This window comes from Phascolarctos cinereus, unplaced genomic scaffold (genome assembly GCF_003287225.1).
Source record: "Phascolarctos cinereus isolate Bilbo 61053 unplaced genomic scaffold, phaCin_HiC Scaffold_1;HRSCAF=81, whole genome shotgun sequence".
Classification (NCBI taxonomy): Eukaryota; Metazoa; Chordata; class Mammalia; order Diprotodontia; family Phascolarctidae; genus Phascolarctos; species Phascolarctos cinereus.
In genome coordinates, this window is record NW_027555514.1 from 171,948,297 (window position 1) to 172,236,654 (window position 288,358).

The 288,358-nt window shown below is 37.9% G+C and overlaps 1 protein-coding gene, 1 long non-coding RNA gene and 1 pseudogene across 25 annotated transcripts; 2 read left to right on the plus strand and 1 right to left on the minus strand.

The window, feature by feature from the left end:
- The first annotated feature begins 5,866 nt into the window (after nucleotides 1-5,866).
- LMNTD1 (lamin tail domain containing 1) lies at nucleotides 5,867-224,665 on the plus strand. 24 transcript variants are annotated; one of them, XM_078155054.1, is made up of 13 exons: nucleotides 37,291-37,432; nucleotides 39,769-39,822; nucleotides 42,867-43,039; nucleotides 88,403-88,533; nucleotides 92,597-92,802; nucleotides 98,276-98,474; nucleotides 104,242-104,428; nucleotides 110,596-110,715; nucleotides 123,073-123,272; nucleotides 124,401-124,573; nucleotides 140,859-140,956; nucleotides 169,897-169,961; nucleotides 182,180-182,197. In XM_078155054.1, exons 4-12 carry the CDS (start codon nucleotides 88,427-88,429, stop codon nucleotides 169,942-169,944), a joined length of 1,338 nt encoding a protein of 445 aa, XP_078011180.1. In that variant the 5' UTR covers nucleotides 37,291-37,432; nucleotides 39,769-39,822; nucleotides 42,867-43,039; nucleotides 88,403-88,426; the 3' UTR covers nucleotides 169,945-169,961; nucleotides 182,180-182,197. The 24 variants fall into 24 exon arrangements, with proteins under 24 accessions (XP_078011170.1, XP_078011143.1, XP_078011147.1 ...); XM_020965039.2 differs by lacking the exon at nucleotides 182,180-182,197 and adding an exon at nucleotides 157,776-157,852 and having other exon boundaries at nucleotides 169,897-172,520; XM_020965040.2 differs by lacking the exons at nucleotides 169,897-169,961; nucleotides 182,180-182,197 and adding exons at nucleotides 157,776-157,852; nucleotides 161,723-161,863.
- Nucleotides 224,508-227,071, plus strand: LOC110193371 (cell cycle checkpoint protein RAD17 pseudogene; annotated as a pseudogene).
- A 16,615-nt stretch (nucleotides 227,072-243,686) lies between these two features.
- LOC110193376 (uncharacterized) lies at nucleotides 243,687-244,713 on the minus strand. Its single transcript, XR_002320461.2, has 2 exons — nucleotides 244,611-244,713; nucleotides 243,687-244,437 (listed from the first exon to the last, which is right to left on the minus strand). It is a non-coding gene; the product is annotated as an uncharacterized LOC110193376 (long non-coding RNA).
- Between the last annotated feature and the right edge of the window lie 43,645 nt (nucleotides 244,714-288,358).

Consider the following 288,358-nt stretch of genomic DNA (forward strand, 5'->3'; position numbering starts at 1 on the left):
TATTGCAGTAAAAGAATCCCTGTAATTTTGCCGATGTGGTTATTTAAATGACATCCTATCCTGAAAAATCTCTGCCAGCCTTATTTTGCACTCATCCTAACACTAATTTATCTTCTGTGCTGTGTACAGCCCAATGCTAGTTTGCATATTCTAATATTATTCAGGCAAGTGACAATGCCTTCATTCCTTTGGGGTTTGGATGAGTTTATGACACATTATTACCATAATCTTGATGTACAAGTCACTTTTGTTAGTAGGGAAATTCATTACTGTTCAGATAACGAAAGTACACGTGGGGTACTAAAACATTTCAAAAGGCCTAGAAACCATGGTTTTTGTCATTTTAAAACATACTGAAATGCTTCAGAATAAAAACCCAGAAACAAATTCTATTTCAACCCCTTTTTTCCTCCCTAAAATACAGCAACTAGGATCTCTAGAATGTTAACATGAGTTCATTCATTGGGCATTTGGAAGCTGTTGCTCAGCATCTTTGGTATATTTTACCAACATCCAATTTTTTTAGTCAGTTTACCAATTAATTCCATTTTAGATATGAGGGGCACCGACACTTTTTTAAACCCTGACACAGATATTAAAGGTCTAATATTTTTGCTCACTTGCTAAAATACAATTTCAAAATGGAAAAGGAGACCTCAATTTGAAAGGTGACTCACACAAATAACTCTACAATCTGTCATATTTTATTTTTAGAACACTATCACCCAGTGACAGTTTGGTCTGTTCTGTACCCCAAGTCAGAATGTTGGCAAGTGTCACAAGATTACAAAATGCCTTTTGTTTCCCACTTCTACTCCCAGCCCTACCACATCTCGAATATAAGAAGTTAGGGTATAATTGGAGGATTATTCTACTAAGTTATTTTTTAAAAACTCTTCACAGCAGCTCTGTAAATAGACATTAGATAACCATTAGATAGCTGCCCATCAAAAAGTCATAATAGGTATTTAGGTTCAAGTGATGTTAGTTTTAATTTGTTTCCATGTGACTGAATGTCTATAATTATTCTGTGATATGAGCAATTCTAGGATCTCCTGTTAAAATGAGTGAATGGCAAGGGAAGAAGGGATTACATTAATACAACTATAAGCTTAGCTTGGGTTGGAGCTGGTAAGGATTTTTATGGGTGGAAGATGTTTCACAACTGTTTCCAAGGCTGCCTTCAAGTTGCATTCATTCATTCATTCATTTGTTCATTCATTCTAGATATCCCACAAATCCATTGTCATTTCTTGTTGATTGTACTTTTACAACATCTCTGATGTCCTTTCTTTCTTTCCCTGTTGCCTCAATAGGCAATTATCAATGCCTCTTGAAAAATGTGATGCCAAGAAGTGGACACAGTATGTAAGGTGCAGTATGATGGAGGCAAAGTACTAACACCTTCATAGGCTTAAAACGCAAAATTGCACAGGATTAAGTAAAGATCGCTGTAGAATTCTACTGGAGACCCATTTCCACAGTGACATCAAATCATCAAACTCTTTGGACATGGACATTCAATCAATTTGTTTTGGACCTATATCTCTCTATTTTTGATCCCCTTGGAGTAAGATCTATCTAGTAATAGTAAGATAGTTGTAAGTAAGATCAGTGGGTCAAAGTTTATGAACATTTTAGTAATTTTTCTTGCATGATTCCAAACTGATATTTAAAATGGTTGGACAACATCATAGCTTCACAGTGTATTAGTGTATTGTTCTTCAGCATTGTTTACTCCAATTTTTTATTATCTTTGCCAGTTTGCACAAAGTGAGGTGAAACCTAAGGATTGTTCTAATTTGTTGCTGTAGTAGAGTAGACAGAGAACTGGCCTTAGAGTCAGAAAGAGCTGGGTTCAAGTTCTGCTTCTTATGTGTTCTGGCTGAATAATCATAGGAATGTCACTGTTTATTGGGATGCAGAGAAATCTGTGTATTTTTAAGTATTCTCTTGATCTACTCCACAGTGTTTCATTTGTACCCTCTTCCATTTTCCCAAGGGCAGAGAGAGAAATTGAAATTCTCCCATGCATTTCCCCTTAGGTTCTGAAGTGGTCCTTCTCTGGACCCCCTTTCCCCTCTGCCCATCCTAGGCCCTCTTCTTTCCCTACCCTTGAGGAATTGTTCTATATTATTGCACTGCCAATAATATTTATTACTAATGAGAGAATAAACTGTTTGGTCCTGAAACATCACTTCCTTCTTTCACCAAACTATTCTTTTACCACCTCTCCATGTCTTTTTCTACTTAGAAGGATATTGCATTTTTTCTACTTTTGCTAATTTATTTTCTTTTTTATTTCCCAAGGCCCTTCATACCATGTGAGAGCAGTGTCAAAGAAACCTAGAGAGAGACAGAAAATAAAGGAGAGGAGGGCAAGAAACAGTGTCAAAGTCTGAAGAAAGGTCAAGAAGGATGAAGATTGAGAAAAGGCCATTAGAACTGGCATTTAAGAGATAGCAGCTTTAGAGAGAGCACTTCCATTTGAATGATGCACTTGGAACCAGATTGTAGAATGAATGAGTGAATGAATGAAGACGAATTAAGTATTTATTAAGCACCAAGTAAAAATACTATGTTAACTTCTGGGGAGACAAATAGAAAAGTAAGACAGTCTCTCATTTCACGAACATCACATTTGAATAGGGGAGACAACCCATATAGAACCTTTCAGCCAAAAGTCTCATGGCCTTTAAGGTATAGTGGCAAAGTGGACGGTAATACCTGTTCTTTAATGTCATTCTTTAATGTTACCACTCCCGGATTCAAGATTCTGGACTGTCCCTTCCAGAGTCTGAGGGGAAAATGGCTGTTAATGTGGTGGTGATGGTTAACTTGCCTGGCATATACTATGTTCCCTTCTATCCCTCAGGGTGCCCTGCTGCCTCAGCTAGACTGGCTTGCCTGCCCTGTGTGTGTGGCAATAGGTCAGGGTGGCTGCCCCTTCTCTGCACTAGTTGCTTCCCTTGATGATAGCTGAAATAACTGGGCTGAAGGCAAAAATGGCATGAAGGTGGGATACAGGGCAGGGTATTGCCACTCTCAGGGATCTTCTGACTATCTGCTTGTTGGTGGCAGTTGGTCAGCAGATACTGTTGCTAGGGATTGGGAAAGTGGGCCCCCTCTCTAACAATGATTTTTCCCCTCAATGATAGGGGTGTAGTCTGGGCTGGAAGTAGGTCTGGTGGGTTTAGGGGCACTGTTACTCTCAAGGCTTTTGGATTCAGGATTCTGAGCTATCCCAATTAAGGTCTGACAGGAGATGACAATCAAGGAGGTGATATTTTGACTTGCCTGGCACATACTGCCTTCTGTCCCTCCCTCAGGGTGCCTTGCTGCTTTAGGAAAAATAATAATAATTTGAACTATAGAAACAATAGCTTGCATTTACATGGCTCATTTTTAATCTTCACAACAGTCCTTGGAGGTAGGTGCTATTATTATTCCCATTTTAGAGATGAGGAAACTGAGGTTAAGGTTAAGTGACTCACCCAAGGTCACACAGCTAGGAAGTATCTGATGCTGGATTTGAGCTCCTAACTCCAGATTCAGTACTCTAAACATTGCACCACCTACCTATGAAAGAGAATGAAAGGAAAGGAAGTGGAATCACTAATTAGATGACCTTCTCAAGTTTAACCTTAAAAGGGAGGAAAGCTATAGAAAAATAGTGAGCAAGGATGGATGGATCAAGTGAGAGTTGTTGGGGTTTTTTTGAGGATGGGGAGACATGGTTATGTTTATAGGCAGTAAGGAAGCAGGGAGAAATTGAAGATTAATGGGAGTTGGGATGATAGAGGGGAGAATTTGCTAGAGAAGACTGGATAGAATGTGTTTGCCTTTACAAAGAGAAGGGCCACTTCTTCATGTGAAACAGAAGTGAAGGAGAAGATAGTAATTAGAGGTATCTGACATGAGGAGGAGTGGAGAAGAGCAGGTCCTCAGTAAATGACCTCAATCTTCTCAATGAGGTAAGATTCCCAGCTGAGAGGGTGGGGGGAGGGAGAGTTTGGAAGAGTCACTGTGTTAGCTAGTTAGGGAGGTATAAAAAGATTGTCTTGCTGCAGTATAGGAATAAGAATGCCAGGAGAAATGGGCTAGCAAACTAGTTTTCAGTTATTTTTTCAACCAGAATTATCTTGCAGTATATTCTTTTACTTCTCCTTTTGCTGTTGTGTTGTGTTTTGGGAAGCATTTTTTCTTATTTATTTGAATGGAAAGTCATTTTTGAAGTTACTTCTTCCTCCACCTTCTTTCTGAGGTTCCTAGAGCCCTTTCCATTTGAGTGTGATAGAACTCTACAAGAAATACGTTTCTATTATAGGTCTCATTTAATGGGCCCATCTTTTTAATATTATTTCTCTAGGAATATCATATATGTGTGAGACATGTAATAATATGACAGTGCCTGAAGAAATGAAGTTGGGGAGTCACCCTCAGAGGTACACAGCAGGCATATTTACCAACATATTTACCAACAATGATTGTATGAGGGAAATAGGGCAAAAGATATCACCAGAAAGATATATGACTAGAAAAGGAAGTGGGTTGGTTATATATGAGAGGGAAAGTAGACTGATGAGAAGCCCATGTGCTCTACTGATATCCACTGAAATATCTTAAGGATTTGATCAGTGGCCCTTAACAATTTTTGTATCATGGACCCCTTTGCCAGTCTGATGAAGCCTATGGACTCTTTTCAAAGTAATATTTTTGAAGACATAAAATAAAATGCACAAAATTACAAAAAAAAGCATATTACATTGAAATAGGTACCAAAACATTGAAAATGAATTTTATGAAGTCTCTCCCACCACCACCAATCTATTTACAGACCCCCACGTTAAGAAATCTCTGGTCTAGAGTAAGGGCTCCAGTATTTGAGTGAACTTACTGTTGAAGGTTTATTAGAAGACGTGAATAAGAGTAGAAAAGGATGGGAAGATGTGGATGGGTAGTGATTTGTAGCTTTAGAGATAGTACCCACATAATTGAGATCCACTGAAGTGTTAAAGTATGGAGAAAAAAACCAACAAGCAAAAAAAAAATTAACCATTGGAATCTCCTCAGGTTTTAGACAAAATGTATAATACTTTGGAAAATTCAATAGATAAAAGTCACATGAAAAAAATTTTAAATACAGAAATAATTCAATTCTATAATATTTAAATTGGTCCTTCTCAGATTTACATGTGCCATTTCATCCCTTTTATCTCTTTTTTCAACTGCTGCTCACCTCATTCTAAAACAATCCCATTATCTACTTATCACAAACTCTGCCAGTTTCCTTACCACAAATATTCCCTTAAAAACCAACAACTAAGACAGAGAATGGACTGCTGTACATAGAGATTCCTTCAGTGAACCCTTGGTTTTCTTTTGGACTTGATTTCTTTTCAGCTTTGGTGATTGCTTATAATTTTTCGAATGAGATCAAATACCTACCTGTATCGTGTGACTCCTCTGTTTCCCCATCTCCTAAATAGAAATAAAGCTTGCTGGCTCTGTTTATCAAGGAGTAATACTATAAAATTATCACTTCTATATTTTTTAAAGGTCCTATGACAAAATGTTGGAGAAATGCAATATTGAAATAATTGTCTTTAACACTTTTGAAAATGAAGGAATGAATAAATGACAATTGAAAGTTTCTTTGACTGCACTGAGACATAAACATCTAAACATCCAGGGACTGGCTCCCTCAATAGATCAACTCAGAAAACAGGCTTTCAGAATTCCGAAGCAGATAAATAAACTTGTTGTTACTGTTGCTATGATAACATTTGTATTCTTTCCAGACAGTTCTGAAAACTGGGTTCTTTCTGTCTTATCTAATTACTGAATAAGAGGAGAGTGAAGCACTCATTTTTTTTAATTTTAGTATCGAGTCCCTGAATTGTTGGGTTCAGAGTACAATATACAGCAGCAGAGAAAGAAGCTGCAGTGTAGTAAGATGGAGGTTAGCCACAGGAGGTCCAGAGAAGGATATGCGTAGCTGACCTTATTGAGTAACTGAGTGGTTCTGCATCTGTGGCCCATGATCTATCAGAGGTAAGGTCTATTGGTTACATTTATCAAAAACCACACTCCAACATACTCCAACATTCTCTTCTGCACCTTTATTCTTGGTTCTGTGTCTACCTTCTCTTTGCCATCTGCTTCTGTTATGGGGCGGTAGAGTCAGGCAGTATGAGAGGAAGAGTGAAGAATAACATTTTTTAAACGTCTTTCTCATCAGATCTCATGGATTCAACTACTTTCTCAAAACAGATGATTCTCAGATTTATTTATCCGGCTGTAACATCTCTCTTAACCTCCGGTCTTACATCTCCCACTGCCTATTTGACACCTCAAGTGGGATATCCCATAGACATCTTAAACTCAATATGTCCAGAATTGAACTAGTTATCTTTTTCCCCAAAACTCTTCACTTTTTAAAATTTCCATGTTGCTTTTGGGGGTACCACCATCCTTCCATGTCACCCAGGCTAGAATCCTACTTGTCATCTTTGATTCCTCACTCCCTCTTACTCTCCATATCCCATCTGCTTCCAGGCCCATCAATTTTACCTTCGTTAACACCTCTCCCATATACCTCCTTCTCTTCTCTGACATTGCCACCACCCTGGTGCAAGAGCCCTTATCATCTCAGGTCTAGACTATTAGAAGAACCTACTGATTGATTGGCCTGCCACAAGTCTCTCCCCACTCCAGTCCATCTGCCATTAAGCTGTCAAACTTGTCTTCCTAAAGCACAAGGTCTGACCATGTCACTCACTCCTCAGTAAATTACAGTGGCTCCTTATTGCCTCTAGGATAAAATATAATATCCTATGTTTGGGCATTCAAACCCTTCATAACCTGCCCCCCCCCAATTTCTAGTCTTCTTACACATTATTCCCCCTCTCTGCTCACTCTGTGATCCAGTGACGCTGACCTCTTGCTGTTCCTCACACAAGACACTCCATCTGCCCTGGCTGTGCATCTTTACTGGCTGTCTACCATGCCAGGAATTCTCTCCTTCCTTGTCTTCACTCCCTGGCTTCCCTACTTTCTTTTCAAGTCCCAGCTAAAATCCTACCTTCTGTAAGAAGCCTTTTCTAATCCCCCATTAATGTTAATGCTTTCCCTCTGTTAATTATCTCCACTTTGTCCTGTATATGGCTTCTTTGTACATAATTATTTGCATATTGTCTCTCCCATTAGACTGTGAGCTCCTTGAGAGTAGGGACAGTTTCATTTATTTGCTTGCTTTGCTTTGCTTTGCTTTGTGTATTTATTTTTTCCTTTCCTTGTATCCACAGCACTTACCACAGTTCCTGGCATGTAGTAGATGCTTAATAAATGCTTGTTGATTTCAGTTCCTAAAAATGTCCTATGTCTAGGCTGTACAGTCTATGTAGAAGTAGCCTAAATACATATGGATATACTTGTGTCTTTTGTATGTTTTGCACTTGGATATGACCCTTGAGAAAATCTAACAAAGAAAGAATTTAGAAAGACTTTAACCCTTTCAGTCTCCTTAGCAGGGACAGTTTCTGGGGTCCCACAGGAGGCTATAGCACATTTGTGCTAACAATGTGACTCCCTCCATGCAGGAAGAGTTGGGCATATATTTCTGAAAAAGACAATCTTTCTAAAATTTCCCAAGTTCTCTTCAAAGTAAGCATTACTTGTTTAAAAAGTTATTGGGACACTGCATTTGATCTTGTCCCGTTTCTTCCATCACAACAGGACTAATATGGAAATATGTTTTACATGATTGCACATACATAGCCTATATTAAATTGCTTACTACTCAGGGAGAGGGCAGTGAGGGAATTAATTTGGAACTCAATTTTTTAAAAAAATGAATATTTAAAATTGTCTGCACATACAATTTTAAAAAGTAAATGCTATTTTTTAGAAAGCTATTGGGATTTAAAATCTAGTTTTCATAGAAGAGAGGCAATAGGGCACAATAGATACAGAGCTGACCTCAGTACCAAGACCACCTGGATTGGAGCCTTACCTCTTACCACATCCTGGATGTGTGACCCTGGGAAAATCACTTAACCTCTTACTACTCTAGGCAACTCTGTAAAACTAGTGAAGGTGCTGACCTGCACTGGTTTAAAAAAAAAGTTTCCTCATCTAGTTCTCTACACCAATAAAATCACTGGTCTATATCCCTATTATCCCTCCTTATAGAACCTTTAAAATCTATTCTCTTCTAATACTTCAAACAAGATGTAATAAACTTAATGGAATTAATTATCACAAGTGGTGGTTCTGGCAGGAGCTTTATGCGAATTTAAAAGGGAGTGGAGACAGCTAATAATGACTACTTTTTTTTGAGACTGAGTCTCCCTGTCTTGCCCAGGCAGGAGGTTCAAGGGTCCCTTGATTGGCATGGAAGCTTTGACCCACTACTCTGTTTTCCAACCTGAGCTTGTTTGTTCCTTGAACAATTTAGTGTCTCCTTGCTCTCAGGGGCTCAACACGCTAAAGCTGAATTTAGTAGGCCAGACAAACTGATCAGCTTAGACCACTGCTCCTGATCTCGAGAGCCACCAGCCTCAGCCTCCTGAGCAGCAGAGATGACAGGCATGCTCCATGACTCTCAGCATTACAAATCAACTATGAGAGAAGCTGGGATATTACTTTCAGGTTAATAGCAGGAAAGGACAACCATATCCTCTCCTGAAATGTCTCAAGGTCTACTGTTGGCAGTAGGATATTGAACTGGGTGGACCATGGGTCTGTCCCAATATATAAGTTCCTCTGTTTCTGTCAAGTTCAATCTTTATTGCATCACAAACAGCTAGCCACTGACTTGGCTGCATTTTAAGACTAATGTGTCTGCCTCATACTTTGTTTTGCCATTGATGTTATAATATTAGTTTGCTGCCTTCTAATTATCTCTGTTCAATATTTCACATATTGGCAACTTCCTTTTATTTCTTTGACTGATTAACATACTCACATAAAGAAGATTACAAAATCTTTGAAACTTTCTTCACGGAAACATACATTTTAGCAGCAACAGCCAAGTTAGGGTGTCCTAACTAAGAATTTGGGCAAATTTCCATTATCTAGTTTACCAAGACATTTCTTAGAGATGAAGGCAGGAGTTCTTTTAGAATGAAGACTAGACCTGGAGTCAGAAAAATTAGCTATAAGCCCCACCTCTTTGAGGACCTAACACCTCTGAACCTCAGTTTATCCACCAATAAAATGGAGGTAATAATAATTTTACTGCCTACCTTTCAGGGTCATTTTGAGGAAGGTACTTTGTAACCTGTTAAGTACTGTAGAAAATGGGACCTATTACTGGTATAATGAAACTGTTAAAAATGCTTGATAAACTACAAACATTATATAAAATGAGTGATTGTTATTATCGTTATTAAGATTACAAAATTATGGGTTTATATGTAGACTATGGGTCAAATTCCCTATTGACTTTAGGAGTATGTCAAGGCATAATGTCTAGAGTGCTAATTTGGAGTGAGGAAGACCTGTGTTTGAAATGAGCCTTCAACACTTACTATGTCCATAGGCAAGCCATTTGACATTTCTGAGCGTCAGTTTCCTCGTGTATAATACTTATAGGAACTGCCTCACAAGATTACTATGAGGCCTATACCAAGATAAAGTATGTTAAACACTTTGTAAACATTAAGGTGCTCTATAAATGTGAAATATTATCATCATCATCATCATCATCATCATCATTATTACTCTGGCAACAAATCAGTTCCAGAACTCTCCATACGTGCAAATGGCAACGTAGCCCAAGGACATTTGGTAATTTTGTCAAATTGGACAGGAGGCAAAGCATGATCAAGCACTTGAGGGTTCAAGTGAATTTACTGCATGATAGGTCTGGTAAACTTCATACATCATTAGGAAGAACAACAGCCTGCCACACTGCAGTTCTCTGGCTGGCTCATGAGATAACATTTGTTGCTACCAAGGAATTTTCAGGTCATTAGGACATTCACAACTTTTCACCATCTGACTTTCAGAGATGTTTCTGATTATTGTCAGCTGGAGGATGGAGAGAGAGAAGAGAGAGAGAGAGAGAGAGAGAGAGAGAGAGAGAGAGAGAGAGAGGGAGAGAGAGAGACAAATAAGAGACAAAGACAGAGAGGCAGAAAGAGACAGAAAGAGAGGGACAGAGACAAAGAGGTCTAAATTATCAGGGATCCTTATTTCAGCACTGTTTTCTCAGCTCTTGTTCCTCCAATAGAACAAGACATTTCCCTTTGAATATGGTCATATTAGCCGACTAACTGTTGGCAGAAAACAAACGAGCCAAGGGAGCATATAATATGTCTGCTCTGAAATGTTGTTTATATTAAAAAAAGGAAACATTATAATTCCAAGAAAATGAAGTAAAAATAAATTGATACTGTTCCACAAACCAGTAATTATTACTACTCTTGATTTTTATGATTTGAAAACAGAATTTTAAAAAAATTATTATTTTCCCTTTTTTCTCCATTAATTTTAAAGTTATTTTCAGCCTCTATCAAATTTAATTGCCTATGTGATTTTGATTGGGTCACAGTGGCACGATGCAATATTTCCCTAATTATTTCTTTCTTCCTAGCTTGCACAAGAGGCTTGATCCTAAATATAAAAAGTGTGAGTCATTGGAAGAGTGAGTTGAGGGCAGGGTTGTAGTACAGCAGTTCCTAAAATCACAATATCAAGCAAAATATACCCTACTGGATAACACCGATTTGGTGACGGGCAATACTTAACCTTTGCTTGCTACAGTAGTCCTTTGTCCATGTTCCTCAGTCTGACTTAGTTAAGAGAGTGCCAGACTTAAAGTCAGGAAGATGTGGGTTCAAATCCAATCTCTAACACTTACAAGCTGTGTAACATTTGGCTTCTCTGGGCCTCAGTGTCCTTATTTCTCAAATGAGGGGTTTAGACTCTAAGGTCTATTCCAACTCTAAATCTATAATCTTTTGAAGTTTTTGGGTTCCCTTGGATAACTTAGGACAGACCATCCTGGTATCTTCTCCCAGATTTGAGGGAGTCCTTTCTACTTGACAATTCAAAACAAGGTAGTACTTGAAAATAAATAATATCAGCTTTGAAAACCTAAAAAAAAGTCTGATTATTTTTACAGGACATGAAGCTGATGATAACTTTAGTTTATCACTTAACCCTTCCCACCAACCTATTCTTCATGGTACTGCCAAACTTAGGCAAAGGTCCTCTCATGTTATTCTCAAAATATTTTGCCATGTTGTACTATTACCTACTTAATAAATTCAAGCTCCTTTCTGTAAAGTGCAAGGCCTGCATATTCTGGAACCAGTCGTTCTTTTTCAGCCTACTAGTATACTATTCTATAGTCCAGTCAGACTTGCTGAACCACATACATGACCTATGCTTTCTCTATATACTCTTCTTAATTTCTGGAATGCCTCTTTCCCCATCATATTCTTTTCTATCCTTTAAAGCCCAATTCAGAGATGTGAGCTGGGGGAAGAGACATGCAGGTTAGTTTGGAATTATATTATGTAGAAGAAGGAAGAAATGTTTTTCTGCATAAAGACTTTTTCTCCAGACAACAGAATTAGAAGCAACAAGTAAATGTTACAAAGGCAAATTAGCCTTGATATAAAGAAAACTTTGTCAGCAAATAGGTAGCAAAGTGGAATGGACTGCCTTGGAAGGTAGTGAGTATCTTGTTCAGGTATGGATTTGACAAAATGAATTCTGAGATACTTTCTAACTCTGAGTTTCTGGGATCTTGATCTATCCCTGATTCCCCAAGTTGGTAAGATGTGCACTTTTCTTCTACCCAATATCTCACATAGAATTTTTTCCCTTGGAGAGACATGATTTCATGGTGCATACAAAGGTAATAAGAAATATAATTTCATGGCCATTTGGTCATCAGAGCCATATGTCATCATGTCATCATCATCATCATCATCAACCATAGGTTAACAATTATGATGAATATAAGCAAAAAGACCACCATGAAGATAATTACAGCTTACGTGCCAATATTTGTCACAGTGAATAAAGAGATAGAGGAATTCTATTAAGAGCACAGTAAGAGACTCCAAATTAAATCAAAATATACTTTAATTCTTGGTGATTTCAATGCAAGTTGGAGAGAGCAATGTGGTTCATGGCCAAGAAACAAGAGGCCAAGGGCTCTTAGACTAAAGAGGATATTCATGTCTGTATATCATTAATACATCAATATGTTATTCAAGAGGAGAAATAGGAAAAATTCCAGGGAAAGACTAGTGGTCATATCTAAATCCAGTCCCTACCACATGCCTCACAAGCTCAAAGTAAAGATTTGAACTAAATAAAGGAGGAAAAATTAGGGAGTCGGGGGTAGGGGAAGGGAAAGGAAAGATGTCACAGGAAAACCAAACAGAAAACTGGTAAAGAAATTAAAGAAATGGAAAACAAAAGAAAAATGGTTTGAATACCATTTCAAAAAGAAAGCAGGATAGAATCTCCAAAAGAAAAAAAATAGTACTTCAGAAGAAAAGAATAATAACTATACCACCAGAATAAAGTAATAACAAGTAGACCAAATTTAATATGAAACAACACATATTGCAGACACCTTGGAGGAAACTCTTCATAGAATTGGACAGCCTAAAGGAACTCAAATAGATGAAAAGTTTAATAAAATAATTAAATAAAAATATAAGTAGTATATGTTCTTTCATCCAAATAAATTCACAAGTATCTAGTGCTTATTTTAAAAGATAATTTAATAGAAGTTGATGACAAAAAATAAATGAAGTTAATGATAACCTTAAATGTTAATGATCTAATTCACTTATAGACTAGAAAACAGAACTCAACACTTTGTCCATACACGAAACATAAGCACTGTGCTATGTTAAAATATAAAGGCATATACAGAGTAAAAGAGAGGGGATAGAATAAAGTTTATTATACTTCACCTAAATCCAAAATAACAGGAGTTTTGATCATGATTTCAGATAAGATAAGGTGACAGCACAAAAAAAAATACTGTCCAAAGAGGTAAATAGGGAAACTGTGCTTAAAGGCACCATAGATAATAAAATAATACAATAATCATATATGCACCAAATGGCACAGCATCTAAATACTTGAACAAAAAGCTTGATTAATTGAAATCAGGACAGAATATAAAGTTCCCAGGGGGGAGGGGGAGGCTAGATGTCAGGTAGATAGAGCACCGGCCCTTGCAGTCAGGAGAACCTGAGTTCAAATCTAGCCTCGGACACATGATAGTCACTAGCTGTGTGACCCTAGGCAAGTCACTTAACCCCCATTGCCTCACAAAAAAAAATAATCTAAAGGACCCAAATAAGAATTCAGAGATAAACAAAAAATTAGTGGATCTCTCTGAAATAGTAAATTCTAACAAACAAACAAGCATTCTGAGTACCCAAAAAAAGCAGGGAAAAAACAAAACAAATATATTGGTAGTAGAAGCAAATAAAATTTATAGAACATAGACAGGAAGAAACCACATGATTAACTTTTCAAGAAACATTATGACCAAGTTTCAGAAACTGATTATTAAACAACAAATATGACAGCCGGTCAGGAGGGAAACCCTTCATATTCTTCAAAAAATAATAATTAAAATTACCCAAGACTATAATTTATTAATAATTTTATTAGTTTATTAATAATTAAAGGGGAAAATGAGCATGACATCCTAAAAACAAAGGAAATCTTTTTGCAGCCTCTCTTTAAAAAAAACCATCCAACAAAATTAAGCTTAATCATCAATGGATAAAATGTGGACTTTTTTCAAAAGTGAGAATTTGAGTTGTTCCTTTAAAAGAAACTGGAAGTGAGGACATTTGGCATGGAAACTCATCAAACAAAGGAAACACATAAAAGGTAAATGAGTACAAATAACATAAAACATCAAAAAGTTAAACCAATGATTGTACTAAGGTCAAACAAAGTTAGGGTTTTTTTTTTTACTTTCACATTTCTTCTTTCTGGTGTGGTGATCTGTAGTCTACTCACCCCATATCATTTATTTCTCTTGATCCACCGATCATCGTGTCACACAATACTTTCCATCATGATTTTTCCTTCCAGTTCATGGATTTCCTCACCAGAATAGGTTGTGAATATCCAATGCTGCAGCACTATTTTTTAATCTATTTTATTCTCTTTAAGTAGGAGAATCACGTTGCAGGGTTGTATTCTTACGTCACGAGATACATCTTAACAAAGAGTTGTCTCTGAACTAATGATATCCATGATGTCCTATAGCCTAACCGCCAATACCAGTATATCCTGATTCTTGTCTCAACTTGCCCTTGGTCCTCCTTTTTTGGTAACTTTGAAGGTTGCCTACACCTTTTCAGACTGATTTCCTTGGTTACTGATTCTGAATTAAAAATCAAGAATACTCCTGAAGCCTCTTTCATGTGTTGATTCTCAGCATATAATGGAGCTTAGGACTCAACAGCCCCTGGCATCTGCTAGGCATAGGCAGCCTATCAAAGAAGCAACATCTGAAAGACCTCTAAGGAGGGAAGATTGTGCTGATGGAATCTCTATTGAAATGCAGTTATTAATGTGGCAGCTTAGCATTTCCTAGGTAAAACTGTTTCTGGCATAGGATGTGATATGGTCTTACATGGGACAAACAGTATAGATATGGAGAACTGACAAGTCACAGAGACAGACTAGATGAAGGTCATATAATTCTTGACCATGTGCTTGTTGAATTGTGGCACATGAGATCATAATCCTTGACATGATATTATGGCTGGACCATCACATTTAGGCCTTCATTATGCTCCCTTCACTTTATTTTGTGACTAAGCCCCTCCATCTTGCTCTTGAACCTTCCAAGTTGGAAGAGCCACACTGAACATTGGTTTTAGCACCAAACGAACCTTACTGCTGACTTGGCATGCCTGAAATTGTTTCTGCCAACCAAGTTACAAAGTTGCAGATCCTAGGGCTAGTTAGCCTTTCAAAATATGGGGATCTAGAAACTCTGTTCCATAACGCATGTTATCATCACTTTATAGCTACAATTATCTATGAACCCAGGGCTAGCCACACAAAACAGGAAAATCAATCAAATAGGGGACAGAGCAAATTGCAACTACTGTAAGATCAGAGCTGATTGATATCTCGTATTTATTAGTGCTGCTATCTTATTTCCTGGTCTCTGTACCCTATACCCCTGCCTTATAGTAATAGAATTACTCTTGTAGACCTATCTACTATTTCCAGAATTGCCTTCTTGGCCCCTTTTGCCTAGTAACTGCCCCATATTTCAGGTTCCTCTTGAATAGCACTATCTTGTTGTCACCTGTGTCCTAAATCACATGAAGTCCTTTCTGACAATATTATTTTATGATTCTTTTACCATTCAGGAGCCTGGTAGACCCATGACACTACACAATTTAGTGTATCTAGATAAACTGAAATAAGTTTATTGTTGACAATTGAATTGACTTGGCTGCCTATCCAATGCCATCTTACAAATCTAATAGTTTTGAGAATACTTGATATAAGAAAAATTTGAACCTTCACAATGAAAAGTCAGGAACTGCCTTACAGATGGATTAATTAATTCCCAAAATACTTGGCAGTGAGGTTGAGTACATAGAAAACTTAAAGTGTCAGGAGTCATATCCAATGGAAGATATAAATAAAGATAAATCAAGTTTTTATTGGCCAGGGAGCAATGAGTTTTTAAACCACTAAAACCATTGAAGACAATGTTGTTGTTATTAGTTGTTTTAAGTTGTGTCTGACTCTTCATGACCCCTTTTGGGGTGTTCTTGGCAAAGATATTGGTGTGGTTTGCCATTTCCTTTTCTAGCTCATTGTACAGATGAAGAAACTGAGGCAAACATGGTTGTGACTTTCCCAAGCTCACACAGCTAGCAATTGTCTGATGCTGGATTTGAAATCAGGTCTTCCTGACTCCAGGGCTGGCACTCTATCCACTGTACCACTTAGCTGCAATGTTAAGTTCAACCAATTCATTCTCATTCTCTTTTCAAGGAATTAAATACTTGGTTCACAGTCTTCCTCTCCACCTGGACCCTTTCCTTACTACTTTGGGACTCTAATATAGATGTTGATGTCTCCTGAATCATCATGGCCACCAAGTTCATCAACCTCCTCAACTTCCCATGACTTTTCATCTATCTCATCCACACACAAATATGGCCATACGAAGATTTCACCATTGCCCATAAGCATTCCACTATCATGATCAGGACCTCTGAAATTCATCTATCTGCTTATTCATCTACTCTATCTCTGTTCTTCACTTCTAAATTTATTTTTCCTCTCCATCATCACCTCTATCCCTTAGTGTTCTCCCAAATCATCATCCATGATCTGGCTTTACTTTTCTCCCTTCCCAGTTGCACCCCTACTTGACGCATATTGTCCTCTACTCACAAATTCATTGCTCCTTTGTCCTTTCATCACACATGAATTGTCAAGTCCCAGCTCTGAATTACTCCTATCATCTCCACCCTCATTTAGGTAGCACTGAAGAGCTACCTTCCCAACTCAGTTTCAAGGGCTTGCAGAATGGCTTCTCAAGGGAATGACTACTCCCTCAGGTCCAAAGGTACCCTGTGGGTCTACATTTCTAAAACTATAGTTCACAAGCCCTCATCAGTGAGTTTACCTTCAATAGTCAGCTAATGGTCACAATTAGCTCAATGCAAAGGCATTTACGAAAGTACCATGGAAAGAACAGGAGCTACAAAATATGTGCCCCTTAAACCTGGGATGTTCTCTACCACAAATACAGATAGCATCTATGAGAAGAATGGACACAGACAGAATAATGAAACAAACAGGTAGGAAACAATGAACTTGTTGTAAACACAATTTGTGACTCCAATATTGCAGAACCCTGATGTCCTTTCTCTTTCCATGTCATCCTCATGGTACTCCCCACCCTGGGCACAGAATCTCTGTTGGTGGTAAGGAGGTCACTGAGCTGGGCTCCCTGAGCCTACTCCTCTCCACAGCTCAACTCACCCAGGTATATAGACACCAAATTCAGAGTCATTTCTTTCTATTAATCTTCCATTTCTTTACCAAGTCTTGTCAATTTTACTTCCAAAACCAGTTTTCTCTTGAATCCCTAGCTCACTGACTTTTCTGTTTCCAGAGATTTTGCTCCTTGTAGCTGCTTCCTGCCAGGAATGCTGGTCCTCTCTGTGTGTTATCACCCCCATAGAGAATATGTGTTTCTGCTGCTAGCTCATTGTGTCTCAACTATGCATCAGATACCCCCAAAATAACAAACTGAACTACTCAATTGTCTTTTAGGAGCATCCAAGCCTAGGCCTGGCCAAATATTTTGCCCAGCCAATGGGCAGGCCCTTTCCAATTCAATCAAGGAACTACTTCACTTCATAAAAAGGTGTAGGGACTGTTCAACACCTTATTATCTTCCCCTTCTTTTGGTGATTACATCCTGGGCTGGGAGTTAGTTAGGGACCCACCACTTGATTCCTCTCCCAGCAAGATACACACACACACACACACACACACACACACACACACACACACACCCCACTCACTTTCTTAAGTCTACTGAATGAAGTTAGAAAAAGTTATGCAATTATACGAACTGAATCTACTACAAAAGTGAACAGTCTAATCTCAACTGGGCTCTCACTAAAGTGAATCAATCCTTTTATTCTTCTTAAAACACTCTATTGCACTCCTCAAAGTGGCTATTCTCAATCTTTTTCTCTCCATGAGCCTCCCTCATACTACTCACTTCCCTCATTTTCTCACCAGAAGATTTGGCCTCATACTTGACTAAGAAAATAGAGGCCATTTGCCTTGAGCTATGACTTCTCCCCTACACTGCATCTCAGAACTCCCATTTTCCCCTCTTTTTCTCCAGTCTCTGATGAAGATTTAGCTCTTCTCCTTCCCCAGGTCTTGTGTACTTGATCCCATCCCCACCTGTATCCTCTGGCAGCTTGTCCCTACAATCCTCTCCCTCCCCTCTTTACAATCTCTCCCTATCAACTAATTGCTTCCTTGTTGCTACAAATTCTCCCTTACCCTTAAAAAACACTTTGACTTGAACCTACCATTCCATGAAGCTATCCTGTATCTCTTCTTTCTTTCCATAACCAATCTCCTTAAAAAAAAACATTGTCTATATTTTTTAGCTCTACTTTCTCACCTCTCATTTACTTCTCAGCCCCATGTGATGTGGTTTCCAACTCCATCACTCAATGAAAACTGTTGTCTCCAAAATTAATAATGACCTCTGAGCTGCCAAATCCAAAGGCTTTTTGAGGGGCTGGGGAAAGAGAGGGGTAACCTATGAGTTCATTAGGAGGAAATCTCAGGAGGGATACCTCCTAACTGAGGCAGATGGCACCTGGTCTACAACTTTCAGTCTTAATCATTGGAGTCACTGAGAGTTTAGGCGACCTCAAGTGATCCTGACAGCAAAGCTAGCTTTCTAGCCACTACCTAAGACTGTCACATCCACAGGTCTTTTCTCAGTCAGTCTTCATCCTTCTGGAACTCTCTGTAGCAATAATTCTGCTAACCATCCCTTCCTCCTGGATATTCTTTTCTCTCTGCATTTCCATCATGCTACTCCTTCAGTCTATCAGAGCACTCCTGAGTATCATTTGCTGGACTTGCCCCACTATGTGTGGTACACCCCAGGGCTCTTGGGCTTTCATCTTCTCTTTCTAATTCACTGTCTTGGTGATCTTATCACTTCAGTCATCATCTCTATGGCTAGAAATGTCTGCCTCCTAAGCACTAAAGACTGGATCTGCCATGCGCATCTCCAATTTAAAGTCCAAAATGGAACTCATTAATCCCCACACACATATACTCTCCTCTTCCTTCCTTTCTTTTCTACTGATTCCACCACCATCCTTCCTATCATCAGGGTCATCCTCAACTCTTCCTTCTCCCTCATCTATTCAGTCGCCAAGTTCTATCAGTTCTACCTCCCCAATATCTCTCATATCTGTCCCCTTCTTTCCATACACATGGACATCACTCTAGTTTAGACCTTTATTATCTCTCACTTGGACTGTTTCAATAGCTTTCTAATTGGTTTCCTTGCATTTACCCTCTGTCTTCTCCAATCAAGTCTCTGCTTAGCTGTAAAAATTATACTCCTAAATCACAATTCTAACCTCATAATTCTCCCACACAAGAAGCTCCAGAGGTTCCCTCTTTGCTCTGGGATAAAATGCATGCACTTTACAGTGTGTCCTATCCAAACTGGCCAATATTCTGTACTCCAAACACAAAACAGAACCAATTATAGATATCTAGTAACCCTCAGGCTAAACCATTTTTTAAAAACTATCTTACCTGAGCACTGGGCTCTGCATATCTATCAGAGGCTGCTTTCTAGCTTTAGAGCTAAAAAGTCTATGTGACTTACTATTTAATTGCACACGGTTACCATCTGTGTAGAAGCCACTCTTCCAGCACCATGCCAAGGGTTCTGAGGTTTCTGGATCTATCAGTTTCTCAATTTTCATCAGTTGACAAGCATCTATTAAATGCTTATTATGTGCCAGGCACTGTGCTAAGTTATGGAGATACAAAGAAAGGCCAATACAGTGTCTCTGCTTTCAAACAGTATATATTCCCCTACAGAAGACAACATGCAAATAACTACATACATATGTGACATATACAGTGTAAAAGGAAGGTGATCTCAGACTCCACAGCTCTTCCATATATATGAGTGCAATGAGAAAAGGTACTGAAACAAAAGTAAGCCCAGTTGTAAGGGTTTTATCTCTCGTCTAGCCATATTTTTGGTCCTTTACATCTATCTGTGGCAGAGTTTCCTGGCTTCATTTTTGTTTTTCTTGGGCTTTCTCTGCATTTCTCACACACACAGGACATTATTTGTTCTCTGGCTCAGCTGTGTTCGATTCTCAATTAGCAAATTCCTGCCAAAGCTCTAATGCAAACAGAAGGTGCCCTCAGCTGTTGTCTGCAAAGAGGTTTTACATAAAAATCCCCCTTTCTGCTCCTTCCCACTTCTACATTTTTCTTCTCATTTCTGGTCAGTCTTTGGACATGTTGCCCACATCTTGCCTATTTGACATCTTGATGTCTACTCAACTACTTTGAGAACAGATAAAATTTTAAAAGGTGGAGATATGTGGGGAAGACATTACAAGTAGTGAGGATGGTATAAGCAAAAGCCCAACAGCAAGAAATGTCAAAGGTATTTGGGGAATGGCAATTGAATTGGAATGCTATATATGCATAAAGGAGTAAGACTGGGAAAAATCAGTCGGAGCCAAAAGACCTGAAATACTCAAATTTGTCGTTTATTGTGTATGCAATAAGGAACATTTGAAGGGTTTTAGCAAGTAACTACAGTATCAAAACAATGTTTCACTTAGAAATATTTATCTGCTAGCAAAGTACAGGAAGGATTAGAGATAGTATTTCCTAGAGTTCAGAGAGACAAGTTTTGAAGCCAATGAAACTGAGGGGGCACTGGACAAAAAACACGTTCAGACACATTTGCAAAGGCAAAGAATGTTAACACTATTTTAAAATATATTTGGTAAATGGTTTAAACTTATTGCACATTTAAATAACTCCTATTGTTTAATACTAATTTCTAAAAGTCAACCAATTATTCTATATCTCTTATTAAGAAATATACGATAAATGTGAATTCCTTAAAAACTTTATGTAAGCTAAAATTTTACATTTGAAATTATGTGATAAATTTATTATGAGGTAGTTTACCTTCCTATAAAGAATATTCTACTAAGTCCATATATAGGAATCCAACAAATGTCATGCTGGATCAAAGTCTATCCAAAGACTAGGTAGAGCTCCACCACTTAGTAAATGATTCTGAATTTATTATTTTATTCAAACACTTTGGATCTCTTTATTTTTCCTGCAAGTACCACATATTAGAGTAATGAGTTCTATAAATTAATTATCCATTGTATAAAGTACTGCTTCCTTTTTTGTCTTAAACTTTTTATTTTTATTATTTATTTATTCTTTTTTATTATTTATTTTATTATTATTCATTAACTTTTATTATATCTCATTTCAAAATTTGGTGAAAAGACCCATGCTTACCCTAACCATACTATTCAAGATTTTAGCCATTTTTTTGATGGCCTATCTCAGCCTTTAAAATTCCAAGTTGAAGAGTCCCATTCTTTTTAGTCTATTCTTATACAGCAGTCCCTTCCCAATCCTCTGAATTTTAGTTGCAATTGCTCCTCTCTGACTTTTTTCTGATTTCAATTATATCATATTTTCCTTGAAGTGAAGAGAGAATTCCAAGTGTAGATATATCATAGTTATCCCATACCCATTCACACATACTCTTCTCTCTCTATCATTTTCCAAGCTGTGACTCTCTTTATGTCCATGGACATTCTCTTTCTGTGCAGAGACTACTCAGGGCTCAATTGTGCCTTTCAGATATTCCATCTGTTAGGGCTCTCTCACACAATCTTTAGATTCTAGGAGGGAAAGTTAGTAGAATCAGAACAAGACAGCAACTGATTCAGACAGCTGACACCGCACCTATTCCAATTTAGGATAGAGAAGGGAAGGCCATTGGTCACCTGCTCCTATATATGGTGCCAGAAGTATTATGGCCAGAAGTGTTCAGCATCCACTTTGAGTGTACCCAGAAGTTCTGTCAATATCCTTGTGAAGGTATCGAAATTCAATCTTGTTTTGAGTTTGGGAACTTTTTCTTTTTGTTTTTTTTTGTTTGTTTGTTTTACTAAATTTGGGTACTGGATCATGAATCCAAAGAAAAAGTGAACCCTTCCTTATAGGGCATAGAAATCCTAGGCACTTGGTTCAGTGTTTGTGATTTGTTTTAATTAGTGGTTGGTTCCAATCTCTTTGCACTTTTTTCATTCTTTTTTCCCTGTTGATCTTTCTGGCCACACTATTTGTTAATCCTGTATTTTCCCATCATTTTCTGTGGTTTCTATTCTGCCTACTTCTCTTTTCCCTAGATCACTGTAAATAAGAAGATATTGAAATCAAATTCAGTAGAAAAGAGAACTACATATCTAACCTACCTTGTGCCTTACAAATCAATTCACTAACAAGAAGAACTCAATATTTAAATAAAGAAAACCCCGTCATCCAATTGTTTAAGAGGTTAAAAGTGTGAATATTCTAGGCTCAGAAACACAATTAAATGGAATGCCACATATGCAACTTGTGCTAAAGACTAAGAATTCCTCCTCAACTGACAAAACTATTGCATTCATTAATATTATCTGGGATGCAATAAGGATTCCCTTTAAAAATATTTCCCAAAGGTGTCATGCTTTCATATTGTTCCACAGAAAACAAAAGGGGAAGGGGGAAATTAAACCATGATATGTGGACAAACTGAGATACCAATTAAATGGGTTTGGAACAATACTATCTAGGTTGTTGAAACTCTGATATATAAGAATATAATCTGGCTTCCCTTTCCGTTCCTCTGGATCAGCTGAGGAAAACACCCTCCCCCACGTGCTGGCAGCTGGATTTTCTATGCATGCTTACAGAGTCAGTGGCCTTTACATCATACTGGGTCATCTTATCTTCCACTAATGGGTAACTAAGGAAACCTGATGGCTTGCTTCATTACCGTGGTTCTGTGTGCTAAGTTTCTAGTTCTTAGTGTTAAGGGTGAAGGAATGGATTAGTTTAGTCAACAAGAGCTGAGAGATACTGAAATGTCAGGAATATAAACTCATATTCACAAAATACAACTGATATAAAACTGGGATTGTCACACAGCTAAAAAGTGGGTTTACCACATTTCTTTCCTGCAGTAGTTACTGACCCCTGCTCCTTTGGAAAAAAACAACTACATTTGCTAATATGTGAAACAGAAATTTGGGGAAACAATTTGGGATAAGAGAATACTGGCTTTGGAGTTAGAGGTCCTGGGTTCAAATCCCACTTCTGATACTTACTACCTATGTGACCTTGCTCTTTGCTCTCCTCATCTGTAAAATGAGAGGGTTGGACTCACTATATAGACTCTGAGGTCTCTTACAACTCTAGATCTGTGATTTTATGAATACTCTATTTCTCAAACACAATGAGGCCAATTGCTGCTCTAAAACTTTAAAGCATACTAAAGACATGAGTAGAGATGCTAATAATGATCCAAACATGCCTCCACCTAGAGGATTTAGATCAATAACTTCTTTTGTAGTGATGGTCAGGACCTGGCAATACAACTTGTTCTAAAGATACATTATTTGATTTGTTCTAAATTTACTTGCTCTATTACCAAATGCCACCCAAGTTTCCAGTTGTGGAATCAATTATCAGAATCAAGATCATTATATCAAAATCATTTAGTAATTGCCCTAAACCCCAATTGCTTGGAATAGCAATAGCCTAAAGGCTGTAAATCTCAGGAGGAATAATTTTGATCACAGAGTGAACAGTCTTCACAGCTTCAAGAGTAAATAGCTGAGATGAAAGGAATTAAATAAACAAAATCTTTTGGCCAACATCTCATCAAAAGCTACTTTTAAAGAAGTATTGGAAGCTTGGAGGGGAACTAAAAGATTAATAATTGTTTCAAATGGCTTATTTGGGGTGACTGAAATCTAAATATTCTAGCTTTAAGCAGAGGTGAAGAATAAGTTTTTACTTTTTAATGTTTCTCTATGTAACAACAAAATAATAGGGACTCTTGTAAGGTCAGATGAATTACTACATTTGAAAACACTTAAGAGTAGATCATTGTTTAATTTCTTTCTGTATGACACCTTTCCACGGCTCAGTTTTCCAGGCTACTATTCCTGACCTCTCAAACATTAATAATTAACTGTGCAAATTTTAAAAACTCAATAAATGTCTTCTGCCCTGTCATCAAATACATGACAAATTAAATAATATAAAACACAAGTCAACCCTGTAGATACCATTAAAAAGGACCCCAATCTTTACAAGAAGATGTGATCATAGAGTCATAGTCTGAGAAGTGGAAGGGAACTTAGAGGTAGTCCAATATCTTCATTTTTACAGATGAGGAAGCTGAGGTCCAGAGTGGTTAGGTGATTTGTTCACAGTCATACAGATAGCACATGGCAAAATTAGGATTTAAACCAGGGTCCTTTGACTCCAAAGGAAATGGTCTTACCATTGAGGCACTCTGCTTTCCTTTACCATATGGGCTGACAAAATGCCATCAGTATTCATTCTTCACAGAAAACTTTTCATAATCCATCAAGTTGCTGTTTCACAAAACTATAGATCTGGCTTCTTATTTTCATTTGGATCTTGAATGTTACATGGGCATTTCCCAAATCCTCCTCCCAATTGGCACGTTACCATCCTCTAAAATATTCAGATACCTTTCTAGCACTAATATGAAATCAATTCCTATTTTGCCCTATTGTCCCTTTTGGTCCTAGTAAGTGCCTATTATCTGATTAAATCATTTTTTCTGCATTAAATGGCTGATTCTGGAGGTTTGTGTTTGAAAAGTAGTACCCTTTTGGGTTCTGACTCAAATATATCTATGCTACTATGGGAGCTGATCTATAACTACAACAGGGCAATCAGAGCTTTGCTTCAGGGTGCTGAAATCTAGAAGATACTAACCAAAATTATATCTGCAATAGACAGAAACAAATGAATTTAGCCCTTAGTTAACAAGAATGAGTTAAAATAAGAAGTTACAAGAAGGTCTACTTCCTCCTATGTACCCTAGGTGAATTCTTTCTGGAACTGGGTCTGCCTGGTTCCCTTGCCTGGCATAGGCCTCTCAAGTAGTAGAATTATGGTATCCCACGGTCCCTATGGGATGGGGTGCTAGGCCTCTCCCTACAGGTTCTTGTGTCAGGCCTTTGAGGCTTTTCCCCCATCCAAACTGAATTAATCTTAAAAGATGATTTGATTTTCTTTATTCTTTTTAAAAAATCTTTTGTTATAAGGAATGACTCTGAAAAGGGAAGAGGAGGGGATGCAGGGAAAAATTTAGGTGATGTAAGTAAAAAAGAAAATTAATAAAAAATATTTTTCTTAAAGTTGATTTGAGGGTATCTCTCATATTACTTGTCCCAGGTACCAGAATTGCTAAGTGAGGCTTTGTAAGGGATGATAGAAAGTTAGAAATCAAAATAAAGGGTTTGCCAGTATGCAAACTAGGAATGCATTCATCCAACCTTGCCCCCTTGTGTACTTCTATAAAGGGCTTCAAGGTCTGGGAAACATGGAAAAGACACATAAATTACTTCACTTACAATTTTGCCTCTCAAGGGTCAAGTGTACACTTATAACCTGTGAAGTTTTTGGAGGGGAAGAGGTAGTCTAATATTGTTTGAAGCTCCCACTGGTTATGTTCTTTTGCCTAATTGATGGCAAGAAGTAGTTGAATTATGAGTAATATCCATTTAGCTAGTTAACATCAATTAGCTTTTAGGAAGGGATTTTTACTTGGAAGAGATATAGCAATATTATCTTCATTTCTCTCCAGGCTCTCCACTGGACTTTTTCTACCATGCCCCAAGAAACCTCTTCATCCTGGACACATTGGAAGTAACCTCTACTGCTATTCTCTCTCTCTGTCTGTCTCTCTGTCTCTGTCTCTCTCTGTCTCTGTCTCTCTCTCTGTGTCTCTCTCTGTCTCTCTCTCTCTGTCTCTCTTCAAACATATGATTCTTCCCAGAACCTCCATCTCAAGAAGGAGGCTCCAGTCAGCCATGTCTATATTCCTCTCCAGGTTAGGCTCCTTACTTTCTTCTAGTTCTTCTCTACCATGCCCTCAGTGGGTATTTTCATCTTCCTTGCCTATCCCCTTCTTCTGTTCAGACACTTTTTACGTGTCTTTCCCTATTAGAATGTAAGGTCCTTCAAGGAAGGGACTGTCTTTTTTTCTGTTTGTATTTCTATTCCCAGAACTTAGCACAGTGCCTGGCACCTGTCATTGTTGTTGTTGAGTTGTGTCTGACTCTTCATTACCCCCATGGACCATAGCATACCAAGCTCTTTTATCTTCCACTATCTCCCAAAGTCTGTTCAAGCTCATGTTCATTGCTTCTATCCATCCATCTCATCTACTGTTGTCCCATTCTGCTTTTGCCTTCAATCCTTCCCAACACTAGGGTCTTTTCCAATAAGTCCTATCTTCTCAGTATGTTAGCCAAAGTATTTAAGCTTTAGCTTCAATATTTGACCTTCCAATGAATAGTCTGAATTAATTTTTTTTAAGCATTGACTGTTTTGATCTCCTCACTGTCCAAGAGACCCTCAAAAGTCTTCTCCAGGACCACAATTTGAAAGCATTGATTCTGTGGTGCTCAGCTTTCCTTATAGCCTAACTCTCATAGCCATAGATTGCTACTGGAAAAACCATAGCTTTGACTATGTTGGCAAGATGATGTCTCTGCTTTTTAATAAACTGTTGAGATTAGCTATTGCTTTCCTTCCACAAAGCAAGCATCTTTTAATTTCATGGCTGTAGCCATTATCTGCAGTGATCTTTGAGCTCAAGAATATAAAATTCCTTCTATTTGCCAGGAAGTGATTGCTCATTTAAGATCTCTCCTTCCTATTCTGTGGGATTCTGCATTCAGTTGGATATATCTTTCTTCTTTCCCTTTCCTTCTTTCCTCAGCTTCTTTCCTCACCAGACAGACATTTTGCTTTCTTGCTCTTCTTCTTCTTTGGAATTTTTTTTTTGTTGCTGCCTCCTGTACAATATGGCAAACCTCTGTCCATAGTTCTTCAGGCACTCTATCTACCAGATCTAATCCCCTAAATCTACTAATCACTTCCACTTCATATTCACAAGGGATGCTATTTAGGTCATACTTATACAATCTGATGGTTTTCCCTACTTTCTTCAATTTCTAAATTAATCTGATTTTTATATTGAACCATCTGGTGATGTCTATGTGCAGAGTCATCTTTTGAGTTGTTGAAATGTCTGCTATGACCAGTGATTTATCTTGATAAAACTCTATTAGTCTCTACCCTGCTTCATTTTGTACTCCAAGGCCAAACTTGCCTGTTATTCTAATTATCTTTTGATTTCCTACTTTAACATTCCAATCCCCTATGTAACATCTTTTCTGGTGTCATTTCTAGATTTTTATTTCTAGAAGATGATGTAGGTCTTCATAGAACTGATCAACTTTGACCTCTTTAGCATCAGTGGTTGGAACATAAACTTGTATTACTGCATTATTGAACAGTTTGCCTTGGATTTGAACAGTTTGTTTACTGACTGATTGATGAATAACAAAACTGTAAACATTTCCCCTGAACGCTTTCAGGGATACATTCTTTTATATCCTATCTTAGTATCTGGAAAGAGTCAGCACAAATGCAATTTAGTTTCTACATAACATTGGTCCTACCAACTTCATGCCCAGATGTGGCTGGATTAGTCCTTTTTTTAGCTATTGCTGGACTAGGTCTCAAAAGTCATTTTTAAAAAACATTTCTGAGAACTGATGATGATTTAGCTGCAAAATTCAAATTCTGGGAAGTCTAGGTGCCTGATCTCCTGACCTTTTGAAACTCATAAGATCAGGAGCTCCAATATATTCCCCTAGAGTAGGAAAAAACAAACAAACAAAAACAAATGCTGAGGCCAAAGACTAAAGCCTGTTTCTCAGGGCTTCCTGGCTTCAACAGGGAGAAGGCCCTCCAGTCTCTTCTCTTCCCTTTCAGCAGTGTCTCCCACTGGGTGTCATTAATGAAGGAGTCAAACTTCCACAATCTTTTGTTACACAAAGACAAAAATGAAACATCTTGTGATGCAGCAAAGGTCAGACTGATCCAGTTTTTATTGGTAAGGGTTTCAGAAATTGGCATAGGGCTAACCATCATTTTATAAACAATTGTCAAAGTCTCATATAGTGAGATGCTCTTCATGGCCAAGTTTTAGAGAAGAGAAACCTAATGGTGTATTTTTGGACATGGTTAAATAGGCTTATCTGTCTAAACAACAAGAAGAATGGCACCATAACCAAAGTGTAGTGGAGCACTGATTGACATTGGTCTGTGTTTGGTGAAAGATCCAGGAAACCATTCAGGTGCCACAACAACAACAAAAAAAATGGATAGCATTTACAAAGATTTATTTCTAAATGTTTACAATGTGCTCCTATGATCTAGTAATGTCTGAACATATTTAGCAACCTTCTTGAAATGCTACCTGGGTAATTGAATCCAAAATGATTTCATTTGATGGGGCCTTGCACTATGTTGCAAAAAAAATTGTTTTCACTAAATAGTCTGCAAACTACAGATTTTGACAGACTAACCTCATTTCCTTTTTTGATATCATTAAACTAATAGATAATGAAATGCTATGTTTGCCTAAAGCTTTTGATAAAGTCACTCATACTATTGTGGAGAAAATGAAGAAATATGGATTGGACAAAAATAAAATCAGATGAATTCAGAACTGGTTGGATGCCTGGACTCAAAGCATAGTTATTTATAGTTTAATTTTAAATGGCAGGAGGCAAACAGTGGAGTAGCCCCAATAATTTGTGCTTGGCCCTGTGCAATTTAATTTTTTTCAGTGACCTAGGTAAAGGCACAGATAACATACTCATCAAATTTGCAGATGACTTATCAATAAATCATCAATTGACAAGCATTTATTAAGGGTTTACTATGTACCAGGCACCTTGTTAAGTACTGGGGATACAAAAAAAAAGACAAATATTATTCCTACCCTTAAGGAGCTCACATTATGATGGGGCAGATATCATGCAAATAACTATACATACAGAATATAGACATACACATGTCTATGTCTTATATGTATATATTAACTTCTATTTGTAATATATACAAAAATATATTACAAATAGAAAGTAATCTCAGTAGTCTAGTCAGAAGAGGGGTGTGGTGAAAATGAGAAAATATTAGGATTTTAGCTGAGACTTGACTGAAGCTAGGGAAGCCAAAAGGCAGAGGTGAAGAGGGAGAGTGTTCCAGGTATGAAGGATGGCCAGCGAAAAGGCACAGAGCTAGGAGATGGAAAGTTGTGTGTGATATCTTTGTTTTTGTTTCTGTTTATCTCTCTATGTCTCTGTCTCTTTGTCTCTCCGTCTCTGCATCTCTCTATCTCTCTTTGTCTCTATGTCTTGCTGTCTGTCTCTACCTCTGCCACTCTCTGTCTCTATCCATCTCTTTCTGTCTCTGTCTCTCTAACTCTGCCCGTCTTTCTGTTTCTCTGTGTCTGTCGAAGTCTCTGTCCTTCTATTTCTCTGTCTGTTCCCGTCTCTCTGTATATGTTGTCTCCATCTTTGTTTGTCTCTGTCTTTTCTCTGTCTCTATTTCTATCTTTACGTTTCTCTCTCTGTGTGTGTTTTTCCTAATCCCTCTGCACCCCCTCCCCACCTCACGTGAGCCTGTTAGTTTGGGATAAATAGAGGTCCAAATGGCAAATAGAAGCAATAGCATTGGTTAACCTACTGGTAGTGCTTGTCAACAGAGAAAGTGCTTGCAGATATTTGAGGAAAGACATTAACCCAGGGACAGTGATAGCATCAAGAACATAGACTCCTTGGGGCAGAACAGTCCTGACCCTCAGAACCTAGCAGAGGACTTAGCCAAGAGCAGCTTTGCCAGGACTCTAGGAAGGAAGAAAATGACTGTCAGGGCTAGGAGGTGCCCCTTCTGTTACATGTGTTTTTTACACATTTGCCACTTTACCATTGTATTTGAAGTTTAAGCCCAGTCCTTCCAGGGACCATGTTTGGTTTACAAGGGGAGGATGTACTCCCAGTTATTATTGTTGTTGTTGTTGTTTTGTTTTGTTCTTTGTTTTTGTTTTTTTGTTTTGATGGGAGAACGGAACTATAACTACTGTTCTTACTATACTTTCTCAATAAATACTTTATCTAAAAGCTAATTGTGGTTGATTTTTAATGGGAAGTTCACCTATGAGGCTTGGGACAGTACTAGAAACTCAGGCCCTAAGGGTTGCCTAATATAATCATGAGAAAATAGGTAGCAGCCCTACTCTGGGAATTGACCAACTAATGTCAGTATGAATTGAGGAAGGAGTCTCAGAGGGGCTGCTACATATGCATGGGGTACATGATTTGAAAAATGAATACCTATGTCACAAAAAATTACAACCCATTGGGATTTGATTTATGGAATATATATATATATATATATATATATATATATATATATATATATATATATATACACACACACACACATGTGTGTGTGTATATATTTATGTGTGTGTGTATATAATTCTATACAACTCCTATTGGTTTGCTTATGTTTTGATTAGTGAGATTGCACCAGGACGAAATTAGAAATACTCACCTTCCACCCCAACCCCCAACACCCCAGTCTCAGCTTGAGGTAGCTCTTACCAAAGACTAAAACTATTTCCAAAAAGTAGCTTCATGAGATTTTTCTCTCCCTTAAGTTCAGGGGCAAAATAAGTGATTGAAAGATCCATTCTTGTCTCTAAAGCCTTCTCAGAAAAAAAGGAGAAAGTTATATTTGGACAATGAATCTAATAATTATTCTCTGGTATCTCTGCTACTGAGGTAGAGATGGCCAAAAAGAGATTGGAATGCTGCTGGGTAGAATTAGTCTTCAGTGTGAGATAAATGGAGGCTTTTTGCTTTTGTTTCAAATTATGGTCTTGTTTCAAATGAAAAAAAAATAGAACAATTAACTTGGGATGGAAATGATATTTTCTTTCAGTTCAAGGTGATCTGTTGACTGATAGTTATGCCAATGTTAGGGAATTCCTGAAATGAGGATCCTGGACAAGGAGAAAGTTGAACTTCAGGGTTGAGCTGGGGAATTTCTAAGAGTGGGGTTTTTTTTAAGTAGGAATTATTCTGAAGCATTCTTATGACTCTAATGTAAATGGGTTGATATTCACAGATCATCATGGGGGAAAAAGTGTTTTATTCCTCAAGGAATTGGACAGGATTGGGTTAGGAAAGCAGAGGGAAATTAGCAGATAAAGTATCCTGACAACTGTTCAGTGTCATTCTTTCATTTATTATTTTAAAAACTGTTTTTATATGTGACTCCACATTTCTAATAGGTATAAAATAGGTTCCTTCAGCATAGTGGACTGCTCTGTCACTTGATGTACCACCCTAACATCACACCCAGGATTATGATGTGGGGAGAAAAAGACAGTGGCATAAAAATGCACCATGGTAAAGGAAAGGTCCCATTGACTCTCAAAATTTGAATTCTAGGTTTGTAAATATTCCATGAAAGCAAGCTGCTGGTGGGTCTACATGAACCAATAAAGCAACTCTTATTCTTCCTATATATGAGCTGATGCAAACCGTAAACTTTTAGTATGAACGGTTACCAAGATCTTTTCTTCCTGTAAATTTCAGTTGAATTGATTTTTAAAGGAATGGAACACAGGAAAGGGTGGGGAAGTAAATGGTATAACCTTTATATCAATTTTCTCATCATCATATAGACAGACAGTTGGCAAAAATCACTCCAAACAAAACTTATGATTCAAATATGTTTTTTCCCTATTCTAACATAAATTTATTTTTAGTTTTCAACATTCACTTCCACAAGTTTTTGAGTTCCAAATGTTCACCCCACCTCACCACTCCCCCCACCCCAAGATGGCGTGCATTCTGAATATCCCTTCCCCTAGTCTGTCCTCTCTTCTATCTTTCCCCCCTTCTCTTATCCCCTTCCCCTTCTATTTTCCTGTAGGGCAGGATAGACTTCTGTACCCCATTTCTTGTATTTCTTACTTCCCAGTAGCATGTGAAAACATTTTTTTTAAACATATGTTTTTAAAACTTTAGGTTTCAGATTTTCTTTCTTCCTCCCTCCCCACCCAACCTCAATGAAAAGGTAAGCAACTCAATATAGGTTGTACATGTGCAGTTATGCAAAACACTTCCATAGTAGACATGTTGTGAAAAACTAACTCTATTTCCCTTAATCCTATCCTGCCCTCCCATTTATTCAATTCTTTCTTTTGACTCTGTCCCTCCTCAGAAGTATTTACTTCTGATTACACCTTTTCCCAATCTTCCCTCCTCTCTATCATCCCCCTGCTCTCTTGTCCCCTTCTCCCCCTATTTTCCTGTAGGGTAAGACAGATTTCCATACCCAATTGAATGTGTATATTATTCCTTCCTTAAGCCAAATCCTATGAGAATAGGATTCACTCATTCCCTCTTACCTTCCCCTGTTTCCCCTCCACTGTAAGAGCCTTTTCTTTTGGGGCTTTTTTTTTGTGTGTGAGATAATTTACCGTATTCTACATCTCCCTTTCTTCTTCTCCGAATATAATTTTCCCTCATCCCTTAATTTTATTCTCGAGATAAGACCCCTTAATCTTCAACTTACCCTGTGCCCTCTATCTATCTATATATACATATGATTCAAATACATTTTGATGCCATAGTACTAGGCACTTCTCTCTCTCTCTCTCTCTCCTCTCTCTCTCTCTCTCTCTCTCTCTCTCTCTCTCTCTCTCTCTCTCTCTCTCTCTCTCTCTCCCTTCCTCCTTCCTTCCCTTCTTTCTTCCTTCTTTCTCTCTCCCTCCCTCTTTCTTCCTTTTTTTCTCCCTTTGTTCCTTCCTTCCTTCCTTCCTTCCTTCCTTCCTTCCTTCCTTCCTTCCTTCCTTCCTTTCTTCCCTCCTTTCTCACTTCTCTGCTTTCCTCCTTCCTTCCTTCCCTCCCTCCCTTCTTCCTTCTTTCCTTCCTTCTCTCCTTCCTCCCCTCCTCCTTTTCCTCCTATCTTTCTGTCTGTCTTTCTTGACTGAGTTTCTCTATCTCACCCAGGTTGGAAGTGCAGTGACCACTACAGGCTTGATCCTACTGCTGATTGGCACAGAAATTTTGACCTCACCCATTTCTGACCTAAGCCCTATTTTCCTCTATTTAGGCAGAGTGCTGGCCCTGTGACCTCAGGGGCTCACCTTGTTGGTACTAAATACAATGTAGAGACCTCATTGACTTTAGCCCTATTGGAGCTCAAAACTACCAAGCTCTAGCAATCCACTGGCCTTAGGCTCCTCAGTAACAGGGATTACAGTTGTTTACCCCTCATACTGGCCATTAAGGCACTTTTCTTTCCTTCCTTCCTTTTTTTTGTATGCAATCAAATTTTATTAAATATTTAACAAGACAAATATCTACTCCTCTAGGAACAAACCACCAACCTGATTCCTAAAGACAGGGTAATTATGTCTCATATCATTGCTTACAACAAGGCTCCCTCTCTATCCTGCCAGAAGTTATGTGTCTCCTTCTGAGGTGGCATGATTTCATCAATCAACACTGTTCTCTATCAAACAAGAGCTACTCAAATTTCTCTCTCTCCCTCTCTCTTTCTCTCTCTGTCTCTCTCTCTGTCTCTGTCTCTCCCTCCCTCCCTCCCTCCCTCTCTCTCTCTCTCTCTCTCTCTCTCTCTCTCTCTCTCTCTCTCTCTCTTTCTGTTTTGGTGTGTTAAGTTTTTAAAAAAATTCTAATTGCTGGGGGCAGCTAGGTGGTGCAGTGGATAGAGCACCAGCCCTGGATTCAGGAGGACCTGAGTTCAAATGCAGCCTCAGACACATAACACTTACTAGTTGTGTGACCCTGGGCAAATCACTTAACCCCATTGCCTAGCTCCCCCCAAAAATTCTAATTGCATGTAAAACCAAGTATTTAAATTTGTTTTTTAAACATTTCAGTTCCAAACCCTCTTCCTTTCTCTCTCCCCTCCCCCTTCATTGAGAAGGCAAGCAATTTGGTATAGATTATACATATGCCATCAAGTAAGATATTTCTACTTTAGTTATGTTGTAAAAGAAAACGTAGACCAAAAAAAAAGCCCAGCCAGAAAAATGCAGTAAAAAATAGTATGCTTCAATCTGCACTCATACTCTATCAATTCTTTCTATAAAGGTGAATAGCATTTTTCATCACAAGTCCTTTGAAATTGTCTTAGATCATTGCAGTGCTGAGATTACCAAAGTCATTCACAGCTGATCATCACCCGATATTGCTCTTACTGTGTACAAGGTTCTGCTTACTTCATTTTGTATCAGTTCATGTAAGTCCATGTCTTTTTCTGAAAACACCCTACTCATCATTTCTTATAGCCGATAGTGCTATATACCACAACTTGTTCTGCCATTTCCCCAATCAAAGGGCATCCCCTCAATTTCCAATTCTTTGTTACCACAAAAAGCTGCTATAAATGTTTTTGTACATATAGGTCCTTTTCTCTTCAAGATACAGACCTAGCAGTGGTATTGCTGAGTCAAAGGGTATGCACAGTTTTATAGCCCTTTGGGCATAATTTCAAATTGCTCTCCAGAATTGTTGGATCAGTTCACAACTCCACCAACAGTACATTGCCACTAGGCACTTTTCAAAGGACTTTACATAGATTATATCATTTGAAACTCACAATAACCATGTGAACTAAGTGCTATGGGTATTAGTAATACCATTTCACAAATGAAAAAATGGAGTTTCAGAGATGCTAAGTAACTAGTTTATAGTCACTCACATGTTGTAGTCTCTAGAAGATGAATTACCAGTTCTGTCACATTTTTAAAGAAGGAGGTAAACTTGAGAGCCTGTAGTTCTAATACCCCTACCAACATGCTACAAGCCAGTAGTCTAAATTTGTTTTTGTTCTTCAGTGGTTTTTCAGTCCTGTCTGACTCCTCATGACCCCATTTGGGGTTTTCTCAGCAAAGATACTGGAACGGTTTGCCATTTCCTTCACCAGCTCTTTTTATAGATGAGGAAACTGAGGCAAACAGGGTTAAGTGACTTGCCCAGAGTCACACAGCTAGTTAAGTATCTGAAGCCAGATTTGAACTAAGAAAGACTTGTCTTCCTTATTCCTGGCCTGGTACTCTATCCACTACTCTACCTAGTTGCTCCAGAAAAAAAAATCTATGTCTAAACTATATAGATAAATATTTACTGAACTCTGGTTTTTCTGACTTCAGATCCCATGCTCTATCCACTGAGCTACCTAGCTGCCCCTTTGGCTCCAATAAAACATGCAACATAGGTTGGCATAATAAGCAAATATACCTTCTATAGCCTGAACAAATTATATATTGATGACATTTATATGGCTTTAAGCTTTGCAGAGCACATTACATGCATTATCTCATTTAAACCTCTCAGTAGTTTACTCATCTGTAAAATGGAGATAATAATATTTATAGTACTTCTGTCACAGGCATTGAGGACCAAATGAAATTATATGTGAAAAGCATTTTACAAACTTTAAAGTGCTATGTAAATGTCATCTGTTACTTATTTATCTGACTTTGGGCAAATCCCTTAATCTCCCAGTTTTCCCATCTATAAAATGAAGGGGGTGGCCTCAGAGGTTCTTTCCAGACAGCTTTATAGCTCCATGATCCTATTATTAGAGGTATTATTATCTCTGTTTTATAAATGGGAAAACAAGCCTAGAAGAATCAAATAACTTCTCTGTGGTCATATAACTAGAAAGTGTCAGATGTAAGATTTCAACCCATGTCTCCTAAACTCCAAGTCTAGTCCTCTATCCATTATATCCTTCTCTCTGTCTTTGTCTTTCAGTCTTATCTCTCTCACATACAGATATTATTCAAATGTCCATAAAAATATTGTGATTAACAAAATACAAATTCATTTTAAAATATTCTTGAATTTGCAGTTGCTGCCTCTCTGTATCTTCACAATTGATTTATATCAACCGTACAATTACTATCATGAAGATTTAGGTAAATTTAGGTAAAGAACTATGAGAATCTAATTGAAACAACTATGTGTTGGGAATGGGTCTCTTCTCATAGAGAAGACTTTATTATAGTCTTTTATTTTTATTTAGTCTTTTGTTAGAGCAAATATATGATACATTCCCATTTCAGAGCTGGCCTTTTCTCCAGAATTGTTTTTCACTTCGGCTTCTGAAGGAAATGTTGGGCACGGTAACATTTCTCTATTGGCAAAGAATGAAATATCAATTCAGAGGATGAAAAGTACTGATTAATGGTTATACAAAGTACACTGGGAGAAGGAAAAAGTCATCATGAGGGTTGGAAATGTTCCTTTCAACAACAATATCAAACTTAGTGGTTTTAAAAGTCATTATATTTCTAAAAAAGAAAAAAAATTGGAAAATTCCCTGAAAAAGATATGCCATCATTACTGAATGAGGACTTGGACAATGACCTTTTGTTTCTTCTAAGTAGTAGCAGCAGAGAAAGAATCTGGCTCTTGAGAAGGAGAGATTATGCTGCCAAATAGATCTGATCCCAGACTCTTGTTAGCATGCAAAATTCCCTTTGTAGTACTAGCTACAGAAAGAAAAGAAAAAGGCATCATCTGGGTACACTCTGGGCATAAAATCCTATGCTTTGTGTCCCTCTCTAACTACCTTGCATCTAATTACTTTGTATTTATTTTTTATTTATTCTGCATATATTTATTCTGTCTATAAGTACACACATCTATGAATACATTGTCTTCCTTGATAGAACGTAAGCTTCTGGACAATAGGGATTATTTCATTTTTTTCTTTATTTTTACACCCAGCAACTGGTATATTGCCTGTCACCCAGCAGGCATTTAGTAAATGTTTGTCGATTGATCTCGATTGCTTCAGAAGATTATTCTTAAGCAGCAAGTATCCTTCTGTGAGCATCCTTACCAAGGTCCCTCTAAAGTACTGCTAGGTAATAAACACAGGATTCTTCATGAAGCCTGGCCTCACCCCCTAACGCCAGTGCCCTCCTCCACCGAACTGCCTTGTATCTGGGAACCGTATTTGTACTCATTAACTTTATATTTGATGCTTGTATTTTTATATGTACTTGTCTTCCCCTTCAGAACGCCAAGTTCCCTGTGAGTAGGGAATTGTTTCGTTCCTCGTATTTGCATCTGCAGGGCCTAGCACAGAACCCAACCGGTAGTAGGCACTTAATTAAAATATTCACTAATTAACTGTTGGATTGGCCGGTCCTAGAAACCTCATGCCAGACCAATGGACTAGAAGGCTTCCTTTAAACGGAAGCAGAAAACAAGCCTCCTTTTCTCATAATAATTAGCGCTGGCCTGCGACCCAGGAGAAGCCCGGGGCTTGGGGACTAGCTGTGCCACTGCCCAGCCAGCGTGCCAGGGGGCAGGCGGGGGGCGGGGCGCCCCCAGCCGGGCTGGCTGCCCCACCCCCACCCTCACCCCCACCCCCACCCCCACCCCCACCCAGCCCTGCTCCTGCCGTGCAGTCCCGCGGCTCGCCACTAGAGGGAGGCAGAGAAGACGCCGCAGCGTCAGGGGGTTCTGAGGGCAAAGGCGGAGCCAAAAGCTCCCCCGGCGTGGGGGACCAGGAAGGAGACGGGGCAGCACGAAGCAGCTGCACGAAGAAAATTCGTGGGTTAGACTTGCAGGTGAATGAGAAGAGGGAAGAGGAGGAGGTAGGGAAGGAGCTGGTGTGGGAGCGGCGCCTAGCAACCGGGGGTGAGGGGAGAGAGGAGCCCTGCAGTTGGTCTGGGATGGCACGACCCCCTATTGTGATGCCCCATTCATCCATGCATTCAGTAGGCATTTGTGACTGTGGCACCCGCAGGGGAGGGGGGACCCTCCTGTTGGGGGAACCCACCCCACCCTCCCACCAGACCTCACCTCTCTGAGGGCCTCCAGGCTCACATCTCCACCTGCCTCTTGGGCATCTCTGACTGCATGTCCAGTAGACGTCTGAAACTCAACATGTCAAAAGTTCGGTGTCGTTGTCCTCCTCCCCAAACACCCCCCAACACTCACTCCCCACCCCACCCCACCCCCGCAAATCCTCCCTTCTTCCGAACTCCCCTGTTACTGTGGAGTACACCCCATCCTCCCAAGCACTCAGGCTTGCAACTGGGGTGTCATCCCATCCTCCCCACCTTGTCTCCCTTCCCCTCCTCTCCTCCCACCTCCCACCCCCACCTTAAGTTACTAGTACCTTCCCCTCTAAGATTACCTTCCATCTACTACTAAGTCTCTTAAATACTCATTTGTGTACTATTGACTGTCTTTAGAGTGTAAGCACCTTTTGGGCAGACAGTTTTTGCCTTATCTTTGTATGGTTGTTACTTAACACATTGCCTAGCACTTAGTACTTGAAAAGGGTTTGATCAAAAAATCATAAATTGCATAGACAAGATGGAAACACAAATAAATGCAGTACTTCAAGAATTATGAAAGTGTTTGTAAGACAATTACAGGGGAGCTAAGATAAATACACAAGTATATACAGGTTGTCCCAAAAATCTTAATACAGTTTTAAGCTTAAAACTGGACATTTGAAGCTAAAACTACACTGAGACTTTTAGGAAAATGTACCCAAATTGAGGCTATGAAAAATGTATGTGAATTATAGAGGAGATAAGATGGATACGTAGTAAATAAAATGCAATTGATAATATGAAAAGTGTATAAAAATTAACAGGGACAATGAATACTTAAGGAAACAAGGTATAATTGAAAATATGAAAAGTACATAAAAGAATTATGGGGGAGATAAGATAAATACATATGTGAATATACAATTAAGAGACTATGAAAAGCGTATAAGAATTACAAGGGAGATAAGACGAACACACAAGTAAATATAATTTGTTTGAGCATGTGAAAAGTGTATGAGGATTACAGGGGAGATAAGATGAATATAGATGTAAATATGATTCAATTGAGAATATAAAAAAATAGGTAAGAGAATTGCAAAGTGCTACAAGATCTCCTCTCCCCAACCTCCTCCTTTCTGCTGTTTTAAGGAATTCTCTCTGGCACCTGCTCTGCAAATCATAGGTTTAGAGAGGAGTATTGTAGATTTAGAACTGGAAGGGACCTTAGAGGTCACCAAGGCCAATTTCCTTATTTTACAGATGAGGAAACTCAGTCTAAGTTCAGTTAAGTCACTTGCCCATGGTTACGGATGCTAATAAGCATCAGAGGCACATTAGAGGCAGAATCTGAACCTAGGTTTTAATTCAGCACTTTATCCACTATGCCATATTTCCTCTTTAGGAATTATTTTATACAAGATTATTTGTTTTTTCTTATTGTACAAATGGAATCACAAATGGAAATATGGCATGATTTAAGTGATCTAATGGAAGTTTGGGAATATCAGGCATAGCAGTCCTAAAACTCTGGGAGACTTTTGCAGGTCACTAAATCGTTCTACATCTCAGTCAAATTATTTCAGTAAAGATGCTAACCATAACTTGACCCTAATGAGTTAGGGGAAATGAATGAAAGCGATTAGAGAATACTCAGCTAATAGAGGTGTGCCCCAGGAATGCTTAATGATGCCCATTGAACAATATTATTGCTTTAAAAAAATACTCAGTTCAAAGAGATGTTCATTGTTCTGCAATTATCTTCTTTTGAACCAACAGACTCTTAATTTTTCAATGCACTGACTGCACATTTTAGAAAGAAAAAATTTTTTAAAAAGCAATCGCAGAACAATTTGTGGATGCTGGGATGATTGCCAGAAAATATATTTTCCTTCTGGTTCCTTCCTGTTTAGTTTGTAGGTATATCATTTTGTAAAGTTGGGGTTTTATGGTCTTGGGCATTTTTTTTAAACCCAGGTCACATAGTTAAATGTAATTAACTGTGAGCAAGAGAGAGCAGACCCAGCTAACAGTAGTTCAAACCTCCTTTAACTCTAACAACAAATAACATCATCACAGAACTTGTGAACATTTCCAGAGTCTTATAAACTATTTTATACTCCAAAAATTATTATCTACTTTATTCACAGTGGCTCTTGATGCTGTTAGGAGGAAATCAGTTGTAAAATGCTCCTAATTGAAAGGTAAGGTAGGTAGTTACCACATCCTCCATAAAGCCTTTCATAAAAGAAAAAGGGGAAGGGGAGGGTTCCCACTTACTTAAGCACAATCAAACAAATTTAATTTACTCTATAAAGTATTCTGTGGTCTGGGTTTGGCCTTTGGTCTAGGTTTGCTCAGTTGGTTAGTTCACCCTGTAAAAAGGCCAAGGTCATGTGTTTGATCCCTGTGTGGGTGAGATAGTTTTGATCTGTTTCTACAGCACCCCTACCCCCAGCCACCTGTCCTACAAATTAATATCATTGGGTAAGACATTGTGTCAGAGCCAGTGTAAATCCATCCTCCTTACTGGGAAAACATCATGTGAGACTTACCTGATGGGGGCTTATCTTTGTAAGCAAAGGGTGTTATAGCTAGTCCCACTTAGGGGATGGCTTCATTTATTCAGCATGTTGGAGAAAGATAAATAAAAATTTCAGAAACCTGGATCATCACTTGTTAAGCATCAAAAGTTTTTTTATTTTAAATAGTTTTTATAGGAATTTTTCTAAAGCATAGAATCCTCTTTCCTGACTTCTTGAAAATATATATGGAACATAATTTAAGTCTTATTACTTGAAGTTGTTATTATATTTTAATACAATAATGCTTTTTGCCTCCACTGGTCAGTATTAGGCAATTTGTCCCTTCACTAAATGGACCCAGAGTGCTATGTTTGTTTGTTTTTTTTAAGTTCTTTTTTTAAAAAAATTTTAAAATTCTTGTGTGTCTTATGAAATACTGTCCCCCAAATAACATGAGATAAAGTGGAAAGAATGGGCCTGGGACAAGGGGAATAAATTGGCTAAGGTAAAATGGAAAGGACAGCAAGATGTATGGGAGGGCAAATGTTAGACTCAGATTTTAACATTGTAGCTGTCTGAGAGGAAGTATTTTGTAGTTAGAGTGCTTGACCTGGTATCAGGAAGACCTAGGATGAAGTTTCATCTTAGATGCTTACGTTTGTGACTATAGGCAAGTCACTTCATGCATCTGAGCCTCAGGCAAATCTTTATAACCAAAAGTTGTGGGTGAGTTTGGGGTCTACCTCAGTCTCATGTATGATGTACCATTGAGTGCTACAGGGCTTAAAAGATGGAAATAATTCAGTCCAGTTTCCTAAACTTGTAGGATTTTTTCCAATGTTTTCCATTTAAAAAGACAGTGATGAAGAAACATATGTGAAAATTAATATTCTTCCTCAGGGAGATGCTAATGGGCAGAAAGAACTAAAACAGAATGTGACAGCCACACAACTATATGAATAAGCTTTTAGGTTTTTACCAATGAAGGGAAATCAGATTTGCTAATAAGTATGACTAAAAGCAGGGTAATAAACAGTTAAATAAGGTTATATCAACTTTTATAAATAAAAATTTGAGCAATTCAAAATTGAACCTAGCTGTTATTCCTTATTGCTATCACTGTCCTTCACAGAAATAGGGGAAAAGATGATGGAATAAAAATAATTTTTTCATATGCTTTAAAAATAACAGAAAAAAATTATTTAAACAATCAAATGGTGTCTGATTTCACAGTTAATTTGTGATAGGATATCTTTTTATGTGTATACTGCAATAATTTTTTACAACATTGTATGGTGAACCATGGTGGGCATCCCTATAGTATTGTATAATGGAAAGAATGCTAGCTTCACTTCAAGTAAAAAAGACTTGGGTTCTAAATCCTGCCGCTTATTAATTGTGTGACTCTTGGCAATTCACTTACCCTCTGTAAAGTTTCCTTATGTCAGTTTCTTTATCTGTAAACATAGCTGTAGTTACTACCTCAAGAAGGTTAAATGAGAAGATATTATAAAGCACTATGTAAGTATCTATTATTATTATTATTATTTTATCACCCTGTCTTGCCCTATAAGATTATACTTAGGAGAGCATAATTTCCTCATATTCTAGCTCCAGAGGAACAGAATTGTAATAATCTGTAGTGAATCACATCCAAAGCTTTCTCCCCAGAAAGGTTTGGATAGCACACTATAGCAAGAATTTAAAGTACCAAAAGTAGAGTCAAATCATAAATTATATACATTGTGGTATAAATATGTATTATGGTGTTTTTAAAATGCAACAGTAAATTTCAGAATTGTTTGAGCTTCCGACCTATATGTTATAAGCCTCCCCATGGCAGATTCTCTAACTTTTTTTGGTTGTAGCATGGTACAATGGAAAGAGCACTGACTGTAAAGTTAGAGGATGTGGATTCAAATCCTGCCTCTGATGACCTTTGGCAAGTTGCTGAGCCTCTCTAGGCCTTGGTTTCTTCTCTTTAAAATGGAGTTAGACTAGATGGATTCTGAGATCTCTTTCAGCCCTAAGTCCATAAGTTTATGATTCTGTGAACTTCTGATCCTCAGTAGGAATTAATGTAATGTTAGAATTAATTTTCAGTTTGAACTAATGCATGCTACTTGAGTTAAGAAGTAGTATAAAGGATAGGACCTACGTAAAAATTTCCTCTTCTTTTCTCCTTTCAGCTACTCAGTGCTTTCATGTTGCTTGCTTTGGGTTCTTCTGTCAGAGACAAGATCTAATGAACCAAGTTACACTAAGCTGATTGGGTGTCACTCTTCCCTTGCTTTTTAAAAGCAGGTACCTCAGGAAGAGGTCAGTGCTTCATGTGGAGGAATAGATTGTTAACAGAAGAATTTAAGGTACCAACGGGGAAAGTATTTAGAGGCAGGGAGACTTTTCCTCATACCATGCTATATATATATCTTTTCTCTCCTAATAAATTGTAAGTCCACTGAGGATAGGGACCACATCATGTTCATGTTGGTATTCACCAAGGGACCATAGTCATACTAGGCCAACTAAATGTTGATTGAGTTCATTAGCAAAAATGTCAGGAAAGGAAGGCCTTGTGTCAAAACATTCTTCAATTTACAAAGATTTGTTAGGTTTTGTAATTTGTGTTTTGGTTCACAGATAACAGAGTTATAGACTATTTCTCATTTATATTTAATGTGAACTACCCGAAAATCATAATTGTTTTTCCTTTTACCTTCTAGTTTCCTGAATTTCACTGATTCCTGTCTCATCATCATTCTGCTTTGTGGTCCAAATCTTTTGTAACAAGGAAATCTGGTATCACAAGAACCTATTGTTTTTGTATTTCTCTTGAAAACTTGGGTTGCTTGTCACATTACTTATATGTGAGTCCACCAAAGGCAATGTTTTCCAGGTGTGTTCCATAAACTTAATATTTATAGAAGCCAGATTTAAACAGCTTTGTTTAAAAATTTTGTTTTTCTACTCATAGTCTTCCAAATGGCCTAGACATTACCTGTTAAGGGGTAAGTATCTGAATTGTAATCAGAAAGCTTGGGTGTGTGTATATTATAGTCTCACCACTATAAAAGGTTAGAGAAAGGTGAATGGTCTGTATAGGCACATACCAGCAAACAGTAAGCTCTCAATTAAGAGGACATTTTGAGACAGTATTCATTACATATAATCATGGAGTTGGAAAGGATTGTCAGTATAACTGTCAAGACTAAACCACTCCAAACATCTGGTTGCTTATCCTATTATTAAAAAATGTCTAGGGAGAAAAGTTCTACAACATCTCTCAGTATTTCATTCCTGGAAGTTTATAAATCTTCATATAAATCTCTTCTCACTGTAATTGAGTCACATTTTTTCCTGCTCATTCTGTAACACAGATGAAGTGATTACTTTCCATATACTTGTCAATAAGAGTTCACTCAGTATTATCTCCTTTAACTGTCGTCATTTTTAAACCTTTCTGCCTAGCTCCTATTTTTCTATCTGTTCTCTTCTTTGGACCTGCTCAAAGATTGCTGTATCTTGAGTGGCAAAGAGTCTGGTAGGGAAATATGTTGCCTTTGGCCTATTTTGATATGAATGAAAGTGGAAGAAAGGGTCTTTATAATATGGGATTTATAAAAATAAAAAATTCCTATGACACAGGTGACATATCAAATATGGATATACATACATATTGCGTGTGTGTGTATATACACATGTACATATATGTGTATACACACATGTATGCTGCTAAAAGGCCTTTGTTTTGTGAAGTCAGCTTTATATAGGTTGAGCAGATGATCACCTATACATATAACAAGGAAAGTGCTTTAGTACATTAGATCAGGCAGTTCCCCTGATAACCATTGTTTGGCTGCCCCCAACTTAAATATCTGTGACCCTAATGAATCAACTTGTTGGTTTGTGAAAATGTCCTCAGTTATGGTTAGTTCTCTGGGGACCTGGGAAAGCTTGGGTGGTGTCCATTGTATTAGCTCTCTCATTGCCTTGCACTAGAAAATCTAAATAGTCCATATTGTGGTTGTGGTTTGTCCTTCATTCTCAAAGAGGACTCACATGGCACAGTTCTGAATGCTTTTTCAAAAAACTGCTGATAGCCCATTCAGCCCAGTTCTTAGATAATGCTAAAATTAACAGTCTTTTGAAAATCAAGACCTACATTTGGTAGACTGGAGATTACAATCACCTCCAAATACAAAGGTATACAAATTCAACAAGCAAATACATTTGACAAAATTCTCTACTAGGTGTTTGTAAGGGCCTGTCCCAGCCAAAATATTTAGGAAAAAATAAAATTAAAATAAAAAGAACTAGAAGCAGGAAAATAAAATGAAATAAATAATAGGAAAGGGATAAAGGGGAGCTTTCCCTCTCAGAGGGCAAGTCTAATCCCAAAAGTGTTTTCCTTGTATGTGGGACTCCTCCGGCAGTGATTATAGACTGGGAATTGAAGTTACCCTTCACCCTCAGATATGAAACCAAACTGTCCTCGGTGAAGATTTCTCCCTGAGTTTCTCTAGCACATGATTAACTATAGCTTCTTCCAGTGGACCCTATTTATGCCCAGAGCAATTAAGATAACATCTCTAGACAAAATCCTCCAGAGATTACCAGGACACTCAAAACAAGGGTGCCCCATTTTCCACTAGTTGATCACTAAAAATTTACCAAATTTACCAGAGGATAGATGAAGAAGGTTGATGCAAACAATTTCAAATGAGTACCAAATATTTATAGGGATCCACAAAAGGGTTTATGTACTCGAGAGTCATTGGAATGAACCCTAAAGATTCAAGACAAGCCCTGAGATTTTAGTTGTTGCTCGTGGGATACTCCTTCCTACAAAAGGGGTCACTAGGTTCAATCCTGAGGAAGCCTGACTCTAAAAGGGAGGGAGTTCAGGTGTTTCCCATTTCTCTCTGGCTCATTATACTCCCAATCCAGGGTTCTAGAGATTTTTTCTTAAATAAAGTTTAGAAATGTCTCATGTATATGGTTCTCCCCAAAATGGATACTCATTATCCAAAGTAGATATCAGGTATAAGAAAACTATTTCCTTCACCAGGTACAAAATGCTTAAACCCCACAAAATACATCAGTGCATATTGATACATACTGTAGACATAAAGCAGTACTTACTACCTCTCTAATATGTTTCCTTGTGGTAAATATAGTATTGTGTACCAATGGAACAAATATTTCACTTTTGCCTCAGATTTATCTGCCTGAGCAACTCATAAAATTCCAATCTTCTGACCAGCCAAGAACAGCTTTTGTGTAACAGACTCCTGGCAGTACTGCTTTTTCCTCCAAGAAGCTGTTGTAGAAATCACCTCCTGCTAGGCAACTAGTGCTACTCTGCACTTCTGACCTCTTCAGCTCTTGAGGTTGCCACTAACACTAGGAACATTTATCTCAAGCTCATTATCATTAGCACAGGTAGCCTACATATTGATAGGTGCGTGAAGTCATCATTGCTGCTGAAGTTCAAAGGAGAGTTGTATTCCCCCAAAAAAGATTGCCTTGAAAGAGACTGGAAGTAATCTCTCCTCACTCTTTATAGGCTACTGAGTAGGCAGCTCTTCTTGACTTACTCACAAGGCCCTTTGGACACTGCACCTGGTCAAGACTGTGGGTGACAAAGGATTACTGTGTTATTCTAAAGGATAAGTCCTTCACCAATGAATAAGTCTCCACAGACACAATATGCATGCTCAGCTCCACTGGAGGTGCCCCCCCATTTAGCAGATCAAAAGGTTTCCCTGATCATCTCCATTATTGTAGTTTTTTTTTTAAGGAAATTACCCTTTAAGATATTTTAGGGGTAGTAGCTCTGATTGATAACTGTCCCAGTGGGTGATTGGAGTGGAGTGGAAGTTATTACGGATTGGAGGTTTAGGAACTGTGAGGTCAGGGTGTTAAAAGTAGATCAATATGGATGTTGAAAGTCCAAAGATGACAGCAAGGAATAAGGTGGAAAGGAATTCTGTGATTCAGGTGCTTAGCTTAGTGAAGAAGGTCAAAGAGGTTGGCAGATAACGACTAAGAGGAAAGGGATAAGGGTAGTTTAAGCAGATTTCATGCACTTCAAAGGAGGATGAGTAATAGCATCAAAACAACAGTCTACAGTTGGCCATGGGGAATAAAAGGTATGCCAAAATTTCCCCTTGGTTTTGTGAGTCAAGAGGGTGTGAGGGTGAGCCAGGAGTATTAGGACAGGAAATTATAAACTTCTATATTAGAGTTATCTAAAGACTTCTAGTTCAGTATGGAACTCTGAAGATATTCAGAGAAACATTTGAACTCTTAGATGTTTTTTGTAATGCTTAAAACCAAATTGTACTGTGCTGAACATGTCATTTTCCTTACAAAGACTGTAACTGCCTATTTTCCTCTGTGTTAAATATAAGCTTTTAATTATTGACTTAAAGCACTTCTTTATTTGTTCTGTTTGGATTTCCACTCCCATAAGTCTGTACCCTTTCAACTTTATTTTCTTTATTAAAAAACATTTTACAGATATCTTGTTTTTAATCTCACCTATATTTCCCAATATGTTCTTTCTCCCTTCACCTCCCAGAACACTCTCTTTTATAAGAAAAAATAAAAAAGAGAGGAAAAAAAAGTTTAGCAAAATTAAGATATTTTAAAAGTCTGACATCATATACAGTGTCCCACATTGATGGCTCACCACCTTTGCTAAGAAGTAGGGCAAATTACCTTCTCATATCTCTTCTTTGAGGTCAAACTTGGTCATTATAATTTGTAGCATTCATTTTCATTTGTTTTTTGTCATTCTTTTCATTTCCATTGTTGTGGTCATTATGTATATTGTTTTCCTAATTCTACTTACTCTATTTTGTATCAATTCATATGGGTCTTCCCATGCTTCTCTGTGTTCCGTCATAGTTATTGTTTCTTATGGCATAGCAATATTTCATTGCATTTATGTACCGTAACTTGTTTAGCCATTCTTCCATCTTTGAGAATTTACTTTTATTTCTCTGAGCAACCTTTTTGTCATCTTTTTCTTTACCGCTCTCACACCTGAAACTCCATCCTCTCCCTAACAAAATAAAGGCTTTTGTCAGCATATTCCCTCCCTCCCCACAGCTTGCCCACTTCCTTCCCATCAAAATTAATTTTATATCCCACCTGCTCCATAGAAATTAAAAATGAAGAAATTACTTCAAAGGGCAGAAACTCTTTCATAATCTGTATTTTGTGAATTAGATGTTTGCAGATTGTTTTCTTTACTTACAAAAGTAGATAAATACAGATTGCATTTATAATTCTTAAAAATACAATATGAGTATAAAGACTTTATCTTCAATATATAACATTCCCTTCCTCCAATGAACCATTTTGAGAAGAGATTGAAAAAAATGATTTCTCAAAAATTAGTTAATACTGTCAAGGGTGGCAGGTGTGAACCCGCTGTTTTTTGCAATCAGTTGCTCCTTACCACCATCTCCATTTTAGAGTGAAAATGTCAAGGCCCAAAATAGAAACATCTAACTTTGCGTTGTTTTCTTTTATAGTCTAATATGCTGAGTAACATTCTATAAGAGCATTATCATTTCCATTTTCACAGCCCTAGTTTAAGACTTTCTTAGGACCTCTCGCTTGAACTGTTGCACTAGTTTTCTAAACTATTGCTATCTCCAGTTTATACCTTCTCCAATCCATCTTCCTAATGCACAGGTTTGATCATGTCATGCCCCTACTAAAAAGTCTTCAATAGCTGGTTTAGGAGAAAGAACACAATGTGTGTACTTATATAGAGTCAGAGGACCTCCTTACTTCATCTATGCCTTTGGGCAAGTCAAACCTCTCTGAGCCTGAGTTTTCCCATCTGTCAAATGAATACATTTAGATTTTATCACCACTAAAATCCCTTCCAGCTCTATAAAGATAAATTCCTTGGTCTGACATTCAGGACAGTTTATCATTTGATCCTGATTCAGCAGCACTATCTCTTATTTCTCTTGTGTATTCTTTGCCCTTTCTGAAAGGAACCACTTCTACCTCTCAACATACTTTCCTACTTCTGAATCTTTATTCAAACTGTGCCACCACCACCCCTACACACCCACCTTTTAGCATTAGCATCCTTCCCATTAAATCCCAGCTCAAATATGACCTCCTCCATGAGGCCTTTTAGATTCTCTCACTCAGGTCATGATATTCCATCCCCATCCCTACTCCTGTACTTAGCATAAATTGTTCATTATTTTCTCATCAACTCATCATAGGTTGATTTGCACACATGTTTTATCATCTCCTACTAGAATTTGTAAGCTCCTTAGAGGTAAAGGAGCACAGTATATTGGGCTTAATAGGTGTTTAGTACGTGTTTATTGAATGAATTAAAATTTCTTAACATTTCCAAGTCACTTCTGTACTTTTACTTTGGGAGATAGATTTTATTAGTATTGGACAAAATGATTTACCATCCACTGAAAGTATACTCAGTAAACAAACATTTTGGTTAATTTTAAAGCTAAAAATGGCAAAACAAAAATGTATAAATGCCTGATCAGTTTTGTCCTAAATTGTCCAGGTAATGTCACTGTATCTGTAAGTCCACCAAGTAATTTTAACTGGGACTATTGGATTGCATATGGCCCCACTCTTCAACTTACTAAGGGATTCTGAGTGATTGACTTTAATGACTTTAATCTTTAATCTTTACAGAAATGGATTGTAGGGACAGGTGGTGCCTCTGGCTGCTAAGGAATATAAATGTATAACATATTTTTAGACTCCATTTTATGGATGAAAAAGCTGAAGCATAAAGAAACATCTCTAGCAAAACTATTTAGAAACTTCACTTAGTCCGCAAGTTCTAGGAAATAAGTTTAAAGTATGATTGGAACTGAATGATTAGAACATCAAAGTGTGAAAATGTAATAAAATGCTAGAGTTGTTTAAGAAAAAAAAATCCATTCACAGAAAACAGTAAGGATGATAAAGAGATAGGAAGGGTAGTATATATTTTTGAAAGGAGGCAGAGAGCAGAGAAGCCACTGTTGTTATTCAGGATGCCTTTTGACCTTGGGCTCATCGAATCTATCTGAGTCTCTATGCATCAGGTTGCATATGGGGTACTTTCTTCTGAGAAGTTTGAGCTTAGAATACTTAGTTCATCCTGACTTTATTAAATTTTGAAAGACCCCACCAAATAATTTTATGTCAGCAGTTTGGAATAGAAAGAATGGGCACAATTAGCATACCAAAGCTTCCATTCAAGTACCCCACTTACCATGATATTTAAATCATTTAAAAAAAAAAAACTACATTAATGCACCACACTTCAAGTATAGTGCATTCATGCAACTAGAGTTAGAGAGACTGGGGCTGTAGGCATGCTTGGTTCATCCTGGAAGTGCTTTGTAACCTCATTGTGGTAGACAATTTCTGTAAGGATAATGTGCCTGAGTGACTTTGGAAAAGTCGCTTGAGCTCACTGGAGGTGAAGGGCTTGGACTAGAAAACTTCTGAGGTCTCTTTTAGTTCTAGACTTATGATCCCATGAGACTTTAAAATTCACTTAATTGAAATTGATTTCTCTCAAGAAAAAGAAACCCACAACCAACAGAACTAACCTTTAGAAATTCAAGAACCAGGCTGAGAGGACTGTTATCCCAATTCTCCCTTTGACAGAATAAAGGCAGAGTGGGTATGGCTATGTAGGGGGTATTGTTTTCCCTGTTTCTTCTTTATAAACAATATCTTCTATTTATGTTTAGTAAATGCTTAATTGATAAATGGAAAGTTTCAGAAGGGAGGTGGGGCTCTAAAAACATCTCAGGGACCAAACGCAGCCTTTTAATGACAACTTTTCTTTATGGTATTAATAAATTTAGAGCTGGATGGAGCCTGAGAGGTATTCTAATATGATACCCTACCCCCATTTTATAGATGAAGAAAATGAAGTTCTATAAGGTTACATGACTTACCTAAGATTACCCTAGTAATCAGTGGCACATCCAGTATTCACACTCATGTCCTTTGACTTGAGATTCAGTCTCTTTTTATTGTGCCCTTGCAGCCTCTTCATCCAGGTTTAGCTCCATTCCTTTGATGCATAGTGAGGTGGACTAGGAAAAGTACTGGACTGAAGAAAGCAGAAATAAGCAAATAAACACAATGACTACAATAAGGCAAATGAAAAAAAAACCCACCAAAAAGTAACTTAATTCAACTTAATTACAATGGACAACCATGTGGGGGTAGGGAAAGAATGCTATGTTTGAAGACAGAAGACTCTTCAAGCATGGCCCGTAACTACCTCTATCACCATGTCAGTTAACCCTGCTGAGACTCAGTTTCTTCATCTATCAAATGAAAATTATAGTAACTGTACTACTTGCTTTAAAAGGTTATTATTGTCAGGAAAGTAGTATGTGAGCTATTATTATCATCTTCCAAAAGTGGTCCTTGGGGCAAAAACTACATGTTCATCCTGTAGTAAAGATAGCCCTGACACTCAAATGTTGACTTTCAAAAATATCCTTTACTGGGCTGATTGTTTGGTCCTGAATGTATGCACATTTCCTGTACCCAGTGACATAACTTGCCATTGACTTAAAAGAGAGCTCTGTTTTCAACAAAAGAACTAGAAGATATGACTGCTCAAAGACTGTCAGTGATATTCCAAAGCTTGTGGAAAACGAGAGAAGTAACAGAGGACTAAAGAAGAGTAAATGTACTAGTTTTCCAAAAAGGGAAGAGAATGGAATCTTCACATAGTATGTCAGTGAGCTTGACTTGGATTCCTGAGAACATTCTAGAACTATTATTAAAGAGATGATTTATAAACATCTAGATAAGGAAGCAGTGATCACAAAGAACCAGCATGATGTAAGGAAAGGGCCATTCCTGACTAGCTTTATTTCTTTTCTTGACAGTGTTACTAAACTAATACATCAGGGGAATGCTGCAGTTATAGTTTGCCAGTATTTTATAAAGTGCTTGTTAAAGTATGTCATACTATCCTGGCTAAAAAAAAAAAGCAGAGATCTGGGCTAGATGACAATACAAGTAAATGGATTCATAACTGGTTGAATGGCAGGATTCAATGAGTCGTCATTAGTTTTATGTCAACATGGAAGAAGATCTTCAAAGGAGTTTCTCAGAGATCCACAGATGCTTGGGGCCAGGGATCTGACCTTTAATGTTTAATTTTTTATCAGTGGTGCAAATGGCATTACTATCAAATATGGAGATGAAAAAAGCTAAGGATATCGTGATGACAGAATAAAGATCTATAATGTCTTTACAGGCTTGGCAATTGGCAGAATCTCTAGAAGGGAAGTCTCAGAAAGGAAAATGATTTCCATCTTTAAGCACTTAAAAAAAACTATCATATGAAAGAGGAATTATATTTGTATTGTTTGGCTCAGGAGCAAAGAATTAGAAATAATCTGTCAAGGTTGCAGAGAGGCAAATTTAGGCTTGATATCAAGGGGAAAAAACTTCCTAGCAATTAAAGCCCAATGTGAAATAGCTTCCTTGAGAGGTAATGGGTTCCCTATCACTGGAGGTCTTCAAGCAAAGATTGTATGATTATTCATTGGGTATCTTACATTAGGGTTTCTTTCTCAGGCATGAGGTTGACTATGTTGTTGCTAAGCAGTTTTCTAGCTCTGAAATTCTGTTTCTGTGACTCTTTGAAAAGAAACATTGAGACTTTAATTTTAAAAGTTCATCTTGTTTGTCCCTGAACCATCAGGCAGGACCACACCCAAACCACCACAGACCAAGGTGAATTTATTCTGTTTTGAAGTGCCTCCTGAGATGGCAATTACCAGCAGGACCCAACCCACTCTGGAACAGCTCTTTTCTGTCAGCAAGTCTCTGCTAACTATTAACTGAAATTCCCGATGCTGAAGTTTGAGCCTCTTCTCCTCTCATTGCCTCCATATCGGAAGGGAAAAACAACTGGATACCATCCTCTAAGCATCCTTTTTAGGGCCAAAGGTCATTATCATCAATCTTCAGCCTTCTTTTCTCCATATTTAACAGTCTTAGTGCCCTTAGCTTCTTCCCCTGCCCTCCCCCCCCCCCCCCCCGGATATCTAAGTCTTGAATTATCTTTCTAGCTCCACTTTCAACTCTGTCCAATTTCTTATTTTTGGTTTGGAGCCCAGAATTGGACATGGTGCTTTATTATTGAATGATAGAGAGCACAACTGAAGGATTACCACACAATTCCTACTGTCACGTTCCTATTTATACATCCAGGAATTGTGTTTGCATTTTAAACTATGGGGCTACATTGCTGACTCTTGACTAGCATTCTACTCACAGTCCCCTTTTCTGGGACCTTTTCTGCCAAACTTGCACATCACCAGTCCTTCATTGTGTGTCTCTTAAAGGTTGGTTTCCATCCCTAGGCAAAACTGCCCTTACTAAGCTTCATTTTGCTTTTGGCCATCTTTTCCTCTTATTAAAGTCACTTTGAAATGTGATTCTTTCCCCCAGGATCTTGGCAAAGATGTCTCTTGGACCTCGCCTGCTAAATGAGGGAGAAAGCTCTGTTCCCTCTTCAAGTTGTGTGCAGATTTAGTTTAATTGTAATCATAAATTACACTTATATAGTACTTTACAAAGCACTTTCACAAACATTTGGTCCATATAACAAAACCATGACATAGGCAGAGCAGGAATTATAGGTGAGGAGCTCAGACCCTGAGATATTATATGACATGTCTAAGGTCACAGTGCTATTAAGTGGAAAAGTCAGGACTTGAATCCAGATCTTCTTACTCCCAAGTCCTATATTTTTTCCATTATACTATGCTTCATTTCTTAAAAAAATAAAAATAAGGGAAGGAAGGAAGGGAGGTTAGATCATGATGTAGAAGGAGTGCTTGAAAGATAAGCTCATAGAAGAGAAAACCTGGGCAACATGATAGCTGTCTTCAAGTGTTTTGAAAGTTTTCTTATATGGAAAAGGGATTTAATTTATTCAGTTTATTTGAAGAGGGCAGAACTCAAAACAATAGGTAAAAGTTGCAGAGGGCCAGATTTAGGATTGATATAAAGAAAAAACAAACTACCTAACAGTGAGTGCTCTCTAAAATTGGAGTGGTTGAAATGGTTCTTCCACCCTAGAAGTCACTAAACTGCATGTCCTTTGACTTTAGTGATGCCACTCTTAGGCCTCTACCAAAAGAGATCAAAGGACTCATGTATACAAAAATATCTATATTTTTGTTTTAGGGAGGAACTGAAAACTATGTCCACAAGTTAGAGAATGACTAAATAAATAATGGTATTTTAATGTAATTGAATATTTTTGTGCTTTAAGAAATGAGAAATAGATGGTTTCTTAGAAAACTGGAAAGACTTATATGAACTGATAGAGTGTGGCATAAGCAAAAACAGAACTGTTTATGTAACTATAACATTGTAAAGAAAAACTTTGAGAGACAATGCAATGACTAACCATGATTCCAGAGTACTGATGTTGAAATGTGCTCCTGACCATTTCCATCGGTAGTTGGTGGCATGGCTGATAGAACTCTGGGCCTAGCGTCAGGAACATTTTCTCCTCCCACATACTTTCTCCTCACTAGGATTTCCTGACACTGATCTCTTCTGGTTCTCCTCCTGCCTGTTTTACTGCTTCTTCTCAATCTCTTTTCCTACATCTTCGTACATGAAGTGGGTGTTCCCCAAAGCTCTATCTTGGGCTCTTTTCTATTTTCTCTCTATGCTAAGAGATTTTAACCTGCAGCCTATGAACTTTTAAAAAATTTATTTTACTTTTAAATTTATAGAATAAAACAAGCATTTCTATGACATAGTATAATAAAAAAGATGACTGCATGTAAAACTGCAAATCTACTATGTACAACTTGCTGTTCCTTTTAAATATACAACAAAGTTATCATGTAAATTTCTTTTTTTTCTTCCCTCCCCCTTTCCACCCTAGAGATGGCCACCATTAGACATAAATAGGTATTATATGTAAAATTATTCTGGACATATGTCTATTTATCAGTTCTTTCTCTAGATGCAGATAGCATCTTTCTTCATATGTCCTTTATATTAACTGAGTATTTATAATAGTCAAAATAGCTTATTTACTCAAAGTTAAAATAGTATTGCTGTTACTGTATACAAAGTCCCCTTGGTTCTGCTCATTTAGCTCTTCAATATTTTGTGCATGTTTTTTCTTTCCATGTTTTCCTAAGATCACTGAGCTCATCATTTCTTATAGCACAACAGTATTTCATCACAATCATATACCACAACTTGCTTCCCCAAAAGCCTATATGTCCATGAAACACAAAAAGATTAGAGACCCTTGTTCCCTACTATCTCACTTGGTGATCTCATCAACTCCCATGGGCTCAATTATCCCTTCTATGCAGATGATTTCCAGATTCTATATCTAGCCCTAACCTCTCCTCTGAGGACATCACTAACTCCCTTTTGTATATTTTAAACTAGATGTCTTGAAGGAGTCTCAAACTTACCATAGCTAAATAAAAATTCATTGTATTTTCCCCAAAATCCACCCCTTTTCCCAACTTAACTATTACTTCGTGGTGCTGCCGTCCTCCTCATTACCCAGGCTTGCAACCTTGATGTCAACCTTGACCCTCTACCCTCACTTCACATATCTAATTTGTTGCCAAACCTTGTTGTTTCTGTCTTTATCACATCTCTCATATATGTTCCCTTTCCTCTCCTCCCATAGTCATTACCCTAGTGTAGGCATTCACCATCTCTTGTCATCTCTAGTGCAGTGGCTTCTGACTGGTCTCTTTGTCCCAATTTGCTCCCCACTCCATTTCATCTTCCACTCAAAGTGATTTTCCTAAAATATAGGTTTGACTGTGTCACCCTCCTACTCAATAAGCTTTAGTGGCTTCCTATTACTCCCAGGACAAAATAGTCAGTCTCCCCATTTTTTTGGTCATTTAGTTCTTAACAACCCAGCCCCTTCTGACCTTTCGAGTCTTTTTGTACCTTACTTCCTTCCATACATTGTATAATCCAATCACCTTGACCATTTGCTGTTCCTCCCACAAGATGCTCCATCTCTTGCCCTTATACTGGCTTTTTGTCCCCCCATGCTTGGAATAAACTTCCTTCCCCCACTCCTTACTTTCCTTGGCTTTCTTTTAAGACTTAGCTCAGATTTCATTGTCTTTCCCAGTCACCCAGCCTCTAGATCATTCCTCTCTGCGATTACCTTCCATCTACTCTATACATAGCAGTATGTACATAGTTACTTTCATATTTATCTCCCTCATTAGAATGTGAGGGCCTTGAAGGCAGAGTCTGTTTTTACCTTTCTTTATATCACCAATGCTTAGCACAATGCTTAGCAGATAGTAAGTGCTTAATAATTGCTTGTTGACTGACTGACAAAATATGCGCAAGGTAACACAGGTCTGACCATGTCACTTCTGCTACAATAAACTCCAGCAGCTCCCTCCTTACTTCTGGAGCCAAATGTAAACTCCTCTGTTTACTAGCTGGAATCTTCCATGACCCATCCCTAAGCAACCTTTCCAGTCTTATTATATCAAATTTCACTTCCATGTGGACCAGCCAAACTGACTCTTGCTGTTCCTCACAAACAATGTTCCATGTCCTATCTCTGTACATTCCTGGAATCCACTCCCTTCTCATTTCCATCTCTTAGATTCCCCAGTTTCCTTTAAAGCTCAGTTTATGGACTAGCTACATGCTAGTGCTTTCCCCACCAAATTACCTAGTATTTATTATCTTGCATATATTTATATATATACATACTGCCTTTCCCATTACAGTGTAAGCTCCTTGAGGGCAGAAACCTTTGTTTAATTTTTGTCTCTGTGTACCACTTAATTAACATGGCATGACACATAGCACTTAATAAGTATTTGTTGACTAAATGATTGAAAGAAATTTAAAAGTAATATGGGGTGAGGGGACATTAACCATGATATAGCGTGTGGGAAGTATCACCAGGATTATTTCCTATCTGCATGAGGAAATGGTGACTACTCGCAGAATAAGTGCAGGAAAGACACTGGGCATCAAGAGGCTAAGTGGCTTGTGCTGGATTACACACCTGGCATGTATGTGGCAGAGGTCTTTCTGACTCCGAGGCCAGATTTCCATCCACTCTTGCCATGCTGCCTGTCATTATTACTAGCCCTAGTCTCTCTTCTGAATTCTACAGTCATATCACCAACTGCCTACTGGATATGTTCTCCAAGAGGCATTTCAAACTAAGCATGTTCAAAATTGATTTTTCTTCACGTTTAAAGTTGGTCCAACCCTAAACTCCCTTAATTTGTTGAGAGCACCACTACCTCTGAGCCACTCAGGTTTGTCACCACCCATCATCCTTCGCTCTTCCCTCTTATAGTCAATCACTTGCTCTTCCCTCTATAGTCAATCATTTGCCAAATCTTGTTAATTTTCCTGCATTTCTCCTCTTCTCTCCACTTACCAACCTATTTGAGGTCTTCATCAACTTTCAAAGTGGGCTACTGTAATAGCTTTCTAATTGGTGTCTATGATTCTAGTCTTTCTCCTCTCTAATCCATGCTCCCTACAGGTGCCAAACTAGTCTGCCTCATAGTGAAATCTGACCATGGCACTCCTTTGCTCCCAAATCTTCAGTGTCTGCCCAATGCTTATAGAATAATATGCAAACTCCTTAGCCTGACATTTAAGGCTCTCCGCTATCTGGTCCCCACCTATCTTTCTAGCCCTGTTTCATATTATTTTCTTTCATGCATTGTTCATTCCATCCAAATTGGACATCTAGCTTATCCCTGAATTCTACTTTATCTCCTTCCACTGTGCGTGGTGCTTTGATCAATGTGTCAAATCATTTTAGTAATGAACATAACTGTCCCCAAGTGCAGTTCATTAAATGATTGGAGGGGGTCTTTGGACTCAGTGTAACAACTTAAGTGTCAATTATATTACACAGCCCTCTTTTTCAAGGCTATTACTAACACCTGTAGTAAGAAACCTTCACAAGAATTTGCTCATAAGCAGCACCATCTTACCTTTTTTAGAGGTCTTTGATGGAAGAGTATTTCTGTTGTTGTAAAGATGTCATACTGTTATATTTCCTTTATTCAACTCATCACTAATATCATTAATGATTCCAGTAATGAATTACAGAAAGTAAAAATCCTTTCCAGTAATGAATTACAGAAAGTAAAAATCCTACACATACAGAAATCTTTGAAATATTTCATATGGTTTGCGTGTCAGAGAGGAAAACCTAATTGATCTATATCCTTAGATTGAACTGGTGCTATTTCAAGAACCCTATATTGAATAAAAATTCATCCTTTGTCCCACACTGCAATGAACAATCTCTTAACACTTGAAATATCTAGAAATTAAGTAGAGTGAAATTAATAAATCCAATTCAATTGAATAGTTTCATTAGAAAATAATGTTAACATCCAATCAAATCCTCTCCCATTCTAATCTTCTAATATAAACCTGACTCTGCCTTTCTTTTCTAGTACTTTCCAATTTTTCATTCACATTTCCATTCTTTCCAGGATTATAATAAACAGGAAAAAACATATATTTTATTTTATTTATTTTACTTGCCTGGGTAGTATTAATTTGGAGTTTAATATGTAGATAATTTCTCTCTATAGAATGAAAGAATAAAGCCAGAGAAGTATTTAGAGATAGAACATAATCATGGATGACAGTATCTGTTTTTGGATATGTGTACATGAAAATTTGAAGAAAACAAAGAAAGAGGTGGAGAAGGAGAGAGGGAGAGATGGAATGAGTATTTATACATGAAGGGGAGAAAGAGAGAGTGGTGAAGTAATTTTGCCAAAGTCACACAGTGAGTGATAGAGTTTAGATTTGAATCTAGATCCTTTAACTTTAAGTCCAGTACTCTTTCCACTACTGCTTCATTTGGCTTCCTTCTCTTATAATTATTGTATTTCAAGTTTTCTAAAGTTCATTTGGAAAAAGTATACTCAAATGGAGAGAAAAATAATTATTTTACATGGGAAAGGGTGGATTTATGAAATCCATGCAAGAGGATTATGAAATCCCTAAACACAATCTGTCATTTAGATGCTCTGGTGCAAATCAATATATATCAAAGGGTTTCCTAAGGATGTTTTTTAGATGTATAATCTAATTTTAAAAGTTTTTTTGCATATCCCAACTAAAATATTAAAACATGTTCCTGTCATAATTTTGACCATAGGATTAATTTTATACAATTAAAGACAATAAATCAGCACTCCATTAAGCCAGAGGTAGTTATAATGGAGAAAACCAATAGCTAAACAATGAATTCTCTGGCAAGACTTAAGAGAGGAAACAGATGATTGTGATATATCAGAGGCTTTTTAACACATTTATATCTTCCACTTCTTACTGCTTTCTTAATAGTGATAGAGTATTTAATACTGTTGGTGTAGATTTCGGTTTGGCAAGTTAGTGCTAGAAATCCAGATGTTTCTCAACATGAATTTATAGAAAATTTTGTTGTTCCAAATTCAGAGAAGGGATGAGTACACAGGGTTAGATAAAACCGGAATCAGTCCAGACCAGCTCATGTGGAAAAATATCTGAACATTTTGTTAAGATCAACTTCTTTTCCTTCTTTCTACTCTTATTCACTTCACCACTGTCTGAAACTAGGCAGTGTCAGATAACAGACTTCTAGTTGAAAAGTAGTGCGCTGAAATCTATTAAGTTTAATCATGTTAAATGTAAGATTCAGAGGTAGAAGTCACATTAGAAATAATCTTATTTTCAGATGAAACTTATTCCCAATGAGATTATAAATAACTTGCCTAAGGTCACTTAGGAGATAAGTAGCAAAGCTGAGATTTTAACTCAGTGTTGCTTCAATGTACTTTATATTAATTCAGTAGAGTTTGTTGAGTACTTGGTATATGCTAGGTTCTATGCTTAGGCAATGAAGGAGATTCAAGAATACATAAGTACTTTCCTCAAGTAGCTTACAGAATGATTTTTAATATCACCTGCCAAAAGCCTATAAAACAAGACTGATAGCCTCTTGAATTGTTTTTTGAAGTACATGGGATTTTTTCTTAAAATGAAAATATATCTTAGTCAATTTGTCTTACTCATTTTATTTCCTACATTTAATGGCAAATTAAATACTCCATTTACACGAATATTTTTTGTTAAAAGTCAGTGTCTAAACTAGGAAAGTAAGAAGACAGCCTGTCTAACACAAAACTTACAAATCCAAATGAGATTTGTTCAGACATACAATTTACTTCCAGCCTAAGGAGGACTGGAACTGAGGAATAACTTTGGGGGTCAAGCTCTTTCATTGGAACCCTGATGGCTAATAGGGAGTTGATACCTAGAATAAGTAGGGAGGTGGCAAAGAGCACCTAGTTGTCCTTGATGAATTCAAGCCATCCAACTCAAATGAGCTAGATCTAAAGGTACTGAAGAAACAAGCAGATGTAATTACTGATTCAAAATCAGTGTTCTTTTAAAGATTGTGGAGAATGGGAAGGGTACTGTAATATTATAGAATGGCAAATATCCCAAGTTCCAAAAAATGGAAAATAACAGAATGTTAAAATTATAAGCCAGTCAGCTTGACTTCAATTCCTGGCAGAATTCCAGAACATATTACTAAAGAGATGGTTAGTAAACATAGAAAAGGAAGTAGAAATTACAAAGAGCCATGCTGGAGCTTCATCAAGAATTGGTCATGCCAGCTCATAATGATTGGGGAAGGGGAAGCATATCCAGAGTTATTGTGATGGGAAACTGAAAGCATAATTAAAACTTTTTAAAAGAACAGAGCCCTGATATGTAGGTGTAAAGCTTTTAAGTATTGTTTATCCCCTGTTGTGTTTCACTCTTAAACTATTCTTTTTAATATAGATCTCTTACATCAGATCTTAATCTCACTTTTGCATTGAAGTCATCAAGTGTTTAAATACTGATTGAATTTAGAGGGTTTATCAAGTTCTTTGTAGCATTTCACTACATCCTATTCCCTTGTAGCACATATTGCGATATAAGCAGCAACTACCTTTGTGATGGTCATTTTGCAAATACTTGTCAAGAGCATTCTGATAAGATATGACCAAGTATCCCATGAAATGACATTTCTTGTTGCCTTTGGATAAACAATAAAAGCCAGTTTTGATAAAAGTCAACTCCTTTGCTGGCCTTGCCAAGAACTTTTTGGACATTGTTCCATTTTGTAGCATTTCTTTTTGTTTTTTTATTTCACTTATAGTGAAAACCATAGATTGATATGATACTGTTGCTATAGTAGTATTAGTATGCCCCCTCAGTCACTGGACCAGGATCCCACATTTAAAGTATCAAAAAAGTAATATTTACAGATAGTGTAAAATTCTATGATCTCAAGCAACCTCTGTTCCCCTTTCTGCCAATATGCTACTATCATGGCAGAAATGAGAAAGGACTAAGGACCATTTTGTATTTTTCTTTGTTTCATGGATTGCCATGAACAAAGAAAGAATTACAAGTGGCCAGCCTGATGGCGATGAGCCTCTACCTAATCAGGTAGGTTTGTCTTCAAAAGCAGACATAAAGTTGCTGGTATCATACGTGAAGCCTTTTAAGTACGGCAAAAAAAAACAAACAAAAAAAAAAACAAAAAAAATCTTACTAGAGCTTTGGTCCATTGGGGTTGCAATATGGCAGCTAAAGAACCTAATGCAATCTTAGGCCGTGTTAACAGAGATAATGTCCAGGGTGTGGGAGGTGATAGTGCTTTTGTATTATGCCTTTGTCAGCCCATGTCTGGAGTATTGGGTTCAGTTCTGGGTGCTACATTTTAAGAAAGACCTTGATAATGTGAAGAATGTCCAGATGAGGGCAACCGGATTGGTGAAGAACCTAATACTATTCTATCTATAGGATCAATAGAAATAAAAAGTTTAGACAGGAGAAGAGTTCAGGAGGAGGCATAATGACTTTCTTCAAGTATTTGAAAGACTGACAAGGGATTAGACTTATTTTGATTGGTTGCAGAGGGCAAAATTAAGAGTGGTGGATACAGAAAAGTCAATTAGGTTTATTTATCAGAAGAAAATTCCTAGCAAGTAGAGAGTTATCCCAAAGAGGAATTAGGCTCCTTTGGTAAGTAATTGCTTCCTTTTCCAAGGAAATTTTTAATTGAAGACTTGATGACTACTAATTTTTTGTATTATAAAGGGGATTTTTGTTCAGGTATAGATTGGATCAGGTGGCCTGTGAATTGCCTTCTCACTCTGAGGTTCTATGATTCTGTATGCTCTAAAGAATGGACTATTAAAAGATAAAATAGTTGTAAGCACTAAGCTAATTTCATTAATTTCTGGAAGATTTAAGAAAAGTCCCAATGAAGACAAGATTTACTGTTGTCTCACATCTCTTTTGGGTAGCAGATTTCATCTTAAAAAAAAAAAAGGAAGTGCTATACTTCTGGACTTCAGAGGCTCTGTGGTCTCCATGATGTGCTTATTCCCTCCATTATTGAGTATTATGACCATCTAATGTTCTGTGGGTCTCCTGTAAAGGATTCAACAGAGGATCAGTCTAATTCAATCCAGAGACTTTAGGTTTTTGTTGTAGTTGTTTTTATTTGTTATTATATTATATATAAAGTTCCAGAATAATATTACTTTGGCCACTGCTTGAATGTGGATCATCCAGATATTCTTCAGCCAGCTTGTACATAATCACTATCCATCCTTCCATTATCTTTTGGGTTACCCATAACTTTGATGCCCTAGGGATCGTGGTATTGACACGCAACCATGAAATATCACTTAGAGAACGTTTGTGACTTTTAAAAATAGGGCTTTAAGGGGGCAGCTAGGTGGCGCAGTGGATAGAGCACCGGCCCTGAAGTCAGGAGGATCTGAGTTCAAATCTGGCCTCAGACCAAATACTTGACATGTACTAGCTGTGTGACCTTGGGCGAGTCACTTAACCCCGATTGCCTCACTAAAAAAACCCCCCAAAAACAAAAACAGGGTTTTAAAAAAATATCTGTAGCTTGATGTTATTAAAAGTACCACACAATGTCCCAAAATGCAATCTAACCCGCTCTGCTCTTCCTGTTCAATCCTGTACCCATTTCACACTGTTCATCTGTATTGCCTGGACTAGATATAAGATCTATTTTACTAATTCAGTGGCTTTCCAACTTTATGTCATAGTTTAGACAATACACATTTTCCATTTAAATTTCCTGTGTGGATTGTTAGGTCTGACTCCTTTGAACAATCGTGCATGTCACTTAAGAAGTGATCAGGCCCTATGTATGTTGAATCTAAAATCCATATTCATATTAAGACTCATTTGCAAATTCCTAAGCACAATAGTAATCCATAGACGTCATATTGTACTTGGTTTTGCAACTTTTCCATCTGAGCTCAAGCCATTTTCAAGATTAATGGACAGAATATTGTATAGGTTCCATAATAGGATAAGGCCCTAGGCTATCTCAGGAAGGTTTTGTTATTTCAAACTCACCGAGGACAGGATACCAAGCACACAAGATGCCTAGGAAAAACAGCTCACAAATATGGCTTGTTTGACTTCCTTCCCAGGGGTTAGTGAACCAAGGGAGACAGAAACTAATATTCCTACATCAAAGAAGTCTCCCAGGAATCTCAAGTAATGAAGTTATAATTTTGCTCAACTCTGAAGATTCACCTAAGTCTGAGTCATTTTCCAATGGACAGTAAAATGGTAGTAATAGCAGTTAGCTTCAGACTGCTCTGTACACGCCCTCCCCACATTCTCATGCTGCAAATGTCTTTCACTATCCCTTTCAGGTATTAATGCAGTTCACAGTTCTCAATTGCCCTATTCCTCTTTCCAGATTGTTAACAGTAACTCTAACTGGTGGTGGCAACAAGCCACACATAGTCATCTGGACGAATAGGGTCCTTAAGTCAGGTTCATGCTCACAGGCTTCTACAAGGATTGGCTGGGTTGCCCAAAGCCTGATCCCAAAGGAATCAAGGAAATTTAATTTGGCTCTCAATTCCTTTTTTTTTTCTGTCAGTGCAATGTAAATATACCTTCCTTCAAATTCTGCCTTACTAATTTTAAGTGTTTTCTTTGGTGTAATGATAAAGATCTCAGAATATAGAATTCTAGTTCTGTAACTATAATGCATCATATAATATCATGTATTATAGTTATCCATTTGTGTCCTTGATTGACTTGGACTATAGATTTCATTAGATCAGTCATTATATCTTATCTAAACTCTTTCTCTCTCACATTTCTTCATTCATTGTTCCACACGTGATAGGTGCTTAATAGATGTTTGCTAAATTGAATAGAAAAATTCTGATTTATTAATTTGCAGTGAGGGATAAGGCAACTGGGTAGCAAAGTGAACAGAGTGCTGGGTCTAGAGTCAGGAAGACTCATCTTCCTGAGTTCAAATTTGGCCTCAGACACACTTACTAGCTGTGTGACCCTGGACAACTTAATCCTCTTTGCCTTAGTTCCTCATATGTAAAATGAGCTGAGAAGGAAATGGCAAACCACTCCCAATATCTTTGCCAAGAAAACCCTGAATGAGGTCATGAAGAGTCAGATACAACTGAAACAACTGAACAACAACAATGAGAGATAGACCTCGGGCAAGTCAGGTCACCTCTCTTCCTCTCCAGTTTTCTCATTTATAAAATGATGAAGTTGAATTCTATAAGCTTGTGAAGTCCATTGTGGCTCTAAGGTTCTATTACTCTGTGATGATGATCCTATGACACAATAATTCTATTTGCCAAGAAGACTGAAATACACATGTCCACTATTCAGAAAACTGCTTTACTAGCATTAGGATACCTGGGAAGTAGTATAACTGGGAAGTGACTTGATGAGCATGGATTTCTAGAAGAAAAAAAAAGGAGAGTTTGAAGTTCTTGAAGGATATGTTCCTTAAAATGTGGCGTGTCCTTTGTGTGAGTTCTTAATCTCTTTTTGCAAATTCATTTAAATTCTAACTCAGAAGCAAAGCAATGTTGATTTATGTTTTAACTTTTATCCCCAAACCCTGACTTCCTTTATGTTTGTCCCAGAGGAGTCAAAGTATAGACCACTATGGGGATTGCCTTGCCATCCAGACCAGGAAGGTTCACGTTTACTGACTGGGGAGTCCTCAAATAATCCTGGATATGCCCTGACAGATCCTTACATCACCTTTTTTAATATTAGTAAATTATCTCCAGATTATATTATTGTTTCTCAAAATTGTATATTATGTATATATCATCATATTGTCAAGTTGTATATTTTGTATTTCCCCTACAGGATTGTAAACTGTATGAGAATAATAACTATGCTTAATTGCATTTTTATCTCCTTAATCACCTAATTTAATAACTACTTAATAAATGGTCAGTGAATGAATGGAAAATCTTAATAACTGTAAGTAACTCAAATTTATAATAGTCCTTTATGAGGCCTTACAAAATGCTTTTTTTTCACGCCAATCAATAAATTCTATATGCATTTTTCATGCAAAAAATAATTGTACATCATGTTATGTGGAATTGTCTAACCTTATACGAGATGTGGGAGTTCTTGTCACCTTCAGTCACAGAGTTCTACTTTTTAACCTGAATATCTTGTCCTTTGGCTGTCCTTGTCTTATTGTGGGAACAAGATTTGGTAATAAATTTTACTTTGAGGCCTAGATTATATGGGAATTCTTACATATTTAAGGGTCTATATAAGCATACTATTCTAAAGCTAAAGGAGTTTGTCCTTTCTTAGCTCCCTCATGTGAATTTTATCATCTCTCTTTCTCTAGATTGAGATTTAAATGCAACTGGGAATTAAATTAATCTAAATGCTTTCATGGTTGAACCAATACAGGGATTCCTCTGTAATAATCCCAAAGGAATCAAGCAACTTAATTTGACTCTTAATTCCTTTCCTTTTCTGTCAGTGGAATGTGGATATACCTCCTTTCAAATGTTGCCTTACTACTTATTTTACATGTTTTCTTCAGTGTAATCATCAAATGCCATTCATTCATGGTACCCTCCCACCTACCTTCTACTACTCCTAAGGAATGGCCATTTTCTATTTTCTGCTTTCCAATTACAGTAGCTAAAACTTATGCTAGGACATATCTGAAAAATACCTTTTATTCTTCTGTGCTTATCATTACACATAAAATACCCACATATAAAAATATCACCAGAGGAACACTAAAGATTATGTTAATAGTAATAACTAAAAGCATCAACTTGGCTAATAAGCCAATTAAAACATAACTCACTTCTCTGTTTTACTTGGCTTGTAAAGATCTAGTTTGAGGTGAACAAACTATATTAAGTTTGTTAGATCTAGTTTGAAACTTTTTGTGGAATGGGACAATTGACCAGTTGCTTTTGGGTATATTTCAATAATGAGTACAAATCAATTCAAAATAAATCTTTTTAAATTTTATTATGCATAAAAATAACATGTTATACTTGAAAATATATCCAGGTAAGTAAGCTCCATTCTACTTTTCTGTGGGTAGTGCTTGCACTCTTCCACTTACTGCAAAGGATTTTAAATGACTGATTTCTTCCCAGAATAAAGAAATTGTGGTGGCTTGTGGCTTTTGACAGAGAAAACACCTTTTAATGTTAATTTCCTAGATTCAAATATAGTTCAAGGTTGCTGCCTTAAAACCATGGTGCTTTTCAAGGATTGATAAACAATACAAGAATAATGCTAGTTTTCCTATAAATACAGATGAACCCAGGCTTACAGGGAGCTTCTTTGGATGAAATAGACAGACCCACACATTTCCTGCAAAGGCATGACAGTATGGGTAGAATCAAGTTTCTCTTGGTATAACTCTTGTCCTTATCTAAAATGTTCTGTTGTTGGAAGTTGTCCTTAATGTTATATTACTGTTTTTTTTTAAATGTCATCCAGTCTGTTATTCTTTTTCATTTCATTGGATTGTGTAATCCATTCACATTTAAAGTTATACGAGTTAGGTTTGTATTTGGCTCTGTCTTATATGGATTTTTTTGAAGTTATGATTTCCCCCTTTTCTGCTATAAATGCAGCATTGTTTCTTCAGTTACTTTAATCTTTTTTTTAAAGTGACCCCATTCCCACTTTTTTCCTTACCCTGACTCCCTTTGTTTCTTTTTTAACCTTTCCCCTGACAATTTTGTTTTCTAGTTCTTCTTTGATTTTATCTGGTTATATATTTCTTCCCCTCTTTTTTTTCCCTTACAGTTAATCAAATAAATTCCCCCTTCTTTTCCTTCCCTACAAGCTGATCCTGTTCATTAGGTTTTTTTTTTTTAATTTCATTAGAACTCCTTTGGAACTCTCTCACTCTCTTCATTATCCATATTCTCTTTCTGTTTACTCTAGACCCTCATTCTCTGATTCATAACTCCTATAATTATCTGGTCTTCTTTCTTTTCTCTGTATTCTTCATATAATCAAAGCTTCCAAGGTATCCATGTTAATGTCTCCCCTCCAGGCAATTTCTCCCACAGCCTTATAGATCTTAACCCATGTATCCTCATTTCCATTGGGTCTCACTCTCAGAACAATGCCAGCTATTTTAAATGTCAAAGAGGACATCACCTTATGTGGGCCCCTCCCCCACTGCTGATCTTTGCCCTTTCTTGTTGACCTTTTTTCCTACATGTGCCTGGAAATTTCCCCTCTGTGTCCATGCTTTCATGCTACTTGGTCCCAGGAATTCCAACTCCCTCCCTCCCAGGACAAGTAGATTTTTCAAGCACCAAATACCCTAGGCCTCATTCAATATAGTAAAGCCCTCATATGATGTCACCCACAGGAGCTTTCTTCAGTGATACCTCCTTCTTCCTCTAAAGTAAGGCTTCTTTCCTCCCCCACCCCTTTAAAATCTTACCTTTAATCTCTCTTCTTTCTGACACCACAGGAATCACCTTTCCCTCATTGCTAACCCTTTATTTGACCATAGCATATCATTCCTGTCTATCCCCCTGCTGCCCCATTCCTTTCATGTATCCTCCCATGTTATATAGTACAAAAGCTACAAAATATAATCTACAAAAAGAAGCATTCACCTGTAGGCAGGTTCTGTCCATAATGTTCCCTATGGGGATTTTCACTGTTACCTCTACCAAAGTTACACCTTTGCCCCTGTCTTCTTGTGTACATTTAGAAAGAAGTCCCTTATTGGTCTTTCTTTCATCATTCTATTGCTGTTGCTGTCCTTGCCTGTTGTATTTATTCACTCCTTCTTCATTTCTGTTGTTTGACTTGTTCAAGAAGCAAATAATCTCTTGAATTCTGGCTTTCTTTCTAAAGACATTTCAAACCCTTCTTTATGATTGAATGTCCATATTTTTTCCTGTGTGATTAGGCTCAGATTTGTAGGATAGGTCACCCTGAGCTATAGCCTGAGCTCCATAGTGCTTCAGAATATTGAAGGTTTTTCTCCTGATGGCTTACTGACCTTGTTGCTTCTGAATTGAATTATTAAATTTAGCCACTGTCTTGGAGTTTGAAGCTTTGAATGTTTGGGGTTTGGGGTTTGGGGGTTGTTATTTTCAAAGCAATCTGAGAATTATTTCAATTTGAATTTCATTTTCTATGTTCAGCAGTTCTGGCAAGTTCTCTTCTATTATTTCCTTCATTATTATGTTGTGGTTTTTTGTTTTGTCACATTCTTCTGGGAGATCTATGATCCTTAGGTTGTCTCTATGCATTCTGTCTTTGGGATAAGTATGTTTTGCTTGCATAGTAAACATATTTTCATTTCATTTCATTATTTTTTGCTTCTCTTCTTCTAAGCTGTTCTTCACTTCTGTGTATTTGCATTCCTAATTTACTATTCTCTCTTTTGTTTCTTTGGTGAAGCTTGTCATTGTAGACTCAAGAGACTAACGTGGATACCTTGGAAGCTTTGATTAAATGAAGAATACAGAGAAAAGAAAGAAAGACCAGATAATAATAGGAGTTATGAATCAGAGAATGAGGGTCTAGAGTAAACAGAAAGAGAAGATGGATAATGAAGAGAGTGAGAGAGTTCCAAAGGAGTTCTAATGAAATTGAAAACTCATTATTTTGCTGTACAGGACATAAATTCAGCTCATAATTCATATTTCTCTTTTAAGCTACTTAAGAATAGAGGGTTGTGGTTCCATGCTATCCTCACCTTCCACAATGTCCTTTGTCTCATCAGATGTTGGATCATTTTCCTTCATTTTGCAGAATTTGTTTATAGCTGTCTGAACTCATTTGCTAGATCTGGAGGCCATATTTCTGTCTGTTGTTTGCTTTATCTGTTTCCTGTTCAAGGTCTTGGAGATTTCTTCTTCCTGATATCTTCTTTTGGATTCTTGGTGTCCTGTGGTCCATGGAAACAGCTGCAGTTGCTTTATCTTTGCTACATAATTTCTGTTTTGGAGAGATTTAAGAGGTTGTGGTGATCAGAGATCTAGTCTACCATTGATTGGTTGCTTATTTGACAAGGAACGTCTTCAAAGAATATTTACTGCCAGGGCAAATATAATTATTCTTATTTTAACAGGGAATTACCCAAGGTTATACAAGTTAGTAACAGATTTGGGACTGTATTCTGGGTATCCAAACTCCAACACCAGCGCTCCTTCCAGTACACAATACTGCCTCCTTCTAGAAGTCCATTTCTCTTTCCATATGAACCTGACAATTCAATTTAACAAACGTTTAGTAAGTGCTTACTCTGCAGAGCATTTGTGCTAGGAGTTAGAAGAGACATAAAGGTTAGATAAGAACCCCTGCCCTCATAAGTTCAGAATCTAATAGGAGATAAAGTACACATAATAATAACAACAATGGAAAATAAGGCTATTAAAATTGTAAAACAAAATGCTTTGTCAGTCATTGTCCTTTCTATTCTATTTTTCAATAATAATTTTCATGCTACAACTAATTTTTTCTCTCTTAGGTTATCAAACCATAAAATTTCAATGTCCTCAGTCCAAAATCTTTCTACCACTTACTTTCCTTTAGTTTTCATATGATACGAAACAACTTTCTTTAGTGTTAACCTTCTCATGGACCTTTTCACTGAGATTTCTTTCAAGACATTGTGAATTAGTAATTATTTACTCTAGGAATTGATATGCTGTAGTCAATTCATCTATATACTAATGAGGTTGAAATGTCGTAGAGCTGTCTACAACATCTCCAAGTGGTCATCTAGCGTACACTTAAGGACCTCTCATAATGGAGCTGCTGGGATAGCCAGTTCCTATTTTAGACAGCTCTGACTCATAGGTTGTGTCTTTATATTGAGCCAAAGATTACTTCTGCAACTTTGCTTCATTGCTCTTTTCTCTGGTCCAAATAATATACGTCTTAATTCTTCCATATGACAGCTCTATAAATTCTTAAAGACCATCTTCCCCCTAAATCTCTCTCTGAGCTAACATTCACAATTCCTTCAGCTGATCTTCATACAGCATATTTTTGAATCCCCTCACCTTCCTGACATTCTCCTTTGATCTTAACCCAACTTATCAATGTATTCTTTTAACATATGACACCCATGACTGAATGCAATAATCTGGATATGGTTTAGCTAGAGAGACTGCAGTGGGATTACAAACTCCCTTGTTTTGAACACTGTGTTTCTATTAATATAGCCTAATATTTTATTAGCTTTTTGAGCCACTTTTTTTGACCCACTGCTGTTGTCTCAATGAGTTTGCAGTTCACTAAACTGCCAGGATATTTTTCCCACAAACTTTTATCTAGCTATGTCTTTCCCCATTCTGTGCTTTTTCACTCCTTTGTACCAAAGTGCAGGGCTCTACATTTTCCCCTATTATGCTTCATCTAATTGCTCTAGCCTTTTTATCATCCTACCTAGTATCCTGATAATTTCCTCGCATGGATATAGCTCCACTGCCTGCTTTGTCTAGTCTATTCCTTTTGAATAAAATATGCCCTTCAAGAGTAATATTGTAGTCATGAACCTGATCCCACCAAGTCTTGGTGATTTCTATATGTTCATATTTTAAAATGTTATCATTATCAACTTGATCATCATCAGAACAACAAATAATCAAATACACATACAAAATAAGGAGTCAAAGCTTTAAACCTGTAGCTTCTAACAAGGCAGAATTAAGTAAATTAACTAAAAGGAGATGAGTAAATAATGCTTTTATTCTGTGCCTGCTTTTAAGTCTGTCTAAAATTCTATTAGCTCAGTTTTATTTTCCTTCTTAAAAAGTGTTTTTTTTAAAGGTAAAGAATGTGTACATTGAATTCTAGTTCTTCTGATCCCAAAGTTCATCTCTTCTTAAAGTTCTTTCTATATTATCTGGTATGCTTTGCATTTATAATTTTTGGTATGATAATATTTTGTTAAATTAATATACCTAATTTATTCAGCCATTCTCCAGTTGTTGAACATGTCCCCCTTAACCTTGAGTAGTCTCCTTCCTCACCTCCACTTCTTAGAAACCCTGATTTTTTCAGAATTTAGTTCAAATGCTACCTTCTGCAGATCTTTCTTTCCTCCTTCACCTGCTGTTGCCTTCCTTTCTAAAGCTATCTTGCATCCGATAAATATAGATGTGTATATTATGTCAATATAGGTATATGTTTGTATGTATATATATACATACATATATGTACATGTATATACATACATATATGTATATATACATATATGTATATATACATACATATATGTGTATATATATGTGTGTGTGTGTGTGTGTGTATATATATATATATATATATATATATATATATTATATATATATATATATATATTATATATATATGTATTTGTGTACCTGTTATCTAGGCAAGGACAGTTTTTGTTTATTCCTTGTATGCCCAGCACTTAGCACAAGAATTGGCACATAAGTGTGAAATAAATAGTTGTCAATGAATTGATTGCTAGATTGCTTCCTTTTTAACCATTACAAATATATTAACTATCAATATTTTTGTATTTTTCTCCTTTTAAAGATATATTTGGGGGAAGTTTATGACCCTTACCTTATTGATCACCAAAATGCTTGCAGTACTTTATCAGTTTAGCAGTATATTAAGAGTTCCTATTTGCCTTAGTTCTATGAATAATTTTTGTTTTTGTTTCACTATTTTTGGCCATTCTAGTGACAGTAAGGTAGTATCTATATAAATGTGCTTTGTTAACATTATTACCTTAATGGTACATGTGGTGATTAGCACTTTGTATTTTCTGTTCATGTCCTTTGAGGATTGCTCTAATGGGGAGCATGTGTTATTAGTCTTAGAAATATGTGTCAGTTCCTTATAGATTCTAGATGTCAGATCTTTAGGTGATATGCTTATTAAAAAATGTATTTGCCAAGTCTGTTTCTTTTCTTTTAATCTAGATACTGTTTTTTGTTAAAGCTTTTATCATTATGTAATCAAACCCGTTGATTTTGTCTCCAGTAACTACTATTTATTTGATAAAAATATCTCTCCTCTCCATAGTTGAAAGAAACATATTATTCCTTTTTATAAAATCAGATTTGCTTGCTAGCTTAAGTTCATTTTATTTTTCATAATTTGTTCATTTTACATAAAAATAATAAAATTATGGTTTTATTACTACATCCACTTCTATAAAGGTTTTGGGAACTGGAAATGTGAATTCCCTTCATTTATCCCTAGCAAGTGTTCTAAACCAGGTGAACAAGTTTGCACTGTTACGATTTGAATTCTTGCATACTTTTGATTGTTCTTCTCTAAATGTAAATGGGTGAGACTAGAAATAGGACCGAACTTATATACCAGAAGTCATCACTTTTTTCACTAATAACTGTTTATGAAAAGCCTTTGAAATTTTTCTGTTGCTTCAAAGGACAAAGCCCAACTTTTTACCTGAGTTAATAATTTCTCTAACTTGAGATGCAGATGCTTAAACATATCATAATCGGACAACACTACAGACTGCCTACAAATGAAAGACTTTACTAAGAAAGGCTGTGTCTTACAGACAAAGAACCTTTGAACTTAGAATCAGAAGACTTGTATTTAATCTCTGGCTCTCTTATTCACTAGCTATGTGAACTTAGACCGGAAACTTTGTTTTTTGCTTTTGTTTCTTCATCTGTAAAATGGTAATAATAATACTTGTACTGTAGCCATTTTTAATTTTTGCCCAAGTTTCTTTCATTGCAAATAGAAACACTAATAATATTTGCAGTGCTTACTTCACAGGATTATTGTGAGTAAAACATTTTATAAATATATATACTATATAAATAAGAGCTTTTATTATTACTAAGTCATTCAAAGATAAAGAATCCTACTTGGTGAAAGTGCCTATCCTTAATGTTAGGGCAATTTTATAGAAAATCCTGGGAAATATTGTGTAAAGAGCCACATGCCTTGGCAGGAATATATTGGTTTTTCCTGTCTTTTGAGGAGGCAGGAGTGGGGGGGGGGAAGGAAGAAGGTCAAGACTTCTAATTTCCTTAGTATTGGAGAACTTCCTGTGGGTAATTTTTTTCCGTGAATACAACTTATCTGTAACTTAAGATATTAATGTTTTTCTCATAGCTCTTCCTCAGACACATAAAAGGTAGATAATTGTGAATGAATAAAAAATTTGGCATGTATACCTGTATGAAGAGTTTCAAAAATGCTAAAATCTAGAATAAGCTGAGGTTGACAATAAATGCTAAGGACAGTAAGGTTTTTTTTCTTTTTATATATCAATGACAGGATTTTAACCCAGGCCCTTGTTGATTCCAAAATTGGCCCCCTTTCTTTCCAACAATGTTGTCTGTTGGGGAAAAAATGTCTTTGAAAAGTAAAATAGGGGCAGCTAGGTGGCACAGTGGATAGAGTACTGGTCCTGGAATCAGGAGGACCTGAGCTCAAATGTGGCCTCAGGCTCACAACACTTATGAGCTGTGTGGCTCTGGGAAAGTCACTTAATCCCAATTGCCTCACAAAAAAAGTAAAATAAATTCTCCTTCCTAATTTGAGAGAAGGAAAGTGAGGAAGAGAGAGTGGAAGAGGGAGGGGGGAAGAGGAAGGGCAGGATGAAGAGGAGGAAGAGAGGGAGAGGGAGAAAGAATAAGAATATTATTACGAATACACACACATACATCAAGGAGAGAATCCATTTCACCATCTGCTATATAATGCTGCTGTTTTAGCAGGTATAAGATGGCACAAATACCTCTTATTGACAGAGTACATGAGTTCAAATACTGGCTTTGGTATTTATAACCTGTGAGAATTTGAGCAAATTGTGTGATTCTCTTTAGTATTATCATCTCTAAAATTGGTAGAATAAATGATCTATAAAGTTCCCTCTAGCTCAAAATCATATGATCCTAACCCCTAAAAAACTGGGGATTTGCCCAGAAGTCACAGGAGCTGTGATTCAAAGAATGAGTATTTGTGAAATAGCCACTTCTTTGTTATAAATAGCTTACTTTTTATGGCTAGTATGAAATATTTTCATGTATATTAATATGATTTGTAGAATATCAGGATCAAATGAGGTCAGTTATATAAAGCACTAATTACAAAGTATTTTATAAAAAGGTGAATTGTTGCAATTGTTGTTACAAATCATCTGTCATTTCCTGTTGCTTAATAGCATGTGCCTAAATTGTGGAATAGGTTGCTCAGTAGCTCAAGGAAGGATACAGTGTGTCCGAGGTTGTTTTAGTCAAATAGGCTATTTGGGGGCTGCTCTGGCATGAAGAGCCAATCTTTGGGGAATTCTATGGACCTGCTGTGTAATTTTACTGATTCTGAGTAAGGGAGCATTGCTATTTCTTCTGGTTGTGCACATTATATTGTACTTTGCTGGTTCATTCTCTTTCCAGGACAATTAACTTTTGTCTGATCCTCTCTTCTGAGTCATGTCTTCAAAGTATAGCTGTTGTAAATATTATAGGAATTAATTGCTAGATGAGGCACTGTTCTGACCACAGACTGAACACTTTCCCCTGGCCAGGTGCTTGGCAAACATGCACCAATCATGAGAGGGACCTGGCTCAAATTTGTGGACTGATCATCACAAATCCATCCCTATCATGACAATAAAGCAATTCAAAATATAGACATACCCCATGAGAGTGAATAAACATCAATTTTTATACAAAGAATAGCACATTATAACATAATTGAACCACCAGGTGCAGGCATTCAAGTCACACTTTGGATTGGGAGTCAAAGGACTTAAGTTTTAATCCTGACTCTGCCATTTACTACTTTTGTAAACATGGTAAAGTTACCTAACCCCTCTGGTCACCAACTTCCCCAGCACTGAAGAAGCAGTGTAGTGCAATGAACAGAATACTGATTTGGAATTGTAGGACCTAAGTGCAAATCCTTCCTCATTCTGGCTGTGTATGGCATTGGTCCTAGGCAAAATTAGGTACCTTTCTTATTTCCTTTTATTTACCATTCCCCAACTCCCATGAAGACAGAGGAGATAATTCTGGAGTATGGACACCTTAGAATCACAGACTATTGGAGCTGAAAGGGACCTTAGAGATCATGGAGTCTAACCTCATTTGACAGATGTGAAAACTGAGGCAAAGGGAGGTGAAAATGATAGGTCAAATAGCTTGTAGGTAGTAAAAGTCAAACTTCATCCTAACTCTTCTAATTCCAAATTTAGTACTTTTTCCACTTTGCCAGCTATATTCTTGTCCCCCTGCCAAAAAGTGGGAAGACCCAGCTGCTCCAGTTCCCCTGAATTTTGGGGATCTAGGAGTCTGCTGTGGATCATCTCATTCAAAATTGTGCCTGCCGTTTTTCTTTTCTTTTTAATAATATTTTGCCCAATTACATGTAAAATAATTTTTGACATTCTTTTTTTTTTTTTTGCTAGGAAATGGGGTTAAGTTACTTGCCCAGGGTCACCCAGCTAGTAAGTGTTATGTGTCTGATGCCAGATTTGAACTCGGGTCCTCCTGACTTCAGGGCCAGTGCTCTATCCACTGCACCACTTGGCTGCCCTGATATTATTTATTTTTAAATTTGAGTTCCAAATTCTTCCCCTCCCTCTCTGAGATGACAAGCAATCTGATATGGGTTATATGTGTTGTGCTTGCCTTTTCAAAGACTTCCACCCCGGTTTGGGAAGAGGCAGAGAACTTAGTGGCACTAGATCATCATCAAAGAAATGATTTGTTATGCCATTTGTAGGCAAAAAAGGATTTGTCATTTCACCAAGTCTGATTTATGGCTAATGATTTTAATTACATTTAATGATAGTAATGTTATTATATTTTTTATTATTATTTATATATTTTTGTTATTATTATATTTTATGTTTAAGTATCATTTTGTGTGAAATAAGCTTATTAATTTTTGGTGGTCCTTAACCTTCAATTTTTCCATAGTTATTGCCTCTAGTTACATGATTTCAATTAACTTTGTTTTTAGGATTGTGCCTCCTATGTAACTCAGGGTGCAAACAGAAATGTTAAGTGTTTTTATGCCTGAGCATATTAATGACTTGCATAAAGACATAGAATGGTGCTTATCAAATTTACAAACAACATGAAGTCAAAGGAAATGGGTTCGTTGACAGAAAAAGAATCCCAAAAGACAGACTAGAAGGACAGACTTGGTGAAGTTAATTAAGGATAAATGCAAATGCACTCAAAATAGTCAGCTATTCAAGTACAGAATGGGGGGGGGGAACTGAGCATAACAGTTCACATGACTTTTTGCATTTTAGCTTTCTGAAAAATTAAAACAAGTCAAGGATTCTGTGATCTAATATTCTACAGAAGAAGTCAGCCTAGAAGCACTCAAGAATGAAATTCTAAAGGCACAAAGTGTGTTAAGTATGATAGGGAGGGAAAAGGAGGAGCTCTGTAAAGAGCATGATATGGATGTACAGGGAATTAATTCATCAATCACATATATTTTTTAAAAAGACATGCAGAAACTAGAAGTGAGGACAGGTATTTAAAGATGGACACAAAAGCATAGCATGATTTCTTATAAGAACTTTATCAGTAGTGCCAAAGTTTAGAATAAGCCAAGGCTTATTTTATATTTATATAATATTTTATATAATTTTAATTTTTTATTATTTCATTAATTTATATTTAATTTTATGGAATTTATATAAAATTTTATATTATAGACTGTTTTGTTTGGGGAAAAGAGGAGGACTTGTTAAGTAGAGGACCACAGCTTAGGATGAGACAACAGTAGTTAGCAGAGAAAAAGCAGAACTGCCCAACTCAAATTCTGCTTCTGCCTTTTCTCTCTCAAGGAAAATGACCTGTCCTGGAAAGGATAAAAATGATAAAATAAAATGGCTAATAGAGAATCAAAAGTCAAGAAAAGTAAGAGCACTAACTTCTCTTGGTAAGTTCAGTTTAGGTGAACCAGATGAGCTATATTCTAAGATACTGAAAGAATTGGTACATTTTGTTACTGAACTAATCACTGTCAGTCAGTGATCTTTGAAAGATTGTGAAGAACTGCAGAGAAGACTTTGAAATCTGCTCTTCCAAAATCAAGGGTGCGTGTCAGAACATGTTCAGCTTTCCTGTAATCCATTATAAATTCTAAGATGGAACAATCATTTTCCTCCAAAATTTCTTTCATTTCCACTCCAGAAGCCAATTCTTCCTTGTTGGTGAGAATCAAATCTAGTTCAAAATTCTCTCTTATTGTCTTATCCACTGTTTGAAGGATGAGATTATCATCAAGGCAAATCAGTTAATTATTGGTTGTTCTCAGAGTGAGAACTCTAGCAGATGTGTAGATAATTAAAGTCCTCCATATTATTTTACGTACCTGTGACAGGCTTGTTTTCGGTTTCTTGTATTCTATTTTTTCTTTCTTCTCATCTTGATCTTTAACATATTGCAATGACAACATTGCTTCAATATCTCCTTCAATTTCTCTCTTAATTGTTATCTAAATATTATCCACTATGCAGCCCCATTCTGATTTCTGGATTTCTTCACATGAGTATGTCTCCTTGACATACAATGCTTTTGAACTTTCCTATTATCTATACTCTATTAAAAAAAAAAGTATATTCTTCCAGAGCCAAATTTTAGTCTCATCTCTCCAAGTCTCATTTTTTTTGATGAAGTCAATATTTTCTTCACAGTTTAGAATTTTTGTTTTATTTTCTTGTTGCCTATACTTCATTCATTTGTGTATAGACATCTGACACAATTGGTTTTATTACTAAGTTCTTTCTTGGATGACTGCTTAGGGTTTTTTTTTCCCCCTTCATGGTATCTAGTCTATTATATCTATCTTGGTGTATATATGTAAGAACCACAAATTGGAGAAAAATATACTAGAAAATAGAGCGGTCAGGAGATCTCCTGTCAAGTCAAAACTAGGTTGAAAATGATAGACTCAAAAGTATAAATAATTTGTGTTGTTTTAACAACATTAACACATTTGAATTATCACATTTTATTAAGGATAATGAATTACCCTATATTAAAGTTCTAGAGCCATTTCCCTGTGGTTTTGCAAGAAAAATAGCTGTGACTTTATAAGGAGATTTAATTGTAAAAAGTAGTAAAATAAAAAAAATGTCAGTCAATAAAACTAGTTTGGATCAATACCTTTAGTTGTTTCATTTGTGCATGTTTACCTCCTATCTAACTGAATTGTCAAAGGATATTTTTCTCTTACTGACTGATACCGTAATGAGTAAATAATCTACTGATACTCGTGAGCCCAATGGTATATAATATACAGGGATATTATATTTATATACATAATCTATTGGTCTAGGCCAGTAGTGTCAAACTCAGAAATGCAGACCACTAAACTATATATAAGGATCCCTATGAGCCACATATGGACTTAGAAAACCATGTATTAATAATATCTATGTTCTACTGTATTTTTATTATTTATTTTGTTAAATATTTTTCAATTATATTTTAATCTGTTTCCAGCTACATTCTGGAGTATTGTGGTCCACCTTGTGTCTGTGTATTTGATACATCTGCTCTAGGGCCTCTATAATCTGGTCTCTACCTTGGTTCAGCCTTCTTTCTCACTGCTGCCCTAATCAGATTCTGTTCTAGCTAATTGTCTCCTCATTATCCTCTGAACATGACTTGTACATTTTTTTTGTCTATATGAATGATGTTCCCCTGGATCATCCTACCTCTGTGCTACTCTTGTTAAAATCACATCAATTCATCTAGGCTTGTGTCAGATCACAGATATCCTGTGAAGTCTTCCCTGCTCAATGCACTTATAAGTAATCCTTCATTTGAGTTTCTAAGGATCTTTGTACTTGTACTATACATTGTGAATATACATACACACACACACACACACACACACATATATGTACATATATATGCATGCATTCACTTCTACTTATCTCACCTGTATATCAGACTTCTAAAGTTATAGAGACCATTCAGTTGAATAGAAATGCATTAAGTATTTAGTATGTACAAAGTATTGTGCTAGGTCCTTTGAGTACTTCAAAAATGCCAAGTACTTGAGATTTTGATAATGTGAGAACTCTCTGCTAACATAGATCACAGCTCAGTCTATAACTTAGAGTCTTAAAGATTTTTCTGAGGCATATAAGCATTAAGTGATGTTCACATAGCTACCAAGTATCAGAGGTAGTTTTTGAACCCGGGTCTTAAAGATTTTTCTGAGGCATATAAGCATTATGTGATGTTCACATAGCTACCAAGTATCAGAGGTAGTTCTTGAACCCGGGACTTTCTGAATCCCAGCATAGCACTGTCTACTACAACAGCCCACTTCCCTTAAGGTGAATGCAAAGATAAAAAGACACAGCCTCTGTCCTCAAAGAACTTACAGTAACGTAGGAGAGATAAGACATACAAAACTAAACAGAACACAAAACAAAATATAAATACAAACAAAAGCTATGATAATTCTAAGAAGAATGGTATTTCTTTTGACTAGGAGAGACAGGGAAAGCTCCGTGGAGAAAGTACACTGTGAGCTAAGCCTTAAAATTTTCAGTAGACAGAGATGAGGGTGGGGTGAAGGAAGTTATTATAGGCATGGCATCCTGATGGAAACAGGAAAGTACAGGACATGTTCAGAAGATGATATGTAATCTAGTTTTGCTATGTTAAAACATATGCCAAATATATGAGGTCATGTACTAGGATGAGATAGTACTGGCAAGGGAGATAAGATTGAAATTAAATGGTATAGGGAAATATCTAACCTTTAGCCTTTATTCAGTTTTGCATTTGCATTTCTTCATATTCTTCAAAGTGCTTTGCATATAATAAATATTAAAATATTTGTTGATAACAATGCAAAGATGTGTCAGCATTAGGAGAGTTTCACTTAAGTAATTAGAAAAATTCACTAATTTTTTTTTGGCTAGGCAGTGGGGTTAAGTGACTTGCCCAGGGTCACACAGCTAGTAAATGTCAGGTGTCTGACACTGGATTTGAACTCAGGTCCTCCGGACTCTAGGGCCAGTGCTCTATCCACAGCACCACCTAGCTGCCCCAAGAATTCACTGTTGATAAGATATTATTGTCTTCATTAAGTATCAGTATAATCCTCTGCCAGTACCCATATTTTATTTTCATAGGCTCTCAGATCCCAAACTGGAAGGGACAGATAGATATTTATTAAGAACAAACATGTATGATGAGTCCAGGAAGGTTTTACTATCATAGAATATCTCCCCAGAGGATGAGAGATAAACATATGACAAGAGAAAAGAAAAAAAAATAATGGGATAAGCACCATTGTGTTTGCAGTTGCAATTGAGATATGATTCCATAAACTTTGAGGAATAACGAGCTCTTTCACAGACTCAGAATAACAAATTAAATGGTCAGTAATAATTGCCTGTTTCTCTGAAGAGGCCATGTATGACTGAACACCCTGCCTACTCTGACAATAGCATGAAAAGAGGACCTGAGTAATATCCAAGAGATTAAAAAGGGCATTTGAGGATTTCGGTCACCTGACAAGATACACAAGGGGAAAAAAACTGCACCTCGAGGATGGACTGAGAAAATTTATCCACAGTTAGTAAACTGAACCATCCAGAATTGGATTAAGCAATAATCAGGAACCAAGGCAAACTAAGAACTCAGATGTTATAGAAGTTTCCTTTTATATCCCTGTTTTTGTTCCTACTTAGCTTTCCTAGTAAACTCATTCAATCAGTCATCAAGTCTTAACGGAATATGGCAGATTCAGGTGCTGGAGATACAAAACCAAAATATCCCTTACCCTCAAGGAATTTGCATTCTATTAAGGAAAACAACATGTATTCATAATTTGAGGGCAGGGACCTACTAACAAGTAGGAGGATAAGGAAAGTCCTCATATAGGAGCTGGCATTTGAGCTGAACTTTGGAGGAAGCTAGGGATTCTAAGTTGAGGAGAGAAAGCATTCCTGGCATGGGGATAACCTCTGCAAAGGCACAGAGATGGAAGACAGAATATTGTGTATTAGGAATGGCAAATAGGCCAGTGTGGCTGAAACATGGAGTACCTGAAGAAGAGTGATATGTAATAAGCTCGGAAAAAAAGACTGGAGCCAGCTTGTGAAAGGCCTTAAAAGTGAAATGGATGTATTTGTATCTTATCTTAAAGGCAATTGGAAACCACTGAAGCTTTTTGAGTGGCATGGTCAGACCTGTACTTTAGGAATATCACATCAGCAGCTATATAAAAGATAGATTGGAGAGAAAAGATTGTATCAGGAAGGCTAACTAGAAAGCTAATAGTCCAGGCAAGAGGTAATAAAGGCGTGAAGTAGAGGCATACCTTTGTAGATGGAGAGAAAGGAAAGGAATTGAAAGATATTATGGAAATAAAATTGATAAGGTTTAGCAGCTAATTGTGTATAAGGGGTGAACGAAAGAAAAATTGAGGATGATTCTAAAGTTGTGAACCTGAGTAATTAATTGGAAGGATACTGGTGGTCCCAACATAAGTAGGAAAGTTAAGAAATGAAAGGAAAAGATAATGCTTGGGACGTGTTGAGTTTGAAATTCATTAGGAAATGTGCAATAGAAATATATTAGAAATGTACAATAGCCAGTTGGTGAAGTGGGGCTAGAGTTTAGGACAGAGACTGGGGGTGGAAATATGGATGTATAAGTCATTTTTATAGAAATGATTATGGGAGCTGATGTGGTCACTGAAAGATGGGATACAGAGAGGGAAGGGAAGAGGGTCCAAAGTAGAGCCTTTGAGAAGACTCAGATTTAGAAGGGAGTACATAGGGGCTTATCTAGCAAAGGAGAATGAAAAAAATAGCCACATAGGTATTAGAGAATCAGTAGAGAGCAAAGTCATGAAAATGCAGAAGTGAGGGAATATCCGAAAAGAGAAGGTTCTCAACAATGTCAGATGCTTCAGAAATGTCATCAAGGAGTAGGACTGAGAAAACATCTTTGGATTTGGCAGTTGAGGCATCATTGATCACTTTGGAGAAAGTTGCTTAGTTAAGGTCAAAAAGTCAGTTAGCTAGAATTTAAGTGCTTACAGTATTTCAAGCAGCACACCAAGACCAGTTGTCAAGCACTGGAGAGAGAAAAAACATTTTAAAAGAAAAAAAAGTAAAAAGGACAAAAAACACTGTCCATGCTGTCAAAGAGCTTACATTTTGATGTAAACAACTGTATGGACAGTGCATACAGAATTATGGAGGGTAATCTCAGAGTGAAGGCACTAGTAGAGTGGAAGGAGGGTAAGTTGGGAGAACATTGGGAAAGGCAAGCAAGAGGAAGGATGGAGAGGCAATGAGTGCAAGAGTAGAGGCAACAAATATAGACAGCTTTTTCCAATAGTTTGCCTGTGAAAAGGAAGGGAAAATACAGGTCCACATCTTGAGGGACTGTTACAGTGAAGAATAGAGGTTGAATAGAGCACAATTGGAGGGCTGGTAGAGCTGAATTGGGACTTAAAAGAGTTGGGTATGTGAAATAAATTAGTTCTGCTAATTAGAGGAAAAAAAAGGAAAGAATGATGTTCAAGTCTCCAGACTGGCTAGATAGAGTGTTGACTGCTGTCCTGTAACTCCAAAGATAAAATCAAGTTAGGCAACTAAAGGAAATGAAGTTGAAAACTGGGTTGGGAAAGATCTTTAGCATGCCTTCTTCCCCCTACATTTCTTTCACATTGTATTTGTGCAAGACAATTTTTCCTCCACCCCTTATAAAAAGACATGGCACATTTCCCCTGCCTCCATCCACATTATAAAAAAACAGAAAGGGCTATGATGTTGGGCCCAATATTGTGTATAAGTTGTGTTTGCAGTTAAAGGGACAGTATTATAGTTTAAAGTTATGTGCCTTGTGTATAGTAACTAAATGTGTGTTTAATTGAACTACTGTTGTGATACATATGAATGTTTCAAACTAGAATTTAACAATATTTCCATAAAGATGTGAGTACATTAATATCATGTTGTAATAGAGTAAGACTCCATTGTGATCTGTCAGTGGAGGACAAGGGTAACATCTTCTATAAACTGTATTATGAAAGATGTGTATAGAGGATATAATTTGATACTGTGAGTTACTACTTTACATGAGTAAAAAATTACAATTCGACTCCTAAACGGATCCTCCGAACCTTAGAAAACAGAACACATAACTTCTGAACCTTTCTAGTATTGTAATCCCCCCGTTCTGTGTCACTTTAAAAACTCTTAATGGTGTGATATGGCAAGAGCAGGGAGAGGGAGGGAATGTCCTTCTAGACAACTATTCCTTCATTGTAGACATTTTGTAGGAGTAATAAGAATTCTACCCTGCAAATTATCTCCATGTATGTACTTAGGAACACAAAATGTACAAAGTCTGTTCTTTCTATATTGCTTATTTTCATACTATAAACTCTGTCTATTCAAAAACTGTCAGAATATTTTGTCATAGATGAGCTGTGACTCTTGACTCTGACTTTTGATTTTCAAAAAATTTTATATCAAAATATGAAATCTTATTTTCTAAACACTGCATTAAAAAAAACATCTTGGTTATCAGTGACCTCTGTCTCTATATCACAGCATACTTTTATTTCCCTATTTTGGTATTTTAAAGAAGGAGAAATGGATTAGAGACAGAATCATGTAAAAGAAAGGGCACTGGATTTTAGGACCTGGGTTAAAAATAATTTGCTACCTGTGTGACCTCGAGAAAATCATTTAACCCCCCTTCCCAGGTCTCAGTTTCCTTATCTGCAAATGAGAGAATTGGAAAATATAATTTTAAGGTCCCTTCCAGTTCTTGTTTGGTTTTGGGTTTTTTTTTTTTTGCTTTTTGGTGAGGCAGTCGGGGTTAAGTGACTTGCCCAAGGTCACACAGCTAGTAAGTGTTAAGTGTCTGAGGCTGGATTTGAACTCAGGTCCTTCTGATTCCAAGGCCAGAGCTCTATTCACTGTGCCACCTAGCTGCCCCTCCCTTCCAGTTCTAAATTGATGATTGGAAGCCAGAAAATAGGTTGCAAACTCATTATTAGTTGGCAGTGACATGACAGACAAAAATGTTAATGTAACCTTGGACTATATTAGAAGATTAGTTTCTAGGCATAAGAAGGTGATAGCCTCTCTGTATTCTCCCCTGGTCAGACAACAACTGGAATATTTTGTTCACTTTTCAGTGCCTAAGCTTAAGAAGGACACTGATAAGCTGGAGAGGGTTCAGAGAGCAGCCTAGATGATGGAGGGCCTTGAATCCATGTCATATTGAAGATTGGTGGAAGGAAAAGGGAATGTTTAGCCTGGAGAAGAGAAGATTCACTGGGAACATGATAACTGTATTTAAGTGTTTGAAGAACTATCATACAGATTAAGCTTATTCTGTTTGATCCACGAGCGTAAAACCAGGAGCAATTGGTAGAATTTCAAGAGGTTAAATTTAAGCTTGAAGTTAGAAAAAACTTCGTAACAATTAGAACCGTCTGAACATGGAATGGGCTCTGGAGATCCCCTCTGACTAGAGCTCTTCAAACAGATGTTGAATAATCAGAGATAGTAGAGCGAGGAATTCCTTTTGGTCATGAGTTGGACTGGGTGTCTGCAGAGGTCTTTTGTAATTCTAAAATTCTGTGATTCTATAAAAGTTAGGGAGAAGTTAAGCTTGGCATGAGAAAAGAACAGAGGTCAGGACAAGGTTAACACAGGAGCTGATGAATGATCCAGCAGTTATTTCACTAAGTTACTTTTGGGTTGGAGTTATAACAAGGGTGATTTCAATGTTAGCTTGACATTATGCTTCTCCTATTTTACCTGTCTCAGATATTACTCTTCTGTAGTAAGTGAGGTTATTTTTTTCTTTTGTGGGGCAATCTAAAAGAAAGGATATATAAACTTCAAGGGAAGGAACAATGTATTATTACATTTCCTTTGTCTTCCTCAGACTTGTGCCAGTCCCTATAAACACTTGATTCAGCCTATGGTCCATGAACATCATAGATATTATACCTTCCACTATGGTTCTTTTATCTCAGTATCATTTACCGTCTGGTGGATGATAATACTTGTTTAAAAAGAATTCAGCTTCCCATATTAAGTCAGACTTCTGCACACAGAAATCATTTAATATCTAATTGAATTGAATGTAATGGTATTGTTAAAATGGTAGTCTGACTTTTGTGATTTATTTATTACTATAAAATCACCAGCTGCTGAGGAAGGTGTGAGTACCAAGTCATCATTGAGGAAGGGAATACCTGCAAACCATGAGCTGCTGGCAGAACTTCCCCTTTCCCTCCTATCACATGAAGAGTCATAGAATTATCTCTCTAGAGCTGGAAGAGACCTTAGAGCTCATCTAATCCAATCCCTTCATGTTACAGTTGAGAAACTGAGACTAGACATCTCAATTGACCTGCCAAAGGTCACACAGAGTTAATGACAGAGCCAGGCTTTGAACTTGAGACTCCGAGTTCAGAGCTCTTTCCACATTAGCTCACTGCCTCCCTTCTCTCATAAAAAAAGGGATTTAAACTTCCTCAGTAATTTCTGGGCAGCAGTAAGGAGTCTAATTACTCATCTCCAAACTGACCCAAGCTGTTTTTCCTTGGGAATACTGGAATAAACACCATTGATTGAAACAGCTCACATAATACAGCTATCACTTTTCAATCTCTGTGTACCTTAGACGCAGTATCACAGTATATTATACCAAGATATCAATAGCCTTGTGCAAGTTTTTGCAATATCTGTATCCTTAGACTACCTTCCAGACCAGTGGTCCTCAGTAAAGATCTGGTCCAACTATTCTGTAACAATATTCCAACCAAATAGCCGTGGTGACAATTAAGTCCAATACTCTTAATATACAAATATAATAATAGTTCAATAATATCACATCAGCAAACAATGACAATAATTTCAAGAGCACTTTGAAATAAGAGTATATAAGTTACTTGTAAATCAACTGTTCTGGCCTAGAAAAGTAAAATCACAATCCAATCACAGCCTACAAGGGAAAATTTCAAAAAGAAAGATCTTCAGCAGATCCCTGCAATGCTAGAACATATAAACACAGAGATCCTAGATGATCTCCCATAGATCTAACTTCCTGGGGTCTCTTGTGTGGCCTTCTAAGTTTTTTCCAGGGCCAAAGTACTGTTAGAATAATTATCCACTCAAATCCATAGTTCAGTACTTAGCTCACTACATAGCTCACACCCATATTTCTTGTACCAAACCAAACCAATTCACCATGAATTCTAATCAAAGGTATTTAATCAAATAGAATAACAAAAACAATTTAATTGGGTATTAAAAAACTCTTGCTTGCCCCCATTCCCAAATGACTGCTACTTTCACACATGTCCCCTGAGGGATACTCATCTCATTTCCCAGGTAAGTGCTCTGTCTCATCACCAACATAATAGGAAGGAGATTACATCAGTCACTCATAGGAAGCTGCAAGGGTATAGGGATGCTGAGCTGCTCTTTATGGAAACAAGCTGTTCACTTGAAACCACAGGCAGGTTCTGAGCTCTCTGGCTTCTCAGCACCAGAACCAGAGAAGATGCTAGAGCTCAGAATACAGGTGCCATTTTCTACCCATCTCTTCCCTGGCTAAACCCTATGTTTTACCAACTCTGATTCTCATTCTTCTTGAGACCATCTTTTTGGCCCTGTATATCTACTCTGTATAGAGTACCACAAATGATTGTTGAGGATTGTCTTAGAATTCTTCTCAAGCACACACATATGATAAATGTGGCACTTGGCCTACTGCAAAAGCTTTGCTAAACCTTCAGCTCCAAGGTTGTTTGAAATGCTTCTTCCTCTGTCTCTTGGGAGAAACACTCCTCTGGTTGGAGTAGCATAAGAATAGAAATTTGTTTAGTTGCATACGTGTCATCATCCAGTGGGGAAGGAAAAGCAGGGGAAAATAAACTCATCAGGGAAATAGAAAATGGAAACACTCTCAGATCCAACACTTCTCAAACTCCTCTCAGTTGACATTTTATTTAAACTGCTTTGATAAATAATGAGCAATCAGCTATGCAAGGTTTTTATGTGAGGTCACAATTAGCTTCTTTATATAACCCATGAAAAAAACTTTCTGAAAGTAGGAAACTTCACTAGAGAGAATTTGGGAACCTAGAGTGATATGCAATGATAAATCCATTTTGATTTCTCTAAATTAAGTATAAGCCTACAAATCTTTTTATATTAAACTTCCATAAACACCGTCAAGAGATTTCATTTCATCAGTGTGATGGGTGAAGATAGTCACATATTTTATCTTACAAAGCTAAGTTGCCAATTATATAAAATGCTTATTATCTTTTAAGTTGCTATATGCTGATTTTTTAATTTAAATTGCATCATTTACTCTGATACTAATTTGTAAATGAATGAATGAAGCATTTAAGTGCTTACTATGCAAAGCAGTGTGCTTTAATTAAATTAAATTTAAATCTCATCCAGTAATAATTTTCAGTGATAATCTGTATTGTTATTATGCTAATCTGCCTCCAGCTTTACACATCTGTTAGTCTCATGTTATTCTCACAAAAGATGGGAAGCAGTAGGGGTGACCTACAAATGGAGAAAATGATGTACCATCAGATTAGTTAAATTGTTCTAAATCAATGTGTTTATTATAGGCAGAGCTAGGGTCATTATTTAGCTCCCTGGCTTCTAGTTTGGTATTTAGACCCACCAGACTGTATTGTTTCCTTTTACTTAAGGTGGATTCATTATCCTCATTGTCAGTCTTTCCAGTTGCTCAAGGAAAGGTATTCTTAATAAGATTTCCTGATTGAGATTTGTACCACCACTCTTTGGGTACCATTCTTATGCTTGCAGTAAGGAATTCAAAATAATGAATGTGGCATTTTGACTTTCTTAAGAATATTTTGGCTCAAAGCAAAATACTTATAAGGAAATGATGCTTTTGTACATAGATTTCATTACTTTGCTTCAGTATTCTCTAGAGCAAGTGAAACATTACTAAGCTAAATTGTCCCTAAATTGAAGTCTTGTATGCACTTAGACATTATCTCATGGTTTTAAAAGAGGCAGTATTGTCTAAAAATCAGGTATTGGCAAACTATGATTCATGAGCCAAATCTAGCGCATCTCTTTTTGTATGGCTTGCTAGCTGAAACTGGCTTTTACATTTTTACAATATCTAAAACTACAAAATATTTTAAAATGTAAAAAACATTCTTTGTTCGTTGGCTGTACAAAAACAGCTAGTTGGCTGGATTTGGCCTGTCTCGCATGGTTTGCTAACCCCTAATCTGGATGTCAAAGCCTGAATCTTAGCTCCTCAGCTATAGAATGCTACTCAGCTCCACTTTGTTGTTGTTGTTTTTTTCATCAATTTCTTTGGCCACTGACAAGAACCATTTTAGTAGGCGATAATTCATAAATCTCAGTCAAAAAGAATCATTGTCAATAATAAGATTCTAGATTGTTATTGTGCAGATCTGCCTAAGGGCTTTCATATTTAAGATCTGAATTTTATCCTCACAGCATTTTTATTAGGTAGGGATGGGTAAGCATTATATACAGATAGAGAAAATGAGGTACAAAGAGTACAATGTCCATAGAGCTTAGTTATTCACAAAGTGCATTCACTGTATAGTATAAGGAACACTTAGATATTCACATAAAATCTTGGTTCTGGCATCAGACATTTCTGACATTTCTCAGTAATCATTAATCCTGACATTAAACCTGACAGGTGCCTTTGGTTTACTTTCAGTTAATTGGATTGATTAATTTAATTTAAAAACCTGATCTGCAACTGGATTCATTGCCTGATATTGTGGTTTTATTTGTTAGGACACATAAGATCCTCTAGTAAAGATGAAAGAGGAGAAGATACCTCAGGAAAATCTTACAGTTCTACAAAGTGAAGTATGCTTACAAAGTAAAGTCTACGACCTTCGAGGCCAGCCAAAGGAAGAGAATGGGTAAGGGCATCACAACTAGAAAAGTCACATTAGAAATACTGAGTAAGTTTTGAGAAGTTAGGACCAAGCACTTGAACTGAACTACATATGTGTTTTTTAAGAACTAAGTAAATCAATTTGAAATATACTTGAACTCACAAATTCTCTGAAATAGCAAATTGTGTTTTATAGAACCCTAGTATTCCCTGCAATGTGAATATAATGTACTTGAGACAGTTTCAATGCTGGTGATATCTTCTCCTCTATGATAACAAATGCATAATGATTCAGGTATAAAAACCTCATATTCTAAGAACTGGCTTAATACTCCTAAATTTTTCCAATCTCCCTTTATTCCTAGAGGGTATCCTGGACTAACATTTATGGATTCCATCATTACATTGAAAGGCCAAAAGTATTCCATGGCTCTGTTAATTTGGAACACACAGATTAGAACAAGAACAGAACTTCAAACTCTATTCCCAACCAGAACAAACTAACACTTTTATAAAGTTTCAGTTCTTGGTTTAAACAGAAGTGAGGATGTCTCATTAGTTATACAAGGGTCATACTAGACTCTACACTCAGTTGTTGAATGAGTGAATAAATAAATAAATAAATGCCTTCGTATAATGAGCAAATGCAGCTTGACAGTGAAGGGAATTTATATATCTCTTTGCAACAGCTTGTCCAAATCCAGAGTCAGTCCAGAAATTTCCAGGGGCCTTCTGAGGACTTATTTTGCCTTTTAAAAAGTTCTCTAAGTTTATCAAATATAAATTACCAAAAATACAAATCTCTGGAAGATAATTACTACGTCAGCATTACTATTACTAATAACATAATGATTACCCTGGATTCTTAAACGTTGACATTGATTTCAACAAGTTTCTAAAACAAAAATGTAGCTTCCAATATATATACTTGGTTGCCAGATCTATAAACGTAGATGAGCTAGTATTATTTTCAGACCTGGATGTCTTCTAATTAATGTTTAATTAAATTCCATCTTCTGACATTTGAAGACCTCTGAGGTTACCTATAAGGCAGCAACTATTGATGTTACTGATTCAGTACTTCCCCAACTAGAACAACATTGAAATGTTGGGTTAGTAATTTTTTAAAAATTTTCTCTGCCTTAGCATTTAAGCAAATACTTTGACAAAGTCAAAACTAACAACAGGAGATAAATTTCTATACTGTAAAGAAAAATGTTTTTGAAACATGAGGAATATTTTCGTCTCTGCCCTAGGAATTCAGTGCTGAGATCAGTGTAAGGTTTGAACAATGGACTGTATTGTACAAGTCCATTGCTGAAGCAGTTAAGCCCCTCAAATACTATTGTGTCCATTAGAAATGTCTTAAACTACTTAAGGAGTAAGAAAGCTCAGAAGCCTTGTGCCAGCTTTCCCTGACCACAGCATTCATGGAGACTTATAGAAGAAGTTTCTATTTTATAATAATTCGTTTTCCTTTGAAAACACTTTGTTTTACTGAGGGAGGAAGAAAAACAGATGAGCCTTATAAAATGAAGCTTGTGAAAAAGACATGACCAGTTGCCTGAAATGAAACTCAAATATGAGGAGTTTGGAAGAAGGAAAACCTGTTTCCTGCTTTCTCGGAGTTTGAAAAATATCTTTACATTATCCTGTGTCATTCCATTTGACTGTAGCTGAAATAGTCTCACACTCTGCCCACCCCCATCCCCATTAATTTTCAGAAATTTTTGCCATCATGTTTTTTTGAAAGTTAAAGCCTTGCTTCCTAGATTTGGCTTCCTAGACTATCAAGATATTAAATGTTAGAGTGAGAGTTGAGTGTTTTTCAGTTTGGGGGTTTAAAAGAAGTTTGAGAATCTGACTCAACAATTCAAGGTAAGTATGCTATCGACCTAATGTGAGTGATTCACAGACCCAGAGTCTTCAAGACTTTGTATTCACTGGGTATGGCATCTGAGAGAGAAGCTGAGGGCAAGCCAGTTTAAAGCCAGAAGTTACATTGAATAATAAAAATGATAAGGTATTTGATTACATATATATATATATATATATATATATGTATATATACACACTCATACATGCATACACACATGCTTGAGTGTATTATGTGTGTGTGGGTATGTATACATATACATACGTAAATAGGCCTATGCATAGAATAGAGAGCTGAATAGAGAGCTGGTCTTACAGCTAGTTAGACTTAGGTTCAAGTTCTGCCTCTAATGCATATTGCCTGTATACCAGCAAGCCACTCACTTCCTATATCATTGCTTCAGGCAATTCTCTAAAACTGTAAGTTGCAGAGACTGTGCCAACCTATATTGGTAGAGGAAATTTCTTCACTTGGGAGTTCTATATTCCATTAAGTCACAGATGCAGTCCTGATCTTTATGCTTAACATGCACACATATACATATATGTATATATATACATATATGTGTGTGTCTATGTATGTATGTGTACATATTAAGTACGCACATGTTTTTTTTGTGTGTATATATATATATATATGTATATATACATATATATGTATGAGAGAGATAATGAGCTTAACATTTACAAAGCACTTTCTTAGTTCATCACAGCAGTCCTATAGAGTAGGTAATGGTATAAGGATTCTTACAATAAGAATAGTAACAATAGCATTAGCATAGTGCTTTAAGTTTTTTCAAAGTGCTTTGTAGGCATTATCTCGTTGAATCCTCACAGCAACCCTGAAAGGCAGTTGCTATTATTATCTCTGTTTTACTCACAAGACAACTGAGGCTCAGATAGTATAAGTGACATGCGACCAAGTATCTTAGATTGAATATGAATCCTACAGAATGGTATACTAGAAAAGTGCTGTACTTGAACCCAAAAGAGACCTGGGTTTGAATTTCGCCTCTTACAACTTTGTGACCATAAACAAATTATTTAACCTTTCTAAGTCTCAGTTTCCTCATATTTAAAATGGAGAAACTAACACCTGTGCCACCTCCCTTACAGGATTATTGTGAGGATAAAGTGAGAGCATGAGTTAAAACACTATATAAATTTTAGCCATGATAATAGGACCTCTAGTGAAGTTGCATGTAACTTAAAACAGCAAAAACTGTGCTATATAGGTTCCAGTGATTGTGTGATTAAAGGAAATAAAAGTACTTTGGCCTGTAGCTTAAGGAGAGCATCTGAGCAGAGGGCAATAAGGTAAGAATCTGGTTATGTCTCTGTGGAGGGTTGGAGGTCTTTGCATCTCTGGAATTTTTTACAAGCTTTAAGTTCAATAAAATAATGCAAATCAATATAAGGATATATTTAGAGAGTCTGTGAGGGAGCAGTTGTCCTGAAGGCCTAAGGAAAAGGCTTTGGGTCTCCATGACTGTCTTTTAAAAATGGAGCTTTCAAGAGATATTGCATAAATGAATGTGATGTTTTTCATTGATAAAAGTACTTTGAAATCCTCAAAAGAGTACATGGTTGTAGAGCTGGAAAGGACTGTAGAAAATTATCCAGTTCTTCTTCCCTCATTTTATAGATGATCACGATGAGTAAAGTTAGTACAGTCTTTTTAAAAACCACATACTCTTTCAGCTATGTTCACTGTAAAATTCACTAAAATAATAATAGTACTTAAATGCATTTCTCCATTCTCCATCTATATTAATTGAGATAACATATGTAAAGGGCTCTGCAAACCTTAAAGTATTATAGAAATGATTATTATTAGTGTGATTAAAAATACCTCTCCACCCTTCTTTCATTCCTAAACATAAAAGGTATTATTTGAAAGTACTTACTTGTATGTAGGATGTATAAGTCAAAAGTAATTTCTGAGAGTAGAAATAAACTATGGAATCCTTATTAATATATAAATATTAGTTAAACTACAAGGATTAAGTTAGAAGAGCATGCAATAAAACAATAACAAAGAGTTTTATTTAGATTTCCAAGATTAGTAATACAAGATATCATAGACTATGAAGCATGTGCTTAAAAGAAAGCTAAATATTACTGATATCCTGTCTTATATATTCCTAGTCTATTTTGTATTAATTTCCTACCTTGATGACTTAATTAAGGTTTTGTACTATTTTTGAACACAGAAATGAAGAAAAACATTTACACGGTGCAGACTGGCGACAACAATCCTTAATCCACTTTTCTTCACCTTATTCATCAGAGCCATCAAACCATAGCATAACTCTCAAAAAGTATGTGTCCAGCTCTCTAAATACAGGATTAACTTCTTCTTCAGTTGCACCCAAATCTTCATCATCTTCGACAAATTTTAACAGAATTGACAACACAAGTAAGTATAACGTTAAAAAAAACTGAAACAAATTTCAAAGAAGTTCTCTGTGTGGATGGCAGCCAGAAATGGCCATGTCTTGGTTGTACCTGACAGAAGATAATCATTATTCTCAAATTATTGTAGCTCGCCACCATAGTCCGTTCTTGTACCACTTATTAAATTATCTTTGTGAGTTTCTTTGGTTAAAAAAGTCAGTACCAGGTAGCTAGCCTGTTGTTGAAGATGAGCCCTCATAAATTTAGCTAAGCTGATACTCAGGTGGCAGACCTACATCCATTACTAGCGCTGTACACTAAAACTTTCAAGTTCAATAGAATCTGTCAGAACTTGTGCTCAACTGTTATCTCCTTTGAGAACCATGATATCTCTACATACTACAATGAACCATGAGAGTAGGGCTTTTAGTGGAAAAATTCTTCCCTTATAACTAACTCCATTATTACACTTCTCTTGAACCAATTTTTGTATACCAATTGATAGAAAACCTATTGAGATTTTCTACAGATAGAGATCAGTGGTAACTATATTCTACTACCGGGAGTTTCCAAAGAGGAAAATTGTGCAAACATTGGAATTAGATTCTGCACTGCACCACCTTAAACTTAAACCATTCTAAAGGAATGTCAGCTCGTGTGAGGGCTGATGTTACTGTAGAAGGATTACAATTTAAGGGTCTAATAAAGAAAGCACTGATTTCATTTGTGGAAAACTTTTTTTAATTATATTTTTTTGTCCCCAATTAAATATTAAAAACAATTTTAGCATTTTTTAAAGTTTTGCGTTCCAAATTCTATCCCTGTCTTCCTCTTCTCACTCCTTCTTGATATTGAAATAGGTTAAACATGTGCAATCATGTAAAACATTTCCATATTAGTCATTTTGTACAAGAAGACTCAAACAGCAACAAAGAAAGAATGAGTGAAAGAAAGAATGTGGAAAACAGTATGCTTCATTCTATATTCATACAATATCAGTTCTTTCTCTGGAGGCAGGATAGCATTTTTCATCATGAGTCCTTTGGGATTGTCTTGGATCATTGCATTGCTGAGGATGACTAAGTCATTCACAGTTGGTCACCATATAATATTGTTGTGCTGGTTTTGCTCACTTCATTTTGTATCAGTTCATGTAAGTCTTTCCAGATTTTTCTGATAATCATCCTGCTTGTCATTTCTCATAGCACAATAATATTATATCACAATCATATAAGACAATTTGTTTAGCCATTCCCCAATTGTTGGGTGTCCCCTCAATGTCCACAGTTCCTAACCACAACAAGAATAACTGCTATAAATATTTCTGTACAAATAGATTCTTTTCTTTCTCTCTTTTTTAAACCTCTTTGGAATACAGACCTAGCAGTGGTATTGCTGGTTCAGGCTATGCAGAGTTTTAGAGCCCTTTGGGCATAATTCCAAATTCCTTTCCAGAATGATTGGATCAGTTCAAAGTTCTACCAACAGTGCCCCAGTTTTCCCACATCCCCTCCAACATTTATCATTTTCCCTTTTTCGTCATGTTAGCCAATTTGATAGGTGTGAGGTAGTACCTCAGAGTTCTTTTAATTTGCATTTCTCTAATCCAGGGTTGGGAAACCTGCAGCCTCGAGGTCACATGTGGCCCTCTAGGTCCTCAAGTGTGGCCCTTTGACTGAATCCAAACTTCCCAGACTAAATCCTGTTAATAAAATCTTTTAAACTTTAGGTAATCAAAATGATCCATTTTGTATAAAATAAAGACATTTTACATAAAATTTTATATAAAATTAAGAAATATTTCTTAATGCTCTCTAATTTTGTTTGGTCCTAAATTCTTCCCTTATCCATAGATCTGACAGGTAAACTATTCCTTGCTCTCCTAATTTGCTTATGGTATCACCTTTTATGTGTAAATCATGGACCCATTTTGATTTTATCTTGGTATGCAGTGTGAGATGTTGGTCTATACATAGTATCTGCCATACCGTTTTCCAGTTTTCCCAGCAGTGTTTGTCAAATGATGAGTTTTTGTCCCAAAAGCTTGGATCTGTGGGTTTATCAAACATAGATTACTATGGTGCTTTACTACAATGTATTGTGCACCTAATCTATTTCACTGACCCACTACTCTTTCTTAGCCAGTACTAGATTGTTTTTGATAATTATTGCTTTATAATACAGTTTAAGATCTGGTATGGCTAGACCAACTTCATTCACATTTTGTTCATCAATTCCCTTCATATTCTTGATCTTTTGTTCTTCCAGATGAATTTTGTTATAATTTTTTTAGCTCTATAAAATAACTTTTAGTAGTTTGATTGAAATGGCACTAAATAAGTAAATTAATTTAGGTAGAAATGGCATCTTTATTATAATGGCTCAGCCTACCTATGAGCAATTAATATTTTTCCAGTTGTTTAGATCTTAAATTATTTGTGTATTTCCTATATTTTTGTCTACCCAGTTTTTCTCTTTTTTATCCTTCTCTCTTTCCCTTACCTTTCACCCTAAACCTCCCCACAAGTTTTTTTTCTTTAGTTCTGATTATCACCTCCCCCAATCTGCCATCCTTTCTATTGGTTCCCTGTACCCCTACTCTTTTCCCTGTTCATGTTTCATGATTCTTGTAGGGTAAGATAGATTTCTATATCCAACTGAGTGTGTATGTTATTCCAGCCAATTCTGACGAAAGTTAAGTTTCAGGCTTTGCTTCCTACCCTCCCCCATCTTGCCCTCTACTGTGATAGCTCTTTCATACCATTTTTATGTGAAATGATTTACCCCATTCTAACTCCCTCTTCCCTCTTCTCCCAGTACAGTCATTTTTCTCACCCCTTAATTTTGTGTTTTTGGATATCATCCCATCATAATCATCTCACATCCACATCATCTTTTTATGTCTGCTCCTTCTAATTGTCCTTGTAGTGATAAAATTCTTAAGGGTTACAAATATCATCTTGCCATGAAGGAATTAAACTAATTAGCCTTATTAAATCTCTTCTATTTTCTCTTGTTTCTTTTTTTACCTTTTTATATTTCTCTTGAGTCTTTTATTTGAAGATCAAATTTTCTCTTCACCTTTGGCCTTTTCATCAGGAATGCTTGAAAGTCCTCTATTTCTGTAAATTTCTATTTTTTCCCTTGAAGGATTATACTCAGTTTTGCTGGGTAGGTGTTCCTGGTTGTAATCCAAACTCCTTTGCCTTCTGGCAAGGATATTCCAATATTCCAATCCTTCTGGTTCTTTAATGTAGAAACTGCTAAATCCTGTGTAATCCTGACTGTGGCTCCAATGATATTTGAACTGTTTCTTTCTGGATGCTTGCAGGATTTTCTCCTTGACCTGGGTGCTCTGAAATTTGGCTATGGTATTCCTGGGAGTTTTTGTTTTGGGATCTCTTTCAGGTGATGATCAGTGGATTCTTTCAATTTTTATTTTGCCATCTGGTCCTAGGATATCAGGGCAGTTTTCCTTGATAATTTCATGAAATATGATGTCCAGACTCTTTTTTAATCATGGCTTTCAGGTAGTCCAATAATTCTTAAATTATCTCTCCTGGATCTATTTTCCAGGTTTTTCCAGTGAGAAATTTCACATTTTCTATCTTTTTTTTTTATTCTTTTGATTTTGTTTTATCATTTCATGATGTCTCATGGAGTGCCTAGCTTCCACTTGCCTAATTCTAATTTTAAGGAATTATTTTCTTCAGTGATCTTTTGCAACTCCTTTTCTATTTGGCTAATTCTAGTTGTTGTTGTTGTTGTTGTTATTGTTTTAGGCAATGGGGTTAAGTGACTTGCCCAGGGTCACACACCTAGTAAGTGTGATGTGTCTGAGGCCGGATTTGAACTCAGGTGGTCCTGAATCCAGGGCCGGTGCTCTATACACTGTGCCACCTAGCTGCCCCTGTTAATTATATTTTTTAAGAAGTTATTTTCTTCAGTGAATTTTTGTATATGTTTTTCCATTTCTTTGAGTCTCTTTTACCAACCTGTTGACTTTTTTTTCATGATTCTCTAACATTACTCTCATTTATTTTTCAAAATTTTCTTCTGCTTCTCTAATTTGATTTTTTAAATCTTATTTAAGCTCTTCTAGGAGTTCTTTTCAGGCCAGAGACCAATTTACATTTTTCTTTGAGGCTTCATATGTAGCCATTTTGACACTGTTGTCCTCTTCTAAGTTTGTGCTTTTAATCCTCCCTGTTACCATAGTAATGTTTTATAGTTAATTCTTTTTTGTTGTTTTTTGCTTTTTTTCTGCCTGTTTTCTGACTTTGTACTTTTATGTGAGAGTTGGACTCTTGCTCCTGCACTATCTCAAGCTTCTTCTGCCAGGGCTCAAGGCCTTAGCGCTGTCTTTCACTGGGCCTCAGGGTCTAGCTTGTGGCTTACATTGGAATAAGGAGGCCTCCCTGTAGTAGTAGGGGTAGGGCCTCTCTGTTGGCCTGTACCAGAGGTGAGATCTCACTGCTGGCCTGCTGTGTAGATGGGGCCTCTCTGATAGTTGACAGGGTCTTGTAGATGGGGCCTCTCTAATAGGGGCAGGATCTTGCTGCTGGCCTACCCCAGGAATGAAGTCTCACTCTTGGCCTGCCCTGGGGCAAGATCTCTTGCTGTTGGCAGGCCCCAGAGGCGGAGCCTCACTACTGGCCAGCAATGTGGGCAGGGCCTTGCTGGTGGCCTACACTGGGTGTGGAGCCTCACTGGTTCTCTACATTGAAGGTGGGGGCCTTGCTGTGCTGGTGGTCTTGGACTACTGACTTGCCTCAGGGCTGCTGGCTTGTACAGGGGTGGGCCTCACTGGGGCTCAGACCCTTGCTGCCAGGGGCCCCCTGAGGTGGGCCTGGTGCTCTGCTTGTTTATGGGGCTTCCCTCCAACCCCAGTGAAACCGACCTTTCCTATTGTGCTGGTAAGCTGCTTCCTCACTCCTAAATTGGTTCTGAGGTATTGTTTGGAGGGGAATTCAGGAGGGCTCTGGAGAGTTCCTGCCTCACTCCACCATCTTGGCTCCACAAGTTCTGGAAAACTTTTAAGAAAGGAAAGGGACCAGAACTTATTTGAGACTTATGTTTGGGAGGGCAAGTTGGGCACACTGGTTGCCCTCCTTTACTTCCCATACCAAACAAAGATATATTTGTAGATTCTGATAGTTTTTAATTTGGAAGAGAAGAACTCAGATGTATTTACTGCTCCTAATCAATAAAATTTTTGCTAGTAGCACCAAAATGATTGTTGTACTAGTGATATCATTTATCTGAACCAATTCTCCCCAGGATACACATTGACATGTCACAAAAAATAGTCACTTACCAGATGTCATTTCGTAGCTTCATGTTTAAGGCTTTAAATTCTCATTGAGGAGATAATTTTATACTGATCATAAGAATTATGTAATGTTGCATTATAATTGGGAAAAAATGTAAATCACTGCTTCTTTTTTATCTTCTTTTTATTTGTTGCACTCTTGGTCTCTACTTCCTTTGAAAAGGTAGTAGCAGCCCCTCTGTCTCTGTGCTCCAGAAGCCACGTTTTGCAGTCCTTACACCTCCACCCACTGTGTTAGGAGATGGGGAGGACTACTTTCACTCTTTGTTCTTCAACTCAAAGAGACGTCTTACACATCCTGAATTCCCTGATAGAACTAAAACTTTGTTTCCAGATGATCTGGCTGACATATCTAACTCTAGGTAAGTGTTCTTGTTTGAAACTGTTACCATTTAACTTAAAGGTTCATGTGATTGCAGTTGGAGGGCAGGAACTGGCAGGAAATTGACTTGAACCAGAAGTTCTCATTTTTCATGGTCACTGATTTATTCCATAGCCCTAAGTCGTATTCTATACCCCCTTTTAATAAGCAGCAAACTGCAAATAAATAGTATATGTTAACTGTAGATAAAATATGCCAGATGAGCCAAAGCTAAAAAGAGAAAAGAAAAACCCTAAAAATACAGGCAGTTCTGTTGTTCAAGGGCCAGTTATCTAGTTGGTGGATTATTCAAGTCCATTTCTTCTTCTTCTTCTTTGGCCTTTCTACAGCTTCTTGGTGCTTGTAAAAATGATCTAAAGCAGCAAGACAGAAAAATGTCCTTTTCTCAATATAGTGTGTTGGTTATTAGAACTCTTATGAAAGGTTTGATCAGAAGGGAGATTGAAGTGGTAAGAAATAACATCAGCTACTTCAAGTAAGGCCAGATTATGAAGAACCTTAAATTTAGATTTATATTGATTCAGATTTGATGTGCCAAAAAAAAATAGTATGCCATTGACAGTTTCAAAGAATGAAATGGCATGATTAAACTGATTCTAAAGGATGATTTATTCTGTTAGTGTTGTGCAGAATGGAATAGAGGAGACGAGAGATGAGTCAGGGAGGTTACTCTTGTTAATCTGATTTCAAGGAGGTAAGAACATAGACTAGGGTGGTAGTGATGAGTATTAATAGACAGTGAAAAATGTGAAGGATGTTTCAGAGGAAAAATGGACAGTATTTAGTGATACAAGAGGAATGAGTCAAAGATAACTTTACCCTTTCAAATATGAGTAACTGGGTGAATGTGGGTACCATTTGATAGAAATTGTGAGTTTAGAAGAGGAAATACTAGTTAATTCTGTTTTAGGATATGTTAACTTTAAAGTAGTTGGAGATTTCAAGTAACAACGTGGGAATAAAGATAAAAATTTGGGAGTTGTCAGCATAGAGATAGTTTATACCATAAATATGGATGAATTCTCTAAGGGAAGGAGTACAGAAAGAATAACAGAGGGCCAAGGAAGGACCAAATACAATTAAAGGTTACATTGCCAAAGATTTATAAATCTTTGGGACAGTACTGCAGATGTTTTAACAACCTGTGTAAACACCCAAAGAATGGAAGTGACAGGTTTGATATAAGTTTAATTCAGGTGAGACCCTAAAAGCAGTGTTTTTGTGTACAGTTATTCACTCTGCTATCTCAGTATCTAGAGAAGAATTACCCTTATCCAAATCAGCTCTAGGAGGCCTGGCTACATTGTTCTTGACTTAGAGTACCACAGGTCAATTTTGGGAATTGCCTTAGGATGTTGGATCTGTTTTAGTGCAAGATTGAGAGTACAGGACAGAATGTTTCCTAGAGGGGAGATTCTGAGTTCCTTCTTGGAGGGGTAAGGTTGGAGGGAGGCAGTCAGTCATAACGGGAAAGGAGGAAGGAGGAATTGGCAGGAAGGTTAGGAAAGAAGGCTTCCCAAAGGCTCTTGCCCCATACCAGATGGGTTCTAGATTGCCATGGTAAAAGATATCTGCCCATTCCCACTGGCATCCCAATGGGAAGTAAAAGCAAGACTGCAAGAAAAAAATACTAGGGAAATAGAATACAGAATTTACCTACCTATTCCAATTCTTTAGACATTTGAGACAAGCAGAGACCTTGTATGGATCTCTTAGGGCACATATAATGCTCCCAACCCCACCATTACCAACTTGAACTCATGAAGAAATCTTGATATTTCTCCCACCAGTCCACTAATTGCAAGTTTTAGGGAGGTACAAACTAATGGAATCCATTAGCTGGAAGGCAAATTCCAGGTAACAGGTTAACTGGTTTGCCATTACCTGCAGAGTAATGGGAAGCATCTAAAAGCAAATTAAAATAAGATTACTAGCATGGAACTGTTTTGGAGAACCTACTTAGTCGGTGCAAATAATGCAAAGGTGACTATTTTACAAAGGAGCATGGTAGCTGAAACATTTTAAGTACTTAATATTTTTTTCATTCAGAGGAAGAATGTTAATTTAGTCACAGGTCTCATAATAAGTAAAAGATGGCATGTTTATAGGGAGAAAGAAAAGAATATTGGTAAGATAATGCCATCATGGTTAACCAGTTATATAAAGCTCTCACTGGTGCATACTGTTGCTAGGGTTGAGGGGTTAAGAGGAAGGCATAGGAGAAGGAATAGGTTCCTTAATCCGTTTTCTTACCTAACATGTGTGTGTGTGTGTATTTTAAAAAAAGTAACTTAGAAGTCTACCTAACAAAAGATTGGCCCTATCTTCATATTTCGAAGTATTTGTCAATTTGTGAAGTATTTCCCTATAAACTTGGGTCTTTTTTCAAAAGGAAGGCAATTGAAATGATTAATTCTGATATTTTACAGAGAAGTATTTTGGTAAAGCAAATTATATGCAATTGATATATCAAACTTAAGGGGGAAATGCATCTTTAAGCTTAATAAATTAATAGCACTTTTGAGTAATCAGAGGTTTAAGAAAAGCATGCATATAGATTAACTGCATGTATGGGTAATTTTAAAATAGCCAAGTACTTGTCTGTTTAAATATGCAGTTTACAAATTAGTGCTTAGTAGCATCCTGTGGAGAAATGATGAATGCTTGTATTAGAAAAGGGACAAAAGAATCTTCTATTTAAAAAAAAATTTATAAAGATGATAACATTTATAAAGGAAAATAATAAAATGTTTCATTCTCAACATGTCTAAAGAAGCTTGTAAGGAGTGTTCTCTCTCAAAGAAAGAAGTAGGCATTTAGTTTTGTAAGAAATTAACCATCCCCAAATATCCCAAATTTGATCAGTCGATTGATTGATAGATAGATGTGTATACACACATTATATATACTATATGTACATACATATGTATATAGCACTGACAAAAAGCAAACAAAAAAAACCTTATATGTATCTCAGATTAAACAGACCCACTTCTTCCCAGTGCTTATAAAAATGAACTCAAGCCTTTCTTTTGTTGAGACTGCATCAGATTTTGCCAAGGTGATGCACAGTGAGATGGAAGGAAAAAAGACTGAGCTAAAATGAAAATCCAGAGATTCAGTTTCTAGAACTGCCACAATCACCAACACAGGGAAGGATTTAGAGCAAGTCATGATTTCTGAGCCTCTCTTTCCTCATCTGTAAAATAAAGAAGTTGTACTAGATCAGGAATTCTTAACCTTTTTTTTAAGTCATGGACCCCTTTGGCAGTCTTTAAAACTGCCTATAAAGCCCTTCTCCATTCCAAAAAATATTTTTAAATTCATAAAAGAAAATATATAGGATTACAAAGGAAAACAATTATATTGAAATACAGTTATTAAAATATTTTCCATCCAAGTTCATGGATCCCATAAAATCTCCCCACAGACCCAGACCCCAAAGTTAAGAACCCTTAGATTAGATAATTCCTCAGATAGTTTAAATGTCTTAAATCCTGATTCTATCAATCTATGATCCTTTGTTTCTAGATAGTATACTGTGAATTCCACCAAGTAGTAAAGCATGTACTTTGAGTTGTTTGCCTATCAGAGAAGTGGAGTTTTTTCCCCTAGAATACGTGCTTCCACCCAGGCCCCCTTGGAGGTAGAATCTGTAGCCAGGAAAGAGATTTTCTTTCAGTGGAAAACTCTCTATCCTGTAAAACAAATGGCCTGTGAAGTCACAACCTTGATCTTATTAGCATCACACTTTGAACAACCCAGCTGAACAGTTTAGACTAGGGAAAACAGCCTCAACTTGACAGAGTAATTTCAGTAAGTGACTCAGTCCATCACAGCCTGCTCCATACTACCTGTCAACAGGGTAAAAACAAATAACTAACTCATTTTGTTATTTTTAGTTTTTAAAAGAATAATTCAGTAAGAGAGATGGCAGCATAGAGAAGTTTTTCGTTTTTTTAAAGGTCATTATCCTGACCTTCTTTTTACCCTGTAAAAACTACATGGAACAAGATAAAATAAGGAGAAATTTTCAAAACATTGATTTTATTAATATTCTTAAAGATAAGTGTCATAGCCGTATCACAGGTAAATATGTTAAAATATAAATATCTTGGCTAAGATCATATAATAAACCTATGGAGTGTTCAGAAAAAAGACAAGTTGGCTTTCTCCCATTAAAATTCTTATTAGGAAATCAGTCTGGGAAACTTTCTAGTGGTAATAGACCTAGTATTTCAAGGACTGAAAATACACACCTAAATAATTTGCCATTGTCTCACAAAGAAATCTGTCAATGTTTATACTGGTCTATAACTTAATTTAAGAGCCCCTAGAGGGTGAAGCAGATAGAGTGTCCAGCCTGGAGTCAGAAAAACCAGAGTTCAAAACTGGCTTCAGATAGAGGTTGTCTCAGCCCTGAGCAAATCACTTAATTCTGTTTGCCTCAGTTTCCTCATCTGTAAAATGAGCTAGAGAAGGAAATGGCAAATCACTCCAGTATTTTTGCCAAGAAGATCCCAAATGGGGTCACATAAAATCAGACACTACAGAACAACAACAACAACAAAACCCTTAATTTCTTCATTTAAAAAGAGAGACATTATTTTCCACCTATAACATAAAAATATCTTGTATTTGTATGGTCCTTTCAACTTTAAAATTTTTTCATATATATTTTCTCATTTCATAATCATAGCAGCTTTGAAATTGTTAGCACAGGCATTATTATCCCCGTTTTTCTTTTTGTTTTGTTTCGTTTTGAGAGGCAGTTGGGGGGCAGCGAGTTGGTGCAGTAGATGGAGCACCGTCTCTGGATTCAGGAGGACCTGAGTTCAAATCTGGCCTTAGACACATAACACTTACTAGCTGTGTGACTCTGGTCAAGTCACTTAATCCCATTGCCTAATCCAAAAAAAAAAAGAGAGAGACACAGTTGGAGTTAAGTGACTTGCCCAGGGTCATACTGCTAATAAATGTCTGAAGCTGGATTTGAACTCAGGTTCTCCTGACTCCAGGACCAGTGCTCTATTCACTACCCCACCTGGCTTCCCCTTTCCCCATTTTTTCAGAAGAGAAAATAGACATGAACAAAATGCTTTATTGGCAGAGTTTAGGCAGTTTCCTGACTTCCTACCCCACACTCTTTATAGTAGAGTACAACACTTCCACTCTGATGCTTTTATGCATAAGGAACTATATAACAAGAAATGAGAGAAGATAACAAATTAAAATAAATACAATCTCGTGTTACCAGAGAACATAAGAGAAATAACAATTTTGTAAAGGAAGGAATCATAAAGAAATTAAGATGTTTGCCTATGGTCCTATAACATCAGCATCTGAGCTATAAGTATGTGCAAGGTTTTATTCAATAAGATCAAAGGATTGTAGATTTAGACCTGGAAAAGAAGTCATAAGATCATAGATCCCAAACTGAAAGAGACCTCAGGCCATTTAATCTAATCCCCTCATTTTACAGTTGAGGAAACTGAGGCCCAGAGAGGTCACGGGGTTTGCCCAGGGTCACTTGAGTGGCAAATAATAGAGCCAGGATTTGAGTCCAGGCTCTTTGAATCCAGGATCTAAATACAGTACTCTTTCTACTGCTACATGCTGCATCCCTATAATAACTCATTTTTCTTAGATTTTTAAATAGCATACCAGGGTCTTTTATTATTCTGCTATTAAATTGCTTTGATTGCAAAAGGTACAACCTTTTAAAAGCATGTTATATTATTTTATAGTGCTCTTGGAGACATTAAAATAGTTGAAGTGAGTGGCAATGGTTTGTTCGTGAAGATAATTAACTCTTCTCCTGACAAAGAACTGATGATTGGAGATCATATTCTCCAACAAAATGTGAATGGCCATGCTGTCTCTTTGTATAAATTCCACCCAAATATTAGAATGCCAGCCAATGCTGCAGTAACTGTGAGTATAAAATATAAACATACTGAATAATATTGTGGAGAACCAATAATTTCATGTTAATAATTCTGTAATTAATATTATAGAAGCATAGAATTACAGTTGAAAGTCTCAAAAGTCACTTAGGAGATTCTTTACCCAAAGCATGAAACCTGTCTTCAACATCCACAGCAAGTTATCCATCAGTCTCTTCTTGAAGGACTTCAGTGACAGAACTCTTGACTTCCTCAGTCATCCTTTTCAACTTTTAAACAGATTTGTTAGGAAACATTTCCTTATGTTAAGATGAAATATATTTCCCTATGTTTACTACTCATTGTTTCTAACTCTGCTCTCCAATGCCAACTCTTACAGGATAACCCTTTGATGATGATAAGCTGAAATAGCCATTATCTCCTATATCTTTACCTGAAACTTTATGAAACCCACATAAATTTTTTTATATAATCTGTTCCAGGCATAGAGGCATCTATCATGTTCTCACTAAGTCTTGTCTTCCTCTGTCTAAGTATTCCTAGTTTACCTCAATTTCCTATAGCATTTTATGAGTCCCCTCACCATCTTGGTCACCCTCCTTTCTATTCACACCAGCTTTCAACATCTCTTCTAACATTCAGTGCTGGTTAAAGTACTCCAAATGTGGGCTACCCAGGCCAAAGCAGAGTGAAACCATTACTTCTTTTGATGTCAATATTGTATATCGCTTAACATAGCCTAAGATTTTATATACACACACACATATATATGTATATATATATATATATACATATATATGTGTGTGTGTATACATATATCTATGCATATGCATATATGTATGTGTATGTATGTATGTATGCATGTACGCGCGCGTGCACACACGCACACACACATGGGCTTTTTTAGGCTATCTCATTACCCTGTTTACTAATCCTGATAGTTTATGAAAATCCTTTTTTTTTCACACGAACTGCTTTTTAGACATTTCTCCTCAGTCATGCCCTTGTATAATTGATTTTGTTGGCCTAAGTGTACAACTTTGCAGTTGTACCTTCCCATTAAATTTCATCAAGTTAGAATCGACCCAAAGTTCTGAGCTACAAAGATCTTTTGGGATCCTGATTTTTTTTTAATATAGTGATATCTTTTATTTTTTATGTCACCTTCTTTCCCTGTATGTCCTTTCCTACCTCCCATTCCCCAAGAGGTATCCTTTATGATGAAAAATAAAAAAGAAAGGGAAAGATACAGTTCATAACACAGCAACTGAGTCCAATAATATATGTAAATGTTCCTCATCTATGGTCTCCTACCTCTATTTAAAAAAAAAAAAGAAGAGCAAAAGGTAGATTCTCTATCTTTGCTTCTGGGCCAAACTCAGCCATTATAACTACAGAGTATTCAGTTTTGTTTGCATTGTAGTTATTGTGCATATTATTTTCCTAGTTTTGCTTATTTTGTTTTATATCAGCTTATGTCTTCCCATGCTTCCCTGAATTTTTAATATTCATTGTTTCTTAAGTTACAGTAATATACCATTATATTCATGTATCAAAATTTGTATAGTTGTACTCTAAATGAAGGGCATTTACTTTGTTACTAGTTTGCTACTATAAAAAGTATGATTATAAGTATTTTGATGCATGAGATCTGTCTTTGACCTTTGTGATATATGACTGGCAGTGAGATCTCTGGGTCACTTTTTTTTTAAACAGTGTTTTATTTTTTCCAATTACATATCAAGACAATCTTCAACATTCATTTTTTGAAAGGTTTTGAGTTCCAAATTTTTCTCCCTCCCTTCCTCCGTCATCTCTCCCTAAGACGGCAAGCAATCTGATATAGGTTATACATGTGCAATCATGTTGAACACTTCCACATTAGTCATGTTGTGAAAGAAGAAACAACAAAAAAGAAAGAGAAAAAAGCCTAAATAGTGTGCTTCAATCTGCATTCAGACTCCATCACTTTTTTCTCTGGATGTGGATAGCATTTTCCATCATGAGTCTTTTTGGAATTGTTTTGGCTCATTGTATTGCTGAGAAAAGCAGTTGATCATTATACAATGTCACTCTTACTGTATACAATAGTTCTCCTCATTCTGCTCACTTCAGTGGGCATCAGTTGCATCAGTTCATGTAAGTTTTTCCGGGTTTTTCTGAAATCTGCCTGCTCATCCTATCTTATAGCACAATAATATTCCACTACATTCATATACCACAGCTTATTCAGCCATTCCCCAATTGATGGGTATCCCCTCAATTTCTGATTTGTGACCACCACAAACAGAGCTGCTTTAATATTTTTGTACATGTAGGTCCTTTTCCCTTTTTTATGATCTGTTTGGGATACAGACCTAATAGTGGCATTGCTGGATCAAAGAGGGTACATAGTTTGATTGCCTTTTGGGCATAGTTCTAAATTATTCTCCAGAATAGTTGGATCAGTTCATCTGGGTCACTTTCTTAACCTAATTTTAAATTGCTTGTCAGAATGGTTAGACTAGTTCATAGATCCACCAACAATGTATTAGTTTATCTTTCCACAATCTTGCCCCCACATTGATTAGTCCCATAGTTTGTCACTTTTGCTAATTTTTTGGGTGTGAGCTGAAACAGTTTTTTTTAACATTTTCATTTCTGATTATTAGTAACTTGGAGCAATATTTCATATGATTATTAATCATTTTCAGGTCTATTTATGCATATACATTGACCACTTATCCATTAGAGAATGGCTTTTGTTCTTGTATTCAGTTTGTAGCTTGGATTTCAGACCTTTATCAGAGATACTAGATGCCAAGGTTTTTCTTCCTAGTTGACCACTTCCCTTCTTATTCTAACTGCATTGATTTTGCTCATTTAAGTTTTTCAGTTGTATACAATTGAAATTATCTATTTAATCCTTTATGATTATCTATATCCCTTGTTTCATTAAGAATTCTCTCCTATGCATAGCTGTAAAAGATACTTGATCTGGTTCTGTTTAAAATTTTTTTTATGATATGGCCTTTGATATTGAAGTTACATGAGATTCAGAATCTGTTATCTAATATGTTAGTTTCTAGCATTGTTTCACTCACAAATTTATAAGGATGTGATCTATGCCTCATTCAGTTCATTGATGGAAATGTTGAAATGAACACAGACAAAAGGGCTAGCACATCTGATGTGAGAGCTTACTGAGCCCTTTTCAGGTCTGCTCATCCACCTTTGGTGTCTGCCTAGCACTGAACTCTGACCTGTGGTTCCAAGAAGCTGTAGCATGCATGGCAACTATACCCTGGTAAATTTTCTTGGTAAACAGGCTAAACCAGGCTGAAGGTAACCAATGGACCTTAAACACTTCAGTGAGTTAGGGAAATGTCTACCTTAAGCATATAAAGACTTCTCCCAGCAGAATGGGCAGATGAGAACAATTTGTTCCAGTAGCCATGAAGGCAGCTGAAAGCAGGTACTATGAAGCACTTATAACTTGGTCAAACATCAGAGATCCCAAGGTCATCCACTGTATCCCTGGCCGTTGCCAGTTGTCTTGACTTTTGTCTTGCCACTGGACTTCAATGACTCTGGAAGAGAGAATGAGACTGACAAACTTTATATAATTCTGCCTCACTTAAATCCAACTCCTGAACTAGTCAAGACATCATGCTGTGATATCATTGAAAACGAAGGATAGGGACAGCTAGGTGGCACAGTGGATAGAGCACCAGTCCTGGATTCAGGAGGACCTGAGTTCAAATCCAGCCTCAGACACATAATACTTACTAGCTGTGTGACCCTGGGCAAGTCACTTAACCCCATTGCCTAGCCAAAAAAGAAAAAGAAAAAGAAAAAAGAAAACTAAGGTTACAAAACATTTCATTATTCCACTAAAGTCCTCTCTTCAGGTTGAAATTAACCAACACTCTTTGGATTTTGTCATTCAACTAGTTCTGAATCCATATAATTATATTATCCTCCAGTCTATTCACTGCTAAGTGACACAGTGGATAGAATGCCAGGCCTGGAATCAGGAAGATTAATTTTCCTGAATTCAAATCTAGCCTCAGGCACTTGCTTGATCTATGAACCTGGGGAAGTCACTAATTCTGTTTGCCTCAGTTTCCTTATCTGTAAAATGAGCTGGAGAAGGAGATGGCAAACCACTCCAATATCTTTGCCAAGAAAACCCCAAATGGGGTCACAAAGAGTCAGAATGACTGAAACAACTGAACAACAAATCCTCCAATTCATATCTCCCCATCTTATCTGCAAGGATGAAAGACGTTGTAAAATGTTGTAGCATTTTCTTGATCTACCATGCTACCAAGTCTGTCAAAAAAGGAAATACAGTTAGTATAGCAGGATTTATTCTTAACAAATTCATAGTAGTGTTTCATCATGACCACTTCTCTTTCTCAGTACTCACAAACCATCCTTTCAATAATCTATTCTAGAATTTTCCCAGAAGTTGATATTAAACTTACTGTCCTATAATTTGAAGTATCCCTCTTCTTTTCATTTTTGAAAATTGGGACATTAGCCTACCTACAATTTCACGTCTTTCCCATTCTCTGTGATTCCTCATATCATAACTCACAGTCACATAGTGCTTTACAGTCTGAAAATAATTTTCCTTGTAATAAATGTGCATTAATACAAATATTATTATTCCCTTTTTGCAGATGAGGAAACTGAGGCCCCAAGGCCAACCTTTGAATACACCAATCATGTATTAGTTAAATGAGGCTAAACACATTGATTGGTATTAATTCCTCTGCAGTAAAAACTGTAACTCATGAACATACATCAGCAATTCTAGCTGTTTCCTCTCCCACTTTGAGTGAAAGAGCTCAATCTCATCATCCATTTCCTCTAGCTGTCCTGGCAGCATGAAACATGAAGTTACTACCATATTATCACTTCTTTCTCTCTCCATTGCTTCTCATCCAAATGTGTTCCATAGTGTTTCTTCCACTCAAGTTCATGGCTTTTCATAAAGGTTAATTAAGTTCCTAAAGCACAATCCTACCCTTTATTGGATTTGTTTCTTTTTAAGTGTGTCTGTGACCTTGAAAAGGCTATTTTCTGTGGCTGGAATCCCTTCCTACCTCCACCTCTTGGCACCTCTTCTTCTATTCTTCTTCCAATGTCATACCTGCTGAGCTCTCTAATACCTGGCTTAGCAGCTATGTCTGAACTCTTTTCTTCTTCCTCTTTACTTTTCAGTTTTTAACTCTTAATTAGGTCAGTACCCAGGCAAGTAATTTCCAGGCATCATTTGATATATAACATCCCTGAATACAAGCCTGTTCATTTAACAGACATTTTCAGAATGTCTATTGTGTGCATGTAATCGCATACAGAATTTAGGTAAGACACAGCCCTGCCTCCCTGTGTCTTCAAGCTCCAGACAGCTGAATCCCATTCTCTGAAGCAGTTTGCTAAGCCAGCTGTTCACTTCCTATATGCTTCCTTCTGGCTCAAAATCCCTGGCTTCACTGGGTAACAGTAATGAAAACAATGCCCTCATGCCAAAATTCTCCAGTTTCTTGGTGAGGTCTTCATAAATTCTAAGGATTATTTCACAGTTCTTTCTGATGACACATGTCATGCCCACTTGAATCACCAAAAGTACATACATGACAGTCCTCAGACTTAATACATTGCTAAGTGTTTTCTGGCACATTTCAGATGTCTCTGTCTTTGAAAGGTGGTTTATCTCCTGATTGGATATAAGTCAACTGTCACTTCCTCATCTTTAGCAGAAAGTTACTTCCTACCACAACACACCTCATCTTCCTGGAGTAGCAGTAGCAGCTTACACTCTTGATGTCAACTGTTGACATCTTACCTCCTGAGAAGGTCCAGATCCAACTCAATGGCCAAAAAAGCCCTTCCTCCTGCCAAAAACCTGATCTTGCCGTTTCAGCTTCATTGCTCTGTTCTCTGGATAAATGCTAACATTTGTAGTAGATTACCACAGTTTTCATCCCTCATCTCTGTAATGTCTTCAGATGTAATATTTTATTAATATTAGAAATTTTATGAATAGCATGTAGATCTCCCCTTCCTCTCAATCTTTAGTGCAGAAAGTACTCTTGATTCTTGCTCCAGTTAATTTGGACCTAACAAGAGAATCAATGAGTTCATTTACCTGAAGACTGATTACTCATTTAATATCTGTTGGGTTTTTTTTCCTGTTTCCTGTAGGTTTGGGCAGCATCATCTGAGGTAAAGCATCAGCCACCATCAGATTTTCTTTGGAAGGAACAAGACAAGTTTAGAACAAGTCTCAACTGTATTACCATCCTGTGTAAACCCAATGGTGAAGTCAGTGTTGGATTCATAATAATTGTTTATAATTTAACGTATAGATAGACCTCCTGATGTCCCCTAATCCCTTTGGCTTACCAGGTTACTTTGGCATATTTAAAAATTTAACAAGAAACACAAGTAAATACAATCATACATTCAGAAAAATCAGCAGCATCTGCTCTCCAACACCAAATGTGCCAAAATTTGATAAAGAGTATATAAAGCAGAAAAAGTCCTGAACTTGAAATCAGAAGAGCTGAGTTCAAATCTGTATATAATCTTGGACAAGTCATTAACAGTATAAAATGGGAATTTTATGATGTGGAGGATGTGTGCAGTGAGTAGCAATGAGGACTGTGAACAATGCCTGGACATCTACCCCCTACATTATCAGTTAGGTTCAGGGTAGAGAAATACAAGAGGAAAAAGTGAGAATGGGAGGTGAAATTCAATATTTCAGGCCTTTTCTGTGCTTTGTCCCTGGTAACTAGTAAAAAAAAATTAATACCTAAAGGGTATCAGGAACAATAAAATCATTGAGAGATTTGGTAGCTACTCTAAAAATCCTATCTTTCTGTCTTACCTGCAGTATGATTTACTTAATCATATTGCTATTACTACAGTAGATTTGTAGAGTTCATCAAGGTCGGGGTAGGGAACTTGTGGCCTTCTAGGTCCTTGGAAGCAGCCTTTTAACTGACTCCAAGTTTTACAGAACAAATCCTTTTATTAAGGGGATTTGTTCTGTGAAGTTTGGATTCAGGCAAAGGGCTGCCCTTGAGGACCTAGAGGGTTATATGGGGCCTTGAGGCCACAGGTTCCCTGAACCTGATTTAGGTCAACCCCCTACAAAATGTGGGAATCCCCTCTACAATATCTCTGATAGTGGTTCTTTCAGTCTCTCTTAAATTCCTTTATTGACAGGGAATTCATTACCTAATGAATGTAGAGTACCTGTATTATATTCTCCAGAAAAATCTGAATTTAGAAAACAGTGGTTTTTAATTTTTAATATGTCAAGGCTCTTTGTCTCAGTGGTGTGGGAACTCTCTCCATACACAGACTTCAGCCCTTCCATAACTTAGTGAATAAATCATAGAGAGATATCTGAGGCTCAGGGCAGTTAAGTGGCTAATCATAATTGGAGACTGGATTTGAACTAAGGTCTGCAAGTCCAGGACTTTCATCTGTCATGCCAGATGTAAGATCTAACAAAATAAGTTATCAAATATGCATTGAAATTGTTACTGGTTCAAGGTAATGAGGGTGGGCCTCTGTGTATTTAAGAGAGAATTGGCTACGAAGACTGCTATTGAACAGACCAGGCTGTAGTCATTCTGCATTACAGTATAAAATTTTGAAAGGCTTGTAGTACAAATCAGAGGGAAGCAGTTTCTTCTCAGCGTCTTAGGGAATCTAGGCTTCTCTTCCATCTTGACTGTCTGTTCTGAATCTACTTAAAGGACCTAGTTGCTTCACTGGACTCTCAGGGGTAGTGTCTATGTACCCCATGAAAAGTAAAAATGGAGGCTCTCACTAGCCTTCTCTCTGGAAGGCTGCAGAAATGGCCAGTGCAAGGAAGCAAGGTCCCAAGTATTCACCAGGGAACTTGCCTATTCCTATAACCAGTGACCCTTGATAGTCTTTTATCAGCTTTCATGCACTTCTCTTTAGGGCTCTTTATAAGGTTACACCAAATTTCCTAGAATTTCTGTAAGATATGATTTGAATCCCCGAGGTGGGGAACAGGAGGCATGAAGAAAGCTTGTTATTTGCTTCAGGCAAGAACCCAGAAATCCTTTGCTGAGCTTGGAATACAACCCAAGAGGACATTGTTTCCAAGCAGGCCATTAAAACCTCTTCCTCTCCTTCACTGTTTTCTGCATCTTAATTATACATTGTACTTAAATACCTCATTTCATTTCAAGATTCCAAGTACTTTGTAAATAGAGATTCTTGATTTTTCTTTTACAGATATAGGCAGAAGGACTTTAGATTACTTTTCCAGAGATGTAGAGGCCCAGATCTTCTTGGAAGACGTCTCAGTTACTAACACTGAAGCTTCTTGTACAAACTATATGTTCAGTACATAGATGCTTTATGTATAGTCTTGAGCCATATTTTAATACCTATGCTCAAAGGGAGTTAGCTATTTCTTGTACATTCTTATTTACCCAAATTTGGAGGAAGAGTTGTATAAGAAGTGATAAAGATGATATTAGAAGGGTGAAGAACAGGGAGCAAAGTGCAGACATTGTTATGGTCCTTTTACATCCACAAGGGAATCATAGCACCATAGAAATTCAATTGGGGATGTAGTGAGAGGGGCAAAGGGAGGAGAGCCTAGAAATCATCTCAATCACAATCATAGAATTTAGAGCTTAAAGGGACTTACAGAGAATTAGTTCAACCTGTACTTCTACAGATGAAGAAATTGAGGACCAGAGAGGTTAAGCAACTTATTCAAATCCATAGTATGAGTCTGATTAGAACCAAGGTTTCTTTACTTCTGGTCTCTAAAAGCCAATAAATCAAGCAGGACTTTTATTTCATTCATGAAATATTCATGATACTTCATCAAAGTCCTATTTTAAAAATAACTTTGTGTTTTAATAAGCTATAGAATATTCCTTAAACACTAGCAATTAATATTGATTTCAGATAAGGACACTACACTCATTGATAAGGTAGGGAGATTCAGATAGAAAGTTTGTAAATTCTGGCTCTATCTGTGATAAAGATCTCTTGGCTAAGTCATAGATCCATAAAATCCCAGAATTGAAAGGGTCATCAAAGATCATCTAGTATAACCTGTACCTGAATTATAATTCCTTTTACAACGTATCTACCAAGAGGTCCTTCCCTCTTTCCTTAAAGACTTCCAGTCAGGGGGAATTCACTGTCTCCTGAGGCAGCCCATTCCACTTTTGGATAGCTTTAATTGTTAGGACACTTCCTTAGAGAAGCCTAAATATGACTGCAACTTCCACCTGTGGCTATTATTTCTGCCCACTAAGGTTAATCAGAACAAGTATAATGCCTCCATGAGACATGAGACAGTCCTTCAAATATTCCTTCCAAATAGTCCTTCAAAGACAGCTATGAGGACAGTGCCCTAATGTTCTCATCTCCAGGCTAAACTTCCTCAGTTCCTTCAACCAATTTGATATAACATGTTAAGGGTCTTCACCACCCCAGTTGCTCTCCTTTTGCTGCACTACAGTTGATCTATTGATTCCAAAAATGTAGCACCTAGGCCAAACCTAGAACTGTAATTGTGGTTTGACAGTGGGACTGCCATTTTCTTATTCCTAGAAATTATGCCTCATCCCTTTTTGGGGGCTTAAGATTGAATTAGCCTTTTGACTACCACATTATACTGTTGGCTTATATTGAATTTGCTGTCCACTAAAACCCCAGACCTTTTTCAGAGAGACTGCTGGCCAGCTTGCATACCTCTGATCTCATACTTGTGAAACTGATAATTTGAACCCAAGTGTTTGGGTTCAGAATATGGAATTTCTTCTTACCAGATTTGGCCCAACATTCTAACCTGTCAAAATTTTGTTGAATCCTGATTCTATCATCCAGTATGTTAGCTAACCTTCCTAACATTGTGTCATTTACAAAGATGATAGTGTAATTATATAAACTCCAAATTGGTTGATTGACTAGACTGGAAGGGCAGTTGTTGTCAGCCTGGCCATTGGTCTCCACTACAGTGCCCTAGGGATCTGCATTTGGCCTTGTGCTGTTTAACATTTTTATCAGTGACTTCATTAAAGACACTTGCTTATGAAGAAAATGCTTATCACATTTCCTGATGACACAAGGCTAGGAAGAATAGTTCATAAACTAGGTAATGAAATCAGTATTTAAAATATGCTGACAGTCTAGAACATTGGCCTGAAGCTAGTAAATCAGGTAAATATAATAGAGATAAAAGTTTTACATTTATCTTAAATAAATTGACTTCACAAGTACAAAACAGAGGAGGCATAGGTAGATAGCAATTGTCTGAAAAAACATCTGGGTTGCTTTTTTTTGTGGATAGCAAGTTCAATGTCAGTAAACTGTGAAATGAAAGAAAAAAAGAAAGCTAATGTGATCATGAGCTGCACTAAGAGAAGTCTATCTTCTAGGAATACGGGAAGTGGTTGTCCCACAGGATTCTGCCCAGTCAGATCACATGTGGATTGTTGTGTTCATTTCTGGGCACAGCAGTTTAAGCAGAACACAGAAAAGCAGGAGGGTAACTGAAATAATAAAGGGCCTTGAGTTTACAAGTCATATGATGATCATATGAAAAATCTGTGTATGTTTAACCTGGCAATGTGAAGATTTTGGTTGGAATAGCAGGAATTGTTGTGGTCAAGTATTTACGGGGCTATTAAGTGCAAAATAGATTCAATTATTACATTTGTTCTGTTTAAGATCTCAGGTCAGAAACAGAAGCAATGGGAAGAAGTTGCAATGAGAAAAATTTAGGCTTGACATTAGGAAAAATAAAACTATTCCTGAGTAGGATGTAGAGGGTTTCCTTGAAGAGAGGTCTTTGAGAAGAAGAAGAATGACCACTTGTCAGATCAGATGTTATAGGAGATTTCTTTTCCACTATGGGGTGGACTAGATGACTGTTGAGGTCCTTTCCAACTCTAAAATTCTGTGATTCTTTAAACTTGTTTAGCATGCTAGCTATGTCTTTATCCAGGTCATAGGTAAAAATGTTAAAATAGCACAGGGCCAAGTATCAAACCATGAATGATTATGTTTTGAGATCTGGCTATTTACCCAGTTTCAAATCCACATAACTCTACTATTATTTAATTCACATCTGTTTTAGCCATGAAAATAGCATGAGTCTTTATCAAATTCTTTGTTTTCTAGTACCTCACATTCTTCCTCTGTTTAAAAGAAACAAAATACCCTTCATAAAAGAGGGTCTTGTGATGGTATTGTCTAAAATGCTATAGAAAATGTAAATGTGATTTAGAAAGTAGATGCTAAACCTTAAAGTGCTATAGAAAAATGAATTAGTAGGGTTCATAACATTAGGAATCATATATGAAAAGACAATAACATTAGCAAACATAGGAAAAGGATAAAGCCTCTAGGTGCTATGGTGATAGGAATTGTGTTAGCTGACTGAAATGGCATCCTAAAATTCTATTTTACAAATATTAAATACATTGCAATGTGATCTTTAGAAATAAACTTAGAGAACTAATATTTGAACCAGGTTTTGATTTCCCAAAAATTCAGTAATAAAGAATAATTCAATTCAATTCAGCAAGCATTTATTAAGTGCCTTCCTGGCACTATGTGCCAGCCATTGTTCTAGGTGCTAGGGATACAAAGACAAATTGAAATAGCTCCTGTTCTCAAGGAGTTTAGATTCTACCTGGTAAGCAAGGGAACCTTTCTACCTCTACCCCAGTGGTAAGGAACTTCTGCATTTATGACCATGAATTTTTCCTTTTAAAAGGACAAGTTACTGAACCATCCCTTAGTAATCCCAAAGGCTTACTGAAATGTCATTTGGTAGTTACATTATGACCTGTTAAACCCTTTCTAGTGTGTAAGTTATGCAGCCCTATAATCAGATGAAGGACTATTGCTGATATGATCTTTTTTTTTTGGGGGGGGGGAATTGGGTGGGGGGGGAGGCAGTCAGGGTTAAGTGACTTGCCCAGGGTCACATGGCTGGTAAGTGTCAAGTGTCTGAGGCTGAATTTGAACTCAGTCTTCCTGACTCCAGGGCCAGTACTTTATCTGCTGTGTCACCTACTTGCCCCACTGATACACTCATATTTTGGTCACAGTGATCTGTGATATCTTCCACGTGGAGAGAAGTTATGATGTGTGTTGGTGTGGGTTATGTGTGCTCCCACTGATGAAATCAAAGCTCATTTGAAGAAGTAAGCTATACAAATATCTAATAAAAAATTTGAAAACCTCATAGTACAGAAGCCAAAATCTGCAAATAGTTAGACATGAATTAACATGGGCCACATTTTGGGGGCCTGAAAAGTACCCCTTTTGGCCTGGACAAAGAGAAGCCAGGCACATTTTTTAAAAAATAGAAAATATGACTTAAAGCCCTAAAGTGCCTTTTCACTGACATTGGAGAATATTTGCTAATAGTCTTAACAGAACAATGTAAGGGGAATAGAGAGAGCTCACTTCTAGCCTAGTAACTAGTCATGTTTCTCTAAGGGCCTTTTTTTTTTTACTGATTTGTAAAATGAGAGGTTGTATTAAATAATTGCTAAGATTTAGAAATTTTATGAACCTTTAAATAGGTACTAGCCATCACCCACACTACTTCCACTGTCCCCATTACTACACTGTAAGAGTCAATCACTTCCACAGACTCTAAGGAGCAGTTTAGGTGGTCTGGGCACAGTGGATAGAGTGTCAGGCCCGGAGTCAGGAAGACTTATCTTCCTGAATTCAAATCCAGCCTCAGACACTTACTAGCTGTGTGACCCTGAGCAAGTCACTTAACCCTGTTTGCCTCGGTTTCTTCATCTTTAAAATGAGCTAGAAAAAGAAATGACAAACCACTCCAATATCTTTGCCAAGAAAACCCCAAATGGGGTCATGAGAAGTCAGACATGACTGAAAAAACAACAGAATGTTTGGTCTACAGGAAATCAATCTCATTAGCTACATAGCCAACTTTTAGAAATGGTACTAAAATCAATGATGCTATTTCAACTTATTCTGTTATCATCATCAAACATTTATTGAGCTAGTGCTATGATTAGAAGACAGTGTCATGTTTTGGATTGGTCACCAGTTCAGAATTTAGAAAACAGAATTTGAGAATTTGAAAGCATCTCAGTGACTACATAGTCTAATACATACACAAGAGATACTGTAGGTAATCCAACAAATGCTTGTCCACTCTAGGTTTCAAATCCTACTTCCTATGCTGACTCTGTGTGTGTGTGTGTGTGTGTGTGTGTGTGTGTGTGTGTGTGTGTGTGTGTGTGTGAGACCTTGGGCAAAACACTTCACTTTACTGAACCTCAATTTCCCATCTATAACTGAAGGAATTGAACTTAGTGCCCTCCTATCCCTTTGATTTCTAAATCTATTTTTAGAACACTGGCCTAGACATTGGGGAGAAAAAGAAGCATAATATATCTTCCCTTAGTTGGAGGGCTCTACAGTTATAATCTTAGATGTAGAAGTCATCTAACATAACTACCTCCTTATACAGATGAGGAAACAGAGGTCCCAAGAGGAAACAAATTGCCCAAAGTGGCATAGCTAATAATTTGGTCATCTAGGACTTAAAGCCACTCTTCTGACTCCAAATCCAGCACTTTTCCATGTGCCATCCTAGAGAAAGATATTCAAAGATAATCTGCTTCTCAATAGAACCAACTGGATTGGCACTTCTGATCAAGAAATAGACACAATCCCCTAAGAAGCTCAGCCATACATGAAGCAAAAATGAAATTTTCCCACTCAAATCCTTTAAACTTAAATTAACATTTGGTATTCCAGCTTTTCCTTCTCTGTATTTAGTTTAGTTGAACGTCAATTGTAGTATTTGTTTATTTAATTTGTGTTCATTTAAAGTCAAAGAGAATTGAATTTCAGATGAGAGGTGTGGATTCAAATCGGAGCTCCAATATTCCCTAATTGTGTGACATTATGGAAAACACTTGTCCCATCCTTTCCCTACCATCATGCTTAGTTTCTTCATATCCAAAATGGGAATGGCTGTTGTCCTTCATACTTGAAGAGGATCAAAATGACATCACTATGCCAGTGTATCTGACTGTGGCAGATCAGACCAATATGAGCTCAGAAGTCTGGCTCTACCACAAATTGGGCACAAATAATCCACATGAACATTTGGAATGGAAATGACTCTAAATTTGTGCATCTTATGTTTCTTTTGAGCTACTGCAATTCTACTTTGCTCATGGAACAAAGCATATTTTTTGATGTGGGTGTGCCTTTCTGGGCAGTCTTTTGCCAGTCTCCCAATCAATTCCAAAGTTTTTTCAGATAGACCTGGAGAGTGTTCTTGTATCACTTCTTCTGACCTCCACGGGAGCTCTTACCTTGTAAGACTTCTCCATAAAATGGTCTTTTAGGCAAATGTACATTTGGCATTTGAACAATGTGGCTGGTCTATAAGAGTTGTGCTTTTTGCAGTAGGGTTTGAATGCTTGGCAGGTCAGCTTGAGAAAAGATCTGAGTGTCCAGTACCTTATCTTGCCAGGTGATCTTCAGAATCTTCCTAAACTGATTCAAGTGGAAGCAAATTCAATTTCCTCGCATGGCACTAGTATACTGTCCAGGCTTCACAGGTATACAACACTGAAGTTAGCACAATGGCTTTTTAGACCTTAAGTTTGGTAGGAAGCCTAATACCTCCTCCCTCACACTTTTATTATGAGCCTCCCAAACACTGAGCTAGCTCTGGCAATATGTGTATCAGCCTCGTCATTCACCTGTATGTCCCTGTAAATGTAAGTGAACTTATCCACAGCATTCAAATTTTCTCCATTTGCTGTAACTGGTGGTTCCATTTATAGATGATGTGGTGCTGGCTGGTGAAGAATCTCTGTTTTCTTGGTGTTGATTGTCAGGCCAAAATGAGCACAAATGGCAGAAAAACACAGGAGCAGATACCCAGTCCTGCTTCACTCCATTGGTGACTAGGAAAAGCATGAGAGCATTATCCATTCTCCAGAACCTGTGCAAGCATGACATCATGGAACTGGCATACACTACTAATGAACTTTTCTGGATGACCAAATTTTGCCATGATCTTCCATAAGCCCTCATGACTGAAAGTATCAAAAGCTTTGGTAATATTGATGAACTTTGTGTATAAACTTCCGTTCTGCTCCTAGCATTTCTCCCAAAGGTTTTTGGCAGGAAATACCACATTAGCCATTCCTTGGCTCTTTCTGAAGCCAGATTGATTGTCTGGTAGATGACCATCTTCCAGGTGTAGGAGCAGCCAAATAAGGAGGATTCTGGCAAGAATCTTGCCAGTAATGACTAAGAGAAAGATTCCCTCCACTGTGATCATCACAGGAAAACCTATTTCCTTTTCCCTCATAGAGATGGACAATAGAGGCATCCTTGAACTCCTGGGGGATAACCAACTCTTGTCATATAACCCAGAAGATTTCAGTCAGCTTTTGTATGAATAGTGGACCCCCTGCCTTGTAAATCCCTCAAATCATGGCATCATCTTCCTGTTGTCATGGTTCTCTTCAAGAATGAAGGACAAACAACAACAACAACAACAACAACCTGTATGCCTTCAGGGCATCATAAAAGTTCTTTGGATGGTTACTATCAGTGTAAAACTGAATTTCATCTGCCTTCTTACTGAGCCAAGAATACTGCATCTCTCTAAGCTTTGGTTGCACTTTACTCTTTTTAGTGCCTTCTTTAGAGACAGAAGAACTATCCCTCTGTTTGATCCTGTGGAGTTCTTGTTTTTCATTTAGTAACTTCTGAATTTCCCCATCATTTTCATCAAGCCAGTCCTGACATCCACTAGTACTCTGGCCCAGATGGGTAAATGTGGTACTATACACCAAATCTCAGAAAGCTGCCCACTCTTTTAATGCTCCATGTTGCTAACCATATGTTGGCTCAGCTTTCCCTCCAAGTTAGTAATGTGTTCATGTATGGAGAAGCACTCTAATCTTGACATTAAGTTTTCTAGTAGTCATCTTGTCTTGAGGCTGCCACTTTTGCTGAATGCAAATGTTTAGTTGGGAGATGGTAAGTCTGTGATCTGTCCAGCACTGTGCCACATATCACCTCTACCATTTTCACATCCATCTGTCTCTTCTCCTCATAATGACATAATCTATTAAATGCCAGTGTTTGACACAAGGGTGCATCCTTGAAGTTTTATTGCATTTAGGTGAACAGAAGACAGATGAAGAGGTCATGAGACACACAAGTCTTCAGTGTAAGTGAGCATTGCTGTTGCTTTTTCTGACTCCACTCTTCCCAAGGACTCCCTACCTTGTCTGATAGTTTCTGCCTACTCTGGCCTTAAAGTCACCCAGAATTACAGTGTTGTCCTCTTTCAGCACATTGCTGATGAGGGTCTCCAGTGCTTCATAAAATTTTTCTTTGACCTCATCAGGGTTCATCATTATGAGAGCATATGCACTGATGATGGTGACGTTGCACTTTCCTGCAAGTGAAATCACATTATCATGAACCTGTCATTTACTCCTTTGGGAGGCATATTAGCTTGTTGACTAGATTAGATTTGATTGTGAAACCTATGCTAGTTTCATAGCACTTCTCATCATGGCAACCACTCCAGAAAAACACGTATCCAGCTTTGACTTTGGTAAACTGGATTTCATTTGCCAGCTTTGTTTCACTCAGATCTGCTATTTGGTTGTGATACCTGCTGAGTTCTCTTGAAACAAGACCTATTCATCTTTCAGGTCTACTGGATTTTGTGTTGTCCATAAGCATTCTCGATTCCATGTATCGATAGTGAGTAGAATCATCTTTACAAAAATTTTTGTACTTTTTTTCATGTTTCAACCACAGGGTAGGATCCTTATCTGCTGCAATAAGCAGACCAGGGTTAGGTTAGATGAAGCAGATAATTTTTAGGACCCTTTTCCAGCCCCTTCCTTACATCAGGAGGTGAGCAGTGCGTACCTTTAAAAAGGCTGCTCAGACACTCAGGGGGCTGCCAGATCCCACTACTGCTTCAGTCCAGTGAGAATACAACCCTATGTTCTGGGCTGCCCATATGCAGAGTTGTGACTACAGCTCCCAGTCTATCCATACCTGCTGCTTCATCATTTGTCTGCCCCATAGGACTTCAAGGTAGGTAAAAATGGTAAAATGGTATGGGTGATGTCTTTTGACTCGAACATAAATTGGATTTAAGGGAGGCAGAGTTGCACAATGTCATCAGTCTCACTATCTCCAAGAATCACTGGAGTCTAGTGACAAGACAAAATCAAGATGACTGGTGATGGCTCAGGATACAGTGGATGACCTTGGCATTGTTGATGTCTAATGAAGCTCTAAGCACTCCACAGCACCTGCTTCCACCTTCATGGCCCATTGGAACAAATTGTTCTCATCCTCCCATTCTACCAGTGAAGTCTTCAAAGTCTTCACATCCTTGGGGTAGACATCCCCTTAACTCACCAACAGGTTTGAAGCCCATCAGTTACCCTCAACTTTGTTTAGCCTATCTGCCAAAATGGTTTTAGCAGGGTATGGCTGCTATGCATGCTACAGCTTCTTGAAAGTTGGGTGGCAAGTAGAGGTAGAAAGTGGCCGTGAAAAGGGCTTGGTAGCCCTCATACCAGAGGCTTCCCTTAACACCTTGTATAGCCCAGAATGGGAATAATAATACAACCAATGCCTACTTCACCGGGTCATTGTGACGAAAGCATTTTGGATACCTCAAAGTGCTATGTAAATGTGAGTTAATACTATTAATCCATGTAGCAGTTTTTACATTGTTACAGCTTAAGTCCAAGTCTATAGTTTTATAAAATTAAAAATTGAAAAGTGCAAATGAGAAGTTATTATTTAGTATCTCTATTTTAAGTGTACAAATTGATACTCATGCTTCCTATGAAGAAAGGTATAATTGCTTGTGTCTAGTCAGGCTTTACCTTAATTTGTCATTCTAATAAACATGCAGAACATTTAGGAAACTGAAACTCCCTACCACTACAGTAGTTGAGTATGTGAGCTTTATAACCTTCACTCTCTCTTAGCCTCCCAACAACCCACCACTGTTTTATTAACACTTTAGTGTCTCCTTCTGCCTCCTCCTATTCACTCATAACCAGGAAGGAAATAGAGATAATCCAAAGTATTACAGAAATATGAGGCATTTGTGGGTCCCACAAAACATTTGAAAATTTCACAAGCCTGAATTTGAAGATTGTGTCCCCTGTGAAACTGTCTCTGGTGGCTTTGTCCTTCACTATAATACATTTAACTTGGCATCATAAAATACCTAGGTGCCATGGAAGGCAAAATTTTCTGGAATTAAAAATGTATACTTATGAAAAGCAGTATTAAAAAGCATTTCTCCTTCCACTTCCCCTTCATGTTATACTCCTGACAACTTCCTCAGTTATCTGCTCCTACTTTGATCTAACAGTTCTTGATATAGTGCTTCACTAGTTCTATCTTCCTATGTCCATCCTCAATTTACATTGCTGAACAATATATACCCTCTTTAAAAATTTAAAATGAGATTTAACGATGGATAATACAATTTTGATCATCTCTTCAGCACATTTTGATGTAATAGGCCTAAGAAATTAAAAGAATAATGCTCTTGAATAATGTATTACAGTAACGGACTGCTCTTTTTAGGCAATTGCTTGGTATACTCCTATCCATTGGAAACGAGCTTGGGAGGGATTTGACACTGACAAAAAATATACCAGAAGCCCACTGGCAATTTCGTCACCTGGAGTACAGATGAATCGGGCACCATCTACAGTAATCAAAATAAAACAAGATCAACAAACCACAACAAAACTGGAGGAGCAAGTTCATGTTTTTCTTAAGAGGTACTTACTCAAATTTATCTTGTTCAGAATGGTTAACTAAGTACTACCCAAGGATCAGGTGACAAGATGGTAGCAGATAGAGAAATAGACCAGTGGAGATAAGAAATAACATGAACTATTGCTCCAAATTTGAAAAGGATCCGTGTTGTAAAGTGCTATATAAATGTGAATTACTATTATTAATCTACGTAACAGCTTTTACTATATTATAGATGTTTACACTGTTATGTGTTGCAAGCAAAAAAAAATATTTTTAGGGGGGTTTCCAACAGCAGGCACAAATGTAAGGAGAGTTGGTATCAAAGTGTTTATGTCATACAATGTACCCAAACTTTTTGGCTCTTTCATTGCTCATTAGCACCTCCACAGAGGCAGCTAGATGACTCAGTTCATAGAGTTCTGGGCCTCGAGTCAGAAAGACTTGACTCTGGCCTCTGACACTTACTAGCTGTGTGACCCTGACCAAGTCATTTAACCTGTTTGCCCTGGAGGCACCTAGGTAGCTCAGTGAATAGAGCCTAGGGTTCTAGGGCCTAGAGTTAGGAAAGACCTGAGTTCAAATCTGGTTTTAGACACTTACTGGCAGTGTGACTTTGGGCAAGTCATTTAACCTGTGTTTGCCTTAATCTACTGGAGAAGGAGCTAGCAAACCATTCCAATATCATTGCTTAAAAAAAAAAAATCCTGAACAGTATTGGCATGCTATGGGCCACGGGGTCATGAAGAGTCAAAACATAATTGAATGACAGAACAACAACAAAGAGGTAAGGTACTGAAGCTGTAAAGAGGTGAAGCACTCAAGAAGCACATGTCATACCTAACGCTGAGTACTCAAATTCATACTATAATTGGGCAGGTGGAGGGAACAAACTGCTGAAATGAGTGTGCTAGGAGATGCGTATTTTAACACGGATCTTGTTTTTATATCTGTACATAACATTCACATCAGGTATACCTCTTTAATTCTTACAGATAAGTGGATCTTAGAGACAGGATCGTTTTCTTTCGATCTGAAATGCAATTTTAATTATCACAATCTTAACCAATTTGCATAGTTTCTGTCTACCTACTCTTTAGTTTTTTGTCTGTTATAAAAACATAATTTTGATTTTCATTTTTCTTTTACAGAGAAAAAGAAATCCCACCAACTCTTTTCCCCAATCGCAACCCATGGGGCCTCAGTTGCAATTGTCCTGTACATCCCAACTATTCATTGTTCAGACCGATTACTGTGGGCAATGATGGGATCACGTTGTGCAGACAGTCAAGGTTACAATCAGCTAGACCTGACCCAATACCAGGTGAGTCAAGAACCAGTTATTATCAAAAGGGAAAAGGAGGGACAGTACGAATAAGTTTCTACTGAAATATATAATCTCCAAGAGGAAGAGTTGAATAACCACCCATTCTCATTTTGTGGCCATCCAGTGTGCCATAATAAGGTCATATTGATATTAATTTACTTTAGTACAGTCCCCTGCTTCCTAACTAGTATCAGTGCATCCAGTCTCTCATCTCTGCTTGATCCTCCACACCATTATCAAAGTGGTATTTACATCTACAGCAAGATCAAACCAAAAACCTCCAATTAAGGAGGGCACCCAGGTCAGCCATCTCTCTGTTTCCCACCCAGCTGCACTCCTCTGGACTTCTCCAAGGCCCCAGGAGCTTCTTCACTTACAAGATCACATCTGCCCTGGTCTTACATATCATGAGTACCTTCTAACCCTGGAGACTCTCTGATTGGAGGGCGGAGTGGAGAGCTCCCAAGACCTCCATTTAAGGAAGGTGCCTAAGCCGGCTGTTTCCCACTGCCCACCTAGCTGCACTCCCTAGGATTTCTCCATCATGCCCCTGTGTTGGGTACCATCTCTCCCCGTCCCCATTTTTAGCTTTCTTTGGCAAGTTGTATTGATTGTGATTGTAAGCTCCTTGATAGCAGGGGCTGTATTTCTTTTTCATACTTTTATCCCTAGCACTTAGCACAGTACCTGGCACCCAGGCCCTTAAGCAGTATTTGTTGACCGATTAACCACATCACTCTCTGTTTAAGAAGCCTCAGTGGATCCCCACCTTTCAGACAGCTACTGTTCTAGCTTATCAACTTTACTCCCATCATGTATTCTGCACTTCAGCCAGATCAGCCTACTTGCTGTTCCCTGTACTTGATATGATATTGCCCACCTTTGTGCCTTTGCTCAGGCTGTCACTGATGCCTGGCATGCTCTTTCTCCTTGCCTGTACCCCTTGGGATTCCTTGCTCCCTTCTAGACTTAGCTCTAGTGCCACCTCCTTCAACAAGCCATTCTTCCTGATTCTCACAGTTGTCATTCCATTCTACCCACCTCCATCAATTTGTAGTTATTTTGTATTTGTCCTGTATTTCCTGCTCTGGGAACATTCCCATAGAATGTAATCATGTATCATTCCCATAGAATGTAAATTCCTTGAGAGCAAGGACTTTTTTTTAATTTATAGCCACAGCACTTAGTATACAGAAAGTGATTAACAGTTGCTTGTTCATTTGTTGTACATAGTAAGAACTCAAGAAATATTTGAATAAATGAATGAAAAAAAGACAATATCTAGCAGGTGTGTGGTTGGGTTGTCTTATAAATTATTATTTTGTAAGATTGATCTTGAGCCTGAGCCAAAAGTGTATTTTTTCTTGGTCACTAGGGTAGAGAAACTATCCTTTTAGGTTTTACTGTGGTGAAAAGCCATCGATCCCAGCTGCTCAACAGAAAGATATTAACTTAAATCTTCTCACAAAAGCAACAAGGGCCTATCCTGATCTTCAAAGTCACAGCTAATCTATGGTCTAGCTTAGGAGCCTTCTCACTCCATCATTGTCTGCACAGATGATGTCGCCATGTTGCAGGCTCATGTACAGCCTTCTAGGAAATACAATTCAGTGAATTCCTGCCATTGAGTAAGGCTCTCTTGTGGCAAAGAGTCCACAAACATGTCTCTACATAGAGAATGGTAGAAGAAACTGGAAATGTTGCCAAAATAGAGAGAAGAGATATGCTGTCTTCAAATATTTGAAGGGCTGGTATTTGGAAGAAGGATTAGACTTTTCCTAATATCTCAGAAGAATAGAACTAGATCTAGTAGATACTATTAGAGACTAATGGAGTCTGGTTCAATTAAGAAAAAAACTTTGAAAAAATATTAGTCAAGCATGAAAATCAACAAACCTGTGGGGCAGCAATTTTCTTATCAATGAAAGTGTTCGTTCAGAATCTGGATGACCACTTGTCAGAGGAAGAATGTATTTCTTCACAGGGTCAGGGACTGGACTAAATGGTCTTTGAGATCTCTTCTGTCTCTACAATCTCTAATTCTATAATGATAGTCAATGAGAAATCGAGGTTTTGAGTGTGGAATTTCCTTTATGGACATCTTTTCAGAAATGCACCTATTTTGTAGAGTCATGAATATCTGCACCAAGAGTTCTATAAATTTATCCTGACATTATTAGGAACTCGTTACTGCTGGGAACACATTTCTTGTAGTATTCACTAAATTGGGCATCAGAAACTTGCCCCCAAAATATCAAGGAGGGAAAAGGATTATTAAAGGGGATAGTCAGCAATATAATTTACATTACACAAGTCAATCTCAAAGTCAAGACTTTAAACAGCATGGTATGATCACCTAGAAAAGGCCAATTACTTGGATCATTTACAGCCAGACTGAACAAAATACAATGACTTGACACTGATACACTGAACAGAATGCTCTATTTTCTGTAATTACATTTGCTACACTAAAAAAAAAATTAACAAAAAAAATTCAGCACAAATGAAACATAAAATTTCTCATCTGTTCCTTGACTAAGATCACATGTTCTTGGATAATAACTGTGGGATTTCGCCTCTAGTGTTTATAAGGAATTTAGGTTAAAATACCTCATATTCCTAAGGATTATTTTCAGCAATGGATAGACAAGTGAAAATCATTTTTATGTCTTTTCTTACAACTGAAGTAATAGAACATTTTTGAATATTTATGTTTAATTTCAGGGTATTAGTTCTAAGAATAAAGTGATAATGTGAGTGATCACTTCACTATAGTGAATTATATTATACTGTTTAAACCTCATTTTTAGAAATATATACAATTAGTCATCCCCTTTCTTCACTAGGTAAAAATGTTATTTCAGTAAATCGTCAGGTTCAGATCAAGTCACATAGGTCCTAAATGTTTTAGACTCAGATTACCTGAGAAAATCTTTCTTTTGTCTCACAAAAACTAAGGCAGGTTTCACAACTACTACTGATAATCCTACTACTAAATTTCAAGAAATTGTAGTTAGCAGTTTTCTATAAATGTTTCTTAGCTCCAGAATGTATTTGTCTCTTGAACAGCTTTAGTTTATGTGTTTTTTTGTGGGGGTTGGGGGTGGCAGTCAGGGTTAAGTGACTTGCCCAGTATCACTCAGTGTCTGAGGCTACATTTGAACTCAGGTCTTCCTGACTGCAGGGCCAGTGCTCTATCCACTGCAACACCTAGCCTCCCCAGTTTGTCTGCTTTCAATGTGTAATTTAAAATAGACCTTTTAGGAGTAAGTCCAAGGTTCAGTAAAACCGTAGTCCAGTAGTTTGCTGACCTCTGGTGAGATATATCATTTCCAAAGTTTACAGCATATATTTTATGCAAACATACAACTTTTATCCTTTGGGGATTTTTTTGTAGATGACAGATAACAAGCTAGATGCTCTTTATGGCCAGGCTACTCCTTATATTATATATATATTCTATATACATATATATATATAAAATAATGTATCTTTGGAAACCAGTTTAACTCTTTCAGGCCAGTAACTTAACTATTTAGAAAGTTAATGCTTTGGTATACTGAACAGTACAATGATTGACTCATTGAATTCACAAGTAGACATGGTAGGGGGAAAAGCAGTTTTATCTTAACTAGCTATGTGGGAGGATATGGGTAGAAGTAATAGCACCTAGGCATTTAATAACACAATTATTCAAAAATTATGTTCTGTATTGCTTTCTGAGAAATTGGAACATACTAAAATGCTATTTTCCTGGTTTTTATGAAAACTAATTTTTTTTTGTAGAGTAACTATTGAGAATCTTGTTTGTAGATCCCACAGAGTAAAAAAAGTTACCTATATGATGTTATTGGAAAGCTTACAGTAAGATCTCTCTGCCTAAAAAGGTTTTTCTTCCTCCTAGACATCATAGAATCTAAAATTGCATCATTAGAGATCCATTCCTTTGGATTTTATTCCCTTTAGTCCTTTCATAGAATGTAAATACTTCTAAGAGGGGTAACATATTAAACAAATTCACCCTCAAGTGTTTGTGACTTATAAGAAATCACTTCCCCATGATAGGAAGCATTTGATGAACAGTGAAATCGGTCTTTGAAAGCTGGGCTGTTTATTAGCTTCTATTTAACCTTTCTGAGCCTCATCTATAAGATGCATTTCATTGAGTTGTTTTAAAACACCTTGTAAAGCCTTAAAGCACTATATAAATATTAGCTATTATTTGGGAAGAGAAAAGTGGATATTGCTGAGAGATATATGAAGACTTCCCCTAATTAACCTCATTTATTTATAAGGAGATGTGTAGTATATTCAGCTTTTACAAGAAACTGTATCCTTTCTGATACCTTGTCACTTTATAGGTTTGGGGTTTTAAGACCAATCATATAGAAAGTGATTATTTCCCCCATTCATTAGACTTATAAGCAATGTGATAAAATAGAATGGAAGACATGGTACCTGAACTCAATAAAGATATAGGTTAGAATTCTATCTCTAGTATCTACTAGCTATGTCTTCATGGGCAAGTCATTTAATATCTCTGAAACTGTTTCCTAATCCATAAAATTCAGATAAAAGTATTCGTAGAATGTAGTACAGAGGGAGAGAATCAAATGAGATAAAGTATATAAGATGCTTTGAAAACTTTCAAGTGGTAGTCAAATGTCAGCTGTTATTATTATTATTTAGATAATTGTTTATATGTTGGTTCATTGCAAGTAGTAGGGATTATTTGATTTATTTTATTTGTATCCCCACCCAGCATAATGCTGGGCATATAGAAGGCGCTTAATACATGTTAATTGAGTGATTGTAACAAAGTAAAATAGAGCTGTCTGAAAATAGAGTAGACTGCTCTAGGAGGTAGGTACTCCCTCACTAGAGGTCTTCAAGCAGAGGTCAAATGACCACTTCTTGGAAATGTTACAGGTTTACCTGAGACAGTGATTGCCTTTGGATATGTATAGATAAATTAACATAACATATAGTGAATAGAGTTCTGAATTTGGAGTTAGGAAGACTCTTACTAGCTGTGTGACTTTGGCTAGGTCACCTAACCCCTCCAAGCTTCAGTTTCCTCATTTGTAAAATGAGGATGACCTTTGAGGTCCTTTCCAGTTCTAAATCTAGGATCCTAACTATATAGGCTTTCCTCAGATATGGAAAGAGAGAAAGAAGAATATAATACTTGGTCTAGTAATGTGTCTTAAAAAAAAATCTTAATTTCATTAAATACCTCCCAATTACATTGTAAAAAATGTTTAACATTCATTTTTAAAAATTTTGAGTTCCAAATTTTCTCCCTCCCTCCTGCCCTTCTCTCTCCTCTTGGAAAGGTAAGCAATATGATATCAATTGTACATGTGAAGAGATCAGCCCAGGAGAACAGTTTTCCTTAATAATTTCTTGAAATAAAAAAATTTCTTGAAATGTGACGTCTAGACCCTTTCTTTGATCTTGGCTTTCAGGTTGTCCAGTAATCCTTAAATTATCTCTCCTTAATCTGTTTTCTAGGTCAGTTCTTTTTCTGATGAGATATGTCACATTTTCTTCTTTTTCTTTTGACTTTGTTTTATTGTTTCTTGATGTCTCGTGGAGTCAGCTTCCACTTGCCCAATTCTGATTTTTAAGGAATTATTTTCTTCACCGAGCTTTTATATCTCTTTTTCCATTTGGCCAATTCTCTTTTTTAAGGAGTTATTTTCGTCAGTGAAGTTTTGTACCTCTTTTTCTATTCAGCCAATTCTGTTCTTTAAGATATTTTCTTCAGTATTTTGTGTGCCTCTTTTATCATCTTTTGACTCTTTTTAATTGTCTTTTTCATATTTTCCTCCCTCACTCTCATTTCTTTACCTAATTATTATTCTACCACTCTTATTTGATTTCAGAAATCAATTTTTAGCTCTTCCAGGAATTCTTGTCAGGCTTGTGTCCAATTTACATTTTTCCCTTTGAGACTTTACTTGTAGCTATATTGACTTCATTGTCTTCTTCTGGGTTTGTGTCTTGACCTTCCTTTCACCATAAGAGCTTTCTATGGTCAGGTTCATTTTTGTTGTTTGTTCTTTTTCCCAGCCAATTTTCTTGACTTTGAATTTATGGTAAAGTTGGGATCTGTTTTCCATGTGGGTGGGAAGGGGCACTATCCCAAGCTTCAGGCTTTTTTTCATACTGCTGTTTTCAAAGCTAGTTCAGGGAGAGGGAGAGTGATGGGATTTGAAAGTTTTCAGTGCTTCCAGGGTGGTGTGATGTAGGGAGAAGTGTGGTCACTACTCTCCTGGGCTAGGCTCTGGTCCTTACTGAGGAAGAGCCGAGCCCCTGGTTTCTTGGAATTATAATCATTACTGCTCCTCAGAGTTCCTGTTCCCTTGGAACCAGAAGTGATACTGCTCTTCAGAGCCTCTGCTCCCTTGGGACTGGAAGTAATGCTGCTAGTCAGGGTCTCTGATCCCTTGTGACCAAAAGCGATACTGCTTCTCAGTGTTCCCACACCCTCTTGATCAGAAATGCTCCTTTCTGTTCTTGAACCATGACCCAGAAGTGGGTATAAGCAGTGGAGCTGCCAGATAGCACCTTGTTCCATACCCTGTGCTAACACAAGGGTCACTCTCTCTGACTAGTTGCCAGGTGCCCTTACTGCCCCTGGCTTGAGAATTCCCAAAGTTGCTGTGCTTGTGCTGCCACCACCTAGTCGCACCATTAGTGTTGCATCGTCATGGGCTCCAGGTCAACCACCACCCCTGTGTCACAAATCTCTCCTTCCAACCTCCTAAGTTGCATTGGGCTGGAATGTCTCACCATGACCTTTTCTTGGCTCTGCCATTACAGATTTAGATTTGAGGTGTTATTTTAAAGTTATTTGGAGAGGAATGTTGGGATAGGTCAGCTAAGTGCTTGCTGTCCTCTGCAATCTTGGTTCCTCCCCAAGAAGTCACCTTTTCTACAGAAACAGAAATACTCTTTACTAAAAATCCTACTCCATTGATTCATTATAGCATGGAGCTGACCCTGAGTTTTGGGGTCTATACCAGAGTACTTCTGGCTTCTTTGGAAGAGGAGTGTAAGAGAAGAGAGAAACAAAATGAGCTGAATAATAAGATTGGGTAGCTGGTGTAGAGAAATTTGGACTTATGAAGAAGGTCCAAGATTGAATTTGGGAAAGAGAAATTTTGGATATATTAAGTAAAATATGAAAGGGAACAGTTTCCAGGTACAGTTTCTACTTCAAATTTTGGTAAGAAAAAAGTTAAAGGAGAAGGATGAAGTAAGGACAAAGTAAAAACCTTGTCAAGAAGGCCAGAGATTGGGTTTATTCAAGGGAAGTTTAGAAGAAATGAAGAAATTTCAAGGAGAATAATGTTCAGGTTTAGATTCTGTTCCTTATTTTTTGCTCCTGGGAAGAAGGTTGAAAGAGGAGCAGAATTAAAGAGGATTAAGGAATAAGGAGCTAAAGAAAAGGAATCAAAGAAAAACACTCAAAGAAGGAAAAGGAGAAAAGATCAGGCAAGGTAAGTTAGAAAAAGTAAAACAAGTAAAATGGTAAATAAGACATACAAATTGGTGGAATATATTTTAGGACTAGCCCCAAAGGAGAAAGGAAGTATAGACTATATTTATCAAGTTGTTGTGACAAAGGAAGGGAAGTTCATCGTAGCTTTGGAGGCATTGAGAGATAATAAAAAGTCTAAAGGAAGGTATACAGGAGGAAAGGTGTAAACACTAATAAGTAGTTTGGTGGGTATTTTTGTTTTGTTTTCTTTTTAAGGCTGAGATGCTCAATATGGAGATCAGGGAGAAGATATATGTGACTTGCATGGATTGTGTAATTATATTTTTACCATAGCCAGCTGACCTATGTTCCAAGTGGGATGTCTCTCTAGTTTATCAGGGCCAATAAAGTATTCAGGGAGGTGGCAGGATCCAAAATAGACAAGGGGAGACTTGATCATTGTCAGGAGGTTGAAAACTGGAAGACTGTCAATCAGGGCAGCCATAAACCTGGAGCTAAAAAAAATTGAAACTATTCTTAAAGAGGAGTAACTTCTTGTCCTTCAAGGAATGATAAAGTTGGGGCAGCTAGGTGGTGCAGCAGATAGAGCACAGCCCTGAAGTCAGGAGGACCTGAGTTCAAATCTGACCTCAGACCAAACACTTGACACTTACTAGCTGTGTGACCCTGAGCAAGTCATTTAACCCCAATTGCCTAAAAATTAAAAAAAAAATTAAAAGAAAGGAATGATAAAGTTAAGCCACAGAATCAGTCATATGAAAGAACATTACAAAAGAACATCGAATGAAAGGGTCAGATGAAGAAAAGAAGAACTTTCTGCTTGGGGATGTGGAGGCAGTGACAATAGTCATGACTGTTGTCTTCCTGTGGGTGTGAATCCAAGATATAACAGATTATCTCACAATACTTATCAAAACAGATAACTATTACCAATGGTAATTGGTGATTCACGTGTACAGAAATGATACTACCAGAAGAAACCTAAAAAGTTTTGCCAAAAATCACAGAATCTAAACTAAAAACCACAGGGACACAGTTGATTTTCCTTAGTGCATCCCATCAAAGGTAAGGAGTACCAAAATAAAATGAAAATTTATTTGCAAAGTGAACATCTGGCTAACAAGATGGTGTTTGAGAACTGAATTAAGATTTCTGGATTATGGCTTAAAATGTAGTAATACTAAACTCCTGAGGGTGCTCCTACCAAAGGCAGGTAAGAATGTATTTACCTGGAGTCTTACAAATGTAATCAGGAGGGCTCTAAGCTTAAAAAAATTACGAGAAAAGAAGGAAAATGCCTTTATTTCTCCAACATAAATTGTAGGTACTGAAATAGTTGAAAGGAAAAAAAGCAGTTATAAAAATGCAGAAGTTCATAAGGGACAAAATTTTTAAAAGTTACCAGTAGTAAAATCTATGGCTTCCAGTCTATGCACAGAGGCCCAAAGTTTGGTCAGTAAGAGGAATTAGAGGTCTTAATGCAAGGTGACACATTTAACCTCGTGGTTCTCACTAAAACATGGTGGTTTGAAATAAGACTGAAATATGGCCCGAGAAACCTCTCATTCGGAAAGGAACAGAATAGGCAAAAAGGAATGGGGAGTAGTGTTGTATATTAAAAAGGTATATCCATGTGAAGAAATCCAAAATCTATTTGGGGAGAAAGGGAAAGCTTGATGGAAAGTATTGGAGTGAAGACCAAAGAAGGTGGAAGCAAAAAAGGGTTTCATCATCTGAATATACTATAGACCACGCAGACAGAAAAAAAAAACAATCCAGAAAAAGATCACAAATCTGACACAAATACATGCTCTGTAGGGATAAGAGGCTCATTTTCCATATATTTGCTAGAGCTCTCTTTCTTCCAAAAACAGACTAGCTAACAACTGATCGAAATGCCTTAATGAGAATTTCATCCTTCAAAGGCTGGAGGAACCAATAAGTGATAATTCTGTTCTGGATATTCATATCACTTAAAAGGAAGGAATTGAAGTTGCTGAGGTGGGAATAATGGGAGCATTGGATTGAAGTAACTGCTTCTTCCTAGAATTTATGATAAGGGAAAGAGTGAAATGCTGGAAATCATCTAACTCATACCCTAGATTTGGGGAATATGACTTTCATAGAATTCAGAAGAAGGAGAGATAGCATCCCATGGGCAGTCCAGCCCAGAAGAGCACCTAGTTGGCCTTGGTGAGTTCAAGTCACCTGACACAGATGAATTAAATCCTTATATGCTGAAAGAGTGGATGATTGCTAGGCTATTATCATGACATTTGAAAGATCATGGAGAATGGGAGAAATCCCATAGGACTGGAGAGGGGAAATTCTGACTTTGACTTTGAGTCATTTTTCAGTGGTGTCCAAATCTTTGTGACCCCATTTGGGGTTTTCTTGACCAAGATTCTAGCATGGCTTGCCATTTCCTTCTCCAGCTCATTTTATAGATGAGAAAACTGAGGCAAACAGGGTGAAGTGGCATGTCCAGGGTCACACAGTTAGGAAGTGTCTGAGGCTGGATTTGAACTTATGAAGAGGAGTTTTCATGACTCCAAGCCCAATTCTCTAACCACTGTACCAGGAGAGGGGAAAATATGTAGTCTTAATTTTCAAAGAAGGAACAAGAACAGAGTCTACAAATTGTAGAACTGTGAACTTGACTTTAATTCCTGGGAAATTTTTAGAACATATGATTGAACTCATTGAAAATATAGAATAAGAAGCAGTGATTACACAGAGCTAGCTCTGAAAGAATAGGTCATGCCAGATTAACCTTTCCTTTTTTGACAAGTTACTAAACTGATTGATCAGAGAACAGTTGTAGCTTACTTATGTTTTAGCAATGCATTTGATTAAATCTCTCATAGTAATTTTGTAAAAAAACATACAAAGATGTGGACTAGATAAGTCAAAGCTTATCATCTTGAGTCAAAAGGAATTAAATGACTACACTTGGAGAGTGGTTGTTAGTTATCCAATGTTATGTTGGCCACAGTAGTGAAGTGTCCCAGAGATTGGTACTTGATCCTGTGGTGCTTAATATTTTTATCCTTTAAATATTTTATTTTTGTCCAATTACATGAGTCCCAAATTCTCTTTCTCCCTCCCTTCTTAACCCCCTCCTTGAGAAGGTACACAGTTTAATATAGATTGTACATGTGAAGTCATAAAAAACATATTTCCATACTAGTCGTGTTATGAAAGAAAACAAAAAACAAAAAAAAGGGAAAGGAAAAATAAAAATAAAAATAAATAAAGTTAAAAAAAAAACCATATGCTTCAATCTGCATTCAGACTCCATCAGTTCTTTCTCTGGAAGTAGGTAGCGTTTTTTATCATAAATCCTTCAGAATTATCTTGAATCATTATGTTGCTGAAGATAACTAAATCATTCACAGTTATTTATCGTATAATATTACTGTTACTATGTACATGTTCTCCTGGTTTTGCTCACCTCAGTTTGCCTCAGTTCATGTAAGTCTTTCCAGGTTTTTCTGAAATTATCCTGATTGTCATTTCTTACAGCACAATAGTATTCCATCACGGTCATATGCCACAACTTGTTCAGTCATTCCCCAGTTGATGGGCATACCCTCAATTTCCAAGTCTTTTCCACCACTAAAAAGAGCTGCTGTATTTTTGTACATATAGGTCCTTTTCCCCTTTTTGTCTCTTTGGGATACAGCCCTAGTAGTGGCATTTCTGGGTCAAAGGGTCTGCACAGTCTTTTGAGCATAGTTCCAAATTGCTCTCCAGAATGGTTGGATCAGTTCACAAATCCACCAAAAGTGCTTTAGTGTCCCAGTTTTCCCACATCCCCACCAACATTTGTCATTTTTCTTTTCTATCCCATTAGCCAATCTGATAGGTTTGAGGTGGTACCTCAAAAGTTGTTTTAATTTGCATTTCTCTAATCAATAGTAATTTAGAGCATTTTTATATGACGAGATAGCTTTGATTTCTTCATCTGAAAACAGTCTGTTCATATCCTTTGACCATTTATCAATTAGGGAATAACTCGTATTCTTATAAATGGGACTCAGTTCTCTATATATTTAAGAAATGAGACCTTTATCAGAGAAACTTGCTGTAAATTTTTTTTCACAGTTTTGGTTACTAATTCTGTATTTCCCTCCATCCTATTTTTCTCATATTTCTCTCTCTCTCTCTCTCTCTCTCTCTCTCTCTCTCTCTCTCTCTCTCTCTCTCTCTCCCTTTTACCCTGTACCTCCTCAAAAGTGTTTCTCTTCTAACCACCACCTCCCCCCAACCTAATATCCCTTCTATCAGTCCCCCTCTTCTCTTATCCCTTTCGCCTCCCACTTCCTTGTATAGCAAGATTGATTTCTATACCCAACTGAGTGTATATGTTATTCTCTCTTTGAGCTAATTCCAGTGAGAGTCAAGTTCAAGCACATTCTGCCACCCCACCCCCCATTTCCCCCTTTACTGTAAAAGCTCTTTCATACCCGTTTTATGTGAGATAATTTACCCCATTTTACCTTTCATTCCCCCAGTGCATCCATTTTTGTCCTTAATTTATTTTTTAAGATATTACCCTATTATAGTCAACTCACACCTGTGCCCTCTGTCTATGTATACTTCTAACTACTTTAATAATTATAAAATTCTTAGGACTTGCAAGTGTCATCTTCCTATGAAGGAATGTAAACTGTTAAACCATACTGAATCCCTTAGGATTTCTCTTTTCTTTTTTCTTTTTAAATTTTTAGGCAATTGGGGTTAAGTGACTTGCCCAGGGTCACACAGCTAGTAAGTGTCCCGTGTTTGGTCTGAGGCCAGATTTGAACTCAGGCCCTCCTCAATCCAGGGCCAGTGTTCTATCTACTGTACCACCTAGCTGCCCCAGGATTTCTCTTTTCTGTTTTACCTGTTTATGCTTCTCATGAGTCTTGTATTTGAAAGTAAAATTTTCTATTCAGCAGTTTTTGTTTTGTTTTGTTTTGTTTTCAGTCAGGAATGCTTGAAAGTCCTCTATTTCTGTAAATGTCATTTTTTTCCCCCTGAAGAATTATACTCCATTTTGCTGTGGGTAGGTGATTCTTGATTGTAACCCTAGCTCCTTTGCCCTCCAGAATATCATATCCGAAGCCCTCTGATCCTTTACTGTAGAAACTGCTAAATCTTGTGTTATCCTGACTATGGCATCACGATATTTGAATTTTTCTTTCTGACTGCTTGCAATATTTTCTCCTTGACCTGGGAGCTTTGGAATTTGGCTATAATATTCCTAGGAGTTTTCATTTGAGGATCTTTTTCAGGAGGTGATCAGTGGATTCTTTGCATTTCTATTTTACCCTCTGGTTCTAGGATATCAGGGCAGTTTTCCTTGATAATTTCTGGAAAGATGTTTGTCTAGGCTGTTTTTATGATCATGGCTTTGAGGTAGTCCAATAATCCTTAAATTATCCTTCTACTTGCCCAATTCTAATTTTTGAGGAATTATTTTCTTCAGTGAGTTTTTGTACCTCCTTTTCCATTTGGTCAATTCTATTTTTTAAGGATTTCTTCTTATCAGTGAATTTTTTTATATCTTTTTCCATTTGGCCAGTTCTGCTTTTGAAGGCATCCTTCTCTTCAGTGGATTTTTGTGTCTCTTTTACCATTTGGCCTATTCTGATTTTTAAGGTGTTGTTTTCTTCAGTAATTTTTTTTGTGCCTCCTTTGCTAAGCTGTTGACTTTTTTCATGATTTTGTTATATCACTCTCATTGTTTTCTCTAATTTTTCCTCTATGTGTCATTTGGTTTTTTAAAATCCTTTTTTTTTGTGAGGCAACTGGGGTTAAGTGACTTGTGCAGGGTCACATAGGCCAGTGCTTTATCTGCTGCACCATCTAGCTGTCCCCAATTTTTAAAATCCTTTTTGGGCTCTTCCAAAAATAATTTTTGGCCCTGAGACCAGCTCACATTTTTCTTTAAGGCTTTGGATGTTACTGTTTTGATTTTGTTCATTTCTTCTGAGTTTCTATTTTGATCTTCTCTGTCACCATAGTAATTTTCTCTGGTCAAGTTCTTTTTTGTTGTTGTTTGCTCATTTTCCAGCCTATTTCTTGACTTTTAACTTTATCTTGAAGTTGGGATCTTCTCCTGAGGTGGAGGGAGCAATGTGCCAAAGCTTGTGTTTTTCATGCTGCTGTTTTCTGCAATGTAATGTGGCAATCAAAAAAAAAAAAAAGCTAACAGCTTTAAGCTACATTAAGAGAAGCATAGCTTTTAGGAATAAGTAGATGACAATCTCTCTGTACTCTGCCATGATCAGACAACATTTGGACAAGACACTGATAAATTAGAGAGCAACCAATATAGTGAACAGCTTTGAGTGCATGTCACTATCAGTAGAAGGAACTGAAGATGTTTAGCCTAGATAAGAGAGAACTCAGACAATGCATGATAGCAGCAAAATGAAAACCAGTAGAAAAAGGGGGGAAGCAGCAAAAAGGAAAATTAAAATTTGATATCTAGAAAAACTTCCTAACGAGTAGACTTTTATAAAAGCAGAATATTCATGAGATAGTGGGTTCATCATCATTGGAGGTCTTGGAGCAGAAGCTGGATAACGACTTATCAATATGTATTAGTGAGGAATCCTTTTCAGGTATGGGTTGTACTGGGTGGCTAATGAAGTCCCTTCCAACTCTGAAATTCTGTGACACTGTAGCTGAGACTTTGCCATTGGACTTCCCTAACACTGCCACAACTGCACGTTTTAAAGTAAAGAACCAGACACAGATTTAAGTATCTGTCATATGATGACCAGACTAAATGCAGAGGAGGTAATCACCAGAGGGTTGGTGACTATCTACTAAGTATTTGGCAGAGGAAAATTTATAGCAAAATGGGGTCTTTAAAGTATTAAAATGATAGCATTCTCTATTACTTAAAAAAAAAAGCAAGTGAAACACTACAGAACAAAATTAAAACTATAAAGAGCTCAGAATAAGTACAAGTTTCACATTAAACTTTAGTTCTTGTCAGTTACTATTTAATCTAACTTCTCCTCCTCTCCTCTTCTCCCTTTTCCTCTCATCTCCTCCAAAAGAATCCTCAATCTACCTTTAAGATTCTTCTTCTTTCCAAATTGAAACAATGGACAATGATTATCTGTGTGAGATGCCCTTGAATGTTCATTAAAATTGTTACCCATATAATCACTCTGATTCCTTTGAAACTCATTGTTTCTTTAAAAATTACTTTGCATTTGTGCGTATTTTGGCCTAACAATTAACACCAAGAAAACACAGGTGCTCCTCCAGCCAGCACTGCACTATCCTTGTGTGGAACCATCAGTTATAGCAAATGAAGAAGTTTTGAATACTGTTTACTTACCTTGGCAGTACACTTTCCAGAGACATACACATTGATAATGAGGTTGATGCATGCATTGCCAAAGCTAGCTCAGTGTTTGATGGGCTTCGAAGGAAAGTATGGGAGAGAAAAGGTATTAGACTGACTATCAAACTGAAGATCACCATTATGCTGACCTCATTGTTGTATACCTGTGAAACCTGAACAGTATTCCAGCACCGTGGCAGGAAACTGAATGGCTTCCTTTTGAATTGTCTTAAGAAGATTCTGAAGATCACCTGGCAGGATAAAGTACTGAACACTGAGGTCTTTTCTCTAATTACACTGCCAAGCATTCAAACTCTACTGCAGAGAGCACAACTCCAATGGGCTGGCCACATTGTTCAAATGCCAAATGTACACTTGCCTAAAAGACTATTTTCCAGAGAACTCACACAAGCCAAGCGCTCACATGATGGTCAGAAGAACTGCTACAAAGACACTCTCAAGGCTTCTCTGAAGAACTTTTGAATTGGTTGTGTGACATGAGAGATGCTGGCAAAGGATTACCCAGCATGGTGTACCCGCGTCAAAGAAAGCACTGTGCTATATGAGCAAAGCAGCCTAGAAGTAGCTCAAAAGAAACACGAGATGCACAAATTTAGAGAATTCACCCCGAATGTTCACATGGACTATTTGTGTCCAACCTGTGGTAGAGCATTTTGAGCTCATAGATCTGAGCAGACACACTGTAACTTGACTCTTAACATAATGATGCCATTTTGGTTCTCCTCCAGAACAAAGGACAGCAACAGCCACCACCCAACTTTGCAGATACCTGTGATATATGTAGAAGTTCAAATGATGCAAAACTAGTAACATTCTGTTTGTTTCTAAGACCGTTAACATGGTTTGACCAAGCATCAAAAGCTAAGGGTAGAAAAAGAAAATCAATGCAGAACCAGAAATAATATTTTTAAAATTTGGATTACAATAGAAATTATGATGTGGTGTATTTCAGTTGACTCCTGGCACCTCCCCTAATGAAATTTATGAGGAAATTTTCTGGCTGGTAAAATTAATTTGCAAACTAAAATGTTTGTATAATAATAAAAGATACATGTTCAAGATGCCTCTCCCCCACCCAAGCTGTGATCATTTGTGACTTGAAATATCATATTTGTTTTTTTTAAAATCAGCCTATGAAAAACTTAATGATAATTAAAAGTTTCCTTTCATGTAGTTTAAAAAGCATCTAAGAGCTTAAGGACTGTGTCTCAAATCACTACTTAATGGTTCTGAAGGCTTTGGTTTGTAAATAAAAAGGAAATCCTTTGTTGCTTTTTCCAGGTCCTTCTAGAGAAGTTTTATGTTTTTGTTGTTGGTTTATTAGAGAATTTGTTTTAGTAAAAAAGTCTCATCTTGAAACATTAACTTGATTCTTACATTCCATCTTCCCTTCCTAGCCCCCTACTCTTTGTCTGTTGGAACCCGAAGAAACAAAACTACAAATGCGAGCCACCTGAATCACAAAAGCAGCAGGAAATCAGCTTCATCTCCAGAGGTGAGTAACAGTGTTGTAAATCCTGTGTGTATTTATGTTAGGGGGTAAAAAAAACCCCTCATCATTAGAAGTCTCTTTAAAACCTGTTGTGGAACTGGATATTCTGTAATAGCCTCAGGTCATTAGTTTCCCATAAAAAATGTGATGATCTGTCTTACACTTATCTTGTTTTCCCTATTAGCTAGTAAAGTCTAAGAGGGTAAGACACAAGCTTCACTTCTATACCCTATCCCCCAGTGCTTAAAACATAAAACTTCTCTAGAAGGACCTGGAAAAAATAGTTTGAAAGTTCAATGCAGTTCCACTAACAGTCTTTTTTGACCCCTTGTGATTAACATAATATTAGCTGAAATTATTTAGGTGAAAGAGAGTGTAGGTCCATTTTTATACAAAATGTATCTTTTTGTGGTACCTTTATTTCCATTAGAAATTCTTGCTTCTACCATGAAATGGTTTTTTAAGCTTGGATCATGACAAATTTCTTCAGTGTTTTGGTTTTTTTTGTTTTTTACCTACTAAATAGAAATCCCAATACTTAACTACAATGGGAAGAGCTAATCACAAATGGCCTTCACCTATCCCTAAAGTTCTGTGTTGAGCCCTTTCCAGCAAATTGCTTACCAACTGATGGTGTCCATTCAGCACTATAAGTTTACAGTACGCATGGGGTTGGAATAACTTGTTATGAAAATATTATGTTGAATCAGATGGGATTTTGGGTATGCTTGAGGATGATGGAAAGATTGCTAGATGTGAGTCAGAAGACCTAGGTTCAGGTCTTTCCTCTGCCATTTACTAGCTGCATGGACAAGCCTCAGTTTCTTTATCTATAAAATGGAGAATAATATTTACACTACCAAAATTACCTTGAGGATCAAATGTGTTATTGTTTCTTAAAATTAAACTAGAGGACTATAGGGGTGGAGAGAGGCTAAAAACATTTTGAAAATGAGATTTGGCTCCAAGGATCCTTCTTAGGTATTTATTATTTGTGGGGGAGGGGAAGTTGACCATGGTCTTCCTGGAATCTTTATCTAAGGCCTTTGTAAATTACACTGTATTGGTGATAACACTTCAATATGTGCTCCTGGATTACACATTTATTTTAGTTGACACTGAGAAAGATATTTTCTGCTTCACCCTATGAAGAGACCTACCTACTTACATGAAGCACTATCTATATCTATATATTAATTATGAAACACTTAAATTAAAGCCATGAAGATATCTTTGATTGCTCTGTTGTTATATGAAATTTAACATGTCGATATGTTTGGCATCTAGAAAAAGAAAACTTGAATGTTAAAAATTGCCTTCTCATTAAACATTAGGACTAGCATCTAATCTGCCCATCCCCAGAGAGGTTAAGCAATTTGCCCAAGATCCCATAGCTAATTAGTGACATGGACAGGTCTAGAACCCCAGTCTCCAGTATTCTTTCACTATACCACAAGATCTAATGTTCACCAAACATCAGGTTCCCTGGCCAATTCGCACCACTATTTATTCAAATAATTTTCTTCTGCCCTATTCAGAAGTTCAAAGCTAGTTTTTTTTTCTTCTAAGGACCATATCCCTGGAATTCGTGGCTTATTCTTTGTTATGTCTTTCCTAGAGAGTTCACTCCATTATGCCTCAAATAGGCAGCTATTTTTAAGTGAGTATCTTGCAGTGCTAGGAAAGCTGGAGAAACAAATGTCTATAGGTAGGTTACAAATTCAAGGACCACATATTAGTATTTTGAGACAGTTTTAAATGGTAATGCAGTCTCTTCTCAGTATTCCCCCAGGTGACCCGATTAATTTTTTGTTCACTATGCTTTCTTTGCTAAGTTATCCTTAGCCTGAGATATTTTTCTCAGTTCCCTGATCTCTGAATCAGCAAGATCTTTTTCTGATTGGAACTCAGATCCATCCCTTGATTTCAGGTCAAAAACAAAACCACCTAAACCCCAACTCCATAGTATGTCCATGACTTTAACTACAGAAATTTCCAGAACCAGTTCCTCTTTATTTAGGGACTCCAAACTGCTTTTTATCACTTTTCTTAGCTGTGTGCTTTGATCATCTTCACATGTTCTTGATTCTGATGCCTTTCTAGCAGGCTAATTATACCAGATTGATTATCAATGTTAATTGCCTACTCCTGGGTTTTTTCAGTAGCTCTCTTCTTTCTTTTTCTAGCATAACCTCCAAGTCCTTTCTACTTTCCCTACCACCAGGGCAGCTAGGTGAGTCAGTGGATAGAGTACCTGGCCAGAAGACTCTTCTTTCTGAGTTTAAATCTGGCCTCAGACACTTATTAGCTATGTGACCCTGGGCAAGTCACTTAACCCCATTTGCCTCAGTTTCCTCATCTGTAAAATGAGCAAGAGAAGGAAATAACAAACCACTACAGTATCTTTACCAAGAAAACCCCAAATTGGGTCATGAAGAGTCAGATGCAACTGAAATGATTTAACAGCAACTACCACTAATCACCACTTGCCATCCAGCACCTTCAACGTCTCATGATAGGTATCTACAACCACCCTTGGGGGGTTAGCCACCTTCCCAATCTCTATCCCTCTGGACTATTGTGTCATCTGAGAAAACATTTTTATATCCACAATTCAACTGTACTTCAGTTTCCTGGGTCAATACAGACTGGAAATATTCTTAAATGACATTAATTTTTGGAATAAGAGGGGTTGGTATGTTTTACTACATACCAAGGCAAGGAAATGACATGAGATTAACGACCTCCCGTGCCATGCCCCACCCCCCGCCAAAGAAAAAAATAAAAGATTGTCAAGTATCCTTCATAGTCATTAAGCACCAAAACCTTTTATTTTTTATTCCCTCCATTGTTATTAATAGGACTCACTAGGAAATGTCCACAAATTTTTTCAGTTGGACCTCTTCACTTTGGTAACATTGGTAAATTTAAATCCTCTTTCCCCCAAGCAGGCCCCAAGCTTCCTACTCTATAAAGTTATAATCCCCTGAAGATATCTTAGCTCCATCTTTCACAGCCTCCACCTCCATCTGGTGGTGTCTTTAGGTCTGGCCATTTTTGTATCCTAGGATATTTTCTTGAAACAAAAGCTATTTGGGATTTGGGGGTGGGGGGCAGGATTTTGGAGGAAGGAATGAAGGAGTTCCTGTCAGCTAAATAACAATTTCTTTCCAAAGCATATTAGTCTGAAGTGTACATGTCCTAACAGTTTAGCATTTCACTAAAGATTATGTTATAATCCTTCTTTGAAACAAAGGCATCTTTCAGCTCTCATTAGGACACACTAAATTCATAAACATTCCTTAGTGACAAGTTAGGGACTGAAGGAAATACAAGTAAAGAAATGTTTGGATTTTCTTTAGTTTTCCCTTTTTATACTAATGATAACATTCATGATCACTAGCTCTGCTTGATCCTTTTAATAAATAGTGACGGATGTTTTGCCTTCACTAATAGAAGACTGAACAGTCTAAAAGTCTTAATGCTGATATTTGCTACAAAATAAACTGAGGGCCTATTTCCAAAATCACAAATTTAACAATAATAGTTTGGAACAAACAAAACAAAAGCAATGTTCAGTATTCAAGGTCCTTTGACAATGGGTCACATTCCTGTGCAGCAGTTAAAAATGTGCTCCACCCCCAGTACAATAACTTCCAGATCTCCTTGCTTTCCAGTGGGAATGGAGGAGTTTGTTGTGAGACTAATGGATAGCATAGGTGTGGTGATGCAGCAAAAATGAAAACCAGCTGCATATATAACTTTCTCAAGAGTTCCCATAACAGTAAGGGTAGCAGAGGATAATTAAAGAATTTTAGAAGGGGAGAGGTTATTTTTCCACTTGGCAAATTCATGCAACATGTGGTAGCAAAGATCCTAGAAAAGTCTGGAAGGATAGGAGACAAAGAAAAATGAAATGAGAAGCTAGAATATGTAACGTCTTCAGAACTAGCTTTATGAATCATCAGTAGTCTATGTAGACAAAAGAGCAGCTCTAGAGTACGTCTTCCAAAATTTCAACCATGTATTTAGAGCTTCAATCAGTTAATAAGCATTTATTAAGTGCCTACTGTGCGTCACCAGGCTAAGCACTGGGAATACAAAAAAGAGGCACAGACAGTCTCTGCTGTCAAGGAGCTTACAATCTACTGGAGGAAACAACAAGGAAACAAATATGTATAAACAAGCTACATACAGGATAGATAGTAAATAATTAAAAGAGGGAAAGCACTAGAATTAAGAGGGGTTGGGAAAGACTGCCTTTAGAAAATGAGAGTTTATTTGGGACTTGAGAGAAACCAGGGGCTGAAGATAAGGAGGGAGAATGTTTCTGGCATGGGAGACAGCAGGAGAAAATGCTTGGAGCCAAGAGATAGAGCATCTTATTTATAGAAGAGCCAGGAGGCCAGTGTCACTGGAAAGAAGAGTATATGGTAGAGAGAGAGGTGTAAAAAGACTACAAAGGTAGGTTATGAAGGGCTTTGAATACCAAACAGGATTTTCCATTTGATCCTGGAGGTGACAGGGAGTTATTGAGTAGGGATCAGACCTGCACTTTAGGAATAATCCCTTTGGCAGCTAAATTAAATTGGGAGAAACTTATAGCAGGCAGACCAAGAAGTGAGCTATTGCTATCACCCAAGCATGAAGTGATGAAGGCTTGCACCAGGGTGATGGCGGTATCATAGGAGAGAATGGGGCATGTTGCAAAGGTGAAATTGATAGGCCTTGGCAACAGTTTGGATATGGCAAGTGAAAGATACCAAAGGGTTAAGGAGGATACCTAGGTTGTGAGCCTGAGGGACTAGAAGGATTATGTTGCCTTATCAGCACTAGATAGAGGAGAGGGATTAGAGGGAAAGATAACTAGTTTAATTTTGAACCTACTGAATTTAAGATGTCTATGGTTCATGGAATTCGAGATGTCTGAATGGTAGATGGAAATACGTTATTGGAGATCAGCAAAAAAGTTAGGGCAAGTATATGTAAAGTGATATGGACTTGTTTTCTTTTTTAGATACTAGTTCCTAGGATCATAGCCTGTAAACAGTTTTACTGCGCACGGGCCTCATTATATAATCATAAGTAATATAAACATTTGAGCTTAGGTTGTAAACAGTCCACTGCACCTGCTCTATGCTAAGTCTCCATGATATTGCTAAAGTTAATGTAAACTTATGAGCCTACTGCTGGCAAAATGCCTCCTTTGTCTGTTTCTCTATAAATCAGGTGGGCACTGGTCAATGAATGTGGAATATGGAATGTGAAAGCTGTGCTTGTCTTGACTCGCCACCATCAAGACTTACGAGGATGATGTAAGGGCTGGTGCTCCTACTCTTATTCTCACTGGCCCGTACAAGAAGGGTAATTGAGAAGAATAAAGTAAATTAACCCCTCATCATGTCTCTGTTGCTATCTTCCTGTCTGCCTGCATCCGGAGTGAACATGCTAGAGGCTGGAGCCCAGAAGCTCCTGTGTTATAGCAAGCTATATAGATAAGAATCATCACCATAGAGATGATAATTAAATCCATGGGAACTGATGAGGTCACCAAGTGAAGTAGTATATAGGGGGAATAAAAGAGGGTGCAGGTAAGAACCCTGTGGGATACCAATGGTATGTGGGTGTGACCCAGAAAAGGATTCAGCAAAGGAGACAGAGAAGGGGCAGTCTGGTAGGTAGGAGGAATACCAGGAGAGAGTGGTGTCTTGAACATTTTGAGAAAAGAGGGTGATCCAACAGTGTCAAAGACTGAAGGGAATTCAAGAAGAATGAGGATTTTAAAAAGGCCATTGGATTTGACAATTAAGGAAATCATTAATAATATTGGAGAGAATAGTTTCAGTGGAATGATGAGATTGGAAAGTGTATTGTAGGGAGTTAAGAAGAAGAGAGTATGAGACAAGGAAATGGAAGGCACCTATTGTAGATGGTCTTCTTGAGGACTTTTGCCACAAAGAGCAGAAGAAATATAATATGATGGCAGGGATAGAAGGATCAAGTGAAGGTTTTTTTGAGGATGGAGAAGACATGGGCATTTTTGCAGGCAAGAGGGAAGGAGCCAGTAGGCAAGAGATTGAAGATAAGTCATACAGTAGGAGTGACAGAGGGGGTAATCTGTTGGAGTAGATGGGATGAAATATGGTATTGCTTATAAAGGTAGAGAGGTTAGCCTTTAGTACAGAGTAGGGCTACCTCTCTGTGTGAGACAAGAATGAAAGAGGAGATAGTGGCAAAAAACATGAATGAGATGAGGGAAAAGAGAGAAGAGGGAGTCATGGTAAATGGCCTTATTTTTTTTCTCATGTGGGCGGGTGGATGTTTGAGGGAGGATGAAAAGGTTTAAAAGAGCTGTTGTGGAAAATGGGATAGTGAGTTAATAAAGGAGGTGTAGAAGATTGTCTAGCAGCAGTGAAGGCCCAGTTGAGGTTGTATAACATAAAACTGTAGTGAACTTAATTAGTGTCGCAACCAGCTCAATCGGCTCACTTTGAAGACTCATGACCAGCTTGATCTTCTATCTCAAATACGCATTGATGAGGCAGGAGGCAGGATGGAAGCAACCCCGTTTATTTTTAGCATAGCACTCACTTATATAGTAAAATAACAAGAACTCTGTCTCATGTTACAATGATGTATAATCCATGCTGTGCTCAAGGACAGTGCACACACAGTCCGTGCACATATCTATGTCCAATCACAAGTACACTGTTGATGACTAATAAGTTACTAGGGAAGTTAAAGATGCATAGGATGGATCACCGAACCAGGCAACCTTTGCTCATGGACCAACACCTGAGAGGGGCTTCAGCTCTTCAGTGAGATCTCATGAACCATCTGTGGCCCTCTGCATCCTTACAGATCCCTAACAATTCCCCCTTTTTGTTTTTGCCAGAGACGGAGCATAAGAAGCTCAGTCCCAAAGTCCTTTATCTGATTAGCTATGCACCTGATCAAACACGGCCTGCAACACAGCATGGCTAGCAATAGCAAACATAATGGCAATAAAGAAGGTAATAAAGACATAAGCCACAGTCCAAGGTTATCAAAAGGCGTACGGAGTTCATCTAGCCTATCAAGTATATGTTGGGCAGTCTTATCTGGCATCAAATCTTCATCAGCTGCCCTCGCAATATCATTAGCAATTCTGTATAAATCATCAGTATCCAATGCAACAGTAGAATTCCCAAACAGACCGTTCAGATGTCTACGTATTCTCTGCCAATCCCTCGGGAGTCGTTATATTTAACATTGGTAAGACAAATAAATTCATACCTATAATCACATTTCAAATGTGTTCTATATTCTAAAATATCCAATTCATCACCTATTTCAATAATGGTTTCCTTCATTCCCTCAAGTATGTGGTAAAATTCCTCATCTATCCTTTTTTGTGTTTGAAAACCCTTTGATGCATTGCGAGCTAATTGATTCATAAAATCAGCATGAACCATTTCATTTTTTGCGATAGATATAGATTGGGATAAAGATACAGAAGCAGTTATGATAGCTATAAGTGATACAATTCCTAATACTACACATGAAATACATCTCTTCTCCCAAACAACTGCTAATTGATTTCTTTTGGTCTATTATTCCAAAAATATGATCAGAACGTGACTCATACCAATCTTTGCTTTTCACAGGCACCAAAGCAAACTTTTGTTGTGTACTGATGAAAATAATTTGGTCTCTAATCTTGGTTCCTATACATTTGGATACACTGCAATTAATACAAGTAACATTATATTCCCCCGAATTCATCATTCTTTTGAGGTGTAAACTGAAATTCCTTCCCCAATCCTACAGATGCATTGCCTTGTAAAATAACCTCAGGTATTGTCTCTCCCCATGTAATTAGTCTTGGCCATGGCAGTTTTGTCACAAAAGTCCATCTTGTTGTATTTTCTGTCTCTGCTGCTGTGTTCTGTACCACTGCCAACAATAACGACAAGAGTCACAGCTTGGTTACAAGTTTGTGTAGTGCCTTCTTCTTATTCTTTTGACTCCTTTGATTCCTGGCCAGCCTGTGTTTTCTCTTCTGCTTGCCTTGTCCCTTCTGAATGGATAGTGCAGACATCCTTTGTTCTGACCCAAAGTTCTCCATCACCTGTGAAAATAAAAACAAACCCTTGCCCCCAGGTTAGCACTTGCCCTGGGCCCTGCCAGACACCATCAACGTCTCTCCACATGACTTTCATATTGTGTTTAGAAAAAAGGAATCTGTTTGATTTAGTGGTTTCACTATTACTGTTGTCATTTCCTGCCAGATATTTTATTGCAGGAGAGAGGTTGCAACTGTCAAATTTTAAGTAGTTTATAGTGTAGAGTGCAGTGTTCAATTGATACCCTTAGCTCCCCCTTTTTGTTTTTGGTTTTTACAAAAGGCAAAACAATCTGTAGTTGTATAGGGACCTTTCATCATGCCGCTTGATTCTGTCTTACAGCTCAGGGTATGGAGAGTGTGGAGGGGGTTTTGAAACTTCAGCTACTTTATTACTTACTTCATTTATAATTTCTGTTTTGGTTAACGTTTCTGCAACTTTTCCTCTTTTGGTGGTGGAACAAGAAGCTTCTACCTTAATCACTTTTGTGGCTAAAGACACCTCTTCTGATTCTTGGAGACATTTTAAGTATATTCCAAATTGCAAAAGTGGACACTGGAAAAACATCAGGTCCATATTTTTGAAAATAGTGATCACTTAATTGTTTGCCTACTGTTTCCCATTGTTCTAAATCTAAGCTTCCTTCTCTGGGGAACCATGGAGATGCTATATCAATAATATCTAGAAGCTCTCTTATTTTCTTAGGAGTTACCGAGCACCCCTGTTCCTTAATCACTTTATATATTACTCTAACATTCTGTTCCTTATCTGAGAGTTTATCTAGACTTTGCCTCATGATAAGAAATTATCTTACCTCTCCGTGTCTTGCAACGGGATACAATTTGGAGACCTCTCACAAGGAGGCTGCCTGGCTTCCCAAAGACCTCAGTGTCCTGACCATGGGGTGATTTCTCCACCTTTTCTCTGGCCCAGCCCTTCGCTCTTCAGGCTAAAGGGGGCCCCACATTGGGCGCCAGTTTGTCACGACCAGCTCAATTGGCTGACTTTGAAGACTCAAGACCAGCTTGATCTTCTATCTCAAATACGCATTGATGAGGCAGGAGGCAGGATGGAAGCAACTCCGTTTATTTTTAGCATAGCACTCACTTACATAGTAAAATAACAAGAACTCTGTCTCATGTTACAATGATGTATAATCCATGCTGTGCTCAAGGACAGTGCACGCACAGTCCGTGCACATATCTATGTCCAATCACAAGTACACTGTTGATGACTAATAAGTTACTAGGGAAGTTAAAGATGCATAGGATGGATCACCGAACCAGGCAACCTTTGCTCATGGACCAACACCTGAGAGGGGCTTCAGCTCTTCAGTGAAATCTCATGAACTGTCTGTGGCCCTCTACATCCTTACAGATCCCTAACAAATTAGTATAGTTGTGTAATTTTCTTTATCTTTATTCAGCAGTATTTATGTAGAAGTGAAAGGAATGATCTAAGGCTGAGCCTTGGAAATGGTGAAATAAGTTATATGAAAAGGAGGCCAGAGATTCTTGAGGAGAGAATAGTATAGAGTTGAGGTCATTCACCAAGGGGTCAAGAAGGAGAAAAGAGGAGAGAATAGATAATGCAGGGGTGATGGCTTGAAACAGAACTGAAGGGCCAAGGGATTGAAGGTCATGATGTAGATGAAAAGCAGGGTTTAATAAGGGAAAGCAGAGCAAGAAGTGGGAAGCCATTAGATTATGGTCAGATAAAGAGATTCCAGAATTCTTGAACATGGAGGTGATGCATTTGGGGAATGCTGTAGGATCAAGGATATTTTGATTGGGTGGAAGATTTGGATTGTATGGACCCCTAAGGAGGAGAGGTTGCTGTGTGACGGAGATAGGGCAAGAACCTGGAAGTGGCATTGTAGAATAAGGAGTACCCCAACTCCTTTGTCTTGAGCAGTGAGCTGAGAGGAATGAGTGAAGGTACAGCTAGTACTGAAAAGGGAGGCCACAGAGCCTGTGTCATCAGTAGGGAGCTGGTTGTTGGTGACTGCTAGGAGATGGATGGAGTAGAAGAAGAAAAGATTTTATGAAGGCAAGTTTGTTGTTTATGCAACAGGCATTCCAGAGGGCATAGTGGAAAGGCTGGATACATTTGGTTGGGACTTTGGTGTAGGAGGTTTAGGGTGATGAGAATAAGGAATCAAGTGGAGGGAATGGGATTTGGATGAGGACCTATAGGGGTTCTGAAGCACTGAGATGCATAGGATATGCATGACCAGATATGAGTAAGTTCTTAATTGAATGAAAGACTCTACTCTTCTTCTCAGAGGAAGAGTCTAAGCCTTGACACATACAAAAACTTCAAGGATCTGTGATTTCATCCATATAGGTTCTCCCTTTACCAATATGAATAATAGTCCTTTCACACCTTAGTAGTTGTTTAATGAGTTGCAGTAGCAAATATAGATAGATATGCATGTATGCATATATTTGGACCAAACCTATGATTTCATTGACATAGGAAATGCCTGATGAGGAAATGTTAGCTCTTATTACATTCTGTTTACTAATACACATCAGTACCTGCTTTACAAGTTATAGTCTGAGAGAATTGCTTCAGATGCTGAGGGATTAAATGACTTTTCTTGAATCACACACGACTAATATGAGTCAGGCATGGGACTTGGGCCAAATCTTCCTTGACTCCAAATTTGAGTCGTTAGCAGCTATGCTATAGTACATCTCCTATATATATCAATTCTTGAACTCAGGTCTTCCTGGTTAAGGATTTAAAGAAAAAAAATGCCCACATCTTTGCTACCACATTAAAATACACACACACACACACACACACACACACACACACACATATACCAGAAAAAGTCACCTTCACTGGCTCGTAGTGTGACCTTCTCTAGAGATCTCTGCTAGGTCTCTGCCACCCTTTCCTCTCATTTCCTTCAGTGAGTGGAGCTAAGAACTGTTTACTTATAGGTAATGAGGTTAGCTTGTGATGATTTAAAAACTAAAAAAGAACTTTAAATAACAAACTGCAAATAACTAGTAAAGTGTTCTGAGCCCCCAGGCAATTGGTTGCTTGCCAGATAGAGGAGGGTGATCTCCCAGCCAGTTGAATTTAGCATAATTACATATCCACAAATTACCCTTCCCTCTCACTATCAAAAGCAAAAACAAAAACTGAAAAATCATTTTAAAATTATCTTTTTTTCCTAGCAAACCATTGTTAAAAATATAAATTATCAGTAAGCAAAACTTTTAAATAGGAAAAAAACCTTAGTAATGAACCTTTTTTCCCATTGAATGAGACAGTAGGAGAATGGAGTAGATTCACTATTTGTTGTTCTAGCAGTTTCTCAGAGAAGCCAGAATTCTGTCACTCTCTGTTAGAGTCTCTTAATAAACCCAGCTAGCCAGGAAAAGGAAAAGGCAGCATCTGCTACTGCCAACCCTTATCCCCTGTCCCTCTCTCCAAAGAGATTTTTAAAATACCCTCTGTACAACACAGGCCTGTTCCAGTTAGGAAAAATAGAACTCCCAGGGTCTTTAGTGACTTAAGTCCCTTCACAAGGCAGCCAGTACAGGCCTTGCCCAAAGGATTGTTTATATGTGTATTTAGACACATATTTACATTATACATATACAAATACAAATTTATATGTGCATATAAATATATATAGGGGGAGGTGTTATGGACCAAGTGATCAATATATATGTATATGTGTGTGTGTGTATGTATGTATATATATATATATATATATATATATATATATATATATATATATATATATAAAGAGAGAGAGGGAGAGAGAGAGAGAGAGAGAGAGAGAGAGAGAGAGAGAGAGAGAGAGAGAGAGAGAGAGAGAGAGAGAGGTTATATGTCTGCTATCCAAGGGCCAGCCTACCAAAATACAGAGAGGCTCATTTAGTACTGAAATACTTTCCTAACCTGGTAGGACTTGGCATAGCAATCAGGAATTCAGTCACCCCCACATCCCCATATAATGAAGCATCAGAGGAAGGTTTTCAAGAAGAGCCTTATGTACCTTTGTTGTTGTCACTTCAGTAATCCAACTGTTCATGACCCCATTTGGAGTTTTCTTGGCAAAGATATTGAAGTAGTTGGCCATTTCCTTCTCCAGCTCATTTTGCAGATGAGGAAATTGAAGTAAACAGCGACTCTCCCAGGGTCACACAGCTAGTAACTGTCTGGGGCCAGATTTGAACTCAGGAAGAGGAATTTTCGTAACTCCAGGCCCAGCATTCTATCTACTGTGTCACCTAGCTACCCTGCCTTACATACAGGAAGTACTTAATAAGTATTTTAATCTTTTGAGCACATGTTCTGGATCCATATTTATTTATTACTCAGTGGACCAGGGTATACAACCTAGGATTGTTCAGGCCTCAAGGACTCTTCCTCACGACTCCAAAGCAACCAAAGCTGAAATTTTCTATGGTGGCTCCTTCTCAAGCTAATATTTCTAATAATGAGGAGGTAGTTGAGCATATTGGAAAACAGCACCATTCTAAAAGTCAGTGGAGCTAGGTTTTCATCTCAGCTCTACCACAAACTAGCCACATATCCTAAGGCTTGCTAAAAACAAAACAAAACAAAACAAAACTTTATAGATCCTAATTTCATCATCTGTAAACATTATAATAGTCATGAACTTGTTTTGAGAAGCTAAAATGTCATGCAGATATATGTTGGCATCATCCTCCAACTTTAGATCTATTTCCCACTTTTTCATCTCCTGCTGCCTCTTTTGCCATTTCTACTGTTACAAGGTAAAAATATAGAAAGTGCCATACTATATCAGACCTATGGCCATCCAGCCTAGTGGTCAGTTGCCAGAAGCAGCCCCAAGGGACAGATTATTCCAACATTACTTAGTAGCTTTATAGCTACCATTCATAACTTTATCCAGATGGTTTGGAATTCTGGCCTAATCATTTTAACATTTGGAGATCAAATCTTTGTTCACTTTATCTGTACCATCATAATTTTAAAGATGACTATTCCGCCTTAACCACCAGTTTATAAGATGAAGAGTTATAATGTATTTGGAACTGTTTTACCAAGGAATCAAGAAAAGGAAGGGAAGCAAGCATAGCCAATATAGGGTTGTTGGCCTGGGATAGAACTGATGGGTAGAAGGATTAGATGATGTGGTGAGGGCAAAGAACAGAGTCTGGAGTTCCAAGGCAGAGGGAGAGGTGAGATGACAACAGATTATGATCAGATAAAGTAATTTCAGATTTCATGAATATGAAAATGGAAATGGAACACTTGTGTGTGATGGCAAGATCAAGGTATGACCATCTTTGTCTGTAGCTGTGGTGGGGTGAAGAAGTAGGGCATAGGAAATGACCAAGTTAATGGAATGGCTGCTCATGAGAGCAGGCTTAGGAGAGGTGACTGCTCTGGAATTGTGGCTGGAGAAGGTGCCTGGAACATGATGGAAAGAAGTTACTAATGTTATGGCAACAAATATCACTGTTACCTGATTAGTGGCTGCTGAAATCCATTACATATGCTGCTGTCACAGCAGGTGGCACCATCAGTAAACTAGGAAAAGTGGCATTCCTCAGGTTAGCAGAGGAGGTAGGGTTCCAGGAATTGCACTGGAAATCCCAGTCTCTGCTGTAGTTGCTACATATTTGTGATAGGAATTAACACCAGAAGGACCCAGACAAGTGTTATTTTTAATGTGCCATTTCCGTTTAATAATAGTAGCCTCCTATGCTCTACCCATCTTGTTGAAGGAGCCATCGTGAATCACCCAATGTATAAGTAGTACCAAGTAAAGGGTGATTGTATAACTACGAGTCATCTGTTCAGTAATAAATAAGATCTCATAACAAGTGGTCAGTTGCTTCTCACAAGTACTGATTAGTAAGAATTCATAATACTCCTTCTGCTCAGCTAGTAGGGCAGCAGGGTTTATAACTCCTCCCCCATTACCAGAACATCTCTTCACACTGATAGCAGTATTTATCCAAGCCACAACTATCCCAACTTCCTCCTCAAATTTCACCAGGTCTTTAGCTCACACCACTGTAGCTGTCTGGTGGAGGGAGACCCATAACTGAAGTCTGAAACCACTGATTGGGCTCCACTCAGAAGGCAGTCTCTAACCATGTCTAAGGCAGCCTGGGTAAGAGTGTGGTAGGCTGTGAGATGGCTAAATAGACAATCTCTCAATCTCATTTCCTTGGGAGCTTCAGATCTCCTTGCAGATCCTAATTGGGTAGCTAGCTGCAACTACAATAGGAATTCATCTTTATGGGGCCAAGTGCTCATAAGCATCCATCTTGGTGATCTAAAAAAGGGACAAAAGCTCCCCTTCTGGAGGCTCAAATCAGTTTAACTATATGTAATAACAAATCTTCAGAGAGCTCCCAAGCCTGTGGAGCTCAGCTTCGAGGAGCATCTCAGCATTGGCTACATTAGACCATGACCTCAGAAGCCATTGCTTCAGTGATTCATCATGTTTCTGTTTGAACTTCTTCTGCAACCTTCCCAATTCACTCCCTGCTCCCACAGAGGTCACAGGCACCCTCCTCCCTAGAGCAAAAATAATTCTGGGACTTTTTTTTTTTAACCAATGGTGTGAATTTCCAAATCTCTTCCCCACTTCTGTTCTCATTTTCCTGTGTCATGGTTCCAATCTCAGCAAGATACAATAGAACTGGAACCTCTGGAACTAGAACTTCTGGATCAGAGACAATGCAGTGGATTCCTGGTTTCAACCAGTCTCCATCTGCATCAGAAAAGATCCCTTCACTTCCATAGCCACTAACCCTTCTGCTTCTGTTGCACGGTTTCTAAAAATCAAAATCTCAGTCTTTAGTTGCTGAATATATTGAGCCAGTTCACTTTCAGTTTTGTTATGCTGGCAGTCCAAATTCTGCGATGTGGTCTGCAGCAATCAAGTAATGTGAGATATGGCATTTTCTTTAACCTCCCAGGCACCTTCTCCAGAGCTCAATGAGCTCATCTCTCTGTGTGAGTGTGAGGCAAGGATATGCAACAAAGATACAGCCCCACTTCAGTACACATCCCCTCCCCCAGGAAATGCATCTAATCAATAGGGAATGGCAACTCAGATGTTCATCAAGTTAGCGGGCCCAACTCCATGTAGGTGGGGTTTTTATGCCCTTAGATAACTAGGAGGCTGGAGCTAATCAGGTCCTGGGGACCAGCTTTAATGCTTTTTTGGGAAAATTAATCCCTGTTGAGGGAAGAAGGGAACCCTGGTACTATCACATGCCTCACCTGTTATCTGACCCTATACATATATATATGTGTGTGTGTGTGTGTGTGTGTGTGTGTGTGTGTGTATGTATATATGTATATATATGTGTGTATATATGTGTGTGTGTGTATATATATATATGTATATATATATATGTTCCTCAAGAATCTGTTCTTGGCCCTCTTTATTTCTTTTTTTATACTCTATCCTTTGGCAATCTTATCCACTCCTACAACTTCAACTACCACCTTTAATAATCAGTAAATAAATCAGCATGCATTTATTAAACACTTACTATGTGCCTGCTGACATTTATATAGCACTTGAAGGTTTACAAAGGCTTTTATATACATTATCTCATTTGATTCTAAGAACAACCCAGTGAGGTGGCTACATTGGATATTATTATCCCAGCCTGGCATATGAAGAAACCATAGCTCAGCAAGATTAAAGTATTAAAGTGTCAGAAACAGGCTTCAAACCCAAGTCTCCCCTGACTCCAAGCTTAGTGTCCTTTCTAGAATATCAGACCTTCTCTTCATCTGCACAGATTACTGTTGGAGTAGTCTCCTAACAGGTTTTCTCACCTCTCCTATCACGTTCTAATTTGTCATTCATACTTCTGCCAGAAAACTCTTTCTTCTGCATAGCTCTGGACTTACTCCTTTGTTCAAAACCCTTGAATGGAAATCCAAATACCTTTGCCTAGCATTCAGGGCTTCCGTGCCAAGCTAGCTGACTACAACATCCAAACTGGAATCCAGCCTCCATGGGTTGCAAATGGCTCAGACTCCCAGGTCTGGTGGGAATTGCTGTCAGTACCTGAAACTGCAGACAGATGACACAGAACAAAACACACCTGGGTCCATTTCTTGGAGATGGAACAAAAGAAGGGGAAGGTATTCCCCACTTTCAGTGCAGTTCACACACCAAGCTGTGGGTGAACTGTGTGATCTTCACCCTCCAGGCTCAGCAGGAAAGAACTTGAAGAAGAGAGATTGTCCCAGTCTGGCAGTTTGTAAAGATGTAGTTTGTTCTGTCTACACAGCTAATAACTGGAGGCTACCTCCCAACACACACACACACACACACACACACACACACACACACACACACACACACACACACGGCAGGGGAACACAGGGAAGCAGGGTACCCTGCTACATATTAGACACTATGGCGATGAGCAGGGCAAGCTACCTTACACACACAGGGAAAGTCATGGAGGTAGGAAAATGCAAAGTGAGCTCAGGTTTTTGTCTTTTTAAGTAGTCTAAATTGGTTACAATGTGTATGTAAAGGTAATAATGAGTGTTAATAAGGACAGAAAGAGGTTAGAGTCAGATTTTGAAGGGCCTTGAAAGCCATGCTAAGGAATTTTTATTTTATCCTGGGGATAAAACTGGGGAGCAGTTGAAGGTTTTTGATAAAAATCAGTAAGATTAGATCTGTACTTTAGAAAGATTACTCTGATGTTTAGGATGGACGAAAGGTGAAGAGACCAATAAGGAAGCGATTTAAATTATCTGTATGAGGAATACAAGGACCTAAACCAAGGTAAGTGCTATATACTTGGACTACATTGTAAAATGCTATCAGTAGTGCTGGATAGTGATGACTTTGGGTCACAGTGTCAAAAACTCAAAAAGCATCTTGTATACTATATTCTTTTGACCTTACATGTAGCAAAAGTTGTAGGACCCTTGAAGGCAAAAGGAGAAGGGGCTGGCAGAAGATGAGATAGATAGATAATGTCATGGAAACAAAGAACATGAGCTTGGACAGATTTTGAGAGATAGTGGAGGATCATTTATAGATTTTAACTATGATGGGTCCTAGAACTTATTGTGGGGCAGCTAAGGGGTGCAGTAGATAGAGCACCAAGCTTGAAGTCAGAAAGATCTGAGTTCAAATCCAGCCTCAGACACTTGCTAGCTATGTGACCTTGGGCAAGTCAGTTAATTCCTATTTGCCTCAGTTCCTCATCTGTAAAATGGGAGCACACTGGAGAAGGAAATGGCAAAGTATCTTTGCCAAGAAAATCTCATGGACAAAAGTCAATGGGGTCACATAGAGTCAGACACGACAGAATAACAAAAAGCACTTAATACTGAGCTCTGCTCTTTACAGAGGAGAACCTGTTTAGGGCTTATCTCACCTTTTTTTTTTCCTTTGAGAGTTCCTTAGCCAAGAAAAAACAAGCTTCTCAGTTCCATAGGAACTCTTTTAAAATCTTTCCATTCGGATTTTTGTTAAAACAAGGACTAAAAGGGAGACTTTATTTGGTTTAGTCTCCAGTCTCAAATTCTGTGCCAGTTTTCATTGCTTCGTTACTCAGTCTTCCCATTTCTTCTTTCTCCTTTCATTGATATTCTATTATTCTTCTCAGCTTTCATATCTGTTGTTCATAATACGATCCTGTTGATTTCTATGCATACTTTATATTCCTCAACTGTCCTTCCTTCCAATTTCAGCTTATACCCTATTCCTTTATCTCCATACTCATCACATTACTGTGTCACAAATGGGTAGAAAGAAGGTAAGTTAGGGGAAGGCTTTCAACCCAGGCCTCTTCATGTGTCCCCTCACTGTCTCCGCATATACCCCTCTTTCCTTGGGTGGGGAAAGAAGGGAGTGGTGATGGCATGGAGGACACTCGTAACTTAAATGCACTGTGTGTGTCAGCTTACACATGAAATAGCATCAGAAAAATAAGTGCTTGAAAATTTTCGCCAGTTCCTCTTACACTAGTAAATTTAATATTATTCTCTGCCCCTTCTTTGAATTCTCCATGGTAGAAAGCCAAGAGCACAAGTATCTATTGACAACCAGTCCTCCCATTAATAAAAATTTCCACAGACTCGTTATCCTACACTAAAAAGTCTGTCCCCAGTCAGGTTTGTAAATGCAGTTCCCACTCTTTTTTTAGTTATTGGCATAGATCAGATATCTAAGATAAACATCTGCTTAAAAAAGAAAACCTATGCAGTAGTCAATAAAGGGTTAGATGGCATGGTTATTTAGAAATGGCCTGAAAGTCTTTTGACTGCTAAGTCATTCCCTGCCACATATATCCAAAATCAAATATCACACATCCATGTCATCATCACATATATCACACAACCTGCATTGTTTGTTATTTAAAAATAGCTAGATAGAGATTCCATCACTCCCTAGAAAATGGACTCCCATAACATGAAATTCATAATCAAATAAGAACTATGACAAGTGAAGAGCCCTCTTTTTCTTATTTCCTCTAGGAAAAGATGAGTCACAAGAGTCAAGCTTCAAGCTCCATTACCCTTTCCCATGATCATATTCAAAAATCCGCATTCCCTAGACTGACAATTATATATTTTACAAAAAGCCTGGTTTCACTTAACACTTCCAAATCTGTCATAGCATTGTTGTGAGGAACTCCCAGTGTGGAATTGCTTTCACCCACACAAATCAGCAGGTCTTCTTTAACATTGTTTTAAATTGCTTTGGTCACAGAGAGCATGTGACTGGCCCAGAGTCAGCCAGCTAGGACATGTCAGCAGCAGAACTTGCACACAGGTCATCCTAATTCCAAGAACAGCCCACTGTCTACCATCCCCATATTGTGATAGCAATTAAGGTTCACAAGAGAACTTTTGACTTCCCTGCTAGTGATTACACCATGATCTCTAAGTTACATTTCACCATTCATTAACAATTTTATTTTTATCCAGGAGGAGGAAATTCAGATCTAGTGAACAATAGGATACCCCAGTGTGTCGGGCCCAGCCTTTATTACTTAGGACAAAAAGTCAGCAGCTAACAAGAAGTTGGTTTTTTTTCAAAAAAGAATAATTTCTTATGACTTTGGTGTATCAGCTTCTCAAAGCAGGAGAGGGATTGGTCAGGATAAAGTTTATTAACTGAGCAGCCAAGAGGAAAAGCAGTGGTCAAAAGCAAAGCAATTCTAGTCTTTGTTTTGGCACAGAGTGCCTGAAAACCACTTATTTCCATTGTTTCCACCCCACAAGGTGGCAGGTCTGCAGTTCCTGCTGTTTATGCAGATGCATTTTCCAAAAGCACATTGTGAAAGGAAATCGTGAGTCTGCTACAGACACTGCATGGCTTTAGTTACTCTGGCTTTCCAGTATCTGTCAGTGATATGTGAAGGCATTTAGCTGAGAATTTTTTAACCCACTGAAGCTCATTATCATTCAAATTATTCTCATCCCTAAAACTTGCAAAATTGGGTAGAAGATCTCATGAGTGGGAAGGCTCATGGGGTAATAATTTTATAAATTGTATAGTCTGTATGTTGTCTCACCTGTTGACCTTTGGCTCCTATCAAAAGTTCAGAGGTTGAAAATAAAGGTAAGCCTATTGCTAATGTCTATGTGGCTTGCATCAGGACATTGGTCTTCTTAGCCTAAGGAGAAGGCCCCTGCTTTATAGCTTTATCCATTTGGATAATTGCCTTTATAGAGCCATGATCTAGAATGTTTAAGAAGGGATTATATATGCAGAAATATGTGGGGTATATTGTCCTGGGCATTATAGGTGAAGAGGAACATGGAGCATGAGAATGAACACTATACTAGATATCAAGCCAGAAAGCTCATAGTTTTGTTGGATTATGACATCTTTGCATTTTTTTCTTTCAGTCATATCTTGTATCTGAGAAGATATGTATGATATCCCCTTAATGTCCCCTTAGTATCCATTGCTTCACACAGTCACTTGTTATGTATTTTGGGATTGATAATAAAAAAAGGATTCATATAAATCCTTGTGTAATGATGTCGCACTATGATTTACTATCCATTTGTCCAAACCATTCACATTAATAGCTCCCCGTTAGGTCCTTCAGGAGTAGACCTGTGGATTTTCAGAATAGTGTCAATACTTCATGCCACTTTGCACCCTTAAGTGTGAAATCTTGGGCATATGTTTTCCAAGTTGCATGAGGTCATTCTGCCTTTCTTTTTATTTTGTGGTTGCTGTAGAAACAATGCAGTCACAATGTTGTATGGGGAATACAGGGGCATCCAAAAGTGTACAATAAAAGTCAATCTGTTCCCTGTTTTATCATTTCTTCCAGCTGTCTCTATTTGTAATGATTATCCTGTTCACATTGGGCATATACACATACAGTCAAATTAGCTCTGAGGACTATTGCCAACAAGAAATCTCATTCTTGACAGTTTTCCATTTCACCTTATTCCTGCCGCCCCAAGCTCTGTAACAGGGATACACAAAGCTAGTAGTATTTAAGGCTCAGGGTCTCAGACTGTTCTCCCATGATTGGCATAGTTTCCCTGGGTCAAACATATTTGAGCCAGAGCAGTTTTCTTGTACTTTGTTTATGTAATTTCAAGGAACTCATATCTAACTGTCTCAGATTCATTTACACTCAATAAAATATTGTCTCCTTTGATCTCTTTTCTGCAGGATCCCCCTGTACCCTTGAGTGTTCACTGCTGACCAAAATGATATATTTATGCTTTGGTTTCATTTATGGAAAGTTGCAGCTGAAGTATATTCTTCTTGGAGCATCTAACCATTTCCTCCCTCAAGTAGCAATCTCCCAAACTAGTTTCTTCACACAACAACTTTGTCCTTGATAATACTATATTGTCATAAATCAATAAATGTTGGTCTGGAAGTATCCAGTAACCTTTGAAGTAAAGGAGGACAGGAGCAGGAATATTTAGGATCCAAATAAAGGGAGAAAGGCAAATGGGGTACATACATTATACGTAGTTCAAAGAGAAAATTCTGGGTAATTGATATGTGTCATACATACTGTGTGAGATGTAGGGTGGGTGAACAGGACAGTGGAGTATGTGGGTGTGTGTGTGTGTGTGTGAGACAGAGAGAGAGAGAGAGGATTTTTGAGGAAATATTTCAAGAAGGGACAGTAGAAATGTAGAGAAATAAAGATACAGTGTGTGAAGAAAGAGTTCAATCCTAAGTGCTTGTACAGTGATAGTCTAGTGACAAGTACAGATATATTTTGTATCCCAGATGGCCCCCCTCCTAGCCAGCCTTCACTAAACTAGAACTTCTCTTACAGAATCTCACTAATTTATATCAGGTAGAACATCAGTAATGCCAATAACAATGACAACTAACACACTGATAAAGCATTTCAGTGTTTTCAAAGTGATGAGAGAGAGAGAGAGAGAGAGAGAGAGAGTGATAGCAATAACTCTGGGAGGTATGTGCTATTATTATCTCCATTTTATAGATGAGGAAACTGAGGGTGAGAAGGTTAATTGATTGCCCAGGGTCACACAACTAGTAAGTGTCTGAAGGAGGATTAAAGCTCAGTTTTCCCAACTTAAAGTTTAATGTTCTATTGACCATAGCACCCAGCTGCTTATGTGTGCTCTGTGGTGAAAAACTGTTCTTCAGTAATTAAAATTTTGTTCTAAAGAAATGACAGCTCAGTGACATGGTCTTACTCCTTCAGGAAACAGCATAAAGTCCAATGGGTCTCCCACTTTTGATTAGAGCAGGGGTTCTTAACATTTTTGTGGGTCATTTACCTTTTTGAAAGTCTACTGAAGCCTATGGACGCCTCAGAATAATATATTTTGCACATAAAATAAAATACATAGGATTACAAATGAAACTAATTAATACTGAAATAGCTATCAAAATATATAAAGTTTATAGGCCGAAGGTTAAGAACCCATGTTTAGAGTCTTTAATTTCTAATCTACAAGGAATTCTGATTACACTAATGACAAAGGTTAATCAAGATCCTGCAGTGGTAGGTAAGACAGGAGCAGATGGGCCAGTTATTCAGGAACCTTTTAAATGTCCCACGGGGGGAAGTAAAAGATGGAGGTTGGGCCTTCAGGTCTGAGCAGTCCTAAGCAGCCATCAAAAGGGCTTTGGTACCTATTTGCTGTAGAACTTTACAACTGAGATGATGCTCTGAGACCCTGGAAAACTCACCACGTGATTTCTACCATCTATAACTTGGTGATACATACTTTGCCTGTCTGCTGAAAAGGAACTGACTCTTATAAAGTACTTATATAACTGTCAAAACAAATTCATTTTTAAGGCTGAATAATCTAGTTACAATAAAAATAGGTTTTGTCCCCCATAGTTGTGTGACTTTTTAAAAAAGACATATGCACATAATTTCATGATTTAGACATGATAAAGCAAAAATCAAGGAAAGAATCTAAACACAGTTCCCATGATGAAGTGTTTCAAAATGGCAATGAACTTTGAAAAAGTAGCTAAATTTTAGGAAGGATGTTAGAGCTAGAGTTCTTCCAGGTGACCAACTCTCACTATCAATAGAGGAGGTTGTTTTGTTTTGTTTTTTTCAGTTTAGCCATTTGGGTAAGTTTTAAAATTGCAGTAATAGCTTAGTTTGTGCTTATGCAGCAGAAATGAAGTCAAAACCCAATTCTCTGCATTCCTAGAGCATAGTACTGGTGTGGCTGTCCAAAAAGCATTTATAGACTTTGGCAAAAATATGTATCTTCCTAATGTTTTTCCTTGGGTTAACATTATAGTGAATTTCCTGAAACAACACTCATAGTAGGACAAGAATAGGGATTTTTAGTGAACGCTAAGGAAAAACCAGTCTGCAATTAAAAGTATGTCCCACTGAGTGAAAACATTGTTGTGATTGTATTGAAATTACTCATTGTTGAAAGTGAATTGAATGTTTATGTTGTAGTCCTGAGAAACAGGAGTAGTTTCTATAAGGAAGAAATTTAGTTGTTTTCTAGTGAGTAAACTTGGTCTTGCTGTGTCATCAGGAAGTAGGGGTCAGTGATCAATTTTCTTTATAGTATCTTAAGTTGAACGATCCTCAATCCAAACCCAGATTTGGGAGGAAGTGTAAAGAAGACAGAGAGAGATACAATAAGGATCATCCATTCATGACTCATTCTCTGTAAAGAAAGACACAAGCCTGAACAGGTAGACAGATGCTATCTTTCCTCCACTTAAAGTCAGAAAAGAGAGGGGGGAGCTGTTTCTTTTCTGTGTACACCATTAGAGGCTTAACAAAATTCAGGCCAAATGCCTTCATTGGAGAGTGAACTTGATAGCCCCCAGAAGCAAGCTGGCAAAGGAAGGACTGGAACAGCCCTGAGGAATGGTTGGACAGCAAACATCAATGTAAACTCTGGAAATGTAAGCTGGAAGAACACTAATTGGAGAACAGAAATTAAGGCAGACAAATTAATTAGAGAGCAGAAATGACAGAAATTAGAGCAGTTCACATTAAGAAGTTCTCTTTATAGACTTTTTCTTGAATATATCTCATCCATAAAAGCTTCTCAAGGAATAACAACCTCATAGTAGCTAGGTGAGTAGACTCATAGTAGCTGGGTGACCTTGGACAAATCACTTAACCTTCCTCATCTGCAAAATGTGATCATATTTGCACTCTCTACCTCACAGAACTGTTTGGAGGTAAGCTTTAAAAGGGCTATATACACATGAATTATTTTTTAAGTTATATCATTGGCTCTTGATAAAGTGAGTTTGCACAAATCCATTGGCTTTATGGAGAGGGTGTCTTTGGGTTCTCAAAGCAGCACATTTAAAGAGGGAGATTGCAGGTATGATGCTCCTGAAATAGCTGCACATAGTATTTAATTGAGTCATAATTTGGCTGAACTTTTTTCAAATAAATGGCTCGTTTTCACACCTCATTTCATGAGCAGACAAAGCCTTAAGGGTTATTCAGCAGATGTGCAAATTTACTTAACTAAGAACAGCTAACATGTATATAGCACTTGCTACGAGCCGGACATTGTGCCAGATGCTTTATCTCGTTTGATCCTCACAACAACCCTGGGAGGCAGGTGCTGTTATTATCCCCATTTAGCAGATGAGGACACTGAAGCAAATGGGTTAAGTGACTTGCCCAGGGTCATACAGCTAGTAAGTATCTGAGACAGGATTTGTGAGACCATATTTGAATTCAATTCTTTCTGACTTCAGGTTCATCACTCTCTATTGCACCATCTCACTGCCAATTTCTTGGCCTTTTGAGCTTTGCTTACACCTCCAGTTAAGAGAAAGTTTTTTATATCAAGACATAAACTTTACTGCAAGTTTCAGTGTCTAGAATTGTAATTCAAAAATGTCTGTGGTCATCACCTAAAGCATTTTTATTTTAGCTATTCACACAGTCATCACAATCCAGTAAATATCTAGTAGGTAAAAACATATATTATAATCAAATAATTAAATTCACTTGGAAAGCTGTCACAACATATTTACTAGGGAACTGGAGTCAGGAAGGCGTGATTTTGAATCCTACTTCAGATAATGCCAAGCTATCTGACCCTTGGCAAGACATACAACTTTTCAGACTCAGTCTTAAGAATAGTAATAACACTCACCTCACAGGATTCAAATGAGATAATGTAAAGCACTTTGTAATCAAAGCAACAAAATATCAGCCATTATTTTAAGTGGGGCAGCTAGGTGGCTCAGTGGATAAAGCACAAGGTCTGGAGTCATGAAGATTCATTTTCATGAGTCCAGATCTAGCCTCAAATACTTACTAGCTGTATGACCTTGGGAAAATCGCTTAACCCTGTTTGCCTCATATGCCTCATCTGTAAAATGTGCTGTAGAAGGAAATGGCAAATCACTCCAATATCTTGGCCGAGAAAACCCCAGATGGGGTCACAAAGAGTTGGGCATCACTGAACAACATTATTTGAATAAACACCACAGTGAGGGAGGAAAATACTTTGTAAACCCTAAAAGCACTACGGAAATGAGTTATGATTACTTCAGTAGATCTGTAGACCCATTAATGTGAATATTCCCGTCATCAGTACAAGCTTCAAAACATGAGCTCTTGTATACTTTATCCTATGACAGTCTCATATTACATTCTCTCCTAGAACTTCCACAGAGGATTTTCCAACATTTTATAGGCCTTACTCTAGGTCTTATTCCACTTCATGGGTACCAGTTCAACATACATCTGTGATCTCCTACTCTTGCTATATGGCGGATCTCCCCAAATCATATATTCCTGAATTATATCCTTTATACCACTTCTCACAAATAGATTATCATTGCAAATATGTTGCAGTCTCTTGGTGTCCACCATACTCCATTCCATTGGTCTTTGAATCCCTTGTAACTTTGATGCTTCTGAAGATTTTTAGTGTTCCACAATTCACAACCATAAAGCAACCCTGGGAGGGCATTTATGCCTGGTAGGGCTTGGGATTATTAAAAGAACTGGAAATTTTTCCACATGTAATCTAGCCTACATCTTTCCAACAATGGACCCAATTTACTATCTACAATATATTTCTGGCCTTCTAACTATGTCAGCATTTGGAACATAGGCTTTTTTTCATCCATTTAGATTTTTCCTGTGTTAAATATCAGAGTTCTGTCTTTTAAACCTTGGATCTCATTGAAGATGCCCTCCAATGTTCTAGGGTTTAATGAACTTATATAACAGGAATATGTGGACCCAACAGGAGTATATGAATCCCTCTAGAGATTCCTTCTATTTGTATTCTTGGCAAGACATGCTCCACAAAGTAGTGCACATCTTTGATGACTATACACCTCCCTATTCTATGCTTTACTTGGTATTAATAATTAGAGGGTAGCCCAGTAATTACCTCTGTAGTTGCATTTATCAAGCATTCTTCCTGAAAGATAGCATTTAAGCTGTTTTGCTTTACCAAGTCATGCTTTTTTATTATTATTATTATCTGAGCCTTCCAGTCAGTTGTACAATTGAAAATATGTGATCAACTATATGAAATTGTTTGAGAAAGTCTGCTTCTCATATTTTCATTGTGGGTACCCTCAATACATTTACAGATCATTCCCAAAGATTTTATAAAAACAAGAAAGCAGATAATTGGTAATTATTGATAGACTCTCAAGTATTTCTTTTGAAGGGATGGTGATATTTTCTGGATTTTTTTCCATTCTATTAGTCTCTTCCTCTACTCTTTCTCCATAGAGATCTCTTTTTAAAATGTTCACTTAATGCAGAAGTTCTTTACTCTAGACTTCACAGGCTACTCCACCCCACCAAGGAGTCCATGGGAAGGTTTCAGAGGCTCTAGGTACTTGGATGGTGAAATAATTACATCTTTATTTTTACTAATCTGTAACTGAAATTTAACATTTCAGTTATAAGTATATTTTTGATAAAAAAATATTATTCTAAACCAAAAATAGACTTCTTCATAATGCCAAAGAGATCTATGACACACACACAAAAGTTAAGAACTCCTGTCTTAATGCCTTCAAAATTTATATTGTCTTCAATACATGTTTCCTGGATCTGTATTTGACCTGCTCCAGACATTCCTAACTTTTTTTTTCAGAAGTACCATTTCAACTTCCTTGCAAACCACATCTTCAACTGAATTTTAGGGTTCAAATAGAGTGGTTCTGCTGGCATTGATAATGAAAATAGTTTATTATGGAAACATAAATCTATTCCATTTTTTTTATCTTTTACTTGTCTTCCTGCCAATACCACCCATGAATTCTCAAAAAGATGTAGCTTAGGTCTCACGCCAAGGTTTCTGTCACCTTGTTTTTTCTTTCACTGTTTTTATGAAATGATTCTGCCATCATCCTCTTCAGTGTTATACAAGTGAGTTTGTATTCTAAGTTGGCATTGCCCTTGGCTACCACATCTGTGCACTTGGTAAGAAGTTTGAATCTACTGGCTAAGATGGTTTTCTGAGCTCTTTTGGTCTGCTCTTCTTGGCATCATTTACATTTGTTGAACTTTTTCAGTATTTGGTAATAATCAAGGACTTTGCCTTCCTTTCCACTTTCCACTTTTCAGCATTAACATCTTATTTGAATAGACTCTGTTGAAGTTGTTGCACTTTATAGGCAGTGTCTTCTCATCATTACTCCTAATTTGATGTTGATTTTGGTCTTTAACTAGTCCTTGGTTTGACAGTTTATTTTGCTAAGACTTCCACATGAGTAGTGAGTCATTATTTATCAAGCATTTATCATGCTTGCCATGCCCAGTGCCTTCTAACTCTTCTTACTGAAAAAAAAAATAATTTATAGGCTTCTAGGTATTCTAGAAGACTTTGATATTTTTCATTTCTTAGTCTTAATATGTATTTTCTAACATTTTGTCATCTTATTATCCATTTTTGCATTGAAGTCACTAAGTTGCAATATAAAAAGTCTCAAATCACTTGGTTTAGAGAATCTTGTCAAATTCATGGTAGAATTTCTCCCATCCTCCTCTGAAACAGATATTGATGCAGTTATCTTCACAGTACTCCTTTTGCTTATGATCATTATTAGTAGTACAATATTAAAAGACCAATTATTCCATGAAATACTGTTTTTTATTGCCTCTAGGTGTTTGATGAAATCACTTCTTCTTACTTTTTTGCTTTCCAAGGAGAACCTGGAGCCATCTTTTTATTTAGCTGAAAATTTCTTGTCTTCTAATTTGATTTACCTTAGAATGTGTTATGACTTTTAATATTTCCAATAAGCTTGTCAGTTTGTCACTGAACAAGTCTTGCATTTAGAGTATCAACAGTTAACATTTATAGACAGTCTAAAATTGTGTAATTTTGGCACCCTTAATCTTTGTTTTGTAAATTTCCTTGGACAAAGAATTCTTCATTTAATATCCAACTTACTGGTAATCAGCCACTCTGTTCTTGGCTTAGTAGGGCTAATCATTAGACAACAGACTCAGACTCTCACTGGGAAAATGCCACAAGCCAGAATCTTCCAGTGTTGGAAATTGGTTGGCATAGCTTTCAAGAACTGCAAGTCCCCTCCACTACACCATGAAATAACAGAGGAGGACTTTGAGTTCAATGAGTTATATAATTAGTACTCACTGAGCATTTATTAATCAGATAGTTCTGAGCACTGAGGAAACAAGGACAAAAGTGAAATAGTCCTTTCCCTCAAGGAGCTTACATCATATCAAGGGGAAAATTATGCACACAAATAAATTAATATAGAGGGTTAAATATTTATATTTATTCACATGCACACGGAGTAAATACAGTAATTTCAGCAGAGACGCTATCAGCTAGAGAGATCAGGAAAGATATAGGAGGTGACATTGAAATGAGTTTTGAGGGAAAGTTGGGATTCATAGAAGCATACCGAAGAGGGAGGTGCATTCAAGGCATGGGGAAAAAGCCAGGCAAGGAGGAAATGGAATGTTTTGTACAAGAGATATAAGTTATACTGGTTTAGCTGGAATGTAGAGTATATGAAAAGGAGTTTTGTGTAATAACCTTGGAAAGGAAGGCTGGAGCCAGATTGTGAAGAACTTTGGATATTAAACAGAAGAATTGATATTTTATCCTAAAGCCACTAAAACTACTGGGGTGTTTAGCATGGAAAGGGAAAGAGTCAGAGGGGACAAGATTTCTGTCTTCTAATATGTCTATGCGTATATACACATATATGCATATGAATGTCATATAGATTTCTATATACATACATATATATGCACATATAGATAGATAGATAGATAGATAGATAGATAGATAGATAGATAGATAGATAAATGATAGGTAGATTGATCTCACCATCTGACTGACTGTGTGCCTTCCATTTTGTGCTCCATTTGTCTCCAGCATGATCTCCAGCATCCCCTGAGAAGAGGAGTGGTGCCTTTCACTTAATGATGAAAATTCTGATGGTATCCTACATATCCCAGTGATTCTGAACCCCTGTAGGTCATCATCCAAATCCCATTCCCCATCCCCTACTCCCCAAATCCTTATTTCCATCTCCTCCAAACCCCCCACTCCAAAATTCCAATGGAATACCACCTTCCCCTTCCACTGTGCCCTCTAGAATACCTGTTGTGTAGTTAACAAACTTCCCTTCATCCAAAAATCTTTCCTCTCTCAGTCCTTCCATCTTCTACATATTGTTGAAACCTGGCTTACCTCTGATGACATAGCCTCCGTAGCCACCCTTTTCAATACTAGCTGTACCTTCACACATTCCCCTCAGCTCACAGGTTTAGATGGGGGAATTGGAGTATTTATTCCTCATTGCCACTTCTAGGTTCTCTCCTTACCTCCATCGCTTAGTAATCTCTCCTTCTTTGAGTTTCATGCAATGCATATCTACTACCCAATCAAAATCCTGGTAGCTGTTGTCTACAGCTATCCAGGCTACTCACCTTCCTTCCTTAATAAGTTTGATGCCTGGCTCACAATTTTTCTCTCCTCAACTCCTGCCCTCATACTTGGGATCTTCAGCATATGTATTGACTCTCCCTTTAACACCCTAACCACTCAGTTCTTCAGCCTATTCACTTTCCATGACCTACTCCTCCATCTCACCTCAGCCACATATAAAGATGCCCTTGATCTTGCCAACACCTGAGTGTACCACCACCACTACCCCCCGCTTAAAATTTTAAAATCCCCTTATCTGAAATAATCTGTTGGCTTTTCAACTCTCCCACAGCCTTCTCTTAGCATATCCTGCTCCTTGTTCAAACCCTGACCTTCAATCCCTCAACCCTTCAGTTCTCTGCTAAGCCATCATGCCTGCACTAGCTACTCCCTCTTTTTCCTATCTTGGCCCCTTGGTATACCAGTTCAATTCTATGCTGTCCTCTTCTCCTGAGTTCTCAGCCTCTTATCATATTACTAACCAGGCCCTGCCAAACTTTAGCCTTGGACCACTCCCACCATTTACCACCTTTATTCCTACACATGTGCTATTGGACAAAGGTGGAGAAAATCACATGATCGTTCCGATTGGGCCCACTACAAATTTATGATACAGAACCTCAACTGAACCCTCACTGCTGATAGGCAGTCCTTCTAATCTTGCCTTATCAAATCATTATCTCACTCTCCTCAGCAACTCTTCCAAACATTTTCACCCCTCCTCAAATGTTCCATGGTTCCCTCTCCCAATATCCTCAGTTGAGAACTTTGCCTCATATTTTACAGGAAAAATTTAAGGCCATTCACTGTGAGCTCCCTCTTCTGCCCTTTTCTTCATCTCATATCAGTCATATGCCTTCTGCCACTATCTCCTTCACCCTATCTCGCCTGATGAGGTGGCCTTACTCCTTACCAAGGCTAACCCCTTTACTTATCCAAGCAATCTCATTCTACCCCATCTCCTCCAAAATATTGGCCCTCTCTATTACCCCCACTTTTATCACTTACTTTCCATCCTTCTCTCTCTACTGGCTCATTTCCTACTGCCCACAAACATGTCCACATCTCCCCTATCTGGAAAAGACCCTCACTTGGCCCTTCCATCCCTGCTAGTTATTCTATATCTCTTCTGCCCTTTGTATCTAACCTTCTTAAAAAGGTAGTCTACAGATAGATGCCTCCACTCTCTTTTCTCTTACTCTTGTCTTAATACCTTACAATCTGACTTCCAATTTTATCATTCCACTGAAACTGCTTTCTCCATATATGAACATGAAAATTCTTTTAAAGGTTTATTATTTCAACACATAATATTGTTGCACCTGTCCAGAGTTTAAAGATTCCATGATTTCATTGGTACAGGTATTCCACATACCAGTTCTGTTAGCAGCCCCTAGACCAATGGATCTCAAAAGCTATGCTGCAGTACACTAATGTGTGTTAACCTGTGACTAAGCATGCCGTGAATTGTACAATTACATAGATGCGCAGTAGCCTCCTGACTCTCCCATAGTGTTTCCATTTCCTCACTGCTAGGTGAGGAAAAGAAAAGAAAAAGTTTAGAAACACCACTGCCTTAAATATTCTTTGGAAGTTGTGACTGAGAAATCCATCACCTTAAAGTCAACCTAGTGATGAGTCTGTAGTGTCAGAGAGAGAGGGACACATTATTGTCCCTTTCTTGACATGAGCAGTGCCATTTTGTAACAAGCCTCCGTAAATATTACATCTTACCCCTGTTTTTGCCTCCTTTTATTTCTTGTCTTCACCCCACCCCATTTTTGTGCAAGTCCAACAAAAAGACACCTGCCCACCCCCTGAGGCCAATGATAGACTAGCAAATTAGAAAGTCTCCTCTGAAATACTACCAACTTTCCCCAAAGCCAGTGACAGATCAGTTGTTAACCAGGATGACTGGTTGTTTTCTGTTTCCTGTAAGTATCTGCATGAAGTGACATATTCAGAAGGCCACTTGTCCCATAGAGACACACTTTGTCTAGGTGCCAACTTATGCTTTCTCCCTGCTTTGGCATGTAACAACATATGAAATAAACCTTTATTGAATTATATTCTAAGCTGTAAACAGTGAGTTTTCTTGGTGTGATAAATCTCTGAATTTAGCTAGGGGTAGTCCTCAGATAGTAATCATGCAATCTGTTTCTATGTATTTGAAACATTTTCAGTTCACTAGGATTTTTCCAGTCCCCTGATACAGCCATCAAGAACTGAGACTCACTTTCCTAAACCCATAGGGACTGGGGCATTACAGAAGGACTCTACTAGAAGTTGAAAAGTATAAAGTGTTGTATAAATGTAAGTATAAATGTAAGAATTGGCCTATTAAATACAATTTTAAGATAATCACCTAGTGGTGACATTGCTCAACATTACTTAACAGTCTGATACCCGAGGGGGTAGATAGTATTTCATGGGCAAATGGGGTCTTCAAAATCATAATTCTGAAAAACATTGGATAAAGTAAGCAGCTCTGAGTTCCTTATGCCCACTTTTATTCCCTCCGTGGTTCTGATTCATTCCTATGAGGGTCCTCAGGACAGCAGGCCATTTGAGCTCCCCTATGATTTCCACACCAGTTTGAAGCTCTGAGGAGCTCAATACATGTTGGATGAATTAAACAACTTCAGTTCCTTGCCTTCCTGTGACAACTTCCTTGTTTTTCCTAAGTTATGTGATGGCAGAATAGAAACAATAAAGAGGAGTAAAGTTAATGAGATACACAACAAACAATATCTAAAGAAAAAGCCAATGTAAAGAGAGGAGACAGATAAAACATTATTAATATTACTAAATATTACTAAAATTATTACTATTACTAAATTACTAAATTTACTGATATTACTAAAAGAGCTCAGCTTTGATAGAGCTGTGAATTGATCCAGCCAATCTGGAAGATGATTTGGAATTATGCCAGAATTATGCCAAACTAAATGTTTCATCCTTTGGTCTAGTTTTCCTACTGCTTAGCATATATTCCAAGGAACTCAAAGGCAGAAAGGTGGTCATATATACACAAAGGTGTGTATGTATTAACATATATACTAAAATATTCATAGTAGCCCTTTTGTGGTAGCAAAAAAATTGGAAACCAAGTGAGTGCCCTTGAATTGGAGAATGTCTGAATACATTGTGGCATATGAATACAGTGGAGTATTATTGAAAATGACGAATGTGAAGAATGCAGAGAAACATGGGAAGAGCTAAATGAATTGATGCAGGGTGAAGTAAGCAGAACAGGAACCATTACAGAAAATAGCAACAAAGATGCAAAGAAAAGCAATGCTAAGAGGCAGCCAAGTTCAGATTAATTGACCAATCTTGGTCCCAGAGAGGAGATGATGAAAGAGACTTTCCTCCCCTTACTGGAGAGATGGAAGACAATGGCTGCAGAATGCCTTCAGACATAGTCATTTGTTGATATTAACTATTTTTCTTTGTTACAGTAGAAGATTTATAGGGAGGGGGGATGAAGGAAAGAGAGCTAGGTTGGGAACTGAAGCTTTTCTTTCTTTTTTTTAAATATGTAGTCCTGGGTCATTTAGTGTTATGGCAAACAGGTCTACACATCTCAAAAGGCATCATGGCTATAATAATGAAATTCATAAGAATGACTTTATCCAGAAATGAATAAATTAATTTATAGTAGCTCTTCATTAAAGCCATGTTAGTATGAATTACATCCAAAAGATGGTGGTAAGGACTTGTTTTAGCTATTTTTGTATCTCCCCTAGTGTATATAGCCCAGTGCTTTGTGCATGTTCAGATATTCAAATAAAGTGAGATCATACCCATTTGAAAGTTCATCATGCCTGTGATTTGCACTTAAGTGTTTAACAATTGTTAAATCATTCCTCTCTATCATGAATTACTAGAATAAAATACATTTCAGTGCTTAAAGGGGCAAACTTCAGTTATACAGAAAATTCATTTATATAACACATTATTCAGTGACAATTTTGGAATAAGGCATACTGTTTTCTAAAACTCTCACTGTTTTAGAAGGATCCAATTACACTTACCATGTGCTTGTTAAAGCAGTTCCCCTAAAAATCTATACTAAGGAATTACTTCTGGCTAGAGAGCAAATTTTAAAGAAATAGAACTATTTAATTCCTAGAACCCAAGTTTTCTTTAAGAAAAATTTTTCTTTGAAACAAGCCTTTCCATGAAATTGATGTAAATTAGCGAGGTGTTATTATGCTATTCAAGTGAGGGCAGAATTCATTATATATTAATGAAGTTTTCAGAGATTTGAGGCTTTTCATTTTAGGGGCTTCCTAGATAACAAATTGAAGAAGACATATTCTTTGTGATAAGTAGGAGCTGACCTCCAGAAAAGTGCCCTACCTCAGCACCATGATGTGGTAGAAGGAGCATTTTAGTCAGAGTACCTGAGTTTGAATCCTTTCTACTTAATACCTGTGTGACCTGGAGCAACCTCTCTGGGACTCCAGAGAGGTCCTTCCTTATGTGTAAACTAAAACCAGATGATTTGGCTTGGCATAAAGAAAATCTTCTGCCTCAAGCAAGCAGTGAATTCCTTATCCCTGGAAGTTGTTTGACTACTTCTTGAGAATGTTCTGAATGGTCTTCCATGACCAAATTAGCCACATACAAAGTATTACCCCTACCCAAATTAAATCCTTTGTGGAATGAAAATTGAGGCAGGTCAGTGGCCCAGTAGATAAAATCCAAGGCCTGGAGTCAGGAAAAACTGAGTTGAAATCCAGCCTGAGATACTAGCTGTGTGACCCTAGGTAAATCGTTTAACACCTGCCCCCCCTCCATTTCCTCAACTGTAAAATAGGAATAATATCACTTATCTCAGGATTGTTTTGCAAATCAAACAAGATAATATTTATAAAGCACTTACCACAGTGTCTGGCACCAGTAGGCACTTAATAAATGCTTGTTCCCTTGTTCCAAGGCAAAGGGAATTTTCCAAGCACCCATAAGGGAATTTTGATGTACCTTTCCTAAAAATAACCAATCTGTAGGTTCAGTACCAGTGTACAGGATAGTTTTGTTTTTCATTGTTGAGTCATTTCAGTCACAGCCAACTCTTTGTGACCCCATTTGGGGTTTTCTTGACAAAGACACTGGAGTGATTTGCCATTTCCTTCCCCAGCTCATTTTACAGATGAGGAACTGAGGCAAACAGGGTTAAGTGACTTGCTCAGGGTCACACAGCTAGTGTCTGAGATCAGATTTGAACTCAAGAAGATGAGCTCTCCCCTTTATTTTATTATTTCTGTCTAAAAAGTTGTTTGTGCACCATATCCCAATTTTCCATTACCTCATGTTATAAAATTGGAGATGTGTTCCTACAAAAAAAGAATGATGGACTGAGTCAGAAGCTTTTAGGGAGAGAACAGATAAAGAGAATATCACCTCTGGCAGGCCAGACATAGTGGTAATTCTGGTGAAGTGACAGACAGTGTTAGCCTATTTGAGAACTGAACTGCCCATCAGCAAATTGGGCCATCTTGATGCTATACTATCTCTTAAAAAAAAATAAACCAAACCCAATAGCCTCTATAGCTAGCAAGGAAATTTTAGCTTCTTTCTCAGCTACTGTTTTTAGACAGTTTATTACTAACCCATTTGAAACTAGAACTGGGTAACACCAACTTAAGTACCATTCTGGAAACTGTTGTTAGTGTGGGGTGAGGGTAGCAAGAAAGGGGAAAAATAAGGTAAAAATATTTTTATCCTACAGGGATCAAACCATGAATACCAAATGAGTCCCCAATTTTATAATACCATTGAAAAAGAAATTAGAGTTTTTCTATCCTAAGGTCTATCTGCATTAGAAAAGATTTGGAACTGGAAAGGATACTGAAACATTGAATTTGGAACCAGAGGTTCTGAGTTTGAATCCTGAGTCTTCTTCTTCATCTTTTTCATCTTCTTCATCTTCTTCTACTACTACTACTAGTAGTAGTACTACTAGCACTACTACTACTACTACAAGCTGTGGGACTTTGGGCAAATCTCACAACCTTCTTGGGCTCCATTTGCCTTACTGGGAAAAAATAAGAAATCATCTAATCCAAAACCCTTCTGTCTCTAAATCCTGTGACCCTAATTAAAAGAACCTGGGGGGCAGCTAGATGGCACAGTGGATAGAGCACCAGTCCTGGAGTCAGGAGGACTTGAGTTCAAATCTGGCCTCGGACACATAACACTCAGTAGCTGTATGACTCTGGACAAGTCCACTTAACCCTAATTGCTTTACAAAAAAGAAAAAACAGAGTATGCTGATGTAGCTTGATACAATGGAAACAGCATTAGACTTGGCCCAGAAGACCACAAGTTTAAATCTTACCTTTCATATTCCCTATCAGTAAAACCTTGGATGGTCAGGTCCCTTCATTTTCTGAGCCTGAATCCCCTCATCTGTAAAATGAAAATAAATATACTATTTACTTCTCAATTGCAGTAAGGAAATATTTTTGTAATAGATAAAAAGGTATGTAGATTAAAAAGTCACCAATAAATAATAGCAGTGATTTTATTGTAATAAAATGATTTTTTTCTTTCCCTTTAGAATTTCACATTTTAAGAAGCCTGTATTTCTCTAAAGGAAAATAACTTTTTTTTATAAATGTTTTCTAAGGGTTTCCCTGAAGGGAAAAAGTATTCTTCTTATAGTTTTGGGAGGAACGTGAGGTAAATCTCAAAGTGCCATATAAATGTGAGCTATAATGCTGTTTAGGTGTTTAGATTAGGATTGAACTTCTCTATAGTAGGGCAGCTGGGTGTTTTGTAAGGGCCTGCTGCAGGAGGAGGAGGGAAGAAGGAGGCAGAGAGGCGTATATCCTATCTTCTGTTCCCTGTGATAAAAGGAAACAGTGGGAGAGTATCAGTACTGCACCTGTTTCAGGGCAGGGGCCATGTTGTTTTTTTTCTTTTCCCAGGACTTATACTCTTCTACTACATGTAGCACTGTGCCTTGTAAAAAATAAGTCCTCACTGTTTTAACATCATAACATTATATACCATTCATAATATATAATTGCATATTTGGATCTAAAAGGGAACTTTGAGAATATCTAGTTCAACACCCTCATTTCACAGATGAGGAAACTGAGGTCCACAGACAGGCAGTGTTGTTGGCTGACTCGAATGGAGACAAGTTGAATATGAAATAGCCTCTTCATATTCCTTTTGTCTTTTAATTAACATTCTATACATTCGGATACCAAGGGAAGTAATGTTATTTTTTAAGTCAACTTTTTACTATTAACTACACAAGTTTTTGAATATTTAAATGACCCTTCAAAATAGATACTCATCTATCTCCTTCATTACACAGCCACACACTTAATTAATTATCATAGCATCATTAATTATGTCCCAGGATGTTTACAGAAAAGTTTACTCCAAAGTGAGGGACCATATGGGGCAGCTGGGTGGCACAGTAGACAGAACATCTACCCTGAAGTCAGGAGGACCTGAGTTCAAATCTGGCCTCAGACACTTGACATTTACTAGCTGTGTGACCCTAGGCAAGTCATTTAACCCTGTGGCCTAGCCAAAAAAAAAATGAGAGTTATCTAAAATACCTGATTTTTGTTAAAAAGAAGCAGTTAAATAATTAACAATTTTCCTAAAACATGGTAATGATTAGATCATTCATTTTGTTTTTATTCATATTGATTTTTTTAAAATAAAAAATAATGGCACTGTCAACAGGAATAACCAGCTTTTACCTACATTCTACATATTTCTTTCAGTAATTCCAAATGTTACGTACATGGATGACTTTCAATGTGTACTTCCATTGGTTCAAATCACAATCCCATTACAACCAACTGGAACTGTCCTAGTAAAGGGTTGCTGTGACCAGAATATCCATCCCCTTCAACAGCCCTGGTGATGAAGTGGTGAACTTGACTGGGCTGATCTTTGAACCAACCCCATACTCAATGTCTTTCCAGCTGGGAAGGACATGCCAGGGCTTGCAGTCCACTGGCATAACCTTTGAAAAGCCAGGGTCACCTCCAGACAAAGGTCCTGGGACCTTTGTATAGCATTCAAACTCCAGGTCCAATCCTCAATCCATTGTGATTCCTAATTCCTATTCAGTAAGTCAGCCAAATAATGTGAATTGTCATAACACCAGAAAACTGAAAGGAGCTCTTTGTGCTCATAGGATCACAGATTTAGAACTGGAAAGTACTTTAGCTGCCATCAGGTCCAACCCTAATTTTATAGAGAGGTTATAAAACAGCTAGGCGGCACAGCAGACAAATAGGCAGCTAGGTGGTGCAGTGGATAGAGCACTGGGCTTGGAATCAAGAAGACATCTTCCTAAGTTCAAATCTGGCCTCAGACATTGCCTAGCTGTGTGACCCTGGGCAAGTCACTTAACCCTCTTTGCCTCAGTTTCCTCATTTGTAAAAAAAGCTGGAGAAGGAAATGGCAAACCACTCCAGTATCTTTGGCCAAGAAAACCCCAAATGGGATCATGAAGACTCGGACACAACTGAAAGAACCAAACAACAACAACAGTGGACAAAGCCCTGGATGGAAAATCAGAGACATCTAAGTTCAAATTCAGCCTAAAATACTTAACTGGTTGTGTGATTCTGGGCAAGTCACTTAAAAAAAAAAACTCTTCCTGCCTCAGTTTCCTTATCTGTAAAGTGGAAATGATTGCACATGAGCAGCTACATCCTGGAACTATTGTGATCAAATTAGCTCATATTGTAATCAAATTGGATAATGCTTATATAAAGTGCTTTGCAAACCTTAAAGTGCTATATAAGTGGTGCTTATTATTATTATTATTGTTGTTGTTATTTTCTTTTTGATTTTCTTTTTATTTATTTTATATATTTATTTTTCATTTTATTATCATTATTTATTTTTTATTATTATCACCAGGATCACATAGCAAGTAGATGTCTGAGGTGGGATTTGAATTCAGAATTTTCTGACTCCAAGATTCATGCCCTATCCCCTATGCAACACATTGCTAAACATTTTAAACAGTCATAGGGGAAAAAAATTAAATGTTAACACTAAAGAGATACAAAGACTCCTGAGCTGGAGAGCAAAGCAAAACCAAGTAACACGAGTCTTTCAGTGAGATATTACATGCAGATTCAACTGTCAAAGAAGTTTCTGAAATGCTAAATAGAGCAAGACATTAAATGTATGCAAGAATCTTAGATTTGGAACTAAAATAAGATGGTTTCTAAATGAGTCATTCAGAAATTTCCTTCTTTTCTCTCATTCACTTTCATTCAGCTTTGAACAATAGTAGGATTTGAAACATCTGCCATGATGTCATCATACATGGCTAAAACAACTTCCAGAACGGACAGCTAGTGAAACAAAATGTTTATAGCAAAGAATAGAAATGCTCCAAAGGAAACTAGATTTCATTGGTTCCAATACATTCTCCATGCAGTTGTCAAAGTCATATTTCAAAAACACAGGCCTAGTTACATCATTCCCCTCTCCTATAATCTTCAATGATTCCCTACCACCTATAGGATGAAATTCATCCTCTTCAGCCTGACATTTAAAGCCAGCCACAAACTGGTTCTCGCCTACCTTTCCAATTTTATTTCATATAACTCTTCTTTATAATGTTCTAGGCAAACTGGCCTTCCAGTCTATAGGACATACTTTCACCTCTGCCCTTGAAGAGGTGGTCTCCTATGCCTGGAATGCACTCCTTCACTTCTATCTTCTAGAACCCTCAGGTTCTTTCTAAGCTTAGGTCAGAGGTCACCTTAACTCCACATTTTGAGTATTTTGTCCATTCTGAAATAATCCGCATTTGCTTTGTACATGCTTTGTTGTTGTTCAGTCATTTTTGGTCATGTCTAACTTATGACCCCATTTGGAGGTTTTTGGAGGCAAAGATACTGGAGTGGTTTGTGACTTCTCCAGCTTATTTTACAGATGAGGAAACTGAGGCAAACAGAGTTAAGTGACTTGCCCAGGGTCACACAGCTAGTAAATGTCTGAGGCCAGATTTGAACTCAGGAAGATGAGTCTTCCTGCCTCCAGGCCCAAGGCTCTATCCACTGTACCACATGTTACTTATCTTTCCAGTAGAATTATAAACTCCTTGAAGCAGGGACTGTTTTTGTCTATGTATCTTTAGTCTTAGCACAGTTTCTTACCAATAAATGTTTATTGAGTTGAATTGAATTGGTTACTTTTCACCCAGGTGTACAGAATTAGTTTCAAGAATATGCTGATAAATGTTTAGCAGAGGCTGGGGAAGGGAGGGAATGAATACCTTATATACTGTTAATTTTAATTTGCATTATTCATATTTTTCCCATCACTTTCTAAAGGCTAGAAAATCAGCTAAATAATATGTCAAGCCTTGATTTTTAGTTTACTCATTTCTGAGATATAAATGCTTATGCTGAAAATTTAACCAGCTGGCTCCAGCACATCCCTGGCTGGTTTCCTTTCATGTCTATATAGGGGAGACAGGAAAGAATAAAAAGAGACCTGTGAATGCCAAGGAGGGAAGACAAATATTTGTCTTGCTTTTATGTTCTCTTATTACAGACCATAAGCCAGAAGAGTATGATTTTATGATACTTATAAAAGCTTCCAGAAGATAATCAGGAATGGACATACCCACTTTATCAAATGCTGTCATCCCATTTATTATTTACATAGTGCCTATAAATGTTATTTTCTCCAAATAACTGCTCCTTTCAGGCCAGGGGGAAGGTTGGTGGTGGAGCCAAGAGTAGGTTTGGAATTGAGGGGAGCTGTGGTTTGACCTACATGTTCTTCTAACTTGTTGCTGAAACTTGTAGTTTTAATGCTCACCACATCTTTCAGTGGTTTGGGATATCTATACATTTTGGTATAGTGGCACAAAACAGTAGATTTCAAATCAGAAGGCCATGGGTTTGAATCCTGGTGCTGCTATCCCTGTACAGGGTGTCTCCTCACTCTCTCTCACCTGCCACATCCAATCTCTTACCAGGATCTGTCAATTTCTTCATCTCTCCAGTATTCTGCCTTCTCTCCTCTGACACTGTCCTCATCACCTTGTCTTGATTATTGTAATAGCCTGCTGGTGGATCTGTCTGCCTTAAGTTTCTCCCCACTCCAACCCATCCTCCTTCAGCCACCAAAGGGATTTCCCTAAAACACAAGTCTTGTGATGTCACCCCCTTCCCACATCAACAAATTCCAGTGGCTCCCTATTACCCCCAAGATCAAATACAAAATGCTCTATTTGGCTTTCAAAGCCCTTCATAACCTAGCCCCCTCCTACCTTTCCAGTCTCCTTATACCTTACTCCCTCACACATGTTCTCTGATCCAGTGGCCTGGCCTTCTGGTTATTCTGTGAATAAGACACTTCATCGCTTGACTCTGGGCATTTTCTCTGGCTGTCCCCTCTGCCTGAGGAAGGCTTCCCTTTCTCACTTACTGACCTCTTTGGCTTCCTTTAAGTCCCTCCTTTTACAGGAAGCCTTCCCAGCCCCTCTTAATTCTAGTATTTCTTCTCTGTTAATTATTTCCTATTTATCCATATACTTGCTTTGTCCAGCCCAAGCATCACTTTGTAGTCATTGTTTGGGCCCTGATGGTTCAGAGTGGATGTAAATAATAATTGTTTCTGTTTTGGCCAGAAACCTTGATGGTTTCCCTCCCAGACTGTTTTTTTTTTAATTAGGTAAAAGAGGCCGTTCCTTGACTCTTTTCTTAACTAGTCTTAATCACTGAATGGGCATTGCCTCAGTCAAAGTGAGAACTTGGAAGACAGCTTAAAAAGACCAAGACCTCCCACTGCTTCCAGGGCCATCTCCAGTTGTCCTGATTTATATCTTGCCACTGGACCCAGATGGCGCCAGAGAGGAAAGTGAGGTTGGTGACCTTGCACAGCCCTCCCTCACTTAAATCCAGTACACCCAGTCATGACATCATCTTCCTGATGTCATGGAGAATGAAGGAGAAACAACAACTTTGTATATATTTGTTTGTATGTTGTCTCCCCTATTAGATTGTAAGCAACTTGAGGGCAGAGACTGGCTTTTGCTTCTTTTTGTATCTCCATGCTTGGCATAGTACCTGACACATAGTAGGCAAATAATAAATGTTAATTGACTATTATATTATTGTTTATGACTACCTCTGTGACATTGGATAAGTCACTTTACCTTGAAGGAGGGGGATAGGGCTGGATCATTGGGCTCTAAAATGAGAGGGCTGAATTAGATCATCTTTAAGGTCCTTTTCAGTTCTAAAACCTCTGATTTCTCCCCTCCCCTTAAGTCTTTACCCAACCACATGCTTGGCTAGATTAGCTCAACTTTTCTTCCATCAGAATTTGTAGGCCAAGAGAGCTGCTATTACAACCAAGAGTGGGAGGCAGTGACAGGTGAATGATATCTGGAAGCCTGGGAGGAAAAGCTGAAACCTGAGAAAGTCTCTCTGGTAAGTTTAGCTATTCATATTCATCACAGTTACTTTTTTTTGAAAAAGCACTGTGAATTTGAAATTGGTAAGGCAGATGATACCATGGGCTTGTACATCAACCTAGGATATTATATTATATATTATATTATAGCCTCACTTTGGATATTAGAACTAAACCAAGACATAGATTAGTGAAAGAGGCTACAATCCAGCAGCTCTGCTAGTACTTACTCATCACTGACTACCCAAATCTTCTCTTCCTTTTAGGATTTGGAGACTTTTCATAATGGTGTTTCTTGGAGGCTGATGAGAGAATTTCCTCTCAGCTCCCAGACTTTGTATAATGCCTTGTTTTGTACCTCTTTGGTGCATTTATCATGTATTATTATGTACCTTATATATCTGTGCGTCTAAGAAACATCCCCCAAACATCCCATTCCAGCCCTACCAGAGAACATAATAGTGTGTAGCAGAAGGAGAGAGCCTACTGGGCCACTAAGGAACCCTACAGAAGTCCTCTGATTGCCCCACCCCAAAACACTACCAGCTCAGAGACCATTAGAAACTGCCCCAACCCCATCCCTGGGCCCAGAGACCACCAAAGAGTAGCAGAACTTGAAGGCCACCAGCCCACCCTGGGACTCCCTGATTCCCCCAGCACCTAATCCCAAGCCCTTTCTGCCTAGATCCCACCATGATTTCCCCCTCCCAACAGTGCATCCAAGAACCATGGGGCCTTTCCATCTACCCTGCAGCTGAGGTGTCACCTCATTCCCAGTTAGAATGTGAGTTTCCTTTTTCTATTTGTATTCTCAGCACCCAACATAGTACCTGGAACATGGTAAGCACTTAATAAATGCTTTTCCATTCCATTCTATCTATGTATGCATCTTATCCCTCAACTACTCTGTAAATGTTATGGTGGCAAGGATTATGACTTTTCTAAGCTTTCTGTCTCTACTGTAGTATAGTTGGCTATTCACAGAGTAAGGGGAAGGGAAAGGAAGAGACTATTAAGCACTATGTGCCAGGCTCTGTGCTAAGAATTTACAAATATTATCTCATCTTAACCTTACAGTGACCCTGGAACATAAGTGGTACTATTATTCCCATTTAATAGCTGATAAAACTGATGCAGGCAGAAGTGAAGGATTTACTCAGAGTCACAGGTAGTAAGTGTCTGAAGCCAGATTTGAACTCAGTTTTTCTTAGCTACCTTAATATACATTTAATAAATGTCGGTTGAAAATTGTTAAATTAAGGGGCAGCTGGGTATTGCAGTGAATAGAGCTCTGGCATTGGAGTCAGGGGGACCTGAGTTCAAATCCAGCCTTAGACACTTAACACTTACTAGTGTGTGACCCTGGGCAAGTCACTTAACCCCAACTGCCTAAGCAAAAAACAAAAAACAAAAACAAAAAAAGAAAATTGTTAAGTTGTTCTTGGCAGTAACAAACTCTTTAAAAATAGCTTTTAAACCTGAGGAGCATAGACTCGAAATGGGACCTTAGCTATACCCCTTATTTATAACCCCTTTATTTTACAGATGAAGAAATTAAGCCATAATGATGGGAAGGGTCTTGTATACTCATTTCCAAGACAGTAAGAAAGGAGTAGAAACTTAAACTTATCTCTCTTTCTACAACAGATCTAAATGAAGAGTGAGTCAGTCAATTAAAGTTTATTAGGCTCCTACTATGTACCAGTTATTGTTCTGTACCTAAGTGCTAGGGAAACAAAGAAAGGCCAAAAACCCAGTCACTGTTCTCAAGGAGCTCATAATCTAAGGGGAGAGACAACATGCAAACAACTATGTACAAACAGGATATTTTCAGGGCAAATGGGAAATAATAGCAAGTGGAAGGCACAAGATTAAGGAAAACTGGCAAAGGCTTCATGCAGAAAGTGACGCTTCAGCTGAGACTTGCAGGAAGCCTGGAGGTAAAGATGAGGAGGTGGAGAGTTCCAAATGTGGGGGGAAATGCCCAGAGTATAGAGATGAAGGGTTGTGTATGCAAAGCCAGGAGGATCACAGTGCCCCTGGATCACAGAGTCTGTTTGGGGAGGGCTGTAAATGTTAGTAAAAAAAAAAACCTGGAAAGGTAGGAAGGGGACATGTTATGAAGGACTTTAAAAGCCAACCTGAGGGTTTTATATTTGATCTTGGAAGCAATAGGAAGGCACTGGAGTTGATTGAATGGGGGTAGGAGTGTGATGTGATCAGTTTGGCAATTTAAGAAATCATAACTGAGTGAAAGAGAGAGTGGAGTAACCTGAGGCAGAAGACCAACCAGCAGACTATTGATGAGAACCACCAAAATGGTGGCAGCATCAGAGAATAGAAGAGTGATAGATCAGAGAAGATGAACCCAGGTGGAAGAAAGGATGGCAGTGGAAGAACAAGGCAACAGGCAGGTCAAGGTCTGGGACTTGCTGTGATTCTGGTTGGGACTAAGATACACCCCCAGGGATTTAATAAAATCAAGAGCTCCTGTGTGGTATGATGTGGAGGAGAGGGGCCATAACATGTTTGCCTTGCCTCTCTCCTTGCTTAGATTCTTACAAAAACCAGATGGGCAAGAGGTTCACAGTTAATTATAAAATGGTATAAAGTTCTCTGCCTCTAAAGCTCCAGACAGTATCTGAAAGAAACAGATCTATTGTTCTGTCTCTTCGGGGCCCCAGCACTCCCTTTCCAAAAGAATAGCATAAGGTACAGGAGGCTTAAAATAGCATATTGCAGTACTTCCCCGCCCTGTTTTCTAACACCCCAAGGTGTCTGCTATTATTAAAAGATGCCATGAAATCCCTCCTACCCCACCTTAGAATTCCAAAACGCAATTTTAATTCATCTTATATTAAACACTAAATACATACCCAGTAGAACTTTTACTAGGTGGGGAGAGATAACTGAAATTGAACAACTATAAGAAGGATTGGGCAACTTTAAAAGGTCTAGGATTTGATAATGTATTGCAACAAGCTTTTCAGGCCAGAGGATTTTGATCCCTCGTTTTATAGACAAAAACACAAAAGACTTTTATAACACATCAAAGCAAGAAGAAATAAAGAGAATTAAAATTCTCAAAAACAAAAACAAAAGCCTAAAATGGTAAGACAAAAACTCACTTGCCTCTTTTGTATAGAGTGAAAAGTCTAATATTACATATATATATATATATATATATACATACATATATATAATGAGTAGATGCTTAATAAATGCTTATTGACTTTTCAATATATATATTTTTAAAAAGTTAAAAAAAGCATTTATTAAGCATCTACTCAGTGCCAGGCACTCTGTTCACTACTGGGTATACCAAGAAAGGAAAAAAAAAATTTTTTTAAATAAATAATTCCCCACTCTCAAGGAACTCACAGACAAATGGGGGAGATGACATGCAAAAAAATAATTAAGGTGTGTGGGTGATAAATTGGGAGTAATCTTAGAGTTAAGGTACTGAGATTGTAAAGACCTGGCAAAGGCTTCTTACATAAAAGATGTCATTTTGGCTGAGGCTTGAAGGAAGCCAGGAAAATGAAGAGGTAAAAATGAAGAGGGAGAGAGCTCTGGCGTGAAGAATAGCCAGTGAAAATACTTTCAGGAGATAGAATGTGTTTGAGAAAGAGCAAGAGTCCTGTGTCAGTGGATTGTAGCATACAGGGAGCAGGGTCAAGTGTAAGAAGACTAGAAAAATAGGAAGTAGCAGGCAATGAAGGGCTTTGAAAGCCAAACAGAGGATTTGACATTTGATCCTGGAGATAAAGGGGAGTCATTGGAGTTTATTAAATGAGGTTATGTGCTTTTACGTATTTTAGGAAGATCAATTCAATAGATGAGTGGAGAATGGAAGGGAATGGATAGAGAATTGAGGTAGGGAGACCAAGAAGTAGGACATTGCCATAGTCTAGGCATAAGATGATAAGGGTGCACCAGGGTGCTTACAGTGTCCGAGGAAAGAAATGGTTCTATACTAGAGATGTTGATAAGGTAAAAATAACAGGCCTTGGCAAAGGGTTGATTATAGGAGGTGAGAGGATATAGGACAGCGAGGAGCCAAGGATGATACCTAGGTTGCTAGCTCAGGTGAGTGGGAAGATGATGATGCCCCTGACAGTTATAGAAAAGTTAGGAAGAGGGGCGGATTTAAAGGGAAAGGTAATGAGTTCAATTTTAGACATGCTGAGCTTAAGATTTCTACAGGACATCCAATTCAATCTAAAATCAATTGGAGATGCAAGATTGGAGGTCAACAGAGAAGTTATAGCTAGTCAAATAAATCTGAGAATCATCTGCATAGAGATGATCTTTGAAACCATGGAAATTGATGAGATCACCAAGTGAAGTAGTATAAAAGGAGAAGAGAAGGGGACCCAGAACTCCATATGTAATAGGCAAAGATGCAGGTCCAGCAAAGGTAGTAGAGAAGTGATCAAATAGGTAGAAGGTGAACCAATGTCATGAAAACCAAGAGAGAAGAGAGTAACAAGGAGAAGAGGATGATCAGTAGTGTTAAATGTTGTACTGAGGACAAGAAGACTGAGATTTGATAAAAGCCCATTAGTTTTTGGGGTTTTTTTAGGCAATTGGGGTTAAGTGACTTGCCCAGGGTCACACAGCTAGTAAGTGTCAAGTTTTTGGTCTGAGGCCAGATTTGAACTCAGGTCCTCCTGACCTCAGGGCCGATGCTCTATCCACTGTGCCACCTAGCTGCCCCAAGCCCATTAGATTTGGTAATTTAGAAATTATTAGTAACTTTGGAGAGAGTTATTTCAGTTGAAGCTTAAAATCAAGACTGCAAAAAATTAAAAACAGAGTGAGAAAAAAGAAAGAAGTGAAAGCACCTATCATAGATAGCTGTCTCAAGGATTTGGGCCACAAAATGGAAGAGGAAATGTAATACAAGATAAATAATTAAGGAAATTCATTAGGTAACTGTTATGCCCCCAGGAAGCTGTTGTCTCCCTAGATTCCCTAAAGCAGCTGGTGACTCATAGTCCCATGTGATCCTCAGGCTTCCTGACTTCTTGGGAGAAAGACACTGTTCATCTAAACTCATGACCACCTGTATTAGAGTGCCAGAGAGTAGTGTCTGCAAAGTCACTGCTAAATCACTTTCTTCAAAAGCTGTTGACAAAATACAAATGGAACTTTCCTTAAAATGATAAATAGTATTTATCTAAAACCATCAGCAAGTGTTATCTGTAATGGGGATAAGCTAGAAGCCTTGATAAGATCAAGAGTGAAATAAGCGTGCCCATTATCACCACTATTATTCAAGATTGTACTAGAAATATTAGCTTTAGCAATAAAAGAAGAAAAATAAATTGAAGGAATTAGAATAAGTAATAATGAAACAAAACTATCACTCTTTGCAGATGGCATGATGGTATACTTAGAGAATCCTGGGGAATCAACTAAAAAACTACTTGACAAAATCAATAACTTTAGAAAAGTTGCAGAGTACAAAATACATCCACATAAATCATCAGCATTTCTATATATTACCAACAAAACCAAGCCGAAAGAGATAGAAAGAAAAATTCCATTTAAATGAGACTTCTTCTCAGTCTCAGAGCATCAGCTAATCTATATCATCCCGTTGAGCATTAGAACTCCAAACATTAAGGCCAAGATGGTTCCTCATTCTTATGTCTTTCCCAGTCTCCAGAAGCCCCTCTCCACTCTATGGAAGCCCCATTACTAGCACTGGCTTCTTCTCTCTCATCCGTGGCTTGCTTCTCTTTATCATCTTCACCATCTACTCAGGTGGCCATTCTTCCATGTTTTGCCCTATCTGACAAGACTTTCTGTCCTTTTAAACTGGGCTTATACTTCTACTAGGTGTTGTTTCTCAAAGTAAAGAGAGTACCCATTCCCCTAGGCCCACCCTTTACCAAAGTGAGAAACTTAGCTGATTGACAGTGTTTCCTATCATCTCACAGCCTTGCACTGACACTTCATAGAGTATTGACCAGAGTATTCTGGTGCTTTCTGTTTCACAATTTATTTTGTGACCATTTTATGACAAAATAATAACACTCAGAACATAATTTTTACTTTAAATGTATGAGTTTAGGGTCAAAGTTTTTCTACAGAAATAACTCTCCAAATTTGTAATGGAAATCAAGAGAGAAATAGGATGTGGTATATTGAAATTCCCTCTGCAGGTAAATTGTAGGAAGATATCTCTTCCATATATCATAAAGTATTCATCATTTTTTCAGCTCCCCTTCTCCATTAGATCATAAAATCATTTGTAGGGTAGAGAAATTACCTAATATATGAAATATGTCTGTACATATATATTCATAGACTTAAAAATCTATGAGTCTAATCTCTTTTATAACAAACTCTTGCATACTATTCAACTTTGAATTCACATGGATTAATGGGTTCAATATCCGACATTTGGATGATAAGAATATCTCATCTGGCTTATGATCCCTTCCCAACTCAACTAAAACCCTCCAAAAATCACCTAAGCTCAATTTATAAACAAAATAACTGACCAGACAAGGAATTTACATTTTAAAAGTAAAATACTTGATTGAGTCTAAAACATTAGCAAAACAATACACATACACACACTCCCAAAATTAGGATGGCATTCCTAAATTATTAGTGTGGCTAAAAACTTGCTTTGAGGCTCATGTTCTGTGGTGGGCAAGGGAATAATAAATATTTCTTGGGTAATCATTGCAAAGGAAAGATTCAGCCCTGTGGCATCTGAATGTATGCTTCTCCTATTCCCATACCCTTTCCCCCCCAAAAAAAATTCGCGGCACCTGCTATTTTCCACAACATTAGACACAGTGGGAGATTCACACACACGTCCACCCATACTCACACATCCACTCTTTCCCTTCCCCACACTCCATCAGGTCACCTTATTGTTCTTAGCAACTGACAAGCAAGATGCACTGCTGCTATCACTCTTGCTATATCCCAGTACCTCCATGATTGCATCTCCACCTGGCTCCCATTTTTCTTCTCAGAAGTCTCCCCACACCAATTAATCTCCTTCTCTCAATCACAGTCTCATGCAAAATTTGGTCCTGAGAACTTCTATCAGGTTTATTTTTTTTATTTAATGTTTTATTTCCCCCCAATTACATATAAAATAATTTTTAACATTCATTATTCAAATTTTTTGAGTTCCAAATTTTCTCTCTCCCTCTCTCCCCTTCCTCCCTTATTAAAAAGGAAAACAATTTGATATAGGTTATATGTGTGCAGTCATGTGAGACATATTTCCATGTTAGTCATGTGGTGAAAGAAAACACAGACAAAAAAAAACAAGAAAAAGAAAGAAAAAGTATGCATCAATCTGCAATCAGACTCCATCAATTCTTTCTCTGGAGATGGATAGCGTTTTTCATTTTAAGTCCTTCAGAATTGTCTTGGATCACTGCATTGCCAGGAAAAGCTAAGTCATTCACAGTTGATCATCATACAATATTGCTGTTACTGTATACAGTGTTCTCCTTGTTCTGCTCATTTCACCTTGTATCAGTTCATATAAGCTTTTCTAGGTTTTTCTGAGAGCATCCTGCATGTCATTTATTATAACACAACAGCATTACATCACAATCATATATCACAACTTGTTCAGCCATTTCCCAATTGATGGATGGACATCCCCTCAATTTCCAACTCTTTGCCACCACTAAAAGAGTTGCTATAAATATTTTTGCACTTACAGGTCCTTTTCCTTTTTGTTTTTGTTTTTTAATCTCTTTGGGATACAGACCTGGTAAAAGTATTGCTTGGTCAAAGAATATGCATGGTTTTATTGCCCTTTGGCATCACAAAGCATACAGCCTAAGTCACATGCAGATACATAACACAAAGAATTACCTATCCATATTTTATATAACACAGCAAATACAGAAGTCATATACAAATATACAAAATCACATGTCAAAGTTTCCTACAAAGTACATATTATATTTTACATACCATAATATAATAATCCTTCTGAGGCCATTCCCCCAACTGTACTTACACTAGTGATTTGGGATCTCTAAATGCCATCTGACTAGTACCAATTCTATTACTACTATTACTACTACTACTACTACTACTACTACTACTACTACTACTACTACTACTACTACAATTACTATCAACTACTGTTCTTTGACTGTGACAACCCATGAAATTTCCTCAGCCTAGAAAATATTTCAGCCTGAAAATGCAGTCTCCTTACCAATAATGAAATATGGTAACCAAGCTTATACTCTACCCAGAATGGAGCCTAAACAAATTTATAAACATAACAGGTAAGAATGGTAAACCATTATAAACAGGAACCACCACATGTATAGTCTTAAAATCTTAGTACCTAATACTATATAAGGATATAGAAATGGCATGGAAGAAAATAAAATGAGGAAGAGCAAATGGACCAGATCAAGTATACCGAGAAGAAATTTGTGCTGGGGGTGATTCAATTTTGAAAGAACTGAGGGCTTGATTTGCAAGATATCTTAAAGAAGGGGCAGCTAGGTGGTGCAGTGAATAGAGCTCTGGCCTTGGAATCAGGAGGACCTGAATTCAAATCCAGCCTCAGACACTTAATACTTATTAGCTGTGTGACTTTGGGCAAGTCACTTAATCCCGATCGCCTCATTGAAAAGAAAAAAAAAAGATATCTTAAAGAAGAAAGAGTATCAGATGATTTGAAAAAGTTCCAAATGAGGCTATTACCCTAAAAAGAAAAAAGATGATTAAGAGGGCAGCAGCAAGTACTGAGCCATATGCTTACTTTCTCCTGATGAAAATGTTCTACAAATGTAGCTATAAAGTGTAGCTTTGATGAAAACATGAGAAGGGGATAGTCAGGCTTTCACAGTCAATTTTAAACAGAGCACATCTTCACAATTACATAGTTAACTGAAAGGTGTAGAGCATGGGTGGAAAGTCTGCAGCCTCAAGGCCACATGTGGCCTTCTAGGTCCTTGTGTACTGCCTTTTGACAGTCCACGTTTTATAGAACAAATCCTTCTATTAAGGGGATTTGTTCTGTGAAGTTTGGATTCAGTTAAAGGACTGTACTTGAGGACCTAGAGGGTTACTTGTGGCCTTAAGGCCACAGGTAACCCACCCCTGGTATAGACAATACAAGGTCCCACTGTGTTCAATGATTTTGAAAGGGCATTTGGTCTAGTGAAACCTAAAGGAAACATTAATGACTCTCCTATAAATGTCTTCCAAGCAAACACTTGGATCCCACAAGATGCAGCAATAGAAATAATTCTGTTCAGCAATCTTCTAGCTATCATCATCAAAAGAGACAGAATAGGGGGATATTTACTTAACCAAAGTTGTTCACCAGAGTGAAATGGAATGTGTCACAAAAAGTCCAAATGGAAGAGGAATTCTCTACAGATAATGAGATCCTCCTGGTGTTCCTATGATGTTGGGCAATTGCACCAAGTCCCAAAATACTACAAGGCCTCCTCAGTGAAATCCATGGCCTCTCCAAAGAAATCAGCCTAATAATACATAGGAGAAACCAAATGGATGAAAAAAAAATTCTGTATGATGACATAGGAAGTCCATTGATTAAAGTCCATCAGCAGTGGGATCTCAGACAGACACTATAAATCGACTGGGCCTAGAACTGAATAGAAGGCAGAATTGCACTTGAAAAATTGGGTAGTATATTCAGTGATCCCAAACTGCTCTGTGCCTAACATAAGTATGTTCCCAATAATGTTATGTGGTTATGAACCTTGGAATAGCGCAATCTCCAAAACTTTAAAATTTTAGGTGACCAAAATGGCAATGAAGAGTTGGATGGTGGATGTAAGTAGGCTACAGCCTATTTCTCCAAATCATTTGTGCACAAGAAGTAAGATTTTCCTATTGTTCTAAGAGATAAATGATTGTTAAAGGGGAAGAGCCAGTCACTTATCAAGAGTGGAGTATTATAGATCAATAGCATATGCCTGTGAAATCAATTAATAAGCATGCATTAAGCACTTGTCCAGTGCTGTGCTAGGTGCTAGGAGTAGAAAGGAAAAAATGAAACAGTCCCTGATCTCAAGGAACTTACATTGGAATGCTATCTTTATTAATAGAGGCATATCACATGTTAAAGAAATCATAGATTCATTGAAATATTGAAATGTAAGTTGTTTGTATATTTGTTGTATTCATTCCTCCCCCTTTCCTGGACTGTAAGCACTGTGAGGGCAGGGACTGGGTCAGGGACAGAAAAGAGGAAAAATGACAGTCTCTGCCTTCAAGGAACTTACAGTTTAGTGAGAGGATGGCATGAACCAAAATAACAATAATTAAGAATGTGGTAAGTTCGAAGGAGAATTTCAACAAAGCGGGATCAGAAATTTAGGAAGGAGAGATAATTTCCAGCTGAGAGGATCAGAAAAGGTTTTATGTAGGAGATGGCATTTGAATTGGATCTTGAAAAAAAATAAGGATTTCAATAAGCAGAAAGGATTGTAAAGGGCCAATCTAGGCCTCATTATCCACATTGCCCTGCTTGAATTGCCGAGAGGTTCACTTTCTCACCCTGTAAAATTATCTAAATAAATACTCATGGAAATGCCCTCTGGCTGACATGCATCTTTCATAGAGAGATGATAGGATAAGCCACTTTTCATCTGATGTAAAGAGTTATTATCTCAGTATTTGAAGTGAGAGTTGGTCTTCTGCCAAGATATATTGAAGTGACTCACCATAGAGCTACCTTGCCATGTATGACTCCTTTTCAGTCCTCTCAGTTCTGCATTCCTACAGCAGTAGATTAACACACACACAAAAAAAATACTTCTCTTAAGTGTCTAACCATTCTTTTCTAAGACATGCACAAGACTGGAGAAAACCAGTCCTTTGCTTACCAAAGCTGTTCACCAGAGTCAAGGAGAATGTCTTGCACAGGGTTCAAATGGAAGAGGAATTCCCTACAGATGATGTGGTCTTCCTGGGAATTTTGTGCTGATTGCATCAAGTCCCAAAATACTATAAGACCTTCTCAGTGAAATCCATGGCCTCTCAAAAGAGATCAGCCTTATAATCCACACAGGAGAAACCAAATGGTCCATTTGTTGAATGCCTTTCACCAACTTGCTGAGTTTCTACAATTAGCCTTATTTCTAGGCTCAGCAAATGTCAAAGACAAAATTTAAATTGAACAGAGTTAAAGAATGTCTTACCTAGTACCTTTCATGAATCAGAAAAAGGACTATCAAGGAAAAACTTGAATGATGTAATCAAGACTCAAGATCCTAGAGATAAAAGCTCACTTACTGCTGAGTCTTCTTTTTTTCTCCACCTCTTTTCTAGGATTCCATGATGTTACCTGGATAGTGAACATTAATGACATAAGAGTATCAAAACTGCCATTACTGTTTGGTGATAAAAACTCAACTTCCCTTAGCATCATGGACTACGTGGAAATTGTGCTCTCATTGGCAGATGCAGACATAGGAAAACAAATCATGGAACTTTGTGAAACCAAACAATAATCCCCATACAAATACATCTGATCTTAAATTTAAAGACTGTCTTCTTTAATCACAAAAATAAACGTTTTCCTTTTTGCATATAAGTTAAATAGTGCCATCCCAGGTTTTTATTTTATTATACTTGATAGTAGGGATTATAAACACTTGAACCTCTAATCATAGCACTCTTTTTGATCATTTCCTATGTTTGACAAAGGTCAAAGCTACATTATTCTCCTCATCAAATAATTTTCTTAAGGTTCAAATATGTCAAGTTTTTTGTGACCTATAATTTATCAAATTAAATTATATTTTTTGAGGCAATTGGGGTTAAGTGACTTAACCAGGGTCACACAGCTAGTGAGGTCAGATTTGAACTCCGATCCTCCTGACTGTAGGACTGGTGCTCTATCCAGTGTACCACCAGTTACAGCTACCCCTATGACCTGTCATCGAGGGATTAAGTGATTTGTCTAAGGTTACATAACCGGTAAGTGATGGAATTGAAATCTGAAGCCAGGTCACATAGGTAATAAGATCAGTAAGCTTTGCTAATCACAGCTCAATTTGAGTTCTCAGAGGAACATGGCAAACAAAAAGTTTTTAAAAAAACAACTAATGGTATCATAGGCTGCATCGAGAGGCTCAGTGTGCAAAGCAATATTCATAGCATCATGGATTTAGAGGTAGAAGGGACCTTAGAGACCATCACATCCAACTTCCTCATTTAACAGAGGAGGAAACTGAATCTGAAAGAGATCAAATGCCTTGCCCACGGTTACACCATTTGTGTAAAGTGAGGGAGGATTCAACCCCAGATCTTCCTTACTCCAAGCCCGGAGCGCTCTCCCTACCATTTATCTCTCACAGAGATGGGTTGCCTTGGATTTGCTTTATTTTATTACATAGAGAAACCTGGGAGAGACCAGGCTGTGATGTGTTGCTAGGGGGGATGATGAGAGATGGGTAAAAACCATTTTCCTTGCAGCAGTATCACTCAGCTTCTTTCCTATTCATGGAAGCAGAGCTGTATCATAGATCAGAGCCCAGGCCAGGAAAGGAATAAACACCTTGCCTTTGAAAATACCACCTTGGAAGAACTGAAAATTTACAGATCCCTAGAAGTATCTCTGAAAACAGAAGACAGTCAGTGAGATAGTCAACAAGCATTTATTAAGTGATTCCTAAGTACCATTTACTATGTTAAGCTCTAGAGACACAAAGGAAAGACAAAAACAGTTCCTGCCTTCAAAGTATTCACATTCCGGCTGATCGAGTTGTGGTATATGATTGCGATGGAACTCTGTTGTGTCATAATAAATGATAAACAGAATGCTTTCAGAAAGACCTAGGAAGATTTATATGAACTGATGCAAAGTAAAATAAGCAGAACCAGGAGGACAGGGTACATAGTAACAGCAATATTGTAATATGATCAACTGTGAATGACTTAGCTATTCTGAGCAATACAGTAATCCAAGATAATTCCAAAAGACTTACAATGAAAAATTCTATCCAGAGAAAGAGCTGGCAGAGTCTGAATGAAGATCTAAGCATACTTTTTTTTTAACCTGCTTTATTTTTCATGGGTTTTTTTTGGTCTTGTTTTCTTTTGCAACATGGCTAATATGGAAATATGTTTTACATGACTTCACATGTATAATCTACGTCAAATTTCTTGGCTTCTCGAGGAAGGGAAAGGGAAGAGAGGCAGGCAGGGAGAGAATTAGGAACTCAAAATTTTTAAAAATGAATGCGTATATATATATATATATTTTAAAAACCAAAGTATTGGGGGCAGCTAGGTGGTGCAGTGGATAGAGCACTGGCCCTGAAGTCAGGAGGACCCGAGTTCAAACCCAGCCTCAAACCAAACACTTGACACTTACTAGGTGTGTGACCCTGGGCAAGTCACTTAAATTGCTTTAAAAAAAAAACCACCAAAGTATTCACATTTAATGGGGGACAACATGAAAATGACTAGGGATGTAGAAGATATATAGTTGATAGAAAGTAATCTCAGAAGAGAAGACACCAGCAGCTAGGGTGGACTTCAAAAGGTCACAGAGGGTAGAACTTGAGGTGAGTTTTGATAAAGCCAGGCAGAGGTGAGAAAGAGGAGTATTCTAGGCATGAGAGACATCCAGTACAAAGGTGAAGAAACAGGAGATGGAATGTCACATGTGAGGAGCAGTAAGTGGGCCAATACAGTTGAATCACAAAGTTTGTGGAGGTGAGCGAAGGGTAAGATGGCCAGAAAGATAGGAAGAGGCCAGCTTGTGAATATCAAGCAGAGGATTTTATATCCTAGAGGTAACAGGGAAACACTGGCATTTAATGAGTTTGGGAAAAGATACAGTCGACCTATTCCTTAGGAAAATTCTTTTGGCAGCTGAGTTCAAGACAGATTGGAAAAGGGGAGAGTCTTGAATCAGGCAGACCAACCAAAAGGCTATTGCAATACTCCAGCACGAGGTGATGAGGCCTGAACTAGGATGGCAGCTGTGTGAGGGGAGGGAAGGGGATGGATCTAAGAGATACTGCAAAGCTAGAAACAATGTGATTTTGCAATATCTTGGATATGGCAAGGGCAGCTTTCCAACATCCAAAAAATGAGTTGCTCTTCCATTTGTATTATCTGGTCACACTCATTCTGTGTGTGCAAGTGCTCTGACCACACATCTTCTCCATTATGTGCATACACCACATGCAATTCCTATGCAGATCTAAACTCTCCACTGAGTGTGTGTATTTGTAGTAGAGTGAACTCAAGGTTTATAGGGGAAATGTTCTGTTAGTGTGCTATTTCATTAAGACTCTTTGTGGAGAATTACATATATCCCCTGGATGACTGGTAAACATAAACATATTGAGGTGGGGGGTGGGGAGCTATGACTTGGAGATAGTTCTGACCTCAAAATAGCTAGAGTCTGAGATAGCTAATTGGAGTCCCAAGGGTGAGAGGGGACTTACATTAGATTTATAGTATACATGGGCTACTTTGAAAGATTTAAGCGGTCTAGTCAATCTGGTGGGAAGAGCGCTGGGCTTTCCATCAGAAGCCATGGGGTTCTAATCTCAGCTATTGGACTAGGTGACCTCTAAGATGCCTTCTAGTCCTAAGACCTCTAATCCAGATGTTCCTTTATAATCAAAGTCCAACTCCCAGTAGAGCTACACTACATGAATTCTCCTCTTGTGGCAGTGGCTTCTGTCTTGCAGTCCCATAATCTCCTTCATCTTCTGATTTTAATCCTTTTTTTTTTAAAAGAAGCCTTTTTCTGATACTCTACCAAGGAGCACATTGATAGCAGGGGCAAACTATTCCCAAGTGAGAGAACAGAATATATTAAAAAGATGATAACATGCTTTTTGTTTAAATAGCTCTTTTTTCCTCTCCACCATTTTCCCTTTACTAAGAAGGGCATTGTTGACCATCAAGTCATTCTAAATATTAAAAATAAGCTTCCTGTGTAAGGAAAAAAACATTAATGACATGTGCCACTTGCTGTGCATTCTTTATCAGACTTTACAGTGGTACGATTTAGGCATGAACAAACCAAAGATCAAACCATACCCCATATTTGGAGGCAAAGTGAGCAGTTATAATCATCAAGTTAACATAATTTTCCTCCACCAAGGAGGAAAATCCTTTAAAAAAAAAAAAGAAATCTTGGGGCACTACTTCTGCCAACTTGTTTATCAAATTGGCTGTTAGGGGTAAGGGGCATAGGTCTTAAATGTGATACTATTCAGGGCCCTATAGTTATCTCAGGGCATCAGTTACCCCCCTTTTTTAATGAGTAACAACAGTAACACTAATAAATTGCACAGGGAAGGTGGAGGAACCTAAAATCCCTTTCTTCTAGTTCTTTTGCAAGAATTCCCATTGGACTTTGTTCCGTAGCCTGATCAACTAATGGATCCAGGTGGTTAGGATCAGAATTCCCACAAAGGGTAGAGCACCAACACTATAGTTGGAAGGACCTGAGTTGAAATCCGGCTTCAGACATTTACTAGCTATATGACCTTGGGCAAGTCACTTAACCCTAATTGCCTCCAAAAATTAGAGCTTCAAAAGGTTGATCAGGGGTGCCATTAACTGGGAAAATCCAGGGATAAAATTATTTTAATGCCTTGAAACCTAAAGAACTACTTCATGTCTTTTGTGGGACATAGGGGTTCCCCATTGCAATATGGCCTCCATTTTGTATAGATCTGTGTAGACTCCCCAACTAACTTATATGTGCCCCTAGAAGTTCTATCTCCTTAAATTGGAATATGTCCATCTGGGTAAATATTTGTTGTTGGTATAGATGCTGAAAATGACTTGGATTTATTTTGTGTGCTAGACAGGATCCCTGGAATAAGCAAGTGTATTACATAATAAGCCATAAACCCTTGATCTAGCAGGTCTTAACATAAGAAATTCATTAATATCTGAAAATTTGTGAGGATATTACATAAACAAAAGGCATAATTCAGTTATTCTTGCCGTACTGTCTCTGGAAGTCCATTTTATCTTTATTTCATCTTCAAACCCAAACCAAACTGCATGTTACCCTTACTTCCAATTTGGTCACTACTTCTGCCAACTTGTTTATCAAATTGGCTGTTAGGGGTTAGGGGTATAGGTCTTAGACGTGATACTATTCAGGGCCCTATAGTTATCTCAGGGCATCAGTTACCCCCCTTTTTTAATGAGTAACAACAGTAACACTAATAAATTGCACAGGGAAGGTGGAGGAACCTAAAATCCCTTTCTTCTAGTTCTTTTGCAAGAATTCCCATTGGACTTTGTTCCATAGCCCGATCAACAAATGGATCCAGGTGGTTAGGATCAGAATTCCCAGAACCAGGTTGATGACACAATTGAAGAACTTAAGGCAACTTTTCTTACTCAATCAGGTTTAATTCATCATCAAAATCCCATTCTTGGAGGGGAAGATTTGGTAGGAAATTCATTTGTTGATAAAATTCATTTGTTAAGAAATTAACACTACTATTAACTGGCAATACTGTGAAAGGAAAGTCACCTTTTCCAAGGCCCACGTGGTATGCTGCTCCAGTTAACCAGTTCCCACCATTACTGGGAAAAAAGGTATTTTGAGGCTATATTTGGGCAATGAACCTTGTCGTATTTCACCATTTAGACTCAAATAGGCTTGGTCTCCTGGACTACTGGCTCAGACAAGACTGGGAACCCATCAATTGTTTTGACTTTCATCCAGTCAAATTTTTAACAGGTCTAGGGTTACAGGCTCTCCCTAAGTCTGTAATGTTTGTAGAGGCCCCTAAATCCACTATATTTAGGATTAGCTTTAACAGAGGCCTTGGAGTACAATTTTAAGAGTTAGAAGGAGATGGATGGATGAGGATGAGTAAGACTGAGAATGACAATGAAATTGGGCCCATGAAGCCCATTACCCACAAAGATGATATGTACACATAGATGATCTAAATGTATAGACATGGCTTATGGGTGACGTGGATAAAAAGGAGTGGAGGGCAGGCCCACCTCTATGGAGAGAAGGAGGGCCAGGAGCAGTGACTACACCATTAGCATGCTAGTTTGGAGGAGGAAAGAAATGACAGGCAAGCCTAGGATAACTGCCAAGGACGGCTATTCTTTTCTTCAGTCTCCAAGAGAGGTATTAGGCTAGCATTATGTCTATCTGCCACACTTCTGTCTGGCCTACAAGTCTGTGTTCCTGAATCAGTCTTAAAGGGTAGCATAGCCCTTACCTTACACTCTCCAGCTTAGCTCCTTCCTACCAAATACTGGTTATACAAAATAGCACACAAAATAATGAGTAAATCCACTTATCCAAGCAAATGGCAAACAAATCATAAAAGTTATACAGACTGGCATATGACAAAGAATATACAAGAGTAAATGAACTCTTCAGTTGAGAATAACATAAATAAATATGCTCAAATAAGGAGAAAGAATGGACATTGTCACCAAAAGGAGATCCATTCTAGTGGTCTCTAGAACTCAAGTCCAAAGACATAATTGGTCTGCTTCCCTATGTGTCTGCCATTCCAAAGTATTTCTCTCTCTCTCCTCCCTAGTATGTCAGTTCTCCATGTATCTCTCTCCTAGAATGTCTGAAATCAACTCGGTATCAGAATCACCTCACACAAATATGCAGCATCAAGCTCAGTATCTGAGAGGTTGGAGTCAACTCTCACTCTGTATGTAGTATGCATGATGCTACTCTCCTCCACCCTGCTTAGTAGGTACCAAGTCAAGCAGACCTTGACCTTCACAGGCTTCTCCTTTCTTGAGAAAGGAGAGAGATGATAGGATGGTGCCAGAGTATCTGCCACAAGGTTGGCCGTGACCAAAAGCAGATTGTAATGTAACTATCATGTTAGTAGTCTCATCCACCTAGGCTAATTCACCCTAGGTGGGCCACAGTTAAGCTCTCTAAAAATTTATCTACTAAAGTAACAGTATTTCATGAGAGGGCTATATTCAAGGACTAGCACCTCTGGTGTGAGGGCTTGCCAAGTCCTTTTCAGGGCTGCTCATACATATTTGGTATCCACCTGGCCCTCCATTCTTACCTATGACTCCAAGAAGCTGTAGCATGCACAGAGGCCACACCCCTGTAAACAGTCTCAGCAGATGGGCTAAAACAGGTTTGTGAGTTAGGAGGATGTCTACACCAAGCATGTGAAGACTTCCACCATTAGAATTGGTCAGATGACAACAATTTGTTCCAACAGTCATGAAGGTGGCTGAAGCAGCTGCTGTGGAGCACTTACAGCTTGGCCACATGTTTAAGATGCCAAGGTTATCCACCACATCCTAGGCTATCACCATCATCCTGACTTTTGTCCTGCCACTGGACTTCAATGACTCTGGAAGAGAGAATGAGGCTGATGACTTGTACAGCTCTGCCTCACTTAAAGCAAATTCATGCCCAAGTCAAGATATGACTCTGTGATGCCTTGATCCTCTTAAAAATGGACAAACCACAATTTCAAGAGAGATCTTGTTTCAGAAGCTAGATAGCTGGCATTTTCTTTATAATCCCTTTCCCATGCGGGCACCATAAATCAACTAGTTAGAAAACTTAGCTCTTTAACCCAGTGATATTACTAGAACTATATCCACAAAGAGATCAAAGAACAAGAAAAAGATCCGAAGTGTACAAAATTATTGATAGCTGTCCTTTTTGTGGAAGCAAACTAGAAATCATGTGGGTACCCATCAATTGGGGAATGGCTGAACAATTTATGGTATATGAATGTAATAGAATACTACTGTGCCATAAGAAATGGCAAAAGGGAAGATTTCAGAGAAATCTGGGAAGACTTGTATGACCCGATGCCGATTGAAGTAAACAAAACCAAGAAAATAATCTATACTATAATAACCACATTGCAAAAATGAACAGTTTTAAAAAGCTTAAGAACTCTGATCAGTTCAATGATTGATTGATTCCAGATGATGATTCCAGAGGAACAATGATAGAGAATGCTACCCACTTCCTGACAGGGAGTGATGAACTGAATACGTAGAGTAAGGCACATATGTTCAGGCATAGTGAGTATGGAAATATTGTTTTGCTTGATTATGAATATTTGTTGCAAGAGTTTGATTTGGTTTAGTTTGATTTCAGGGCAAGAAGAAGAGAAAATAACTTCTTGTTGATTTTTTTTAATTTAACTTTAAAAAATCTTGGCTTTCAGGGGATACCAAAAATCTATTCCAACTTTGGAAGTAATATTCCCATAGCCCAAGCGGTTCAGAAGGAGTCTCTCTGTTGTCGGGGAGGCAGCACACTACAAAAACTAGCTTGCTGTGGTTCATCAAAGATCCCCAAGGGTGAAGGTCCTAAAATAACTTGCACAAGGAATGCTAGAAAGTTAGTCATCTATTCACCCGGTAAAAGCATTTGTCAAGTTCCAGAGGCTGTCTGAGGCCAGGTCTGCTGCCTGGAAGTGCTGCTGAAAACAGGAATTCATTGCCTTCTGGATTTAAGGGGAGAAAAAAAAACAGTAAAGAGCTATTAGGTTTTCACAAGTCTTGGTCAATGGGATAGTTGATGAAACTCCTTAGTCTCTGGTTCTCCCTACTGGTCACTTTGTAGTACTGCAAGAAATCCTGTGGTTGAAGTTACAAGGGCTAGAGTAGGGGAGAGTATGGCGCTACCTGAATTCAAGGACGCACAATCCTAAACATGTAGCTTCATGTGTTTCTCTCCCCCAGCAAGAACTAGTGTCTACAGATGAGCATGGGCAAATGCCTCCAGCCATATCCTCACTTAGCTTCCCATTCTGGGCAATAGGCACACAGGCTTGGGAAATTGAAGAGACTAATAGATTGTATAGACAGATTGTTGGAAGGGTCATCAACATAAAGGGCAATTAAAGGTGTTGAGGTACAGAGGAAGATTATGGGCCAGACACTGGCCCTTAAGTCAGAAGGATTCAAGTTCAAATCCAGCCTCAGACATGTGATACTCACTAGCTCTGTGACCCTGGGCAAGTCACTTAACCCAGATTGCCTCGTGGAAAAAAAAAAGATTATGGGCCAGGTGGTGAAGTCATTGAGGAATACAGTAGAGTGTCCTAGAGGTTGGTAGGTGGTAAGGATGGGGTAATGTAAGTAGATTCCAGGAACATGAAATGAGAAGTTGAATGTTGGCTATTGAGTGTTGAGGCAGCTAGGTGGCAGAGTGGATAGAGTACTAGACTTAGAACAAGGAAAACCCAAGTTTGAATCCTGCCTCATAAACTTTTTACCAGTATGACACAAGGCAAATCATTTAATTCTGTCTGCCTCCATTTCCTTATCTATTAAATAAGATAATGATATCACCTATTTCCCAGAGCTGTGGTGAGGAGAAAATGAGATTATATATGCAAAGTGCTTTTCAAATCTTAAAGGACTATAAAAATGACACCTAATAAAAAACAGTCTAGAAGTGGCAACAAGCAACAAAAACTTAGATTATTCATTCATTTCAATACCTGCTATGTACAAGTACTCCCTGTCCCCCTCCCTGGGACCTAAGGGGAATAAGAGACATACAAGAATCTGGTATCTCAAACCATCTCTAAATTCTTGCATACTGTTCATCTTCCCGTTGTACAGTGATAACAAATAATAATATTAATGAGTTGCATTTCCCCAGTGCTTCATAGTAAAAAGTCACTTTAGATATGCTATGTCATTTTATAATAAAGAACTGACTATATGTATATATATATATATATATATATATATATATATATATATACACACATACACTTATATATAGTTTAAACATGTTACATGTGTTATTTGATTTGATCCTCATCTCAATTAACAGACAAGGCTATTATAGGTAATATTATCTCCATTTAACATAATTAAAAACTGAGATTCAGATGTGTTCAGTGAATTGACCACAATCAACCTATGGGTTTAAGCCAGTTCTCCTGAGTCCAGGTATAGTAATTTAATTGATTTTGTGCTAAACACAAAATCTAGTTTTGTCATGATCAAAGTGCTCATCAGTCTACTGTTAATTTTCCAGCTAGATTATCTATTGTGGTTTAGAGTCAGTTAAGTTTGGTTAAGATCAAATCCTGACCAGTGCTACACTTGTATTTTCCTTTGTGTATCCATTGCATGAAAAAACAAATGACATTTACATTCCTGACCACTTGATATAATGACTTGGAGCCTCAAAGACCTGGATTCAAGTCTTTGTTCCACTACTATATTACCTTTGACAAAGTCAGGTAATCTCTCCATGCCCCTATCATAGGATCATAGATTTAAAACAGGAAGGGCCTTCAGAGACTATCTAATCCAAACCCCCTAAGTTTACAAATGAGGAAATAGGTATGCAGGTAGCAAGCATCATAGGCTGAATTAGACTCCAAGTCTTTTGACTCAGAAACCCATACTAATTCCACTAAAACACACTGTCTCCTCCTCTGCAAAATGTGGATACCATGCTGATAACTTTGTAATCATAAGCATTATATTTCATTTGTTCTATTATCACATGTAATGGGGGGAGGGAGAAGCTGTTTCCAAGATGTTAAACTTTATCAAAACTATATTTTGTGATTTGCACTATAATTGTGTAGTTGTAATCCAATGAATTTACCATGACCTGCATTCTCTGATTGTTCATATTTTTTTTTATCATTTGTCAATTGGGGAATAGCTCTCATTTTTATAAATTTGACTCATTTTTCTGTATATATTTGAGAAATAAGGCCTTTATCAGAGATGCTTGCTTCAAATTTTTTTTCACAGTTATGATTGCTGACTGTATTTCTCTCCATCCTATTTCTCCTCTGTTTATTCTATTCTCTCTCTCCTTTCACGCTGTCCCTCTTCAAAAGTATTTTGTTTCTCACTACTGCCACCCCCAGTCCACCCTCCCCTCTATAAGCCCTCCCTTCTCTGATCCCCTTCCCCTCCTGCATTCCTGTAGAGTAAGATAGATTTCTATACCCAATTAAGTGTGTATGTTATTCACTCTTTGAGCTAATCCCAATGAAAGTAAGATTCAAGTATTCCTTGGCCCCTCCCCCATCTTTCCCTCCACTGTAAAAGCTCTTTCAACATCTCTTTTATGTCAGATAGTTTACCCAGTTCTACCTCTCCCTTTCCCTTACTCCCAGTGCATTCCTCTTTCTCATCCCTTAATTTAATTTTTTTTAGATATCATCCCATCATATTCAACTCACACCTGTGCCCTCTGTCTATGTACACTCCTTCTAATCGCCTCAATAATGAGTAAGTTCTCATGAGTTACAAATATCATCTTTCCATGTAGGAATATAAACAGTTTGACCTTAATAACTTCCTTATGATTTCCGTTTCCTGTTTACCTTTTCATGCTTCTTGAGTCTGTTGTTTGCTCATTTTTCCAGCCTATTCCTTGACTTTTAACTCTGCTGAAGTGGGGCTCTACTTCCAGTGTAGAGGGTGCACTGTCCCATGCTTCAGGGGTTCTGTGCACCTGTCTTCAGAGATGCTTCTGGGGATCTGTAAGTTTTTGGTTTTTCCAAGGTGGTATGATCTAGGAAGAGGTGTATTTACTACTCTCCTGGCCTGTGCTCTGGTCTGTGAGTGACCACAAGCACTCTTTTCTGCCTTGGAACTGTGAGGAGGTCTCCCTCCACTGTGGCCACAAACTCTGGTGTGCTAGTGCTCCTCCTTGCCCTGGGACTGCCATCCTGGACCATGACCTGGATCCAAGTATGGGCAAAGCAACAAAGTCCTGCCCCCAGTGCCAGCAAAGAGACCCCTATAATCTCCTTCTGAGTTTTTCAACCCCCTTACCATCTATGTGCTGAGAACTCCAGAAGCAGCTGCTGCCTCTGCTGCTGCTGATTCATTCATTCCCAAAATCTGTTCCTCGGTTGCTGGGGCCTGGTCTGTGCTGGCCCAGTCTACACTGGACTGCACTTCACTCTCACTCAAGTGCAGCAGACCCTTCCTGCCAAATTTCTAAGTCATCTTGGACTGGAAAATTGTTTCATCCCATCCTTTTGTGGATTCTCCCCTTCCAGAATTTGTTTTAGAGCATTATTTAAAAGCCTTTGGAGAGGCTTGGGGGAGAGCCCAGGAGAGTCCCTGCCTTCTCTCTGCCATCTTGCCCCCTCCCCCATGACCTGCATTCTTATACAAAACTAGGGGGAGTAGCAAATGAACATGTGGTACAAAATGGAATTAATACGTGAACCCATAATAGTAAACCCTAAATTAGCCATATGAGCCATAGCAACTTTTAAAGCTCAAACTGGTTTCAGCTTCCTATTTAATATATATCCAGACTGCTTTCCTTCTGCCATCAGCTGGGAGTACTCAAAGCCAGAGTTGGATACTACTGAACAGTGACAATCACGTGGCAAGATTGAGAAATGATGGATGAACAGCCTATATAATCCAATGGTATCCATACAATGTCAAGAGAACCAGAGGAAGGTGCCCAGTATTTTGGGTAGGTTCCCCATGGAGGATTTTTAGGAAGATAGAAAAGTCATGTACATAATATATAATTATATATGACATGGCATGACAATATATATGATATTTTCAGTAATATATATAATTATGTGTATATACAAATATACATGTGTGTATTGTGTATATAAGTTTTATGTGTATGTACATATATATTATATATGTATGTGTGTATGTATATATGTGTATATATATGTATATACAAACATAGTATGTGTGTAGTCACCATTTCTCAGGCACGTCCAACTCTTCATTACCCCATTTGGGGTTTTCTTGGCAAAAATATATACGTATGCATGTGTGTGTGTGTGTGTATCTATATCTATATCTATATCTATATATATCTATATATATATATATATATATATATATATGTGTGTGTGTATATATATATATATATATATATGTGTGTGTGTATATATATGTACATACACACACACACACACATGTATAAAAAAAAAGATTTGCTCAAAAAATACAGAGGGATTTTGCTTTATTTCACTGCTAATTGTGCCCCCTAGTGGCCACTGGCACCTCTTACATACTAAAGTAAACTAGGCCTGTTAAAATCTGTTTTAATTTCCAAGAAAATATGAACTTTTGCACTAGTAGTTGGTAACTGAACGCTGTATTTGGCCGCTCAAAAGAGGTAATTTTAAAGCACTTTGGCAAATACGTTAAAGCACAATCAATCAAGAGCCATTTTTTTCTGATGTTTTCCTGAATGTATTCCAAATAGCACAAGGGAAAAACCATCTGTTATGAATTGTGGGGCCATTTCTTAGACCCAAGTTCCACTGGGTATCCTAAAAGGAAGAAGAGATATTGCTTTTCTTGGTGATGAAGTCATGAACTCAAATAATCCCTTATTAAGCCTAGTTCAGTGTAAGAATTACAGCCTCAGCAAATGAGGACATTCACAGTTCCTCTCCAGGTGGTTCAACCAGAATTCAGAGCCAGCGGATTAATGAGCTAAATCAATAGCCTTGCACATGTCAACCTGTTTTCAAGCTAGCTCTCTGGAAAGATAGAAGCGTCTGTCCAGGGCATGTTGTATAGACTTTGTACTTACTTATACGTGTCCAGTTTTCTTCCCCCATGTGTATGCAAGAATCTTGAAGGTCAGGAGGGGCAGTTTCATTTTTTTTTTGCTTTAAATTTTTGGCATCTAATAAAGTGCCAGGCACAGAGTAGATACGTAATAAATGCTTATTGAATAATTGATTAGCATGGCCTCCCAAGGCCTGAATTAATGAAAAGCAACCAAAGTAATATAGTACAGCCTCAATTCAACTCCACTCACTTCAATTTAATTCAACAAGCATTTACTGAGTATACAATTCCAATACAACTGAAGGAAAAGGAAGAGGGAAGAAAAGACCCACATCTACCATTCAATCCAGGCATCAACATAATCCCAAAACAACCAAATGGTGCATGCTTTCTCTTTCTTTTCCTGTCTTCTTAGTCTTCTTCTTTCTCTCTCTGGAGACTCCCTAAATTCCATTTAGTAATTGATTATGCCTTTGATTTTGTGAGGCCTCTGGGTGCCACTGTGATAACTATATTTGCAGAAGAATCCTTGCTCTAAGTTATTTAGTTATATTGTGTTTCAGTCTCCTTGTCTACTAAAGTAGAACAAAAAGTATATTGAGAGCAGTATAATGTAAGACAATAAAGTGTTATTCATTTTAATCCCCTTGGAAATAAATGCAGATTGCTGTGTGCAATAAATGGCAAATGTTAGCTTGGTTTTAAGTTGCTAATTGGGAAAACGCTGTATCTATGAGTCTTGTCATTAAAATGTTCTGTCTTCATTCTAGGGGGACCAAGGTCCCCAAGGTGGCCTGGATGACAAATCCAATTGAATTCAAATGCCTACTCCTTTATAGGACTTTTTTAGCAATCTTTCCAGGTTTATAAATACCTCACAGGAACGTGTGCTAATCTAAATTAAAAATTGATCAGTTAAATGTCATAAAACCCAGAATGGTAAGTTGTGAGCCCCCTCCTTCTTTCCCCAGCCCCGCTTCAGTGGTGCTTCAATGTTTCAGAGCAGCAATCTCAGACAAGAGGCTGCAGCTTATTATGTGGTTCACTTTTGTCTTGGCACTTCTACTCCCTATCTGTGCCACTAAGTCCTGTTCTCTAGTCCCTTCTGATGCCCAGAGGAAAACATAGTCAAGCAGAGCCTTCATCTTAAAGAAAATATGCCCACTGGGGAAACTGAGACAAGACAGCTTCTTGGCCCTAGGCCTGAACAATATAGGTCCCACAGGAAAAGCACTGACACAGGGGAATGGAAAGGGAAGGTAGTTTCTCCAACTTGCTGATGAGGAAGTTACCAAGCTACCAAAGTGGCCCTACAAGTCTTTCTGCCAAGAAATATATTTCTCTAGACAATAAGTCATTCTGCAAGAGCTGGACAAAAGCCAGGCCAGACTACCAGCTCAGAGCGCCAGTCTTCATTGCCTTGGGTGGGATGGGTGAAGAAACTGCCAGTTGATTGGGAGTCAAAGCCATTGACATTCCCCTGCTGATTCCCTTTTCCCTTTTTTTTTTTCCCATCTGCAGGTTCCCATTTACTGTCCATTTGACAGAGGCTCTCTGTATGTCTTCTGAGTGTTCCACATGAGAGGTCAAGATGGCCTCTTCTCCAAGTGACTCTAGGTCTCTTCCTCTCACCAAAAAAAAAGGGGGGGGGGTTATATGTGAGAGCTATGCCCTACTGACAGAAAGGACTCCAACCTTGTCTGATGCATGAATCCCTACCATACCATGCCCAATGAGCAATCAACCAGCCTCTTCTTAGATATTTCTAATGTTGAAGAATTCACTTCTCCCCAAGAAAAAATCATTCAATTTCTATACAAATCTAATTTTTTTTAAAAAAATATTATTTATAGTGTTCCTAAAACTGTATTTCTGTCTTTTTACACACTGGTCCTAGCTCTCTTCTCTGAGATCAAGTAGTAATATTTCTTCCACAAGGTAACCCTTCAAATATTTTAGGACAGAGATAACACATTCTCCCAAGTCTTCTCTTCTCAAAGCTAAACATCCTCAGTTTCTTCAGTCACTCCAATTATGGCCTACTTTTGAGTATCCTCACATCCTCTGCCCTCTTCTGGACTCGTCTACCAATATCCTCCCTAAAATGTGGCTCCCAGGACAAAATACAGTAATTCAAATATGCTGAGGTCAAGATAGAGAAAAATATGACTATTACCTTTCATGATAATATAGTGTGTGTGTGTGTGTGTGTGTGTGTGTGTGTGTGTGTGTGTGTGTGTGTGTATGTGCCAGGCAATGTAAGAGGCAGCATGGTATAGTGAATAGAAAGGCCTTAAGGTCCAAGGATTCGGGTCTTGCCTGCGACACACGTGAGTGACTACATGAGAATTAACCCCTCAGTGACTCAAACCACTCTCTAAGAAGAAACTACAGTTTGCTTGCCAACCTACAATAACGAAATTAAAAGTCCCCGACAAAAGAAAGTCAGAGATCTTTGCTAGCAAGAAATGTAAAGAAAATGTAAATTGTCAGATAATCCCCTCTCCATTCAATGTTGCTAAGTGCCTCCTTGAGGCTTACTGAAGTTTCAAGGAAATTTGCATGGCCCTGGCAGTAGCATATGGAAGCGTGATGGAAGTTGAAAGGATGAAAAGATGTGCATGTGCTTATCCTCAAGCTCAGAAAGACTCAGTGAGAAGTATGGCCTGAGCTATGTACCCTCATGTGAGGAAGAAGTGAAAGGAATTCATTCCCTAAAATCTAGCTCTGAACAAGGTCTCAACAGCCACCTGGGTAATCCTTTTGCATGTCAGCTGATTATGATATAACTGGAAAAAAATGATGAAAATGTTCTGATTATCCTAAGGCATATTGACCTAGCATTGTCTCACGCTGAAAGAGTAACAACACTTCCCCCAAAAAGAAGAAACAGCTATAGCAACAGAGGATAGCTTAAGGAGATGATATCAACAGAGCATTAGGGAAGCAGAGAGCAGTAACTGAAGGGGGAGCTTCAGCAGATGATGGCTCCAAAGAGAGAATGGAGTAGCAACAGCAGTGGAGCTCCAGGGAAGTGTGGGAGGTCAATGCTTTCTTAATATAGTTCTAAATTGCTTTCCAGAATGGTTGCGCCGATTCATAGTTCCCCCAACAATATATCAGTGCACTTATTTTCCACAACCCCTCCAATATTGACTATTCCCATCTTCGTTCACCTTTGCCAATTCATGGTTTGTAAGGTGAAACCTCAGAGTTGTTTTGATGTGCATTTCTCTTATCACTGATATGGAAAATTCTTTCATAAGGTTGTTAATAATTTGCAAATCTTTTGAAAACTACTCATATCCTTTGATTACTTATCCACTGGGGAATGGCTTTGTCCATATATGTGTATACATATATATGTACATGTATATGTGTATGTATATGTATGCATACATATGTGTGTACATATATAATAATATACATTATATATACAAAGTGTCTCAAAAGTCTTAATGCATTTTTAAACTCACTAACTATAGGTATCTCTCAGGATTCTGTCCTGGATCCTGTTCTGCCTTCTTCTCCCTCTATACTACTTCCCTGGGTGACCTCATCAGCTCCCATGGATTTAATTACCATTTCTATGCTGATGATTCTCCCCACCTATATTTCCCCAATTTCTCTGCTGACCTCCAGTCTTTATCTCCAACTGCCTTTCAGACATCTCCAACTGGATGTCCAGTTGACATCTTCAACTTGACAAGTTAAAAACAGAACTCATTATCTTTCCCCCCTAAACTCTATTACTGTAGAGGGCAACACCATCTTCCAGTCCCTCAGGCTCACAACCTAGGGGTCATCCTGCACTCCCCATTATCTCTTACCCTGCACATCCAAGCTGTTGCTAAGGCCTGCTGATTTCACTTTTGCACCATCTCTCATATATGACTCTTTCTCTTCTCTGACACTACCATCATGCTGGTATAGGCCCTCATCACCTCACACCCGGAATGTTGTATGCAATAGTCTGCTGGTGGGTCTGCCTGCCTCCTGTCTCTCTCCATTCCAATCCAGCCTATATTCAGCCATTAAAGTGATTTTCCTAAAGCAGGTCCAGCTATGTTACCCTTCTATTCAATAAACTTCAGGGACTTCCTTTTGCCTACAGGAACAAATGTAAAATCTCATTCTTGGCATTCAAAGCCCTTCATAACTTAGCCCCCTCCTGCCTTTCTAGTTTTCTTACACCTTACTCCCTTGCCACAACTCTTCAATCCGGTGACACTGGCCTCCTGGATGTTATACAAACAAGACACTCCATTTTCCAGATCCAGGCTTTTTTTCTACCCAGCCATCATGCCTGAAATGCTCTCCCTCTTCATCCTGGCTTCTCTGGCTTCTTTAAGTCCATCTAAAATCACATCTTCTACTGAAAGCCTTTCCCAACCCCTCTTAATTCCAATGCCTTCCCTCTGTTAACTATTTATCCTGTATATAGCTTTTTTTGTATATATTTGTTGCTTGTCTCCTCCATTAGATTGTAAGCTCCTTGAGGGCAGGGACTGATTGTCTTTTGCTTCTCCTTTTATCCCCAGTGCTTAGCACAGGGCCAGTCACATGATAGATTTATTATGTGTGTGTGTGTGTATGTATATATGTATATATATGTATATATACATACATTCATATACATAAATATAACATATGTATAATACGCATGTGTATGTATATCTTAGATATCAGATTCTTGTAAGAGGTGTTTGATACAAAGATTTTTTCCTCAGTTGAACACACGGAAGTACAGCTGGTTGCCAAGAGGCGGAACCTTGAGGAGTTGGGCCAGAGGAGTGTTCCAACCATGACACAACTCTTCCTCACTTTGGAACATTAATTTGCTGGAAAGTTATTCTCTTCCTCACTAGCAATTAAGTGTGTGGGTTATTGAATCTATTTGTGTTGAAGGGCCAAGAATTATTCTGTTGTTTTATTTTCTGTTATTTACTTCGCTGCTCTATTCTAATGAAATGTTTTGCTGTATGAGTCATGGTTTCTATCTGGTCTGTTAGTAAAGAAGCCTTGGATGGGTACTCAAGCTAAATATTAGCCCCCCACAGTGGACCCAAGGAGGGGTATGATTTTAGAGTTGAATGGGATATGTTAGATATGAGTGTGTGTGTGTGTGTGTGTGCATGCGCACATGTGCATGTGAGCAGAATTTCCCCATATGTATGGATGACTAGTTAATTCTCAGACAATTTTCAGCTTCAGATTTTTTCACTGTTCCCCACAAAATGGCTGTTTCTAAGTATTTCTCTTTTCTCTTTATTCTGTAAAGTTTCTCTTTGGCCTACCTAAAGGTTGGAACTGAGACAGGCCTTGACAAACAAGGTATCCTGAGATAACTGAAATATCCTGGGCTAGAATGGCAGAAATAGCAACCACAAAAAAGAGAGAATTTAATATTATCAGGACCTTGAGGGAAAAGGAACTCTAATAATTGTCGATGGATTGTAGAATGGTACAGGCATGTTGGAAAGTAATATGACAATATTTAAGTCACAAAAAGCAGTCCTGCCTTTTGATCCAGTGATTCTATGGGATCTTATCCTAGAAATGCAATGAAAAGGTTAAAAGATTCCATCTATACAAAGTATTCATGGTAGCTTTATTATTTGGGGGGTGAGGGCATGGAAGGCTCTGGACTTTCAATATCATTGACATAGAAAACTTCCAGTGAGTAAACTCCCCCTACCCATGGAGATGAGCAATAGCTCTGCAACTTATGCTTAGAGTATAAAAGTTGGTATTAGCAAATGTTGGAATTAGCAAAAAAGTTGGAAACTACCTATAAATCCAACAATTATAAGATGGCTGAATGAATTATTTTAAATCTTTGATGTACCTGTGATCTCCCTGATGTAGCTACTCCCTCCAATGATGTAAATCAAAACCTGTTCATGCCTTCTCATTTTATGTGACTTTTCTATCTTCCTAAAAATCCTCCACGGGGAACCTACCCAAAATAGTGGGCACCTTCCTCTGGTTCTTTTGACATTGTATGGATACCATTGGAGTATAAGGGCTGTTCGTCCATTATTTCTCAATCTTGCCATGTGTTTGTCATTGTTCAATAGTTTCCAACTCTCCATGACCCCATTTAGGGTTTTCTTGGCAAAGATACTGGAGTGGTTTGCCATTTATTTTGCCAGCTTATTTTACAGATAAGGAAACTGAGCCAAACAGGATCAAGTGACTTGCCTAGGCTCACACAGCTACTAAGTATCTGAGACCACATTTAAACTCAGGAGGATGAGTCTTCCTGACTCCAAGCCTGGTGCTCTAGCCACTGCACCACATAGCTGTCCCTGCCACATGGTTAGTCCATTTTTTTCTCCAGGCCTACAAACGTCTTGTGACATCCTTTATGTTGTTCCTGTTATGCAATTCTTGATTGGTAAGGTGTCTCAACCTACTAGCACCTTCCCATGAACCTTTCCTTTGCCCTTTGAATGACTCATGACTTAAATTCTACAAAGGCTATGTTACTTTATGACGTAACACCATACAACATCACTAGAAAAATATTATTATTAAAAAGATAGGGCTTTTGTCTGGGAGAGAGGCTTGGGGTCATTGAAAACACTGCACAATTTTCCAGAGGCAATCCAGCTCTCTCACTTCCCCAATATACGATTCTGGACTCAATTCAGTTTCCATAAGCAATGTCTGTTCAAGATATAGGTCTTAATGGACAAACTCAATGGGCTGTCCTTCTAACAGCTAGATATCATAGTCCGGGAAAGTGGACATGCTCTATCCATTTGGTTTTTCCTATGTGGATCAGTAGGCCAAATTCTTCTATATAATTATGGATCTAATTTGGAGGCTCTGTGATTTTGATGTTCTGCATCTTAATGCAATTAGTATAACGCAATCTGCAAACACAAGCATCTGGAGGATCTCACAATCTCTATGGAATTCCTCTTCTATTTATACTCTTCACTAGACATGCCTCAGATGGTGGCAAACACCTTTGGGGTGCACATGTTTGTTTTATGCCTTACTTGATAGGAATGATAATAAAGTCATCAAATAATGCTATTTGTTATTTACATTTCAAAGAGTTCCTCACAAGTTTGACACACGTATGGTAAACTCTTTGTTGAAGTATAGCCTTTAAGGTGACATTTTGCTTTACCAAATCAATGCTATTCTAAAATCAAAGTGGGATTTTACATTCTCTATATCTTTCAGCCAGTTGTGTGACTATGTAGTTGTAGTCTGCTGTGGAATAAGTCTTCCTGTTCCATTCTCATACCTTCACCAAGACTGTCTTCCATGTGCAAATTATTCTCCTAAAATTGTTGTAGAAATGGGTTGGTAGCTATTAATATTCTTTTTGTCATCCCTTCTGGAGGTGTGAGGGTTAACAACAAGGTCTCTTTGGGGTACCTTGAGAACCATTCTCCATGCCCTCAAAATAGTGTTTTTCAACAGTTTTGTGGCACCTCTTCCATGAATATTTGAAGTAGTTCAGATGCTTTTTCCATCTTTGTTTTCTTTAGTACCATTTAATATTTAGTAGCATTTAATATATGACTCTGGGGACTGCACCATTGGAATCTAAATGTGATGCTGTAACTGTAACTGATGAATAAAGTAAATTGGTACATAATCTTATTGTTCTCACATTTTCACTGTCAGAAGCTATCAGGATGAGTTTCCTGACATAACCCCCTCCTCACTCTGCCTACTAGGGGAGAGGGAGGAGGAAGAAGTGAGCCCAGCTGATAAGCTTGTCAGCCTGACTACCAAGCTACATAAGGAAGAACTTCCCCACAGACTACAGAAAGTGATGTGACTGGGAAAGAGAAGGACAGATAAGGTGAAATAGGTATAATGGCACCAACCAAAACCAAAATAAAATAGAAGGAAAGTGTCTCTAAAAATCAGAATTCCAGGGAAATCTGCACACTTCACTTAAGCTGATTTATTTTATTTTTTGCAAAGCAATCAGGATTAAGTGACTTGCCCCAGGTCACACTGTTAGTAAGTATTAAGTGTATGAGACTGTATTTGAACTCAGGTCTTCTGACTCCAGAGCAAGTACTCTATCCACTGTACCACCTAGTTGCCCCAACCCATGCTGATTTAAAAATCCACACTTAAAAATAACCCTAAAAAAAAGGCCTCATATTTAGCCACCAGAGGAGTGGTGGTGAAGGATTTTTCTATAATATGGCCATTCTACTCACTCCATTTTGTGATACATTAACTGCAGTTATATAAGGTCAAGGATCATTGCTGATTTAGGGAACCACTCCTCCTGAGTTCCGATTTGCCCTGGATTCTGTGTTTTTGAAGATTCTTGCCTGACTTTAGATCAAAATGAGCTCTTTTGCTCTTTGGACCCTGACACTGCCACATTATTGGCTTCCATTTCTGGACCTTGGACCGCCACATCCTCAAGCTGCCTGCTGCTTGTTATAGTCAAGTCAACAAGTATTTTATTAAATGCCCACTGTGTGCCAGGGTCTGTGTTTATTGATGGAGATGCAAAGAAAAAAAAACAGTCCTTCCTCTAGAATCTTACAAACTGATGAGGGATACAATATGCAAATAATTATATAAAGCATGTGTCAAATATGTAGCCCATAATATTCTTAGTGCAAGTGTAGGCAGAACTAGATTAAAATATAATTGGGAACTATTTAGCAAAGTAAAGGGAAATACAATAAAATATAGGTAATGTTAATATGTGGTTTTCAAAGTCATTATGCATTTGAAGAGATCTTTATGTAGGGTTTAGTGGCCCCTATAAAACCAAGATATATGCAGGAGAAATTGGTGATAATCTTAGCAGGAGGACACTAGAGTTAAGAGAAATCAGGAAAGGATGCTTACAGGAGACAGAATTTTACCTGGAACTTGAAGAAAGTGAGAGAAAGGAGGAGATAGAGATGAGGATGAAGGGAATTCCAGGCACAGAAAGCAGCCAATGAAAATGCACTGAGTCAGGAGGTGAAGAGTTATGTATGAGGAACAGCAAGGATGAAAGTGTCACTGGATCAAAGAGTGCATGGTGCCAGGAGTGGAGAAGGAAGGTGTAAATAAGGCACAAGAAGAATGAAAAGGTAGGAAGAGGCCAGGTTATGGAAGGCTCTAAAGCCAGTATCCTCCATTTATATCTGACCCTTCTCCATCGTCACTGTTATCACAGCAGGTCATCAAATCATAGATTTATCCTTGGAAATGACCTTAGAGGACATCTAGTTCCACCTGTTCATTTTACAGACAAGGAAACTGAAGCCCAGGGATGTTAACTAACTTGTTCAAGATACCAAAGGTAAAGCAGCAGAGCCAAGATTTGAACCTCGGTCCTCTGCCTCTATATATGGCATCCCTTGCACTGCATTGAGCTTTCTACCCAAACTCAACTATCCTACTATTATCATACAGCCCAATGCACAGAGGAATCTCTATCAGAGGTCTCTAGCTAGTTCTAGCCTGCACCCATTTTCCCTTAACATCAAATTCATTTTGTTGTTCTGTTATTTCAGTCACATCCAACTCTTCATGACCCCATTTGGGATTTTCTTGGCAAAGATACTGGAGTGGTTTGCCATTTCCTTCTCCAGCTCATTTTATAGATTAGGAAACAGAGGCAAACAGGGTTAAGTGATTTGTCCAGGGTCTCACAGCTACTACATGTCCGCAGCCATATCGGAACTCATGAAAATGAGTCTTCCTGACTTCAGGCATGGCACTCTAGCCACTGGGCCACCTAGCTGCCCCACTCAAAGTCATACATCTGACCACTGACTTACATGGTCTGCTAATACCCCACTCACCTCTGTGATTACAGTCTACTTAGATATGAGATTATCAGTCTTCTAAACTTATGCTTGATTTTGTAATACAGTTATTTGTGTATTCATTGACTACACATCCCGGCTTCTGGGCAAATTGGATTTACATCAAACCATGTGGACCAATTTTGGATTCAGAAAATATGAGTATGTGTAAATATCATAGCTCTTCCACTAGATTATAAGTTCTGTAGAGGCAGGGTCGGCTTCTAAGTCATTTTTATATCTCTTTATATCTCCAAGGTGTTACACAATGCTCTGTATATACCAGAGGCTTAATAAATGTGTACTGATTTGTTGTTGAAACTTGTTAGAGGCATAGTAGATAGAGTGCTAGACCTGGAGTCAGGAATACCTTCCATTGACATTAGCCATATGACCATGGGCATTTCACCTTTCTGAGCCTCAGTCTTCTCATCTGTAAAATGAGAATTATTGTATCTGCCTCACAGAGATGAGGTTCATATGTGTAAATGTGTATAAATCACTTTGCAAACTTTTAAGCGCTATATATGTAAGTAATTATTATTGAACCATAGCCTTCCTTTGGTTTCTATGGAATCTTCCCTCTCTCAACTTTGAGACTGACATTTTCCATATGTGGACCTTCCTCCTACTGTCTGTAACAACCACTTACCACCAGAGGGCGATCATGGCATCAGACAAGTTATATAAGTTCCTTTCTACTAGTAGTCTCCTGGCAGCTATACATCCTGGGTAGGTAGGTTGCACTCTGATTCTAACATCTGCGTGTACGGTTGTGTGCATCTTTATTTGCCAATGAAATCTCTTGACTATGACCCCCACCCGTCTAGAAATTTTTTTTCTTCTGCCTGTGGATTTGTCTCATTAAATTACATTCAACCAGGCTATTACTTTAGAAGAATTTAATTGACATGGTTAAAGGAAGATGAATCTGTTAACATCAGAGCAATCAGCCCACACACATCCCAGACTGTGACCCTCATTCAATTTGATTTTCAAACTGCCCAAGCAGCAGAGAGGGCAAAAACCTGGACGTTCAATTCTTGGCTGCTCCTAGCCGGGCACTGAGAGATGGACAGCTGACTGACAGCAAGATATTCTGGCCTGGGGATGAAGGAGCTGAAGGAACATCAGTCTTTACCGGCCTAGCTACTCAAGAGTTGTCGGTCCTAGAAAAGGAGCATCTGTGGAAGAAGAGCCAGTGCAGTGGGAGGGGACAAGGACATAGTGGTGAATGGTAGGAGTTAAAGCTGTAGTAATGAGTCTCTGAACGTAGGTCCACTGGAACCCCATACAATGTAGTAGTTTGTGTCAGAAGGATCATAAGGATCTCCCTTGTACTGAGGATGGAAAAGGAAAAGGAAAAGGAAAAGAAGGAAGAAAAGGCCTAAATTGACTTTGTGGATTTGGTTGCAAGCTCCTTCTGCATTCTTTGCTAGGGAAATCAAACTTCTTCTGTATTTGGTAACTCGTTAAGCTGAGTGCTTATAAAGGGAGCCAGTGAACACCCTTGGGTATCCTCCCTTATATAGAGATTTCCAAATTTGTTGGGGCAAGTAAATCAGAGACCTTACAGACCCTCAAAGTGACCCAGGCTTTTTGTACCAGTAAGGAGCCTTGGACACTGTATTACACATAGATTTAGTATAATAAAAGGTACAGAGTGAGAGAAGGAAAAGAGAAATCCAGACAAAGTGATCTAACTATTAGAAAAGGAAGAAAATAATTTGGTGGGGAAAAATAAGTGTGTCTATTATTTGCAAGACAAAGGCAGCATGGGTGAGCAAATGTCAGGCTGATCTTGGAGTCTAGAAGGCCTAAGCTTCTGAAGCATACAAGTTGTAAGACATTAGATGAGTCATTAATCTCTCAGTGACCCAGGAAACTCTCTAAGACTTTTGATGTAAAAATTCTCAGCACCGTAGCAGATCACAACCTGCCTATGATTTAGTAACCTGAAAAACAAGGCAGTCCATATGCATAGTCTGCATTGTTGTTGTTCATCCTTTGTTCTCAAAAAGAACCAATGACATCACTGGGTGACATCACTTCCTTATGAAATGGATTTAAGTGAGGCAGAGCTGAGCTAAGTCATCAGCCTCATTCCTTCTTCCAGAGTCATTGAAATCCAGTGGCAAGACAAAAGTCAAGACAACCATCAATGGCCCAGGGTGCAGTGGATGACCTTGGGCTTTCTAAATTAAAGTCTTTTGGGGCAGCTGGGTGACGCAGTAGATAGAGCACCGGCCCTGGATTCAGGAGTACCTGAGTTCAAATCCGACCTCAGACACATAATACTTACTATCTATGTGACCCTGGGCAAGTCACTTAACCCTATTGCCTAGCCAAAATAAATAAATAAATTAATTAAATTTAATTAAATTAAATAAATTAAGGTCTTTCCCAGGCCTCAGTTTGTCTGAGACAAGGCACACACACAAATAAGTACAATACAAGATAAATACAATACAAAATAAATATAATACAAGAGCATAATAGGAGCAAACCAAGTGCTATATGAGGTTTGAGGAATAGTTTCATCCAGGAAGTATTGTTGAATACCTATTTATTATGCATTCAGCCACCAAACAAGCCCTTAATAAATGTCAATTATGTATCAAGCACAGTATGAGGTATCAAGGGATACAAAGATAAAATTAAACAACCACTATCCTTAAGCAGCTAAGGTTTTCTTTGAAGGATCCTGAAGAGGGGAGGAAGGGCTGGAGTGAGGAAGGATAGGTAAGCAAATATAAAATAATTTTTGAGAGGGAAGGCACTAACAGCTAGGGGAATTGGAAGTTCATATGGGAGTTGACCCCTTGAACTCAGCCTTGAGGGTATTTAGATTTGTGCAAAGGAATGGCATTAGTACAATGCAGGCAGTTACTGTGGAGATATTTTTAAGAAAGAAAGAAAGAAAGAAAGAAAGAAAGAAAGAAAGAAAGAAAGAAAGAAAGAAAGAAAGAAAGAAAGAAAGAAAGAAAGAAAGAAAGAAGAAGGAAGGAAGGAAGGAAGGAAGGAAGGAAGGAAGGAAGGAAGGAAGGAAGGAAGGAAGGAAGGAAGGAAGGAAGAAGTCTTGTCCTCAAGTGGCTTACACTCTAAATGAGGAAACCAGAATTATATGAAACACATGAAGACAAAAGGAAGTCTTTGATAATGTAAATGTCAATCATAGGCAATGATGACAAAGCACATTGTGAAAGAATGATCAGTGCTGGGTGGAGTGAGGTTTGAAATATATTTTAAAGGACTAGATGGACATGGATTGGTGGGGAAGAGGCATTTCATCTTTTTTTTTATTAGATTATAAACTTCTTCAGGCAAAGCCCTCTTTGAAATCCTGACTAAACTTGGTGCCCTGAAATAAAATCCAATGTAATGCTAATTAATAAAGTAAAGGGACTAAAGGACCACAAGCCATCTTATAAATCAAATGTGCCTAGAACAGAAAGCTAAGACTCTGAAGGCTGTCTTCTGTCCTAGATCTCCCAGAAGAGATCATTGTCTTCCAAACAAAATAATTTATTTTTTTCTTTTTAAAAACATCTTATCACTTAATTCTAATCCACATTTTGAAACTTTACATGCTTCTTTTCAGCGAGAGATAATAATCCCTATGTTCCTTTTTAAGGACCAAGTTTATACTGCAGAGTTCAGAGATGTAATCTTTCCTATTTCTATTTTGCTTTATTTTTCCCTAAGAATTCTTGGCAGCAGATACAACTAAGGACTTTCTTCTCTTCTAAAACTCATACATATTTATTGTCACAAAATACAATTGCTTCTTATTGACCAGGGGAACTTTGAACAAAATGAATTATGAATATTGTTTTATCAAGGAAACTAATACAGACTAGGAGAAAGTGACTCAAAGCACCTCACTCAGGAAGGATTAGAAATACAAAATGACTTTCTACTTTGCTCTATTCCAAAGGGAAGCTCCTGAAGAATACCCATGAGGAAAAAAAAGGAGAATGATGATAAAGCTTCAATTATTAGCTTCCAGGGTTTTTTTTTTTCCTATCCATAAAATATGCCTTTGCATGGCTAACATTCAAATTGTCAACAAATTTATAAGGGAGGGGTCACCTCCCACAGAACTTAGTTGGTATAATCACAGAAAGCAAAGTAGATTACAGAGGTAATGAAGTATTTATTATCTAGGTGTTAACAAGGCTGATCCCTTTATGATATTTAAACACATTTCTCTGATGAATTAAATGTGATTGGCTGAGAAAACAAATATGGTTTGACCCTAGGGGCTTTAAATATCTAAAACTGTGAAGGAGGAGGCAGTGGAAGCTCAAAGTAGTGGGAAAGTAACACCCCTGGAGGATTGGGGAAAAAGGATTTTTCTTTTATCAGCCATAGTATCCAACAGCATATTTACTTTTCCAGTTGGTGTCAAATCAGAAGAATTACAAGCCAAGAGTTAACTGTGTAAGAGACCTCTGCAAGGGGGAAAGAGAGAATTTCTTTCTCTTTCCCCACTCACTGTATAGCTTTGAAGGAGAGATACTCAAACTATAATAAGAGACACAGTATTTATCTTGGAGCAGAAACACATGTTTGAAACAGGCATGGATGTAAAGTTACTCCAGTGAAAAAGCACCTTTGAGGGCCATAATTTCTGGTAGCAGAGAATAGTGAGGCCATGGAAAAGATAAGATGAGGTTACCTGGAAACCTAGCTGAGCAAACTGTCCAGTAGAGACACTGCACCCAAGGGGAGTTGCATGAGAACTCTATGAAGAGAGAAAGAACTTCTGTGTTTGACAGCACTAGGAGTGTTGAATAGTAGCCTTTGCCACGTCTGTATCCCACACATTGCCTCACCTCCTTTGTACCCCAGGTTTGATCCTACCTTTTCCATGGAAGCCATGTATATTTATATTTGTGGATGGAGATTGGGGATGGGGGAAAGGGAGAGAGAGATTTTGTAGCAACTGTTTTTACTATGCCATCTTTGTAAATGCCCTTGCTGAGAGCCGGTTGCCATTCTACTGGCTAATTGTTAATGAGAAGCATACTAGTGTGGGCTCATTAGCTGTACAGTTTTTCCTTAAAAGTAGCCACCCATAGGATTATCCCTAGAAACTGAAGCAAGAGCCACCCTCTGGCAACACAACCAGAGCTGAAACTAGTTAAGTAGCCCGGTGGGGATATTATACACTAAAGACATAAAAAAGGGATTTTATTTTCATGTCCTATCATTACATTCTAGATATGCCCAACCACTATTTTGGTTGGCCAAAGTGCTAAATGGATATGAGTATATGAGATTCTAAGGAGATTTTTTTCTTTTCCTGTTTCTAGGAATTCCTTGGGCCTTTTTTTAAGGTGTTATTTCTCATGCTAGAAGGCATATTTCTCATGCTAGATGAAGATATATTTTCCAAATTTCCATTAAGGTTTTAATTTTTTAAAATATCTTAATCTAAAACTCTACATCATTCACTTTAAGCTCTATGCCCTTGTCATCTCTGCCCCCCTATAGTTCTGCTTTTTTAGTGCTCCTTCAAACAGTCCTAACAGACATCTAATAGCTTCCTTTACATAACCCAGAAAGCTGGAAATATCCAGCATGTTCCAAAAGAATTCCACAATTACGCTGTGGGAGGCCTTCACTTTTGAGAGGTGGGGCCTCAGCATAGGCTCCCAGTTTGGCCCCCCTAGAGTGCCACCTGGCTGCCACCTCTGGACTTGGGCTGCTGTTGCTGCCACTGCCTTCCCCCTCAACCAGGAGGGATGCTGCAGGGTCACTGCCCTCTGCCTTCAGATGACATACTCTAATGTACTGCAGATTCTATACCACAGATGAGAACTATCAAGGTTTGTAATGTCAAAAACTTCTCCTAGATGAAAAAAGTAGCTTCCACAAAGATAACCAGCTGGGTAGAGCCTTCATTTGTTGATTTTAATGGGAAGGGACATCTCTTCTGCACTTACAACTGCATCTCTGGGAGTAAATACTTTTCATCAGAGAAGAAAAGATTTGTCCTCCACGTTAGAAAGTAGCAAGTTTCTAGCTAGAAAAAAAAGGAAAATCATCTTCCTCAAAACAGAGTGAGTATTGAAACAAATTTAAATGAAAATCTGCCTGAAAATGGACCCCAGATAGATAAAAAACAAACTAGAAAATAAGAATGAACTTCTTGTTCATAAGAAGAAAGTTGAAGAACTTGAAACCTGATTAAAATCTCGTTTTTGAGAAGCAACCAAAATCAGGTGGATCTATTTTAATAATTACAGGTCCTCCTGGATGTGGAAAAAATAGCAACTCTACAAATACTAGTTAAGGAGTTCAGTATTGAAGTACAAGAATGGATTAACTCTGTTTTTCTAGACTCCAGAAAATATCATATGAAGGATGGGTTTAATCATGAATCAAGTTTCCATATGGTTCCTAATAAGTCTCAGATGCCTATTTTTCAAAAGTTTCTGTTGAGAGCAAATAAATATAACAAACTACTGATGCTTGGTGGTTGTCTGCACACTGCTAGGAAGATTATTTTGATTGAGGATATGCCTAATTAATTTTATAGAGAGTCAAGTACTTTACATGGCATACTAATGAGATTTGTGCAGCTAGCGGCAATGTCCTCTTGTATTTATAATCTCTGATAGTCTCAGGGGAGACAGTAGTCAGAGTTTATTGTTCCCCACAAAAATTAAAGAAGAGTGTTCTATATAAAACATTAGTTTCAACCCTGTGGCACCAACAATTTTGATGAAAGTTCTTAGCAGAATAGAAGCCTTGGAAGCAAATATGGGTAGAGGAAAATTGTTGTTTTTGACAAGCCATCTTTAGAATTGCTTTGTAAAAGATGTTTTGTTTATATAAGAAGTGCAATAAATCATCTCCAGTTTTCTTCTTTTAAAGGTAATTCAGGGGAGACCAATTTTTGATCAAGGAGAAAAGGAATGTCTTTATTAAAATCAGATGCTTTGTTGTATCAAGGCCAAAGCAGAGAAAGTGACTTGATAATACCAAGAAGTCTAGGCAAGTGGTGGCAAAAATTCTCTCTCTATCTCTTCAGAGCTTTGGCAAAGATACTATATTGTAAAAGAATAGCTCTAACAGAATTATAATTTTCCCAATTACCTTCTTATTTTTCAGAGTAGGAATGGGACACATTACTCATTGAACCTGAAGAGGTTGTAAAAAAAGTGCCTGGAGAGCTATTTAATTTATACCTTCATCAAAACTATGTAGATTTCTTCACTGAAAGAGAGGATCTTGTGAGAGTCAGTGAATACATAAGTATTGTTGCCATCTTCCATGGCTGAATTCCAATGACTAGAATTCAAGAACTACACTCGGGGAGTATCTGTAGCTACAAGAGGTGTGATGCATTCCAACAAATCCAAAGGTTTTGCATATTGCCAAGGAAGATAAGCAAGTTTTTGACCCTTGCACAAAGCGCAATGGTTTCTGATTAATAGAAAGCATTGAGAAAATTGCCTGGCAGCAAAGTCACTTTTATCCAGTTTTTGCTTACCCTCTTTGTGCCTTCAAACACAGATGTTGTCGTACCTGGCTATGCTAACTGATCCAATGAGAAATCAAGCTCAGATTGCTTTTATCCAGGATGTTGCAAGGCTTCCCCTAAGGAGGTTTTTTGGAAGATTGAAAATGGAAGCTCTGATAAGGATTCTGGAATGGTAGGCTCTGCCAGTGATGATGAGGCTAATTTTGATGGAGCATCACCTACAAAGACACTTGTACACATGGACAAAATCACAACTTCAGAGGCTGAAACAGAGGCATCCATCATTATTTCTTCCTTCAAGTAGACTAGTGGAACAGATCTGCCTGCCAGCCAGCCACAACCTGCTACAGCTCCAGGATTCACGGAAGAAGAAGAGATCACAATAGAGGAATATGACAGTGATGAAATGTAGCCAAATAATCTACCTGATGGTCAGATGCTCTTCAACAGATTCACTTTAATTTTATTCAGTGATAGATGAAGTTACTTAAATAAAGTTAATATGCTTTCAATGCTATTGAAATGATCATATTGTTAAAAGTCCATTCGTGCAATGTATAGTCTATACTTGCATAGTGTAGATAGTATATACACTTGTATTGCTGTGCAAGATCATTGATGGGACCACCTGTCCCTTTAAAAGTAAAAAAATACAAATTCAATTGGGTTTTACATGTTTAGCTTAAATCTGAACTTTTTTAGTTAAAAGAGTATTGCCAAAATAATCAAAAGACAGACAAGTATTTTTATGGAAAAGTTATAAAGTTTTTGAATTAGTAAATAGTAAGACCTTTTAAATTATTTAAAAATTTTTCCACTAGTATTTATTTTGTTCTGTAGGTGGTGTACAGTGGAGAGGTCAACATTTATGAGTAAGTTTGTGTGAAGGTTATGCAAAATATAAAACTATAGAGAGAGTAATTTTAGTTGAGTGATAAGGTCAGAAGCCAGATTGACCCTACCATCAACCCCTCTCTCTTTAATCTTCAATCTCTCCCTATCTACTTGTTCCTTTCCTGCTACATACAAATATAGCCAAGTCCTCCCCATCCTGAAAAAACCCTCACTAGACCTTATAATCTCCTAAGCATGATCCTATAATCTCTTCTCCCTTTCATGGGAAGGAAGGAAGGAAGGAAGGAAGGAAGGAAGGAAGGAAGGAAGGAAGGAAGGAAGGAAGGAAGGAAAGCACATCTGTACAGAAGAGTTTATAAAAACCATGTTAGTTTGCCAATATTAAAGTTGCATCAACTGCCCAGTGCAGATTTGTTCTCTTATCTCCATCAAAAGCCACTTTTTCCTATATTCCATTCCTTCAAGGAAGGTTCCTATGTGACAATGGATTTCTCCTAGAAACTATCTCTAGATAACGAGTCTATTACACTAGCTCTACTACATAACAGAATGCTTTAACCCAAATAAAATCCACAATGATTAAAGCCAGCCCTTAAGAAGCGACACCAACTCTGAGAATTTCTGGAAGTCTGGGAGACATTGGCCTGGGACGTCCTTCAGCACTCTTCTAGCTACCTACTCTTATTAGGCTTAAAATCAGCCTTGTACAGAGCCAGACACATATTAAGGCTATGCCAAGACTAGATGGATTGGAAAATAACAGATTTGTATTTCACAGACTAAACAGAAAAAAAAATTCTCTCAGAAACATCCATTCTCCAGACCAATTTAGTCACATCGATACAAGCAAGTGCAAGATACCTAGAATCTGCCATCCCCTTGTTGTTTGGGGATACAAGTCCCAGGTCTGGTCATAAAGCAAAATGTCCTTTGCCCATCTTTTCAAATAGAGTTTTTCATCTTCATATTGCTCAATGCCAAAGTGCTAAGCACCCCTCCACTGGTGATCTTTGACAACTTCAACACAACAAGGCCTTTTTCTCAAAGACACAGGTAGCAGAAGCTGCACAGGCCTCTTCATATGGCACAGCTACTTTAAGTTCCTGATGGTCAGAAATAATAGCATTTATAACTGGAAGAGCCCTCAGGGATTATGCTGTTTAACCTCTTCCTTTTTTTTTTTTTGCAACCACCTTCATGGATTATCTTGTTTCTGTCCAAAATGCAAACAGATTAGGCCAGAAAATCATGACTACTTTGCTTCCTAAGGTAGTTCAGACTGATTCTGGATGAATCTCTGCTGTCTAAATACCATGTGTTATGTTTACTGAACTGAACCAAATTATGCTGCTAATTATGGACAGTGAAAAAAAAACAATAAATGATTGTATACTGTACCAATCTGAGTTATTTTTAGTCTCATTTATACAAAGCTCTAACCTTAGGAACTGGAACTAGGAGGAGGGGTACAAACAGTCCCTGTATGAGTACAACTTTGGCTCTCTTTTCATTTGGTAAACAGTTTTTTAGATCAACTAAAACACAGACATGAAATTACTTTCTGAGAAGAACTTTATACTGTGACTAAAAAAACAAAACCTTCCCCTTCCCTCTTCCCCACACTACTCTATGCTGAATACATATATTCAACTCTCTTAAGATGTCTGAGTTTATGTATCATTCTCTGTAAATGGGTAGCCTAGAAGAGAGTTTTTTCTGTTTTCCTTCCTGAAGTATGTGCTACCAAAAAAAAAAGCACCCTACCCCCAATTTAATAATCATCTGTGTGACCAACAGCCATTCTTCCTCTTGGGTGGTTTCCGTACAGTGAAATATTTAATAGAATAGCAACTAGAGCTCTAGAATTTTCAGGTATGCAGACAATTCTTTATATATAGAAAAATAAGAACAGCATTTTCAAAAACTGAATTGGATTTTAAGATTCACAGGCCTGACTAAAAAAAATACAAAAAAGAGGCATAACAGAGTCATTGTAGATGAAGAGCTGGCTTTGAAGCTGAAAAGATCTGGTTCAAGGTCATTCTGTATATGACGCTAAGCAAACTTACTTAACTTCTCAATGCCTTATCCAGTTTTCTAAAACTATAAATTGAAGAGAAGGTGCCAATCTAAATTGTCAGAAGTAGTTTCCTCATCCAGGAATTTCCTAGGCCAATGAAATCATAGGTCTAGACTCTATCCCTACAGAAATAAGTTGAGAAACACTTGAAAGACCCCAGCTGAGAGAAAGAAGATGTGAAAGCATTTAAGAATCTTCCTTTAGAGATACATTTGAATTTTCCCATTTTTTTCACTAAATTATATATGTATACACATTTGTATAAACATCTGTGTTGTATGACATGTATATAATATATTATTGTACATGTGTATATCATGTATGTGTATGTCATGTGTGGGGTGTATATATAAATATAGATTTATGAGACAATATGGCACAGTATAACAAAATCACATGTTTGGTAAAAATACAAAATCCATGCAGATATTTACATGTATATTTTATACACACATATATGTGAAGTCCAAACATGTAGGAAAAATAGGTGGGGAAGAAAAATCAAATGGTTTTAAGGAAGAGTCATCTCTTTGAAAGGAAACATCTGGAAACATTTTAACTAGCCCGCAAAGTTTAGTCCAACCTTCACAAAGTGAATAATTAATCTGAGCAGTAAATGAAGATAACTTTTTAGGAAAGAAAAGCAGATGAGAAAAACATGCAAGAGAGGATCCTGCCTGAGAGGAATGAGAGAAGATGTAATATAACTTTAAAACTGTCCTTTGGAGTTGTGTTTGGACTTACCCACCCAGTTCCCTAAAGAAACTCTCTTCCAAGAATCCTCTCCAAACAAGACCTGCACATGTTGTGCTAGAACATTACCGAATGTCAACAGAGCAACAAGGATCCATCTTGATTTCCTCCCTACAGAACTCTTATCTCCTCTTTGCTTTGCTGTAGATATCCGTGATCTCATCCCTTCTCACCCTACTCTAGTCTTGCTGTATCTTCTCTTTCTTGCTTTAACTTTCAGTCTTTTCCTCTCTCTATTAGCTCCTTCCCCTACAAACATGCTCAGGTCTCCCTTATTCAAAAACACTTTTCTTTGACCCTACTAAAACCCCAACCTACTGTCCCTTCTTTCTTCTTAATTTTCACTGTCAAAAATCCTTGAATGAATAGTCTACACTGTTTCCACTTTTTCGCTATTCACTCATCCTGTCACTCATTGCAACTGAGCTTCCATACCCAATTATTCTACTGAAATTACTATCTCAAACAAAGGCCACCAATGACCTCTTTCTTAATCTCTAAGTTCATTGGCCTTTTCTTCATCCTTCTGCCTGGTCTTGTTGCAGAAGCTAATATTACATCCTTCAGAGGAAAGGTAAACCAGGTACCAGGTACAAAAGCAGGAGTTCAATATTGGAACCAGGATGTCTGACAAATATTCCCACTAATATCCTCATCAGGGATGCCCTCAATGCACAGGCAGATGATTCCTATAAATATTTCATGTAGATAAGAAAGTGGTCATATAAGCTGACACAGTCAGCTCAATCACTGTTTGGGAGGTTTTTGTAAGACTAGAGATCTTTTTAGCATCTTCGCCTCCTTCACATAACTTATGTATCCCTCAGGTTCCACCCAATTGTGTCTCCTCCAGGAGAGATGTCCTCTATGTTCACTTAGTCCTAGCCAGTCATTTTCCTCATTTATCGTTTCTTTAATAGCATTTCTAGCTTCTCCATAAAAAAAATAGTGCTATGATACTGGAGTACATGACTGGTTTCTTTGGTGGTGAAAAGGGTTTATTATAAAAAATCTTTGTAGATCTTTTCCATATTTTTTCTGTTTGTTGTCCCCTTTACAATTTCACATGTCCTTCAGTTTGACTTTCCTTAGATGCTTCTCTTCACAAGCTTTCTTTAAACTAGTTTTACCCTCTACTGCTTCTCTCTTTATTGAGATAGAACTGCTTGTAATCTTTTCAACTTCTTCCTTGATATCTTCAAAACAAGTTTATATTCTCTACTGTGTAGTCCTTGGCTGCCATCTCTCTCTGCTTAGCAAGTAAGTCAAATGTTTGCTATTTAGGCTCTTTTGGTCATGTTGCTATGATAATTGATTTGTATCAGTCAAACTTCTGTATGAAATTATTGTCTATCCCCATTTTGAGAAATCAATAACTTGTTTGAATAGGTCACATTGAAATTGTTTTAGTTTTATACCAATAATCTTTTTTCTCATTTTTACTCTTCTTCCTTCGTTCTAGTTTTCAGCTTTGTTCAAACAAGTTGGTAAATTTACCTGTACACAGAAAGCTGATTCAGGCATGACTTCCATGTTAGTAACTAGTCACTTCCTGTCAAAATTTAAAATTTCTATGATTACCAGGATACAATATGTTATTCAATACTCACTAAATCTAACACCTTTTGATTCTTTTCTCGAAGAAAATATTCATAATATATAGATATGTCTTCTATGTAGCCTGTAATCTTTGGTCTCTCCTTCCTTTACATAACTTATGTTTTCTAAATTTTTGTCATTCTTACTTATTCTTATTTTTGCAGTAAAGCCACGTGTCAAAGTATGCATTGATTTAATTTGGAAGTTCTTATAAGATTTTTCATAGAATGTCTTTACTTATAACTATTGTATATAATACTTGTAAGTATTCTTATACTATACTTATTTACTTATTCTTCTAGAAAAGATGTTGGTACAAAAGTGACAATTATTTTCATAATTTATCTTTTTACAAATATTTCTCACGAACATTGTAATATGAGATGACCAAATGTTCTGTGAAGTGATATTTTGTGTTACTTTTGGCTGTTCCAATGCCACCAACATGTCTCCATTTGTGTCTCCAAAGAGAACCTGTAAATAATCTATTTATTATTCCTTCTGCCTTCTGGTTTCTTTAATTATAGCAACAATATTAAGGTTGATTGGTTCACTTCCTCTAGTCTACTCGTTGGTCACTGAACAAGTTTCTCATGCTTCAAGTACCAACTGCTAAGTTAAAGTTTATAGACAGTATTAAAACCCTATTCTTAGCACCTGTCCTCTTTCCTTTTCCTCTGCTACTGCTCCTGCAAAAAACAGAAGTTCTGCTCAGGGCCATTTTTAATTGTTTTGTTTCTCTTTCATAGGTTGCCATGGCCAAAGAATAAATCACTAAGGAGTCAGTCAGGCTATTTGCAATAAACCTTTCTGTACTAAGCTGCTCTTGGAAAACAGGCTCAGTCTGTTGCCAGGATCATATCTGAAGCTGTTCCAACATGGTAGAATCTGTTACAGCCTACACTTCCCTGGCAAAAACCAGCATCACCAGTATGTGATGATGAGATATTAAAGTTGGAAACTTTGAGGGATGCAGCTATCATTGTAATTAAATAGTGAGATACATATTCAAGGAATAATAAGAGGATTTGATCAATTTAGATCTGAATTAGCATTGTGGATAAAAAGATGTCTTCAAAGACAAAAAGATCTGGCTCTTAAATCCTGTCTCTGGTATGTACTGGCTTTGTGACCCAGGGCAAATTATTTAGCTCCTTAGTACTCTAAGCAGCACTTCCTAAACTGTGGGTTGAGACCCCATATGGGGTCCGGAAAAATTTGGCAACAGTAAAAAAGGTTTCTGAATGTTCAATGACCAAAAATTAATTCAAAATCAAATGCATAATGAATCCGAGCTGTTTCTGGCAGTGCTTGCCTTTGCACAACTTCACTGCAGCCTTGGTTCTGAACAGAAAGCATGTGCACTTTGTGCTGGGTATGCTCTCAAGCCAGGCAACACCAGCAACAAATGCAGAAATGCAAAAAGAGGTCACGAGTGGAAAAAGTTTAAGAAGTCCTGCTTTAGGCAACTATATAAAACTGTAAATTGCAGAGAAGGTGGCAACCTACATTGGTAGAATTTTTTCCTCACTGAGAAATTCCCTATATCAATAAAATCATAGATTCAGTCTCTATGAAATGAAATAATATTTGTAAAGTGCTTAGCATGGTTCCTGGCACATAATAGGCACTTAATAAATGTTTGTTCCCTCCCATCCTACCACCTTATCCCTAACTTGTAAATGATTGCACACAGATAGTACTAGGCAATCAACAGATCAAAATTGGAAGGTACAGACTGGAAACAACACTATCAAGTTAGATACTTTAGAATAAATATAATGAACCACTGAGCTGAGATACCATGTGTCTCCACTTGTTCTTTCCATTTCCAAAGACCTGTTTTCAGCTTATGTACAAAAACCAGTTTGTATACTTCATGTTGAACTTTTAACAGACAAAATATTGTAAGAGTCAAAGATGCTTTCATTTCCTTGGACATTCCAAAAAGTAAAAATGCCTGCCAGCAGTTCCCCTTTTCTCTTCACTTTCTACTTCAGACTTGCTTCCAGATTGAAGCTGATTATGAAACCCAGTAAATTATTACAACCATACTGCTTAGCTTATTCCGCCTTTTTCATTCCACTTACATTTCTTAAAATTTATCAAGTGAAATGGAGGTTTGGGAAGTAATGAGAAAAGGTGCTACATAGGTGAGGGAAGAGAAGCAGGAGAAAGAAAACAAAAGACAGCTCTATTCCCTTGGCCAACAAAGAGGGCAAGAGAGGGTAGGAGGGGACAGAAATAAGAGCCTGCCATTGCTCTAATGCAAGGAAAGAATGAGAGTTCAAGAACAAGAATAAAGAACTTAAAAGACCAATTTGAGATTCTACCTACTATTTCTGGTATAATTTATTGCTGCTCATGTACCTTCTTGCTAGCGCTAAACCTGTTCTTTAGCTCCTCCCCATACTGGAGAGGTTGAAGGAATATTATACCTTGTCTTCCAACCTTTGCCATCCTTCAAGGTCAGTGGAAGTGGTTTGTTTCTCTTTTTAAAAAAAAGGAATCAGTTTTTAATTTGGGGATCCTGCCCCATTCATGAATACAAAGTCACACCTAAATTCATGACTAAGTAGGGACTATTCCTAAATTTTATAGAACCAAGTGAAGAAAATGACAACATCCCCTCACTGCCTCATCCCAGAATTCAAATAGCTAGAAGGTAAGTATGTGTCATAGGCGGGACTTAAACCCAACTCTTCCTCACTCCAGGGTTGACCCTCTATACACTATGCCATTCTGCCTTTCTTCATTTTCTATTTTTCCCTATTAAATTTCATCTGTTTGGGGTTTGGATCAATATTATATCCCATAACTGTAGTATCATCTAACGATCATCTAATTCACACTTCTCCATATTGTCTACAAGATTATTATTTTTCAAATTCAACCAACATTTATTATGTACCTTCTACGTGTAAGGTACTGAAATAAAGGCTAGGGACACAAATACAAAACAGTCCCTGCATTCAAGGAGCTTATATTCTATTGCAATACTACAACATATACCTATATACAAAGACAAATTCCACATAGATCCTGCCCTCTGGGAGGTTATAGTTTAATAAGAAGGGAAAGCCATGTCTGTGGAACCCTTGAGTCAGAAACTGCTACCTGGGGACACTGGAAAATTCTTGTTTCTATTGCTTATGGTTTGTTCTGGCATAGAGTGAGATGAAATGGGAAGGCATCTGATCAGAAAAATTGAAAAGAGCTGAGTAAAGGTAGATATGTGCTTTTGAGTGGTTTAAAGATAATACACACTTTTAACCAATATGAAATGGCATCCAGGGCATAGAGAGACAAGTGTTATTGTCATCTCCATATGGAGTAGAGAGCCTTAACTTGGGGTTCATCCTCCCTCAAGGGGATTGTAGATAGATTCTAAGGGGTCCATGAACTTGTATAGGGAAAAAATAGGTCTTTATTTTCACCTCTAACTGAAAGTTAGCATTTCCTTCCATTTTTAATATAGACAAGAAACATTCTTCTGGGATATGGTAGATAGGCTTCACTAGATGGCTAAAAATACCCATAATTCCAAGTGGTTAAAATTTCCTGCCAGAAAGGCAAGGGTTTGCTTGGCAACATTAAATTTCACTTCTCCACAGGCTTTGGGGTTGTGAAAAGTTTTCAAAAACACCTTCTGAGCAACTGACTCTATTTCTATTTTTCCATTTTAACAGAGAGACAGCTAGGATCCACATAATAACATGTCATTTATCTGTATGATTCTGAGAAGAGTAAGATAGGTATTCCTGGTGGAAAAAAAAAAGCAAATGAAATGTACAAATCAACATTTGCAGCAGAAGAGACAGCGCTTCCCCTTATTCTAAAAGAGGCTGTGATTTATTAGTTATCTCCTTGTCTCCTGCTGACTTAAAGGCATGCCAGAATCCCAATGTAAGTATTATGTTCTTCAGAGGAATGTGATAACAGAGGGCAGACTGAAATAATAGCAGGTGCTTTTTAGGCATTCAGTCATAAGTAACTATAATATTTGATTGTAAATTTTTTAATCATATTTGTTCTCTCTTCTCTGCAAGAAAGAGAGCAAAAGAAAGCAAGGAGAGGTTTACAAAGTAAACTATTAACGGTTGGCAAAGTGTGTTCCTCACAACACTGTAAGGCAAGGGAGCAAATGAAAGAGTATTTGGTTTCTCTGTCTCCATTTTTGGAAGCAATTGGGGTTGTGACTTGCCAGGGTCAACAAAGCTAGTAAGTGTCTGAGGCCAGATTTGAACTCAGATCCTTCTGACTCCAGAGCCAGTGCTCTATCCACTGTGCCATGTCCCCCTTTTTTCTTAATTACATGTAAAAATGATTTTAAATTTGTTTTTTAAAATTTTGAATTCCAAATTCTCTCCCTCCCTCCTTTCTCTCTCTACTTCTCAAGGGAGAAGCCAGGCAATTTGCTGTAGATTATACATGTGCAGTCATGCAAAACATAATTCCATATTAGTCATGTTGCAAAAGAAAACAAAGAAAAAAAACAAGAAAAATAAAGTGTAAAAGTATGCTTTGATCTGAATTCAGACTCCATCAGTTCTTTCTCTAGAGGTAGATGACGTTTTTCTTTTCTTTTCCTTTTTTTAATAGCATTTTATTTTTTCCAAATACATGGAAACATAGTTATCAACATTCATTTTTATAAGATTCTGAGTTCCAAATTTTTCTCCCTCTCTCCTGCTCCCCTACTCCCCAAGACAGTAAGTAATCTGATTTAGATTATACACGTGCAATCACGTTGAACATATTTCTACACTAGTCATTTTGTGAAAGAGGAATCAGAACAAAAGGGAAAAAAACACAAGAAAGAGAAAGCAAAAAACAATCAAAAAAAAGTGAAAATAGTATGCTTCAATCTGCATTCAGAGTCCACAGTTCTTTCTCTGGATGTGGATAGCATTCTCCATCATGAGTCTTTTGAAATTGTCTTAGATCATTGTATTGCTGAGAATAACTAAGTCAATTATAGTTGATCATTGCACAATGTTGCTGTTACTATGTACAATGTTCTCCATTCTGCTCACTTCGCTCAGCATCAGTTCATATAAGTCTTTCAAGTTTCTCTGAAATCTGCCTGCTCATCACTTCTTTTTTTAAATTTATTTTTAGTTTTCAACATTCACTTTTGTAGGATTTTGAGTTTAATTCCCCCCCTCCCCCACGACAGCATGCAATCGGATATAGGCTATACATGTACAATCATATTAAACGTATTTCCACATTAGTCATGTTGCACAAAAAAAGAATCAGAACAAAAAGGAAAAACCACGAGAAAGAAAAAAGAGAGAGAAAATGGTGTCCTTTGATCTGCATTCAGACTCCACAGTTCTTTCTCTGAATGTGGATAGCATTTTCTATCATGAGTCTTTTGGAATTGTCTTAGATCATTACATTACTGAGAAGAGCTAAGTCTAAGTTGGTCATCACACAATGTTGCTGTTACTGTGCACAGTGTTCTCCTGGTTCTGCTCACTTCACTCAGAATCAGTTCATATAAGTCTTTCCAGGCTTTTCTTAAATCTGCCTGCTCATCATTTCTTATGGAAAAATAGTATTCCATTACATTCATACAGCACAACTTGTTCATCCATTCCCCAGTTAATGGGTGTCCCCTCAGTTTCCAATTCTTGGCCACCACAAAAAGAGCTGCTATAAATATTTTTGTACATGTAGGTACTTTTCCTTTTTTTTTATGATCTCTTTGGGATACGTATCTAAGTGGTATGGCTGGATCAAAGAGTATGCACAATTTTATAGCCCTTTGGGCATAGTATGGATAGCATTTTTCATCATAAATCCTTTGCAATTATCTTGCATCACTGTATTGCTTTTCTTTCTCCTTTCTCCTTTTCCCTCCTCACTAGTGTTTTGTTTTTGACCACCACCTCCCTCAGTCCTGCCTCTCTTCTATTAGCCCCCTCCCTCTTTTTCTCCTTTACACTTACTACTTCTTCCCTCCCTTCTATCACTCCTCCCTTTTCTTTCCCCTTTTCCCTCCTACTGCCTATAGGGCTAGTTAGATTTCTATACCTAACTGATTACGTTATTCCCTTCTGATGAGAGTAAGGTTCAAATAATGCTCATCTCCCTCCCTTCTTTCCCTCTATTGTAATAGGTTTTTGTGACTTTTCCTGTAATGTAATTTACCCTTGTCTGCCACCTCCTTTCCTTTTCTCTCAGTACATTTTCTTAGATCAGATTAATCCACTTACTTGGATCCATTTAACTCACTTGATTAGATTCTTTTTATCATTACATCAAAGTCAACTTATACCCACCCCCTTTATGTATACCCCTTTAATATGGTGTAATAACAATACAGTTCTCAAGAGTTACAAGTGTCATCTTCCCTTGTAGGGATGTAAATAGTTTGCCCTTATTAATAACGTTGTTTCTTTCTGTCCTGTTTACCTTTTTATGTCTCTCTTGAGTCTTGTATTTGAAGATCAAATTTTATGTTAAGCTCTGGTCTTTTTATCAGGAAGGTTTGGAAGTCCCTTATTTCATTGAATATCCATCTCTTTCCCCTGTTAGATCATGCTCATTTTCACTGGGTAGTTGATCCTTGGTTGTAATCCAAGCTCCTTTGCCTTATGGCACGTCCTACGGTCTTTTAATGTAGAAGCTGCAAGGTCCTGTGTAATCCTGACTGTGGCTCCATGATATTTAAATTGTTTCTTTCTGGCTGCTTGCAGTATTTTCTCTTTGACCTGGTAATTTTGGAATTTGGCTACTATATTCCTTGGTGTTTTGAATTTGGGATCTCTTTCAGGAGATAATGGGTGGATTCTTTCAATGACTATTTTACTCTTTGGTTCTAGGACCTCAGGGCAGTTTTCCTTGGTGATTTCCTGAAAGATACTGTCCAGGCTCTTTTTTTCATTGTGGTTTTCAGGTAGACCAATAATTTTTAAATTGCCTCTCCAGGATCAATTTTCCAGATCAGTCGTTTTACCAATGAGGTCTTTTATGTTTTTATCTATTTTTCTTTTGTTTCTGTTTGACTGATTCTTGCTCTCTCATAGAGTCATTAGCTTTCATTTGCCCAATTCTAATTTTTAACAAACTGTTTTCTTCTATTAGATTTTGCACCTCCTCCCCCATTTGGCCAAATGAATTTTTTAGGGACTTATTTTCTTCAGTGTACTTTTTTCTAGTTGGCCAATAGTATTTTTTAAAGACTTGTTTCCTACAGTTAATTTTTGTCCTTCCTTTTCCAAGCTATTGATTCTCTCTTGCATACCTCTCATTTCTTTTCCCATTTTTTTCTTCTACTTCTCTCATTTGACTTTTCAAATCCTTCTTGAGCTCTTCTAAGAAGGTTTTTTTGGGCTTCAGACCAGTTCATATTCCCTTTTGAGGTTCCAGATGTAGGTTTGTTGACAATGTTGTCCTCTTTAGAATTTCTGCTGTTCCCATAATAAGAATCTATTGTGTGTTTCTTTTTGCTCATGGTGTCTGCCTATTTCCTGGCCTTTAAAGAGACTGAGCTCTCCTGCTGGGAAACAGAGGGCAGTAACCCAAGCTTCTTGTATTGGAAGCCCAGGGCCTGGTCACTGGCTTTGTATGCTGGGGTCTCTGATGCTGACAGTTGGAGGCTGTAGGGTTCTAGCAGCTTACCTGGTATTGGGCTGGAATCAGCAACACTGGAACTCTGGGGGGTAGGATTGGGTACTGTGGGCCCTGGAGATTTCCTGCTTACCCAGGCCTTTCCTTCCTTTTGCTTTCTTCAGCTTCTTTCAAATGGATGTTGCAAGATGTTTATCCACCTGGGGCCCCTTGGAGTGCTGCTTCCCAGAGTTTTGCTGAGGCACTGGGAGACATAGTTGCTGTAGAATGCCAAGGCACCTGGTGGTTTTCCAAGATGGTTTCCACCGGTTCCCCCACCCTCACTGAGGCACTCAGGGGTCTTGGTGTTGGTGTTTGTCTGCTTCACCACCTGGGTTTCAGGATCTCTTCCTGGTATGCTGAGGTAGAGCTTTCCACTAGCTTGCTGGGACACCTCCCATTCTGTACTGCTCCCCTTCCCCCAGGTCAAGAGGACCCTTTCCCATTAATCCCTCAAGCTACCTGGGCTACCAGACTGCTGCACCCCATCTTTCTTCTGGTTCAGCTGTTCCAGGGTTTTTCCTGGGGTGATATTTTCTGGACTTTCAGAGGTTAATAAGGGTGGGTAAGAGCAACTTACTTCTTACTCTGCCATCTTGGCTCGCAGAAGCCTAAAGCTTCACTGTATTGCTCAGAATAGCTAAGTCATTCACAATTGATCATCATACAATATTACTGTTACTGTATACATTGTTCTCCTGGTTTGCTCATTTCACTTTGTATCAGTTCATATAAGTCTTCTCAGGTTATGAAATAGTGTTTGTAAAGTGCTTAGACCAGTGTCTAGAACATAATAGGTGCTTAAACAAATGACTATTCCTCCTTCCTTCTCTTCCTTGCTTCCTTCCAAGAATTATTATTATTGTCATTTTATACATAAGGAGACTGAGTCAGAGAGGTAAAATAAAGTCACACGGAATTCATGGTAAAGACAAACAACTCACATTTAAATAGCATTTTAAATATAGCTTCTGTCAACCCTCAACACTGCCCCCATGCAAGGATAGCTCTATCTATTCAAAAGGATAGCCATAATTTTCCACCAATATGTTTACTTTTTTCTGTTCATTAGCCAAAGAAGAAAAATTAGCTCAAAGCAAAAGACATTTAATGAAATAGTAAAAGAATATAAGCCATACTCTCCCATAAATATGTACATCACCAATGTGAAAAGTGAGCATGCCTAAGACGTGGGTAATATATTTAGAGAGGCAACCTATACCTCCAATGCTGCAAGACCCAAGATGTCTTCTGGCAACTTGTTGAAATTGCCCTCTCTAGGCCTGCTCCTTGACTCACACCCTGCCTCTCTGCTACATGTGTTCCTCACTGGCAGGTTGTTTTGCTAGACTTACTGAACCTGTTCTTCCCTGGGGGCATATTGCTCCTCTGGGCTCACTGGGCCTCTTCTCCACTGGGTGCATTGTTCTCCCAGATTGCTGGTGTCACAATCTCCACTGTCATGCTCATTTCTTCAGAGCTGACTGAGCTTCAGTGTGCTCAGGTATAATGGCTAATTAACATTTCTCCCTAATAGGGGAAAGCTGACAGTCCCTCCCTTTCACATGTCTTCCCTCTTTCTCTATCAGTGGGTTCCTTCTCTGTTGCCTTCAAATATGTCCACCTCTCCCCCATCCTTAAAAGACCTTCATGAGACCCTACTATTCCCCTCCTCTTCTTTATTCCCACCAAATTCCTAGAAAAAGCTGTCTATACTTATTGCCTCTACTTTTTCTCCTCTGACTCCTTAACATTTGGAGATCTGGTTTTTTACCTCATCACTCAGCTGAAACTGCTTTTTTTTTTCAAATTTGTCAATTATGTCTTCCTTGCCAAGTCTGATGGTCTTTTTCTCAATCCTAATCTTACCTGACTTAGTTCCTGCTTTTAACAGTGTTTGACACATTCTCTCTTTTGTGAACTTCTCTCCTCTCTGGAGACATTTTATTGTTGTTCAGTTATTTTTCAGTTGTGTCAACTCTTTGTGACCCCATCTGGGTTTTCTTGGCAAGGATACTGGAGTGGTTTGCCATTTCCTTCTTCAGCTTATTTTACAGATGAGGAAACTGAGATAAGCAGGATTAAGTGACTTGCTCAGGGTCACACAGCTAGTAAACGTCTGAGGCCAGATTTGAACTCAAGTCTTTCTGACTGCAGGCCCAACCTTCTATCCACTTCACCACCTAGCTGCCCCACACAGTACCCTCTACTGGTTCTTTTCCCTGCTAAATCATTCCCTCACCATCTCTTTTTTATGGATCATCTTCCATATCATACCCTAAACCCATGGGTGTAACCAAAGGCTGTACCTTGAGCCCTCTTCTCTCTTATTTGTCTATATTCTCATCAGTTCCCATGAGTTTATTTGTCTCTGTGTAGACAACTCATAGATCTAAATCTCTAATCTCCGTCTCTCCTAAACTTTGGTTCCACAGCATCATGTTGAATATTTCAAACTCAATATCTCAGAGACACCTCAAACTCACTATGTCCAGATCAGAACTCATTATTTTGTCCCCCCAAAATGTTCCTCTCCTCAATTTCCTTCCTTCTGTTGAAGGCACCACCGTTCTTCCAGTCTCTCACCTTTCTAAGTTTGCCAATATCTTTAATTCCTCATTCTCTGTTACCTTATGTATCCAATCACTTGCCAGATCTTGCCATTTTTGCCTCCACAGTATTTCTCATATGTGACCCCTTCTTTTAACTCATAGCCACCATGTTAGTTCAGGCCCTCATTACCTGTCTACTAGATTATTGAAGTAGTCTTCTACTTTCCTCACTTCTCTCCCCATTTTTGTCTGTCTTCTACACAAATACTAAAGTGCTTTTGTTCTTAGGCATGGATCTGATCATGCCAGTCCCCTACCATGAACTCCAGTGGCTCCAGACTGTCCTAGAAAGCACTTCCCAACCTGGCCTCAGATGACCTTTCCAGCTTCACTCTCCATCTCATACTTTGTAATCCAGCCAAAGTGTCTTCTCCATTCCTCACACACAGTGCTATATTTTCTTTGTCCATGCCTTTGCACTAGCCAGCGCTCTTTAGAATGTACTTTTTCTTCACTTTGCTGGACTTTAAAACCATGCTTTCTCTACTGCTAGCTCATCCTAGAACTTCCCTTGGCTCCTGGGGGTCCCCTTGCCCTGGAACAGCCTTCTACCCCTGTGGCCTGCTCTCCTCAGAATATTTCTCCACACGACTCACTCTTCTTGCGTTGGTGAATTCATCTTGGGGCCTCTGTTGTGTGGAAGGGCCTTCACAAGTCTGCTTTTTTCTCCTCCCAGCTGAGTTCTTGATTTTCCGGATTGCAAAACTGATTCTTCTGGAGCCCAATGCTTTTCTCCTCCCCTCGCCACCCCCCCTCTTTTCATATCATCTCCTCTCATCGGAAGGTAGCTCTTTGTGGCCAGAACTGTCTTTCTTTTTGCTTTCATTTGTATCCACAGCTCATGGTACAGAGTAAGAGCTTAATAAATGTCAGTTTTCTTCTTTCCTTCATTGGCCTCATTGAATACTTACCTTTCTTTAAGAAGTCACTCAAGAACCACATTCCAAAACCTGGAAAGACTTATATGAACTGGTGCTGAGTGAAGTATGCAGAACCAAGAGAATATTGTACACAGTAAGAGCCACAATGTATGTTTGGTAGACTCATCTCTTCTTAACAATGCAAGGATCCAAGACAACACCAAAGGACTCATGATGGAAAATGCTGTCCATATCTAGAAAAAGAACTATGGAGTCTGAATGCAGGTCAAAGCATATTGTTTGCTCTCTCTCTTTTTTTTGTTTCTTCTTTCTTATGGTTTCTCCCCTTGGTTATGATTCTTCTTTACAACATGACTAATGTGAAAATAGGTTCAATATGAATGTATGTGTAGAGCCTATATCAAACTGCATGCCATCTTGGGGTAGGGGGAGGTGAGAGATGGGGAGAAAATTTGGAACTCAAAATCTTATAAAAGTGAATGTTGAAAACTGAAAATAAATAATTTTTTTAAAAAAAGAACCATCTTCTATATGAAGCCTTTCCTGATCCTCAACTACTGTTGGTGCTCTCACTAACTACCTTGTATTTATCTAATTTGTAATAATTCATATTTATTCTTTATGTAAGTAGATGAAGAAGTGGTGTGAAAGAGTACACAGACATCTGGTCTGAGAGCCAGGAGTCCTCAATGTAGATCTGGCCTCGGACACTGGTTTCAGGACCCTGGGTAGGACCCTTAACTTCCCAGTGCTCTCTGGACAACTTTCATGAGTCTCTAAGCTGAAATTACAGCTTGATTGAAGAAGTGGCTTTAATTTAATTAACAACTCACAAACTAGATATTGCTCCAAAACATTCTGAAATCTAATCTGCGGGATTGGACTGGCTCTGGAATTTCCTGGTTTTAGCACTGACACACAGGAGTTTGACATTTTTCAGGCATTTTAACCATAAACCATTTCACCAGCAGGGGGAGCTCTTCTACTAAAATCCAAGATTCTTGCAAATCAAATACTTTCCCAAGCTCAGCTATAAAATTTAATGGAAGCAGGCACTTCAAATCACATTTTTCTGAATTAGTATACATATTTTTGAGAAAAAAATGATGCATCATCATGATATTAATCATCAGGGCAATATGATACATTGGGGAAAGAGCATTGTTCAAGAATCAAAGGCCCTGAGTTCAAATTCTACCTCTGACTTCCTGTGTAACCTTAGCAGGGGTGTACTGAAGCTAGTCAGTCCAAGCTGATTGTCAAATTTTCATTGTATTTATTCTTCAGAAATTGGTAAACACCACGAATCAATCAGTGCTTAATATGTTGTTTTGTTAATTTTAAAAGTGATGGAGAAAATGTTTTTTTTAGATTTTAAAAAGTGATAGAGAAAATGTTAATAATGCAGATTAAATTTAAGTGTTTCCTGAAGATATAGATGTATGTGTGTATGTGTGTGTTGTGTGTGTATATACATATATATGTATATTGGAAAGCCAGTTGTTAAACATTTACCAGTGTACCCTTGGATCCTGAGCAAGTCCCTTAACTTCTGTTAAACTCATTTTCCTCATCATAAAAAGCTCCTGATGTCTCTTTCAACTCTAAATCTATGATCCTAAAAGCATTTATGGAACTGTAACAATATTGTTTCTGGCATCTGAATAGAAAGAGAATAATCATTTATATAATACCTAGGAAATGCCAGGCATTGTGATTAGCACTTTTCGATTACTATCTCATTTAATCCTCACAACAACCCTGTGAGATAGGTACTATTATTATCTCCATTTTAGGTTAAATGACTTGCTCAAGGTCACAAAGCTGTATTTGAACTCAGGTCTTCTTGACTCCAGGCCTAGGGCTCTATCCACTGCACCACCTAGCTGCTAAAAAAAAAGTATTTATTTACTTAACTGAAGAAATATGCATTGAGCACCTACTATGTTAAATGTACTACAAAATGTTTCCTATTCTAGATGACATAATCTTGAAATCTTAAATTACACAGGGCCTTTCTATAGTCTTTTTCCACAGAGCCTTTTAAAACACAAATCAGGGGTCAAATTTATTTATCCACATTTCAAAGAACTTAGTACTAAAAGAGATCCTTTAGTCCCGAGGTTCTTACCTTTAAGTCCATGGGTAGATTTCAAGAGATTCAAAATGGGAAGAAATTACCTCTTTATTTTCACTAACTTTTGGGTTTTCTTTGTAGTCTTATGTATTTTATGCATTTAAAAACTGAGGAGTCCGTAGGCTTTACCAGACTGTCAAGGGTTTCCATGACACAGATGAAAAAAAAGTTAAGAACACCTTATCTAGCTCAGCCCTTTCATTTTACAGATGAAAAAACCAGGCCAGATAAATGAAGTGATTTGCCTAAGAGTACAGAGCCAGTACATAGGTTAAGAAGACTAATCTGGGTTCAAAGTCTTTCCAGCCTTTCCGGAAGTCTTTCCATTAACCTCCTGGAATACACAGCTTCTCTAATTTTGTTATATATATATATATATATATATATTATATATATATATATATATATATATATATACCGAACAACAACAAAGGTCACCAGCCTAGAGATTGTGATATAAATTTTGTATATTTATTAGGAGTTAACAATCAAATTTCTTGAGGGCAGGTGATTCTTAGAACATGCTGGAGACAGTCTCTAGTCTCAGAGCTTACACCCCGAAGAGATTAAAACATTATAAGACAATCCAGATAGTCAAAAGCTGTCTCCCCACAATGGCATCTATTTTGACAGAGGCCCCTACACAGAACCGTTGAATGCTGCCAAATTCACGATCTTTTCTTTGACATTCCCCTTTGCTCCCCAATAGACTCATTCAAACACTGTCACAAACTGTCAAACTTTTCAGTAGTTCAATTGTTATTCTCAAGTAATGGCACTACCTATTTAACCCCCACACAAATGAATCATAAAATTAAAGACTTTTACATTGTTACATAACATTTTCTTTTTCCAAAAGAGCTGCATTAGGAAAGTGGCTCAGTCTCTCATCATAATGACTGGCAGATTCTCTGGCATGTTTGACTGTGCGTGTGCGTTTTAAAAGTCAGATTTTGAAGCATTCTACTGATTAGGATTTCAGTGGGTTCCCCTCCCCCTCTCCTCTTTTTTTTTTCTATTTCTTCTTGCCAGCAAGTCCTATTGGTGATACCACAAGAGCATTTTTTGAAAATCAAAAGTCACAAATCATCGGGCACGTTGGTGACTGCGTGTCGAGATCTCACGTGGCTTCATTTCAGCCTTTGGGATTCACACAGAAGTGCAATTTGCCCCGGTGCAATCTATCAGCCTTCCCATTTCCTGGAAGGTAATAAAAATATACACGTTCCAGTGGGTCAATCTGCTTGCTGCTAGCCACGCTCGATTCTGCTCCAGGGCAATCAATCATTCTCCCCCACGTGATTCGAGACTTAAAAGATTCCAGAGTTCAAAGGCAATTGGACCCTTCCTACAGCTTTACACTCGTTAGTTACCGTGGCATCCAAGGCTGCCAATCAGCATCTCATCTGGCTGACCGCCGGCTGGGTTACAGGGCTCGCAGCGCCGGCCGCCCTCTAGCAGCCGCGGCTCAGACACCCAGCTAATCTAACGAAAGAGGGGCGGAGCTGGAGGAGGGAAACTGACGCCCTCGGGCCGCCCAGTTGTGCAATCCAGGTATGCAAATCAGAGAGGGAGCTTCAGCCAACCAGAGAACGGATTGGCCATGACGTGAGCCCCGCTGAGCCCGTAGTATTTATAGATCGTATTTAAAGAGCCCTTGGGAGTCTTAGCTCCGCTTGGCTGGGCGGCGGCCCCCGTGGAGCTTGCTGCGTTAGGACCACACGTGAGGAGGCGAACGAGTGCTACTCGTCTCGTCTTGTCCCTTTGGGGTGGAGCAGGGTTAATACAGGCTTCATTCCTGTTTTCTCCCGCTGCTTAGCTTGGTTTCTGGGGAGAGGAGGAAATGCTGATGTTTCTGCAATTATTATCATTTTTGCCTTTAAACAAAACACGGAGATTAGAAAGCTGAAAAGCCAGGCTAGGGGGGCGGGAGCAGGGGTGGGGGATGGGGGTGGTCTCGAACCTACAACACTAAAAAAAGCTCATAGTCTGAAATATGACCCTAAGCAGTTTTCGTCATACTGTATGCATTAAGGCAACCTTCCTGTTAACCCTTGGGGAACTAGGGGGATGGGTATGGAAGAGTTCGAGTGAAGGAGACAACAACACTCCGTGAAAAGCTAAATTTCTTGGAATTTAAGGGCGGGATTATTGAGAAAATATATCATTTGACGTGGAATATTCTTGGAAAATCATTCCAGATAGTGACAGTGATTATCTCACATTTAATCTTTAGGCACAGTTGACCAACTAACCGCACTGCGAAAACAGGAAATTGACTTGAAGTCAAAAAGAGAAGAGAACCCTAAATTGCTGCGGTTGGATTCGAAGAACTTTTTTTGGACGAAGTTGGGTGGGCTTCAGGGTCTGGGGTTTCCTTATTTGTTTGGGACTGCCGGCAGGCACGTAGCAAATGGGCGATGTGTGGGGCCCCTGAGGTGGGCAGTGATCTGCAGGGGACAGAGGGGGAAATACTTCAGCATCCCAAACAAAAGAGTGGGGAGGAAGAAGAAGAATTTGCTGTAAATCAGTATTTTTTTTAATAGAAGGAATTTGATACCCCTGGACACAGCCTAGAAGTCCCACAGTTAAGAGAACACTTACTAGGAAGCAGACAGCTTACTTTAGAGGTATAACTGATTATTTTTAAGGTAATTCGCTGCTAAGACAATTCTGAAGATCAAAGATGAGGTGGGAAACTGCCCAAAGGTCTCAGCTGGTGATAGAGGAAAACACTGTATTGTAATGTATTTAACATGAGAAGATTTAAAAAAGAAAAAGCCTAGGAAGAATCGGTGTTGGGAACAAATCTGTGGTGTAACTAGCTTTGGAGAATTTCACCCCCATAAATGTAAATGATCTGTTATTTCAGGGTTGGCTAAGAACAATTTGTTGTGCCTCTTTTCCACCTTCCTTCAGTTTAACTACTCCTTAGCAGTTAATGACTGAGCTAGGAAAGGAAGAAAATGTTGTATCATAGATTTTTTTTACTACTTCTGAAAGCTTGGAGAGGGAAGGGTGGAGAAGATGACTCATACCCCATACAATACTACTAGCACAGATAATCAATTGCTTTTATATGGCAAATTCAGAAAACCCCACATTATATAAGGCCTATTGGTAATTTCTCCTTGCATTCTACAGCATGGTAAATAAAATTAATGATTAAGCTTTGCATTCCCATAAAACCTATCCCGAGAAAATCAGTCCACAAGTTAATTCTCATTTCCTATAAGGAAAATAGGGAACTTCAACCACCCATTTTGTCCTGGATGTCTATAGTCAATTCCAGTTAAGGACTAGTGAATTATCTAGTTTGTGAATTATTCATAATCTTGTTTTCTTTTTTTGCCCTTCTGCTACTTATTTTATAGCCAATTTAACTGCTAATGAGCGTCTTAACCAGAGGTTATGTAAGGGAACGGGTACCACACTATCTTTTGAGGGGGAAAATGGCAAAATGATGCATTAGATCATGTTTAGTTTTATGAAGGCAAACTCAAATCAATTTTGTAATTAACTCACAGCTTTAGTAAAAAATTTGAGGGGGTAGTACCTGTTTGCTAAAATGAGCTCATATCAAGTAGGGAACATAAAGAAATGATTGACGTGCTGTGCCATAACCATTTTATATAAATAGAAGTTTTTATGTCATTTTTAATATTCCTGTCACATAACTCCCCATTACAAGTAGTTGAAAGTTGATCACTGCTATCTTTACCAAAGTCCTAAGACCTCATCGTGGTAAGAAGGTGACCCGGTGTGCCAATGCAATGCAAGCCCTGGCAGGTCCTACTAGCAACCTGGAAATGCTTCAGGTAAACCCTAGTGACAGACTGATTCTGTGGTCTGAGGACCTACATAGTTCAGAGGCTAGTCACTGGCTTGGCCACTATCCATAGCAAAACTTACTGCCTCAGTTACAGATTTGTTTTTCCATCCCAGGGGAAATATTTGCCTCTCAAAAATCCTTTTATGGGTAGGATTCAATAAGTAGAAATCTTATTTACCTTGTTACTTAGAGCAGGAAGCAGTAGTGGGATAGAGAGTTGGCCTCAGAACCAGGAAGACCTAGTTTCAAGTCCTATCTCTCTGGCACTTCACTGGTTGTGTGGCCCTGAGCAATTTAATCCACTGAACCTCTGTCCTATCTTCTAGGCAACTCTCTAAAACCTATAGGTTGCTTAAAAGGTGGCAACTTGTATTGGTAGAGGGAGTTTACTCATTGATGAGTTCCTTATAAATGAAGTCCCTATCCCTAGCCTATTAAAGATAGGGGAGGAGCCAAGATGGGAGAGTAAAAGCAGTGACTTGCTTAAGCTCTCCCCCAAACCCCTCCAAATACCTATAAAAAATGGCTCTAAACAAATTCTAAAGCAGCAGAACCCACAAACAAATTTCCAGCCCAAGACAGCCTGGATGGTTGATCAGAAAGGTATATCATGCCGGGCTGTGAGAGGAGTGCAGTGTGGCATGGGCACACAGGCCTCAGAGGACTGGATCATGGGCAGCTGTGGCAATTTCCAGCCTTCTCAACCCACAAATGCCAGGTACAACTTAGAAGATCACTTGGAAAAGTCTGTGTCTGCGGTGGTGAGAGAGGAGCTCGGGATCTCAGCTCCATTCCTGGAGCTTGGGATCTCAGCTCCATTCCTGGAGCTTGGCCCCTGGGTGGCTTCTGCCTCCTGAGCTTCTGGCCTGGAATCGAGTAGCTGATCAAAGAGGGATTGCAGGGATCTCTTTGCTGGCACTGAGGTAGGAATCTCTTGCTTTTGCCCATGCTTGGATCTTCGTCACAGTTCTGGGTGGTGGTCCTGGGGCAAGGAGGAGTGCTGGCATGGTGGAGCTTATAGTGGCTGTGCAGAGAAAATCTTCCTCACAGTTCCAAGACAGAAAAGGGTGCTTTGGTTACTCATAGACCAGAGTACAGGCCAGCAAAGGAGTAAACAAACACCTCACCCTTGATCATAGCACCTTGGAAGAACTAAAAATTTACAGGTCCCTAGAAGTATCTCTGAAAACAGCTGCACAAAACCCCCGAAGCTTGAGACAGTACATTCTCCACACTGGAAACAGACTGCTACCTTAACAAAGAGTTTACAACTCAAGTAATTGGCCAGGATCATGAGCAAACAGTGCAAAAGCAGTCAGACTATAGTATATTACTTTGGTGACAAAGAAGATCAAAACATATAACCAGAAGAAGACAACTAAGCCAAAGCTCCTACATCCAAAGCCTCCAAGAAAAATATGAATTGGTCCCAGGCCATGGAAGAGCTCAAAAAGGATTTTGAGAAGCAAGTAAGAGAAGTAGAGGAAAAACTGAGAGTGATGCTAAAGGATACCCCAAGAAATACTGAAGAAAATAACACCTTAAAAAAATAGCCTAACCCAAATGGCAAAAGAGGTCCAAAAAGCCAATGAGGAGAAGAATGCCCTAAAAAGTAAAACTGGCCAAATGGAAAAGGAAGTCCAAAAGCTTACTGAAGAAAATATGTCCTTAAAAATTAGAATGGAGAAATTGGAAGCTAGTGACAATTTTAGAAATAAAGGCACTGTAACACTAATCCAAAAGAATGAAAAAAATAGAAGAGAATGTGAAATATCTCATTGGAAAAACAACTGACCTGGAAAATAGATCCAGGGGAGAGAACTTAAAAATTATTGGACTATCTGAAAGCCATGATCAAAAAAAGAGCCTAGGCATCATCTTTCAAGAAATTATCAGGAAAACTGCCCTGATATTTTAGAACCAGAGGGCAAAATAGAAATCCTGAGAATCCACTGATCACTTCCTGAAAGAGATCCCCAAAGGAAAACTCCTAGAAATATTGTAGCCAAATTCCAGAATTCCCAGGTCAAGGAGAAAATATTGCAAGCAGCCAGAAAGGAATACTTCAAGTATTGTGGAAATACAATCAGGATAACACAAGATTTAGCTGCTTCTACATTAAGAGTCCAGAGGGTATGGAGTATGATATTCTGGAGGGCAAAGGAGATAAGATTACAACCAAGAATCACCTACCCAGCAAAACTGAGTATAATCCTTCAGGGGAAAAAATGGTCATTCAATGAAATAGGTGACTTTCAAGCATTCCTGAGGAAAAGACCAGAGCTGAGTATAAAATTTGACTTTCAAATACAAGACTCAAATGGAACATGAAGAGGTAAACAGGAAAGAGAAATCATAAGAGACTTATTAAGGTTGAACTGTTTACATTCCTGCAGGGAAAGATGATATTTGGAACTCATGAGTCCTTTGTCAGTATTAGGGTAGTGGGAGGGAAAAAATTATATGTATATATACATAGAGGGCACAGGGTGAATTGAAGGTGAAGGGGTGATATCTGGAAAATAAACTTAAGGGGTAAGAAAGGATTATACTGGGGGAAGGAGAAAGGGAGAAGTAGAATGGGGTAAATTATCTCACATGAAACAGATAAGAAAAGGCTTTTACAGTGGAGGGGAAATGGGGGAAGGTGAGAGGGAATGAGTGAATCTTATTCTCATAGGATTTGGCTTAAGGAGAGAATAACATACACAGTGGGGTATGGAAATCTATCTTACCATAAGGAAAATAAGGGGGGAAGGGGATGAGAGCAGGGTGTTGATAGAGGGGAGGGCAGATTGGGGGAGGGGATAATCAAAAGCAAACACTTCTGAGGAGGGACAGGGTCAAAAGAGATAATAGAATAAATGGGGGATAGGATAGGATGAAGGGAAATATACTCAGTTTTTCACAACAGGACTGCTATGGAAGTGTTTTGCATGACTACACATCTATAACCTGTATAGAGATGCTTGCCTTTTCAATTGGGGGGGAGGAAGGGAGAAAATTTGTGACCCAAAGTTTTAAAACCATATGTTAAAAATGAAAAAAAAATTTAAATAAAGATACAAACTAAAAGATGTTAAAGCTGGAAAGAGAAATCTGGAAGATAAAACAGAATGTTGTCATCAGGAAAACGTATGATTTGGAAGGAAAATGAATAGGTCAGGTGGGGAGATTGAGGGATAACTGTAGAAAGACAGTCCAGTACCTCCACTGGTCCACTTCGATGTTAGGAGAAATTGAAGAAAGTGCCCCCCCCCCCCGCCCTTACCCTGAACATTGGCTAAACTCCGTTATGGTGAACTTGTTGGGGAGGAGGGACAAAGGCAAGCATTACACTGGTTGGGCAGACATGGAGGGATTTCAATCTGCATCACTGGAGGGAATGTACACATTGATGAGATCACAGATACTCCATAGGAGTATAAGAGATAAAGAAAAGACTATAGGAGATAAATTGGAAGATAAATGGGATCGGACTATTTGCTGAGCTAATAAATTCAGATCTATACAGTCTTATAGTGATAAGACAGTCATTGAAAGTCAATATAGGCAACAGTTTTGCTAGTTTAAATTAGGATTTAGAACCTGCCTAGTTCTATAGGGAGACATATTTCTCACTAATTGGAGGAAAGACTAGTAGGAATCAATTAAACATGGCTCACTGAATATATTAAAGAATCGTTTGAGTACTTTCAAGTACCTACAGAATTGATTGATTAAGTAAAATTAGACTTAGTGTAACCTGATTGAAAAGCAGTCTTAATACACTAAGCTAATTATAAAGAAAATAGGGTTTCTACAATATTTTCATATTATAGAATTTTTCAACTTCCATAAATAGACACCACTCCCTATTTATGCCATTAATTTGTACTGTACACTAAGTTGTGCTTTCAGTGGAGAAAAGGAGTTATCACACTTTACAAATTAACAAAATCCAAATTAATAGAGTATTACTTTATACAGGGTCCACATACTTGTCCATTAAGTGGAATTTTAAATAGTTGACCCTAAAGTCAACTAAAGCTCTAAACTTAGATTATAAACCTTAATAAGTCATTATCTTTATATTTTATTTTCTCAGTCTGTAAAATGGATCTCTTAAGCTCTTTTTCTTTAGACCTTAGGGGTAGCTTTTGGGGACTGTGCTAGACTACAAGAGAGATCCACAACCCCGTGTTCATTTCTTGTTTGCCTCTGTATTGCAGTTTTGTTTGGAATAATGCCCTTCTTAAAGAAGCAAAAATCAAATTAAAATTAGATTCTTGTCATTAAGGGTATATCCATTAGATCTCATGGGACTATGTGACAATGAAATTACACAGAAAGCCTGTAGGCTTCTCTATCAACCTATTTGTAAATGCAACAGAGAAATCCTTTGTAGTGGAACTAGGACTGATCATACTTTTCCTTCAGCCAATAACACCTGTTTTTATTTTTCTACAATCATATGTGGGTTTTTTGTTTTTTTAGCAACAAGTGTTATTCAGCACCTTTATGTCATTTTCAGTTCTGCACTCAATAATTCTACATGCCAAGCCAAAGAGATTTATCTTTGAGATTGTGGTGAGACACGTGTGACAAAGTGAATGTAGTCATCCAAAAGCTAATAGTGTTCCTTCCCATTGGCATCCAGAGTAACATTAAGGAGTGCAACTGTGTACTACAGTTTTAAATCTGTCTGTATAGGCTCAGTATTTCTTTTGTTATTATGTTGCCTGTGTGAATAAGTATGCTGCTCTAAAAATGAGCATATCCCCTACAGATGTTTATAACCATAGTTCAGCCTCCCTCTTAAAACAAGCTTTTTGTCATCATAAATAATTGGTAGGCATGTCCTTGTTGTAATATTTAAACGTTCACTTAGTATATCAACCTGTGGTCACCATGACTACCATAGGAGGAGTGAATTGTCATTCTAATCTTCATACCCACAGGACAGCAATGAGTTCTTTTACCTCTCAGTTGAAATTCTCATCTTTGGTGAGTGACACAGCCTATTTTGATTGATGACCTGTTATAGAATCAAAGAGCAGAACAATTTCCTACTTGAGACTATTGCCTACAACCCTATTTTCCAGTTTTACTATTACATTGTTCATTTATCTGTATGTTTTTAGATGTAATGCATACCTTCTTTTGATCTTTTGTGGAGATAAAAAAATGTCTTCTACATTTAAGACTATTGTGAAATGTCTTTATAAAAGTAGTACCTTCACCTTTCCTTGTACATCCTATTTTCCAAAGATTTGGTCATTTTGAGAGGCAGCAAGGTACATAGTGGATAGAGATCTGGTCTCAAAGCCAGGAACACCTATGTTCCAGTCCCACATCTAGGTTGTATAACCTTGGAGAAGTCACTTAAGCAACAATCTAAGACTATAATATATGTAGATACCAGTGAAATCCTAAGTCCAGTTCCTTTCCCTATCCCTTGGTCATTTTAGGTAACATTCTCCATACCCTTTCCAGTTTTTCCGCAATTTAAAAAAAAATGTGAAACTACAGTATGGACATTGTATATATTGAGAGAATTACTTCATGGTTCTTGCATGTCATACTCTTGTTAGTACATCCCGGGATCATCAGCTTTTTAAATAGCATTTTTACACTGCTGACTCACATAAGAGCTTGTCATTCACAATGACACATTTATAAGCTGGAGTACTTAGGTAGTATAATGCTTGCTTTTAACTCACCATGAGGTAGCAAAACTATTTTAAGGTAAAATAACTTCTTTTAAAATAATTTCATAACATCCATAAGTATTATTAAGGAAAGTATCCATCACAGATATTTAAAACTCAGATCATACTAATGCTTTACACATCTAGGCTGCTTTCATTCCAAGTGCTTAATAATAGATTGTCTAAAGTGGGACAGCTTTGAAAGTTACATATTGAACTTATGAAATACTTTCAAAGAAAAAATAAGCCGTATATAGGAATTCTTCTGAAAGCTCAGGTCTGACAATGTGACCCTCCTATTCAATAAACTTCAGTGGCTCTCTATTACCTCCAGGACCAAATATAAAATTCTGTTTGTCTTTTAAAGTCTTTCATAACCTGGCCCCTTCCAACTTTTATAGTTTTCACACACTTTATTTCTTTTCACATAATAATAATTAGTTAACATTTATATAGAGCTCACTATATATTTATATAGCACTGTGCTAAGGGCTGGGAGTGGTTGACATGTAGTAAACATTTAATAAATACATTTTGACTGATTTTCAAAAAAAACTTTTCCAAACAATTCTCCTATGATCAATTGCCACCAAATGCCTTTACCGTTTCCTTTGCAGACCACTCAACACTGTGAATTTGCATTGGTAGTTTTATCTTCATGTGACACAACTCTCTCAAGTACAAATGAAAATCTTATATCTGGAACCAGAAAAGAGGAGTATCACAAACACTTACAAAGGAAAGGGTATCCAAAAGAAGTAGTTGACAGTGTCAGTAGGTGCAGAGAGCTCAAGGAACTGGGGAGAGAAACATTGAGATGAAAATTGAGAAAAGGCCATTATGAGATCACAAATAACATGGAAAAGGGCAATTTCAGTTGAATGATGAGGTTGGAAGCCAGATTGCAGAATTGAGAGGAGAGTGAGAGGAAATGAAGTGGAGTAGATGACTTCTTCTAGTTTAGTCAAGAAGGGAAAGAGAGATTAGGTGATAGCTAGTGGGATGGTAATGATTATTTAAGGGGGGTGGTGGTATGAGCATGTTGTTAGGCAAATGGGGAGTAAACAGTAGATAGGGAGAAATTGAAAATTAGAGAATGGGAATGATAGAGGGAACAGTCTGCTGAAGAAGACAGGAATGGATAGGATCACATACTCATAGAGGGGTTTGTATTGGCAAGGAGAAGGACAGAGGAGAACACAGTAGGAGGATATGTATGAGTGCTGAGAGATGAGGGAAGAAGGAACTCTCTTCAAATGGCCTCAATTTTTTTCAGTAAACTATAAAACAAGGGTCTCAGCTGAGCAGGTGAAAACTTGAGGAAGGCTCAGAAGACTTGGAATAGTTGTCATGGTGAGTGGGAAAGTAAATCTGTTATGAAGTATAGAAGTATTTCATTGCTGTAGTGAGGGCCCAGTTATGACTATGTAACATAAATTTGTAGAGGATCCAGTCACCATTGTTTCCTGACTCCTTCCGCATCTGTTCAGCATAAATAGGGATCAAAGGTGGAAATGATAACATACTCAAAGCAGGAAGTAAGTTGAGGGGCAAGTGATTGTCATATAGAGGATAGTGTAAAGGTGAACTAATTCACCAAGGCATCAAGACTGAAAGAGGAAAAAGTGTAACCAGTGAAAGGGTAATGGCCTGAAAAAGAACTCAGAGTGGAGGGATTAGAAGACATGGCAAGGATGAAAAATAGGGTTAAGGATTGTAAGGCCAGGGGAAATATAGAACAATAAGATATTTTGATCAGATAAAGAAACTTTGTAGTTCTTGAATATGGAAATGGAATCTTCATATATGAAGGCAATATTGAGAGTTTGACCATCTCTGTGTGTTGATCAGACAAAGTGGAGAAATCAAACAGGGGAAAAGAGTCTCTTAGGACAAGATTTGTTCTGCTGGCCCCATCACATGACCATGTTATCCAAGTTCCTCCATTCTCATGACTGCTTGTGGATCACTGTGTAAAAAGACACTGATGGGGCAGCTAGGTGGTGCAATGGATAGAGCACCAGCCCTGAAGTCAGGAGGACTTAAGTTCAAATCCAAACACTGGACACTTACTAGCTGTGTGACCCTGGGCAAGTCACTTAACCCCAATTGCCTTTTTAAAAAAAGGCACTGTTAAGGGTGAATACATGGATTAATGGGGCCAAAAGAAAGTGGTACCACATTTTAATTTTACTTGATTTTTAAATTGTTTTAGATAATTTGAACATTTCAGGAAGTCAAGCGTATCTGACTTGCTTGTCTATTGAAGTGAATTAGATTGGCCAGGAAAGAGGGTAGAGATAGAAGAGAAGAAGACTAGAGACCAAACCATTATAACTTTTCAGAAGGACCTTTAGAAATCATGGAGTTCAACCTGTGTCTAAACCAGTTCCTTAGGCAATACACCATATTAAGAATTCAGGGAAAAGGATGAGAAACCAGCAAAAGAGACAACAAAATACAAGTTAGAGAGATCAGAGGACTTTTCTGATCTCTTCAATTTTTAATGCCTCCTCCTCAATACTTTATATTTATGTGACATATATTTTATACTTTGTCGTTGTTCAATCGTGTCCAACACTTTGTGACCCCGTAGACAATAGGACACTAGGCCCTTCTGTCTCGAACTATCTCCTGACTTCTGTTCAAGTTCGTTGCTTCCATGACACCATCTATCCATCTTGTCCTCTGCTGTCCCCTTCTCCTTTTGCCTTCAATCTTTCCCCAAATCAGTATCTTTTCCAGTGAGTCCCATCTTCTCATTATCAGGCCAAAGCATTTATTTAAGCCTCAGCTTCAGTATTGGACCTTCTGGTTAATAGCCTGAATTTAAACTTATTTGTGTACATTAAGCCACCACTTTCTCCCATTCTCCACCCTCCCCCTCCCTATAGAATGTGAGCTCCTTGAGGGCAGGATTATTCATTTTTTTTTACTTTGTATCCCCAGCACCTAACACAGTGACTAGTGTATACTTACATGAGGCATTTAATAAATAGTTTTTACACTGAATAGGAGGAAAAATAGGAATGTATCATGAACCTCTGAAATCAAAGGAGGAGAAAGTATCTAGAATCAAGGAGTAGTTAACTGCCACATGCTGCAGAAAAGTTAAGAAGGGGGGAAGTCAGAAAAGATTTTTAAATTGGCTAATTAGAAGTTCACCAGTAAGTCCAGAAGGTGGGGTGAGGAAGAGAATTTTCAGCAGAGTATTAGGGGGAGAAGCCAGAGTAGAAGGGTTGAAAAGAGACTGCCTTGGTGAGGAGAGGAGGTCTAGGGAATTGACTAGTTTTTCAAGCAATTTGACAGTGAAGGCAAGGCAAGAAATGGAATTTTAGGATTTGGGACGCCAGAGCATCTTTGTAGAAAGTGGGGACGCTTTCTGCCTGCCTGATCTTGATCAAGTTTCTTAACTCTATTAAAACCTTGGATCAAGGGGGTTGGATTGGATTATTTCTAAATAGAAAAAAAATCCAGTTATTTAAGATGCATGAAAACTGGGCTGACAGGCCAGTCCCCTAGACAACATATGTCATTCAACAGTTAAGAAAAAAGAGATTTACTTAGTAAAGACAGAGTAGTCCATAAGAAAGGCATCAAACACGCCTTGAGTTGATTTATCTAAGCAAAGCTCCCTTGTCTGTGTGCTCTACATCCAAGCATCAGAGACCTACCTACTTGATGTTACTCTTGGCTGGTTTGTACTCAGGTGATGAGGAAATAACATGAACAGTCTGAGCCATTTGTCCTCTCAAGCAACCAGGTGTCAGGGAATGTCTCAATACTTTTTAAGGTAAATGTAGCCTAACTTGCATTGGGTAAGGGACGGGCAGGTTGCTGCTCCTACCACACTATTGGAGAAAGGTATTGAAAGGAGCAGAATGAGATGCAAAGCACAGAAAGGGTAATATATAGAAGGCCTCTTCCTCAGAGATGAGTAAAGGAGGAGACAGTGGGTACTGATGCTCAGATTCTTGGAGGAGGAGAGCAGTAGGAGTTCTTGGCAGATAGCCACAGTCTGCAGGGAAATACAAGGCTAGGCCCTACTGCAAGTATAGGGTGGGCTGTGGTTGAGGACTGGAAGGAGGAAAGGTTTTGAAAGTATCAGTCAATATGAGGGATGAGAGATTGTGGCTAAAATCATGTCTGGAGAGGATTTCTTCTCTCCTCTAAAAGTCTCAGCGTTCTGGTACAGGTTTGCCGTGGTTTTCATTTTGGTGTTCTTACAAATAACTGTGAGTTGGGCAGGAAGGACACTGAATCCTTATCCTTTTCCCTCAAATCCACCTTTTATCCCCTCCATTTTGTTTCTGTCAAAGGCCTGACATTCTTCTGTCATTCTAGTCATTCACTAGTCACCCACAAGAACAAAACCTAGAAGTCATTCTTGTATCTCAGAATTGTTTTACTCTTCATTCTCTATCCAATCAGTTTAACATCTTATATTTGTCCTCCTTTCTCCACCTCTGCAACTCCCACCCTGGTTTAGGCTCTTGTTACCTCTTTCCTAGACTATTATTTTTAAAAAAACAACCTCACAACTGACCTCCCAGCCTCAAGTCTTTGCCCTCTCTAATCCACCACCTACACAGCTGCCAGACTGATATTGCTAAAGCATGAGCCTGACCAGGCTACTCTTTGGCACAAGACTTCAGTAGTTTCCTCTTCCCATCAGGTCAGGGTTCTTAACCTGGGGTCTGTGAACTTGTTTCTTTATGTTAATTCTGATAAGTCTATTTCAATGTAATTAATTCCCTTTGTAATCCTATGCATTTTTCTTTATGCATTTAAAAATATCATTCAGAAGTTTCCCCAGACTGCTAAAGGAGTTCATGACACAAAAAGGTTTCAGAACTCCTGCACTAGAACAAAATGTAGACTCCTATATCTCACATTTAAAGCCCTTCACAATCTGCCTCTAACCTGTCTTTCCAGGCCAGGTACACAATACTCCTCATGCACTCTATGTTCCAAGACATGCTGGTCTGCTTGCTGTTCCCTATATGTGACATTCCATTTTCCACTTTCTTATCTTTGCACAGGTTTGACCAGGAGGGTGCTGGTAAATATTTAACAGCTGTCTCTCTTGGGGGAAAAGATGTACCCACACTAGGCTTAATCTGTATTATGAATATTTCCTTCAGTCTAGGCAATGAATAACACAGTAATGCAATCCTTGGTTTGTAATATTTGCTGATTGCTGAGGTGTGGATGCTTACACTGAAAATTTAACATTCAGCTCTTGGGAGCCAGTTTTAGTTGGCTCGGGCACGTCCCTGGCTTGGTTCCTCCTACTTGGAATGTGTTTCCCCCTCACCTCTGCCTCCCTTGCTTCCTTCCCAATACAACTCAGGTGCTATCACTAGGCTTTTTTTTAAACACCCCTAGTTGTTCTCTGTACCCCAAAATTACTTGTATTCATGTCATGTGTGTGTATAATTGACTCATCTATATACATGTTGTTTCCATTTATTATGTTCCAGGCACTGTGTTAAGTATTGGGGATTCAAAGAAAGTCAAAGTCATTCTCTATCCTTGAGAAGCTCAGATTCTAATGGGGAAGACATGTAAATAACCAGATAAATACAAGATGTATACACATACATACATACGCACAGAGCCCACGGAAGGTATGGAGGCACTAACAGCTGTGGGGAGGGGATGGCCTTTTGCAGAAAGGTGGTGTTTGACCTGAGGGCAGGGGACTGATCTGTTTCTGTCTGTATTCTCCCCTCTGTTCAACACACTACCTGGTACAGGAAGCACTCCATAAATACTTGTTGAATTGGATTCCAACAGCAAGCTCAGGATGTCCACCATAAGGTCTGAGCATTGAAATCAGCAGACACTGAAGCAAATGAAGCCTAGTTTACCGTCACAGAGCTGTTGTGGTGTTTTAAATTCAATTAGCCTTTCAGTTCTATACATTTCTGACTGATTAATAGCAGGGAGGAAAAGAACATTTGAAACAGAACATTTGATTTTTGGCCTCCATCAGAAATCTTTAGGTAGTCTTATGGCTTTAGAAGGAGGCCAGTTCTATGGGAAATAGAACAGCTTTGCATGTAGACATGCCCCTTTTCCTAGCAAGGGATGTCAACATTTGGAGATATGGCCCCACATTTCAAGTTGTTAACTTAGAAAAGTTGGATGTATACTTGCTATGGTGTTGAATTCATTTAAATTTATGTTGCTAAACTGATTCTATTTATTTTTGCTTTTCAACTTCCAATGAAAGTTTTCAAGATTTACCTTGTAATTCTTTTAACAACATGCAGCTAAATGACAGCCTTTGTTGCAAACACACACACACACACACACACACACACACACACACACACACACAACAACCCAAATATTAACATGGGTAGCTCCAGAAGACCTTTCCTTTAGCAATTAGAGTTTACATAACTAAAAATATTTCAGCAGGATACATTTTCTCTCCTAGTTTCTTGGTCAAAAGTAAACAACAAAGTTTTAAAATAAAAATGGACAGCCACAGTTTTGTAGTTTCTTCTCTTTTTTCTCTCTCTTTTAAAGGCTAGTGTAGTGTTTAAAAGAAAACCTGTTGGGTAGGGTGGAATAGATGTTACCACATTGTGAACAAACTCGTATTCTTTTGCTAATGACCTCAGCTCTTGCTTGAATCTTTATTACCAGTAAAGAGAACAGTAGTTCTAGTTTTCTCTGTAAGATCACATTGGCTGAAGAAATGTAATTAGTTTTAATTAGTAGTGAGCTCAGTTGGAGATATGGACTTCTTAGAATACTTCGATGACCAGGAACAAGTGGTCACATGAGACACTATGATCTAATTTACTCTCTTGAGGTTGACTCAGCTTTATAGGAAAAAGGAGTTACCAGGAAGCTTCTGCAGACAAATTTGTTATTCAATTTCTTTGTCTTTCAGGTGAATAAATCCTAGTGTCTTGACAATAGTGTTACCAAATATTTTTTACTAACTTGTATTTTTTTTAATTTTGCTTGTTTCTTGATGTAATAGCAGTGATGTACAATATGGCAGGTACAGAAGGCAGTAGAAGCCTTCAAAATTTGGTACCAATAGTCTCTTTTAACTTTATAGCTTTGCTTCCTTATAAGCCTTGAAAATTGAATTTTGATGGTTCCATTTAATGTCTATTTCCTGTATAAAATGACAGTAAGAAAAACAAACTTCACATGAAATGCAAGGAGGCCTAAATTATATATGGGCAGCATGTCTCTTTTTTTTCAATTTTTCAATTTATTTGTCTATTTTTAGTTTTCAACATTCACTTCCTTAAGCTTTTGAGTTTTCAGTTTTCCCCCCTTCCCTCCCCTTTCCTCCCTTTCCTGGCCCCAACGTGGCATGCAATCTGATATAGGCTCTACATAAACATTTATATTAAACACATTTTTGCATTAGTCATGTTGTAAAGAAGCATTAGAACCAATGGGAAGAACCACAAGAAAGAAGAAACAAAGCAACAAAAGAAAAAAGATCAAATAGTATGCTTTCATCTGCATTCAGACTCCATAGTTCTTTCTCTGGATGTGGATAACATGTTCCATCATGAGTCTTTTGGAATGGTCTTAGATCATTGCTACGGTTAACAGTCTTGCAATGAAGCCCACTGGTGCCTGGAATGTAAAGATTGTTATGAACGATTGACTCCTTTCCTCCATCCTCTCCTTCTTGCCCCTGGTAATGGTAGGCAACTACTCTTTCATCATATAAACTCTTAGGTTGCTGGGATGTTTTCTCTTTTGTTTAAAACATAGGTTGAGATGCACATGAGCTCAAGAACGCGCGTGCGCGCGCACACACACACACACACACACACACACAGACGATACTGTAATACTGTATTCTCTTTCCTTTCCTCTCAGCTAAGTATGTTACTTTCAAGACCATTTGTTTCAACCCCAAAGAAGATTATAGAGTGGATATTCTGCTCTCCACGTAAGGTGCCAACATGAAATCATTAAGTAGAATTTTTTAGATACATGAAATTGTCACAGCAAATGTCAGGCTGCTGAAGATGACACTTGCAGCTAATCCAGAAAGAGAGGTTGTTTGTTTGTCTGGAACTGGCTCCTAGGTGTGTCAGCCATCAGCTCGCAGTTCCTGATTCCTAGCAGAGTATGGGGCTGTTACGATGTTTCTCTGAAACATTGCATTTTTTAGGTGTCTAGGGAAACTTTTTTTTTAAACTGAGCTTTATATTGTATCAATGGAAGTTTTCATGAATGGGAGCTTAATGCCTCCTCTGCACACCTGAATCATCATTCATAGGGTAATTACTGGTGACACACTTTAGCTGTTCCCCAGTTTCTGAGGCTCTGCTGAGTTTCCCTAGAAACTCTAGCAAGGATTGTTCTTTAAACACTGTTAACCTGTAAAGCAGATTCAAACAGCTTAGACTTTGACTGACTTTAGTGGAAGAATAAGTTAAATTCATTTTTTAGCATCTTCTGACATGCCACTCTCCCCTTGAGTGTCAGTGCTCTAGAATTAAGCCAAATTGATCCTCAACCAGGAAAAAAAATCATCCCAACACCCTTTACATGACACAGAGAAATTCTGCTAACAGAGCAGAGCATAAAGTGCTGACCCCCAACCTTCTTAGCATCATAGAATCAGAGAGGAAAGGGATATTAGAGACCATTTGGTCCATCCCTCCCCAATTTTACAAATGATCAGAGAGGTCAAGTACCTTGCCCAGGATCACACAGCTAATAAGTATTAGGAACAGGATTTGAACTCAAGCTGTAAAATGACCATTATCTACCAATAATTCTTTCACCCACATATATTAGGCTAATTTTTGTTCAAAGATAACAAATCTGTCTCTGAGATGTGATTGGCCGAGGGGCTGTATCTCCCTTGAGATAAGTTTCTGGCAGCTCTGTGGGTCTCTGCCCTTCAGACTTGGCAGATATCCCAAAACCATATGAGTCGCCATACCCTGCCATGCTTTCCATAGGGCAAAAAGGAGGCCATCTTCTACTCAAGCTGGGATGAGTTGTTTAAGACAGGATTCTACTCAGGTCTTCTTGATTTGATGTCCAGCAGTCTGTCCCCTCTGCCATCTTAGATGTCTAATTGAATAATACCTATTACAAATAAACATAGTGTAGAGTAGAGTGTGATGAGTGCATAAACGTGGTATGAAAGCGTTAGGAGGATTCAGAGGAAGGAAATATTTCTAGCTAGAGGAAGGGAGAGAAGATGAGAAAAGACTTCATGAAAGAAATGGTACTAGAACTAGGATCCAACAGGAATTGGGAATGGCAATCAGTTCCTGTGTATGGAATGACATGAGCAAAGGCAGAGAGAGTGGGATATTTTCAGGGAATGATTAATGTTCAATTGGAAGAATAAGGCATATGAAGGGAAGCCATGTGAAATAAACTGGGGAAGGTTCCTTAAAGCCAGGATGTGAAGGGTCTGACCTGCCAGGATAAGAGATTTGGAATGGGTTCAGTAAGCAGTGAATCAATCTATGAACAAAAAAGCAGTTATTAAGCACCTACCATATGGCAAGCACAGGGGAATACAAATTGGCAAAGTGAAGGAATTCATCGTCCTCTGAGCTCTCGTCCTTATAGGAGGCGTTAACACTTATAGAAGACTAGCAGCCAACAAGGGGCAGTTTGGTTTGGAAAATTAGAGGGATGGGAAGTAGAGCAGTGGAAGTCCCTGAAGGTTCTTTATTAAGGACAGAGTGGGCACAGACAGGAGATGGAGTGACATGCGAGGATATTGTTCAGGAAGGAAATAATGAAGGGCTCAACTAAGGTATTTACACTATTTATGTTAATTATGATTATTCAGATATATGGATCTATGATCTCATCAATTCAGAAGTTCCCTCCCATAAGGCAGCTTATAAGCAATGCAGATCACAACCCATCTGTGCCTACATGTGCATCCCTTCTCCATGTTCTCTCCTAAGTTCACCACATGAGGTCCACCCAATGTGCTGGAGGCCTTCTTCTATTCTTCCTGAAATACCAAAAATAGTAGGGGAACATTCTGGCTTTCACCAATCATCTTCTTTCCTAAAACTCAGGAGAGAGGAGAAGGCCAGCTATGTAGACTTGGGAGTCACCTACATAAGAAAGTAAGAATTGAATCCATGGAAGCTGATGACGGGGAGCAAGCAGGGGAATAAGGATTTATTAAGCACCTACTATGTGTCAGGCACTGTGCTAAGTGCTTTACAAGTATCTCATTTGATCCTCACAACAATCCTATGAGGTAGGTACTGTTATTATCATCCACATTTTACAGTTGAGGAAACGGAGGCAGACAGTGGTTAAGTGATTTGCCCAGGGTCACACAAGAAGTGATTGTTTGAGACTGGATTTGAACTCAGGTCTTTCTGACTCTAGATGCAGCGCTTGATTCTCTGTGTCACCTAGCCACCTCAGATGACATCACCAAGACAATGTAAAGAGAGAGAGGCCAGGACTTATCCTGCAATATACTTATGCAAAGAGATGAATTCTAATCTGAATAAGCAAAAGGGACCAAGAAGTAAGTCAAAAGGGAAGAAAGAGAACCACTGCAGAGGAGCCAGTCAGTCAATAAACTTTTATTAAGTACTTAGCCCAGACCTGCACAAGTTGGCCAAAATTGGGCCAAAATAGGGGCCAAAATTAAAAAAGGCTAAACTTCTTCAGGCCACAGGTTTTTTAGCACTTTGCTTTCCAAGTAAAGGTATAATTAAGGATTAATTTTGCAAGTAAACCATATTTTAAAAAAACCCAGAAACTTCAATTAATATTAATTAATTATACTTGTTAAGATTTTTATTTTTCATGAAATCACATTAATGTTTAAAAAATTATTTTGTTAAGTGGTACAAGTTTTAATACATTTTTCAGGGTTTTTTTTGCTGTTTGCATTTAGTAATGACTATAAAACACAGCAAAAAAATAAGACTTGCTCCTCTCAGACTAGAGACAGACTGATGATGGTTGGTTGCCGAGGGTTACATGACAAACAGAAGAGAGTACCCAGAGGCAACCTACCCGCCAAGTTTCATGACGGGCAGGCACAATAGTGACTAGTGGAGGGCAGGTTAAGCAAGGTATAGACAAAGCACTCATTGCATCTTTACTTTCTTTTACATTCTCTACATTTTTCACAGGCTGCCCAAAATCCTTTGGTGGGCTGCAAGTGGCCCACAGGCCATATGTTGTGCAGGCCTGACTTCACCTGTTCCAGAAAATGTATTAAGAGCTAGGAATATAAAGAAAGACAGTCCCTATTCCTGAGGAGGTCACAGTCTAATGGAGGAGACAACATGTAAATAGCTTTATACAAACAAGATATATCCAGGATAATTTGGAAATAATTAACAGAGGGAAGGCACTAGCATTAAGTGAGGTTGAGAAAGGCTTGTCATGGGGGGGAGTGTATGGAGATTTTAGCAGGAACATGAAGGAAGCCTTTCCCAATCCCTTGAAGGAAGGTGATGAAAACCAAAAAAGAAAAAAGTATCCAGGAGGAGAAGGTGGTCAATGGTGTCATTGCAAATGTCAAAAAAGAATGAGGACTGAAAAAACAGCATTAGATTTAGCAGTTGAGGGACCACTGCTAAACTTGGAGAGAGCAGTTTCAGTTGAGTGGTAAGACCGAAAGCCAGATTTCAAAAGGTAAGTGGAACGTGAAGAAGCAAAACAATGATCATAAACAACTTTTCTAGGAATTTGGCTTTGACAGGAAGAACTATAGCACAGTAATAGAGAAGATAGCAGAATCCAGTGTTTTTTCCTTTAATTCTTTAAAATATGAGGGATATCTGGGCATGTTTGGAAGCAGCAGGAAAGAAACCAATGTATAAGAAACTGAAAATTAAACAGAGAAAGGGGATAAATGGAAGCGCAAGCTCCTGAGATAGAAAATGAGATAAACTACATAAGGAGACACAGTAACCTTAGCAAAGAAAAGGGACACCTCTCCTTCCAAGGCTGGAGCAAAGGAAGAAAGAATGTGTAGTTGGAGGAGTTTTGGAAGAATTTGAAATGTGGAATTGCAAGGAAGAGGGAACTTCACAGCAGATGGCCTCATTAGAAAGACTTTGATTCAAATACCAGATCTTACTGCTTCTTGTGCACCTTGGACAAATTTTCTCGCCTCCATGGGCTTCAATTTCTTTAAAATGAGGAAATTAGACTGGATGATCCCTGGACTGGAAGGTCCCTTCTAGCTCCATGATTCATGAGCTGTTAAGGGAAATCCTTGAGCTGCTCTCAGGAATTTTTCAAGGTTTCAGTGGGCTGCTTATGCTCAGAGAAGACCTCCTGTTTCCTGAGGCAGCTAAGGACTAGAGCAGATCCTTTAGGGTTTATTATGATCCTTCTTTATATGGCTTTTAGGTGGCCCTGACAACTTCAAATAGTGCCCTGGTACTCAGGGCCTGTAGAATAGTTTAATTTAAACCACCCAGCTGGGTAATAGTGCCCTGCAAACTGGCTGTGTTGTCAGATGTCCTCATACAAAGAGACTCTGGAAATACTGATATACATGAAGCTACCAGGAAGAAGTGACTGACGGTAGATCATTTATCTAAGTCAGAGGTCACATGTCATCATGGCAGCCTCAACATTGCCTTTCCATAAGGATGGAAGTCTTAAACAGTTTCACAGTTGATTTTTTTTTAAAGAGAGAAAATGAAGGACCCTATAATATGCTGTTGCTGCTTCTCCCACCATCAAATTGAGCCTATGACATCAACTCCTATTTTTGTCATCCCCTTTTCCTGTTGTCTGAAGCAGAAATAACCTGTAATTTTTATGGTGGCATGGGTGGATGCATCAAACTTCTTTGTTGCTTCTGGTCAGACATAGAGTCCCATTTTTTTCCAGGCTTTTTAAAGTGTTTACTCATATAAAAAGTAAAAACAGTAAATTAAATTAGATAATTTTATTTTTGGTTTTCCGGGGGAAGGAAGTGCTAGGGAATTTTTTTTAAGACTATAGTTATAAGAAGTATTAGGGATGATGAGGGAAGAAGTAGTTTAGTTCATGTAAATTGTAAATTCATTGCTAGACCAAGAGTTGAACAGATTTGGGTATACATGTACTCTAACATTGTCTCAATTTTTTATTTGCCTTGCCTACAAAATACAGTTTCTAGAAATCTGGCTCAAAGAGACACACTATTACTCAGCTCGCTTTTAAATAATTGAACTTCTGCTAACTATGTCCTATTTTTCTTTAAGGAAACAATATTACCAAATTTTCAGACTATATTGCGGGACTGTGTTTTCACATGCACCTAGCCTAGTGTCTAGCATTTGGAAGGTGTTTAATAAATACTAAATTCTCTAACACTGGGCAGACTTAGGAGGTAATAAGTTCCCAGTCACAGGAGATCTTCAAATAAAGTGTAGGGGCTCATTTATTAGGTATGTTGTAGAGATGATTTTTTTTGTTGTTCAGATTCAACTTGGCTGACTAGATGAACTAAAAAGTATCCTCTGCCTCTGCTTTCTGTGATCTCAGACTTTGAGGGCTGAATGAGAAAGTAACAATTGTACCTAGAAAAGCAAAGACCAGAAACAGTAGCTAAGAAAAACAAAAACAAAAACAAGTTTACCCAAAGGAAACCCCGGTGGGAGATGACACAATTTTGAAAGCTTTGAGGGACTGAGTCACAAGGTATCTGGAAAAGGAAAATATTAAATGATTGGAGGGAATAACAGTGAATACCATGACCACTCGAAAAGGTACCTGAAAAAAATAACTAACGAGTAACACATTTGCCTACTTCCTCATTCCTACAAAATCTTTATAAGAATAATTGATGTTCTATTCATTGTTAAAGGCATCTTTGATGAAAACATGAGAAGGGCTCTGGAAGACTTTAGCAAATTCTACCGTGCACATCTTTACAGCAAGTGACTGAAAGGTAAGATGTCTGCCACTGTCTCGAAGGATGTACAATGAAGAGACCAAATGAAAAGGGTTATCTCCACAGATAATGAAGTCCTCCAGATACTCTTTTTGCCAATGACTTTGTACTGATTGTATCAAGTCCTGGAACAGCGGAGATCCTCCTAAATGAGATACATAACTGCTGTCATTATCAATATTCATCTATCATGCAGTAATCTACAAAGGAAAAACAATGTATAAAGGCTGATTTATCTAGACAATGATATTGCAGTTGGATAGAAAGACCGTGGTGCTGGTCCATTATTACATATATCTTGGCAGACTTAGGAAAATGGGCAATAAAGTGGACCCAGTATAGAATAAAAATCTAGATTGCATTTGGGGTTCTGAGCAGCTCAGTGAAACAAAATGCCATTCTCCTGCAGTCTCTTTGCCTTGGCTTTACCTCTGACCATCTCTGCCCCCTCTCCAGAAGAAAATTGGACTCCATCCCTGGTTTTGAAAATCATTGCTGTATCTTGCCAAGGACTAGGCCAATTCCTGTTCTCTTGCCATTCCCTGGCTGGAACCCCTTTATGTGTTGTCTCCCCCCCCATTAGAAAGTAAGCTCCTTGAGGCGGGAACTGTCTTGTTCTCTTCTATTTGTATTCTTAGCAGTTAACACTTGAGCACATAGTAAGTACTTAATTATAAATATTCACTCTATCATAAATATCAAAATACTGGATCAGAGCACCTCCTGTGGATCTTAGCCTCTGTGGCTGAGAGATATGTGCTAGCTCTTTGATAATGGGCGTGTGTGACAATAGCCTTGTGGTTAGTTCCTGGATGATTCATGACTGAACCATAGGAAGACCCTTCCCCTCAGCAGGCAAGGCAAAGTTTGAAGAGAAATGTTCCTTCCTCTTTTGAGGATGCCTCTTTGTTGGGACACAGTCAACACCTGCTCTTCCTCAGACATCTAATGGAATTAGGGAGAGGGAAAGATTTCTCTCCCCCTGCCCCAGAGTGGCTATGGTAACTACATGCACATGGCAGTCAGAACTTATGTAGGGTGAGCCTGAGACTCTCTAGTCTGACAGTCTCAAGTCTTTGGCTGCCTTTTCTGCTCTGAGCACAAGTGACCAAAAAGTGAATCTGAGTTGGATGTTTGTACCACCTTATGAGCTCAAGTCATCTGGAACTGTTGAGCCAGTTGCTGTTTGCCCAGAAGGAGTTCCTTTCTACAACCATAAATTTGAATACTTTTATTGGCCACAAGATATGAACATTGATTTGTTATTCAGGCTGAAGTGAAAGTGAAATTAACTTAATAGGTACACATCTCCCAAAAGTCCTTAGATTCTTGGAAATTGTAATAGGAGAGATGGGTTAATTTTCAGATTTTGAGTATTCATAAATGCACATTTATGAGTTTTAAGCCTTTCTTTTTGTATTTAAGCATTTCTTTTGTAGTAGAGGAAATAAATATCTCATACATAATATTTACAACTTTATACATTAACTTGTCTAGAAGACATCCTCTTAATGCCTTTTGGGGAGACCCTAAACATGAGCCAAACATAAGCTTTATTTAAGAGATTTTCCCCAGAATTGTACTTGGGGGTCAGGGTGAATGGTGAAGCAACAAGTATTTATCAAGTGCTTATTATATGTCAAACACTGGTCTGGTGCTGGTGATACAAATACAAAGAAAGAAATACTCCCCCTATTTTCAATGATCTTACATTCTAATAGCAAGCCAGAGAAAGAGTGAAGGGGAAGAAAAACCCTGAATGTACCTTATTTTGAGGTCAGACTACCCTAAAATGGAACCCAGTCAAAATGAGTCCAGCAAACGGTCTCTTATGGGATAACGCGTCCTTCTCCAAGCCATGAATGGCACTAATAACATTGATAATGTCAATTTATAATGTGCTGTATGATTTACAATGTGCTTCACTTACAATATCTCATTTGATCATTACAGTAATTCTTGGGGTAGGTAGTGCAAGAATTATTGTCTCTACTTTTTTTGAAGAGGAAATCAAAGCTCAAAAAATTCAATTTGCCCATGGTAGCCTAGCCTATTAGTGGCTGATCTGTTGGTCAATAAACATTTAATAAGCACCTGCTTTGTACCAGGTACTCTCCTAAGTAATGAGGACATAGAGAAAGGCAGAACACAGGCCCTGCCCATAAGAAGCTCACAGTCTAATGGGGAAGACAACATGTAAACAATTATGCAAAGATATATATACATGATAAATTGAAGATAATCAATAGATGGATGGTACTAGCATTTAGGGAGATAAGGAAAGTTTTCTTGTAAAGGAGGAGATTTTAGCTGGGACTTGAACGAAGCCAGGAGGTGGAGATGAGGAAGGAGGATTATTATTGTTGTTGAGTCATTTCAGTTGTGTCCGACTCTTTGTGACCCCATTTGGGGTTTTCTTGCAAAGATACTGGCATGGTTTGACATTTCCTTCTCAAGTTCATTTTTACAGATGAGGAAACTGAGGCAAACATGGTTAAGTGACTTGCCCAGGGTCACGCCAGCTAGTAAGTACATAAATACAGATTTGAACTCAGGTCTTCCTGACTCCAGGGCCAGTGCTCTATCCAGTATGACACCTCGCTACCCCTAACATGGTTTTAGCCAATGACAATGCCTAGAGTTGAAAAATGTAGTATCTTTTAAGAGGAACAGCAAAGAAGCCATTGTCACTAGTTCTCGGAGTATATGTGTATGAGTAAGGTAAAAGAAGACTGTCAAGTTAAGAGAGGGGTAGGTTATGAAGGGTTTGGGACGCCAAACAAAGGATTTTTAATTTGACCCTGGAGGTGATAGGAAGCTACTGAAGTTTGAGTAGGAGCCACTGGGTGGCTAGCACTTTAGAAACAAAACTTTGACAGTTCAGTGGAAGGCAGACTACAATGGCAGAGATATGTGGTAATAAGACCAGCCAGAAAGCTATTGCAATAGTACAGACATGGTATTATGTGGACAAATAAGATAATTGGGAAGAGGAGCACAGTTTTGGACATACTGAGTTCAAGATGTCTATAGGACATCCTGTTCAAAATGTCCAAAAGATTATTGGACTTGAGACTAGGATTTAGACACCTTTTGCCTCCAAAACCAATGCTGCTGTAGCCTTTAGTTTTTCTTGTTTTCAATTCAATGCATCTTTCTTTTTTTTTGGTGCTGAGGCAATCGGGGGTCAAGTGACTTGCCCAGGGTCACATAGCTAGTAAAGTGCATCTTTAATAAATGTTTGTTGAATAAATGAAAAAGTAGACAAAAAGTACAAGCAAAGTGTTAGAAATAGAATTTTGGTTGGTGATAACCAAACTTCACGTATGCTGAAGCAAACAGGAAAAACCATGAGAAAGAAAAAAGAAAGAGACAAAGCAAATAGTATGCTTCAATTTGCATTCAGACTCCATAGTTCTTTCTCTGATGTGGGTAGCATTTTCCATCATGATTCTTTTGGAATTGTGTTAGATCATTGCGTTGCTGAGAAGAGCTAAGTCTATCAAAGCTGGTCATGGCATAATGTTGCTGTTACTGTGTACAATGTTTTCCAGATTATGCTAATTTTACTCAGCATCAGTTCATGTAAGTCTTTCCAGTAAACCCCTTTGTTTTTAACTGCCTAGAGACCTACCTGACCCTCTAGGTTGCATATCCAGGGGCAAACTGAGTAAAAGGGCTAGTACCCTAATTGGCTTCCTTGAAGCCTGCATTAGGAAGGAACCAGTGATGATGGAAGGTTTCCCTAGAGTTGCCAATTTTGCAGCATCTTTACTGGACCTATCCCCTGCTAGTAGCTTACCCCCATTCATAAAAAGGTCTTTTTTGTTACGCTGTTGTAGTTCTCCCTGTGCTGGTGCGAGTGTACTGTTTGCATCATTCAAACCCAGTTCCTTTGTGAAAGGACTGTACAATCCATCAGTAGTCTAAGGAAGTAAGGTCCTTGGTTTAGGAAGTGAGAGGAGGGGAAAGGTGGAAGATTTTAAACAAAACTTCATTCCCATTCTCACCTTCAATTTAATCTCATTAATGCTGTGATTACGTTATTTCATTCAGGTATTTGTTAACATCTGTTAATTTAAACCAATACACATGATAGCAGAAGAAAATATATGACACACCAACTGCAATATGTAAAATGAAAAAGTACATTTTGAGGTGATAAGAAAGAGAATTTAATGATGAGGATAGCATTTTTTCTTTTGCAATATGAAGTACTAATCAAGTTATTTTTTATATCTTAGGATGATTTTTTTTTAAATCACTTAAACAAATATCTAGTAAGTACCTATTGGGATGCAAAAAACTAAAAAGAATTGGTTTCTGCCATCAAGGAACTTACCTTCTACTGCAATAGCATTTTTATTATTTTATATACATGCAGCAAATGCTTTTTCTTTAAAATGAAAAATTATTATTTTATAAATACTAAATTTACTAATACTTTTTTTGAACATCTCTCCAGAATCCTGTCACTGAGTTGTCCTCTGAACTAGAAAATGTCAATTACACAAGATAACACTTCTACAATTATGTTACCGCTAGCAAATGCAAAAGATTTTTAAATACATCTTCTATTTTCTCTCAATAATTTTTTTCTTTTTAAAAAGATTTTATGTTTAGCTTTTGTTTTTGCATACTCTACATTTCCCAACACATTCTTCCCACTGACCCCTCAAAGAAGGGGTTATATTCTAATAACAAATAATATGAAAGAGAAAAAAAAGTTGAATAAAAAACTAATACATAAGGCAAGTCTGACATTATCTTCATATTGTGTATTTCCCCCCCCTTCTGAAAATGCCTTCTTATATCTCTTTGGGGGGAACAAATTTAATTACTATACTTTTCCAGCATCCAGTTTCACTTCTTTTATGGTTGTTCTTTCCATTTCCATTGCTGTAGTTATTGTATATATTGCTTTTCCTGGTTGTGCATTCTTCAGTTTTCATCAGTGCAAATGTCTTCCTATGTGTCTTCATATTCGTAATTTCTTACAGGACAGTTATATTCCATTTTGTCCATCTACCACAACTTGTTTAGCAATCTACCAAATGATGAAATGCCAAAAGTTTTAAGGGAAATTGTTCTAATCTACAATGTTGGCATTACTTTACATTATAGTTTTCTATTTATGGCATCGGTGCAAAGCTGGTATATTTTTACAGTAGTTAAAAAGACCAAAGTAGAAAACAGAGAGCCCATTAGTAGGAAGACTGACATTTTTAATTTGAGAATTCAAAAGATAATATTCCTATTATATAAACTTCTACATTTTTTAGGTTTGTAAGACAATGCACCTAAAGAAGGTGGTTTGGGCTACAAAGTAAACATTTTCTAATCCCCACCCCTCTGGAACATTGTCAAGTAGTTGCTTAATAAAATTTTGATGGAAATGATAAGATTCGTAAGTCAAGAGAAACAGCTGAGGTGAAGCAGTATGTGATGTAATCAGAAAAACAGGAACTGAGTCCATTGCTTTTTTTAAATCAAACTAAGCACTTGAGTTTAAAATAAACACTCCAAGAAGAAAATCAAGGCACTTTATAGGACTTGGCTTCCCAGGAGAAAGACTGGGCTAGAGCTCTTTAGCCCCAAACCATTTACATTCCTGGATCTTTCCAAAAAGATCTGCAGACAGATAATCTACTCATTGAAACTATGAGTCACACTTCACTGACAGTAAGGAAAGTACTGTATATGGCTGTATACCTGTATCTTTGGGGGAAGGTACTCATTCGCAATCATAGGTCTAGAAATAGAAAGTGAAAAAAAACTATTTTCACACATTTAAGTATTGGATTCTGAGGTTACAAGCACAAGGGTGCTTGTAACAACCAGTAGATGTTTGCCTTTAGGGTGGAATTGCTGATCTAATGTTCAGTATAGATCTTCATGTCAAAAATTAATCCATGGTCTGTTACCATCTCATTATATGATCCTAGGAAAACAACAGGAATTTCACCATTATACATAAATATATATTGAGTAATTGAGTACTGGGCTTCTAGTACTCTAGAATACATACAAGGAAAATCTAGAGTAGAAATATTCCCTTCCTTCCAAGAGCCACTGTGCCTTAGATTATCTGTTAGTGAATAAGGATAACCAATTTATACAGTCCTTGTTATATGATTAACACTATGTATCTTCCCAGAGGATTTTGAGCTTTCCAGGAGAATTATTTCAAAGCTGTAAACTACTACAAAGTTACTCAAAGATCACTAAAGAGAAGTGTTTTAAAGTGAACTATTTCCATATTTTTGCATATGGATATTGGTAGACTCCAGATATGCAATATCTTTTGGAAAATGCAGGTTCTAATATGTTAGGTCCTGGAATAGTCTTCTCAGTGCCAAAAATGTGTTGACTTTCATCTGTTCGAAGGTTGAGAACAAGAGAAGTCATATTTTTCAGATGGGACTAGTGTCAGTTCTGTGAGCCCTCTTATTCCTATGAGTTGATGAAAAGATACTTCCTATTAAAAAATAACTGATCCAGAAAACAGATTGAGGAGAAATAATCTAGGAATCACTGGATCTTTGAAAAACTATAACCAAAGAAAAAGCCTGTTTATTATGTTTTGAGAAGTTATAACAGAAAACAGCCCAAGTTTATTAGAATAAGGGAAAAACACAAAAATGGAAAGATTCTACCCTTTACCTCCCGAAAGAAACCCAAGATGAAAACTCCCAGGGATATAATAGCCAAAAGTGCATAGCTTTTAGGTAAAGGAAAAGTACAATAAGCAGCCAAAATTTAAAAAAAAATTTCAAGTATGAAGGAATCACAGACTCCTGACTTACGAGACTGGTAGCTGCCACCAAAAGAAGAGGAGATCTTGAAATATGATATTTCAAAAGGTAAAAGATAAAACTTCCCAGAAAAATGGAGAGTAATTTTACAGGTCAAAAATAGAACTTTAATGCAATAGAGGATCTTTGAACATTCCTGATGAAAAGACTAGAACTAAGTAGAAACTTTGAAATGCCAGCACAGGAAACAAGAGAAACGTAGAAATTAAAGTATATTTGAGCAATTAGAAAGGACTATATTAGAAGAGAATGAGGTGATTGCATTTTAATTGGTAGGGAAGTGTGTCCTTGTCAAGCTCCAATTACTCCTAGAGTCACAGAGGAAATAAGGTAAGACAAACAGATGGTCTGATTAGTGGTTTTGTTCTGTTTCAATGGTCTTAAGAAAGAAAATTAAAGGTAGAGGAAAAAGATTACACTAAGGAAGACAAGAAGAATAAATGAGCAAAACTTCACATAACTGAGGAACATTATAAGAAGAGTATTCAAACATGGAGGAATGGGTGGGACATGGGGGTGTCTCATGATCGTTGTTCTCATCTGAACTAAACAAAGGAGGGTTGAACACATGTACCTACATAAATACACAAAAGCTTAATAGATACATATATTAAACTTAGGGAAACATGTAAGGACAGGGATAATGCTGTGTAAGAGAGGAGGGTAGCATTGGAAAAGAAATAGTTACAAGCAAAACAAACTTCAACTTTAAAGAAGGGATTGTAAAAGTAAGCATCAGTGATCCAGATCTGGGTGAAAGGAACAGAGGATAGGCAATGGATAGGAAGTGTATTTCATTATTCTCAGATCATTAATGTTGATCACACTCCTTCTTCACTATCTTGTTTGTAAAGAGTGGAGTAGGTTTTGAGGTAAGGCAGGAATAGAAAGGAATAAGCACAGTAGGAGAGGGTTGAGGTAAATACACAATTAATAACCCTAACTGCAAACATAAATGTGAAGAACTCATTAACAATGAGACAGAGAAAGAGAGAGAGAGAGAGAGAGAAGAATGGATTATGAAGTAGAATCCATGAAACATACTTGAAACACACTCATACAGAATTTAAAAGAGGGGTTGTAATAGAATTTATTATGCTTCAAGAAAACTCAGAAAAGCAGGTAGCAATCATGATCTCAGACAAGCCCTAGTAGAAATAAATATCATTAAAAGAGATAAACAGGTAAACTAAATTATGCTTAAAGCCATGATAGAAAATAAAATTATATCAAAACTTTATATATGCACCAAATTTTATACCACTACAGAATATAAAAGAATTCTGGAAAGCAACAATAATTGGGGACCTCAATGGACACACTTCAGACCTAGAAAACCTAATAAAAATGTAAACAAGAAAGAAATGACAGACCTGAATAGAATTACAGAAGTGAAGATGATAGATAGATAGATAGATAGATAGATAGATAGATAGATAGATAGATAGATAGATAGATAGATAGAGATGGGGAGTGGGGTAGGGACAGCATGTGTGTCTCACCTGTAAACACCACATTTATAAGTTGACCATGTTGTACCAGGGCATAAAAATATCCTAAACAAATGTAGAAAAGTACAAATATTAAAAGGATTCTTTATTGACTACAACACAGTAGTCAACAGTATGCCTTTGAAGAAAGGTTGCAAAGTTAGTGACTAAATAATTTAAAACTAGAAAATTGGCAGATCATCAAAGTGCAAATCATAATAAAAAAAATTCATCAAAGAAAATTACAACAATGAGACAATGCATCAAAAAAAATTTAGGATGCATCCAAAGCAGTACTTAGAGGAAAATTTATGTCTCTAAACTCTTACATCAACGAAAGAGAAAAGGGACAAATCACTGAATTTATTATACAACTAAAAAGAACAGCAACAAAAAATAGGAAAGCAAGAAATCAGGAAATATCCCCACTAAAAACTGTGGAACCTTACTGAGTACCTCTCCCCCACTGCGTATTTAGGCTTCATATTACAAGATGATATTAAGACAATATTTCATTGTAATTTCCTTGGTTCATCTTGAATGAGGAATGTTTCTCAATCTTTCTTTATCAATTCTGAAACAATGCCCTGAACTAAATCCATTTCTTCCTTTAAAAAGGCTGTACCATTTTATCTGAGGACACTAAAAGTTCAGGGAGGAACTCTGTTCTCCAAGAAGATAAGAGTGGTGGCTGGACAAGGGTAAAAGTTCTTTATTGATACACTTAAGAACATGCCTTAAGATTGGAGTAATGACCAGAATAAGGGAAGGAAGGGGTGTGTGTATGTGTGTGTGTCTGTGTATTTGTGTGTCTATATGTGTATGTATGTGTATATGTATATGTGTGTATATATATATATATATATATATATATATATATATATATATATATATATATATATATATTAGCTATTGGAAAGAAGTTGAATTTACTTTTGACAAGATGGAAAAAAAATCTTATAAGGAGTGATTGAAAAAAGATTGAATGGTTTTAGGAAAAATTACTCTCTAAGGCATGAATGCTTAACCATGGGTCTGTGAATCTTTTTAAAATTTTGATAACTGTATTTCAATATAATTTATTTCCTTTGTAATATCATTTGTTTTATTTGTGCATTTAAAATCATTATTTCAAGCAGGTGTCCATAGGCCTCAATAGAACATTACCTAAACTCAATCCTTTCTGTGTCTTCACTGTGAAATTTTGTCTGTTATTTGAGAATATTACATATTGCAACTCCATCAAAAATGGCTTATGTTAGAGATTTTCAAAGGCATGGGGTAACTGCTCACCTTTTGTGACTTTCTCTAAGAAGAATGTTTAGAATTAGCTTAATCTAAACTAATAGACATTGCTTCTGACAGGTTTGTGCTAAAACACAAAATACAGAATCTCTTTCACAGCATCAAATTAGAAATTCTGAAAATCAAAGAAGAAATGAACAACTCTGAAGGCAAACACACACACACACACACACACACACAGAATTGATAAATAAAAATAGGAAAAGTTTAAAAAAAACTATTAGCTAGTCTGATATTAAAAAAGAGGGGAAAAACCAAATGGTATCAAAAATGGGAAAAGAATTTGCAACAGATGAAAGTGAAAATATAAACTTTTTGCCCAAATGTATTCCAACAAAACTGATAACTTAAATGGATGAATATTTTACAAAAATAAAAATATCCAGATTAATAGAGCAAGAAGTAGAAAACAACTGAGTTTCAGAAAAAGAAATTGAACAAGCCATAAATGGACACTGAAAGGAAAAAAAAAGCCAAATAGATTTGCAAGTGAATTCTATTAGATATTTAAGAACAATTAATTCCAATATTATACGACTATTTACAGAAATATTAGCACAGTCTACTATGATATATTTAAAAGATTATAAAGAATGAGCAGGTTGGATTTATATCAGCAATGCAGTAATATAGGATTGATTCAATATATAAAGGAAACTATAAATATAGTAGACCATATTAAAAACAAAAATTCCTGTAGAATTTTGTCAAAATACTCTAGATAGTGTAGGAATAAATAGAATTTTCCTTGATGTGGTAAATAGCATCCAACTCAAACCAAGAATCTGTATTATCTGAAATAGAGAAAGGCTAGAGCCTGGTTGAAACCAATGTCCTTCTTGCCTCCAAATTGGCCATCCTATATCCAGAACCTTGACCAAAGGATATTTCATCTATGTGCTTATGATATCAAGAGCTTTCCAGTAACTGGCTACATTTCTTTGCATCTTTTTCTTGCCTGTCTCATATTTATGGTATGTTTTAACCAGAAAAACCTCCTTTCTAGGCAAGAGAATAAAATGTTCTCAGAATAATGTTGTTTAAATATGAAAAGAATCAGGATGAAAAATACTATCTACCTCCAGAGAGAGAATTGACAAATTGAGTTCAGATTGAAGTATAATTTTTTTCACTTATTATTTTTGCAACATGGCTAATATGGAAATATGTTTTGTATGATAGTACATATATAAGTGATATAATATTGCTCATTTTCTCAATGGGTAGGGGAAGGACTGGGAGGAGGGAGAGAATTTGAAACTCAAAATTTTAAAAATGTTACAAACAAGTAAATAATGAATGGGGAGCTGGGGGGAAGAACAGTATTGTCTATTTTGTGCCACTTTCCCCCTTGCCCAGCTTTACTGTTTGAATGATAACTTGTTCCACATGTATTGGTACATACCTGTGTTGCAGTGCATCAATTTCTAATAAGAGTATGTCTCGCCCACCACAAATCCTCTCACATCATATTTTGTCCTCCTCTACAATGTGTCTCAACTTATTTAGGAAGTTGTGACCAGAAATAAAGATTTTAGTAATTTCTAAGTACCTCCTTTTCCAGAGACCTTTCATAGAATCTGGGAAGGTCAAACCCTTTTAGGCAACTCAAAAAATTCAGTAGCTTCATTGCCCTCCTTCCTGAATACTTTCCTCAGCACTTTATATCTTCACAAAGAGTCTATAGCCAAGTATTTTCACCTCCTTATAGTCCCTTGATATTAATATCAACATAATCAACAATGTCTGATGAGAATCTAGACCTACTCCTAAGTAGTAGGTCCAGGATAACTGAATAGCCTGTTACAAAGCACGAGTCCAGAGGACAGAAGAAATATACCATCTACCTCCTGCCGTAGAGAGCATAGAATGAAAATGCAGAATAAGACATACATTATTGGACATGGTACGTGTGTGAATTTGTTTTAATAGACTATGCATATTTGTTATGATAGGGTTTTTTTTTGTTTTCAAGTATCCAATGGGGGAGGGAACAGTAGGAGTGAGAAATAATGAAGAAGAAAGAGGAGAGAGAGAGAGAGAGAGAGAGAGAGAGAGAGAGAGAGAGAGAGAGAGAGAGAGAGAGAGAGAGAGAGAGAGAGAGAGAGAGAGAGAGAGAATATATATAAATGGATGGCCATGGTGGCTACTTTGCCTTTACATGCAATTCAATTAATCAACCAAAAAGCATTTACTTCATGCTTACTGTATACCAGGCATTGTACTAAACATTGGGGTTAAAAACAAAAAGCAATTACATAGTGGTTTCTAGAATTAAGCTTTCCTGGTTTGCCAGAAATCTGTAATGAATGGAATGCTGTTAATAATGGCAGCCTATACTCTCAGGATGTAATTTTTCCATTAAATGATGGTGTAGGTAACCTTGACCCAAGATCCTTAATTTTTAATTCAACAAATTATTATGAAACATCAGTGCAAGGCACTGTGTTAAGCACTGCTGATGCCAAGATAAGCACTGGGAGGATACCTGTGTTTAGTTGAGAAAGAGTAGAAGAATGGATCATGGGAAGTTGAGTAGGTGGAAGTATTTGGGAAGTTGAGAGGATACCAGAAAATACATTGAATACCCCTATAATGAAGGAAAGAGTTTGGATAGAAAAGAAAACTACTCAAAGAGAAGAGAGAGAGAATATCCTGGAGGTTAGTAGATAAGAGCCATCACAATTGGTATTGTGTGATAAATGTAGATAGCATTGGACCCAAATAGGAGAGGTTGCTGAACTTAAATAGCATTAGAGGTAGAGTCTTGATAATTGAGAGCAAAGAGTATTTCAATGCCCTCTCCAGGAATAAAAAGTTGGGTGTTGTGTGAGAAAATGGAACCAAAAACTGCATATTCTTTGATCCAGCAACACCACTACTAGGTCTGTATCCCAAAGAGATCTTAAAAAAGGGAAAATACCCATATGTACAAAAATATTTATAGCAGCTCTTTCTGTGGTGGCAAAGAACTGGAAATTGAGGGGATGCCAATCAATTGGAGAATGGCTGAACAAGTTGTGGTATACAGATGTAATGGAATACTATTGTTCCATAAGAAATGGTGAGCTGGCAGTCTTCAGAAAAACCTAGAAAGACTTGCATGAACTGATATGGAGTGAAGTGAGCAGAACCAGGAGAACCAGGAGATGTACACAGTAACAGTAGCATTGTGCAATGACCAATGGTTCTTCTGAGCAATGCAGTGATCTAAGATAATTCCAAAGACTCGTGATAGAAAATTCTGTCCACATCCAGAGAAAGAACTATGGAGTCTGAATGCAGATTAAAGCATACTAATTTCTCTTTTAATGGTTGTTTTTTGTTTTTTCTTTCTCATGGTTTTTCCCTTTTGTTCTGATTCTTCTTTCACAACATGACTAATGTGGAAATACGTTTAATATAATCATACATGTATAGCCTATATCAGATTGCTTGCTGTCTCAGGGAGGGGGAGTGGATGGAGGGTGAAAAAATTTAGAACTCTAAATCTTATAAAAGTGAATGTTGAAAACTAAAAATAGAGGGGGGCGGAGCAAAGATGGCAGCGTGAATGCAGTGACTTGCTTGAGCTCTCCCCCCAACCCCTCCAAATGGCTCTAAACAAATTCTAAAGCATCAGAACCCACAAAAAGACAGAGTAAAACAAATTTCCAGCCCAAGACAGTCTGGATGGTTGATTGGAAAAGCGTACTACGTCAGGCGGTAAGAGGAGCGCAGTTCAGCGGGGGTCGCAGCGAGCCTGGAGCAGGCCTCAGAGGATTGAATCTCAGGCAGCTGTGGAGGTGTCCAGACTCCTCAATCTACCAATGCCAAAGGCAACTTAGAAGGTCAGTGGGAAAAGTCTTTTTCTGTAGGTGGTCAGAGAGGAAGGCAGGGTCTCAGATCCATTCCCCAAGAGGCTAGCCCTAGCGGGGGCAGCTGCTTCCCGAGCTTCTGGACCACAGACTGAGGGGGAATCAAGTGGCTGATCAGAGAGGGACTGCAGGGATCTCTTTGCCAGTGCTGAGGCAGAAATTTCTTGCTTTGCCCATGCTTGGATCTGGGTCACAGTTCTGGGTGGCCGTCCTGGCTTAAGGAGGAGCGTTGGTGTGGTGGAGCTTGTAGTGGTGGTGTAGAGGAAACCCACCTCACAGTTCCAAGAGAGAAAAGACTGCTTGTGGCCGGTCACTCAAAGACCAGAGCACAGGCCAGGAAAAGAGTAAACACCTCGACCCTTATCATACCACCTTGGAAGAACTGAAAATTTACAGGTCCCCAGAAGTATCTCTGAAAACAGCTATACAAACCCCCGAAGCTTGGACAGTACATTCTCCACATTGGAAGAAGACTTTTACCTTAACAAAGAGTTTAAAACTTAAGTAGTTGGCTGGGATCATGAGCAAACCTCAAAAAGAGTCAGACTATATTATCTTACTTTGGTGACAAAGAAGATCAAAACATATAACCAGAAGAAGACAACAAAGTCAAAGCTCCCACATCCAAAGCCTCCAAGAAAAATATGAATCCTTCCAGGCCTTGGAAGAGCTCAAAAGGGATTTTGAGAAGCAAGTAAGAGAAGTAGAGGAAAAACTGGGAAGAGAAATGAAAGTGATGCAAGAAAATCATGAAAAACAAGTCAACAGCTTGCTAAAGGAGACCCAAAAAAATACTGAAGAAAATAACACCTTAAAAAATAGCCTAACCCAAATGGCAAAAGAGGTCCAAAAAGCCAATGAGGAGAAGAATGCCCTAAAAAGCAAAATTGGCCAAATGGAAAAGGAAGTCCAAAAGCTTACTGAAGAAAATACTTCCTTAAAAATTAGAATAGAGCAATTGGAAGATAGTGACTTTATGAGAAATCATGACACAGTAAAACAAATCCAAAAGAATGAAAAATTAGAAAACAATGTGAAATATCTCATTGGAAAAAACTGACCTGGAAAATAGATCCAGGAGAGAGAATTTAAAAATTATTGGACTATCTGAAAGCCATGATCAAAAAAAGAGCCTAGACATCATCTTTCAAGAAATTATCAAGGAAAACTGCCCTGATATTTTAGAACCAGAGGGCAAAATAGAAATTGAAAGAATCCACAGATCTCCCCCTGAAAGAGATCCCCAAAGGAAAACTCCTAGGAATATTGTAGCCAAATTCCAGAGTTCCCAGGTCAAGGAGAAAACATTGCAAGCAGCCAGAAAGAAACAATTCAAGTATGTGGAAACACAATCAGGATAACACAAGATTTAGCAGCTTCTACATTAAGGGACCGCAGGGCATGGAATATAATATTCTGGAGGGCAAAGGAGATAGGATTACAACCAAGAATCACCTACCCAGCAAAACTGAGTATAATCCTTCAGGGGAAAAAATGGTCATTCAGTGAAATAGAGGACTTTCAAGCATTCTTGATGAAAAGACCAGAGCTGAATAGAAAATTTGACTTTCAAATACAAGACTCAAGTGGAACATGAAGAGGTAAACAGGAAAGAGAAATCATAAGAGACTTATTAAGGTTGAACTGTTTACATTCCTGCATGGAAAGATGATATTTATAACTCATGAGACCTTTGTCAGTATTAGGGTAGTGGGAGGGGAAAAATTATATGGATAGATAGATAGATAGATAGATAGATAGATAGATAGATAGATAGATGGCACAGGGTGAGTTGAAGATGAAGGGGTGATATCTGGAGAATAAAATTAAGGGTGAGAGAGGATTATACTAGGAGAAGGAGAAAGGGAGAGGTAGAATGGGGTACATTATCTCACACAAAACAGACAAGAAAAGGTTCTTACAGTGGAGGGGAAACAGGGGAAGGTGAGAGGAAATGAGGGAATCTTATTCTCATAGGATTTGGCTTAAGGAGGGAATAACATACACACTCAATTGGGTATGGAAATCTGTCTTACCCTACAGGAAAATAGGGGAGGAAGGGGACAAGAGAGCAGGGATGATAGAGAGAAGGGCAGATTGGGAAAGGGGTAATCAGAAGGAAGCAATTCTGAGGAGGGACAGGGTCAAAAGAAAGAATAGAATAAATGGGAGGGCAGGATAGGATTAAGGGAAATAGAGTTAGTTTTTCACAACATGTCTACTATGGAAGTGTTTTGCATAACTGCACATGTATGGCCTGTATTGACTTGCTTGCCTTTTCAATGAGGGTGGTGGGGTAGGAGGAAGGGAGAAAATTTGGAACCCAAAGTTTTAAAAACACATGTTTAAAAAAAATGTTTCCACATGCAACTGGGAAATAAGAAATACAGGAAATGAGGTACAGAAATCTACCCTGCCTAGAGGAAAATAGAAGGGGAAGGGGATAAGAGAAGGGGGGAGAGTAGAAGGGAGGGCAGACAAGGGGAAGGGGTATTCAGAATGCATGCCATCTTGGTGTGGGAGGAGGGGCAAGATGGGGTGAAAATTTGGAATTCAAAATCTTGTGGAAGTAAATGTTGAAAACTAAAAATAAATTTATATTTAAAAAAAGAAAACTAAAAATAAATTAATTTTTGAAAGTACAACCAAAACCACAAAGGATGACCAGGATTGCCAGGGACATCCAAAGGAAGGTTGGCCTCAGTAAGTGCCTGAAGATGGAAAGGGCTAGAGAAGAAGAGGTTTAATATGAAGGGTAGTTTGTAGATGATAGAGCAAAAGCTCCAGAAGGCATAATGAAAGGATCAGGTAGCATAGGAGCATAGGCCAGGGGAATAGGGTTGAGTTCATCGGAAATTAGGGAGCAGACAGCTGGGATGGAGGAGGGGAGTTTATTTTTCAGCAGGCAGGGGAATCACTGCAGTGGGATCAGTCTAAAGGGAGGGAAGGGAAGTATTGATGAATGAATGAATCCAGCCAGAGTTCCAGTGGAGGAGGAGAAGGGTGCTAATGAAAACAGGGGATGAGCAGTTGGTCCACTGTAGTAGGAAGAATATCCTAATCCCATCCCATCCCCCATCAAAGTTAGGCTAGTTTTTCCTTAAAAGGTTGGATCAGGGGACTGAAGGTTTAGATTGTTGATGTCACTCCCCATTGCCTAAGTACAACAAGGGGGATCTCTGATGCTTGGCTGGTGGAAAATATAGTCAGCTTCAGCACAGGAACTTCTTAATCATCTCCAATACCCTTCTCCTGCTCTGGCTAAGTAAATCTCTTTTTTGTTAACTGCTAAAGTACCTACAAGAGTCTCATTTTATTCCAATACAAAATAAATTGGCCCAGCCCAGAACACTCACTAAATCTGGGCACAGACTTTAACTGCTACCAAAGTGGCAGGCAGTACTACTGTGTCCTGGAAGACATCAGGATGCCTATTTAATAGTAGACATTTCAAGAAGTGGCAATAATAACTGTGATCACCCAAGTCTTCAAAATGGCGTGACTTTTCTTAAAAGTCCAGATATTATTAAATGCACTCTCTCTAACCAGAAGTTCCAAATGCCATATTTAAAACTTCAAGGGTATAGTTGTCTTGGGCAACATTGTCAGGAAAGGAGACAAGTAGTACTGTGGACCAGGGGAAGGCAGGAAATGGTACGTCCCTGAGTGCCGTTCATCCCTTCCACTGTGCCCTGGGTAATACTTGTTCTATAAACAACAAAATTCCCTTTATCCTTAATCTTTTCCTCTCCTACTCCTTTTTCTATTAGCTATTACTGAAACCTGGTTCACCTCTGATGACACAGTCTCCCTGACCACCCTTTCCAGTAATGGCTGCACTGACTCAGCACACTGGTCAGAGATGGGGAGTTGGAAGACTCTTTGTTCTCCATTGCCACTTCACGTTCTCCTTCTATCTCTCTAATTCAGTTATTTCTCACCCTTTGAGGTTCATATAATCCATCTCTAAGCAAAATCCTCATAGTTGTTGCCTACAGATCTCCAGGTCACTCTCTTTCCTTCCTCAATGAATTTAATAGTTGGTTCACAGTTTTTCTCTCTTCCTCAGCTCCTGCCCTCACACTAGGGGACTTCAAGATATACCTTGACTCTCCCTCAAACAACTAAACTAGTCAATTCCTCAACCTATTCACATCCTATGACCTATTCTTCCACCCCACCTCAGCCACCAAAGATGGTCATACCTTCGATTTTTGCCATCACCCACAAATGTACCATTTCTTGTACAAGAATGAGCAGAGATTTGGTAGTATTGTGACCTGGAAGCCTCTGGAAACATACTGAGGAAGCAGGAGGCAAGATAATAAGAATATAATTGTGAGACTTGTCCCTAAGGTTGAACCCAGTTCATTAAAATCCATAGCTTCAGTTCTGTGGGTTATAGTAAGCATTCAGTATATTCTTGCTCAGTTAATAGAACTACCAAAAAACAAATAGACACATAAATGAGAGTGTCTCACATAAAAATTAAAATCAAAGATTGTGATGACTAGAGACATGTATGTGCATTAGAACTATAGTTATTCCTTGTACATCACAGGGGCTAGGGGTGGGGCACATAAATTTTTTTGGCCTTCCCTTCCTACCAGGGAAGAAATCTGAATTTTTTTTCTTTTTCTTTTATGGAGTGTTTATAGTACCTTATTATAAAATTTGGGTTAATATTATACAATACTATACATATATTTTATGCATTTCCAAGTTTCTAAAGTTTTTCTGTGTTGCCTATTGGACTTTGCATGTCACCTGTGGCTTCCACAAAACTCCCCCAAAATTCCCATTTGATTTCTTATGCCAACCTGCAATATATTGAAATTGTGACGACAAAAGTCACAGGAAAGTCTCAATGTAGAAGGGATAACTACAGAGAGTTTAAAAAATTGTGTAATGGAGAAGGCACTGGATTTGGAGTCAGAAAACCCAGGTTCAAGGGGCAGCTAGGTGGTGCAGTGGATAGAGCACCGGCCCTGAAGTCAGGAGGACCTGAGTTCAAATCCGACCTCAGACCAAGCACTTGACACTTACTAGCTGTGTGACCCTGGGCAAGTCACTTAACCCCAATTGCCAAAAAAAAAAAAAGAAAACCCAGGTTCAAATCCTGGATCTGCCACTTTCTACTTTGCAATCTTGGACAAATCATTACATACTTCTGGGTTTCAGTTAGCTAACATGTAAAATGAGGAGGTTATGCTTAGTGATCGCTAAGGTCCTGTCCAATTCTAAATCCTATAAGCCTTTGTTTTGGCAGTATCAAGACCTCAAATAAATTAGTTCAGTGTCACAAATTTTTGGAATGCAAAGTTTGTTCTTTATTTTTTATGATCAATTGAACTTCCCTAATACTAACCCACATTCTGGAATCTCAAATGGATTTTTAAAAACAAATTTGAAAATGAAAGTTAGTTTTGGCAAAATAAATTTAAAAGGTGTCAATAATAACCATGGTCTTATTGCCTATTCTTTAAAATAGCATGACTTAAAAAAAAACTCTGGGTATTATTAAATGTATTTTCTTTCACTAGACTCTCTGACTGCCAAATCTAAAGCCACAAGCATATTTTGACAGCAAATTTTACAAACCCTTGAAAAATGGGATTTAACATAGAAGAGCACAAAATTCCTACATTCCCAGGGCCAAGATCTGCAAGTAGCTTCTATCTACAGGCCTCAGGCCACAATAGATAATAGTTTTCCTCAGCTGAAAAACAAAATAAAACAAAAACAAAAACCCCACAAAATCACCAAGGAAATAAAAATTCCTTCTTAAACATAAAAGGCAATGACCCTTTCAAAGCCTTGAAAGAAAGACAGAAAACACAGGTTAAAATTATAATTGGTTTTAAATACTGCTTTCTTGAAGTTAAACATGTCAATAGACTATCATGTAACTTTTTAAAAAATCAAGCACTGGAAAAAAGTTTCATCGTTACTAGTGATGACAGTTATATTCCTTCAGGAACAGTAGGTTTGTTATACAAAATCAGGCCTTTAACATTTTGGGTGCCATGTTACTTAGTATTGTGGAACTTAGGGCTGGTTAGACATCATCTAATCCAATCCTCTCAATTTTAAATGAGGCCTAGAGGGGTTAAGTTTCTTGCTCAAGGTCACATAATATTGTTTGATTTAGGATGGCATTCAGGATGGGATGATATAAACATTTCATGGAAACATTCAGATGAGATGATTTCTAAAGATGCTTCCATTTTCCAAACTCTATGCATTCTTGTCCTTTAACTCCCAGAGTATAGGTCGGCCTTTCACAAACCAGTAACCAGTGCAGGATTTATGGAACTGGATTAGGATTTGTTCTTTTTTTTTTTTTTACCCTGTTAATCCACAGTTATTTTTTGAGTGTACTCTGGGCAGAGCACTATTTTCAAGACTGTGAGGAAAGTAGGGAAAACCACTGGGGGGGGGGACGACAAAACAAGCCACAAACGTTGTGAAAACAAGCCCCAAAGGTCAACCCAGTCCAAAGTTTCAAGGACTGGAACAAGTGATGTGCTGGTAAATGTTTAACAACCAGCTCTCAAAAAGCACAATATGAATTTGAGTTTAATCTGCGTTATTTAACATTTTCTCCATCACTTTAAACTGGGTTGACCTTTGGGATTGCTCTCTCTAATAATGTTTGTGGGGAGAGAGGTGGGGGGGGAGGTGCAGAGAGCAAGAGAGTGAGCCAGAGAGGAATTGTATGTATCCTAGCCACTTGACTTTCACTCTTGTGCCTTTCTGGAGAGCATCAAGCAATGCTTCCCCTCTGACTTTTCTCTGGATTTATGCAGTCTACATGACCCACAGAATCAACAAAGAGCTTTGTCTGAATTGCTCCTTGATGCATTTGGTTCTCAGCTGCGACAGTTTTTCTTCCTCTTTGGGGAACCCCACAGATGGTGTGGCCTGTGAGCCTCTGTCCATATTCAAGTAAGGTTAAGCATGTCAGTTTCCTCCCCCACCTTCTTGAATGCAGTCTCCAAATCACTTTCCTCTGTCTTTGAGGATCTGTCTTTCTCACATCTCCATCTGGCACTTGTTTCTCAGCCCATATGGTTTCCTGTGGAGGCCTCATGTATGTGCAGACCTCTCTCTGGGTTTATGTGACATCTGGCATCTCAGAGTCTGCATCTGTTTTTCTCTTCTATGCCTCAACTCTCTTCTGTGTCAGTACTCCTTATTTCCTTTTAAAAGTCAAGCCTAAGGGCCAGTTCAAGTGTATAAACATCATTATTAATGTACTATCAACTTAAGTAATCTTTTCTGGTGCTACCTAACAAAGGCCACATCAATGTGCCAATGAGCACACAGATTTAGTGAGAATTCGATCATGTATTGTTCAAGAAACAGTAGAGGGGAGAGAGACTTACTAAATTCATCTGAGTGTTTCCTTGGGCATACCTAGTATATACTTCAAAAAAAAAGTTTTTAAAACTTCCTCCAGGCACTTTGTCTTGTTGAACAAAAATACAATAAAGCACTGATTTCCTTTTTCCCACTTTAGACTTTGTTGTTGAATTGTTTCAGTGATATCTGACTCTTTGTGACCTCATGTGGGGTTTTCTTGTCACAAATACTAGAGTAGTTTGCCATTTCCTTCTCTGGCTTGTTTTACAGATGAGGAAACTGAGGCAAACAGGGTTAAGTGACTTGCCCAGGGTCACACAGCTAGTAAGTATCCGAATCCTAATTTGAACTCAGATCTTCCTGACTCCAGTTCCAGCACTCTATCCACTGTGCCATTTAGCCATGTTTATGACTATCTATGTAAGATCCATAAAAGAAATTATAAGGACAGGAACCGATCCTGTGACTGAATTTGTATAGGGAACTCACAGATGAGAAAACTCCTTCTATCAATGCGGATCAGCAAGTTAGTCTTAGAGATTTGCTTGGAAGTACTGAAAAGTTAAGTGACTTACCCAGGGTCAAACAGACAATATGTGCCAAAAGTGAAACTAAAAATGAGGTCATTCAGGCTCCAAGGCCAGCCCTCTAGTTACTATGCCACACTACCTCTATTGCATAATAAAAATGACTCCAGGCCCAGTGCTTTATCTGCTTTACTGCCTAGCTGCCATTCATTCAGTCTGTAATCTTATATACTTGCTAATATACCTAGAACATATTTATTTGCTAAAGTGATCTAGTGGTTTTAGATTAAAAAAAAGATGAAATAGAAAAACATTGTTTTATTCTATCATTCTT

Excerpts from the sequence above, each read along its gene's own strand:
- LMNTD1 (XM_078155044.1), top strand. The coding sequence starts at position 88,427 with ATGAAAGAGGAGAAGATACCTCAGGAAAATCTTACAGTTCTACAAAGT. Across the intron at positions 104,429-110,595 it reads CAGCCAATGCTGCAGTAACT|GTTTGGGCAGCATCATCTGA; the intron begins GTGAGTATAAAA and ends TGTTTCCTGTAG. Across the intron at positions 140,957-212,135 it reads AATCAGCTTCATCTCCAGAG|TTGAACACACGGAAGTACAG; the intron begins GTGAGTAACAGT and ends TTTTTTCCTCAG.